Source organism: Carcharodon carcharias, chromosome 2 (genome assembly GCF_017639515.1).
Source record: "Carcharodon carcharias isolate sCarCar2 chromosome 2, sCarCar2.pri, whole genome shotgun sequence".
NCBI lineage: Eukaryota > Metazoa > Chordata > Chondrichthyes > Lamniformes > Lamnidae > Carcharodon > Carcharodon carcharias.
The window spans coordinates 68,486,044-68,774,401 of record NC_054468.1 but is presented as its reverse complement, the minus strand read 5'-3'; the positions used below and the strand labels follow the sequence as shown (position 1 = coordinate 68,774,401).

At 43.0% G+C, this 288,358-nt stretch overlaps 1 protein-coding gene and 1 pseudogene across 3 annotated transcripts; both read right to left on the bottom strand.

Annotated features, from left to right (window-relative positions):
• Positions 1-33,783: 33,783 nt before the first annotated feature.
• Positions 33,784-43,960, bottom strand: LOC121287494 (annotated as a pseudogene).
• A 72,084-nt stretch (positions 43,961-116,044) lies between these two features.
• LOC121290404 (ephrin type-A receptor 4) lies at positions 116,045-251,507 on the bottom strand. Of its 3 annotated transcripts, XM_041210832.1 has the most exons (18): positions 251,348-251,507; positions 249,517-249,584; positions 245,696-246,359; positions 188,135-188,290; positions 180,501-180,836; positions 151,672-151,796; positions 150,887-151,046; positions 147,269-147,380; positions 139,108-139,172; positions 134,993-135,106; positions 133,719-133,904; positions 131,583-131,644; positions 131,245-131,454; positions 130,968-131,117; positions 129,877-130,073; positions 126,043-126,198; positions 122,173-123,017; positions 116,045-117,044 (listed from the first exon to the last, which is right to left on the bottom strand). In XM_041210832.1, the coding sequence occupies exons 1-17, from the start codon at positions 251,436-251,438 to the stop codon at positions 122,903-122,905; spliced, it is 2,967 nt and encodes a 988-aa protein (XP_041066766.1). In that variant the 5' UTR covers positions 251,439-251,507; the 3' UTR covers positions 116,045-117,044; positions 122,173-122,902. The 3 variants fall into 3 exon arrangements, with proteins under 3 accessions (XP_041066766.1, XP_041066776.1, XP_041066785.1); XM_041210842.1 differs by lacking the exons at positions 249,517-249,584; positions 251,348-251,507 and adding an exon at positions 247,101-247,212; XM_041210851.1 differs by lacking the exons at positions 116,045-117,044; positions 122,173-123,017; positions 126,043-126,198; ... (8 more) ...; positions 150,887-151,046; positions 151,672-151,796 and adding an exon at positions 178,397-178,492.
• Between the last annotated feature and the right edge of the window lie 36,851 nt (positions 251,508-288,358).

Here is a 288,358-nt window from a genome sequence, read left to right as displayed (position 1 = left end):
GTTGAATTGGACTTAGTATGGAGAAGTATAAGATAGCTGACTTATGGGGCTGGGTTTTCCTTCTGGGTTCAGAAACTGGGTGTCGGGAGAACTTCAGGTACCAACCCCATGCCGTTTTGTCAGTAGACACCATCTAGAGGTGTCCTCTGAACAGATTTTAAACATATAAAAATAGAATGAGGCCATGGCTACCAGATTGGCATTGTGGAGGGCATTCCTTCCACAGAGAGACCTGGGGCTGCAGCTGTGGCCATCAAGTGTGCCAGCTATGGGGGTTGGGTGGTTTAAAAAGCCCACTGCAGTACTGCCCGCATGGTGTGCCACAGGGAGGCCACCTCCTCTCACTGGCTGTGTTTCAGCCACTGTAGGGGGCCCACCTGTTGACTATAAAATTCCAGTATTGAGTAGTTGCCTTCTCTGCAGCTGCCATTCCTTTTGGTGTCTTCTGTAGACTGCCCAGGTCTTTCCCGGGTCTTTCAATAAAACTCGTCATCTCAAGCTGGCATCAGTCACATGACCAATTATGACATTGTCTAGCCAGAATGGTTCGGAAATCAAAAGACATTACTACGTAATAGGAGGTACATGGTGTCTTTCACATTTATCAGTTTACTCTCGATCATCAGTAAAGTGATGGAGGGGGTCATCAACAGTGCTGTCAAGAAGCACTTGTTTTGCAATAACCTGCTCACTGATACTCAGTTTGGGTTCTGTTGGGGCCACTCAGCTTCTGACTTCATTACAGCCTTGGTCTCATAGCCCAACATATCCACCACTCTACCATTACCATCAAGCCAGGGAATCAACCCTGGTTCAAAGAAGAGTGCAGGAGGGCAAACCAGGAGCAGCACCAGGCATATGTAAAAATGAGGAGTCAACCTGGTGAAGCTATAACACATGACTACTTGCATGCCAAACAGAATAAGCAGCAAGCAATAGATGGAGCTAAGTGATTCCACAATCAATTGATCAGGTCTAGGCACTGTAATCCTGCCACCTCCAGTTGTGAATTGTGGTGGACAATTAAACGACACACTGGAGGAGAATGCTCCACAATTATCCCCATCCTCAATGATGGGGGAGCCAAGCACATCAGTGCAAAAGGTAAGGCTGAAGCATTTGCAACAATCTTCAGCCAGAAGTGCCGAGAGGAAGATCCATCTTGGCCTCTTCCAGAGGTCCCAAGCATCACAGATGCCAGTCTTCAGCTAATCAATTCACTCCATGTGATATCAAGAAACAGCTGAAGACAATGGATACTGCGAAGGTTATGGACCCTGACAAAATTCCGTCAATAGTATTGAAGACTTGTGCTCCAGAACTTGCCGTGCCCCTAGCCAAGCTGTTGAAGTATAACTACAACACTGGCATCTACCCAGCTATGTGGAAAATTGCCCAGGTATGTCCTGTACTCAAAAAGCAGGACAAATCCAACCCGGCCAACTACTGCCCCATAAGTCTACTCTTGATCATCAGCAAAGTGATGGAAGGAGTCATCAACAGTGTTATCAAGTGGCACGTGCTTAGCAATAACCTGCTGACTAATGCTCAGTTTGGGTTCCATCAGGGTCACTCAGCTCCTGATTTCATTGCAGCGTTGGTTCAAACATGGACAAAAGAGCTGAACTCCAGAGGTGAGGTGAGAGTGACTACCCAAGGCAGCATTTGACAGAGTGTGGCATCAGGGAGCCCTAGAAAAACTGGAGTCAATGGGAATCAGAGGAAAAACTCTCCGCTAGTTAGAGTCATATCTAGCACAAAGAAAGATTGTATGGTTGTTGGAGGTCAATCATCTCAGTTCCAGGACATCACTGCAGGAGCCTTCTGCCTAACTGTTACATTTTCACTAAGAGCTGACTGACCTGCCATCTTTTTTCTCAATGAAGAATAGAGTTGCATGACACTGGCACAGTTCTGGAAAGGTCTTGAAAAAGTAACAACGAGCTGAATTTATATAGCGCCTTTAATACAATAAAACATCCCAAAGTGCTTCACAGGAGCATTGTAAAAGAAAATTTGACAGTAAGCCACATTAACATGTTCAGGTTGACAGTCAAAAAGTTCAATTAGCCATAGGCTTTAAGGAGTATCTTAAAGAAGGAAAGAGGCACGGAGGTTGAGGAATTTCCAGGGCTTAGGCTCTTCGATGGTGAAGCAATTAAAATCAAGAAGTGAGAATTAGGTGAGTGCAGATATCTCGGAAGAATAGTCTGTGCTCCAGCACATGTGAAGCTAAATGAACATTAAACAAGGCAGCAGAATGCTATAGAGATAGCATAAAGGAATTCTAATTCACCATCACAAAGAAATGAAATTGTCCTTGAATCAACAACATTGATTAAGTTGACATTTCTATTATACCACTTACTGTTACATGGTATATATTGTACTTCCATTCACAGAATCGCAGAATCACACAGTGCAGAAGAGGCCCTTCAGCCCATTGAGTCTGCACCGACACGTGAGAAACACCTGACCTACCTACCTAATCCCATTTACCAGCACTTGGCCCATAGCCTTGAATGTTATGACATGCCAAGTGCTCATCCAGGTACTTTTTAAAGGATGTGAGGCAACCCGCCTCCACCACAGTGCATTCCAGACCGTCACCACCCTCCGGGTAAAAAAGTTTTTCCTCACATCCCCCTAAACCTCCTGCCCCTCACCTTGAACATGTGTCCCCTCATGACTGACCCTTCAACCAAGGGGAACAGCTGTTCTCTATCCACCCTGTCCATGCCCCTCATAATCTTGGAAACCTCAATCAGATCGCCCCTCAGTCTTCTCTGCTCCAACGAAAACAACCCAAGTCTATCCAACCTCTCTTCATAACTTAAATGTTTCATCCCAGGCAACATCCTGGTGAATCTCCTCTGTACCCCCTCCAGTGCCATCACATCCTTCCGATAATATGGTGACCAAAACTGCACACAGTACTCCAGCTGCAGCCTCACCATGGTTCTATACAACTCCAACATGACCTCCTTACTTTTGTAATCTATGCCTCAATTGATAAAGGCAAGTGTCCCATATGCCTTTTTCACCACCCACTAATGTGCCCCTCCACCTTCAGAGATCTATGGACACAGATGCCAAGGTCCCTTTGTTCCTCAGAAATTCCTAGTATCATGCCATTCATTGAATACTTCCATGTCAAATTATTCCTTCCAAAGTGTATCACCTCACACTTTTCAGGGTTAAATTCCATCTGCCACTTATCTGCCCATTTGACCATCCTGTCTCTATATTCCTGGAGCCCAAGAAACTCAACCTCACTGTTAACCACCCAGCCAATCTTTGTGTCATCCACAAACTTACTAATCCTACCCCCTACATAGTCAACTATGTCATTTATGTAAATGATGAATAATAGGGGACTCAGCACAGAGTCTGCCACTGGACACTGGCTTCCAGTCACTAAAGCAGCCTTCTGTCATCATCCTCTATCTCCTACAACTAAGCTAATTTTGAATCCACCTTATCAAATTACTCTGTATCCCATGTGCATTTGCTTTCTTTATAAGTCTCCCATGTGGGACCTTGTCAAAGGCTTTACTGAAATCCATATAAACTACATCAACTGCACTACCCTCATCTACACATCTGGTCATCTCCTCAAAAAATTCAATCAAATTTGTTAGGCATGACCTCCCTCTGACAAAGCCATGCTGACTATCCCTGATCAAACCTTGCCTCTCCAAGTGGAGATAGATTCTCTCCTTCAGAATTTTCTCCAATAGTTTCCCTACCACTGACGTGAGACTCACTGGCCTGTAGTTCCCTGGCTTATCTCTATAACCCTTCTTAAATAGAAGAACCACATGAGCTGTTCTCCAGTAGTCTGGCACCTCCCCCGTGGCCAGAGAGGAATTAAAAAATTGGGTCAGAGCCCCTGCGATCTCCTCCCTTGCCTCCCTCAGCAGTCTAGGACACAAATCATCCAGATCTGGAGACTTGTCCACTTTTAAGCCTGCCAACGCCTCCAATACCTTGTCATTCCCTATATCAATTTTCTTAAGAACCCCGCAGTTTCTCTCCCCGAGTTCCATACCTTCATTCTCATTCTCTTGGGTGAAGACGGATGTGAAGTATTCGTTCAACACTCTACCGATGTCCTCTCGTTCCACCCATAGATTGCCCTTGGTCCCTAATGGGCCTTACTCTTTCTGTGGTTATCCTCTTCCCATTGATATACTTATAGAATATCTTGGGATTTTCCCTACTTTTACCAGCCAGAGCTTTCTCATATCCCCTCTTTGCTCTCCTAATTGCTTTCAGGTTTGTTAATCTATTTCCGAGAGCTTGTAAGGTTATATTAGTCCACTGCTTATATCTTATCTCACTGCCCAGGTATAGTCAGCAACATTAAAGACTAACAAACTGATTACATAGTTGTACAAAAGAGTTCCCTCATTTGCCAATTGTTTGATCTGTAGCACCAATGCTCTTTAATAAGTAGATGTAAGTTAAACAAGGATCTATTATCAGCAATGCAAAGCTGCTATTGTAGAAATAATATGTGCCGGTCCTCAGTTATTGTTTTTCTTCAGAATGTTTATCTTTTTATCCCTTCCTAGTCTCTTATCCAGAATGCTTCAGCCCTGACCAAGAGTGCAAAGCAAACAACCCCAGACCATTGTTAGTCCCACTATTGATCAACTGTCAGATGACATGAAAGATTAGGCTAGTGAAGAGTCGCTAACCACTTTTGTTCCCTGCTGAAGTTTTCTCAACATATACCTTTTCTTTGTCTGAGGTGGTGTGTGGGGTACAAATAGCTTGTCCTCCTCTCTTGAAAATATAGGTTCTTTTGGCATAGAATTTTGTAGACATTGGGCTCCTTATAATTTAGCAAAATGGTTATTTTTTTATCAATGAACACTGAAGGTGCAAATCATCAGCCATTTGACAATTGTAGTATGACAAATGGGCCAAATGTTGTTCTCACTCAATGTCTACAAATAACCACTTAGCTAAATCACCAGGACGTGCTCAGGAGGGGTAATCCTGGTTGAAGGTCTACCCCCTCCCCCCCCTCCCCCACCACGCAGGGATGCTGAGGCCCTCTCTGCCACCCTGACTCAGTGGAGACTGGAGAACTACTACTCTCCATATCTCAATGACACACAGTCAACCGTGGGATGGAAAGTACATCAGCAACATTCTGATACCCCACTCCGAGGACCAAATAGCCTACTCCAGCTTTTATTTAGGTGCAATCTTTGTGAACTCAAATTGTATGCATCGGGCACTAAAGTTGAACCTGCCGCCTCACCAAATGTCCATCTCTATGGCATAACAAGATGGTAATAATCAGAAACAGGAATCCTGGTGGATCTTTTAAATTCTCTTAACCAGGACACATGGATTGGATGTTCTACTCCCAATCCACCTGAGATTGGCAAACTGTAACACACAACTGAACCTTTCTGGTTTCTTCCTCAGCAGCTTATTATTTTAAGTTCTTACTCATTAAATTATTGGATCAGTTTTCTTAGTTCAAAGTACTACCTGAATATCCCCATTCTGCAAGCACAGATAGGGTTGGAATTAAATCCTGCTGTACAAAACACTAAATATTTTCCATGTAATCACTTCCTGTCACTGAGTAGACCTTCAAATGTTGTGCAGCCTATCGACAGCAGCCTCTTTGTAACATTATAGCCTCAATAAAACCTCTGAGACATATTCAGAGTGGGGACAGCAGATGAGTTGGGGAGATGCAATAATGAGCGGGAAACCCAGAAGAAGTCTTGGCATATCAGTTTGTGCAATTTCAATGGGGCCACCTCATTATAACATAACTTCCGGCTTTGGCACTGAATTCATTAGAGTCACTCTGGAGCATTTAAAAAGCCATTTCCAGGATGGAATTTGTAGTTGCAGCAAAGTAAGGAAGAAGAGCTGTAATGGATTCAGGATGGTCACAGGCTGCACTAAGATTAATCATGCAATTAGGAGAGAGATATTTTTTCGCTGCAATGGAAGAAAAAATACTCACTAGAACAAAGAACAAAGAAAAGTACAACACAGGAACAGGCCCTTCGCCCCTCCAAGCCTGCAACGATCATATTGCCCGTCAACTAAAACATTTTGCACTTCCAGGATCCGTATCCCTCTATTCCCATCCTATTCATGTATTTGTCAAGCTGCCTCTTAAACACCACTATCGTACCTGCTTCCACCACTTCCTCTGGCAGCGAATTTCAGACACTCACTACCCTGTGAGTAAAAAAACTTGCCCTGCACATCTCCTCTATAGTTTGCCCCTCTCACCTTAAATCTATGTCCCCTAGTAATTGACTCTTCCACCCTGGGAAAAAGTTTCTGACTATTTACTCTGTCCATGCCACTCATAATTTTGTAAACTTCTATCAAGTCACCACTCAATTTCCGTCGCTCCAGTGAGAATAATCCGAGTTTCTCCAACCTCTCCTCATAGCTAATAACCTCCAGACCAGGCAGCCTCCTGGCAAACCTCTTCTGCACCCTCTCCAACGCCTCCATATCCTTCTGGTAATGTGGCGACCAGAATTGCATGCAATATTCCAAGTGTGGCCTAACCAAGGTTCAGTACAGCTGCAGCATGACTTCCCAGCTTTTATACTTAATACCCCTGCTGATGAAGGCAAGCATGCCATATGCCTTCCTGACTACCTTATCCACTTGCATTGTTCCTTTCAGTGACCTGTAGACATGTACACCCAGATCCCTCTGCCTGTCAATGCACTTAAGGGTTCTGCCATTTACTGTATAATTCCTGCCTGCATTAGACCTTCCAAAATGCATTACTTCACATTTGTCCGGATTAAACTCCATCTGCCATTTCTCCACCCAAGTCTCCAACCGATCTATATCCCATGTATCCTTTGACAATCCTCTTCGCTATCTGCAACTCCTCCAACCTTAGTGTCGTCTGCAAACTTACTAATTAGCCCAGTTACATTTTCCTCCAAATCATTTATGTATACTATCAACAGCAAAGGTCCCAGCACTGATCCCTGCGGAACTTGACTAGTTACAGCTCTCCATTCAGAAAAGCACCCTTCCACTGCTACCCTCTGTCTTCTCTGACCAAGCAACTTCTGTATCCATCTTGCCAGCTCATCTCTGATCCTGTGCGACTTTACCTTCTGTACCGGTCTACCATGAGGGACCTTGCCAAAGACCTTACTGAAATCCATGTATATAACATCCACGGCCCTTCCATCATCGATCATCTTTGTCACTTCCTCGAAAAACTCGATCAAATTAGTGAGACACGACTTCCCCTTCACAAAACCATGCTGCCTCTCACTAATACACCCGGTTGCTTCCAAATGGTAGTAAATCCTGTCATGAAGAAACTTTTCCAATAATTTCTCTACCACTGACGTAAGGTTCACCAGCCTGTAATTTCCTGGATTATCCCTGCTACCCTTATTAAACAATGGAACAACATTGGCCATTCTCCAGTCCTCTGGGACCTCACCTGTAGTCATTGAGGATACAAAAATTACTGTCAAGGCCCCAGCAATCTCCTCCATTGCATCCTCTGTACTCTGGGGTAGATCCCATCTGGCCCTGGGGACTTATCCACCTTAATATTCTTCAAGACGCCTAACACCTCTTTTTTGATCTCAACATGATCCAAGCTATCTATACACTTTTCCCTAGACAAATCGACCGCTAAGTCCTTCTCTTTGGTGAATACTGATGAAAAGTATTCATTTAGTATCTCTCCCATTTTTTCTGGCTCCACACACAGATTCCCACCTCTGTCCCTGAGTGGGCCTACCCTTTCCCTGGCTACCCTCTTGCTTTTTACATATGTATAAAAGGCCTTGGGATTTTCCTTAATCCTGGTTGCCAATGACTTTTCATGATCCCTTTTAGCCCTCCTGACTCATTGCTTAAGTTTCTTCTTACTTTCTTTATATTCTTCACAGGCTTCATCTGTTCCCAGCCTTCTACCCCTTACGAATGCTTCCCTTTTCTTTTTGACTAATTTCACAATATCCTTCGTTATCCAAGGTTCCTGAAACTTGCCATGCTTATCCTTCATCCTAGCAGGAACATGCCGGTCTTGAATTCTTATCAACTGACGTTTGAAAGCCCCCACATGTCAGTTGTTGATTTGCTCTCAAACATCCACCTCCAGTCTAGATTCCTCAGTTCCTGCCTAACATTGTTATAATTAGCCTTCCCCCAATTAAGCACCTTAACTCGAGGACTCCTATTATCCTTATCCACCAGTACCTTGAAACTTACTGAATTATGGTCACTTTTCCCGAAATGCTCCCCTACTGAAACTTCAACCACCTGGCCAGGTTTATTCCCTAATACCAGGTCCAGTATTGCCCCTTCCCTAGTTGGACTATCTACATATTGTCTCAGGAAGCCCTCCTGGCTGCACCTTACAAATTCTGCACTATCCAAACCCCTAGCACTAAGTGATTCCCAGTCAATATAGGGAAAGTCAAAATCACCCACCACAACTCTATTGCTTTTACATCTTTCCAAAATCTGCCTACATAACTGTTCCTCAATCTCCCACTGGCAATTGGAAGGCCTATATTAAACCCCCAACATTGTGACTGTACCCTTCCTATTCCGGAGCTCTACCCATATTGCCTCGCTGCATGAGCCCACCGAGGTGTCCTCCTGTCATACAGCTGTGATATTCCCCTTAAGCAGCAGTGCAACTCCCCCATCTCTTCTACATCCCACTCTATCCTGCCTGAAACATCTAAATCCTGGAACGTTTATCTGCCAATCCTGTCCATCCTTCAACCAACTACTTCAATGAAGAGGGTGAGCTTGCAGATAGCCAAGGAGATCAGCATTTGGAGCATTGTACCTTGCTCTGGGATTGAGACAGAAAATGCTTTAGTGTCCTAACCAAATCAGCAAAGGTGAGAATAAACTGCACATTCACCAACATCCTTTTTTACACATCACCCAACCCTCTCTTACTTCCTTGTCAGGGCTACTCCATCACATAACTCCTCGTACCCATTTACCTTACGAGTGCACCCATTGTTCTTTTTCTCTGCACTTCCTCATATTCCCATCCATCCATCCACCCAGCACTGCCACTCACCCTGATCTGCATATTCCTGATAGTCACCACCCCCAAATACACATACCGTTGCAGTCATATTCTCCTCTGCCCCCATCTCCACCCCATAGAAGACAGCACAGAACACTAAGATAGGAAGGGAACTGAAGATGTTCCTCTGCAGATTGTGCAGTTGACAAACACAGAGCAGGAGGCAATCTCGATTAGTGCCATTTTGATGTCTCTGACAATTGGAGATTGGGATCTCCCAGCTACCTAGTGACAAGATTAAACATCAGAAACTCACACATTATACAGTACTATTGTAGGGTCGCAGAGTTTTGCTATTAATGGTACAGTTGATCTGCAGACACTTTTTGGGTGGAAACTTTTAAGTTTATTTACAATATACTCAGCAGCACCTACATGTGTTCTTTCAACTCCAACTCCATCTCTACATTGACTGCTTAGGTAGCACCTGCTATTCTCCTATTGGTTACCACAGATCATGTGATCTTCCTTAACAAGTATTATTCTTAAAGGTATGTTACAAAATAAATAAAACCATATAAAACCACTACATTCCTCCCCCTTTAACTCGGCTATATATATTATATTTACAAGTACATATTTTTCAAGGCAACATCATATTTACACCGGGTAAGGAATTTACAAGTTCAGTCTTTCAGGTGGTTTCCTGGTACGTGTGGAACGTCGCAGCTCCACAACTTCAGACCCTTTGTCAGGAACCTCCTTTTCCGGAGTTGTCTGAACATCAGGTGCTTGGGTGGGCACTTGCATTTCTGTACGCTCCACTCTTACAGCATCATCGGATATGTCAGTCCTGGGTTGAGTATCCTCAACAGGAAATGCAGACCCGGTCATGATCGTTGGTGGAACCAAATCTTGGTGATTTGTATATTTCTTCTTTAAATGGTGCATATGTTTATGCATGATCTGGCCTTTCACCTCCACATGGTAAGATAGAAGTCCAGTCACCGCACTTATTTCACCCGGTGACCACTTTGGTTCTTCCAAGAAAATTTTCACATATATCGGCTCTCCCAAAGTAAATTCTCTCTGGCGATTATGCCAGTCATGTCTAGTTTTCTGGCTTCCCTGACTCCTTTCCACCTTGCCCTCTAAATTCAGCATAATTAAGCTCAATCTCATCCTGAGACAGCGTTTCAACAGTAACTCCGCAGGGTTAACAGTTGTTGTTGTGTAAGTGGTAGCCCTGTAATGAAAAAGAAAGTGTGCTAGCTTGGTTACCAAGGAAACGCCAGTTAGTTTTTCATGCCTATCTTGAATGTTTGAACCACCCTTTCGGCCGGTCCATTTGAGGAAGGGTGGTATAGTGCAGTTGTCATATGAGTGATACCGTTGAGGCTGATAAACTGCTAAAATGCAGCACTCGTAAATCCTGTGCTGTTACCAGAAATGCCTACTTCTGTGAATGTCAAATTCTGATACAGTTTCTCAATTGTGATGATCGACGCTGATGACTTCATCTCATATACACCCAACCATTTTGAATGGGCATCAACAATGAGCAGAAATATTGTTCCCAGGAAAGGTCCAACGTAGTCAATGTGTAACCGCACCCAGGGTCTACCTGGCCACACCCATGTGTGTAATGGAGCTGTCGCTGGCAGCTTTTGCAGTTGCTGACATTGCACACAATGTTTTACTTTTCTATTTTGCCATCCATCCCAGGCCATCATAGATAGCTGCATGCTATGGATTTCATTTGGGAAATTCCTGGATGGGCACTGTGTAGTTCAATTAAAAGTGGCTCCCTTCCCATTGGAGGAACTATCACTTGTGCTCCCCACAATAAGATTCCATCCTTGCTGGTTATTTCATGTCTTCCTTTGAAGAGCAGTTTCAATTCGTCAGATACGGGCTCCTGTGACCAACCATGTAGCACTTGTTCTTGTGCTAGAGATAGGACTGGATTCCAATTTGTCCCTGATCTGTCGTGCACATACCAGTGAGAAATCTGAGAAATTGGAATTAGGAAGTGCTCATCATTTTCTTGTATAGGTAAATGACTAAAGGCATCAGCATTTGCGATTTAACTGCCAGGCCTATGTACGAAAGTGTATTCGTATGCTACCAGAATTAAAGCCCATCATTTTATTCTTGCTGAGGCTATGGGTGATATAGCCTTGACCTCACTAAACAATAATAGCAATAGTTTATGGCCTGAAATGATTGTAAAATGGCGTCCGTGTACGTATTGGCGAAATTTCTTGATACCAAAGATGATGGACATGCCTTTTTCTATCTGCGAGTATCCCTCTTCCACTGTGGTGAGTGTTTTTCATTTGTGACCTATTGGCTGTTCTGTGCCGTCATCCATCCAGTGAGAGAGCACTGCTCCCGTTCTATAGAGAGATACATCATATGTCAACACCAATTCTTTTGTTTGGTCATGGTGCACTAATAGATTGGATGAGTGCTTTGAAAGCTTCTTTCTGGAGCACCTCCAAAGACTAGCATTGGTTCTGTTTGAGTAGAGAATGCAGGGGGGCCAGCACTGTAGACAAATTGGGAAAGAACCGCCCATAATAGTTGATCATCCCTTTTAATCTGAGCTTTGAGGCATTCTTTGGCGCAGTTGCCTTTCTTATGGCTCTCACTTTCTCCTGAACCAGGTGGAGGCCCTCTGAATCTACTCAGTGAACCAAATAGATTAGCTCGCTCACTTGAAACGTGCACCTTTCTTTTTTCTAGCGCAGATTTTAATCTTAGCCTTCTTTTTGACTTCACTGTTGGCCAGACTTCTCTCAGATGCAAACTCAACTTGTCTGAGCTCAGTGACCAAGTCTCCCAAAATTTCATCATCTGTCCACTTCTTGGAAAATTCTGAGACTTTTGCATCCAAAGCCCCTTTGAATTCATTTAGCTGATTCTTTAGCTCTCCTGCCTCTTTTTCATATTTATTTGCTGCCTCCTGGAAAATTGAACATTGTTGTGTCTTCTCTGCCAACTCATTTTTCAGTTTGTTCAGAGAGGTGCTGAATTCTTTCTGTTTCTCTCCATACTTTTCCAGAGGTACAACTTTGACCTGAGGGAATCTTGTAGTATGTGAATGTCTTTCAACGGGTTTTCATTTTCCCTTCGAAGGTACTCACCTTGCATTGAATTCTGTCATCAAGCAGGGTCTCTTCAAGTTCCTTCTGCTGTTCTTGCAGGTTTTGGCTTAAGAAAGCCTTAAGAAAACCTTCAGGTTGTTGAGTCTTTCCACACTCCTTTTTCAAAACAGGAACGCTTCCAGCTTCCTTTTGGAATCTCAGTGGCCAATCAAGGTTGATTTCCCTTGGCCAGTTTCACCCTTGAAGGCTTGGTCCTCTGCCTCTCAATACTAACACTGGTAGCTTTGCCGATTGGCTTCCATAATGGACAGTTACTCTGCTTATGCCTTTTGAATGTCTTCACCCATATATGTTTTTAGCTTGGCGGCTACTTCTTTTAAACTTCATTGATGTTCACAATTATTCAAATGTCTGAAGGTATGTTCCCCAATAACCGTAGTGGAAGCTCCCATGTCCACTTCCACTCTAAGAGGTTTGCCATTTACTTTCACTATGACAGATATTGGTTCGGTCTTTCCAACTTTCAGATTAAACAATGAGTAAATGTCTGAATTTGTTGTTTCAGGCTCCTCTACATTGCAGATTTCATTGGGCTTCTTCTTTTGTTTACAAGCCTGCTTGAATCATTCCTTACACTGCCCCATCACATGTCCATTTCTGTGACAATAACAGCATTTAATTTTTTTAAACTGCCAATCACTAAAAGACTGCTTATTTCCGCTCTATATAAATTATTCTTTGATTTTGCTACTAAGTTATTTTTCTTTATTCATCGGCAAGCGGGGGCTGTTTCCTGCTTCTCGGCAGAGTTTTGCTTTTTCATGCCTCTTTCAGCTGAGGTTCCCTGCCCAATATGGAGGACCGCACCATTTTGTGCACCCTGTATTGCTTTTGAATCTCTCACTACACTTTCCATGGCCAGCTGCATCTCTAACACCTTAAAATCCAGATTCACTTTGGACAATAATGTTTTCTGAATAATGTCTTCTTTCACACCACACACTAAATGATCTCTGAGTATGTCATTGAGAGTCATACCAAACTCACAATGTTCAGTTAGCTGCTTCAAATTTGCCACATAGCATGCAATTGTCTCACCCGGGGCTCTATTTCATGAATTAAACCAGAACCTCTGCAGCGTGACTGAGGGCTCTGGTTGAAAATAACCCTTTACAAGGTCCACCAATTCATCAGATCCCTCGAGTCTGGGGCACTGGGTGCCGTCAAACTTCAAATCAGACTATAGTTTTGCTTCCATAAGTGCTCAAGAGGATCACTCACCTCTTCTCATCCCCCTTAATCTCATTCACTTGAAAAAAGAATGTGCAGCGTTCTATGCATTGAGACCAATTGTCTGTGGCTGGCTCAAAAGGATCATTTCTCCAAAACTGTGGCATTTTGAGAGGGAAAAACTTCTTCAATTCTAACGGAGCTTGCTACCTACAATCACTGGGTGAGGTACAGTGCTGATTTCTTTTTAACTTGATTACGTCTGTTCAATCCCATTTTACCCTCATTGCCAGTTGTTGTAGGGTGGCCAAGTACGATTAATGATAGAGTTGATCTGCAGACACTTCTTGGGTGGAATCTTTAAGTTTATTCACAATATACTCAGCAGCAACTACATGTGTGCCTTCAACTCCAACTCTATCTTTACACTGACCCCTGAGGTAGCCCGCGCTACCCACCGATTGGTTACCACAGGTCATGTGATCTTCCTTAACAAGTACTATTCTTATAAGTACATTACACACTAAACAAAACCATAATTACCACAAACACTCAGTCATGCTGACTTACTTCAGCAGTGACTGAAATATGATCATCTTCATCATGCCATATTGCAACATTCTCACCCTGCCAGCAATAATTCATAGCTCTCTTCTGTCTTCCTGACCTTCATGTGCACAGCAGAAGTCAGTAGATCTTGAGAACAACAAATTTACAAAGGAACTCATTCCTCCTAAGAGTGCACCATCACAGGGCTTGTTCATACCATGCAACATCTCAGATACTTGGATTTCTGTGTACCCAGTTGGACAGTTAGTTGTGTTTCCTTCTGGTAATTCAGTTCACAAAACGTCGAACAAAGCAAAGCTCTTTCATCCTATCATATTCAAATCAGGTTAACCAGGCATCTGACAAGAATGGGAGGAGGAAGAATCTCCTTGAACCTCCATCCTCAGTCATGACGGAGATCAGCAAGTGACAGCAAGAGACAAAAGAAAATCTAAACGTGGATGATTCTAACTGACCTCTGCCTAAGTCATTCACCGTCATAAAATGACATTAAAAAGCAGTTGAGTGCATTGGACAACATTCCAAGAGTAGTTCTGAGGACCTGTGCTTCATAACCAAGATACCCCGGTAAAACTATAACACTGACATCTAGCCGGTGATGTGGAACATTGTCCAGATAAACTCTATCCATATAAAACAGGATAACTCTAACCCAGTCAAATGTGCCTGTGTAAAATGATGGAAAGAATTTTCAATAATGGCATCAACCAGCATTTATTCATCAATAACCGCCTCACTGATTCTTGGTTCAACTACTCCAGAACCATTTGGCCTCATTGCCTCAACACAGCCAGGCATGCATGCAAGAGCTTGCTACTAAAATAGGGAGGTGAGAGTCATTGCCACTGACATCATTGTTAATGTTCGATTGGTACCAATGAGCTTTAACAAAATTGAAAATATGAGAGTCAAAGGGTAAAACCGCCAATGTTTGGGCTCATACCTAAAGAAGATGGTTTTGGTTTTTGGAGTCCAGTCATCACAGCTTTAGGAAATTCTCAGGGCAGCATCCTTGGCCCAACCAACTCATTTGCTTCACCAATGACCTTTCTTTTGTTATAAGGTTAGGAGTGAGTTGTTTGGTGATGATTCTATTTTGTTCGGTTCCATTCAATAAAGAACTACCTCATGGCAGCCTACAGCAGTACTAGGACAATATCTAGGCTTGGCTAGACAAAGGCCAAGATTCCTTCCAAGTCACTCTCCATCCTGACTTGAGAATATTATTATTGGCATGTAATTATTCATTGGCATCTGATCAAAATCCTGAAATACCCGACCTAACACCAACATGGGAGTACCATTATCAGAAAGATCGTAGCAGTTTAAGGAGAAGATCCACCATCATGTTTGTTGGTCATCTAAGCATGTGCAATAAATGTGGTTCTGCCAGGATCTCCCACATCAAATAAAAACAAACAAAAAAAGTGATATTGCTGAATTTTCCTGCTCCCTATTTGCGGACAATAGCAGTCAAATATAGCAAGCCAATTTCTTCTCTGATTGCGATCAAGTAACTCAGGCCATATCAGATACTTAGGTCAGAGATCTTACAATCTGTAGTGCTTAATACGTGTAATCACTAGGCACCCATGGGGACAGCTGTCAAGACTGTGCTTGATTCACTATAGGAAAAATGAACTTGTGATAAATGCAACCAAAGTTTAGTTGCTAGCAAAACAGCTACAATATTGTAAAGGATTACTGATTTCTTTACTGCAGATAGAAAGATTTTGCTCAAAGGTATTATTATAAACATCAAGAGTAGCTCAGTGATGTTAAAAGGATGACACAATACTGACTTACTGCCACAAAAACAATTGGACACAAACTGCACTGGAATCTGTATGTGTGTACAACTGTTTCTGGGAATGGGGAGGTGAGTAGACTGTTACTATGGATGAGGACCACCCCATCACCAACCCCCCCACCACCCGCCCCCCCCCCCGCCCCCACCCATCCTCCCATCCCCCTCACGCACCAGTCAAAACCCCCATTCCCAGTCAAAACACTGCATTTCGACCGTGGTCTGTACCTTTGATTAAAATCTATTGTTTCCTTCCACCAGACAGCTGGGTTGCTTGAGCCTTCACCATTTTGCCAGTTTATCGTACTGGTCTTTTCACTTATCTATCTCAATTCAGCACTTATTACACTCTGTGTCTTGTAAATATCCTTGAATCTCTCATTATACCTCCTTTTGCCTCCTGAGCACATCATTTTTACCCTTTAACCACTTGCTGATCCCCAGCAGAACACTTTACAGGTCATTCTATGCATTTTTTTCTGCATATGTGAGCTTTGTAAGCTTGTGTGCATTTCTCTTCATTCTTTTTTTCTGTTCCTTCTTGAGTGCTATTATTTCTGTAACCTTTTCCTTCTGAGGAAAGGTTTTATACCTGTAATGTCAAATGACTCATTTATTCTAGACAGATGCTGCCTGAAGTGTTAGGCATCAACATTTTCTTCTGTTCTTGCTTCTGGAATATGGGATATTTTGTAAGTGAACCGGTGACAGAAAGTTCACCTGTTAATTTTTCACTTGCTTCCAGTACAATAATGGAAAACTATAGATGGAGAGACATGTGAAGATCAAATATTGTTTTCAATCACACTTTTCTCAGGAGGTCTAAGGCTACACCTCCATGATAATCTGCATCTGAAATCCAAGGTCAGATATTAAAATTTCAATAGAAGTGTAGCAAACTGAATAATCAAATCAAGATCAAACATAAGTTTAAATAGTTCCTTCAAAAGCTTTAAAAGTATCTTTTTGTTTTAAAGCAATCAATGTTTGCTTGAGCACTGGTGCACCAGCTACAAGCTGCCACTGCTACTTCAATGAATCCTTCAAATGTAGATAAATGTACTGTTGTACAGATTTGGGAAGGAAATGATGACCTTCCAGTAGACTTACCTTGAGAAGGATATTGAATGACTTGAGATGGTTTGGTTAGAATAAAGCCTGCTGGAAAAGCAGAGAGCTCTAATTAATGAAGAGAGACTTTTTCAGGCTCAACCTATTTTCTCTGGACAAAAGATTGAAAAAGAACATGATCTAGGGTTTAAATGGTGTGGTACGTAGATTATGTAGGTTTTAGAAAGTTATTTAATTTAGACCACGAGCACAAAGATTCAAAGTGAACAGATCTCAAGTAACACTGGAACTTAGGAGTTTTTGCTTTTCCTCATGAGTAACAAATATGTGCAATAGACGCCCAGCAAAAGCAATTAATCTGCACAGCTTTGACTCATTAAAGGTAATTTGTACTTTATGAAACACAATGGAGCCAATTTTGCTGACTTTTGCCCTGGGTGTGATCCATTTTCACAGATACTAAGCTTAGGAAAAGCACCATTACATTACTACAGTGTACTCTTATACGGAAGGGAGAGGCAGAGTTGAGCCAGCACACAAAAAAGCTGACAGCAAGCATGCAAAATAAATGGGAGTAAGCATTTCCACCCTTTAGCCCCATTTTCCTGGAATTTACCCCACTCTCAGGCACATTTGTTGTTTTTACAGTTGCTATAATAGGTGTTTCTAGATGTATCATATAAACTCTTAAGATAAAAGTTCATCAAAATTTTTTTCTCTCTAATTTTTTCCTGTTCTTTCCTGAGTGCACAGATTACCTTGCTGAGTACAGCTCTGCAGGCACTACCTGCCCTGTGCAACTCCATTTGTCCATGTGTGTACCTTATCATGACCACAGATCACAGCTCCGAATTACCTATGGACATATTGCAGTTTTAAGTAAAACCTGTTTTTTTAAAGAAAGTACATATAAGCAAAAGTTGTTTGAGACTATAAAGTAACTATTTGCTGGAAAATTCCTATGTGGATTACACTTGATCAACTAGCCCAGAATGTCGCACCTTAAAAGGTGTTGAGGCCTACTTTCGACAGAGACACTTCAAAGGAAAAGATGCCTTCAAAAACTGAACTGTAATCTCCTGTGGTTGTCGAGATTATGAAAGCTGGTTACCATTTTAGCAGAAACCATCTCCTGTGAGTTATATCCCAGACTGCAAACATGATGTGAGCTGAATGGAAAGCAGATCTAGGCGAAAGACATGTTTGTTTTTTCCCCTTCCAGGAATACACAAGAAAAATGGTTAAAAAGCCCATTGCACCCCTAGTTCTGTGTGGTGGTTTTGGTGTTTCATGCCTGTTGTGCAAGGGTGTGCTCTGAAGGTCACAGCTGAAGAACATCAATTACCTGTGCTTGCAGGTAAAAAAGTCCTCTCTCTCTTATTGCTGGAAGCAAGTCACAAGGCAGCAAAACCACATTCGAAAAGGAAACAGGACTTCTTTCAGCTAACCTGCAGAACCAAGAATCTCCAAACCCACTGCTCAACTGCCCAAATTCAGCTCTACAGGAATCAGCCAACTGAACGGCTGCAACGTTTCATCATCTACTCCTCATGGACCAGCCAAAGACTGATTTGTATATCTTTTTAATTTTTATTTCTGGACTCATTTCTCATTTCTAATCTGTGTGTATGTGTTTTATGTTTTTATTTTTTTCCACGTTTTAGTAACTAATAAACTCACTCTTTCATTAACTCAAGAAAGCCTGGTGAAATTAGCTCATTTTAAAGCATAAATACATTTGGATTGGGAAGGGATCCCTTTTTTAAATTAACCTTGTTGTGACCAACCGAGAGGGTTGAATAAAGAAGGGGAGCCAGTTCATCGTTCCCCACCTGGAAGCATAACAATTTGGAGGGGACCTTGTCTGGGATCATAACAAATTTGGGGAGGGGGGGGTGCCTCACTCAGGGGCCGGTCATAACAACCTCAATAATAAATATTTTGAAGCTATTGAACTGCAGGAGTATATCATTGCTGTATCTGATCTAATTCTGAACCAGGATTTGCGCATGTGCATTTTCCAACAGAGAACACCAGGAATTTAATTTGGCAAGAACACTGATGTCTTTTCTATCTCCACCCCCTGTCCCCTGCCCCCATATTCCTTACTGAGGTCAACTGTACTGCCCCTCTGTCATTCCAACTGAAACCAGCCAACCTAATGTGAGCAGGCACCATACCGGGGGTTTGTCTGCACTGAATTACCAACTGAGCTGTGAATTGGCTGCCTTTTTTAAGCAGTTAATTTTTCAAAAGCAATCTCATTTGCTGATTCTCCATTGAAACCCAATAATTGTTCACTTTTTACAAAAGTAAAACTAAAACTTACTAATTATATTATTGCTATAATCATAGGAAGTGGGTGTGCTTGAAGAGGAATCCCTGGAGTGATTCCTTTAGTGCAAAAATGTTTTTGTAAATGTCAAAAGGGTAAAAGCACCACGGTGGCATTTTAAAGAGACACATGGCCAACGTAGTCTTTGATTAGAAATGAATAAATTATAATTAAAAATACAGTTTGTATGTTACTTGCCCAAAACATTGCAATGATTTAATCTGTACATTCATTTCATACAAATAAAAACAGGGACTAGCTTTTTTTTAAATTATTATTTAAAATGCTTAAGACCATGTTGAGGATTGAGCACCTATTTTCAGTTATCATGGAAGAAAGTCAGTATTTAAGTTTTTTGTGGCAAATTCTGTTTTTTTCAAATTTTGAATAAACCTTAGGGATGCCCTTTTGAGACTCCACAATTTTTCAAGCCTCATTAAATGTGATAGCATATTAATTGCCTTATATAAGTCAGGCCTTTGAAACTTCTGAGTACAGGCTTTTCGGTGATTAGTTCCTTCAAGGGATATTTCAAGTCTCAGCTGGTAAAATACTTCAGCTGAATCATACAACATGCTGCTACTCAAGTGACTGCAAATCTACTTCTGTTAGAATCTGACATCTGGTTCACATCACATTGTGTGTGTGCAAGATTGTGCTGACTGATTGCTCTAATCACTTTACACAACATAGCGTCCTTAGCAGGATTTGAGTCTCAACTGTTTAGGGCTGCTGTGTCATGTGCTAACACCATCATGGATTGGACTCAGTGATATACAATTTGCCTTTCCATTGAGGTTAACAGCCCGCAGCACTGACAAGTGCTTTAGGAACGTACCAATACTTATAACTTTCACTGAGGTAAGTTCTGTGTCACAGTAATAATGCCTTTGCATTCTCCCTAGAAAGGCTCTGAATTGGGCTTCTGACTTGCTGCCAAAATTCAGCTAAAACAGTCTTTTTTGACTTCCATGAAAGCTACATCTTCAATTTTCAGTTATGAAAATAATAAACTTGTAGTACAATATAGGAAATATATATTTTCATGTGAGAATAAGGGACTTGGTGAAGACCTGAAGTGCACTCTGTTCATTTGGATGGATTAGGGGAAAAGATAGCTTTCAAAACAATCTCTGTTTCCCAAAGGAGCATTTGACAAAAATACCCACATAGATGAAATAGGAACTGGAGAAGATACCTAAACATCAAACAAATGATCTCATTCCCCGGTGCTGAATATTTCCTCAACCTCTCCCCATTTTCTTTAACCCTTTTGAAATAGTTCTGAACTAATTCTCCTTACTGCCATCTTTTAATCTCTAAGAATGAGGTTTATTTTGCCTGGTGTCTGTGTTGACCACCATCAGAAGATTACATAATAACACCTCTCTTGTCTATTACTCTAATCCTTGTTAATCTCTTTGGTTTAGCTCTTTGATTAGAAACATGTTCATGCCTAGCAACAGCCTCCTTACTTTATCCTTGGCTTTTTCCAGTTTCTCAACAAAGGATGAGGTTAGTGTTACTTCATCTGAGCTGCTCTGAACTATTCCATTCCCCTCTCATCACAGCTCTAGACCTGCAGTTCTTCCCTTCAGCTACAAATTTCACATTTCCAGTGGCGACACCTAGGATCAACAGGGGCATTAATGATCTTCTGGGAAATTTTATTTTAAGCTCAAACGTACTAAAGCCGATGGAAGTATTGTCAATTACACAAATCTCAAAATTAACTGAGAGGGGAATATTTCTATTAAGTGAACAGAAATGGAGCAGTCAAATGAACTCGCTTTCCTTGACATACTATGAGAAATCGGCCAGGGGGTTCTCTACCATGGTCTATTGTAAGGGCAATTGTCAATGCAAATGTCGAGATTCTAAAAATTCCACGCGCTATAAGATTGGCCTTATTAGAAAACTTGTAAGTAGGGCCCGAAACATTTGCTCACCATGCAATTATAAAAACAAAAAAACTGCGGATGCTGGAAATCCAAAACATAAACAGAATTACCTGGAAAAACTCAGCAGGTCTGGCAGCATCGACGGAGAAGAAAATAGTTGACGTTTCGAGTCCTCATGACCCTTCGACAGAACTTGAGTGAATCCAAGAAAGGGGTGAAATATAAGCTGGTTTAAGGTGTGTGTGTGTGTGGTGGGGGAGGGGGGGGGGGTGGTTGGAGGGGGAAAGAGAGAGAGAGAGAGAAGTGGAGGGGGTTGGTGTGGTTGTAGGTACAAACAAGCAGTAATAGAAGCAGATCATCAAAAGATGTCACAAACAACAGAACAAAAGAACACATAGGTGTTAAAGTTGGTGATATTATCTAAACCAATGTGCTAATTAAGAATGGATGGTAGGGCACTCAAGGTACAGCTCTAGTGGGGGTGGGGGGAGCATAAAAGATTTTTAAAAATTTTTAAAAATGGAAATAGGTGGGAAAAGAAAAATCTATATAATTTATTGGAAAAAACAAAAGGAAGGGGGAAGAAACAGAAAGGGGGTGGGGATGGAGGAGGGAGCTCAAGACCTGAAGTTGTTGAATTCAATATTCAGTCCGGAAGGCTGTAAAGTGCCTAGTCGGAAGATGAGGTGTTGTTCCTCCAGTTTGCGTTGGGCTTCACTGGAACAATGCAGCAAGCCAAGGACAGACATGTGGGCAAGAGAGCATGGTGGAGTGTTAAAATGGCAAGCGACAGGGAGGTTTGGGTCGTTCTTGCGGACAGACCGCAGGTGTTCTGCAAAGCGGTCGCCCAGTTTACGTTTGGTCTCTCCAATGTAGAGGAGACCACGAATGCAGTAGACTAAGTTGGGGGAAATGCAAGTGAAATGCTGCTTCACTTGAAAGGAGTGTTTGGGCCCTTGGACGGTGAGGAGAGAGGAAGTGAAGGGGCAGGTGTTACATCTTTTGCGTGGGCATGGGGTGGTGCCATAGGAGGGGGTTGAGGAGTAGGGGGTGATAGAGGAGTGGACCAGGGTGCCCCGGAGGGAACGATCCTTACGGAATGCCGATAGTGGGGGTGAAGGGAAGATGTTTGGTGGTAGCATCATGCTGGAGTTGACGGAAATGGCAGAGAATGATCCTTTGAATGCGGAGGCTGGTGGGGTGATAATTGAGGACAAGGGGGACCCTATCATGTTTCTGGGAGGGAGGAGAAGGTGTGAGGGTGGATGCGCGGGAGATGGGCCGGACACGGTTGAGGGCCTTGTCAACCACCGTGGGTGGAAAACCTCGGTTAAGGAAGAAGGAGGACATGTCAGAGGAACTGTTTTTGAAGGTAGCATCATCGGAACAGATGTGACGGAGGCGAAGGAACTGAGAGAATGGGATGGAGTCCTTACAGGAAGCGGGGTGTGAGGAGCTGTAGTCGAGGTAGCTGTGGGAGTCGGTAGGTTTGTAATGGATATTGGTGAACAGTCTATCACCAGAGATTGAGACAAAGAGGTCAAGGAAGGGAAGGGAAGTGTCAGAGATGGACCACGTGAAAATGATGGAGGGGCGGAGATTGGAAGCAAAATTAATAAATTTTTCCAAGTCCCGACGAGAGCATGAAGCAGCACCGAAGTAATGGATGTAATTTGTTGCTTCTCCTTCATTATCATGACAATGGTGAGCTACCTAAATGAACTGCTGCAGTCCATGTGGTGTAGGTACACCCACAGTGCTGTTAGGGAGGGAGTTCCAGGGTTTTGACCCAGTGACAGTGAAGGAACGGCAATATATTTCCAAATCAGGGTGGTGAGTGACTTGGAGGGGAACTTCCAGGTGGTGGTGTTCCCATCTATCTGCTGCCCTTGTCCTTCTAGATGGTATCGGTCATGAGTTTGGAAAGTGCTGTCAAAGGAACCTTGGTGAGTTGCTGCAGTGCATCTTGTAGATGGTACACACTGCTGCTACTGTGCGTCAGTGGTGGAGGGGATGAATGTTTGTGAATGGGGTGCCAGTCAAGCGGGGCTGCTTTGTCCTGGATGGTGTCAAACTTCTCGGGTGTTGTGGGAGCTGCACTCATCCAGGCAAGTGGGGAGTATTCCATCACACTCCTGACTTGTGCCTTGTAGATGGTGGACAGGCTTTGGGGAGTCAGGAGATGAGTTACTTGCCGATGGATTCCCAGCCCCTGACCTGCTCTTGTAGCCACAGTATTTTTATGGCTAGTCCAGTTCAGTTTCTGGTCAATGATAACCTCCCAGGGTATTGATAATCTTTGTTGGATGAGGATTGAAGAGAGAGGCAGGCATGGCTACTGTGGTTCAGGGTTGTTTCAGAGTATCTGAGTCTCTTGGAATGTGAGCAAGTGGCAGCCAAGGAATCTGCAAAGCCCAATATCAAACACCTCGAATTAGCCCCTCCCTCTGGATTCTTACCTTCTCTTGATCTTTTCATTGAGAACTGTCGGCGCGACATTAGTCGTCCCAATTTCTCTGCTCCTCTCACCCACTCTAATCTCTCTCTCTCTGAACTTACTGCACTCCATTCTCTCAGGTCCAACCCATCAAACCTGCTGACAAGGGTGGTGCTGTTGTTGTCTGGCGCACTGACCTCTACCTCGCGGAGGCTGAGCGTCAACTCGCAGACACTTCCTCCTACCTCTCCCTGGACCATGACCCCACCACTGAACGTCAAGCCATTGTTTCCAGGACTGTCACTGACCTCATCTCCTCTGGGGATCTTCCTCCCACAGCTTCCAACCTGATAGTCGCCCAACCTCGGACAGCCCGCTTCTATCTCCTACCCAAAATCCACAAACAGAACTGCCCCGGTAGACCGATCGTGTCAGCTTGCTCCTGCCCCACAGAACTCATTTCTCATTATCTTGACTCCCTTCTCTCTCCCCTTGTCCAGTCCCTTCCCACCTACATCCGTGATTCCTCTGACACCTTACGTCACATCAACAATTTCCAGTTCCCTGGCCCGAACCGCTTCCTCTTCACCATGGACGTCCAATCCCTCTACACCTCCATCACCCACCAGGATGCTCTGAGGGCCCTTAGCTTCTTCCTCGAACAGAGGCCCGAACAATCCCCATCCACCACTACTCTCTTCCATCTGGCTGAACATGTTCTCACACTGAACAATTTCTCCTTCAACTCCTCTCACTTCCTCCAAATAAAAGGTGTGGCTATGGGTACCCGCATGGGTCCCAGCTATGCCTGTCTCTTTATGGGGTATGTAGAACATTCCTTGTTTCAGTCCTACTCCGGCCCCCTTCCAAAACTCTTTCTCCGGTACATCGATGATTACTTCGGTGCTGCTTCATGCTCTCGTCGGGACTTGGAAAAATTTATTAATTTTGCTTCCAATCTCCACCCCTCCATCATTTTCACGTGGTCCGTCTCTGACACTTCCCTTCCCTTCCTTGACCTCTCTGTCTCAATCTCTGGTGATAGACTGTTCACCAATATCCATTACAAACCTACCGACTCCCACAGCTACCTCGACTACAGCTCCTCACACCCCGCTTCCTGTAAGGACTCCATCCCATTCTCTCAGTTCCTTCGCCTCCGTCACATCTGTTTCAATGATGCTACCTTCAAAAACAGTTCCTCTGACATGTCCTCCTTCTTCCTTAACCGAGGTTTTCCACCCACGGTGGTTGACACGGCCCTCAACCGTGTCTGGCCCATCTCCCGCGCATCACCCTCACACCTTCTCCTCCCACCCAGAAACATGATAGGGTCCCCCTTGTCCTCACTTATCACCCCACCAGCCTCCGCATTCAAAGGATCATCCTCCGCCATTTCCGCCAACTCCAGCATGATGCCACCACCAAACACATCTTCCCTTCACGCCCCCTATCGGCATTCCGTAGGGATCGCTCCCTCTGGGACACCCTGGTCCACTCCTCCATCACCCCCTACTCCTCAACCCCCTCCTATGGCACCATCCCATGCCCACGCAAAAGATGCAACACCTGCCCCTTCACTTCCTCTCTCCTCACCGTCCAAGGGCCCAAACACTCTTTTCAAGTGAAGCAGCATTTCACTTGCATTTCCCCCAACTTAATCTACTGCATTCGTTGCTCCCAATGTAGTCTCCTCTACATTGGAGAGACCAAACGTAAACTGGGCGACCGCTTTGCAGAACACCTGCGGTCTGTCCACAAGAATGACCCAAACCTCCCTGTCGCTTGCCATTTTAACACTCCACCCTGCTCTCTTGCCCACATGTCTGTCCTTGGCTTGCTGCATTGTTCCAGTGAAGCCCAACGCAAACTGGAGGAACAACACTTCATCTTCCAACTAGGCACTTTACAACCTTCCGGACTGAATATTGAATTCAACAACTTCAGGTCTTGAGCTCCCTCCTCCATCCCCACCCCCTTTCTGTTTCCCCCTTCCTTTTGTTTTTTTCCAATAAATTATATAGATTTTTCTTTTTCCCACCTATTTCCATTATTTTTAAATATTTTTAAATCTTTTATGCTCCCCCCCAACCCCACTAGAGCTATACCTTGAGTGCCCTACCGTCCATTCTTATTTAGCACATTCGTTTAGATAATATCACCAACTTTAACACCTATGTGTTCTTTTGTTCTGTTGTTTGTGACATCTTTTGATGATCTGCTTCTATCACTGCTTGTTTGTCCCTACAACCACACCAACCCCCTCCACTTCTCTCTCTCTCTCTCTTCCACCCCCCCCCTCCCCCCCCCCACCCCCCCCACCACACACACACACACACACACACCTTAAACCAGCTTATATTTCACCCCTTTCTTGAACTCACTCAAGTTCTGTCGAAGGGTAATGAGGACTCGAAACGTCAACTCTTTTCTTCTCCACCGATGCTGCCAGACCTGCTGAGTTTTTCCAGGTAATTCTGTTTTTGCTCACCATGCAAGCTTGACTCTGAAATGAGACGCATCAAAGATATCCTGCGGGATAATGGCTATCCTGATCAGATCATTTCACGCTGTATATCACGCAAACTCATGAACAGGCCTGAGGCCATTACTTTCAGCCCTGAAATGTGCCCAGTCTACCCCAAACTACCCTGGAAGGGCAAGGTATCTCAAAAATTTGAGCAACAGGTAAAGCTAGGTGTTTTATGCTGCTACTATGCAGTAGCAACACGACACTAACAGGGTGCTGCTGTCAAGCCGAAAAGAAGTCCAGACTGTCACACGAATGAGTGACATGGTGTATGAGTTTCAGTGCCGGTGTGATGCTAGGTATGTAGGCCATGTGTCCCAAAGACTGTTGGATCATATCAAATAACATGCCCCTTCTGCTGTTTACAATGAGTGAGGACCATATCCAACCAGCCCGTGCTTGCAAAACTCAAAACACAGTGTCCAACATTAGATGTGATTCTGCGATTGGACAGCATTTGCTAAATAACGCTCAGTGTGCTAGGAATTATGCTGACAACTTATTTAAGATTGTCAGTTGGGCTCACAGTGTAGCACATTTACGGATACTGGAAGCCCTGGTCTTTGCAGACAGAAAGAACATTTACACAGAATCACAGAATTGCTATGGTGTAGAAGGAGGCCATTTGGCCCATCGTGTCTGAACCGGCTCTGAGCATTTTAACTTAGTACCAATCTCCTGCCTTTTCCCCAAAATCCTGTACATTGTTTCTATTTAAATAATCACCCAATGCCCTCTTGAATTCCTCAGCTGAACCTGCCTCCACCACACTTCCAGGCAGTGCATTCCAAACCCTAACTACTTGCTGTCTGAAAAAGCTTTTCTCACCTTGACCTTGCTTCTTTTGCAAAACTGTGCCCTCTGATCCTTGGTCCGTTTATGAGCGGGAATAGTTTCTCCCTATTTATCCCGTCCTGGCCCCTCATTATTTTGAAAACTTCTTTGAAGTCTCCTCTCAGCCTTCTTCTCTCCAAAGTAAACAGTCCCAACTTCTTCAATCTTTCCTCATAACTGAAGTGTCTCATTCCTGGAACCATTCTCGTAAACCTCTTCTACAATCTCTCCAATGTGTTCATATCCTTCTTATGATATAGCACCCAGAACTGTACACAATACTCCAGCTGAGGTCTAACCAGTGTCTTATATAAGTTCATCATAACCTCCCTGCCCTTGTACTCTATGCCCCTATTAATGAAGCCGAGAATACTGTATGCTTTAGAAACAGCTCTCTCTACCTGTCCTGCCACCTTTATTGACTTCTGCACATATACACCCAGGCCTCTCTATCCTGCACAGCCTTTAAAACAGTACCCTTTACTTTATACTGTCTCTCCATGTTCTTTGTACCAAAATGTATCACCTCAAACTTCTCAGCATTGAACTTCATCTGCCACCTATTTGCCCACTCCACTAATAAGCCAATGCCCTTCTGAAGTTTTTATACTGTCCTCACGCTTCACAATTCTCCAAAGTTTTGTGTTGTCTGCAAACTTTGAAATTGGGCCCTGCACACCAAGAAGAGCAAAGGTCCCAACACCGACCCCTGGGGAACTCCACTACAAACCTTCTTCCAGCCTGATAAATACCCATTAACTCATACTCTCTGTTGCTTATCCCTCACCAATTTTGTATCCAGGTTGCCACTGTCCCTTTTATTCCATGGCCTATAACTTTCCTCACAAGTTTTATGTGTCACTGCATTGAACACCTTTTGGAAGTCCATTTACACCACATCAATGGCCTTGCCCTCGTCAACCATCACTGATACCTCTTCAAAAATTCCAGCAAATTAGTTAGACACAATTTTCCTTTAAAAAATCCATGCTGTTCTTCTGAATCAATCCAAATTTTTCCATGTGACTATTAATTCTATCCCAAATAATTGTTTCTAGAAGGTTCCCCATCACTGAAGTTAAACTGATTGGTCTGTAATTGCAGGGCAGATCTTTCCAACCTATTTTGAACAAGGAAATAATGTTTTCAATTCTCCAGTCCTCCAGCACCTTCCCCGAACCCAGGGAACATTGAAAGATTATTGCCAGCACCTCTGCAATTTTCACTCTCACTTCCTTCAATATTCTTGGATGCATCTCATCCGGTCTTGGTGCCTTATCAACTTTAAGTACCGACAGCTTATCCAATATCTCCTCCTTATCAATTTTAAACACTTCTAGTGACTTGGTTTGCTTCTCTGTCACCATGGCCTGGGCTGCATCTACCTCGTAAGTAAAGACAGATGCAAATTATTCATCTCACACCTCAGCCATGCCTCTTGCCTCTACATGTAAATCCCCTTTTTTGGTCCCTAATCAGCCCTACTCCTCCTTTTATCACCTTTTTACTACTGACGTGCTTATAAAATATATTGGGATTTCTTTTTATGTTAGCTGCCAGTCTTTTTTCATAATCCCTTTTTGCTTCTCATATTTGCCTTTATACATCCCTTCTGAACCTTCTGTATTCCGCTTGGTTCTCAATTGTATTTGCTACCTGATACCTGTCACAAGACCACTTTTTCTTCTTGAACTTAATTTCTATTTCCTTTGTCATCCAGGGAATTCTGGATTTGTTTGTCCCACCCTTCCCTTATGAGGGAACATAGCTTGACAGTGCCCAAACCATCTCCTCTTTGAAGGTAGCCCATTGTTCAGTTACTGTTTTTCCCTCCAACCTTTAGATCCAATCTCTCTAGCCTTGCTCCGTTCTTGCCCCATTGAAGTCCAATCCCTGCCAGCTGATTATTCTTACTCTGGATTGACCAATATCCTTTACCACCGTAATCTTAAACCTTATGATACAATGATCACTGTCCCTAAATGTTCCCCTACTGTCACTTGACCTACTTGGCCCACCTCATTCCCAAGAGCCAGGTCTAGCAGTGCCTCCTTTCTTGTTGGACTGGACATATACTGCTGCAGGAAATTTTCCTGAACACAATCTAGGAACGCTTGTCCCACACTGCCCCTTACACTACCACTATCCCAGTCTATATACGGGTAATTAAAGTCCCCCATTAAAACTACTCTACGATGTTTACACCTCTCTGTAATGTCCTTGCATACGTTCCTCTATATCCTCCCCACTAGCTGGTGGTCTATACATTACACTGAGCAATGTAATTGCATCCTTCTTATTCCTTAACTATAGCCAAATCGATTCTGTCCTTGAATTCTATGACACCTCCTCTTTCTCCAGTACTACAATAATCTCCTTAACCAAAAGCACCACCCCTCCTCTTTTTTCCCTTTCCTATCTTTTCTGAACACTTTGTAACCAGGAATATTTAGCACCCAGATCTGCCCTTCCTTAAACCAGGTCTATGTTATTCTAACAACATTATAATCCCACAAGGCAATCTGTGCCTATAACTCCCCAGTTTCATTAACTGCACCCCTTGCATTTCCATACATGCAGTTTAACCTTGATTTAGACTTCACTACTTGCTCTCTTACTCCGACTCCATCTATTAACTTACCACTCTTTATTTTAGTGCTATCTGTCTCTCCCAGCATTCCGTGCACCCTGGTATTACTTTCTAATATTCTCTCCTGGTTCCCACATTCCGCCTGAGTTAGTTTAAACCCTCCCCAACAGCACTAGCAAAAGGACCCGCAAGGAACTCAGTTCCGGTTCTGTTTAGATGCAAGGTGTCTGGCTTGTACAGGTTCCATTTCTGCCAGAGCCAGTCCCAGTGTCCCAGGAATCTAAAGCCCTCCCTCCTGCACCGTCTTTCCAGCCATGCATTCATCTGCCTTATCTTCCTATTTATGTACTTGCACGTGGCACTGGGAGTAATCCAGAGATGACTACTTTAGAGGTCCTGCTTGCTAATTTTCTACCGAGCTCCCTATAATCCGATTGTAGGACCATATCCCCCTTACTTCCTATGTCGTTAGTACCAACATGGACCACAACCTCTGGCTGTTCGCCCTCCCCCACAAGAATGCCCTGCAGCCATTCTGTGACATTCTTGACCGTCTCAACAGCGAGGCAACAAACCATCCTGGAGTCATGTTGACAGCCATAGAAATGTCTGCCTGCTCCCCTAACTAAAAAATCACCTACTAGTACTGCTCTTCCGTTCTTCTTCCTCTCCTCCTATATAGCTGGGGCACCTGTGGTGCCAAGGGCTTGGCTCTTGCTGTACTCCTCCAAGGATCCATCGCCCTCACCGATCTCCAGAATGGAAAACTAGTTAGTGAGCAGGACCTGTGGGGATTCCTGCACTAGCTGCCTGTTTCTCTTGGACTGCCTGGCGGTCACCCATTCCCTATCTGCCTGCTTGCCCCTAACTTGCGGTGTGACCACCTCTCTGAACATGCTATCCACATAGTTCTCCGCCTCATGGATGTGCCTTAGTGACTCCAGTCACTGCTCAAGCTCTGAAACATGGAGCTCAAGCTTGTGAAGCTGGTGACACTTCCTGCACATGGGCTCATCTGGGTCATGAGAAGTGTCCATGACTCCCCACATGCCACAGGACGGGCATTCCACTTGGCTAAGCTGCCCTGCCATGTCTTAACGTTAAACTTTTAAATCTCTTAAACTTTTAAATCCTACTTAATAAACCTTACCAACAAGTACAGTTCCTACTTTATTCCAAAACTTAGGAATAGAATAAATCTTAAATACTTACTAGATACTCACCAGATACTCACCAAAGAGCTAGCTTCTTCTTCAACCAATCAAATTGTTTCTTCCCCATGATGTCACAATGTTTTTTTTAACTCTCCTTTCGAACTCAGCACGGGCTGGTTCCGAGCAGCTGACAGGTCGGCCTCTCCAACCTCTCTTCCCAAAGGTGAGTGATGTAGGCTGCGCTCCCCAGGTTGTATTTAGTCCCCCCCACCCCACCATGTATTTCTCACAGGTCTACATCACCAATCGCTTTCCCGAAGGTGAGTTATGTAGACCACACTGCCCATGCTGTATCTATTTTCTCCCCATTCTGTGTGTATCTCCCATAGGTCTGCCTCTCTTACTGCTCTTCCCAAAGGGTGACTTACATATTGTGCTTGTTTCAGCTAAACAAAATAAGTGATAGCCATTCACTGGTTCATTCCTCAGGGCAATGCCTTGCCCAACCTGAGTCAAGCTGCCTGGTTTAAATTTTTAAACAATGCTTGGCAGTTAACTGTCAGTCACCATTAACTGGTGCATTTTCCATGGCAATGCTTCTATCCATCAGTATCCACTTGCCAACCAATCAGCACTCTCTTCTCATACAGTATAAAGTTGTTGCTTCACCTGACATTGATATTCTTGCAATTGTCCTGATGAATGCAAGATGAAAAGCTTTGACAAAATGTATTTTTTCAGCAATACTCATGAACAGTAATTGGTGAAATTCCTATCTGGGAATTCTGAATTCTGGTGAATGGAATAATTTTAGCAATAACTTCACAGCTATCTCTCTACCCACTACCCTATTTCAGGCCAGTACTGACAGAGTGCTGCACTGTCGGAGGTGCCATCTTTCAGGTAAAGGCATTAAACCGCGACTGTGTTTGCTTTCTCAGCTGCACATAAAGGATCTCATGGTAATACATTATGTAGAAGAGCAGGGGAGTTATCCCTGGTACCCTGGTCAATATTTATCCCCTCAGTCACCACCACAAAAAACAGATTATGTGGTCATTATCACAATGCTGTTTGTGGGAGCCTGCTGTGAGCAAATTAGCTGCCACATTTCCTACATTACAGTTGTGATGCACTTCAAAAGTACTTTCTTAGCTGTAAAATGATTTGGGGCTCACTTGGTCATGAAAGCCACTATATAAATGCCAGTCTTTTTCTTCCTACCCAGAAAATGTCAAATTTAATGCTGAAAATATCATACTGTATTTGATAAGGGCTACATCCATCATACATCCAACCATGACAAAGTTGAACAAATGATAAACCAAAATAATTTTAAAATATAATATTCCCTGAAGGCACTGATTCCACGTTTGGACCTGGTATTTAGTATTTAGGGAAATACTCTCATGAGCAAGCTAGAAGCAGTGAGTGCTCATGGGTTCCTTATCTTGGAAGGCAATGTGATAATCAAGAGCAATTATATACTCACCTTTCACCTGCACATTAATAGTTCCAATAGAGTTACTAGACAACAAACAGGAGCAGGAATCCTACTCAATGTCCCCCTCCAATTTAACTATTGTTGCTCAGGTTGAGATCAGCTAACCCAGGAAAATGTAACATTGGGCCTTTTCAGTTTGTGTGTGCCTGAGAGGGAGAGACAGCATCCACTCTTCCTTCTTATTACCATTTTCTGTCTAAGTTCCTTGGCAGTTAATATTGGGATTCATGTTACCAGTTTCTGAGAAGGGCGGTTTTCAATTGATAATTATTTTTGGGGAGATAGAAGATGTAGCACTTAGTTTTTTTTAGCAGACTTGAAGGGAATGTGGGGAGTGGGTGGTGGGGAATGGAAGTTTGTGCCAAGTTACGTTAAACATTAATGAACAGACTATTTACTTGCTCTAACTACATTCCCTGCATTAAGTTTATGGATTCTTCTTGAAGTAAAATAACCTCAGAAGTTTTGGATTTTCAAGAACCCACTTAGCACTCACCTACTGAGAAATTTTACAGGTGGCAGGCAATATTAAAGGTAAAAATAAACTTTTGATATTTGTATCCTGAAAGTTTTTATTTTTAAAACAGATCAAGAATGTTTATTTGATTACTTAAATCATCATCTTTAAATTCTTACAATGAGTATTTAATTTAGCTATCGATATCATTTATATATTGATATTGTAACTAATGTATGAAAGGTAGATTAATATTTTGTATGACATCTTGTGACCAGTTCAGCACTCCCAAATTCCTTATCCTTTGCTCCCAGTGGCTTCTAATTATAGCGGGATAAGTCAATAATACCACAGAAAACCTGTTTCCTTTCTTCCTATACTTAAAATGGCAGCCAATAATTCTTATGATTAAGAGAAGGGGAGTCTTGTGCTTTCAAAACCATTGCTTTAATACTTTATAAAGAAGTTTAAGAACTTTGTTATTAAGCATGAAATAGTATTAACAGGAGCAAAGAACGTTTTTATTCTAAAGCTGCTAATGCATAAGGAGCTGAATTGGATTAAAAGGACAGAAATCTCAACTGAGGTTGGGTGTGTAGGAGGATCCTAATGATGCTAATACAGCTGTGTTAAAACAGTCAGGAGTCAGGACTAGATTAGACTGGTTCCCAAACTTCTTGGAAATTCCCTACATAATTCCAGGAGGAGAGTGGAGTTGTGTCATTTCTCCGCCCCTAGGATGCACTATTATAATCAGGAAGTGGCAACAGCTTTTATACCATTTGAGCATCTGAGGGGGTGGGAATTATGCGGTAGTAAAAACCACTGATCTGTGAAAGAGTTCTTTACCTGTTCAGAATAGACAGATATAGATATCTCACCCTCAAGGGTGCTAGCCCATTGTTCAGCTTATCAGTTGACAGTTCACAGCACATGCAAGATAACATCTTAACTAACAACATAGAGAAACAAGAAAAGGGACAGATGAACTACTCTCCTCCTTTCTTTTAATCTGTATATTTACACATTATTACTGGGGAACGTTCCAACAAAAGGCTGCTAACAGCAGATCAGAGCTATTTCACAATTCTTTGCTATCTCATCTAAATATACTTCTTTCCACAAGTATAAATCAACATTCGAAATGAATTATGGTAACCAATGATTAGAGAATTACATTCTATTTGTTAACGTTCAAGCAATTTAATGTTGTGCCAAATTTTCAAATGCATACCTGGAACAAGAGATCATGCACAAATGAGCATAAAAACATTAACTGCAACACAGCCTTCAATCGAACAGTACAGCATGTTTGAACTTGAACAATAACAGTGACAATATGCTTGGAGGGGAAAAAGTAAAACTGTGATGACATATTGTCTTTCTCATATCTTTTACACTAACCTTTCATTGATTTTCCCAGACCACTTCTTAAATTGCAAACCTGTGACCTACTCTGCTGTGACCTGAATTCTTTTGAGCTTCTCTGCTCAGTGGACAGTTACTTTATTATGACTGAAGTATTTTCTATGTTGCAGCCATCCTACTTCCAACTGCAAACTATAAACCTTGGGTCTGCATTTTTGACATGAAGCATGGTGGCAAAGCTAATGGTGCAATTGTATTCACAGAAAAATTACAAGTTTATTTTCTGGAAATTTCACTTTAAATTAATGGGAGATATTTGACTAAACTAATATAAGGACTTATTAGACATATTTATCTGTATTCTGCACGTATTAAGAATGTGAACATTTGAGAAACAGGGAGTGCCAAAATATACATCAGTGCTGATTACACAAAACAGTGGCAATATGACCAACCTGTAACCATCATTCATGAGTCTGCATGGTATGTTGCCTCCCTAGACATCATAGAGATGGTGCAGAATATTGTGCAGGGGGTAGGAAGTGAGCTAGAAGTTGTGTTACAAATTAGTTTTGTTATAGAATTGATTTTCCAGGCAACTTTTCTTGGTGGAAACATTGAACTTTATTTACAAGATAGCACCAGCAGCTACATGCGTGCATAAGCTCTATAACTAAAGAACTCTCTCCTAGAAGTTCCCTGTGCTACAAACTGATTGGTTTACACAGATTGTTTGATCTTACAGCACAGAATTATTCTTAAAGCAACAGTCTTACATTTAACAAAACTATAATTACTACATTCCTCCCTCTTTAACTTGTCTGTATATATGTTGTTGTGGAGTCTTGTGAGGAGAGGTACACACAAGTTTGCTCTTGGCTGCTCACTATCTGCAGAGAATCACCATGACAAGATATAAAACCCAAAACATTAAGTCATGTAGCACAGTCTCAGTTCTGGAAACAGGTCAGTGGAGAACATCCCCACACATTTAACTGAAGGAGTCAGTATGGAAACCCAGGTCAACATTTAACACCATGCAGGACACTGGGTCTCCAAATGTTATTTATCCCTCTCAAGAAAATATTCCTTGTGCTCTTTCTCAGCAGGCCTTGCAAGGGTAGATTCTTACATCAAACAGATTTTCTGTATACATTTCCTCATTCATATTGTCCCAAAGTATGACCTGGTTCTGATGTACAGATGTGATGTAGGTGCCTGCTAGGTCCATTCCAGGTTGAGGTACATCAGTGTACTTTGCAACAGCTTCTGCAGTGAATGACAGGATTGAAGAGAAGAATGTTCCTTCATCATGTCTTGACAATTTGGATAGCACACATTCCAGTATGAACACAAACTTTGAATCCAGAAAGGAAATCATTTCTTTGAAGATTTCTTCAATCAAATCATCTATCTATGAGTGATACTGCTGCCATTACTTATTAAATTCTTGTGTACCTTCTAAAATGCAGTTTTGTAGACTGTTTCTTGGCGTCCACAAGCACATTGATTATTGTACAGACAGAAAAAGGAACACACATATCTATTGACTTGCTCATTTTTTTTTGTAACTTGACTACAAATGCACCTCTTGTTCTTTTTCACACAGGCCTGGATCATATCACTGGCCATGAGCTTGAGTCTCTCAGGTGGCTTCCTGATCCGTGTGGAACATCGCAGCTCCATGACTTTCGAACCTCTTATAGGATCCGTATTATCTGAAACTGCAGCAACATCAGGTACCTCATTAGGCACAGACAGTTCACTGTCATCCACTCTGGCAGAGACATCTGGCACCTCTATTCTTGGCTGAATAAGTTCAACAGGAACCACAGGTTCAACAATGGTTACAGATGGAATATCATTTTATTCAGGCATCCCCCTTCTTAAATGATCCACGTGTTTGTGGGTGATCCAGCCCTCCATTTCTATGTGGTTCACAGCTGCAGAGGCCACAAATGATGAACCCAGTGGTGAGTCAAAAGAGGAGCACAGTGAGGAGAACGCTGAGGGCGTGGAGGCAGACCTCAGTAACCTCCAGGGAGGCTGGGACACCAAGGACACTTGATTCAATGCTCCTTCAGCCAGGCTACCAAAGATTTGCTTCCACCTCATGCCAGGGCTGCTGCCTCCATATCCCAGATGTCTGAAATGACCCTTTCATTTGCATCCAAAATCCACTCAGTGCCTGTGTAATGAAGTATCGAGCCACTCGCATCCAGCATTACATACTGGCGTACACTGCATCAGAAAAAAAATGGTGAAGCATAATCAGGCCATCAGAACCAAAGCAAATTTAATGTTATTGTTACATTGAAAGCTTAATGACATTACCATTACGGGTGCTGACGTCCACACCAGCAGGCACATAAATAAATGAACAGAAAATTACTTGTGAATTGTTCCTCTTGTGCTCATGGTGCCTTCAACTTACGTTTTTAAGTGCTATGTCTTGGTGCCTCCCCACCACCCCCCATGCCCCTCCCCCACCCCTATTGCTGGCACTGGAACTGGAGACAGCCTACTGACTCTGCTGTCTTATTCGCCTTGATGACCTTGAAGGTCATCCACTAGCCAGTGGAGCCTGTGCTGACCCTGCCTGGGAGGGAGTGGCCAGTGCCACAGCTGGCATCTCCGCAGTCATCGCAGCCTCATCAGATGCCGCAGTCACTGGTGGAGGGGCGGAGGAGCTGCTGCCATCATCCAGAGCTCCCTGAGAGGAGCCCGCAGAGACAACAAGCAGCTCATGCACCAACGTGAGGTTGCTCTGGACCTCCCTGCTCATCATTGATGGGCAGGCACCTAGCTGGGACACTGGGTGCCTCATCTGTCTTCCACACTGGCACTGACCACCTGAGGTCATTGCCTATGTGAGGGCTTGCAGGCCCGAGCGCAATCCCAGAGACCCCTGATTCTGTCTCTGGAGCTGCCTCTCCATGAGTCACCACTCTCTCAATGGAGGAGGCAGTGCGCTCAGCCATGAGGGTCAATTGAGTGCTCACACTCTGCATGGACTCCTCCACAATGGAGACCATGGCACGCAAACCCTCATGGATCTCCGTCAGATCCTCCCACATATCCTGCTGGACAACCAGCATCTGCCGTCTAATGGACGACTCCAGAGGCTCATCATCTTCCTTCAGCTGAACACCATTCTCGTCCCCAGCAGTCCCCTGACTGCCAGTGCCCTGGGCATTCCCTAACTCCACCTGCACCTCAAGTGAGTGTGAAGTGCCCTCACCAATGTGCACCAACATTCTAATGCCCACCGAGGTGTTGGTATCTGCACTGGTGTCAGGTTCCAAGAGCGGGTGTGATGCAGGTGCAAATGAAGCCTGGTGGTCCTCTGACATCAGGGGTGGCCCTTCGGAGTCCAGAGAGTAAGTGTGTGCTGTCGAATCTAAAAGGGGGAACAAGGACATGTCATTAGTTTAAGCCATCACACCAACACTCTGCAACCCTGGTGAGACAATGGAGATCTGCATCACGGTGCCATCATTTTTCAATGATCAACTCCAGGTTTGAGGCACCCATCAATGAAGAGACTACACTAGAATGGTTGCACAATCTGAAACTCTAACCTCTGTGCACTGTGCTCTTACCTTCACCTGGCACCCCTACCTCTCCACACCTGGTTGCACGTGGACCGTGCCTGCTCTCCAGCTCAAGGGCATCCTGCTCGAGCCTAATGAGCAGCAGCAGGTTGGGCAGGCCTCCACCTGTCCGTGACCTCTCCAACTGGTTATGGCTTGTCTTCTCCTGAAAGAACAAAGGACCATTGATTAGTTCACTCTTTAACTGCAGCGTCATTGCAGCTTGGCCAACCCCAGCTGAGGAACACCTCACAGGGCACATCTGAGTCATGGCTGGGCCACAAGGCACTCAGTCCAAGCAGCCAGGGCTCACCCCCTTGGCCACCTCCGGCGTCACTGACAGTTGGCACTCAGACTCAAGCACCCCTGAGGTCCAAGGGGGCAACAGCCAGACCTTAACACTTCTGCACACTGACCCATGCCAGCAAGGTAGTCAACCTTCCTGAGTGCAGCATGTCATTGAACATCTTCCAGCACTGCACCAATGTTCACTGCACCATGTCGAGGCTGCTAACCAGTGTTGCAACCTCCTCCCATGCCCTCTTTGTGAGGTGCTGTGGCCTCCTCTTCCCATCTCTAGGGACAAGCGTGTCCCTCCTGGCAGCCCCCTCCACTAGGAGGACCACGAGGCACTCACCCGAAAGGCGGGGGGCCGAGTGCCCATCTGACTTGTCCTCCCGCCTGCCGTGTCCAACCTTACTAGACTCCATAAGTTGAATACACAGATGAAATGTTCTTCCATGACAGCTTTATAGGGGCTGCCTGGGCCTTTTTAAACTGGCCGTCGGATCGCCATTGGACCCAGTGGCCAACAGGCACCTATCCTCACTTGCTCCTCCCCGACCAGTGAGGAGACGTGTTTCACATTGGATGGGCTTTAATTGGCCCTCCAGCATGAAATTGTGTTCAGGGGCCGATCATGGGTGGCCAGCTCTTTCCCAGGCCCACCGACCATGCCCACCTGCTAACCTCAAAATTTTGGTCTTAAAGCTACAGTCCTACCTTTATCAAAACTATAATTACTACAGGTATCAACGAACTGAAATCCTACAGTCAGATTTTCAGGAACTAGGGAGGAAGTTAAAAAGTAGGACAACAAGGTAGTTACTGTGCGCTAGCAAGAGCAGAAATGGGAAGATTGGGAGAATCAATGCATGTCTTGAGGCATGATGCAGAAGGGAAGACTTCATGTTTTGGGGGCATTAGGAACATTCTGGGGCAGGAGAAACCTATTCAAAAGGGATAGGCGGCACCTCAACAGGTCTGAGACCAATGTCCACATGGGGAAGTTCACTACTGTGGTTGGAGGAGTTCAAACTAAATTGGCAGGGGGGTGAGCACCAGCATATATGTGTAGAAGAGAGGAATAAGGTGCATAAAGGAATGAGATTGTCAGAGCATTACAGAAGGAAGTAGTACCATATTCGACAGGAGCAGGAATATGAGGGATACAAAGACAGATTTGGAATGCATATATGTTAATGGGTAAATTGTTGTGACTAGATTGGTGATCTACAATCACAAAAAGCCACATGTGAATATAATGTGGCAATAACAGAAATGTGGTTTAAAAATGGTGAGGACTAGGTACTTAATATTCAAGTTTACAAAGTGTTCATAAAAGTTTGGGAAGTGAAAAGGGGAGGTGGGGTAGCATTATACATTATGGAATTAATTATATTGTTGGAAAGAAGGGATATCCTTGAGGGGGCAAAGACAGGATCCACTTGGTTAGAGTTGAGAAACAAAAAAGGCATGATCATGCTATTGGGGATTTTTCTACAGAGAAAAGAGAGAAATGTTGCACGATCTTTTCATTTTGCAGTCTCCAAAACAAACGCAAGAATACCAAATTTCAGACTATCACAACAATTTATACTATAGGAAAAAAGGGTGTTGATTGGATGGCAGGTCAATTCTGATTGGCCAAGTCATTGCCATGAAGAAAGCAACAGGAAACAATAGGCTCTCCAAGCTCCCAGGTAATTCAAAAAAGGTGCAAGGCTTGAACATATGCCAATTGTTTGCAGAAAACGGGTCCCTGTGTATGAATGTATATCAGTGCTACCAAGCATAAGTGAGCTACATTATGAGCTTGACTGATTATCTTAAATTGGTTGTTAGTGTGTCCATTCACTTGCTCAGGTTTGTTCAGCAAGTTCCCAATTACAGAATCACATCTAACAGTAGACGTTTTGTTTTGAGTTTTGCAAGCACAGGTTGATTGAGTACAGTCTGTGCTCTGCCTATTATGAACAACCAAAGGAACATGCTGTTTGATTCAATCAGCCAGTCGCTGAGATATACGGCCTATGTACCTGACATCACATTGGCATTGAAATTCATACGCAACATTGCTCAATTGTGTGGTAGGCAGAACAATGGTGTAGCCATGGGATCCCCTCTAGGTCCAGCACTCACTGATATTTTCATTGGTTTCCACGAGAAACATGTCTTTGATGGAATGAATCCTAAGCTTTTACCCTGTGTATATTTCCGATATGTAGATGACTCATTCACAATTGCAACTGCGTTTAAAGATTTCCTTGCACGCCTTAATATCTCCATTCCACGCTTAAATTCACTTTTGAGGTGGAGCAGTCTAACACGCTCCCTTTTCTCAATCTGATATTTGAGAGATCTGCTAATGGGTTCTCCACTACTATCTACCACAAGCCTACATTCACGGGTCAATATATACACTGGGATTTTTAAAGCTCCATGCACTACAAGATTACCTTATCAGCAATCTTGTAAACAAGGCCCTGCATATTTGCTCACCTTGCAAGATTGACACCAAAATAAAGTGCATCAAAGCTAACCTGCAGCACAATGGCTATCCTGATTAGTATCATGCAATCTCGCAAAATGGGTCAAAGGCCACCACTTTTGGACCTAAAAAGAGCCCAATCTATCTTAAAAAACCTGAAAAATGAAAGTATCTTAAACATTTGAACAACAGACTAAGCAAGCTATTTCACACTACTGCTATGCAGTATTTTCCACTAACAGGGTGCTGCCATATTTGTCCAGAAAGGCATTATGCCTGCCACACAATTGAACAGTGCTGTGTGAATTTCAATGCTGGTATGATGCCAGGCACATAGTCCGCATGTTGTAGTGATTGACTGATCGAATCAAACAGTATGTTCCTTTGGCTGTTCATAACAGACAGAGTGCAGATTGATTCTCAACCAACCTGAATGCAAAACCCAAAACAAGATGTGATTTCATGTTTGGGCAGGATTTGCCGAACAATCCTTAATGCGCTAATAACTACACTAACAACCAATTTAAGATAATCATTTGGGTTTGTAACATGGCTTACTTATGCTTGCTAGAAGCGATATATGTTCATACACAGGGATAAAAGCAAAATGCCGTGGATGCTGGAAATCTGAAATAAAAACAAAGTGCTAGAAAAATGTTGCAACGTTTTTGAAGAAGAATCATATTTGACTCAAAATGTTAACTCTGTTTCTCTCTTCACAGTTACTGCCAGGCCTGATAAGTTTTTTCCAGTACTTTCAGTTTTTTTCCATTCACAGGAGCTAATTCTCTGAAAGCAAAAGGAAATGTTCAAACCTTGCACCTTTTTTAATTACCTGGGAGCTTGGAGAGCCTATAGTTCCCTATTATTTTGGTCCATGGCAATGCCTCAGCCAATCAGAGTTGACTTGTCAATCAATCAGCACTCTTTTCTCCTGTACCATAAATTATGACTGTTTGAAATTTGGCATTCTTGCATTTGTCCTGATGTGTACAAGACAAAAATCTTCAGCAGCATGTCTCTTCAGCAATATTTAAGTTCTGCATTCCCAAGTGACTGTTAGTCAGAGAGAGATAGATAAGCAAATCTATCAGGAAATTACAGAGATGTTCAAGAAATAAAGAGTGTTGATATTGGGGGACTTTAATTACGTAATTATTGATTTTGATAATGTTAGAGTAAAGGGAAAGGAAGAGAAGGAATTTCTGAAATGTATTCAGGAGAACAGTATGTTCCAAGTCTAACTTGGAAGATGGCATTGCTGGATTTGGTTCCTCCAAGTGTCTGTGGAGGAACATTTGGGCAAGAATGATCATCGTATGACAAAGTTTAACTTAGTAGGTCAGGCTAGATATATTCCAACAAGGGCAAAAGGTAGGATTAGCAAATCCAGAGATGATTGGATGATGAGGGAGATAGAGGTGAAACAAAAAATGTGTATGATGCATGTCAGGTGAATTTTTCAAGCACAAACCAGGTTACATACAATATGTTGAGAGGGGAAGTGAAGAAGAAAATAAGATTGGCATAGAGAGAATATGAGAATCGAACGAGAGTTAACATAAAAATGAAGGCAAAAATCTTTCACCGGCATGTAAATAGTGAGTGGGTTGTAAGAGGTGGGGTGGGTGCTATTTGGGACAAATAGCACGGCATAGGTTTAATGAAGCGGGGCAAGGCTAGAATACATAATGAACACTTTGAATTGGTGTTTTCTAAGAGGATGTTGACAACATAGGTGTAGAAGACATTATGGTAGAGGTAATGGATGGAATGAACATTGACAGGCAGGATGCAACTGGAAAGGCTGGTTATGCTTACAGTGGATGTCTCCTGATCCAGGTAACTTGCATCCCAGGTTAATAAAGGAACTAAGGTGCAGATAATGGAAAGGCTTACCATAACCTTCCAAACCTCCCTAGATAACGAGAGGTGCCGGAGGATTGGACAGTAGCAAATGTGACATCCATATTCAGCAATGGACAATCCTGGTAACTATAACCAGTCAATTTAACATCAATGGTGGGTAAGGTTTTACAAACAATAATCGGGGGAAAAATCAATGGACACCCAGTATGGCTCTGAAGAAGGCTTATCGTGCTTGAATAGTCTAATTTAATTTTTTTTGGTGAAGTAACAGAGAAATTTGATGAAGGGAATGTAACGGTGTTGCCTGTATGGAACCACATAAAAGGCTGGTTAATAAATTTGAGGTTCATGCAATAGGAGAGTCAGTGTCAACTTGGATAAAACAATTGACTTAAGGATAGAAAACAGTGCGCCATGGTAAATGGCCACTTTTCACACTGGACAGTAGTTTTCCAGTAATGTCTGTTATCCTCTTGTACCTCATCCAGGCAACCATTATTTATATAGGAGGCATGACAGCATCAACAGACTATTTGATTGTAGAGGACATCACAGACGCACCACGTCCTGTGTTCACTCTGTGTCCACACATGTATTCTTCCAATAAGAGCTGCTGTAAACCATTCAACAGTGGAAATCCCAGTCAGTTGTCCTTTCAATAACCCAGGGATATAATGACCAACTGTAACACCACTACCACAGCCACAGCTGAGATCAGCTAACTTACTATAAACTGAGGATAAAACCTGAAGCCTTCCTTGCAGCTCTGAGATGGAGACTTTACCCCTGAGACCACCGAGACACCTTAATGAGAGCAGCTTTTTGGAAATATATAGAGTGGCAATGAGGAAATCAGGTTGTTATCATTTCCTCAAGCAGCTTATTTTCAGGGATCATATCTTAACACGTTGTCTGACAGCCCCTATCAAAGCATTAGCCTGCCAATTTGAAGCTGGGAACGTGGATACGTTTTCAATGTCAACACACTCTGACTTTCTTCAACAGAAGGAAAATTTCAAGTGGGTTTACATAATGTTAGTGTCTATCACAGTATTTTAAATAGATGTCAGTAGGAAATCATTCCAAAGGTTATGTCAAAACAATTGGGATAATCTTAACAATGACTATCCTTCACATGAATATTTTGAGGAAATATTTGTACACTGTATGTAAAAATTGTAACCTTGTTTATGTAGAATGCACTGAAGATTTTCCCACAAGTGGTAAATGGGGAAACATTTCTCCTTTGTGTGAATATATTTGGAAAATCTTTTAAAATGCATGTACAACAGTGACTGTGGTTTGCTAGCTACAGGGTGTATGATTTTATCTTATTGATATGAATTTCATGCCGAGCTGCTCGCCACTGATCTCGAAGAAAGCTGCTCACAAAGATCGAGTGATCTCTGTAGCATGGATTTCCTCTTTCCTGATGTCAGCCTGAATCTGGCATCAAGTCAAGGGGACCTCTAGGTGTCCAACAACAGTAGTGTCATCAGCCAGGGTGGGAATTCTCACAGATAGCAAACTGGGAAGTAAAATGTATTGATTATCCTTCACTTTTAATTACATTTTCCAGAAAACTTTAAAAAAAGGATTGGGACATGCACATGGAATGAAATGGCTTCAGTCTTCTCAATTGGAAGTTGCGACTTGTCCAGGCCTGAATGGTGAATGAGCCACTTGGCAACATAATGGCAACGCAGAGGTCCACTGATGTGTTTGGAGAGGTTCTGAGTGTCATCAGCACACATGTGGAGGCCAATGACTGCAGAGGTTGTCACCAAGGGGGACAGCATATGTAGTTGAGGAAGAGAAGGGGCTGAGGGTCGATCCCTGGGGGACTCTAGAGATAACATTGCATGGGTAGGAAGACAAACCATCTCCAGACATGCTCTTGGACTGATAAGAGTCAAAGAAGTGAGGTGGACAACAGAGGGACATTGAAGGAGAATAGTGTGATTGCCATGTGAAAAAGGTTTAAAAGAGAACATGGAGGGAAAATGTATCACATTCATTGTTCCAGAGGATGCTTTTTCTGACTTTGTTTAGGGATACTTCATTGATGGTTGGAAACCTGACTGGAAAGATTTGAATTAAGTTGAAGTTAAGATGAGCACATATTTAGGAGGCCAAAAGGTCTCTTCAGAGAAAACAAAGTCTGGAGATGTGTCGAAGTTTGCAAGAACAGAGGGTCAAGGATTCTTGTGGTGGAGAGTAATGATGTTGAGGAGAGAAAGCTATCAGTTTGAATGGGAACAGGAAAAGATTTTGGGTGGTCAGCAGTTTAGTGGGAATAGAGTGGAAGGAATATGAGGTTGGTCTCATAGATAGGGTAAACTTTAAATGAGCATGAGGGGCATGTAGAATCAGGAGAAGGGCAGAAAGGAGCTTGGGGAAGGGTTTGACTTAGTGAGCAAAAGGAGAGCAGCTGAATTTTTGTTTCAAAGGTATACATTAGCTCCTTCCTTATTGGAGTTAAGGGTGGGTGAGGCAGGGCAAAGGGGTTTGAGGAGATTGTTGTTAAGACAGAAAAAAAGTCCAGAGATCATCTTTGTAGGATGATCCTGCAGTATATGGATCATTTTGGGAGAGAAGAGATAGGTCTGTTATAAAAGCAAAATACCGTAGATGCTGGAAATCTGAAATAAAAGCAGAAAATGCTGGAAATACTCAGCAGGTCTGGCAGCATTAGTGGAGAAAGAAACAGAGTTAATGTTTCAGGTCATGACCTTTCACTAGGACTGTTCTGATGAAGGGTGACAACCTGAAATGTTAACTCTGTTTCACTCTCTATGGATGCTTCCAGACCTGCTGAACATTTCCAGCACTTTGTACTTTTATTTTAGGCCTAATTTGTATGATCCAGCCAGATCTTGTTTTGAACAGCTAAAGTCATTTGTGCACCAGGTATGATCAAGACTGTGCCCTTGGCCCTGAGGAAACGAAGATGGGTTCCATGCCAGCGGAACAGCCAGGATGGGAGAGTCTAATGTTGTTAACATTCTTCTAATATTTGTAGTGTCTACTTCTTTAAAATAAGGCTAAAATTCCTATCTTACCTGTATCAAACTGATCAAAAATGTCAGCAGGAAGCAGGGCCAATGCCAACTTCCATATAGAGTTTTATACTAAGTGAACATGTTTTCAGTGCATTTAGAGCTGAAGATATTTGAGTATGAAATATTACTTTGCGTGCAACAGTCTTTATTTAAAAAAAGGTATTTTTTGACCACAGGTATTTAAATCAAAATAGAAGCCAGATCACTTCGCTAGTGCCAAAGCATTCCTGGTGCCAAGATATGTCAATTTCTCTCAGAACAGCTGGTGACAGAGCTATATGCAAACAAGAACACTGTAGCAGCATTGAAAAAAAAAGCATCTGATCTTCCGTCAAGTATTACATTTAGGAATGTTCCCGGCTTTTTCAAATACTGGATAGTGATCAGTATGTTCAAGGGTCATTTAAACCAATTTACCATAAAGCTGTTGCAGTGAAAGTCCACATGTTGCCTTATAAATATATGCTGCAAGTCCCTTCTTAACTTTGGTACTTCATATCGCTCACTATGTTATTAATATCCCTGGTTGCAAAGGTTAATAATCATTGTTGGAGGGCTTTGCATTTATATTTGTACATTTAACTATGCTGAAGTATGGAAACATATTGGGCAGAATTTTATGGCCCTATAGTGGCGGGTGCAGGGCCAGAAATTGCAACGAGCCGTTCAAAGGTCCATTGACTGCGGTGCGACCGGAAGATGCCGCAGGCAGGAGGGGCCACAAAATTCTGCCCATTGTTTTTGTGACCAATGAGAATATTGAATAGTCCTTGTTAAAGTGGCTTGATGCACTGTTGCAACAATGTGCTTCAACCATGAATTCAGATATGTACCTTCCTTAGGGTAATTGTTCTGGTGTGATATTCCCATTTCCTATACCAGCCCTGGAGAGAAATTTGTTGAATGACACTGCAGAGTTAAATTAGTGCAAATTAGTGCCGCCTGATATCATGAACCTACAACTGCTGAGGATTGGAATGAGTACATATGTCAGTATACATCAGGAATTGAGTATCGACCTGACGAAACTCAGCACTGAAAATTGTTGCTGTTTTTGAAAGCTTTGTCACTACCTGATGGAAGTTTAAATACATAATTATTCCTGAACTTTTTACCACTTTATTTTTGTCTACTATTTCAACAATATGTATGTGTGTGTTTGAAAATATAAATGAAATGCCAATGATATCACTCCAAGTTAAACACAGTGACACATGAACAGATGGATAGGAGCATTGTAGTGACAAGCTCTTACATGTGTAGCAAAACAGGTGGTTCACCACAGCATGAAAACAGAGCAAACATCCAGACTATTACTGACTAGCAACATCTAAAGACCTCCTTCAAGAATTTTTTTTATGTTTTAAGTGTTGGAAAGTTCTTTCCAACTATCTGACTGCATTCTAATATGAAAGTGACAATTTTATTCTTATTCATCCAGCAGAAACCAGACAGGTTGAGCATTAAAAATTGACCAGGGAATGATGTCCCAAACCATTCAAGCTACCTTTTATATCATCTCCTCATTTGAATAGGCAGTTTTAAATCAACAGGGTCCTTCTATAGATAGAGCAAGAATGATGGCATCACGTTCCAGCCTTAGCTGGCAGCCTGAGTGGGGGAGCTAATTGTGGTTTTCCCACTGGATGAAGAAGTGGGCAGAGGATCTGGGGCCAGAACAAGTGAAGCAGGAGGAGCAAGAGTGGATTTCTACAAGGAAAGTTTAGGTTTTCTCTGTCCCAGACTCCTCCAACACCCCACGCTTCTCCTGATTATGAGAGCCTCTTGAAAGTCCCACCTCGCAGTACACCTTGTTGCAACTAACAGCTGCATCACTGCCAGCCAGATGCCTCTGGCCACCTGGAATTCAATCCTGCCTTCTTGTTTAGTCCCTACTTCCAACCCATTTCAGACCAGAAGCTGACTGATAGTATGAGATTCAGGTGTTAAAATCACCAGGGCATCAAGCTATAAGACCAGGGGCTGCTGGTACTCACCATGGCACCTCCAAATGCCTGATTCCCACTTGCAATTAAAAACATGCCTAAAGTCACTGCATACCAAATTCAGGGCCTAATGCAACATGCCTTGTTGTTTAACATCACCAAATTTATTACAGTGTTACAAGTATGAGGCTTATAAGAATAATATGTTTTGAGGCAATATCTTTAAATTAAGGTAAAATGAAGGAGGTCATGTGAACTGCTCTGAAAAAGCAAAATAATGCAGATGCGGGAAATTTTGTTTTTATATGTACATGGGATGTGGGCGTCACTGCCTAGGCCAGCATTTATTGCCCCCCCCCCCCCCCCCCCCCCCCCACCAATTGCCCTTGTTCAGAGGGCTTTTAAGACTCAACCACATTGCCGTGGGTCTGGAGTCACACGTAGGCCAGACCAGGTAAGGATGGCAGATTCCTTCCCTAAAGGACATAGTGAGTCAGATGGGTTTTTGCAACAATCAACAATGGTTTCATGGTTATCATCAGAATGTTAAAATTTTTATTGAATTCAAATTTCACCATTTGCCATGATGGGATTTGAACCCAGGTCCCCAGAGAATTACCCTGGGTGTTTAGAATACTAGTCTAGTGACAATACCACTATCCCACCACCTTCCCATCTGAAATAAAAACAGAAAATGCTGGGAAAACTCTTCAGACCTGGCAGCATTTGTGGAGAGAGAAACAGAGTTAACGATTCGAGTCCATATGACTCTTTTTTATATTGATTTTATATTGTTTAAGAGGGGTGGAGCACGTGGAGCAGCAGCGGGAGTGGAGTAGAGCAAACCTAGGGGATGAACAGTGCCAGCGGAGCTTCTTAATAAAAGCCTGAAGGTTGAGGCCCAGATCGAGCCAGTCAGAGCAGCAGGAATTTGCTGAACTCAATGTAAAGTCCAGATGGCTGTAAAGTGCCTAAGCAGAAGACAAAGTGCTGTTCCTCAACTTTGCGTTGGGCTTCATTGGAATATTGCAGCAGGCCAAGGACAGACATGTGGGAATGAGAGAAGGATGGTGTGTTGAAATGGCAAGCAACAGGAAGATCTGGGGCATGCTTGCAGGCTGGATGAAGGTGTTCCGCAAAGCGGTCATCCAGTCTGTGTTTGGTCTCCCCAGTGTAGAGGAGACCGCATTCAGAGCAGCGAATACAGTAGACTAAATGAAAGGAGGTGCACATGAAACACTGCTTCACCTGAAAGGAGCATTTGGGGCCTCGGACAATAAGGAGGAGGTAAAGGGGCAGGTGTTGCACCTTCTGAGATTGTATGGGAAGATGCCATGGGAAGGGGATGAGGAGTTGCGGTGATGGGGGAGTGGACTAGGATGTCGCGGAGGGAATAGTCCATACAGAATATTGACGAGTGTTGAGGAGAAGATGTGTTTGGTGGTGACATCATGCTGGAGTTGGCAGCAATGGCATGGATGCTCCTTTCAATTTGGAGGCTGATGGGGTGAAAAGTGAAGACAAGGGGGAAACCTCTCATGGTTTTGGGAGGCAGTGGAAGGTCAGAGGACAGAGGTGTGGGAGATGGGTCAGACATGGTCAAGGGGCCTGTCAACCACAGTTAACCCTCTGTTAAGGAAAGAGGAAGACATGTCAGAAGCATCGTTTTGAAAGGTGGTCTCATTGGAACGGATGCGACAGAAGTGGAGGAACTAAGAGAATGGGATGGAGTTCTTACAGGAAGCAGGGTGTGAGAAGCTGTAGTCGAGGTAGCTGTGGTAGTTGGTGGGCTTGTAATGAATATTGGTAGATGGTCTATCACCAGAAATGGAGACAGAGAGGTCAAGGAGGGGGAGGGAAGTGTCAGAGATGGACTATGCGAACATGAGATAGGGGTGGGAATTGGGAGCAAAATCGATAAATTTTTCCAGATCCAGACGAGAGCATGAAGCAGCACTGAAACAGCCATCAATGTACCAAAAAGAGTTGTGGGAGGAGCCTGAGTAGGACTGAAACAAGGAATGTTTCACATATGCTACGAAAAGACAGGCATAACTCAGGGCCCATGCGGGTACCCCATAGCCACACCTTTTATTTGGAGGAAGTGAGACAAGTTAAAGGAGAAATTGTTCAGTGAGAGAACAAGTTCAGAAGTCTGGCTGACAGCAAGCCTGAGTGGCTTGATTGTTAGAGATTAAAGAGGGCCAATGTTGTTTTACTGGGAAGAAGGTGCAAGGTGTTTACACTTGGAGGTGATGGCAGCAGCCTGTGTGCTAACAGTGAATAGACTATGGGTCCTCAAAGTCCCTAAAAAATGTTGAGAATGTCAGATTGTAAACAGCTGTGCTTTAAACTGTCCATTTAATTCCAAGATAAAAGAGATTTGGGGTCTCAAGTGCAACTAATCAGCATTTGTACCTAGATAGAAATCCCATGTGATTCACGTTATCATCGAAATGGGATTTGAGAAAGGAAGGGTCGAAGGTATCCCTGAAAACTCACAGACAAGGTTTGTCTTCCAGGATCTGGGAGAAGGAGGGCAGCTATAGACAGCGAGACACTTTGGTTCATGATGTAGGAATGCAGCAAGGAGCTTGTGCTTGGATTGAAATTACAGAATTCATGAGTAGTTAAAACAAGGCTGTAAAATGTGCTTAAGTTGCGCTAGAGGAAGAAACTCCAGGGGAAAAGCCTTACTATGAAAGACAGTTCTGAGATGAAAAGTTCCCAGGCTGAGAAAGGAAAAGAACAAACGTAACCCCCAGGAGCTAAAAATCACCTTGCACTGATTCTGGCATCCACCGGCAATGTGGAAAATTGCCCAGGTATGTCCTGCCACAAAAAGCGAGACAAATCCAACTGGCCAATTAACATCCCATCAGTCTACTCTCGATCATCAACAAAGTGATGAAAAGGGTCGTTGACAGTACTACCTAACAGCACTTACTCAGCAGTAACCGGCTCACTGACACTCAGTTTGGTTCCGCCAGGGCCATTCTGCTCCTGACCTCATTACAGTCTTGATCCAAGCATGGATAAATGAGGAGAGGTAAGAATGACTGCTCTTGACATGAAGGCAGCAATTGACCAAGTGTGGTATCAAAGAGCCCTAGCAAAACTGAAGTCAATGAGAATTAGGGGCAAATTCTCCACTGATTAGGGTTGAACCTAGCACAAAGGAAGATGTGATTGTTGGAGATCAATCATCTCAGTCCCAGGACATCATTGCAGGAGTTCCTTGGGATAGTGTCCTAGGCTCAACCGTTTTTAGCTACTTCATCAATCACTTCCCTTCCATCATAATGCTGAAGTAGTGATATTGGCTGATGATTGCACAATGTTCAGCATAATTCCTCAAATACTGAAGCAGTCCGTGTCCAAATGCAGTAAGAACTGGACAACATTCAGACTGATAAGTGGCAAGTAACATTCAAGCCACACAAGTGCCAGGCAATCATTAGGCACTAATCCAACCATCCCTGCTTGACGTTCAGTGGCATTACCATCATTGAATCCGCCACTGTCAACATCCTGGGGGTTGCCATTGACAAGAAACTGAACTGGACTAGCCATATAAATACTGTGGCTACAAGAGCAGGTCAAAGGCTAGGAACCTTGTGGCAAATAACTCATCTCCTGCCTCCCTAAAGCCTGTCCACCATCTACAAGGCACAAGTCAGGAGCGTGATGGAGTACTCTCCAGTTGCCTGGATGAGTGCAGCTCCAACAACACTCAAGAAGCTTCATACCATCCAGGACAAAGAAGCCCACTTGACTGGCACCCCATCCACCACCTTAAACATTCACTCCCTCCACCACTGATGCACAATGGCAGCAGTGTGTACCATCTACAAGATGCACTGCAGCAATTCACCAAGGCTTCTTCATTAGCACCTTCCAAATCTGCCACCTCTACCACATAGAAGGACAAGGGCAGCAGATGCATGGGAATGCCACTGCATGCAAGTTTCCCTCCAAGCCACACGCCATCCTGACTTGGTAGTATATCGCTGCTCCTTCACCATCACTGGGTCAAAAGCCTGGATCTCCCTCCCTAACAGTACTGTGAGTGTACGTAGACCATATGGACTGCAGTGTTTCAAGGGGCTGCTCACCAATACCTCCTGAAGGGCCATTAGGGGTGGGCAATAAATGCTGGTCTCACCAGTAATGCCTGCATCCTTTGAAAGAATAAAAAGAAATTGAATGTATACTTAAAGGAGAGTTGAAAGTATACCTGTGACACGTGTTTTCAGTTATTCTAAAAGATAAAGGGGAATTTCTGATTTATGGTTTAAAGTATAAATTGTTTAAAAAGATAGCGTTTAGTCTCTGGTGCTTTAGTCTTTTGTTACAGTGAAAGTCTAAAATATAAAATCTTGTCATGTCCTCCTTTCAGTGATTCAGTGGAAGTTTGAATTTCACTTTAAAAGTTTAACTTTTTAAAAGTTATCAGTCTCTACAGAGATTGTAAAAACAGATTAACAAATTATAACTTGGCTAGGTCCATTCAAAATCTGCAATTCAGAGGTGGCACCCATGATGAAGTGTCTTTGGGTGGTGTAGCACAAAGTTGATACTGTTTTATCCACATTTTGAAATAGGTAAGAGCTCAAACTGTCTTCAAACAAAGAGAAAATTAGATACTTGATGCATCAATCTATGTAAATTATAAGGATAGCTCTGTGGAAGCATGTGCAACAATGTGTCTGCATTGATAATCTGGCTGAGATTGTTTTGATTAATGTGTGCTCGAAGAAAGGAATTGATCTGTGCTCACAAACCTTGTCATGTAGTGTTAAGAGGTTAATGTTGTTATAATACATAAGTGCTGGATCAGCTGTAACTCTAAAGAGCTGAGTAATAAGAATCTGGCATTTCAGGCATATTATGCTGTCAGAGAATAAATAACTCATCCATATTTAAATGAACTTTACTGCTCAGATCACATGGCTTTATAACTAAATCATGCCCCTAATGTACAATTTCATTTTTTTTGAATAATTTTGCACACTAATGAGTTTCTTCAAAATATCCATATTAACAAAATAATGTATTTAAGGTTAGGTCCAGACAACTGGATACAGAAATTTAAATATACACCAGGTGATGAAATTTAAAAAAGTTAAGATTTAAAATGTCAGGTTAATATTTATTTAAAAAATAAGGGTTCATTTTCTCTTGAGTTGATCTGAAAATTCTGTATTCTGGGTATATTTGAATGCATTCAGTAAAACTCTGACTGAATCCAGAAGTACAAGTAATGCAGAAAATTTAGCAGTTAATCATTTAAGAGGCTCCAATAAGGCTAATGATTTTAAGCTCTTATAAACCTGGTTGTAGGAGATCAATCATCTCAGCCCTAGGATATCATTGCAGGAGTTCCTTGGAGCAGTGTTCTTAGGCCCAACCATATTCAGCTGCTTCATCAATTACCTTACCTCCAACAAAAGGTCAGGCGTGGGGATGTTCGCTGATGATTGCAATGTTCAGCACCATTTGCAACTCCTCAGATACTAAAGCAGTGCATGCCCAGTTGCAGCAAGAACTGGACAATATTTAGGCTTGGTCTGATAAGTGGCAAGTAACATTCACACCACGCAAGTGCCAGGAATGACCATCTACAACAAGAGAGATTTCAACCACCCTCCCTTGACATTCATTGGCATTACCATCACTAAATCCCCCACTATCAACATCCTGGGGGGGTTACCATTGACCAGAAACTCAACTGGATCAGCCATATTATTGCTGTGGCTACAAGAGCAGGTCTGAGGCTAGGAATTCTGTGGAGTGTAACTCACCTCCTGACTCTCCAAACCCTGTCCACCATCTACAAAGCACAAGTCAGGAGTGTGATGGAATAGTCTCCAGTTGCCTAGACGAGTGCAGCTCCAACAACACTCAAGAAGCTGGATACCGTCCAGGACAAAGCAGCCCGCTTGATTGGCACCCATCCACAAACATTCACTCTCTCCACCACCAACACACAGTAGCAGCAGTGTGCACCATCTGCAAGATGCAATGCAGCAATTCACCAAGGCTCCTTCGACAGTACTTTCCAAAGCCATGACTTCTCCACCTAGAAGGACAGGGGCAACAGATAAATAGGAACACCACCACCTGCAATTTACCCTCCAAGCCATTCACCAGCCTGACTTAGAAATGTATTGCTGTTCCTTCACTGCCGCTGGGTCAAAATCCTGGAACTCTCTTCCTAACGGCACTGTGGGTGTACCTACACCACATGGACTGCAGCGATTCAAGAAAGCGTCCTACCACCATCTTCTCGAGGGAAATCAGGGATGGGTCATAAATGGCCTAACCATCAATGCCCACATCCCGTGAAAACTGTTGTCTGAAAGAAGCAGCAACATATGGGGTCACCTTTTCTTCTGATTAATGCTGTAATTAGAGAAGATTCAGGTTTGTAAAAAGTCATGACCCAGTGATGCTTTATAATTTTAGACCCACTATAGGCAATTTGTAGCACCATCCCATTATGTCATCTAACATCAAGTAAAGTGAGTCCAATTCTAGAGGGAATCAGAATTGGTGCAGGACCCATCAATCTCATCCGCACCAATGTTATTGTTAGTGTGAGCGGATTAATTAAATAAATCGAAATATACTTCTTATCGGAGATGATCCAAACATTTTTAAAATATTTACTTTTTAATTAGAATTTTTAAAAAAAACATTGCAGAGTTCAGATTACATGAGATTTGTTATTTGAGAACTTTAAGCATTTGTAGACTTTTCATGAAACAATTTTCTTTCAACATGGCACAATCTCAGCCAGAAACTCTGCAGTAGTGTCACACTTAGTGACCTCCCATCATGCATAGCTTGCTGTCCGAGAATAGGTGGAAAGAGATAAAGGGAGGTATTGGAGCTTTCAAAACTAAACTCATGAGGTGGGTTACCACGCATTCCTATGGTTTTCCAATGCTTGGAAAACTCAGCAGGTCTGGCAGCTTTTGTTATTTTAATAATCATTCATACAGTTAGCTTAACAGAGGCGAAGATAAAGCATCCTTCCTGATTGATAATCAGTGTCATTTGGCAGAACTTTCTGTCCCCATTAGCATTGGGCATCATGAGCGGACAATATGGCAGGTAGGCCAAAAATCGATTTCACGCTGTCATGAAAGCAGCTTGTGATCATCCACTCCAGCCATCAATGGTGAGCCACGTTTCCCACCGCTCTGCGTCGGGAATGTCATTTTAAAATGAATGCATATCATTAGATATCCTGCTGGCCAGAATCATTGCCACATGCTGGATCATGTGGACACGTCGGCATGCAATGTGTCACAACTGTACATAGGCGACGTGCACCTGGCGAGCTGCGCTTTGCTCAGAACTTCAAGGTTTGTTTGCCTACCTTGCTTCAGGCAATACTCGCAGTCATCAGCGCCAGGCATCACAGGCAGCACTACATCACTTTTAACGGGGCTCACAGGCAGGTCTCTACCTGCAAGACTGCCTTAAGGTGGGCGTGGCTTTTCAACAGCTGCAGGACTAGGGCTTTCTTGGAGAAGGGGGAGAGGTGGCCTCAGGCAAGGGAAAAGCTGCAGGGTGAGGTCTGCACTGAGGAAGGGTGTGTGTGGGGGCAGATGTTGATCTGTGCAAGTGGTCTCAAGATGGTGAGGGCTGAGGAGGCAGTCTCCAGAGGAGATTCGGCCAGGTGGAGATGTGAGAGTATGTGTGAGAGAGTGAGTGGTGATGTCCCTTGAGTTGGCAATGAGCCAGATGCCAGTAGATGTGTGATGGCCATGTGAGTGTGTGAGTTTAGAGTGATGAGATGATTGCCTTATCCTGGCAGCACGGATGAGATCATTCATCCTCTTTCTGCGCTGGATGGCCAACCTCTTCTGTGTAGTGTTGGCACTGATCACTGCTGCCACCGCCTCCTAAGCAGGAGTGGTGACATTGTTGGTCCTCCTGCAGCGAAAGTGCGGGTGGAGGACATCACTGTGGGCCTCCAAAAGACAATACAGTGATGGGTCACTGAACTCTCCTTGGCTTTCAGGGCCATATCTTCACTGGAGAAGTCTTGGGCTGCAAGGTGTGTGGGCGGCTGCAGTTTAGATATGGCACCCGGAGTGAGGAAACAGTGAAGTAACAGTGAGGCGGGCAATTTGGAGGCCACCCACCAGCGAGACAGCGTGTTTCCTGTGGCTGCATAATTAATGAGGTGGGAAGCAGACGATACGGCATGAAAACCCGCCATTGCGGCTGGCAGGTAAAACGTCCTTTTTCCCGCCCTCACATAGTGCAAATCTGGGGCGATTCCACCCATTATTTTGTAAAAGCAAAATACTGCAGATGCAGGAAATCTGAAATAAAAACAGAAAATGCTGCGAAAACTCAGCAGGTCCGGCAGCATCTATGGACAGAGAAACAGAGTTAACGTTTCAAGTCCGTATGGCTCTTAAGTCACCTGTTTCTCTCTCCGCAGATGCTGCCAAACTTGCTGAGTTTTCCCAGCATTATCTGTTTTACTTCATTATTTTGTACCTCATTTTCTTCTTGGTATGTAAAGCACTGCAAACAATCTATAGAGTGAAAAAATAAATCTTTGTCCATTGAAATGAGATGATACTTTCTCTTAACCGGCAATAAGGTTACAAAGAAAGAAGACATTAAGCAGTTCAAGCCCACAATACAAAATTGGCACAAATGGCTATCTAGTGATCAAATGGTAAAGACATGAAACTGGAATAGTCACATTCTTGGTTTTCAATGATTGGAGCTAAGTTGAGGTGAGACAAAAGTAGTGAAAATATTACTTTTATATTTATTAACCATGCTTCAGTGGCATCAAGTGCTTGATATCGATACTGGTGAATTGTTTCAAATGCTTTTACTAACATCCCAGCATAACTAATGCAGAATTTTCCATGAAGAGTTCACGAACACCCAGTAATATGATCACAGGCTTTTCAGAGATAATATGCACTGACAGTTTGAATTGAATTAGTTTACCTAGACTGGGGAAATGAAGGAATGCACAAAACAAAAAGGCAACAGAGGCATATTGCTTAGAAACATTTATGTGAAAATATTTGAAGGAGTGTGCAATTGAAGGATATTAATGTTGGGGACTGGCTACTTAATGTCTTTACTTGCCCTGTACTAGTTCCTTGGAAGAAAAAACTCGCCCTGCAATTGGTCTGTCAACAGGCAATTCAAATTGGCACCAAGGTTGGAAAATGGATAAGCTGCAGGGGAATTGATTTGGCCAATGTCATTTCAACAAACCCAATCCAAATCTCAGCATAAGTCCCTACCACAGTTCTGTAATTGGAAACATTCATTGTTTCCTTGAAAAATATCCAATGTAAGAACTACTTGGGATAATCTGTTAAAAATTCAGTGCAATGTGCATTTATCAAAACAGTGTTGATGATTGGAGAAGAAACACAAAGCTTTTAGTAATTTCCTTAGCTGATGAGTTCCTCATTTACCAATATCAAGGGACAGAAGTATTTGTAATGTGCCTTATCGACATTTAATGAACCATCTAAAATTAATATAAATTTTTCTTGATTATGAGCCTGTTTTGGACATTTGTGATCTTAAAGTCCTTTGTGTACTGCAGGAGTGTGGCCAGCTTCCCCAAAATCTAATAGTAGCCAGAGAATTAGTTACAGTTACTTAATCTTCCTGCTTCCATGCCGTTACCTCTGATGTCGCCCAAGGATCTATGCTTAGCCCCTTCTTATTTTTTATCTGCATGTTGCTTCTCAGAGACATCATCCAAAACCACAACACCCAACTGTATTGGCGGAATTGGCCCAGATTTGCAGTAAGTTCAGTAGTGAGCTGGAAAAAGAACGTTCTTCCTGTCAGCTGCAATGGTCAATCTCAGAGGACAGCCACCCAGTTCCGCAAGAGGATAAATGATCTCTTCTGTTCCGCCAGGGTAAGTCACTCTTTGCATCACTTCCAACTCACACAATCACAAACCCATCACATATCCACAGTGCTCTCACTCACTGCCAGTTCAAGGACATCATCATTCACTCTCTCACACACACATTCATTGTCCTTAGCCCATCCTTGGGGCCACTCACCACTCAACCATGCAGGCATACTTATCACCTGGCCTGGCAGGCATTCTGCTTACACTCTCTCCATCTCTATTCAGGCAGGACAAGCTGACACACAACAAGAGGGAGCGGTTGCAGACTGGTGGAGGAATGCCTGAAATAAAGGTTCTCATGGTCTTTGAAAATAGAGTCACCCAGCTGGCCAGTGAGGATCTGGACTGTTCCTGTGCTGACGGTGAGGTTGGCACTGCTCTACCAAGTGAGGATCCAGCAGTGCAACATCTATCAGACAACCATGCTGTGAGTGACATGTCCTGTTTCACAGGCCACTGCCATGCACTAATTATCTCCCCTTACTTCCGCTGGCACATCTGGGAAACAGCCGACGGAATCCATGACCTTCAATCAAGCGCCGAAGAAAGCTCTGAAGAGAAAGCTGAAGGCACATGAATTGAAAATCCATCACAGTGCTCACCCACACCATCCACAAGTGCAGACACACACGTCAGTGGGACCTAGCTTTACAGCAGTCTCAGGATCACAATTTGGTAAGCACATCGCACTGTCTAATCCACAACAGGCAGTGGCAGGGACTTCCCAGATGTCCGGCAATTGGAGAACTGCTGGAGACCAGAAATCTGCTGAGCCCGAGTCAGATGACGAGCCTCTGGACTTGGTCATGTCACAGTTGCTGGAGCTGCAAAGACAAGCTTGGGAGCAACAGGAAGGGATGTCTGCTGCACTCCTCAGATTGCAAGGCGTGATGGAGGTGTCTGTCCGTCTTCAGTCTGAGGTGATAGCGCCGGCATGCCAACACAGCAAGGTCAACCCTGGTAGGATGATGGCCGCCATGGAGACCTTGGTCCAGGACGTCACTTCTGTACTGCGGCGCGGACTCAACTCCATCACTGACCCCATATTTGGCCTCCAACAGTGTCAGTGCAAGAAGGGTGTGGGGAAGCTTGAATTCACTCCAGCTTCCCCTTGTCTTAACATAGTCAGCCAGAGGCCATCGGGCACCCGCAGGGAGGAGGACCAGCAGCTCTACACCCCAGGGCCATCTACCCAGGTGACTCCGGGAGTGCCTGGCCCATGTGAATCCCCTCTTCCTGTGAAGCCAGCAGCTCCAGCTCCACAGGGCGAGGAGGGCATCACCGCCACACAGCAGGGCCCCAAAAGTAGGCCTGGGCCCTCCAGGTCTCAGTCCTCCAAAGGACGCCCGTCAAAATCATCACAAAAAGGGCGTTGCAGTCCACTTCCACCTCCGCTGTGGATGTCCAGGGAGCACCAAGACGTAGCGGCAGGGTTAGGAAGGTTAAGAAGATGTAATTGCACAGCCTGGGCACAGATGTTAATCACTTGTACATGACATTCACTATTGTAAATAAATTCCCCAAAATGTCTCCCTGCCTATGGCTCCTTGTTCTGATGAGCAATGTTCATGTCTCTCAAATGTGGAACATTTCTGCAGAAGATAAAGGCAGGTGCCTCCGTCCAGGGCCTCTTCCCTGTGCTTTTTGCAGCCTTCAGGCCATAGTGATGATTCAGACTCACACTCCCTGGAAACATTACTGATGCCTGCACCTTGTTGGTGCTTGTCATTGCTGCCAGCATGTTGTGGGCAGGCGCCACAGAGTTCCCTCATTCTCTCTGTGTGCTCTCAGTACCTTTGAGGTGGGGCTGGTCCCCATCTCATCAGCATCTGTGACCGATGATGCTGTGCTCCTGAAGGAGTCAGGTGCTGAAGGCTGACAAAAGATCAGATGCATTTAAAGTTTCATAACTGTGACTCCATGATATGACCCTGATCATAAAGCGCAAGTGAGCCTCACTCGGCCAGAAAAGAGTCAGACATTCACAGAGGCAATGTGAAGAGCTACAGAGTGTCCTCCCTGCATGTGTCATCATCATCCTCCTAGAATCAAGTGACTATTAGGGCCTTCGATGCACCGCCATGACAGGATTATTATCATAGAGGGTATGTGCACTGCCATAAAGCAGACTGGAGTCAAACATTCACAGATGCAATGTGAGGATCTATGGTGTCTCCTCACTGCATGTCGTCATCATCCTCCACAAATCTAGTAGCTGTGAGGGCCTCCTGAGTGCATCTGGCTACTGTGATGGCCACATTGTCACCTTCAAGGACCTCCTCACCTTCATCCCCATCGACGTCCTCCTCTTCGGAGGAAACGCGTAACTCGTCCATCTCCTCCCCAGCTAGCTCCTCTCCCCATTGCAGTGCCAGGCTGTAAAGGGGGCAGCAGGCAATGACGATGCATGACACCCTCTGCAGACAGTATTGCAGGGCTCCACCAGAGCGGTCCAGGCACCGGAACCTCATCTTCAGCATCCAGCAAGTTGTGAGTTGCAGCGTGAGCCTCGTTATAACTTTGCTGTGCTGCAGTCTGAGGCCACCGCATCGGTTTCATCAGCCACACCCCCTGCGGTTAGCCCTTGTCCCCAAAAGCCCACCTTTCAGCCTTTGTGGACCCTGGAAGACGTCAGAGAACTGAGACCTGTTAAGGATGTAGGAGTGGTGGACACTCCCTGGGAACCATGTGCAGACCTGCAGGGTCCGTTTTATGGTGGCCGCTCACCAGTTGAACATTCAGTGAGTGGAAGCCCTTGCCGTTGATGTAGTTGACTGCTTGTTGCCGCAGAGATCTGAAAACCACGTGAGTGCAGTCAATTGCACCCTGCACCTGTGGGAAACCTGAGATCTAGGCAAATCCTAATGCTCTTTTATCCTGGTTTTCCTGGTCCCGGGTGAAATGCAAAGTTGTGTGGCTTTGCGAAGATAGCATCCGTGACATCATGGATGTATTTGTGGGTGGACGCTTGCGATATCACACAGAGGTCACTTGTGGAGCCCTGAAAGGAGGCACTGGCATAGAAATTTATCGCCGCGGTCACTTTCATGGCACTGGCAGTGGATGCCCTCCATGTCCCCATGGCACCAAATCATGCAGTAGCTGGCAGATGTGACCGACCAGTTCCCTAAACATGCACAGTCTTCAGTGATACTGGTTCTCAGTCATTTGCAGGATGAAAGGGGTCATCTATAGATCCTGGCTCTAGCTCAGTGCCAACCAATGATGGCTCACTGTGGCTCTTCAGCAAAGTATGTGGGAGTCCCAGCTGCCCCTTCTTCCGAAGGCTGCTGCTCCTCCTCTGCCCAATCTCCTGTCTCTGTTACTCTCTTCTCCTTCGTCTCCACTCTCTGTATGCTGCGAGGCATACAGCTAGGTCACCTGGGTCCATGCTCCTGATATACTCCTGCAGCATGAAAGAGAGAGGCACTTGGGTTAGCTTGGGTATATTTAGCTTGGGTCTAGTAAGAACCTCTCTTGGTTAAGTCTGAAGGCCCCTTAACAAGGGTGCTGACCGCCACTTGAATGGCCAGAGTTTAGTGCACCTCATGGCTGCCGGAAACCCCACACACCTCCATTCCACTCCACCTGACTGATTGGCAGCAGCTTCACCCACTGGACTGCATGCTGTGCTCTCAGCTCAGGCATAGGCATTCTCCTAACTCCCACTGCAAGGCTGCACTGTTAGCTTGAACCATCAGGGAGTCTGGTCCAAACTGGGATGCTGACATTGCAAGGGGCTGTGAGCGCCTCCACCAGTGACTGCTCCATGGCCAGCTTTAGCAAGGAGATTGTACAACGTGCCCAGTCATCAAACTGTTCTGCAGTCCACTAAAACCCTCATTAGTTTGCAGTCTGTGTCCGAGTGTTGAAAATCTCTGGAGCACTTGGTGGCACTTTGATGCTTCTGCATTGCTTGTGTGGACAAATAAACTAGAGGCTGGACTCCAAGCATGTCAATGTGGCTGCACCTGAACTGTCTCAGCTGCAGAGGAATGGTCACTTTATACAAGATTTCCCTAATGCGTGGCTGCTTCCCTCCCCCCCCACCCAACCCTGCACGTGCTTGTGCTCTGCCATAAACTGCAGTGCAACCCTTGTGCCCACCAAGCCGCCTCCACCTGAAGTCCAACAGGCGACCCTCGCAAGCATTACGCAACGTTACTGTGCACTCGCCACTGAGTTCCCCTCAAAGGGCAGCCTGCCAAGTGCATGCCTTATATATGCTGTTGTGAAACACGTCAGTGTGCAGTCATGCCAACATGCTCGGATGATCCAGTGTTGGGGGATGATTCTGGCGGGCTGGGCTTATAATGATATGCAGGTGCATTACAATGAGGCTCCCAACATCTGACAGCAGAATATTCCACCCTATGCCACCATTACTGCTCCTGAGCCCTTCAAATAGCTCTAATTTATCAGATCGCTTGTCTGACATGCAGTATTAGATGAGCAAAGATTTACTTCAGCTAAATATTAAGGAGACTGACAACATCACCTTCGGACCCAGTCACCAGCTCCATTCCCTAGCCACCAAACTCCATCCTTCTGACTGGCAACTGTCTGAGGCTGATCCACACTGTTCACAACCTCAGTGTCACATTTGACCCCAAGATAAGCTTCCAAACAGATACCCATGCCATCACAAAGACCCCCACTTCATTCCACCTCTGAAACATCATCTGAATCACCTTCCCGCTCCACCCCACCATCAGCTCATCTGCTGCTGAAAACTTATTCTTTACATTTGTTATCTCGTGACTTGACTACTCCAACACACTTCTGGCTGGCCTCCCTCGTTCCAACAATAAACTTGAGGCCATCCAAAAATCTGTTGCTCCTGTCCTAACTCGAACTACATCTTGTTCACACATTATCCCTGTGCTCATTGACCTATATTAGTTCCCAATTAAACAATCTCTTGATTTTAAAATTCTCATCCTTGCTTTTGAATCCCTCCACAGCCTTGCTCCCCAGCTCCGTCTCCTCCAACAACACAATAATTCTCACCTCTTGAGCATCACCAATTTTAATTGTTTATATAATTGCTGGCCTTGCCTTCAGCTGCCAAGACCCTGAGTTCTGGAATTTCCTCTCTAAACCTCTCCACCTCTGTGCCTTTCCCTCCTCCTTCAAAATACTTCTTAAAATCTATGTCTTTTTGGCCAAAGTTTTAGTCATCTGTGGTAATATCTCCTTGTGTGGCTTAATGTCAAATTTTGGTGAACTTTGCTTTATAATGCTCCTGCATTTTATACACTAAAGCGGCTGCATGAATACAAGTTGTTGTTGATTGCAAACAAGTCATTGTGGGGATGTCGGAAAGGGAAGATGGAAGAGAAAGGTGCTCAGACAATGGCAAAGGAGGAAAGTAAGAGGGTTTAAGTTTTAGTCCCTGATGGGGGCAGACACAGAGACGTGCAGCTGTGAAATTTCAGTCTGCTGGCTGGCATGCCAGTCACCCCATTCCACCCCGCCCCTGTGCCATTTTCCCAGAGGCAGGTTGCGGGACAGCTGGACTACCCGCCTGCAAGTGGCAGGTAAACGATTAATATTGGAAGGCCTGTTGTGACCTAATGTCGAAGGCCAACTAGAATTTTCCTGCCTCTAGGCCACTACAGTGCGCAGGGTACAGAGCAGCTGCATTGGTGCAGCAGACAACAGGGCCAGCATACTAGGCAGGCTGGGAGGCCTTCCTTGCTCACCTGGCATCAGCTGCAGCACAGAGAGTTCTGTGGAGGGGTACCCTTTATGTTTCCCCCCTCCCCCAACACACATACACACAAACTCTTCCACTTTCTCTCTCTGGGGGCCCAGATGCTTAGCCTTTCTTTTGTTAAAGATTTCAAAAAGATGGAGAGAGGGTGCCTCCATCTTGAGCACCCTGTCCCTCAATTACCTTCCAAACTGGAGGGCATCCTATTGGTCCTCCAGCCCGCTCCACCAACATCTAACCCCCCTCCCCACCTCCACCCTTGCTCTCTTTAATTGGATGACAAGCCTGCCATCTGGTCATTAATTAACCAATTTAGGGAAAATCAAAGATGAGTGACTATTCAACAGTGCAGGATTCTGACCCCAATTTGAGCCTGACGCTGGGGCTCAAAAGCCCACAGGGAAAATCCTGCTGTATGGTGTGTTATAGTTGCCTCTGCTCATTTATCTTCCAACCACAGGTTATATAGAACTATTGGAAGAGACCTGGACCAGGGTACAATGCATACCTGGAGAGAATTAGAAGAAAGGAAAAAGGACTGACATTTTTGAAAATTAGAACAATTTAACAGGCATCAATGTTTTCTTGAATAAACTTTTCAATGGATTCTTAAGAATACATTTACAATTTATCAATTTTAACAAATGTGAAATAAGTATAATTCTAGATTCATTAAACCTTGTACAGGGAAAACGTAATTCATATGCCACTTGGAAAGGTCTATTAATGAATTATTCTAAGATAATTTATGTATACAAATTAAGTGAAGAATAGGTTTTATCTCCCTTTAAAGCCACACTTGCAATCTTTGTAAAACTTGATAAGTATAATTGTTATAGTAGAGCTATATATTAATGGATTATGCTAAGTAGATTCAATTTAAATATGTTAACCTTAGGCTAATTGGAGAATAAACTTCTATATAACGGAAAAGTGACCTGTATTTACAGATTCATGCTGCTACTGACTTGATAGGAACATAGGGACATAGCCATTCAGTCCTTCGAGCCTTTCAATAAAATCATAGCTGATCTGGTTAAGGTCGCAACTCCACCTTGCCGTCTACCACCCTCCCCCACCCCACCAACACCCACCTCCTCCCCCCACCACCCCCATAACCCTTGACTCCTTCGTTTGTCAAAAATCTATCTAACTCTGCCTTGAATAAATTCAATGGCTCTGCCTCCACTGGGGAAGAGAATTCCACATACTAATGACCATCTCCACCTTAAACAATAGACCTCTTATTCTTAAAAGGTGCCCTCTAATTCTAGTCTTTCCCACATCCTCCCACTATCTATCCTATCAAATCCCCTCAGGATCTTATATGTTTCAATAAGATCAACTCTCATTCTTCTAAACCCCAGTGTGTATAGGCCCAACCTGTTCAACCTTTCTTCATATGATAAGCCCCTCATACCAGGAATGAGTTGAGTGAACCTTTTCTGAACTGCTTCTTGACAATTATATTTTTTTTCAAACAAGGAGGTCGAAACTGTATACAGTATTCCAGATGTGGTCTCACCAAGGCACTGTACAGCTGCAGTGAAACTGCCCTACTTTTAAACTCAATTCCCCTTGTAATAAATATCAACATTCCATTTGCCTTCCTAATCACTTGCTGTACCAGCATACTAACTTATTGTGATTCATGTACCAGGATCCCCAGATCCCTCTGCACTACCGAGTTTTGCAATATCTTTCCATTTAAACAGTATACTGCTTTTCTATTCCTCCTGCCAAAGTAGAGCAGTTCACATTCTCCCACATTATATTCCATCTGCCAAATTTTTGCCCACTCGCTTAACCTGTCTCTATCCTTTTGCAGACTCTCAACCTCCTCTTGGCAATTTACTTTCCTGCTTACCTTGGTGTTATTGGCAAATTTAACTACCATACGTTTGGTCCCTTCAGCCAAATCATTGATGTAGATTGTAATAGTTGAGGCCCCAGTACTGATCCCTTTGGCACTCCACTAGTTACAGCTTGCCAACCCAGGAAAAACCCATTTATCCCTTTGATCTGCTGCTTCCTGTTAGCTAACCAATCCTTTATCCATGCTAATATGTTACCCCCTACACGATGTAACCTTATCTTGTGCAGTGACCTTTGGTGTGGCAGCTTACCAAATACCTTCTGTAAATCCAAGTACACCACATCTACAGGTTCCCTTTTATCCACCTAACTTGTTATTTCCTCAAAAAGCTGTAATAAATTAGTTAAACACAATTTCCTTTTCAGAAAGCCATGTTGACTCTGTTTGATCAAATTACGAGCCTGTAACTTCCATGCTCCCCAGCGTCAGATTTGGGGGGGCACCAAAGACGTGCTGGGGAATCCCCCTGGCAAGTACCCAGGTAAGGCAATTGCCCAGAAGTGCTAACTTCCTTTGAACAATTGCGCTGCACCGGGAACCATCCGAATATATGATTTGAATCATAAACTTCAGATGGGTCCACCGGGGTTACACCAAAATTACCCAGAAAAAGTTAGAAGAATTAAAACCTCTTCTAAGTCCTGGGTAACTATTGGAAAGACCCAGACCGACCCCACCGGACTCGCCCCATTCCCCCGACCTCTGACAATCCCATTTCTCCCCCATACCAATCTCACTGCCCCCCAACATCAAATCCCTGCCCCCGACATCAGACACACTCGCCCCATGGCCTCGGACCCCCACCAACCCCCACATCCAAACACGCCCCACCCCCCCCTCTCCTGATCCTCCCACCTCCCCCGCTCCGGATCCCCCTCCGATCTCTGGACCCCCCCAGCCCCATACGCTACACCCCCCAACTTCCAGACCCTCCCATCATCCAACCCCTTGACCTCTGGATGCTCCCAAATGCAGCCCCCCACACCCCCCGACCACTGGACACCTTCAACACTTCCACCGACTTCTGAAAGCCCCCAAACTCCCACTGACCTCTGGACACCACCAATCCCCACCTGACCCCTAAATCCCCTACCCCCAAATCTTATCCACTTACCTTAGACATTTACTTTCCCCTGGCCTGTCAATTTTCCTGGCCCTTTAAACTTACCTGTTTTACGGTAGCAAATGCTGTAAAAAAAGGGGGCGTGGCCTCCTTGAATACGCTGGATCTAGAAATTGCTGGGGCCTACAGGGAGTCTTTTGTTGCAGGCCCCAAGCAGCTCCAACGAACGGAAAGTGGCAATGCAATTTCAAGACCAGATAAGTAGGCATTTATTTCTTCTAATTTCTGTGGGCGAGCACTTCCCGATGCTAGTCAAAAGTTACGGTCCATGATTTCCTAAGTATCTTGCGATAATCTCTTTAATAATGGATTCTAGCAATTTTCCTATGACAGCTATTAGGCTAACTGGCCTGTAGTTTCCCGTTTTCTGTCTCCCTCCTTTCTTGAATAAAGGTTTTACATTAGCTATTTTCCATCCCACTAAGACCCTTCCTGAATCTGAAGAATTCTGGAAGATTATAACCAATGCACCTACTATCTCTGCAGCCACATCTTTTAAGACCATAGGATGCAGGCCATTTGATCCTGGGGATTTGTCAACCTTTCGATCTAAAAATTTTCCCAGCACCTTTTCCCTGGAGATACTGATTGCTTTAAGCTACCCCCTCCCATTCATATCTTGATTTTCAAGTATCTTTGGGAAGTTTTCGAAGTCTTCAATAGTGAATACAGACACAAAATACCTATTCAACGCCTCTGACATTTCCTTGTTTTCCATTATCAATTCCCCAAACTCACTTTCTAGAGGGCCAACTCTAGATTTAGTTACTCTTTTCCTATTTAAATACGTGTAGAAACTCTTACTTCTGCTTTTATATTACTAGCTAGCTTTATCTCGAACTCTTCTTTCTCCCTTTTTTTTTTAGTCATTCTTTGCTGGTTCTTAAAATTTGACCGATCATTTGACCTATCACTCATCTTTGTAGATTTGTACAGTGTTTCTTTCAATTTGATACTACCCTTAACTTCCTTATTTAGCCATGGATGATGCATCCTTCTCAAAGGGCTGAATTTTCCCCCCGTCAGGGGTGAAGTTGATATACAGATGCGCTTCCGATCAGCACCCCCGATCGGAGGCGCTGCGCCATTTTATGTGGGCAGGCCAATTAAGGCCCGCCCACCATGACGCCCGCAGGAAAGTGCTAGGCGAGGGGAATCCCAAAATCGAGAGTGTGCTATTTCGTGGCATGTGCACAAAAGAGCGCAATCATCTCCCTGAGGCTAAACGCTGCCTCAGGGAGATCAGCTCTACTTTCAAAAATATTAAAAATAGAAATAAATTTCCCTTACATGTCCCCTCATGTGACAAAGTCCATGATTTTCTAAGTATCTTGCGATAACCTCCTTAATAATGGATTCTAGCAAGTTTCCTATGACAGATATTAGTCACGTGAGTTGGGACATGTCCATAATTTTTACAAAATTTTGATTAAAAATTTTTAAAAACCTACATGAAACTTCATCCCACCCATGGATGAGGTTTCATGTTTTTCCCAGTTCCCGCCGGGGCTCCTGGCCTGCCCGCCAACCTTAAGGCTGGATGGGCAGGTCCTTTAATTACTCAATAGACAGGTCAGCGGGCGCGTAGCTGATTTTATTGTGCTCCTGTCTTCCTGAAAATTTAAATTAGGCACGGTGATGTCGGAAGTTTCCCGCAGTGTCACTGCGCCCTGACCCCGCTTGCCGATTCAGAAAATTCTGCCCAAAGAGTGTTTTTTTCTCACTGGAATAAGTCTTTGTTGAAAGTTAATAGATATTTCCCTTAAAGTCTGCCACTACATTTCTACTGTCCTATCTTTTAACTTAGTTTCCCAATTCACCTTGGCTAGATCTGCTTTCATATCCTTTATTCAGGTCTAAAACACTAGCCTTAGACCCACACTTCTCCCCTTCAAACTAAACATGAGATTCTATCATGTTATCATCACTGTCGGCTAGAGGCTCTTTTACTATGATGCTATTGATTAACCCTGTCTCGTTGCTCATTACCAGGTCCAAAATAGCTTGTTCCCTGGTTGGCTGGAGAACATACTGCTCTAAGGAATTATCTCAAATATACTCTGATTTTGAACATCATGCTGTAAAATATCAAAAATAATTTGCTCGGTTTTTGGAAACTATTATATCCATCTTTTGCACAAAATCAAACATCAAGAGTTCTGATTAAATGACTGTTGTGTTGATAACCTGACAAATCGTGCACATTGGCTGTCTTCATGTCTATCAAATAAAGATCCCTATTAGGTCCATTTGTTATATCTGTACATCTGAAAGAGCGTTGGCAAATTGATCATGTAAAAATGCATTTGATTTTGTTGCCATTGGCAACTTGCCGTATAAGATGCAAAGCCCTTTTGAACTTAAGAGTATCCTTTTATTTGAAGTACTTCTGTTAAAAGATCAATTGTATGTATGTTGGAAATAGATTACAATGGCTGATTTTAACAGGATTTAAAATACGGGTTGTGTTTGGTCCTCTGGCTTGATACTGCACTCATGTCAGCCAGTATGTTAACTCCTGAACGTCAACTGGGTGGGCCTAACTGTATGATTTAATTCAGACTCTAAAGTTGGTTGCTTTCAGTTGTTGGTGACGGCCTCACCAGGAACACTGGGTTTCAAGGAGCAGCAAGCTTAGAAGAAGGCTAATGGGGCAAATGTAATATTTTTAAGTCTGCTGATGACACAAAACTATAGAAGAATGTGAATTGTGAGGAGAATGCAAAGGGAATGCAAAGGCAGTGGCATAATGGTATTTTCACTGGACCCGGGTTCGAATCCACCATGGCAGATGGTGAAATTTGAATTCAATAAAAAATCTGGAATAAAAAATCTAATGATGACCATGAAACTATTGTCCTTTGTTGTAAAAGCCCATCTGGTTCACTAATGTCCTTTAGGGAAGGAAATCTGCCATCCTTACCTGGTCTGGCCTACATGTGACTCCAGACCCACAGCGATATGGCTGACTCTTAAATGCCCATTGAAATGGCCTAGCCATCCCTTCAGTTGTATTAGACTGGATGGGCTCCCTAACAGCGCTGTGGGGCAATAAATGTTGGTTTAGTCAGTGAAGCCCACATTCTAAGAATGAATTATAAAAAACAGGCTTCAAGAGGATTTTGACAGTCTAAATGAGTGGACAAGAACATGGCAGATGGATTATAATGTGAAAAAATGTGAAGTTATCCACTTTGGCAGGAAAAATAGAAATGCAGAGTGTTTCTTAAATGGTGAGAGATTCAGACATGTTGATATCCAAGGACCTGGTGTCCTTGTTCATAAGTCACTGAAAGCTAACATGGGGATGCAGCAAGCAGGTGGGAAAGCAAATGATATATTTGCCTTTGTTGCAAGAGGATTTTATTGCAGGAGTCTTGCTGCAATTGTATAGACTCTTGGTGATACCGCACCTGGAGTCTTGCATACAGTTTTGGTCTCCTTACCCAAGAAAGATATACTAGCCATTAGAGGGGGTGGAATGAATGTTCACCAGACTGATTCCTGTGATGTTGGGATTATCCTATAAGGAGAGATTGAGGAGACTGGGCCTTTATTCTCTGGAGTTTAGAAAAATGAGAGGATCTCCTTGAAACATACAAAATTCTTACAGGGCTTGTCAAGGTAGATGCAGGAAGGATGTTTCCCCTGGCTGATTGGGTCTAGAAAAAGGGGACACAGTCTCAGAATAAGAGGTAGGCCATTTAGGGCTGAGATGAGGAGGAATTTCTTCACTCAGAGGGTGGTAAAGCTTTGGAATTCTCTGCCCCAGAGGGATGTGGAGGCTCAGTATTTGAGTATGTACAAAATAGAGATCAATAGATTTCGAGGCAAAAGGGAAATGGGGTGCAGAGAAATGGCTTTGAGTAGAAAATCAACCATGATCTAATTGAATGGCGGAGCAGGCTCGAGGGACTGAATGGCTCATTCCTGCTTCTATTGCTATGTTCCTATGTAAATCAATTTTCATATTTTATATGTTTCCTTGTGGGTCAGGAAGAGTAAGACTGTTCTTCAGGTCTCAGAATAAAACCTTGGACCCTTTCACTTCTGACGCATTTCCATGGCTGCAAAGGACAGTTGCCACAGGCCCCCAGTGACAGCCTGCCCATTCACCTAACTCTTACCACTCTCCTTCACATCATTCCTGCTGGGCTCGAGCAGGCATTCTTCAGCAGCCAGTGAGGCCTGCGAAATAAAATGGCAATCCAATTGGACTGAACCTGTCGCTGGCTCACTGCCCCCCAGTCACCTTATGTCCCAGTTTATAATCAGGGCTAAAGTTTATTTGTCTTCCTTATCCTACAAGCAGTGATAACGTTCAGCGTTTCTAAGCCATCCAGGGAACAGATTGTTTCTTGTGTCATCCTGCATTTGATGTCTCAACACATTCTCAGAATAGCATGATTTCCTGAAGGAATATTCAACTGTTTCTATAGGCCAACAACTGGGACTTTGTGAAAAAAGATTACTGAATCAGCGCCTATTCATGGCAGTTCAAAGGTTGGAATTGCTAAAAGCATGGCTGAGGCCCAAACTTGAGGTGGTTTTCTGCATGGTTTAATGTTCATAAAATAATGGCGTAGATTTTTGGATATCAGCTAAAGCTTTGAGGGACTTGTTGACTGTCTGATTCCCAGCTGCCACCATGAGGGGAAAAGTGATAAACTCATGACGGGAGATTTGCAGCTGTTCCGCATTCCATTTACACAGTATGCTGCAGTAGAAGATGGTGGATAAACAGCAACCATACATTGGTAACCCAACGGGCCCAGCATTCATTCCTGAAAAAGCAGGAAGCTCCTTGTTTACGCAAATTGGTATCCGATACCAATATTAAAACTATATTTGTACTTTCAAGTACAGCTTGGCAGAACATTCACTACACATGCTCTACCCATTATGCCAGGCAATGAGCAAACTTACCAGAAATTTATGAAGGAAATATCTTTCCTATCATCGTAAAAATAATGCAGCCCACTACCAGCCTTGCCTCATCCCCATTCTGGTGAACCTGCACCTCAACTCTTTCTAGCTGCCTTCAGGTTTAGATCACTCAGGAAGTCACCAGGTTTTAGAGCTCCTGATTCTGGAAACTGCCCACTGATGTTCATGAAGTGTGTGGCAGCTCAGCAACTGTGTTCGAACAACGCCAAACCTGAAAATGGCTCGAGCTAACCTCTGAAATGTTCGGGATGGGCACAAGAAATTCACTGGTGACTTGCTACCTGCGCTCATGTTTAAAATGGTCATCACTAGACCTGACTCAAAATTAAAATGTCTGGAGATGAAGGAAAGCTGCCTCCTCCACTTCTAATCACTCCTCCCTCCACACACACACACACACACAAACACACACTAAATGTCTGCTCTAATTTCCTGATAAGTTAATTTTCTCACCTGCCAGATGTAGCAGAGGCCACAGCAATATTAACTTCATTTAAATTTGACTGGTTCACTCCTGGGTGAACTGAGAGTGCAAAGCAGCTCCCGTAGTTTATTCAGATTTTTAAAAAAAGACTAACCTGGTGCAATAAGTGATCACCTGCAGCTTACAAACGCTGATAGAATTTATTAAAGACTTGTGCCACAGGATCAAGGCAACTGGATTGGTGATCTGTCCTGTTTCCATAGATAAGACCATGATCTCCTCCCCCATTCTATGTTTAATACCACCAGGCCACTATCTCCTCATTCTAACAATGTGACATTACCAACAATTACCCATTCCAATGGGCTAATGACACCCACGCCTCTAGCCAATCAACAACCATTCACTCCTGCATCAACCATGTGCTATTATAACCATTACTTGTCAATAACATGGTAATTTCTATACCTCTTTGACCATGTGCACTGTTTCCTTGCCCACCAGTGAACCCAGCCATAGGGAAATTGCTATAATCCATTATAAAAAGAAGTTATAGCAGGGCATTTAGAAAATCTTAATGCAATTAGGCAGATTCAACATGATTTGTGAAAGGGAAATCATGTTTAATTGATTTATTAGAGTTCTTTGAAGAAGTAATAAACAATGTGGATAGAAGAATCTGTAGATGTGGCGTACTTAGATTTCCAAAAGGCTTTTGACAAGGTGCCACATCAAAGGTTACTTACACTAAATGAGAGTTCATGGTGTAAGTGAAAAGATAAAATCACGAATAGAGGATTTGTGGCTAACAAGAGCAGAGATTAGGGATAAATGGGTCATTTTCAGGGCAGCAAGCTGTAACTAGGGGAGTGTCAAAGGGATCAGTGCTGCAGCCTCAACTATTTACAATCTACATCAATGATTTGGTTGGAGGGACCAAAGGTGTGGTAGCTAAATTTGCCAATGACACTAAGGTAGGTAGGAAAGTGAGTTGTGAGGAGAGCATAAAAAGTCTACAAAGGGACATAGATAGGTTAAGTGAGTGGGGAAAAAATTGGCAAATGGAGTATAATGTGGGAGAATGTGAACTTGTCTACTTTGGCAGGAAGAATAGAAAAGCAGCACATTATTTAAGTGGAGGGGGTTTGTAGAACTCTGAGGTATAGGGGGATCTGGGAATTTTGGTACATGAATCACAAAATGTTAGTCTGAAGGTACAGCAAGTGATTAAGAAGGCAAATGAAATGTTGTCATTTATTGCAAGGGAAATGGAATATAAAAGTAAATAAGTTTTGCTATAATTGAATAGGGTGTTTTTTGAACGGCTCACTGCATTTTACAGCTGCGACCCCGCTGAAACGGGGCCATGAAATTCCGCCCACAGTGTAATATTAATAGTGTTGTGAATGTTTCGTGATTAAAGTCATGAATGAAAGGCCTAGCCTGGAGAAACTTATTCACTTTTTGACGTGACTGTGTAGCAGTTTATTACTGTGCAAATTCCCTCTAATGACCTTTAACAGGGCCTTAATCAGCAAAAGTTGCCTTTTCACTGAAAGTTGTTGCTGCTGTTGCTTAATTTATTTATGGAGGAATATGAAATCCTCAGATCAGAATTAAACACAGAAAATAATCAACTATTGCTTTCTATCAATATTGTACCCAGGTTTTACTCACAACTATTTGTTAAAATTATTGTAAAGAAGTATGATTTTGCAATCATGGACATAAACTTACCACTATAAAATGTGTCATCATATTTTTAAAATGAGAAAAATAAGATGTTATAAGTGAGGTGGCTCATGTCATATCAGTGTTGCAGTCTGTGTCAGTAGGATTTTCAGGCAAAGCTGACATCAGCTCTTTCGAATGAGATTTTGTTTATCTTTCATGAAGCTTACTATTAGTATTGGCATGTGCCCTCTGCCATATTATGAGGTATGAAAGCTACAGGGAACCTTGCTGGAATGCCAGTTGAGAGACAAAGAAATATTGCTCTCTGAGTAACAAAATATCAGCCCCGGCTGGAATGAACTGTGAACGCAATGAAAATACTGTTAATCTTTTAAATTGTCAAGAATTAAATCAATAGAAAAGTAAAAAAACTTTGCATCTTGACTCACAGGCATTCAGTTTTCAATAATATTGCAAATATGAATTAAATCCTAAGTATGCCTCCTTAATGTGTCACTCATAAATAAATATCTATATAAATCGTATGCAACATATATGATTCTGCTAAACCAAAAGGATTTATGAAAAAGACTAGCTAATAAAATTATGGATGAGTTAGGGTAAGTTGGTGTTGGTCAGAGTGGAGAACGGTTGCAAGTGAAGAACTCTAGGGTGAGTGCTAGGACAACTCTTCCTCTTGATATACTCGGATTATTTCAACTTGCATATGGGGAACACAATCTCAAACTTGGCTCATGATGCAAAAGTGGGAACTTTGGCAAACGGTATGGACACTGTAAAAAGCATCTGGGTGACATAGATAGGCTAATGAAATTGGTCAATAAGGTGACAGATGTAATTTAATATCAAATGCTATGAGGCAATGTTTAAGGAGGAGAAACATTGTGGGCAGGATTTTATGTTCGTCGGGCAGGCGCACGCCCGACCCGATCAGGCGTAAAGAGTGCATGGTGATGTCAGGCGAGCGTACCGACGTCATCGTGCACTCGCACAATATTTTGGTCGGCGGGCGCACTGCCAGAGTCGGCAGCGCGTCCGCCGACAATTAAGAGAGCTATTACGCCCATTAACCATCAATTAAGTAGTATTTTTCGCTGTCCATCCAAACTTACGTTTGGCAGGCAGGCAAATTGGCCAAGTGGCCTTTGGATGAGGTTTCCAACAGTAAATTTTTTTAAATTAAAATTTTTGAACATCATTTTTAATATGTCCCAGTTCATGTAACTGAGTCGCATGTTTCCCTTATTTTTAATTTCTTTTTTTTAAGATTGTAAAATTCTTCAGCTCCCTGGAGCAGCTCTGTGCCTTCAGGGAGCTTTCAGTGTGTGCTCCCCTGTGCATGCGCAGACTTTATCACTCGCGTTCCTCCCACCCCCCCACCCCGGCACCACTGAGGTTCTCAGCGCACATTTCATGCTGGCTAGCCGTTAATTGGCTGGGTCCGATCGCGGGTGGCAGTCCGTTTCGCCGCCACTCCCAGGCCCGCCCGACGAAGGGAAAATTCTGCCCTGTGAGTATGTGTTCAATGGAAAGACACTGAAGGATGGAAATAGATAGAAAGACCTCAGTGTTGAAATGCAGTTTGTGATGTTTGTAGAGGAACCGATGATTCCAACAAACAACTTGTACCTGGGTTCAAAGGAGTTACTTAAGTTTTTGTAAAGAGAAAACTATTTTAGCACAATGCAAAAATCTCTGTGTTATAGCTATGTTAGCGAATTGAGATTTCAGTTCACTGTTGTTGCGAGTGTATTTCGGTTTTAGAGGGCTGCATTATTTAATTTGTGAATTTTGGTATTTTGAAGCACTTTGCCAGCAATGTTGTATTTTTGTGTTTTCCATTGCTGGTAGACTACCCCAGAAATCCTGCCTGTTACAGCTCCTGTATGAAACCAGTATTTTGATCATTCATCAGAAATGAATATGGATCCCAAAGGGGACCCAGCAAAACCACTTGCCATCTGGATAAAGGAGGGGATGCAAGACTACTACAGAAGGATAGCAAAGAAAATTGCAGGCCTTCAGATATTTGGCTAGATTGGCCCACTCCCCTCAAACAACCAGCAAGGTGTCAATCTGGTGTCCTGAATCTGCTAGGTGGATGCTTCGCTAACGCCTGTACTAACAGGTACCAAGCCCAGTTTGTAAATGAGCCTCTCTTTGGGATTTGAAACAAGGTGACTGGAACATAAAACAGCAGGTCAACACATTTTTTATATCTGGTATTCCAGTTCCAAAATGATGCAGATTTTGTTCAGTCAGACAATCTAACAGGTGTGGAAACCTAAACCATATTTAAGAATTTCCAAAGCAATTTATTGGGAAATCTGCACATGTGGACTTTTAGTTTACTCAGTATAGGTTGCCCTCTTTCCTGTAGGAATGCACCCGACTTACCTTAGGCCAGAGATCTTAGGTGCAGATTGTCAACAACAAAAGCTTAAGTATCCCCATGTGTGTACATCAATAATGCTGGAATTTTTTGAAAAAAACAGAGACTTGTACTTACAGGGTTGAATTTTATGGAGCATGCAAGAGCGAGACAGAAGGCAGGTAGGGGGCCAGAAAATGCTAAAGGAAGGCGCGAGCTTGGGTGGAGTTCCTGTGGAATACCTGACCTGCCATCATGGAAATCTGCCAACAGGGGGGAAATTGCAGGATGGCCCTCCTGTCCAGAGGCCAGTTGTGCCACTTAAATAGCCAGATAAGAACCTTTTACTGCTGCCTTTGTCATTTTGCCATTGGCAAGTGGGCCTATGCCACATGGGGAGACAGCCTGATGAACCCTGGCTACCTCCCCAACAGACTCAGGCTCAGGTTCAGGCTCAGGAGTTGGGGGTGGGCACCTAATTTGGCACTCAGTGGCACATGGAGGGCACCCTGGCAGAAATGGCCTCCCATGTGGCATCATCTCCCCTGTCCTCACCAACTACCTCGCATCACTTAAAGTTGGCAAGATGGGTCTGAAATCCAGCAGGGGCTCCCCCAAACAGACGAGGCAATGTTGGCTCCTGGCTTTCCAGCCCAGCTTTGGGGTCACTGCCGCCCCGACAAAATCCAGCCCATACAGTGCCTTCCATGGCGTCAGGATGTCCCAAAATGTTTTACAGCCAATGAAGCACTTTTAATTATATTCACTGTTGTAATGTAGGAAATGCAGCAGCCAATTTGCAGCAAATTCTCACAAACAGCAATATGATAATAACCAGACGATCTGATTTTTGGTATGGGTTGAAGATAGGTATTGGTGAGGGCACCAGGGTGAATTCACCTGCATGTCTTAGACATAGTGCCACTGGTCTTTTACAAGGACCTGACAGGGATATCTCTTGGTTTTAATAAACTAAAATCACACAGTTTGGCAACAAACAGTACTGGTAGGTTCCTATTGCTTGTCCAGGTAGGACCTCTCTATTCATTGCAGTATTGACTGGCAGGATTATCTAGAGCAGAGTTGGAAGAATCCAAGCACCCAGAAATGAAACTATCCCTCCAGATTTCAACAATGAGCCAAGCCGACTTGGTCTCTCATCAATTGAGCCCTTGAGTAGTGAAGATCTGGCTGTATCAGATTTAATAAATCAGCACAAGTGTTGATCCAGTTCCAATCTTCTGTCACCAGGCTCGTCAGCATGGAGCCAAAGTTCACAGACAACATTATCCTTTTACAGGTGGCATCTATGTCTGAAGTGCTTATAGTATCCACCCTACCATTAGCAGATAATTGCAGATTACTTCATGGGAACCTACCCCACAATGGCCTGCACCCTATCTCATGCACAGCCATGGGAAGCTACAGCCTGTTTCAAAAGATAAGCAGAGGTAGAAACTTTTTTGTTTTCTTTCAGTTGTGGGAGGAGGGGAGGGAAGGGGGGATGAGGAGAAAACAAATGGCACAACTTTTCCTGGGTCAGGTAAATCAGCACAATGGCTATCTCCCTATGTAATCCAAACTTTTCCTTCTGGTATTAGGTGGGCATGATTGATCTAATCCTGTAAGTAATTGTTCCATTGTATTCAGGTCTTCCTGACCCTTTAGCACTTCAAATGAGAATGCATTTTTAACAAACTTGGAATGTGGGCACGCTTAAATCAGGAATCCAAGGTCACCAACAGCTGCTGAGGCTAAGTGGTCATTCTGTGTTTAAAAGAGTATGGCAGTCAGGAATTTCAGCTTTGCAAGCTGTAAATTTCTTGTTGCCAAATCCTCCACTCAGATAATTATACAATGTCAGTCTGCTGGTATGTTAAGTACTGTCGTTATTGTCAAGGTGCAACTCATGAATATAAAACAATCCATACCACAGGGATGGCTTATTGTAAAGAATGGTCTTTGTACCGCCGATTAAATACCATCAAGCAAAATTACATTTTCTTACAATATTGGTGATAGTTTATCCAGATTGTAATAAAGGTGCCAGATGCTTCAAGACTTATTTCTTTATATGAAGTGGCCCTTGCCTCTCCTGAAAGTGCTGGCTGCTATTTTTAAAACATTTGAAATCTCAGCAAAGTGCTAATAATTTCTCTGTGATTCTAAACCTGGATGAGTCTTTATGTATGAACAGTGTGGCAGGAGACATCCTGCTGATACTTAAACATCTTAAAAATCCCCTGCTCTTTGATTCTAATCCATTGGGCTGTAATTTCCTTTTAAAAAACATGTGTTTGTGGCTGGATGTACATCCTACCATCTCACTCCATTATCTTCCGATCTCAGTTTTCTCAGTTAGGTGTCATTATGTCCTGGTGCGAGCCCCCCAAGAAGGCAGGAGCCCATTCTGAGCACTCTGCACAGATCCAGACTGTGCACAGTAAATCCACTGTTACAGCACTAGAAGTAGGAGGAGGCGAGAGTAAAGGGGCCCCAAGGTTTTGAATACTGCACCAATTCTTTTATTGAAGGACTCAGTGTATTGGAGGGAAGAGGAGGCTACTCTAGGCTGAGATATCTACCTCCAAGATCCCTGCACTCCTCCAACTCTGGCATCTTGCGGACTCTTGGGGCAGGATTTTATATCTGTCGGGCGGGTGTGCACCCAACCTGATCAGGCTTAAAATTTCGCATGATGGCGTCGGGCAAGCGTCCCGATGTCATTGTGCACTCGCGCGATCTTTAGGTCCGCAGGCGCACACGACAGTCGGCAGCACACCTGCCAACAATTAAGAAGTCTATTAAGGTCCTTAAGGTATTGATTAAGTTGTACTTTTCACTGCCCGCTCAACCAATCAGTTGGCGGGCGGGCGAATAGGCCAGGCAACCTTTGCATTTTTTACGAAACCTCATCCATTGGTGGTGTGAGGTTTCCAACAATAAGAAAAAAAACTCAAAGAAACTTTTCCACTTCATTTTAAACATCTCCCTCTTCATGTGACGGAGTCACATTTGGGGACATGTTTATATCATTTGTTAAATCTTTATTTTCCTTTGTCCAAATTTTCAGTTGCCTGAGGCAGCTCTGTGCCCTCAGGGAGCTGTCAGTGCGCACTGCCCCATGCATGCGCAAAATTGCTGAGGAGGCAGATGAGAAAGAAATGGACTGGGCCCCTGGATCCCAACACCATAAGAAATAAGGAAAGACAGACTTGCATTTATGTAGCGCTTCTCATCACTACAGGACATTCTGAACCACTAACAGCCAAGTAAGTGTTTTTGAATTGTAGTTGCTGTTGAAATGTAAGAACGTTATAACATGATTCCTCCCTTCAGTCCCAGTGGCTGGAGAAGAAGTGGCCAACAGCAGTCCCAGCAGGGGATGGGCTATCGAAGTTGGGAAGAAAAAGTGGCAGTAGACTTCACCACTGGACTTTCTCCACCATATACTCTACTATCCAATTTTCAGTGTGATAGTATCCATAAATTCAGGCCACTCTTTCTCAGTGCTTTTCCTTGCTGTGGGTCACACTGAGATTTAAATACCTTTGCAATTGGGTGTCCTGTATTGTATTTCTTGTTTACTATGTCCTTTTGAAAATCATTCAGTGCAATGTAATAAAATAAGACATCAGTAATGAAACAAAAAGCAAAATACTGCAGATGCTGGAAATTTAAAACAAAAATAGAAGATGCACAAAATACATAAATTAGTGCTGAGGCAAAATAAGAATATAAGCAGAAGTCCAAGACAAGGGCAGGCCATTATACTCATTGAGGCCAACTCTCCAATGCTCCAATGCTTCTCTAATGCTCCAATTCATCAAGCTGTGCCTACAGATCTATTTTGAACTCCTCTAATGTCTATGTTTCACTGCCTCATTTTTACATATAAATATAGATTATATATCTTTACATAATATCAACTGAGGACTGAATTAAAAATCTAGTCCATACACTTTGCAAATGAAAGCATTAAATAACAAAAATATCATATTGAGGAGTCATATTGGACTTGAAATGTGAACTTTGAGTGGGATTTTCCCAGGATTGCACTAAGTGCAGCAGCAGGCAGGTAAAATAGAGTCCTACCCGCCGATGAAAATGGTGGGTTTTTACGCTGTGCCGTCCCAAGCCCGCCTTATTATTTATTCACTCTCGTGGATCACACTGTTTCCACAGCAGGTGGGCGATCATTCGCCCGCCTGCCATCACCCCGCTGTTGCATCACGCTGGCTGCCAACTGCAAAGGGCAGCTGCCAGCAAAGTGCTCATCGCCACCAGCTCACCACCGTCACCTGGGAGACATAGCCAGGAAAGGAAAAAAGACTGCAGCCCCCCGCTTCAGCAATGGGTCCTTTGAGCGACTACTGGATGCCACGGAGGCTCGCTGGGATGTGCTCTACCCCTGCTCTGGCCACAGGATGGACAGCAAAGTCACCAACCCGTTTTGGGAGGCGGTGGCAGTGGTGGTCAGCACAAATGCCCTACAGAGGAGGACAGCCACCCAGTGCCACAAAAGGATGAATGATCTCTTCCATTCCACCAGGATCAGTCATTCTTCTCATCACTCCCAACTCACACATTCACCCACCCACAGGTCCCTCACTCACTACCAGTGCAAGGAACATCACCATTCACTCTTTCACACACACGGTCAGTGTCCTCAGCCCATCCATGTGACCACTCACCCCCCACACAGGCCGGGCATACTTATCATCTGGTCTGACAGGCGTCCTGATACATTCTCCCCATGCAGGACAAACTGGCTCACAACAGGAGGGAAAGGTTGCAGACAGGTGGAGAGATGCCGGAGATCAAAGTTCTGACAGAATTTGAAACCAGAGCCATCCAGCTGGCCAGGATCAATCCTGTGCTGACGGTGAGATTGGCGCTGCTCTACCAAGTGTGGATCCAGCAATGCAGCACCCATCAGACAACCATGCTGTGAGGGAATGTGTGCCCTTTCACAGGCCACTGCCATGCACTAATTATCTTCCCTTGTTTTCACAGGCACATCTGCCAACCGACAGAGTTCATGACCCAGGGTCTCCAATCAAGTCTCGAAGAAACCTCTAAAGAGGAATCTGAAGGCACCCTCCCTGAAGTCCCATCACAGCGCTCACCCACACCCTCCACCAGTGCAGAGAGACACACCTCTGTGGGATCCAGCTTTAGAGTAGCCTCGGGATCACAATCTGGTGAACATATCACACTTTCTGATCCACAGCAGGCAGAGGCAGGGACTTGCCAGGTCCCCGGCACTCGGAGGATTGCTGGAGGCCAGAACATTGCTGAGTCCAAGTCAGATGACGAGCCTCTGGACTTGGTCATGTCACAGTTGCTGGAGCTGCAAAGGCAAGCTCGGGAACATCAGGAAGGGATGTCCACTGCACTCCTCAGATTGCGAAGCACGATGGAGGAATCCGTCCGACTTCAAGCTGAGGTGATAGCGCCGGCATTGCAACGCATCGAGGTCAACACTGGCAGGATGGCCATGGAGACCTTGGTCCAGGATATCACTCCTACACTGCTGCGCGGGCTGAGCTCCATCACTGATGCCATAGTTGGCCTCCAACAGTGCGTACATTAGAGGGGTGCTGGGCAGCTCGATCTCACTCCAGTTACCCCTTCCACTCATCGAGTCAGCCAGGGGCCCTCAGGTACCCATAGGGAGGAGGATCAGCAGGGGCAAACTCCGCGGTGACTCTGGGAGTGACCAGGCCATCCAAATCCCCTCTTCCTGTGACCTCTGAGCTCCAGCTTCACAGGCCAAAGGGAGCGTCACTGACACACAGCAGGACCCCAAAAGCAGGCCAGGGCCCTCCAAGTCTCAGTCCTCCTGAGGATGCCCGCCAAAGTCATCACAGACAGGGCATCACAGTCAGCTGCCTCCACCTCCACTGTGGATGTCTGGGGAGCACCAAGACATAGCGGCAGGGTTAGGAAAGTTAAGTAGAAGTAGTTGCACAGCCTGGGTACAGGTGTTAATCACTTGTACTTACTGTTCACTATTGTCAGTAAACTCCTAAGAATGTCTCCCTGCCTATAGCTCCTTGTTCTGATGAGCAGTGCTCTTGTCACTTGGATGTGAAACCTTTTTGCACAAGATAAAAGGCAGGTGTCTCAGTCCAGGGCCTCTTCCCTGTGCTCTATGCAGCCTTCAGGCCAAAGTGATGGTTCAGCCTCACACTCCCTGGAAACATTACTGATGCCTGCACTTCAGCGGTGCTGGTCATTGCTGCCAGAATATAGTGGGCAGAGGCCACAGAGTTCTCTCATTCTCTCTGTGTGCTCTCAGCACCTTTAAGGTGGGGCTGGCCCCCATCACACCAGCATCTGCGACCAGTGATGCTGTGTACCAGCTCCTGAAGGGCTGAGTTGCTGAAGGTGGACACAGCAGCAGATGTATCTAAAGTTTCATGGCTGCGTCTCTGAGATGGCCCTGATCATGGAGCGCAAGTGAGCTGCCTCGGCCAGACAGGAGTCAGACATTCTGAGAGACTATGTGAAGACCTATGCAGTGTCCTCACTGTGTGTTGTCATCATCCTCCTATGATTGAATGACTATCTGGGCCTCCACTGCGTCTCCATGGCAGGAGCATTCTCACAGAGGGTATGTGGGCTGCCATAACCCAGACTGGAGTCAAACATTCACAACTGCGATGTGAGGATCTATGGGGACACCTTGCTGCATGTGGTCATCATCCTCCACAAATCTACCAGCTATGAGGGCCTCCCTAGTGCACCGGCCTCGTCTAGCCAGTGCAAGAGCCTCATCGCTGTCATCATCACCACCAAGGGCCTACTTACCCTCAACCCGTCAGCGTAGTCCTCATCCGAAGAGACTTGCAGCTTCTCCAACTCCACCTCAGCCAGCTCATCTCCCAGTTGGAGTGCTAGGTTGCAAAGGGCACAGCAGACGACAATGATGCGTGACACCCTCTGTGGACTGTATTGCAAGGCTCCACCAGACCGGTCCAGGCACCAGAACCTCATCTTCAGCATCCCGATGGTTTGCTCCACCAAGTTGTGAGCTGCACCATGCGCCTCATTATAACATCACTCTGCTGCAATCTGAGGCCGTCGCATGGGTGTCATCAGCCATGGCCTTTGCGGGTAGCCATCGTCCCCAAGGAGACAACCCTGCAGCCTCTGTGAACCCTGGAAGACTACAGCGATCTGCGAGTAACTCAGGATGTAGACCCGTGCACACTCCCTGGAGACCGTGCACACACCTGCAGGATGCATTTCTGGTGGTCGCACCCCAGCTGCACGTTCAGTGAGTGGAAGCCCTTGAGGTTGATGAAGTCCACTGAGTGTAGCGACAGAGACCTGAGCACCACATGAGTGCAGTTAATCGCACCTTGCACCTGTGGGAATGCCGAGATCTGGGCAAATGCAATGGCCCTTGCACCCTGACTGTCCGAGTCCCGGGTGAAATGCATCAAGTTGTGTGCGATGGAGAAGATGGCATCCGTGACCTTACGAATGCATTTGTGGGTGGCGGATTGTGAAATATCACAGAGGTCACCTGTGGAGCCATTGGCATTGAAATTGAGCACCACGGTCACTTTCACAGCAACTGGCAGTGGATGCCCTCCATGTCCCATTGGCACCAAGTTCTGCAGTAAGTGGCAGATGTGAACCACCAGGTCCCTAGATATCCACAGTCATCAGCCACACTGGCTTTTAGTCATCTGCAAGAATGGCAGGTGGCATCTACAGACCCTGGGTGTCGCTAGGCGCCACAACTCGCTGTCGCTTCTGGGCAGCGTGTGCAGGAGCCTCTGCTGCCCCTTCTTCATGAGGTTGCTGTTCCTGCCTTTGCACAGCCAGGAGCCTCAGTCACACTCTCCTGCATCTTCTAAGGTCTCTGTCAGCCATCAGGCATACAGCTAGGTCACCAAGATCGATGACCCTGATGCAGTCCTCCTGAAGCATGCAAAAGAGAGAGATGTGATTATCATGGCTGTACATAGCACCTTTCCTGGTCCTGTGTGGCATCCCCTTAATGTTTCCTGGAGAGTGCTGGTCACCCCTCGGATGGCCAGAGATGAGTGCGCTGCATGGCTTCCCTGTCAACCTGTGACATGGGGGAAACAATCCCAACTGGGATACTGATATTGTAAGGCACTGTGAGCACCTCCAGCAGTGACTGTTACATGGCCAGCATTAGCGAGGAGATTGTACAATGTGAGCAGTCCAACTGCTCTGCGGTCCAATAAAGTGGTGGTGGACTCGAGGTCTGTGCCGGGTAGGGGCCGCTGTGGGGGGTAAGGTATGGAGCACTTGGTGGCCCTTTGGTGCCTCCGCGTTGCTTGCATAGGTGGGCAGACTAGGAGTTTGACCCCAAGCATATCACTGTGGCTGTACCTGATCTGTCTCAGTTGCAGAGGGATGGTCAGTTTATACAGTGTCCCTAATGCGTGGCCACTCCCCTCGCTTACCCTGACCCCCGCCTTGATTGCCTGTGCATGGGATACAGCGCCAGGGTAGCACTTGACCCACTCCCCCTGCCGACAATGGTTGCCTCTGAGGCTAGCCAGCACTTGCCCCCAGACACCACCACCACCACCACCCCCACCCCCGACCCCCCACCTCCCCCCCGCCCCCACCCCTGCCAACTTCTCCACCAGCAGTCACCTCTGAGGCTGGCCAGCACTTTTACCCGGTCACCCTGCCCCACATCAGTCGCCTCCAGGGCCAGGCATCAGTTACCCCCGCCCCTCAGTGCCCCTGAGGCCTGTAAACAACAGGCGAGCTGTGGAGAACGCTGCTGCTCACTGACCTCAGTTCCCCGAAAGTGAAGACGGCCAAGTGCAAATCTCCTGTGCGCTGTTGTGAAACACGTCTCCGTGCTTTCCCGCCGATCTGGACGGTGGGTTCCAAGAGCCTGACAGGATGGCCTTTTACTTATATGCTGATGTATCACAATTAGCTCCCCGCCGACGCATGGTGGGAAACGCAATCTGCTATTGGCGGGCTGAGTGGACAATCGCAACCTGCCTTCATGCCATATTTTCCGCGCACACCACCTATCACACCCACCGCCGGCAGGCTCAGAAAATTTCGTGCTCTGTTTCTCTCTCCACAGATGCTGCCAGAGCAGCTGAGCTTTTCCAGCACTTTCTGTTTTAATTTCTCCAGCATGCACTGTATTTTGCTTTTTTAACAAAAATGTGATCAGTTGTCAAAGTCACAAATCAGATATTAATTTTAGCTGCTGTGACAATATTGGCTTGCAAACATCACATAAGATGACTTTACTTAACAGTATTCCAGGAAACTAATAATGGAAAAGTACATGAATTCATTAGTATGGAATTACCTTAAACAGCCTTTTTGTGGCAGCAAATAATCACTAGTTGCTAGATCAAATTAAAGATACAGATGACACAGGTATTTTCATAATACGGTAATATGAACTATACACTGAACTGGAGTATGAAGGCATCAAGAATCAATTATCTTTGCAAATTAATAACACAAATTTCCCTTGCATTCATGACACACACAGATATCTCAAGAGTGCTCATCACACAGAAGAGACTCATGGTGCATTTTACATTCAGACAGATGTCTCTGAGTACTCATTATGTAGAGATATCTGAGTACCCATTACAGAAAAAAAGAGTTGTCACGAGTGTTCATTACATGCCAAGAGACAGCTCCAAGTACTCATTACATGCACAAAGATGTCTCAGACTGCTTATTATATAAAGAGAAGTGTGCCACAGTGCTCATTTTATGCAGAGAAACAACTCTGGGTGTTCATTGCAGGCAGATAGACATCTCCAGATGGACTTCACATAAAAAGACAAGTCTCACAGTCCTTGCTACAGGCAGAGACATGTCTCAGAGCACTCATTATATCCAGACAAAATTCTTAGACAGTTTATTACAGATAGAGAACACTCCAGATGTTCATTACACACAGAGAGACATCTCCAGGTGTATATTACACAAAGAGAAACATCTCCAGGTGTTTATTGCACACAGAGATTACCTCCAGGTGTTAATTACACTCAGAGGGCCATCTCCAGGTGTTCACTACACCCAGAGAGATATCTCAGGGTGTTTATTACATGGAGATAACCCTGGGTGTTTATAACATACAGATAGAAATCTCTGGGTGTTCATTACACACAGAGACATCTGCAGTTGTTTATTACACATGTTGAGACATCTCCAGATGATTATTACATACAGATAGACAACCCCAGGTGTTTATTACACACAGAGAGACATTTCCAGGTGTTACTACACACACAGAGACATCTAGGAGTGCTCATTACACACCATCACCTGCGGGAGTTTGTTACACACAGAGACGCATCTCCAGGTGTTTATTACATGCAGAGATCATTGGATGTATATTACACACATTGAGACATTGCCGGGTGATTATTACACACAGGGAGACATCTCCTGGTGTTTAATACACAAAGAGAGACATCTCTGGGTGCATATTACACACATGGAGATATCTCCGGATATTTATTACACACAAAGAGCCAGCGCCAGGTGTTTATTACATCTTGAGACATCTCTGGGTGTTTAATACACACAGAACGATGTCACTGGTTACATATTACACACAAGGACGTCTCTGGGTGTTTATTACATACAGTGAGGCATCAGCGGGCGTTTATTACATACATTGAGACATCCCCAGGTGCTTATTACCTACAGAGATATATGTGGTGTTTATTATACACAGAGAGACATCTCCGCTTTTTTATTACGCAAAGAGACACATCTCCAGACATTTATTACATGAAAAGATACATTCCCGGGTGTTTATTATGCACAGAGACATCTCCGGGTGTTTATTACACACATGGATACATCTCCAGGTGTTTTTACATAGAGAGGGACATCTCTGGGTGTTCATTACACACAAAGAAACATCTCCGCCTTTTTATTACACGCAGGCACATCTCCGGGTGTTTATTACATATAGAGACATCCCTGGGTGTTTATTACATGAAAAGATACATCACTGGGTGTTTACTGCACACATGGGGACATCTCCGGGTGTTTAATACACACAGAGAGACACCTCCAGGTGTTTATTACACATATAGAGACATATCCCGGTGTTTATTGCACACAGTAAGACACCTCCGGGTGTTTATTACATTAAGATAGACATCTCTGTCTGTTTATTACACACATGGAGATATCCCTGGGTGTTTATTACATACAGAGAGACATCTCTGGGTGTTCATTACACACAGTGAGACATCTCCTGGCGTTTATTACACACAGAGAGACATCTCTGGTGTTTATTACATACAAAGAGACATCTCCGGGTGTTTGTTACACACAGAGACATCTGCAGGTGTTTGTTACACACATTAAGACATCTCCGGGTGTTTATTACATACAGATAGATAACCCCGAGTGTTTACTACACACAGAGAGACAACTTTGATGTTTATTGCATACAGTGAGACATCACCGATTGGATATTACACACAGAGACATCTCCGGGCATTTCTTACACACTGAGACATCTCTGGGTGTTTATTACACACAGAAAGATATCACCAGCTGTTTATTACACACACACTGATATCTCTATGAAAAACTACATCACCGAGTGTTTATTACACACAGAGACATCTCTGGGTGTTTGTTAAACACAAAGAGACATCTCCAGGTGTATATTACACACAGAGAGACATCTCCGTGTGGTTATCACACACAGAGAGCCATTCCCGTGTGTTTATTACACACAGAGAGGCATCTCCGGGTGTTCATTACACACATGGAGACATCTCCATGCATTTATTACACGCAGAAAGGCATCTCCGTGTGGTTCTTACAGATAAACAGCTATCCCCAGGCATTTATTATGCACAGAGAGATATCTCCAGGTATTTATTACACACAGAGATACATGTCTGGGTGTTTATAACACACAGAGAGGCATCCCTGGGTGTTTATTAAATACAGTGAGACAGCTCCAGGTGTTTATTACACACAGGGAGACATCTCCAGATGTTTGTTACATACTGAGGAACATCTCTGGGTGTTCATTACAGACAGATAGACATCTCTGTCGGTTTTTTACACACATGGAGAAATCTACATGTGTTTATTACACATATGGAGACATCTCCAGGCATTTATTACACACATGGAGGCATCTCCAGGTGTTCATTGAACACAGAGAGACATCTCCTGGTGTTTATTACACACAGAGGGACATCTGCGGGTGTTTATTACACACAGAGAGCCATTCTTGGGTATTTGTTACACCTTGAGACTTCTCCAGGTGTTTCATACATACAGAGAGACATCTCCAGTTGTATATTATACGCAGAGACATTAGCTGGGTGTTTATTACACACAGAGAGATATCTCCGTGAGTTTATTACACACAAAGCACCATACCCGGGTGTTTGTTACACCTTCAGACATCTCCAGTTGTTTAATTCACATGGAGACACATCTGCAGTTGTTTATTACACACAGAGAGATATCTTCAGGTGTTTATTACACGCAGAGAGCCATCTCCAGAAATTTATTACACCTTGAGAATTCTCTGGGTGTTTAATACGCACAGACAGACATCTGCAGTTGTTTATTACACACAAACAGACATCTCCAGGGGCAGAATTTTCTGGTGGCGGGGGTGCGGAGTGGGAGTGGGCACGTACCCGATCACCACTCGGGAGTGGACGGGCGGCGGATGCACTGAGCCCGCCAGGTCCAATGGCAACCTGGTGGCCTGTATAAAAGAAGGCCTGGCTGCCTTGGAAAGGCTGCTCGCATTGGCTGGGCGAAAGGCTCTGCAGAGGTGCAATGGAGGTTATGCAAGTCCAAAGGGTAGGCCATGGGGGCAGGCCAGGCCGCAGGGTAGGGTGGGGGGCCAGTGTGCCCCTCATTTTTCCGATGACTGCCTTGCTGCCATCCTCGAGGAGGTGGCAGCACGGCGGGAGGTGCTGGTTCCCCAGGATGGGAGGAGGAAGCCCCCCCCACATGATGAAACGTGCCTGGGAGGAGGTGGCGGAGGTGGTGAGCTCCCGCGATGTGGTGCGGCGCACCTGGATCCAGTGTCACAAGAGCTTCAATGACTTGTTGCGCTCTGGCAGGGTGAGTACCATGTTGGCATTGGTCACTTAACCCAACAGGTCAGCTTATCCCCTGCTGCCTCCCCCCCACCCCCCTCCGCCCCACCTCCCCAAGTCTAAGTGTAGTGACTACATTGAATCATTGACGGTATGTGTCCTTTGCTGGGTGGGCCAGCAGATATTGCCCATGCTGAGGTCACCCCGAAAGGGTGATGAAGAGATGTGTTTTTCCCCCGCAGCATGTGGAACACTGAGTCCCACATGACTGGTTTGGGGGCAACCTGGAGGAGCTGCACCGAGGCACTGTGCTTGAACTGCAGGACATGTCCAAGTCAGGGTGATAACATGCTGGGAGGGGAGCTTCAAGGTGGTGTGGCAATGAACCATGTGCTGCACTCTGTGCACCACATGCTTGCACCTAATGTGATGTAGGCAGCATGTGTCAAAGGTGGCTGGGGGGTGGCGGGATGTGGTGGTTCGGGGGGTGGGGTGTGTGGAGCAGGCCTAGCATCTTTGTGTGAGTGTTTGGACGCAGTGGGTTGGGGAGGCACTGGAGCCCTAATGTGTCCAACTCTGGTTGGGTTGGGCCATTTGCGAAGAAAGTCCATGTGCAATTTGTACTAATCAATGCTCGTCTTTCATTTTCAGGAGAATGCTCATAACGCGGCAGAGTGTGTGAGGACTGGCGGTGGCCAGGCACAGCCATTCTCAGCCGGTTTGAGCAGGTGCTGGAGAGGCGCCATGCACCCAGATCCACTGGTGTCAGTAAGGCTGGAGTGCCACGGGCAGGTATTTATGCACAACAGTGAGGTCAGCATTGTTCTCCCAACAGCCATAGCAGTGCTGAACGTTAAGCGACTTAATTTTGCAACATGACTTGGCCATTGCTTATGGAAGGATGAACTTATAATGATCCAGGGAACAGGGATGCACTTTGTCATTGGCTCCATGTTAACTGATCCACTGTCCTTCTTCCTTTCAGCATCATCACAGCAGGACTGGGAGGAGGAGCAGCAGATGCCCCCTCTCATACCTGAGGGGCCTGAAGTCTCACCAGCGTCACACCATCTCTGCGAGGCAGGCACCAGCGCAGATACTAGCACCTCGGTGGGAATTCAAACATCGGCTAGTGTCCTGGGCCACAGTGATGAGGGCACTTCACAGTCGCTGGAGGAGCTGGCAGAGACAGAGAGTGCCCATGGTGCCAGCAGTCAGAAGACTGCAGGGGACCAGGCACATACTCAGGCAATGCCTGATGATGTGTCTCTGGAATTGTCTGCAATGCAGCAGCTGCAGGAAATGCGGCCGGGTGTGTAGGAGTATTTGGGGAGATACATGAGGCTATGCTTGGCTTGGTCTCCGTCTGTGGAGGAGTCCATGTGGACGCTCGCCGAAGCAATGAGCCACATGTCTGAGCGCCATGCATCCTCCATGGAGAGAGTGACAACTCTTGTAGATAGGCTACTCCAGAAGACCTTCCTGGGGATGCGCTCTGACCAGCAAGCTCACATTGGCATTGACCTCAGCTGCTCAGTGTCAGGGTGGGAGATGGTCTAGGCACCAAGCTTCCCAGCTTGGTGCCCATCCAACCATGGTGAGCAGGGAGGTCCGAAGCGACCTCATGTCAACGCAGCAGCTGCCTGTCGTCTGTGTGGGCACCTTTCAGGGCGCTCTGAATGAGGACACCAGCTCCTCCGCCCCTCTCCCAGTGACCGTAGCATCCAGTGAGGCTGTGATGACTGGAGAGAAGACAGCTGTGGAACTGGCCGCCCCCTCCCAGGCAGGGCCAACACAGGCTCCAGGGGCCAGAGGACAACCACCAAGGTCATCGAGGCCAACAGGACAGCAGAGTCAGCAGGCTGTCTCAAGTCACTCCATGCGATGGGGCAGCACCAAGACGTAGTACCCGGAAATGTAAACATAAGGCACATTAGGCACACTACAGGTTTCTCACTGGTGCTTCTGTGTTGGCCTGAGATGAGGTCTTTATGATTTGCTTTGATTTGGAACACCATTGTCATTTTGTTTCATTAAGTTTCTTTGAATGTGATATTAAATTCAGACATGTGACCATGGTTGAGGGTGCCTCTTTTCTTCTGCATGCGTATGGTTTCCAAAAATGTTCCGAGTGCTTTGTGGGACATTCAGCTTTATTAACAAGGCCCTTAGTTACTGTTCATAACCTGACAGATTTCGCACTTTGGTATCGAGTATGGAGCCTACAGCCCAGGCTTATCCTGGAGGTCCATCTGTGGTGTGCTAGCTGAAGGTTCGTTGGATTAAAGCCTCCCGGGTGTCCCTGCCTCCCTGGAGTATGCCCGGGTCAGCGTCTACTCTCTCATCATTTCCCTGTACATGCTCACCCTCAGACTCACTGCTGGACTCATCGTGTGCAGCTGCAGCCACTGTGTCTACGTCTTCATAGTCCACTGCGTCCCCCCTTTCCAGCGCAAGATTCTGGAGAGCACAGCATGCAACCACTATCACCAAAACATGATCTGGGAGGCACCGGAGTGCACTGCCTGAGCGGTCCAGGCATTAGAAGTGCATCTTGAGAAGGCCAATGGTTCTCTCCATCACAGCCCGTGTGGAGCCGTGGCTCCTATTGTAGCGCTGCTCAGCTTCTGTTCTTGGATGGTGGAGAGGCGTCATGAGCCACCTTCTGAGGGGATAGCCCTTGTCACCCAGCAGCAATCCATCCAGCCAGGCTGGAGAACTGAAGAGCTCCAGCACCTGGGAGTGTCTGAGGATGTAGGCGTCGTGGGAGCTGCCTGGGTACCTTGCACAGACTTGCAGAATCAACATCCTGTGATCACACACTATCTACACGTTCATAGAGTGGAAGCCCTTCCTGTTGATGAAGGGAGCGGCCTCACCTGCTGGCGCCTTGTTGGCCAAATGTGTACAGTCTATTGTACCCTGGACGTGGGGGGAAGCCAGCAATGGCCGTGACACCTCTGGCTCACTGTGTCTGACTTGCCAGGTCCCAACAGAAGTGGATGAAGGTCAATGCACGCCTGAACAGAGTGTCTGTGACCTGATTGACACAAGTGTGGACAGCTGATTGGGAGACACCACAAAGATCACCCACCGAACCCTGGAAGAAGCCAGAGGCATAGAAGTTGAGGGCCTTTAGAGCCACTGGCATGGGGTGCCCACCCACACAGTTAGCGGAGATCTCAGGGCCAATCATCTGACAGATAATGCTGACTGTCTCCCTTGAGAGATGAAGCCTCCTTTGGCACTGCACCTCAGACATATTGAGGTAGCTGCTTCGCTGTCTGTATACCCTGGCAGCAGGATAGTGGCATCTTCTCCGGACCCTTCCACCTTGATATACCTCTTGGCCATGTGCCCCTTGTGCCTGCGCCTGTCCTCCCAAAGGTGGCTCCCCTGGAGGCTGAATGTGCACTCCTGGCCTCCTCCCCCTTCTAGCCCTCCCTTCCACTTCAGAGGAGCTGCCTCCAGTGAGTAGTTCAGCTCCCAATCCCAGGCTATGGGAAGGATTCCTGAAACCTGCAGGCCCAAAAAAGATTTCTCACCGCAGAGTGCTGACCTGAAGGTTGTGAGTTCAGTCCAAGCAGCTGGGATGCGTTTTGAGGTATTGCAGATCACACAGGCAAGTTTCAATAACTTTGAAAAAAACAGTACTTGACAGTGCACACTCGAGACCCCTCTGAGCCCTCTTATCCCACCCATGGATGATGTCCATACAAATATCTCCTACCTTTCCACCCGTTGCGCCCGTGCGATGACCCGAAACTTGCACAGGATTGGTGTGTCAAGGGCCTTAAGTGGCCTGTTAATTAATGGCTGGCGTGTATCGGACATCATCGCACGCCTGCCCAGCAAAATATTGCGATGGCGCACGGTGACATCGCGATGCTCGCCTGACATCACTGTGCGTCATTTTACATGCCCCCGCACGCCAACGAGAAAACTCTGCCCCAGGTGTTTATTACATTAAAAGATATATCACCGGGTGTTTATTACACACACTACACACACCGAGGCATCCCCGAGTGTTGATGACACACATGGATACATATCTAGGTGTTTATTAAACACCGAGAGACATCTCCAGGTGTGCATTATACACAGAGAGACGTCGCCAGGTGTTTATTACACACAGAGACATTTCTGGGTGTTTATTACACACAGGGAGACATCTCCGAGTGTTTATTACACACAGAGACATCTCCGGGTATTTATTAAACACTGAGAGTCATCTCCAGCTGTTTATTACACACAGAGAGACACCTCCAGGTTTTTATTACACATAGGGAGGCATCTCCAGGTATTTATAACATACAGAGACATCTCTGGGTGTTTATTACACATTAAGGGACATCTCCGGGTATTACACACTGAGGGACATCTCTGGGTGTTCATTACATGCAGACGGACATCTCTGGGTGTTTATTACATACTGAGAGACATCTCTGGGTGTTTATTACACACTGCGGGACATCTCTAGGTGTATATTACACACAGACGGACATTTCTGGGTGTTCATTACACACATTGAGACATCTCCAGGTGTTTATTACACACAGGGAAACATCTCCAGGTGTTTATTAATACAGAGAGATATATCCGGGCATTTATTACACACAGGGACATCTCTGGGTGTTTATTACATACAGTGGGCATCTCTGGGTGTTTATTACATACAGAGAGACATTTCCGAGTGTTTATTATATATATTGAGACATCTCCGGATGTTTATTACACACGGAAAGACATCTCCGGGGTTTTGTTACACATATTGAGACATCTCCGGGTGTTTATTACACACAGAGAGACATCTCCAGGTGTTTATTACACACAAAGAGACATCTCCAGGTGTTTATTAAACACAGAGAGACATCTCCAGGTGTTTATTAAACACAGAGAGACATCTCCGGGTGTTTATTACACACTGAGATCATCTCCAGGTGGTTATTACACACAACGAGACTTCTCCTTCTCCAGATATTTAAGTTCACTGATCTATAGATAGTTGTCTCAAAGTGTCAGCTTGTTTTATTGCCAACATTCTTGCCTCACTGCAGGTCCTAGGGACATGGAAGCAGGAGTAGGCCATTCACGCACCTCAAATCTTTTCACCATTTAATGAGAAGAGGGATAATCAGTATCCTATCTCCATCTTCTCTTCTGGAAAAAATCCATCACTCTCAGATTAAGAATTATTAATTGAGCTAACATCTACCAATTCTTGTGGCAGAATTCCACACTTCTACAATTCTGTGAAAATATTTTCTAACTTCTCTCCTGAATGCTCAGGCTCTGCATTTAATGTTAGATGCCTTGCCATCTGACATAGCCTCACACATGAATCTTCAGAATGTGAAAATACCTTATGTCAACAGATGATTAGACCTAGTCAAGCTTCTTCTTCCCAACACATGTTGGAACACCAGATCCAATGCCATCATTGAGATACAAGAATACCAAGTTGTAATTCTTCAGAAATGTTTAAATCAAATTATATCATGCTTTCCATGCCACTGCATGGAAGAAGGTATGCCCAGCAATGAACAGCCAGTGTTCCTGACTGACTGTACCCGTTAAGATGCCACCAGCTATTTCTGCTGATACTAGTGTGCCTCCCTGGCAATGGGATGTGTTATTTCAGAGTGTGGGCCAGCAGAGAGGCAGTTTCAAAGCTGCGCCATCTGCTGCAAGGACATTTGCAGTTACTAAGCAACGTAGTACTTGCACATTCAGTGACAGTATTGGCCAGCTGTAGCATTAACTGGGGCTTCACCTCCTATCGCATGTTGCAAATGTATAAAGATGGCGCCATGCAGCAGCACTTGGAGCAAACATTCTCACCATCAATCGCACTGTGTCACCTCCACTCCACGAGCCAATCCAGTCGATTATTTTGCTGCTTCATCATGTGACTGCAGAAACATCCTTAAGCAAAAGCTGACAATGGGCTGAGATGCCATCTCATGCATTCCTAAAGCTATCAGAAATTTGTCCCCTTAGTAAGACATTGTTCTTGTAATTATCCTCAACTCCTTTAGTATGCTTGATTTTTATCGGTATGCAAGGATAAACAATCCAATTTCAAAGATAATATAAAACTCACATGCTGCAAAAATTGAAGAGTAATATTACTTTGGCCTGGTAAATGTACATTATGCTACAGGGATCCAAGTGATCAGCTGGCTCGTTGGTTAGTCACTGACCACCCTCCAAGCAGCTTCAATGAAGAAATCAATACATTTGTTCTACAAGAGAAGGCTGTTGGTAACAATTCAGTGTTTTAATCATGTTTGTGAGCAACCACAAAAAATGGGAGAGTTGTTAAGGATGCAATTTGGAATTCTAGTAAGACAGCATTAGCAGAAAGGGAGCACTACTTTTACTCCCAAAAACAGCTTATTATAAATCTGCTCAACATTGATGCAGTTAAATCAGGCCATGTTGTCAACTGAATCCTCTCTTATATTATGTAGCCCATCTAAATAAACCAGGTGATTGTCCATCCATTTTGTTATGAATACATGGGAGATAGCCGCAGTCTGTATGATAGCAATCCAAAAATGTGTTCTGGCTAATTAGTCTGCTACAGTGGGAAGGGACTGAGTCAATAGGAAATGTTCAGCTCTGGGCAAAAAGCCATGGCAGGCCTTTAGTGAAAGCTCTGCTATAAGGCTGACCCTTTGGGAAAATTTGTGTTGCAATCAGTTTATACTGTTCCCCTCCTATTTCCTCCATTTTCTACCCTTGTTGAAGATACTGGAACATGCAGGATTGTGGCTCCATGGGTGTCTGGAGCTCTCTGGGGCGGCACCAAGTGCTCACTCTTCATGTATGAGCTTAAAGGAGTAGTGATGGACTTTTTGGCTGCTGTGAGATATACTGGCTCAGCCACTCAACTTCAGGCCACACGAGGAGTAATTTTAACTTGCAGTAGTGAAGTGGTAGAAGATCAGCTATGTACAGCTTTGTCCAATTTTGCTTTTCCATTTTCTTCAATGGTGTAATTAGGGCCCTGATTTGGAAAATGAAGAAGCCAATTTCTGGACATGGGCATGCACTATCCCTGAGCGAGGGATGTCCCCTTTCAGATTGGTATTAACTGACACCACAATGGCAATAAGGCAGTAAGTCTACAGAGCTTACTTTGAGGCCACTGCTACCCTGTTAGCACTGATTTTTCTGAAGCTTATGTCCTCCTAAGAATACCAGGAGGAAGTGAGCAATTTTTATGAGCTAGAACACAAGCTAATTAACAAATGCTAGGAAATAACTACCAGTACAGAGACTTCCATTACCTTGGAATAAGGATTTGCCTGAATGTATTACTCTGCAAAGACTGCCATTTAGCCAGACTTGAGGCTCTGAGTGGATTGTATCTAACTTACACTGAGCCCCATTACACCACACAGCATTCACATCTGCTTGTTGCCTCTCTATAGGGAAGAATATTTTCTTGGCACAGGATGTCTTACGCATAGATCACCAAGTTAGGAGAGAGTGACAAAGCATTGAGACAGCTCCAGCTTTTTTCCCAGTAAAATGGTTGGTGTATATAACACTGTATGTACAGTATAGCTTTTATGGTGTAAATCTATGCCTTATAACTTGCTGTTATGGACAATACTTAAATATAATGGCATAACTGAGCAGACTTGAGAAGTGTTTTCGTCTCCCATTCAGTCTTTTTCTTTCCCTTCTTTCTTCAAGACATGAATTCCTATGTGGCACGCAATTACGCATAAAAGCTCACTGAATTGAGCCCTGACAGGGAGCAGGACAGCCGAGCCCAATCCTGTTCTAACCACATGCCCACATGTGAACAGGGTAATAATCAGGAGTAGGAGATTTGTCCAGGTTTGTGTATGAGAGCCACTAAAGCTGCAAATGAAGCGTTCTCAGCTTTTCGGCTCAGTCGATCAGAGGATCCTTTTGCTGCCTGGATCTCCAGGAGAGTTTCCAGATTGCTTCTTTCACACTCCTTGTTGCCCGATCAACTAGAAATATGTCTGTGCTTACTCTGGGTTGCTATGCCATAAATTCTCCGTAAATTATGGTTAGTTTCTTAGGGCAAAAACATTCAGATGGAGGGCAGTCCCAGCAGCAGCTGTACCTATTTGAAGACAGCAGGTGAGAGGGGGCTGCTCGAAGGTGCAACAGCGAAAAACATAAACAGAGAATACAAAATCGCACGAGGAGGTGCACCTCATTGGCCTTGGGTATTGCGTCAGAAATTGTGTGCAGCGAGTTGGGGGTTACCTGAATCACAATGTGATCAGGAGGGTCCGTCACTCAAAAGGTAATTAGGATCAGGAGTTAAAATTCCCCGATCCTTAGGCCGGCAACATCATGGGATCCTCCGACCTGTCTGATTCCTGCCTGAGTTAATATTGGCCCTTTGGCAAATCTTTCATTAATAATTTCATTCCAGTGAGGCACTGTGCAAAATTAGACAGTCAGGAAGTAGGAAGAGGTGTATGTATTGTGGCGCTAGTCTGCCTGAAATAGTTTACACATGACGTGAAATCAAGTACTCAAATACGGACAAGCACTCCAAGTTCATTACCTTAAGATTAGGGCTTTTATGATAACATTTTAAACTTTCTTGCAAAGCAGAGGGTTTCACGCCGACATTTAAAGTAAGTGTATTGCTTGTGGGCAAATTTTATGTCTACTGGGTCAATCAGCAAACTTCTGAAAATTAAAACTTTTTTTTTGAAGGAGTGGAGACAGAAAGCTGATTTATTTGTTTAATATATTTGAGTCCCTATAGAACACTCTAACAAGCCAGTTAGGAAAATGAATAAAAGCACACAGGTTTGAATGTTTTAAATCATATTGAAAGCTCTGATTTGATTTGATGCAGAGTAAAGCTCCCACTACTCTACCCCAATAATTTACCTCAATCCAACTAAAGAACAGCACTCTCTATTGTACCAATGTGATCCTTTCCATTTTTCACACCAGCTATCCTGTGGCTTCAGACTGAGATTGCTAAATTAGTATTAATTAATACTTTCCAGTTTCCTGTCCAACATCAAGTCATGGATGAACTAAAACTTTCTTTAGTTCAATCTTGGGAAACCAGAAGCTTTGTGTCTCCTATGAGAATTTGTACAGCTCTGGCCCTGATTCAATCAACCTGCCTGGCTGTCTCCTTCAAGCAAAACCCAGTGATTTACAACCTTGACATTCTGTTTTGATACAGTGTTATATTTTCTACCTCATATTCAGTCAATTGCCAAGATCGCTATTTTCCACCTCTGGAACATTGCCTGCTTTTGCCTCTACAATTCCCCCATCACCTATTCTGCCCTACATCTCGCCACAGCTGTTGAAATTCTACTCCACGAATGCAACACTCAGGATTCCAAAACTCTCCTCACTGGTCACCATGTTACACACTTCATAAATCCCAGCTACCCTGGAGCTCTGACACCCAGTATTCTCTCCCACACAGATTCCAGCATGCTTATCTTTGCCAAGTTCCATGGCCTCCTTGTAAACTAGGGAATCTATTTTACAATCCCTTTCTTACTTGCAGATCTTTCCATTGCTTCACTCATCCTACCTGAGCAAACCACTCTAGTCGCACTGTAACGTGAGATTAAAGCATACAAACTGTAAGAAGGTTATGAAACAGGGGTTCTTTATTCAGCTAGCATCAAATCATCATAAAATTAATGGAAAAGCTTAACTTAGAGGAACAAACTATTTACAGTGGATATTCACGGTCAACACTCCAGATCCACCAGGATACTCTCGAGAGCTCAACTCCTGATCTTTAATCAGCCAGGTAATAAAGTTCAATTGATGGAGCTGCTATTGCTAGTTTCCCGTGACCACTTCAACCAGATTACCTTGTCTTCCAGCCAAGAAGCGAATCTCCCTCTCTTTGGGGATTCTCGGACTCAGGGGTGTTGTCCAGGCGGTCCGCCTAGATATCCAGCAGCTGTATGCCTGCTGCACTGCCACTTCCCGGCTCTTTAGCCACTGTCAGAAACTTTGAGCTGCCCTATTCGTGGCCTTGGCTCCTGACACATTGTGACTCACAAGTCCTGAGCTTATGTACCTTGCTGCTTACTGCAGGCCTTGTGTTCTCCTCATGGCCTCTGGCTCCAACCCTCAGCCTGCCAAAGACACTGCTTCCGGCAGGGAGGGGTACACAGAGATGGACCAGTTCCCCTGTTCAGTGGTCTCTCTCACCTACTGGCAGAGGCCCCACTACACACTTCCCTGCTTGAGAGTTACCATCCCGTCGCATGATCAGCAGATTCAACTGAGATACAACAGCTAGAATATCCGAGTCCACACTGGTAGCAGCATTCCCTTCATTCATCCCTGATCTGGGCAAATAGACGGGATTGGGATGATATCCAGGATTTTCTCGAGATGACTTTCTTAGTCCCACCTGGTACTTTCAACAGAAACCGGGCTGTGTGACAGGCCGGCTAGACAGAGGTCTAGATGTCTCCAGGGACTGCATGATCAGCAGCACTGATTGCTCCAATTGCAACATCTCTGCCTGACGCCTCTGTATCTCCTACCAGCATCAGAGTTGGCCTCCTCACACTGGATGCGCCCCTGGAACCCCTGACACACATATTCCAGGATTCCCCATTGATATCCTCTTCATCGAGACACCGTCTGCTGACACTTCAGGCTTACCTGCCTGCCTCCATGTCATCCACCACACTTTTGACCTCAGGTAATTCCCCTCTGTGAACCCTTTTCTAAGGCTGCCCTCCAGCTACCGGTTCAACAACGTAGGTGTGACCATCAGTGTCAAGCCTTGGTGTCTTTGTGAGGTTCAGAATCGCAGGTATCCTGTATCTTATTCCAACCCTTGATATTCCTATTCCAGGATACTCTTGTATTGATTGGAAGGTCCACCTTGCCAGCCTTGTGATTATGTAGCATTTTTCGCCGCAGCACTTCTTTCTTGGTCCCCTTGGACGCCATCTTGAATGCCTGGTTTAGCCTTGCATGATGCTCAGCGATCGACTCGGCAACTTGGCCATCTCCGTATGAATGTGTGGTGAGCCCAAGGAAATGATCCATGGGATTCTTCCAAAGAAGAGATAGCGTGGAGAGTAATCCATGGAAGAATGTGGGGTACTATTATACTCTCAGGAAACAAGGTGCACAATCGGTCATGCAGAATACAGTTGAATTGTTCACACTGTCTATTACCCTTTGGATGATAGAGGATAGTATGGCTCTTGTCAATGCCACACATCTTGCACAGCTCCTGTAGGATCTTACTCTCGAAATTGCACTCTTGCTCACTGTGGATGCAACATGGGACACTGATATGAACAAACCAACCACACCCTAACACTCTGGCTACAGCTGTAGCCTTTTGGTCACAGGTGGGAATGGCCAGTGCAAACTTGATGAAGACCTTTGTGAGTACGGGAACGTGCTCGGTCCTGTTGCTACTACGGTTGAGGACCATGAAATCCATTGCGAGGACCTCCAATGACCCAGTGGCAATCAGGGATCCCATGCTGGGTGAAGCTGCTTCCCTTCTTTGGCCACCTCTCGCAGTTTCGGCAGTAATCATCAACATCAGCAGTCATCCCAGGCAGTAACACTGCTCTTTGGTCAGCAAGTTGTCTTTTCTGATGATTGGTGCTCACCTGATCATGAACTGCCAATAATACTTGACGCTTGAGACTGCCGGGAAGGATGAGTTGCTTCACCTCTCTCCTGTTGTCATAAGCCAGCAGATAGAGTAATCCATCCTCCTCCCTGTATCTCAGCAATTTCCATTCCTGTTTAGACTCCTTCATCAGATGGTGCCAGGTTGGTGGATGTTGGGTGGTGAAGTCTACTGATGTCCTCATCGACCAGTTGAAGCTGCCGAAGGCCCTCTTTTGAGAAGATGGCAAAGGTGAAACCATATGTGGCTCTAGGCCTCTAGATAGGATTTGGATTTCCCTCATAAGCACATCAGAGACACTTTGATGACTCCCGGCCCAGATTCCATGGAGGGGTTGGTGGGTGAATGCTGTCACTTGGGTTAGGTGTGGGTATGCATCAGCCACAATCCCCTCTAAACTGGCACCGATGTGTTCCCTACAATGGTTATTCTTGCAACTGAGGGTCGCAGCATTTCCATTACCTTTTCTGGGCCTGTAAATTCTCTGATGAAGGGGAAAGGAATGTAATTGCGCTGGACGGGGCTACTGTTCCTGCTGGTTGTAGGCTCTGAGGTTGCTGGGGGCAGCCTCACTTAGAGAGCCCAATCCCATTACAAGCTAAGCACTTCTTGGAAGTATCCCTTGGGTGGGCTCAGCCACAAGGCTTGGAGTAGAATAGGAAAGCAAGGGTTGAATCTGTGCTGGCTGTGCAACAATCTGTTCGCCTACCTCTTCAGCCTGAGGTCTACATCCCCCTCCATGAAGACAGTCACCTCCCTAATGGTGGCCCCTTTCCTGGTCTTTAGGAGTCCAGTCTTTCCCCATGATCCAAATGATGTAATCTTGTGCATCAAAGAAGGACAGTCAAGATTTGTCACTGTCAAGTCTCCTCAGCTCCATCTGAATGTCTTCATCCCTCATCACTTCAATTAGGCAAATTTTCAGTTGCATGCCCCTGGTTTGAAAAAGGAGTCCAGGAGGACAATGCAGTCGAACAACTTCATTTGGTCCAGGTTTACGGAGACCAGGTCCTCTCCTTCTGATTGCTTGTACTCATGAAACCTCTGCTACATCTGTGACAGGCTACTGCTATCCCTTTGTCAGGACGTCAAAGATCAGCTGCAGACTTCTTTGGACATCCGTAACGCTCCCCAGTATTTTCCAATGGGCAATCCCACACAGATATTCCATCACAAATGCTGCCTGCTCCCTCTCATTGAGGTCCCTGGATGCCATGGCCAGCTGCCCAGCCCTCAGCTGCCAGGTCACTGGATATCCCCAGTATTTCTTCAGATCTGTCCAGCTTCCAACCCATTGGCATATAGAATATCCATGCTGCAATATACTGTCCATCCTCTGCTGCAGTAAGGGACGGCACCCTGGAATCCACTTCCTGGTCTCAACTTTGAATCTCAGCTTCACCCTGTGAAGCCTGCAACTCTGCTGGAGCTGCAGCTACTTCAGTCTCCCTCAGTAACAGGCCCAGTTCCAGTTCTTTCACTACCAGCTCCATCTCAGCAAGGCACATTTCCATTGTGTTTGAACCAAGGCTGTAATGAGGTAAGGAGCCGAGTGGCCTTGTGGAATACAAGCTGAGCATCAGTGAACAGGCTATTGCTAAGAAAGTGTCACTTGATAGCACTGCTGATAACCCCTTCCATCACTTTACTGATGATCGAGAGTAGACTGATGGGGTGGTAATTGGCTGGGTTGATTTGTCCTGCTTTTTGTGTACAGGACAAACCTGGGCAGCTTTTCACATTGGCAGGTAAATGCTAGTATTGTAACAGTACTTGAACAGCTTGGCTAGGGACGTGGCCAATTTCTAGAGCACAGGTCTTCAGTACTATTGCTGGAATAATGTCAGGGCTCATAGCCTTTGCAGTATCCAGTACCTTCAGCTGTTTCTTGATATCATGTGGAGTGAATCGAATTGGCTGAAGACTGGTATCTGTGATGATGGGGACCTTCGGAAGAGGCCAAGATGGATCATCCGCTCAGCACTTCTGGCTCAAGATCATTGCAAATGCTTCAGCCTTATCTTTTGCACTATTGTGCTGGGCTCCTCCACCAATGGGGATGGGGATATTTGTGGAGCCTCCTCCTCCAGTGAGTTTAATTGGCCACCACCATTCACGACTGGATGTGACAGGACTGCAGAGCTTAGCTCTGTCTGTCACTTGCTGCTTATGCTGTTTGACACGTAAGTAGTCCTGTGTTATAGCTTCACCAGGTTGACACCTCATTTTTAGGTATGCTAATTTTTTATGGTGTTGCTCCTGGACTCTTCTGCACTTTTCATTGAACCAGGGTTGATCTCCTGACTTGATGGTAATGGTAGGGTGGGGATATGCCAGGCCATGAGGTTACAGATTGTGGTTGAGTATAATTCTGCTGCTGCTGATGGCCCAAAGCACTTCATAGTTGCCCAGTCTTGACTTGCTAGATTTGTTCAAAATCCATCCCATTTAGCACCATGGTAGTACCACACAACACATTGGAAGACATCCTCAATCTAAAGATGGGACTTCATCTCCACAAGGACTGTACAGTGGTCACTCCTGTCGATACTCTCATGAACTGATGCCTCTGCGACATGTTCCCTCACAACCTGCCACAGACCCAGTCTAGCAGCTATGTCCTTTAGGACTCAGCCAGCTTGGTCTGTACTGTTGCTACCTAGCCACTCTTGGTGATGGACATTGAGGTCCCCCACCCAGCGTGCATTCTTGCCACCCTCAGTGCTTCCTCCAAGTGTTGTTCAACATGATTCATCAGCTGAGGGGGACGCTACATGATAATCAGCAGGAGGTTTCCTTGCCTATGTTTAAGACTTCATGTGGTCCAGAGTCGATGTTGAGGACTGCCAGGGCAGTTCCATCCCAACTGTATACCATTGTTACGCCACCTATGCTGGGTCTGTCTTGCCGGTGGAACAGGACAAACCCAGGGATGGTGATGGTGGTATCTGGGACATTATCTGTAAGGAATGATTCCGTGAGGGTGACTATGTCAGGCTGTTGCTTGACTTGTCTGTCAGACAACTCTCCCAATCTGAGGGCACTAGCCCTCAGATGTTCGTAAGGAGGACTTTGCAGTGTCGATGGGGCTGTTGTTGTTTCCGGTGCCTAGGTCAATGTCGGGTGGTCCATCCTGTTTCATTCCTTTTAAACATGTTAGTTGTTTGGTACAATTGAGTGGCTTGTTAAGACATTTAATTTGAGTCAACCAAATTGCTGTGGGTCTGAAGTCATGTGTAGGCCAGACCAGGGAAGGATGGCTATTTCCTTCCATAAAGAGCATTAGTGAACCAGATGGATTTTTCTGCCAATCAATTCATGGTCATCATTAAACTTTTAATTCCAGGTTTTTATTGAATTCAAATTCCACCACCCAGGTCCCCAGAGTCCTGGGTCCCTGGATAACTAGTCCAGTGACAATACTGCTATGCCACTGCCTCCACAGACTGCAGCTCCTACAACTCTCAAGAAGCTTAACAACATCCAAGACAAAGCAGCTCACTTCATTGGCGACCCATCCACAAACATTCACTCCCTCCACCACCGACGCACAGTAGCAGCAGTGTGTACCATCTACAAGATGCATTGCGGGAATTCACCAAGCCTCCCTAGACAGCACCTTCCAAACCCATGACCACTACCATCTAGAAGGACAAGGGCAGCAGATAGATGGGAACACCTGGAAGTGCCCCTCAAGGCCAATCACCATCCTAATTTGGAAATATATCACCGTTCCTTCAGTGTCGCTAGGTCAAAATCCTGGTACTCTCTCCCTAACAGCGCTGAGGGTTTACCTACACCACTTGGGCTGCAATAAGGCAGCTCACTACTGCCTTGTCAAGGGCAATTAGGGTGGGCAATAAATGCTGGCCTAGCCAGTGATGCCCAAATCCCATGAACGAATAATTTAAAAAAATTTGCCCTCCATGATTCGATGCCTGTGTTGTGAAATCCTGACACCGAGATGTAAGGTGCAATTCAAGCACACAAACGGCAAGAAGGTTATAAAACAGGGGTTCTTTATTCCACTGGTGTCAAATCTTCATAAACATTAATGGAAAAGATTAGCTTAGAGGAACAAACTATTTACCATGGATATTCAGAGCCAACAGGTCCACCAGGATACAGTCGAGAGCTTAACACTGATCTTTAATCAGTCAGGTGGCAGAGTTCAGTTGGTGAAACTCCTGTGACATGAAGCTTTCCATGACCACATGAACCAGGTTATCTCGTCTCCTAGACATGAGGGGAAACTTCCTCTCCTTGGGGCTTCTCAGACTCAGGTGTGTTGGTCCAGGCGGTCTGCCTAGATCTCCAGCAGCTGTATGGTCGCTCCACTGCCTCTTCCCCATTCTCTAGCCACTGTCAGGAACTTTGAGCTGCCCTATTCATCAGCTTGGTACTTGCCATGCTGTGGTTCACAAGTCCTGGGCCTCTGCTCTTTGCTGCTTACTGATGCTGACTACAGCCCTCACTCTCTCCTCATGGTCTCTGGCTCCACCCTCTCAGCCTGGCAAAAGAAACTACTCCCTGCATGTAGGGGTCCACGGGGGCCAACCAGTTCCCCTCCTCGGTGCTCTCCTCCACTATCTCCATCTGCTGGCAGAGAGCCCACTACAATACTGTTCTGGTACAATTCTCCACTGACTGCAAGAGATTTCTTATTCCCTTCTCTGCCTCACCAATGATTATGACCCTGTGCTCCTGAATTTGTTCCCGCTTCAACTCATTGCCTCTGTATGCACTTCAAAAACCTCCAAAATCATTCCTATTTGTGCATTCAATTCTCTTCTCTGATACAATTAGAAGTTATTCTGTTTGAATTGTTGAATTAGAAGCAATTCTGTGCTGTGAGTCCAAACCCACAAGAAAACAGATTGTGAATAATCAAACTTATTTTACAGAAGAAAGGAGACTTTCTTTTGAACTAAGAAATAAAAAACCCATTTTTTAACCATTGCACCACCAATCTCCATGCGTTTTCAGTTGCCGTGATCCCATCATTGTTATAGTTCTTCAGACCAGTGAAAGGCTTTAAAGCTGAGTAAAACGCAGCATTAAATCATCACAGGTTTAATATTTTACCTGGCAGCAACAGTGAATTGCTTTTGTTGCTGGCAGTAATCAGTTACGGCTGAACTGTCAGAACTGGGTGTAGAGATTGGCAGAATTACCCACCCAGCACTTAGACTTGACAGTTGCTCCATTTTGACGAAAACATAGCCAATAAAACACAAATGAATCCTGCCTTAGAATGGATAAATTATGATTGGAACTAAATTCATATTTTAAAGTTATCAGTAACCACTCAACTAAGAATACTGCTGAAGTCTAAAGGAATGAGTGTTATAGTTCCCCTTTTATTGAATGTCGGCAAAGAGTTTGGCTGTTCACTAGCTGTGGTGAAACCCTAAATCTTTTTCTCAAATGTATGTTTAGGATTTTACACTTTCCCCAGAGGAAATCTCCTCCATAATAATTATATCTTGTATGTTAATCACTAGATTATTTCTATTGTCAGCTTATAGCCAGTTCCATGTATCATGAAAAATTGAATTCTACTACTTTTTTAATTTTTCTACCTTTATATCATATAAATTGTTTACTATTAAGGCTGAAATATGTTTTCAACTGATGTGTTCATTTATCAAATAATCTCCACAATGAAGCACAAATAATTCAAGATGATTTAAAGATTCAGAAAGAGATGAATTTTAAACTTTAGCTCCTAGTGATTAACAGGCGATAATGTTGACCCCAGGAAATGTTGAGGAACTCAAAAGGGATTACAAAGGTTGGAGAATCATGAAACTCCTCTTTAGCTCCTAATGTACTGGTGGGAAGCAATCAAGGCCAATATGAAGAGGTTCTTTATCCTCACAGGTGTTCAGAAGGCAAGACAGAGAGAGAGAGAGACAGAAAGATGGGGGGAATGTCTCAACTCCTGAAAAACATGCAGAATCTGCTCCTGCTGCAGCAGATAGGAATCGATGTTAAGAGAGACTTTGAAGAGGTGAGAAGACAGCAGGCCTTGCTCTTTGTCTTGGAGGCCTTCAAGGTCATCTTCCGGCCCAGAGTCCACTCTGGAGCAGGATGAGATATGCTTATGTTTCTACTTTCTAAATACACAGAGAGAGATCTGTGATCAGCATGCAGCCTGAAGGAAGGAGTTGGCTTGGTAATGTTATCGCAGTCTGACATATTGAGGATCAGAAAATCCTTTTATGCTGTGTTGTATGATGCGAAGACCATGGATAGCATGTCCTCTCAGCTCTTCCTGTCTTCACTCATGAAGGCCTTGGATGACAGCGAGTGAGAGAAGCAGGACAAACCTTTAGCTCTGGATGAGTTGACAAAGGCCTTCAGATCCTTCAGGATGAGTAAAACTCCCAGGAGCAAGGTTAACCGGCTGAGTTGTATTCAGCTCTATGGGACCGGATTGGCCTAGACCTGCGGGGAGTGTATGAGAGCATGCTTCTGGCCACAAGCATTCCTGAATCCGTGAGGAAAGGCATCATCACCCTTATTAACAAACTGAAGGGGAAAAGGGAAGAAATTAAAAATCAGCTGAATGTGGACTACAAAATTTTGCCCATGGTCCACCCTGACCAGACCTGTGCTGTAATCAGCAGGAAGGTCTGTGCATTACTTTGTACTGCTCAGGGGTACAATCACCTATGTGCAGGACAGTGGGGTGGACACCTGACTCATCAGCCTGGACCAGGGGGACGTCTTTGACAAAATATCACACGCCTACATGATGGACGTGCTCTCCAAAATGGGGTTTGGGCAGGGAATCCACAATTGGATCTAACTGCTCTACACAAACATCAGTAGCGCAGTTTCAATCAATGGGTGAGAATCGGAAAGCTTTGCAATCAAATCTGGAGTCAGGCAAGGCTGCCCTCTCTCTTCTGTCTTGTTTGTGTGTTGTATCTTTTGAGCTTTTTGCTGAGTCCATCAGGAAGCATGCAGGCATAAGAAGTGACAATCCCAGGCAGCGAAGGCACTCAGGTCAAAACCTCCCTAGATATGGATGACATTGCCGTCTTCTGCTCAAAACTGCTGTCAGTGCGCAGACTGATGGGACCAGTTTGAACTGGCCCTGGAGCCAAAGTAAATCACTTCAAGAGTAAGGCCATGTTCTTTTGGAACTGGACCAACTGATTCTTTATCCCTTTAGCCTTCAGGTCAGTCTATCTGAAAGTATTGGGAATATGATTTGGAGGCTGGGAGGGACATATAGCCAAGGTGAGGCAGAAACTGGCGTGGAAGCCCCACACTCCCTCCATTGCAGGTAAGAATCAGATCATCAGATGCAAGGTGCTCTCATTGTTACAGTACATGGCACAGGTCTAATTCATACACTGATCCTGTACCACAGCAGTTAACAGAGCCATCTTCCACTTAATATGGAGGTTAAAGATGGATCTTGTCTACAGCGACACCATGTACAAAGCTAATGGTAGAGGAGGGAAAAACATGACTTCCTCCAGGTGGCCACATTTTTGTGCAGCTGCATCTAGCTGTGTGTAGACCCTTGATACACAAACACCGAGTATCATTATTTGCTGATGTTCTACCTGTCCCCAGTGTTGTGAAGAAAGGCCCTGGCCACATTGCCATGGAATGTTCCAAGCAGTTGGACCATGCCATCCCACCTGCCCCTCATGGAAAGATTTGTGTGGAATAACATCATTGACCACAAGTCCATCAGACAGTGGTTCACATGTAATGTCCTCAATACCCTCTGGGAAAAGGAGATGGTGGATCCTATCAGATGGTTCCCTGAGCAGACTGTGAAAGCCTTTTGGCAGAATGCGTCTTCGCCAAAACTTTCAAAGACCAAGACATGGCTTGGCTGGTGAAGAGGTAGGCCCTCCCCATCAGATCATGCACACCCAAAGTCTCAGTGCCACTGCACGCTGCCCTCAAAGCAGCTGCGGTAAGGAAGAGACTGCTGCCCACCCCCCTCTGGAATGCGCTTTTGCAAAGAAAATTTGGAAAGGGATGCAGTGGTTTTCCCTGAGGTTCATCCCAAGCAGCTCCAGGATGCAGGACTCTGTGCTCTACTGGCTGTTCCCAGGGACGCTCCCAGGCTGTATGCTTGACATGAAATGTGCAAAATAAGCATCACGTGCAATTGTGCTTTAGGCACCTTGGAGTATAAAATGTTAGAGAAAAGTTGAATTTTATTGCATTTTCTGTAATGTCCAATTTGAAGTGTTTTTGAATGTCCTTTTACAGATTTTGTGAATAAAGTATATTTTTGGAAAAAAAATTGACCACCAACTCCACTTGAGTTTTTTTTCTATTGATTGGATAGGATATAAAATAGGAAACCATATTGCACCCAGTGATAAAAGTTAAAATTTATACTCCAAAATTATTTTTGATTTTACATATTTCATACAGGCTTGATAAGTTCCCTGAAAATGAAATAGAAAAGACAAATTTGCCTTTATGTAGCACTTTTCAGGAGTTTGGGATCTTCCAAAGTGCTTTACAGCCAGTGAAACACCTTTGAAATGTAGTTACTGCTGTAATGTAGGAAACTGAACAGCCAATTTGCATGTGGGAATGATTAAATGTATTACTTTTGAGCAACTTTGGGCGGAATCATCCGTTCCCATTTGCGGTGGGCGTCATTACGGGCGGAAGTGGAAAATATCGGGGGATGACAAAAATCGGTTCCACGTCGTTGTAAAACTAGTTTGTGATTGTCCGCTCCATTCACCAAAGGCGGGCTGTGTTTCCCATCGCCGCACATTGGGAGCCTAATCTCAATACTTTAGCATCTTATTATAAGCCCTGCTCGCCAGAATCATCCCCCCATATGGATCACCCAGGCACACTGCGTTATTGCACGTCAACGTGCTTCACAACTGTACATGAACGTGGTGAGCTGCACTCCACTCGGACTTCGAGGTTTGTTTGCCTACCTTGCTTCGGGCAGCACTCGTGATCATCAGCACCAGGTCTCACAGGCAGCACCTCATTACTTTTAGAGGGGCTCAAGTGCAGGCCTCTACCTACCAGACCAGCTATAATGCAGGGGGAGCTTTTCAACGGCTGCAGGGCTAGGGTTTGCTTGGGGAAGGTGGAGAAGTGACCTCAGGAAAGGGAAGAAGCTGAAGGGCAAGGGCTGTACTGGTGAAGGGGTGGGGGGGGGGGTGGTATCCCAAGGTGTGTGGGGAAGGATGAGTTGACCTGTGTAAGTGGCTTCAAGATGGTGAAGATTGAGGAGGCAGTCTCCAGAGGTGATGAGGCCAAATAGAGATGTGAGGGTGTGTGTGAGTGGTGATGTCCCTTGAGCTGGCAGTGAGTGAGATGCCAGTGAATGTGCGATGGGCTTGTGAGTGTGTGAGCCTAGAGTGGTGAGATGGTTGCCTTACCCTGGCAACATGGATGAGATCATTCATCCTCTTTCTGTACTAGATGGCCAACCTCTTCTGTGCAGTGTTGGCATTGACCACTACTGCCACTGCCTCCCAAGCCAGAGTGGTGAGATTGCTGGACATCTTATGTCCAGGCCAGGGGTGAAGGACTCCAAATGGCATTCCAGTGATGGGTTATTGAAGTCTTCTTGGCTTTCAGGGCTGTATCTTCACTGGAGCAGTCCTGGGCTGTAATCATTGAGTGCGGCTGCAGTTTAGATATGGCACCTGGAGTGAGGAAATAGTGAAGTAGTTATATGGTGGGTGATCCAAAGCCCGCCTACTAGTGAGACAATGTGTTTCCTGTGGCTGCATAATTGATTAGGTGGGGAGCAGACAATACGGCGCAAAAACCCGGCATTGCGGCCGGCAGGTAAACATTAGCCAGAATTTTGGGGTCAGCGTGCGGGGTCCAGCCTCGCTCGCCGATGCATAAAATGACAGGTGGTGGTGTCGAGCGTGCATCCCGATGTCACCGCATCTCATTCAAATCTTCAGTTTGGCGGTTGGACACCGGAGTTGGCTGTGCGCCCACTAAGGCTATTTAAAAACTAATTAAGGTTGGCGGGCAGGCGAAGAGTCTAGGTTGCCTTTGCATTTATCATGAAGCCTCATCCACGGTCAGGATGAGGTCTCATGAAGTGTTTATAAATTGAATAAGACATTTTGGCCAGGATTTCCTACTCGCCGACGCGTAAAATGACGCGGGATGATGTCGGGCGGCACTTGCAATGTCACCACGCCCCAATTAAATCAGCTGTACGCCCGCTGACCTGTCAATGGCCAACTGAGGCCATTGACAGAGTCATTAAATTAATTAATGGACCTGCCTGTCCAACCATAATGTTGTTGGGCAGGCCAGGAGCCCCAGCAGGAATTAGAAAAAGCATGAAACCTCATCCACGGGCGGGATGAGGTTTCATGTAGGTTTTAAAAAATGTAATTAAAGTGTGTGTAAAAGTTATGAACATGTCCCAACTCATGTGACAGTGTCACATGAGGGGACATGTCAGGGATTTTTAAATCTATTTTACAGATTTTTAAATGCACAACTGATCACCCTGAGGCAGCACTTAGCCTCAGGGAGATGAGTGCGCTCTTTTATGTGCATACGTGAAAGAGCACACTCTCGGTTTAGGGATTCCTCCCCTGCACAGGGAGCTTCTGCGTGGACGTGATGCTGGGTGGGCCTTAAGTAGTCCGCCCACGTAAAGTGGCGGCACACCCCTGAATGGGGGAAAATTCTGCCCTTTATTATAGTTCATTGACATGTCCCAGCTCATGTGACTCTGTCACATAAGGGGATATGTCTAAAAAATGTATTTTTTCTTTATTAAAATTTTTGACAATCAAAGTAATCTCCCCGAGGCAGCTCTGCATCTCAGGGAGATTTCTGCGCTCTTTCACGTGCCGCCAATTGCGGATAGCGATTGGTTGTGCGCCTGCCCACACCTGCTCAGCTGCCACGACGGGAAGAAAATTCTCCCCATCGTTTCTCATGCGCGCTACCACACTTAGTGCAATTCTGGGACGATTCTGCTCTTTGTCTCTCCATTGTCTCACCCAGGTTGTCATGGACTAACTGAATCATACAGATCTAAATTATAGGTTTGATTCATATCCATGTACAAGAACATAAGAGCATAAGAACTAGGAGCAGGAGAAGGCAATTCAGCCCCTCGAGACTGCCCCGCCAGTCATTACGATCATGGCTCATCTAATTTCAGCCTCAACTCCAATTTCCCGCCCTCTCCCCATAACCGTTCAAGCCATTACTAATTAAAAATCTGTCTATCTCCTCCTTAAATTTATTCAGGGTCCCAGCATCCACTGCACTCTGAGGTAGTGAATTCCACAGATTCACCACCCTTTGAGAAAAGTAATTCCTCCTCATCTCTGATTTAAATCTACCATTCCTTAGCCTAAAACTATGGCCTCTCATTCTAGAATGTCCCAGAAGGGGAAACATCCACTCCCCGTCTACTTTGTCTATCCACCTTAGCATCTTATATGCCTCAATTAGATCTCCTCTCATCCTTCTAAACTTCAGCGAGTATAGGCCTAAGCTGCTCAATCTCTCCTTATAAGACAAGCCCCACATCTCTGGAATCAATCTAGTGAACCTCCTCTGAACTGCCTCCAGGGCAACTACATCCTTCCTCAAGTAAGGGGACCAAAACAGTGCACAGTACTCCAGGTGTAGTCTCACAAATGCCTTGTACAATTGCAACAACACTTCCCTATTTTTATACTCTATTCCTTTAGCAATAATGCCAAAATTCCATTTGCCTTCCTTATTACCTGCTGTACCTGTATACTAGCTTTCAGCGATTCATGCACGAGGACACCCAGATCCCTCTGCACTGAAGCATTCTGAAGTTTCTCTCCATTTAAATAATGTCACCTTTTTATTCTTCCGACCAAAATGGATAACCTCACACTTATCCACGTTAAAGTCCATCTGCCAAATTTTGGTCCATTCACCTAACCTGTCCATATCCATTTGTAAATTTCTTATTTCTTCATTACAACTTACTTTCTCACTTATTTTGGTGCCATCTGCAAATTTAGCTATAGTGCCTTCTATCCCTGAATCCAAGTCATTAATATAGATTGTAAATAGTTGGGGCCCAAGGACCGAACCCTGTGGCACCCCACTAGTCACAGCTTGCCATCCAGAAAAAGACCCATTTATCCCGACTCTCTGCTTTCTGTTGGTTAGCCAATCCTCTATCCAAGCTAACATATTACCCCTAATTCCGTGTGATCTTACCTTGTGTATTAATCTTTTGTGCGGCACCTTATCAAAAGCCTTCTGGAAGTCCAGATATACTACATCTACAGGATCCCGACTATCCACTTTGCTTGTCACATCTTCAAGGAACTCTAGCAAATTACTCAAACATGATTTACTCTTCATAAAACCATGCTGACTCTGAAGGATAGCATTTGACTTTCCAAATGCCCCATTACTTAATAACGGATTCCAACAATTTCCCAACGACAGATGTTAAACTAACTGGTCTATAGTTTCCTACTTTCTACCTCCACTCCTTTTTGAATAAGGGCATTATATTAGCATTTTTCCAATCCACTGAAACCTTTCCAGAATCCAGGGAATTTTGGAATTTTATAGCCACTATCTGGATGCCACTTCCCTTAAGACCCTGGGATGTAGGCCATCAGGTCCTGGGGACTTGTCACCCTTTAATCCCAACAGTTTGCTCAGTACTTTTTCTCTAGTGATGGTGATTGTTCTAAGTTCCTCCTTCACTATATACTCTGCACTACCTGTTACTATTGGGGAGGTACTAGTGTCCTCCACTGTGAAAACTGAGGCTAAGTATTGATTAAACGTCTCTGCTATTTCTGCGTTCTGCTATTAGCTCCCCAGTTCTCATCCTCCAAGGGACCAACATTCACTTTAGCTGCTTTCTTTCCTTTTATATACATGTAGAAGCTTTTGCTATCAGTTTTTACTTTTTGCGCTAGTTTCCTTTGATAACTTACCTTTGCTCTTTTTATTATTTTTTTGGTAACCCTTTCTTGATCTTTAAAATTTTCCCAATCTTCCAGCCTGCCACTGACCTTTGCAATTTGGTATGGCTTAGATTTTGCCTTTAAGTTACCTTTAACTTCCTTGCTTAGCCATGGATGCTAACCCCCCACCTCCCCCCCACACCCCCCCCCCCGCCCCCGCCCCCTTACCACCTTTCTTCCTCTTTGGGATATATTCTACTTGGGAGGAATTGAATATCTCCTTAAACATCTGCCACTGTTCATCAACTGTCCTACCTTGTAGTCTTCCTGCCCAGTCCACTAGGGCCAAATCTGCCCTCATACCTATGTAGTTACCTTTGTTTAACTCCAGAACACTAGTGTGGGACTCAAGTTTCTCGGTTTCAAACTGAACTTGAAATTCTATCATGCCATGATCACTCTTCCCTAGAGGATCCTTTACTATGAGATCATTAATTAATCCCATCTCATTACACAAAACCAAATCCAGAATAGCCTGCTCCCTGGTTGGTTCCACACATATTGCTCCAAGAATCAATCTCTAATATACTCTATGAACTCTCCCTTCTAGGCTACCCTTGCCAATTTGATTAGTCCAGTCTATATGCATATTAAAATCACCCATGATTATTGCCATGCCTTTCTTACATGCTCCCAATATTTCCTGGTTTATACTGTGCCCTACTGCTAAACCACTGTTTGGGGACCTACAGAGTACTCCCACCAGGGACTTCTTTTCCTTGTTATTTCTTATTTCTACCCAGACTGACTCTACGACTTGCTCTCCAGTGCTTATATCATTCCTCACTAGAGCACTGATCTATTCCTTTACTAACAAAGCTACACCACCTCCATTTCTTTCCTGCCTATCCTTCTGAAACACTGAGTACCCTTGGATATTCAAGCCCAACCCTGTTCTCCCTGTAACCAGGTCTCAGTAATTGCCACCAAATCATACCTACTTATCTCTATTTGCGCTTTTAACTCATTAGATTTATTCTGAATGCTACATGCATTCAGATACAAAGCCTTTAAGTTTGCCCTATTGTCAATTTTCCCTACTCTTATATGATTCTTTGGTGCAATATGGCGTTCACACACTGTCCCTTCCTTTAATTTCTTAATAGCAATCGGCCTCGTCACTAACCTGCACTCTTACCCTCTCCTTAAACTTGTACTGCAGGTTAACCTCAGCCAGTGTATTAACAGGGGTTGGAGTGCTTCAATCTCCCTCAGAACCCTTTGATTAGTGAGAAGGGATTTATGCAGGGATTTCTTCCCACTTACAGTTTAGCGACCCTTATGAGAAGGTATCACTCTGGAAGATGGGGGTGGTGGTGGCCAGCAGATTTGGGTGAATTAAATCTTGAACCAGCATAAAAAGTTTCAGAGAAGATGATGTAAATGGTTTTGGATGTAACTAACTTACAATTAAAATTCCCTCGTCTTTTGCTGAAAATTCACTCACCTTTTGCTTTGGTTTGGCTGATTCATCCCAGATTATGCTGTATTAACTAATGTGAACAAGCAAAACTGAACCCTTGAAAATGCGAGTGCAGGTAAAGCCAAATAAAAAAATCCATTCGCATTTGGAATTTTAAAACTAGAATACAAGAGTAATAAAAGTTATGATAAATTTGTGTAAGGCAATAGTTAGATCATAGCTACACTATTATTCAGTGTTGTGTACTCCATTGTAGACATTAAAGTGAGAACTTGTCATGTAGATTCACCAGGATGTTACCAGGACTATGCCAGTGAAGTAAAGAAAGCTGAGCAGTGATTTAATAAATTAGGAAGAGTTTTGACAGTGATTAAGGAAAAACTATTTTCTCTGATTGGGGAACTAGTGATAACAAGACATCAATTTAAAATTGTCACTGTGAGTGAAATGTTAGAGAATAATTTTATTTATAAAGCTGTTGGAACATTTAGTGCTTTCCCATGGAGAGTAGTTGAGGCAGAGGCTACTATATCTTTTAATATTTGAAGCAGGAGAGATACATGACTATGGGATATGGTTTGGATTACATTACCAAAAGAAGATGATAGGCTGAACAGCCCTTTTCTGTGCTGGAGACTTCAATCGTTTCTTTGTTTACCTGTGACATATGAAGTTCATTGACAAAAGGGATGATCAGGTACACAGGAACAGGAGTAGGCCATTCAGCCTGTTGAGCCTGTTCCACCATTCAACGAGATTATGGCTGGTCTATGACTCAACTCTGTTTACCTGCCATGCTTCCACATCCATCAATAGCCTTGACTGTCAAAACTCTATCAATTTCAGATTTGTAATTATGGGCAGGATTTTGCCCTTGATGGGCGGGCGGGCCCGACCGACTCGGCGGCTGGTGGGCTGCCCGCCCACTGCTGAAACGGGCCCCGCCGCCATTTTAAGTGGGCGGGCCAATTAATACCCACCCAGCTTGTCCCCCGATGGGGGCAGGTGGACAAAAGAGCACACATCTCCCTGAGGTAAAGTGCTGCCTCAGGGAGATCGCTGAAAGGCAGTGAAACATTAAAAATTGAAAAATAAAAAAATCATTAACATGTCCCCTCTCATGTGAAAATGTCACACAAGATGGGACATGTTAATGAAATACACAAAAACTTTATTACAATTTTTTAATTCCAATATCAAACCTCATCCCGCCACTGGATGAGGTTTGTAAAAATCACTTACCCGCCTGCCTGTTGGGCCGTGCGCTGACCCGAAGTTCGCACAGGCCCCTCAAAATCCTGGCCAATCGCACATCAGCCAGAAGATTCAGCCCTATGAATTGAGATCATATCTACTGCATTTTGTTGTGGAGTTTCACATTTCTACCATTCTTACCACGAAGAACTCTGAACCTTCTCCCTCCTAAATGGCCCCTGACTTTAATATCTCATCATTTTGACTCCCCTATGAGGGGAAAGGTTTCTTTATGTTCTTGTTTTGCTCCCTCTCTTAACTCAACAATGCCTAAATCCTAACTCCTCCCACCACCACCGCCACTAGCAGCCCAGAAAAGAGTGGAAACTTGCCCTGCAAAGAATCAAAGTGCAGATGCCAATCTGTAATAATAATTCTCCCAGGCCAAGAATTGTGCTGTAACTACTTTATTTGAAATGCACTTCCCGTGCACTTGTAACTATTTATTTTACAATGTACAAACTAGGTACAAAAAGATTCTCAAGACCATAAATAAATGACATAAATTACATGTACCTAAAATTCAAATAAAAAAAATTAAAACAAAAAAATTAATCTATGCCTAACTCATCAAAAGAGGGTACAAAAGAAAAAATATTGGGCTGTTAGAAGAATTCCAGTTTGAACTAAATTAAAATATGCTGTACACTTTTATTCATAAGACCACAGTCTTGCATATACCCAATCAGGTCCAAGCAGGAATACAAAAAATAGATCTATGTCATTTGCTTAAAATTAGCATTTAAGAAGAACACTGCTCAAGACAGAAGGATGTGACATGTAATTGAAAATATCAGTTGCAGTTTATGATAATGTTGAAAGAATGATGACATATTTTCACATATTATAACAAAAGTGTACACCAAGCTGTTCAGTCTCTAGAAAAATGGTCTGAAAAGAAAATGACCAAGACTGTTGAATATGACTGAGAATTTTCTGACATTATCAAATGTATATAAAACAATGGTAAATTCCAATGGCACATTTTGAAATGCTACTTCAATAAAATACACGCACACAGCTCAGTGAAAGGTCCAGGGATCTGTTCCTATATAACAGATTCCATACATTATTCATACCTAATAGTATTTTGAACAGGTTGTCACACTAGGCGCAGCAGTGACATGCAGAAGTCCACAAAGGTTAGTTATCTTACACAGTACATTCCTCTAGTGATTTTCCAGAACAGATGCTGAACTTTATATACTTAAAGCATGAGATCATTTTTTTGCTTTGAATTTGGGCTTGTCTGAAGCCAATGCTTTGAGAGCTGAGTTCCTTCCTTGGATCTGATCTTTGTGGGACTAGGTCCTGCGGAATTTTCCATGTTCATTATAGTTCGGAGTTCCCAGTGGCTGCATGCTGAGGTTGATTAGGCAGTTGAGTCAGTTCTAAAGTAAAGCGATGGATAATTGATTTATTTTAATTGTTTCACAATATAACAATTTGGTTACATGTCATATATGAAGATTAAATCAATTTTATTTAGTTTAGCATTAATTTTCTTCCATGCCATTTTGCATTTATAGAATATTGTTTGTTGGAAACACTTATCAGTTACATATAATCCCCTAAATTGTCATCAATCAAAGTCACTACATTTAATCACAATGTGCACAAGTCATGTTTGTCTGTTTTCATGATTCTGTTATTGCAGCAAAAACAGTTGTGGATTAATGTAAGCAATTCCTTAAAGGATTTTTTTTACTAATACCTAGTTGTAAAGTAGAATCTGTCTTGTCTCAAATGCAGGTACTAAGCTGCCAGGACTATGGAATCTAGCAAGAGGATGTGTTATTTGAGGAAGGAATAGACAGCCTCTTTTGTTGGAGATGATGTGGAGTTTATTCAGGTTAAGTACAATAGGACACTGAGGTTAAGTAACATCAAGCCCAGCCTGAGCAAACATCTGGAGAAAGGAATATAACTGAGGAATGTGATGCAGAGTTTCTAGAACTTCATGTGGGTTAAATGAAAGGTGGGAGATAGAGGGTAGAGAAACATTTTACACAGATCTAATTCCTTCCCTTTCTGTCTGCAATAATCTCCAAATTGCAGTTCTATATCTGATATTTTTTAATGCTATATACTGAATGATGCATTTGGTTAAATCAGGGTTTTTACTGTTCAGGTGAGCCATTTACTTTTAAGAAATACATCCAGCCCCAGCTCCTCTGAACTTTTGCATGTTAAAGCTCCTCAGGTATCTTGCTCTCGATGGAAATCCAAGACTTGAGGTATGTTAAGTGCTTTGTAAGTTACTTCTCCATTGAAAATAGTCAAAGCAGCAGCTCCAATGTTTCTCCTCTTAAATGTAAATAATTGGTTCCACCAATGGCTCAGCTGGTAAAAACAGCAGAGCCATTTGGAACATGTGCTGTGGATTTGATTTCTGATCTGTGCTTTTTGGTTGACCTCAGCCACGGTGGTAACTGGTCTCTGCTTATTTCAGTTATGGAGTATAAAAAATCAACTGTTTTTGATTATCATCTAATGAACCCTTCTGGAAAGTATTTGTGTCATCTCCCTGAGTAGCCTGATGCTGCTCACATATGAAGAATGGTCACTTGGGTGTGATGCTGGAAAGCACCAAATAGCAATGGAATACCACAGTAAAGAGTCAATGCCTCTGGGAGAGGAGAACAAAGTAATGTTATGAAGCCATCTTATTTGTTTACTGAGTTTATCTGGGTTTTTGGTGAGTGACCTAAATTTGTTCACTTGCAAATAATATAATACATCTTTCTCTCAAATATTTTTATGGTGAAGGAAAAGAAAACAAATGTATTTATAAAATTAGGAAAAATTATGTAACAATTTCATAAATTATCTAACAGCTCCACAAAAGCAAATGGAAATTGATATTGTTACACTAATACAATATGGATTATGAAGAATAAATTCAGAATGGACAATTTAAATAAAATAGCATTGAGAGGTCAGGTGATCTTTTTCTTTCCTGCCAATATGCATGGAACTACAAAAGCCCTGAGATAATCTCCATGTATGGACAAATCACTAAAATGCAAATGATCTTTCTGGACATATCTTTGAGAAGTTATTAAAATGCAAAGGAGCTTTTCCTGTGCTTAATGGCTACCCTTCTCAAAATAATTAAAGAAATGGTTTTCACAATATGGCTTGCAGACTTTCTGACTTCAGAGTTGAAATCCAGAGAATCGGTGCAAAATAAAACCCTATTCTATCATGATGATATGTGAATGGGCGAAACTCGGACCCCAAAGAAACCCTTTGTGAGGACGGTAGACAGAATCACTTTGGATAAAAGCAAAATACTGCAGATGCTGGAAATCTGAAACAAAAACTAAAATTGCTGGAAAAACTCAGCAGGTCTGTCAGCATCTGTGGAGAGGAAGACAGAGTTAACGTTTCGAGTCTGTATGACTCTTCATCAGAACTCGAAACACTTTGGACTACAACCATGACTATGAAACTATGGGCTGGATTTTAAGTGCCTCTACCACCTTCCCACCCATCCTTGAGCTCACCCCCTTAATATGGAGGGTTGGCGCTGAAATCGGCAGCCCGCCCAACCTATTTAAATAAATAATTAGTTAACAAGCCAATTGACCCCAATAATATGCTGCCCATGCCATAAAATGGTTGGCGTGGGCAGTCAGGCAGGAATGGACAGGCCATGCCAATTTTGTAGAAGGGCGGGAAGGAAGCGGGATACTATCTTTAGGGCGTTGGCGGGAGGGTGGGGGGGAGGGATGGGTTCCCTTTGCGCTCCAGGGGTCAGTCCCTAAGATAGCACCCCGCCCGGTCCTTCCTATCCACCTGCCTTTTTAAAAACACACCAGCCCAACTACCTCCCTACCCACGCAAACCCTTCCCACCCAAGATCCCAGACTTACCTGGCTCCAGGATCCATAGGCCTTCTTCTTGTTCCTGGCTGCAGTCCCGACAGTGCCCACTAATACGCTCTTGGTGCTGGCAGGACTAATGGAGCTGCTCGCCAATCGGATTGGTTGACAGCTCCCGAGAAGGGAACTTCCTCCCCAGTGAGGTGCGTAAGTCCCACACTTTCCCAAGTTAGCCTGCGAGCCGACTGCACACCCCATCCCCCGCAGCACCCCCCCCATATAATATGCTGCCCTAGGTTTCCGATATAGTAAGGCATATTTTTGGAACAGAAAAAGAAGAAACATCCAGACCAGTGAAAGAACAAGACACTGACTAGGAACCAACAGTAGGCAGAGACATAGGGTTGGCCTTGACCCCTCCATTTGAGGAAACAAACCAAGGTTTTGATACAGGGCTTTGATTGCACCTCAACTAGAGTGGACCAAGAGAAATTTGTTGCTGCAAGTGATAAACCATGGTAATTCCATCTTCTGAAACTTCCAGGCTTTTCTTCAGTGGACTAAAAGGATTACAGGCTTGCATTATTTCTCAAGTCTTCGCCCCAGGAAAAAGCAAGTGTGATCAAAGAACTCTTGAATGTTTAAGATCTAGATGCATGCTACCTCTTGTAATCACAATTTTTCCTTGAATACATGTGTGCGTGAGTGAGTGGGTGTGGTTGTGTGTATACGTTCGGGTGTTGAATAATAAAAAATTTATTTTAAAACTTGCGAGAAAACCTATCATTTGTCCGATCCTGACAGTAACAGCACTCTGGAGTTAAAACATTTTCTTCCTTTCTACAAACATGTTGTCTTCGGTCAATCAAGAGGTGATTGACACTATCATTTCTCCCCTGCCTGTAACAACATAAAAACGGAAAATGCAGGAAATACTTAGCAGATCTAGCAGCATCCATGGAGAGTGAAACAGAGTTCATGTTTCAGGTACATGACCATTCATCAGAACTGGGGAAAGTTAGAGATGTAACAGGTTTAAAGTAACCGTGCTCAAAGCCTATTACATTTCTAAATCTTCCCAGTTCTGATGAAAGGACCTGAAACGTTAAACTGACTTGCTTAAAAACATAACTAACTTTTCCCTGTTTTGATAAATGGTCATGTATCTGAAACATGGGGGAAATTTTCCCCCCATTGTGGGGGGGTGCAGGAGCAGGTGTGGGCCGGCGCGCCTCTGATCGGTGCCCCCATTTTACATGGGCGGGCCAATTAAGGCCAGCCCAGCATAACATCTGCTCGGAAGTGCTATGCACTCCCTGTGTGGGCTGAGGTGGGGGGGATTCCCTCAGCTGGGAGTGCACTCTTTCGCGCATATGCAGGTCCCCCTGAGGCTAAGAGCTGCCTCAGGGAGATCGGCTCAGAATTAAAATTTTTAATACAAATGATAAATAATTTCCCTGACATGTCCCCTCATGTGACACTGTCACATGAGTTGGAACATGTCCATAACTTTTATTGAAAGATTGGATAAAAATTTAAATACCCTCATGAAACCTCATCCCACCTGTGGATGAGGTTTCATGCTTTTTCGAAGCCCGCCAGGACTCCCAGCCTGCCCGCCAACCTTAAGGTTGGATGGGCAGGTCTATTAATGACCTTAATTAGTTTTTCAATGGCCTCAATAGACCGTTGACAGGTCAGCAGGCGCACAGCTGACTCGGCTGCGCCCCCGCTGACCTGAAAATGGAAATGACGCAAGGTGACGTCAGGAGTTCCACCGACGTCATCCCACATCATTTTACGTGCCGGCGAGCGGGCCCTGCCCCCACTCACTGCCCAGGAGATCCTGCCCATGAACTCTGTTTCTCTCTCCATGGATGCTGCTAGATCTGCTGAGTATTTCCAGCATTTCCTATTTTTATTTCAGATTTCCAGCTTCTGTAGTATTTTACTTTTGTAAGTGGGAATTAATGCTGTTATTATATTGGAAATCAAACTTAATTTTGACAAGACATTTAATTTGCAAAAATATAAGGGCTGAGCCCATGTGACATTCCATTAATTGGAAATGATCACACTTTCACTGTGTTGTGGTTACTGAGAAGTTATTTACATAGCACTTAGTTCAGTCTGGTGCAATGCCCAGTTTCACCTGATGAGCTTGCCTGCTGTTGTTAACAAGGTACAACACCCCATAATGTGGAGAGCCTAGCGGGATGCAACTGAATGAGCTCATAGTACAAAAATAGGCTCTTTTTCTAAATATCATTATGGATATAAAATTGGCTCCAGAGACATGCTACAGCAATTGGCCAAGTCTTGAATGTGGATCTGAGAGCACTGCTTCCAGGGAAAGATTTCAATAGATTTAAATCTTTCCCCTGTCACATTTCCTGTCACCATTTATAAGCAGCTCAATGGGCTTTTTTAGAAATCCTCCTCCCTCCTGGTCAAATAGGCTGCTAATACTTAATGCCACTCGGCTGAGGTGTAACAAGGCTGCTGGGAACCTGTCGAACCATATCCAGCATGAATCAGAACTTTCAGCAAAGGAACAGGGGGAGAAAATTGATTTGATGGGAAGGGGGGAATCCATGTTGTGCCATTATTCAAAGCAATCTCCACATAACACTAATTTCAAATGATAATACTTGTGAAGACTCAGTTAGAGTTTGACCAAGTTTCATTTTACCTTGTTATCTTTTGCAATTGGTTGGAGCGATTTCCCTTCAGCACACAAATGGACTGTAAATTGGTAGTTCCTTAGCCAAAGTATGGGGGTCTCCGTTCCAAACATCTAACTAGACATTTCTTGATGGAAGGAATCTCCATGATGTTTGTGTCGGGAACCACTAGAAGTTACATTACATTAAATTCATTATAGTTCAAACGGTAATCCACAAGGCTGCCTGCTCATTTCAGCAAGTAATTGGAAGAACATACTGGCAGTTTACAGAAACCTCCGTAGGATGCAGTCATTATAAGGGCTTCATTGTTTATCAATTCATTGCTTAAATCAAGGCTGTCTCGACTGGAATGCCTTGGAGAGCTTCAAATCAGTTTATACTGGTCCTTCATTAGCAAGCCCAGAAAATTAAAAGTAACCTTCAATCCAGTGATTGTTTTAAAAAAAACTGAAATCTGATAGTAATTATTAGATTGGCTCCTTCATGAGATTTCATCCAAGAGATGCAGGAGTTTGGAAGCAAATATATATGTGATCCAGTTTCCTCTTATTTAGATGAAGGTCTCTATATTTGCCATACAGTGGTCATAAAGTTCAGCAATCTGTCCTCAAATCAGGCAAAACCGCTGACAAAATATCCTTATATCAAAGGGCAATAATGAAGTAAAAAGTGCAGTTTATTCCTGTTAAAGTGCATGGATGAGGTAAAATAATTTCATTTAGTTTTTGCACTGGCTCAGACGGGAACCATTCTTCCCTGCATCTGTTGCATCTGGGCCCTCATTCCCTGGACACTGCTCAGGATCTTGCTCTGATGCACCATTGTTGTGATTCCAATTCGTGCCAGGTCACTGTGGTGACAAATAATGGAAGACAAAAGTCAGAACATTGGCCATGTACAAAGCATATGTCCTATTCATAAAACAAAAACAACACCTGGCTATCCCAATTCTACCCAAACAAATCGGGTCCAGGGTTCCAACATATATTTTTATTTGGAGTTTCAATGCTGATGGTCGTTAAAGGTACCACCAGGAGTTTTGTACTGGTAGACATTGTTGGGAGTTGCGAAAAACTTGCAAGTAAACTTAATCTCACAGCATTCTTTAACTCCTAGGTACTGGATTTTCTGCCAAATCATACTCAATAAGAAGCAATTTCAGGCTATTTACTCAGATTCTGCAACCTATGTACCTGAGGTAACTGAAGGCTGAATGACATTGTCATTCTCCTCACCTTACCTCAACAATATAGGAGGTGCCTTCAGCTTGTCAGGTCACTCATTAATTCTGGGAAAGGAGGATAGGACAATACCTTACACCAAGTAACTGTAAGATGGTTGCAGCACAATTGAGATCAGGTCAGTGTACTTTAAGTGAAACTTTGAACTGAGAAGTCAGCCTTGGCTCAGTGGTAGTACCCTTGCCTCTGCATACTTGAACACACAATTTAGACTGACACTTCAAGGCAGTACTGAGAGAGTGTAGCATTGCCAGAAGTATGGTCTTTCAGATGCCATGTTAAACCAAGGCCATGTCTATCCTCTCAGGTATACAAGAAACACCCCATGGCAGTAGTTAAATAAGAGCAAGAGTATTCTTCGTGTGTCTTGTGAAAATACTTAACCCTCAACCAACACCACCAAAAGAAGAGTAATTGACAATTGATCTCATTGCTGATTGTGGGACTTTGCTGTGTGCAAATTGGCCCCCCACAATACAAGAATGCAAGAAATGCACTGCATCCCGGACAAGCCCTCGGTCTTGTCAACTGTTTAAGGGAGGAAGGGAACTACAGGCCAGTCAGTCTAACCTCAGTGGTGGGGAAACTATTGGAAGCAATTCTGATGGACAGAATTAATCTACACTTGGAGAGGTAGGGATTAATCAAGGACAGTCAGCATGGCTTTGTTACAGGGAGGTCACATCTGACCAATTTGATTGAATTTTTCAAAGAGGTGACCAGGTGTGTAAATGAGGACAATGCATTTGAAGTAATCTACTTGAACTTCAGCAAGGCTTTTGATAAGGTCCCGCATGGAAGACTAATAACGAAGGTAAGAGCCCATGGGATCTAAGGCAATTTTGCAAATTGGATCCAGAATTGGATGAGTGGCAAGAAGCAGAGGGTGATAAACGAGGGCTGTTTTTGTGACTGGATGCCTGTGTCCAGTGGGGTTCCACAGGGACAAGGTTGGGTACCTTGCTATCTGTGGTATATATAAATGATTTAGACTTGAATGGAGGGTTGATTAGTAAGTTCGGGGATGACATGAAAATTGGTGGGGTGGTAAATAGTGAGGAGGATAGCCTTAGATTACAGGAGGATATAGATGGGCTGTTCAGATGGGCTGATCAGTGGCAAATGGAATTTAATCTGGATAAGTGTGAAGTGATACACTTGGGCAGGACAAACATGGCGTGGGAATACATGATGAATGGTAGAGCCCTATCCACTGGTCCCTTAAGGTAGTGGGACAGGTAGATAAGGTGGTTAAGAAGGCATATGGGATACTTGCCTTTATTAGCTAATGCATAGAATATACGAGCAGGGAGGTTATGCTGGAACTGTATAAAACGCTGGTTAGGGCATACAGTTCTGGAATCCACATTATAGGAAGGATGTGATCGCACTAGAGAGAGTGCAGAGGAGATTCACCAGGATGTTGCCTGGGCTGGAGAGTTTTAGTTATGAGGAGAGATTGGATAGACTGGGGTTATTTTCCCTGAAAATATTTTGACTGGAGATTGAGGGGGGACATAATTGAGGTGTATAAAATTATGAGGGGCATAGATAGGGTAGACAGGAAGGAACTCTTCCCCTTGGTGGAGGGTCCAATAACCAGGGGGCATAGCTTTAAGGTAAGGGGCAGGAGGTTTAGAGGGGATATGAGGAAGAACTTTTTCACCAAGAGGGTGGTGGGAATCTGGAACATACTGCCTGAAAGGGTGGTAGAGGCAGAAATCCTCATAACACTTAAGAAGTATTTGGACGTGCACTTGCGATGCCATGGCATACAAGGTTATGGGCCTAGTGCTGGAAAACGGGATTAGAATAGTTTGGTACTTGATTGACTGGTGCAGACTTGATGGGCCGAAGGGCCTTTTTCTGTGCTGTAGACCTCTATGACTTTGGGATGACCAAATAAGATGAAAGGTGCTATATAAATGCAGTCCTTCTTAACAAGCTGAGGGGTATAAGAGCCAGGGAATGGAACTTTCCCAGTTCCAATGAGTATTCAGCATCAAATGCATTAGGGTAACTGGAAAGAGAAATATGTTCTAATGACTATGTCCAAAACTCAGAATAACACACACACCTGCCATCCTTATGATCTATGAATGAGATTGTCCATTTGCATCCAATTAGGATAGTTTGTGCTCTTAACTTATACCACGATCTGGGTTAAGGCTGCTCAGACATATTTCCAGTGTGATCTTTACAGACATCATTCAAGAGCCTTTCCATTCTATCAGCTTGAACTGGATTCAAATCCATGCCCAAATGCTGTAAACTTGACCACACAATCAGAGATACTGAACTCTTATTTGTAACTCTTTTGAGTCAAAACCAAATAAACTAAATTAACAAATCAGGGGACAAATTAAAAGGCAGCCCCTTAAAGGGAAACTGCAAAAACAAAAGACAAAATTTAAAGGAAACTTATCAACATTAAATACGTGTACAACAGTAGGAAAGGGTTAAGTGAGCAAAAATATGTTTGTGGATATTCACAGGTGTGATATAAGTGGCTTAATTTTTAGGTATAACCCACTTTCCAGTGTTCAGGTTGTAACATTTTAAAAATCATTAAAACTCTAATGGCAAATACACTTGAAAATCATTCTGACCTGTATTTAACACCTTGGTACTTACTCTTGATTCATGTGTACCACTGCTTCTAGGGAGGTGTAACCTGCTGCTGTAAAGTTGTCCTTGTATCTGTCCATCTTGATAACTTGAAGCCAATCACCAACAGATCCCAAAGCTGAGAAGTCAGGTGTGCCTGGGTCTAATAATGCAGTGGAGGGTCTGTATTTAAAAAAAAAAAGAAATATCTTAAGCAAAAACAGTCAGGGCAAGTACATCCGTGCACAGTATTTATCTATAATCTATACTTTAGTGGATATAAATGTTAAACAGCTGTTGCAAATAGCGAATGTGCTGCTGTGGTAGACCTGTGGAACAAATTGCTGGCTCACACACTGAGAACTGATTTGCTACATGCCTTCAAAAGCGAGCTGGACTAATTTCAGGCGGAATACAAAGTACATGCGTGCAAGTGGTGGCCTTGATTTTTAAACCCCGCCAGGGCTGCAACTGGGGGTGGACAGGCATTAACAACGGCATTACTGGTTTGCGCACCTATTCCCAGGCTTTAACCTGCTCCTGGACCATTTTCATGGAAGTGGGATGATGGCAGGCCTGTATGGCTTGTTAATGAACTGCTAAGCGCAATTAAAGGATGCCAGTCCTGATGGACTCCAGGCTCCTGGAGGCAGTGGGGGCCAGTTTAACTGCCAGGAGGCAGTCTCTGAGCAGCAGATGCTGCAGAGGCCATAGCTTGAGGCATGCCTAGACACCCTCCCTGCCTTGAGCGTTTAGCAACTACAGGCTGCCCTGTACAGGACCTCCCCTCCGAACCACCCGTCCCAATCGCCCCACACCCCTCCTACCCACACTATTGGCCTCAACGCAAAAAACAACTTTTTTGTTTAAATTTTTAAAATTTGGAGAGGCACCTCCATTTTAATGCCCCCTCTCCCTAATTTATTTCCTACTGCAGCCTATTGCTGCTTTGAAGCTGGGAGGCCTCTGATTGGCCTTCCAGCTTCAAGAGCCGCCTGCCATCCTTAATTGATTAGCCACCTTGAGGAAAATCACATCAAGTGATAGTTTCCCACACAGGGATTGGGCTTTTTAATATACACTTTAGCCTGACAACAGATTTCAGAAGCCTGCAGGAAAAATCCTGTCGATGGTCTCCTGAAGTTTTGATCAGTTAAGGGTGTTGGAGAAGAATTTTATTGATTTTCTTTCCTCCCTAAATTGGCCATTTTTTTTTTTATAAACCATTTTTTCCCATTCCCAAGGGATTGCATGGCTTATGGTGGGTCGGAGTATTGTGAATCATGATGCTTGAGGCATGATGATCGTGTTGGGTGGACCAGCTGGTCTTTTCTCATTTATCTCTTTTGTAAGTTAGTGCCAGTCTTGTAATCCTGCTTATTTGCCAGATCATGTTCTGTTAATTGGACTGCACCCTTGCTCCTGTCTCATTGTATACTTCTTGCTGTCATTATTTTCAAGGATTTGAATATCAAAGCAGATAGCAGAGTGCATTCCATAATTTTATAACAGTGCATTTCCTATGATTAATGTTAACGGACACCTACTGTTAACTGTTTGATGACAAAGGATGAGGTCAGAGGACAAAAAGATGGTAGAAGGCAGGAAGGAATAGATAATGAAGACAGCAGCAGGCAGTAAGCAATTGGAGAATAAAACTTCAATTTCTTAAAAAGTCCCAATATTTTCTCTATATACACCATGAAAGACTTTGGGGTTGAGATTGAACTTCAGTGAGGGTGCAAAACAAATGCCACCGCCTGTCAGAGGCCAAATCTCATTTGTCTTTTGATTGAATTTGGTGGAATCATGTGAGAGTTATAGTAGGTGACCCATCATCTGTTTGCGCCTCTGCTAAAATCGAATTTCAGTCCTTCTTTTAAAGATTCCACTCTAAGAATGTAGGAAATAGAAGCAGTAGTAGACCATCTGGCCTCTCAAGCCTGCTGCATCATTCAGTACAATCATGGCCAATGCCCTGCTTCAGCTCCACTTTCCTGCCTACTCCCTAGTTCCCTTAATTCCCTGAGAGGTCAAAAATCTGCCTACCTCAGTCTTAAATATATGCAAAGCTGGAGCATCCACAACCCTCTGAGGTAGAGAATTCCCAAGATTCGTAACCCTCTGAGTGAAGCAATTTCTCTTCCTCTCGGTCCTAAATGGTCGACCCTTTATCCTGAGACTGTGCCCCCTGTTCTAGATTTTCCAGCCAGGGGAAACAACCTCTCGGTATCTGTCCTGACAAGTTCCTTCAGAATTTTGCATGTTTCAATGAGATCACCTCTCATTCTTCCAAACTCCATAGACTATAAGCCCAATTTACACACTCTCTCATCTCAGGGGCCAATCTAGTGAACCGTTGCTGTACTGCCTCCAATTCAAGTATACCCTTCCTTAGATACAGAGACTAAACCTGCACACAGTACTCTTGGTGTGGTCTCACCAAAGCCCTGTACAATTGAGGGAAGACTTCCTTATTTTTCAGTCCAATCTTCTTGCAATAAAGGCCAACATGTCATTTGCCTTATTAATTGTTTTCAGTACCCGCATGCTAACTTTGTGTTTTCAGTACACTCAAGTCCCTCTGAATATCAACGTTTTGAAGTTTTACGCCTTTTGAAAAAATATTCTGCTTTTCCATTCTTATTACCAAAGCCAAAATCCAGAAACTGTAACACTAGTATTAGTGTGCATATTATATTGAGCAGCTTTGTTATATTTGTCATTCACTCAAAATCTGTGACTTACACTAATCACACCAGAAAGTAATTTTAGCAAACACAATTATGACTTAATTAAATTAAATTATGACAATTATCACTTAACAAAATTATCATTTTAATAACTATTCAGTCCACAATCACAATCATATACTCCTAACTGTTGGCAAACTTTAAATGGTTATGTTGAAAGAAAGCACATAAATTTACCCATGCTTCTGTTGATGATATTCTGTCATGTTTAGTGTCTTCTGGAAGCAGAAGTGCAGGAATTCTAAGGCGAAAGTCGATTCAGTTGAATAATGTACTGTGACATTAAATATTTATTATCTGTACTCTGAGTTGGGATTTAGGACAGGCTTACAAGTTTAAGTATTTGACTGGATAACTTCTTTCTTTCTGAATAATTAACTTGCATCATGCGGATGCATGATGGGCCTCTGCCCTGCCACAATTAAATCAGTTTGAAGGAAGATATGCCAGCTAATGGCCCCAAGGTGGTTGTTACCTGTTCAAATCACATAAAGGTCAATAATGGCCTTAGTAAGCTAGTAATATATAACTGCTACACAACATAGCAGCATCAGCAAGACCGGTCTGCCGAGTGACATTTCTCACTGAGCATTCATGTGCAATAAGGACATCCATTAAAAGCCAAATTGATAATTACCCCAATCGTTCATTGGGTATGAGGCACATTTAAGTGATAATGCCCATTGAAACATTAATACAAGACAAACAACTGTTCCTGCACTAATTACATGCTGAATCTTGTTTTTAATTGTTGTATTAATTCTGGATAAAGAAAGTTATTAATATTGTAGCATTTTGTGAATGAAGGATATAAGAGTATCTGAAGGATTGAGGGGATTAAGAGTGTGGGTGATGGTTGAGCTCACAATAGATTAGTGGCAGTAGGAATGAAAATTACTGGCAATCTAATGAGTCCCATGACTGAACATATGGATTTATTAGAAATAGTTATAATTTTAAAAATAAACAGTACACAATGGCAATCTCCATGTACACTGTTGCTGTGAAATAATAATAAACAATTTGCAGACGGGAATTTAAAATCTACTTTTATACTCAGGTATAGCTATAACATTATAACACTGTCCAAAGCATTTTAAATACTCACCTTGTACTCTCACTCACTGCTGTTCTTTTCAGGCTGCTTGGATTTCGGATCAGTTTGTCCAGCATATTTACAATCTGCACAAATTTGGGTCTGTCATTGCGTTCTTTTTGCCAGCAGTCCAGCATTAACTGATGGAGGGAAACTGGGCAGTCCATGGGAGGAGGTAATCGGTAACCTTCCTCAATCGCTTTAATCACCTGCAATAAGGTGTATGATTTAGATCCATCTTTCCCACATTAGAGTCATGTTCTTGGATTTCAACTCAGGCTAATTTCATATGAAAACTATTTATTAGATGTCAAGTTACCTACTTCCAATTCAAAGCACCCGTTCTTGGATTTCTCTCATTATCCCTACTTTCCTGAAGGCAATGACACAGAATGCAATATGCCGTCCTGAGCACTAACAGATCAGTAATTGTATCTCACCCAAGTACATAAAAACACAGACCAGGCATATCAACAGCATGTTCCAATGTGGGGGAAATGAAAGCATTACAGTCATGCCTGGACCTGTCCTCGGTTACACACAGGCATGCACTTTCCAACAAAAGTAACTGGGCAGTAATCAGCATTAAGAATAAGCACAACAACTTGCATTTATACAATGTAGTAAAATTCCTCAAGATGTAACCAGACAAAAATGGACACCATGCCAAAGCAGGAGACATTTAGTAAGATGATTAAAAACTGGGTAATGAAGGAAGAAAGGGAGGTGGAGAGGCAGAGAAGTTTAGATGGGCAATTCCAGAGTGTGGATCCCAGGTGGCTGAAGGGCTGGCTGCCAATGATGGGGCAAAAGAAATGGGGATGCACAACAGACCAGAGTGTGAGGAACACGAGGTTCTCAGGTGGTTATTGATCTGGAGGAGGTTAAAGAGATAGGAAGAAATGAGAATGAAGAGAATTTTAAATTTAAAGCTGAATGGGCCAAATGGCCTCCTGTGCTGTAAACCTTTATGAAGGGAAGCTGTAATTTTAAAAGAGTACAATCTAAGGAGAAAGATAGTCAGTGTTAAGCTCTTTAAGCATGTAAATTCATGGACTACTGGGCCCCAATATAAAGAGTAGGACCATGAGAAATAAACTTACATCCTGATTGGACATATCCCAGTATGGTCGTTCTCCGTATGACATTACTTCCCACATAACAATGCCATAACTCCAAACATCACTCGCTGAGGTAAACTTGCGATAAGCAATTGCTTCAGGTGCTGTCCATCTGATTGGGATCTTACCACCCTGTAGATGAGAGTTCAGTTATCAGTTAGGAGAAGAGTTCACAGCTCTGCCTGTGGACTCTGATTATTATACATGGGCTCCCAGCACTAATTTCTTACTGATGATCTGCGAGTGTATGTTGCCTTACCCGTGTGGTGTAAGCTGCTTCTGGGTCATCTTCAAGAACTCGGGACATGCCAAAGTCTGAAACTTTACAAACTAAATTACTGTTCACTAGAATATTCCGTGCAGCCAAATCTCGGTGCACATAGCTCATATCAGAGAGATACTTCATTCCCGAACCAATTCCTCGCAGCATTCCCACCAGCTGAATCACTGTAAACTGGCCATCATTCTTCTGTAAACAATACAAATCACATTCACTTTTGACATATAATGCAGTAAACTACCAATTAAGTCCAAACATTTTGGAAAGTGACTGTTTCTGAAAAATGCACTTCCTTCGGAGTCTGATGGATGACTTACCCTGAGGAATGCATCCAAAGATCCATTTTCCATGTATTCAGTTATGATCATTACTGGTTTACCTAGAGTTTCAAACAAAAACAAAATTACTTGCCAAATGCTTCCATTAATGAGATGAAAATGAGATATGGAGAATTACACTGTCTGTACCATCATTTATCTTGAGGGAACTAATTTAATTAAAAATGCCAAAATCTATGCCCTAGATGCATCGTAGTCTGGATGATTTATTGAACAACATGTTAGACACCATCTGTCAGATTAACCCTTACTAGCCATATATTTACAAGGTCTTGTGTAATTTGGAGCATGTCTCCAGGGTTTATTTGCCTGAAGAATCTCAGCTTTCCCTCCCTTACTTTAACCCTGACTCGTGGGATCATAATTGCATCTCTTTAGAACATGACGTGTTGCTAAATTGAATTCAAAAGTCCCCTTTGAAGCTGCATCTATTTACCAAGGCTGTTATTCATTTTCTGGTGACGGTGATAAATAGACAGAGATTGGAAGGAATATTGGGCGTGAAGCATGGCCAGTCTGTGACTGTCAGTGTACAGTCCATGTCAAAGGAAAAACTGACCACTCTCCCCCCGCCCAAAACACTGAAGAGGTTAAGAGAGGGTAAACTTTTACATGCTAGCAATTTTATTCTATGCTTACTTGCTGAGACAAACTGCTTGCATTCAGATTCAAATGTGATGTTGAACATTATAAAGATTCAGGTAGTTCCTGATTCCTTACTGAGGATAACTCTCTGTTAATACACTATTTAAAAAAAATACTTTTCCCTTCATCCCACCCCCTGACTCTAATTTTCTCCCTGCTTTTGAAATTGGGCTTGTTTTGGGGTTCAATAGGTATGAGCAGCCCTCCAGCACCTCATCCAAATAGCCATTCTTCCTGAGTGAGAGAAGCCAGTGTGTTTTAGCAGGCTATTTTGCTATGGGAGGAATCACAGGTAAGCATAATCCTATACAAGCCTGATGCTCACAGGCCTGTACTCATTCAGTACAAGTCACTGGATGGAACCAGGAAACTTGACTGAATTAGTTCTCCCTCTCCAGTTTACAGGTGCTAAGACCCACTGGAATATTTTCTATTACCACCCCAGCTAAGGCATCAGAGATGAAAGATTGAACTTAAAACCTTCTGGATCTTTATAGCTCCGTACTACAGCAGACTTTTAGCCCTTATTACAAACTTTATTGTAGGAATTTCCAAGGAATGATTTATGTTTTCCATAAGTAGATGGTTCTTTTCAGGACAGTGAGAAAAAAAGGTGATTGCAAATTGCAGCCCAGCAATGCAGGCCAGGTTGGTATTCAAGTCAGGAACAAAAGTTGCTGAAGCGACAGCTTGGAATCAAGCTTGAAAAGAATGTTTGATGCTTCATTTGCATTTTCATTTTTGTTTACTAAATATTGTCATTTATTGTACCTATCAAAACCCAGACAGGAGCAGCTGATATGAATGCTTTATTAAATGACAGTCATTAGAAAAGCCAGAGCTGAGGGAGGCTGGGATCATTACAGTTGGGCACTGCCTATTGGGAATCAGGCAACAGGACACAATAGGTCAACTTGTACATATTGCAAATTTAAATGATACTTTTTAAAAAGATTTACTGCCAACTACTTACGCAAATGAATCATTTTCTGTTACAACTCATCTGTAAACATAGCAGTAATGTTTAATTGTTGTTTTGCTGGTAGGCTCACTGTTTCAATCGTTGGGGAAGAAAGGACTTCTCATGCAAGAATATTTATAATTTCTCATCCTCTCATGGGCAAGTAATCTTTGGTATTATTTACAAAAAAAAACAATAGTTTTGCTGCTTAATATCAAATTCCTTGCCATCTGTTTTCACCTATCCTATGACACCCTCAGCCCAGTCTGTCACAATTTCAAAAATATCCTGGTCCACATAGACCTAGATATTAATTTCATTGCAAATCTTAATACAAGCTGTCTAAGGATAGAATGTCAATTTACACCATAAACTCATTTAAATCTGCCACAAAGATTAATGACTCGTATTCCAGATCTTCTCCCTTGTTATTTATCAATAGATGCTCCATCTGTCATTTTTAGATGAATGCATGCAACTTTTATGCTCAGTCTCACCACTGGACCTACATTTTGTGACTACCCCCTCCAGGTGGATGATGTTGGGGTGATCAAACTGCCCCATGATGCTTGCTTCACTCAGGAAATCTCGCCTCTGTTTATCAGTGTAGCCAGCTTTCAAGGTCTTGATGGCAACACAGATTTCTCTCTTGCCTGGCATCTTTAAGCGTCCACTACATACTTCGCCAAATTCACCTATGAAGAAGAATGGGGAATAAAATGTAATTACTTATCATCACTACATTATCTCAAATCCAGTGCAGCTTAATGAGACAAATGTATTTTATGCCTGTAGGGGCCTCTAAGGAATGAAGTTAGGCAGTCTAATACTAGGCAAGGGCTCACATCCTAACTGTCCCTAATTTAACATTAATTGACAATCTCACTCAGGTTGGTTGCAAGATGGCTGATGTGAGAACCAGAAATAAAATGTGACAAGTATATTGAGGTAAGGCTCTTGTAAGATTAGATGGGAGTGTTAGAACAAAGGAAACTTTATATTTAAATGTCATTGCCCTAACCTTGAGGTATTCATTCCTGCAACCAGGGGCTGAATGTTTAGGCCCTGATGAGGCAAGCATGGAGGCTGGCAGGCATAACTTCACGCCGCTGGCTTGCGTGCCAGTTCCCCAGCTCCATCCCATTTCTGGGGAAATTTCCAGTCAGCCTCCAGTCCCCAGAGGAATCAGGGAATAGTGTAACTGCCAGGAGGTGGCCTCCCAGTGGCAGAACATGAGTGGGGGGAAGCAAGCACTCCTGGTATGCTTAAAGGCCTGGCTTCAACTGCAGCCATAATGTCCTATGGTGGGGATCCACAATGGTGGCCCGGCTGCTGAGGACAATTTTTAATTCAAAGTTAAAAAGTTTGAGAGAGGCTGTCTCCATTCTGGGGCATCTCCCTCTCTCGCTTTCCTGAAAAGGCAGCCTCTTGCTTCTTCAGTGCTGTAAGGTCTCCTACTGGCCCTCCTGCTTTGAGAGCCCACCTGCTGTCCTTAAGTGGACAATTCGAGGAAAACCAGAGCAGAGTGATTGTTCCCCAAGCAGTGCGGGCTTCTGAGCTCCATTTGACTATGACAGTGGGGTTCTGAGGCCCACAGGGAAATCTTGCATCAGATTGTGCGAAATTGACATTGTTCTGCTCCCTAGCACTAACAGCCTCACTTTAATCAGCACAAACTTCACAAGAAAACTTTTTAAAAAAAACTTTACACCTACCAGAAAACTGATGCTTTCAAAATATGCTTTCAAGACCAATTTATAAATAACCTATCTCAATAACTTACCTACACCTATCACCCTTTCAATCTTTATACATGATGCATCAATTTCTTTGGCAAATTCACGGACAGCTTGATTAGGATCCTCATAGGTGAAAGGATCGACATACGTCCTCACTCCTTCAAAATATACAAAGACATTTTTACTTTTTAAAATCACAATTTACATTATCAACACAGAGATATTTCCTGTTGTATACACAACAAACCAACCAAAGTACTATTATTTTTGAACCATTTAGAAACAGAAAATAGGAGCAGGAGAAGGTCATTCAACAGTTCGAGCCTGCTCCTCCATTCAATGTGATCATGGCTGATCTTCTCTCTCAACTCCATACTCCCGCTCTCTCCCCATACCCCTTGACACCTTTAGAGTCTAGAAATCCAATTCCTTCTCAGTGACTTGGCTCCCACTACCTTCTGTGGTAGAGAATTCCAACATTCAACATTCTCTGAGTGAAGAAGTTTTTCCTCATCTCAGTCCTATATGCCCTATCCTATTTCCTGTGTATGTTACCCCTTGTTCTAAACCACCCACCTCCCCCCACCACCCCCAGCCAGAGGAAACATAATCCCTGAACTAAACCCAGTCTGTCCAGCTCTGTCAGAATTTTATACGTTTCAATAAGATCACCCTTATTCTTCTTAACTCTAGTGAATGCAGGCCTACCGACTCAATCTCTCCTCATACGACAATCCTGTCATCCCAGGAATCAGTCTGATGAACCTTTGCTGCACTCCTTCAATAGCAAGTGTATCCTTTCTTAGGTAAGGAGACCAAACTGCACACAATACTCCAGGTGTGGTCTCACCAAGGCCCTGTACAACTGCAGTAAGACATCCTTGCTCCTGTACTTAAGTCCTCTCGCAATGAAGGCCAACATACCATTTGCCTTCTTAACTATTTGCTGCACCTGTATGCTTGCTTTCAGTGATTTCAGTGAACACCCAGGTCCCTTTGTACATCAACATTTCCCAATCTATCACCATTTAAATAATACTCTGCCATTCTGATTTTTTCTACCAACTTCACACTTATCCCCATTATACTACATCTGCCATGTATTTGCCCACTCACTCAAGTTGTCTAAATTGCCTTGAAGCCTCTTAACATCCTCCTCACCACTCACATTCTCACCAAGCTTTGTGTCGTGAATGTGAATAGCTGGGACCCAAGCACAGATCCCTGCAGTACCCCACTTGTCACTGCTTGCCACTCCAAAAAAGACCCATTTACCCCTACTCTCTGTTTCCTGTCTGCTAACCAATTTTCAATCCATGCCAATCCCTGCGCTTTAATTTTGCACATTAACCTCTTATGTGGGACTTCATTAAAAGCTTTCTGAAAATACAAATACACCACATCCACTGGTTCTCCTTTATCTATTCTGTTAGTTACATCCTCAAAAAACTCCAGTAGGTTTGTCAAGCATGATTTCCCCTTCATAAATCCATGTTGACTTTGTCTAATCCTGTTGATATTTTCTAAGTGTCCTGTTATCACATCTTTTATAATAGACTCAAGCATTTTCCCTACTACTGATGTTAGGCAAACAGCTCTGTAATTCACTGTTTTCTCCCTCCTTTTTTAAATAGTGGGGTTACGTTTGCCATCCTTCAATCCGCCATAGCTGTTCCAGAAGCTATAACATTTTTGAAGGTGACAACCAATGCATCCACTATTTCCATGGCCACCTCCTTTAGTACCCTGGGATGTAGATTATCAAACTCTGGGATTTATCGGTTTTCAGTCCTATTACTTTCTCTAACACTATTTTTTTAGTGATATGATTTCCTTCAATTCCTCCTTCTCACTAACCTTGGTTCCCTCGCATTTCTGTGAAGTTATTTGTGTCTTCTTCCGTGAAGACAAATCTAAAGTAGTTGTTTAATTGCTCTGCCATATCCTTGTCCTCTATTGCAAATTCTTCCATTTTGGACTGTAAGGGACCTACATTTGTCTTCACTGATAATTTTCTTTTTCCATACTTATAAGAAGCTTTTACAGTCCTCTTTTATGTTCCTTGCAAGTTTACTCTCATATTTAAACTTATACATTCTCCAGATCATTAAAGGAGGGGAATTTCCCTCCCTAATCTTTTCTCTTCACCTTGCTATTCTGAAAGCGCTGATTCTTGCTAATGTACACCTGAATAGATGCCCATGTCTGTAGTACCTCATTCACATGAGAGTCCGGATAGTGAATGTCAGCTAGCTATTCAACCACTGAAGATTTATAACAAGCCCAATGCTGTTTTCATATATTTTAGAATACAGGTAACTGCTTAGTAAACTGGAAAGGGGACCATGATTAATTTTTATTCAGGGATCTGTGGCAAATTGTACTTCTCGAAGCTGCCTGAGCTGAGGTCAGCTAACTCAAGAGAGATCTGATATATAAACATTATCTAATCAAGCATCTTCTGGTCTATATGGCTTAGTGCTAGGATGGGAGTATTTTGACCTATTATCATTTTGCAGAGCATGAATGTCTATGTTGAAAATATTCTTTTGTGATTTATTTTCTTCTTTTGTTATTTAATATGACCTGTTTTATTGAATAGATGTTGTGTTATAAAAAATTCTGTCTGATTACACTTCTACGAGGCACCTTGGGATATTTTTCTACAATAAAGTGCTATACAAGTGCAAGTTGTCACAAAGCAGGCGAATGAGACAGTTGAATTTGAACTAACATCAATAATAAGATAAACTTGGCACCAAGATAGTGTTGCAACACAAGAAATCAATTGGATTGAAAGCAACACTCATACAGCTTTTCTGACTAGACAGTCAAGGACAGTGAGGAACGTGCTTTGGTATTGGTGTTCGCTTTGGTGTAACACACCAACCCAGAAACTGGTACACAATGTGCCCCCTCAGCCCAGAGAGAAGAATTCAGTGTGTGCTTCCTGAGGAAACAGGCTGATTGCACTGAAGGCTGCAAACTTCTCCTATCCTCACAATACCATTGGATATAGACGACTGTCACAAGGCGGATGCAAGTGAGATGTTACTAACTTTTACACACCTTTAATTCAACTCCTGAGAAAATGATGCTCATGAGCCAGCTCCCAGTGTTTATGGTGCTAAGTGCGCCTGCCTTATCTGGGAGCAGACTCATAAATCTTGTCTAAATGTGGGTTTACAACCTGCCATTGGGGCAATGAAGTTGGCGTTAGCACCAAAACAATAAGAGGCAGGCAGTGGGCATCTCCATGGAATCCAAAATAAAATGGCACCATAAACATATTAAAGTTATAACAAAAAACATATAAAAGCAGATATTATTCAGTAAGTTACTTTTCCCTACTGTCGCAGAATTGGAACATAGGGCTGAATTTTGCCGTTGGCGAGCAGGGGGCAGGGCCTGCTTGCTGACATGCAAAATGATGCGGATGATATCGGGTGGAACCCCTGAAGTCATCCCGCCCCATTTAAATTTTCAGGAAGGCGGGCCCGCAGCAAAATCAGCTGCAGGCCTGTTGACCTGTCAATGGCCACTTGAGGCCATTGACAGGATCATTAAAACAATTGAAGGACCTGCCCATCCAACCTTAAGGTTGGTGGGCAGGCCAGAAGCCCCTGCGGGATGAGGTTTCATGTAGGGATTTAAAAAGTTTAATAAAGTTTGTGTAGATTATGAATATGCCCCATCTCATGTGACATTGTCACATGAGGGGGACATGTTAAGGATATTTTTTTCTATTTTTAATGTTTTTAGAACTGTCAGCGATCTCCCTGAGGCAGCCCTTAGCCTCAGGGAGATGTGCGCTCTTTTGTGCTCATGAGCAAAAGAGCGCACACTCACTTTTGGGGAATCCCCTGCCGCCCAGACAGGAACCGCATAACACTTCCCACCGGACATCATGCTGGGTGGGCCTTAATTGGCCGGCCCACGTAAAAGGGCGGCAGGGCCCACTTCTCCGGCGGGGATCAGCTTCCCGCCCGCTGGAGATTGGATTGGGCCCGCCCGCCCGCCCGACAGGCAGAAAATTCTGCCCATGGAGTTAATCTACATGCTATGTAATAACTTTAACATTAACTCCATAAATGCAAAAAGGCTAATACCTGCATCGTCTTTCTACAAATGCAATCAAATTCTGCTTATTATCACATACCTTGTCCATTATGTAAATGCTTCTCCTCATCTGCTTCCTGCTTGGCTTTACTGTATTTTCTACGCCTTCAGGAACAGGAATAAAGCATGAAGATTAATGACAATAGGGGAAAATAAGAATTCAGGACCACCTGCTTAGCTGGGAATGCACCTTATCCTGCTGTTCAAACAGTCAATTGTACCTTATTGCCTCATAATTACAGGTCTGGGTCTCACCCTCCCCCCAGTCCCTACCTGCATGACTGTCACCTGTTGAACTCTGCCTGGGGCATGACACTGCCGTGTATCATTAACTACTGAGAAAGCTAGAGAACTCATTAGCCAGTCATTGAGCAAGGGAAATGAATGCTAATAGCCAGTTGCAGACTTGGAAAATAATTGACATTCGAAGATGGCTTACCTGACTAAGCCTAAATGGAATAAGGAAGCCTTTGTAACAGATTGAATTATGTAATTAGAAAAGTTTATGCAGAATGACAGGGCACAGGTAGAGAGTGCTTTGATAAACAGCAGGGGTCAGAGAGGCCAGCAGGTCTGTAGGTGAGACAGAGGGGGGTATTCTCTGCAGGCTACTACAGCACAACACAAAAGGACATTAACATGGTATTTGTGGATTCACTCAATGTGGCAGAGCTGTTGGTGTTTCAAGCTCTAATGCTTTGTTGTTAGTTCCATTATCATTCACAAAAGCAAAGATAATGAACAGAATAAAAGAGACTGGGGATGAGTAAACAGTTGATAACATTGTCAAGCCTCCAACTTTCATCTGCTCTGCTAAGACAAAAAAAGCTAACTTTGATTACTGCTTCTTTGATTGCTGTAGCACATTGATGTAAGATTCATTACTGAAATATATCCTATAGCAGATAATCAAATAGAATCTGGTGAAAGGAATCAGGAGGTTTAAGCCAATCGTCAAGTTTCTACAAAATGAAGTTTATGTTGTTAAAAACAAAAAAACTGCGGATGCTGGAAATCCAAAACAAAAACAGAATTACCTGGAAAAACTCAGCAGGTCTGGCAGCATCGGCGGAGAAGAAAAGAGTTGACGTTTCGAGTCCTCATGACCCTTCGACAGAACTTGTTGTTAGTTTTATGAAGAGGCTTTTCTTTGTTTGGAAATGAACCAAAATAGTTATGCAATATTTTTATGCCCAAAGATGAAAACAAAATATTTGCATTTATATAGCGCCTTTCAAATCCTCAGGACATCCCAAAGCGCTGTCGAAGGAAGTCACTGTTGTAATTGAGAAAATGCAGCAGTCAATTTGTAGATAGCAAGCTCCCATAAACAACAATGTGATAATTGCCAGATTGACGTTAATAAGAAGTGATGTATTTGCATGATGTCTATATTTGCATATTCAACAATTTATTTAGCAAATGCCTCTTCAAGAAGATGCCACACTTTTCACTTCTGTGAAATCATTAAAATTATCAGATGCTAGATACGCTTCACTGCTGGAACTCGATGCTGATCAGATATTTCAGTGGTCAAGCCGTAAACATGAAGGTAGTAATAGAAAGATAAATAAAAATCACAACATCCAAGTATGTTTTATTTTAACCAGAATCAATTCTCAGTACACACCCTCCTACTGCAATTCAAACAGAGTCTCTCTCTTGAAGATAGCTGTGATTTAAATTTTGGCACAGTTCCAAAGACATGAGCAGGATTTGATAGCTCACTCAACTGAGTGTGAGCAGTATCACAACAAAGTCTCCAACTGAAATAATTGGATAGAAGCCAGGATTGAGAAAACCCTAAGATGCTACGGTCAATTGGGTTAGCTTACTGCCACATTGGTTGCAAGGGACTAATCAACAAAAGCTAGCAACCAAACACGGAAACTTTTGTGGTTTGTTTAGCCAAATGCTACATACATTGCTTTTTTAAATTTTGATGACACAGGAAACCATAGAAATATAAAATGAATCAGTATAGAAAAAGCCCTGCGTTTTTTTTTCAAGCATTTATCTGGTTCCCTTTTTGAAGTTATTGAATCTGCTTCCAGCACCTTTTCAGGTAGTGCATTCCAGGCCATTGTAACTCATTGCACGAAAAGAATTTTCCTCATCTCGCTCCTTATGCTATTCATGTTAAATCTGTGCTCTCTGACTGAAGGCCCTTCTGCCACTGGAAACAGTTTCCCCTTATTTACTCCATCAAAATCCTTCATGACTTTGAACACTTCTATTAAATCTCCCATTAGCTTCAATACAAAAGCAAAATACTGTGGAGGCAGGAAATATGAAATAAACACAGTTCTAGTGAAAGCTCATTGACCTGAAATGTTGACTCTGTTTCTCTCTCCACAGATGCTGCCTACCCTGTTGAGTATTTCCAGCAATATCTGTTTTCACTCCCTTTAACCTTCTCTACACTAGAAAGAACATTTTTATTCCTACTAATCGAAAGGAGACAATTGTTTTGTTAACTGTTCTCTGTCAAAAGAAGCCAAACTGAATCATAAACAGATAGTAGTGGGGATATTTTAAATCCTTCACCCCAGATAGGAACAATGTGTACAGGTAATTCAGATGATGGTGGGATCTGAGTTATGTTCCTCCCCCAACCATTTTAACTAGCTTGCAACCAGGCCTGGGGAGATTGTTCACCCCAGAGGAGCAGGGACTAATTTAAATGGCATTGCCATCAGGACAAACACACACACCATTTTAGCTCTGGGCCTGACTAGAATCTTGCAGTAAAAGATGGAGGGCAACCATGGCTAAGATATGAGGTTCCTCAATGTGTTATTACTAGTTTGGCTCCAGTACTGCTACTGATTTACTAATGCACAAGGGAGCTGAGTTTCGTTAGAGTTTAGATTCCAGGAACAAAAAGACAATGGCTTATATAACTTACACCAGGGATTAAACGGGCACCTTCTTGGCTTGTGTGGTCTAGTATAACAGTTGGGGCTGAATTTTACATCCCGCAGGTGGGCACACGCCTAACCCAATCGGGCTTAAAATTGCACGAGATGATGTCGGGTGAGTGTCCCAACCTCATTCCGCACTTGCGCGATATTTTACTTGGCGGGCGCGTGCAAAAGTCAGGAGCGCACCCACCGACAAATGAGAGGGCAATTAAGCCCTTAACAGCGCAACTGTATCCGATTTATCATGACTTGTTCAACCTCATGGTTGGCGGATGGGGCAATCGGCCAGACTAACTTTGCATTTATCATCAAATCTTGTCCAAGGACAGGATGAGGTTTCCGTTATTAAATAAAATAAAAATCTGTGGACAGCACTTTTATCATCTATACATTCAGCTGCCTGATTGTGATGCTTGGACATTTTTTTCCTGATTTTCAAAACTTTATTTCCTGGTTTTCCAGTCTGCAGCTCTCTGCCTTCAGGGAGCTTTCCCTCAGTGCTCGCCCGCTCCTGCAGAAATGTCACCGTCCACCTTCCTCCCACCCCCATTCCGGCAGCGCTGAGCTTTTCAGCGGTGCTTTAGCGTGAAATCGTGGTCGGCAGGCTATTGCAGTCGGCGATCTGGTACCCGACTACTCCTGCCGATCGTGCCCGACAGCCGAGCTGAAAATTCAAGCCTTGATGTATTTTACTGACTGATTTATCCATTGACACCAATATACTGCAAGGAAAAAGAAATGAAATTATATGGAAGTGGCCTAATGACCAATACCCTTTACGTATGGTGTTCTTAATTGATCACCTTTATATATTTCCTCCCCCTACCTGCAAACACCAGCACTTCACTCTGTTATGTAGATTATATTCGTTCATGGGATGAGCTGGCAAGACCATCATTTATTGTCCATCCCTAACTGCCCTTGAGGAGGTGGTGGTGTGAGCTGCCTTCTTGAACCGCTGCAGTCCATATGATGTAGGTACACCCACAGTAGAGGTCTTGTGGTACAGTGGATAGCGTTCCTGCCTCTGAGCCACCACACCAACACTTCTGAGGGAGGGAATTCCAGGAGCTTAAGTTACCCTTTCCAGGAAAATTATACTGTTTGCTGTGTTTCTAATTTCACATATGCGCCATCAGCGTTTCCTCTCATGTCCCTTCGCTGGCCATGGTCCCTTAAAGGTTTCTGCGAGGCCATTCATGTGTGCGTATTAAAGGGGCTGCTGCTTTATGCAGCTTATTAGTCCCTTGCAAAGCACATTTGTAATTGCTGTGTGGCCACACATCCATGTAGCTTAGAGGGAAAGTTGCTCAATCTATTGAAATCATAATGATAAATGATCAATATTTTCCACTAATCCTCAAACCGTAGCCTTCACTAATTTAAACATGAAAAAGCTGCCCAAAAAAAAAAATCAGAACTTAGTTCACACATTTTTCATGCTCAGCTTTTTCAATATCTCACCCTGTGAAATAACAGCTCACAGGACACCTGCCTGTGATTTTTTTCTTTAAAAATTGAACGCAGCTTTGGTTCACCTCCAGAGTGTCCCTGTCTAATGTTATTACTTATTCCACTATTGACTTGTCCCGCAGCCTTGCAAACATTTCCCATTTGGTTCTTTCCTGGCTTATTACAGATTAGTTCTACTGTCAATTTTTGGGTTTCGACAGATTAGTTGGCTCGGCAGTCGGTAAACAACACTGAAGTACTCTAAATACAAGCAATTTTTAAAAGGCAGCATTCAATTGATTTCTATCCTTGATTTATTGCAACCTACAAACATGGCTGTTATCACCAGATTTACGGCTCCTTTGCACTAATATAAACAGTAGTTCACCTTTGAACAGCAAATACGCAAGATAACTGAACCCAGTACTAAAATTACTATCAACAATCGCAAATTTGCCCCTGACTTTGGTTCACTGCCAGCTTCCTTTGACAATTTTCTGTCTGACACAAAAAAACTCAATGAGGTGCCAAAGGTTGACATTTCATTTTCTAAAAGTGATGCATTGAGAGACAATCACCAGAACCTGTTTATCAGAGATTGGAAATGATCATACTTATAGCACAAAATTAAGATCTTCTACACAGTAAATCTCAATGCTTTTAGGTGGCAAGTCATAATTAGAATTCTAATGAATCGTGCCATCAATTCTGCCTTAAATAGTAATGTCATCAATATGAATGGATGTGATATTATGCCATCATCCCTGTCATTACTAGTTCCTATTACAGTAGGTTTTAATAAATTTATCTCACTGAATTATGGTGTCAGTTATCTTTTGTTTTTTTTCCCCAAGAAGTGCTTCGGGTTAGAATAGCTCTGTAAAATTACTATTCATGACATCATCCTCCAAGTGATAGAACTTCCCAGATGTTTCAAGGTTAACCACAATGATGGACAATCAAAGCTGTACCTTGAAAAACATCCCTTTACCAGAAAGCCGCAGCGTATTTTGGAAATTTTAAGTGATCAATGTAAAACTGCGCTCTGCTTTGAGGTGACTTCCCTCGTGTAGGCATAGATGTAGATCTTTCTTGGCATTGTAAGGTTTAGGGAATACAGGGAGATTTACAGAAGACTGAAATCTAGGTTTAGAAAAATACTTTATTGGTAACAGTTCGAAATTTGCTATTGAGAACTTCAACAACCTGGTGCATTCTGGACATAGTGAACTGGATTTTGCAATTCGTGACGAAGCAAGGGTGTTTTCCAATGACCTCAAAGAAATCTACCCGCAAATATCTAGCAATTTCTCTGACATGAGTCCCCTTTTCCCAGTGCTAGTTTGACTATGGCGCTCAGTCAAAGTGATATCCAGTCATGTAGTAACAGTGAAGACATCAAGCATGGGTAAGCAGCCAATCACATTTAAGTTCTCAAAGAAAGCAAACCCAGAAGTTAAAACTAACACTGAATCCCTTCACTTTTCAGTTGCAAATTTTCCAGATGACAAAATAAATGATTGGGACATACACATGGGATTAAGGTAGAAGCGAAAATAAAAACAAACTTTAAAAAAAAAATTTCAGAAGGATGTGGAATTTATTTTATCATAATTGAGAAATTCAACAAATATAAAATCACTCTTTTCGGGCCAGTGAGGCTGTTTAGCAGTAATTATGAACTTACTACGCTGTTAAAAACCAGTTATACCTCATTCAACATGATGTAACTTTTTCAAAGATTTTTAAAGAAAAACTAAGAGTGTAAAAGCTGAAATTTTCATCAATTTAATTATTTTTAACTGTTTGTGTTCTGGGTTGGGAGCGGGGGTGCGCAACAGATTGGCAGAAAATTGACAAATGGAATTCAATCCAAAGAAATGTGAGATAATGCACTTGGTGATGGCAAACAAGGTAAAGAAATATCCAATAAACAGCAGGATACTGAGAAGTGTAGAGGAACAGAGGGACCTTGGTGTACATGTCTACAGGTCCTTGAAGGTAGCAGGACTCTGTGGTAAGGTGCGTAATTTCCTTTATTAGCAGAGACATAGTGCAAAATTGGGATGAATCCGCTGTAAGTATGGTAGCGGGTGGGAAAAATCGATGTTTTGCCCGGCAGCCGCAATAGCAACTTTTCATGCTGTGTTGTCCCAAACCCGCCGCATTAATTTTGCATCTCTGAGATACACGCTGTTTTGATGGCGGGCGGGCTCCCATTCACCTGCCATGCCATCATCTCGTTGCTTCATCACTCCAGACACCACATTTAAAGTCCAGTTGCACTCAGTGCTTCCAGCCCAGGGCTGCAGCAGAGAAGACATGGCTCCAAACAGCATGAGAGGGGGGGTCAAGGAGAAACGTTTTCACCCAGCGAGTGAGGGATCTGGAACTCACTCCCTGACAGAATGGTACAGATGAGAAAATCTCATTGTATTTAGTAAGGACTTGGATGTGTACTTGAAGTGCTGTAATTTACAAGGCTATGGTCTAAGCTAGAAAGTAACTTCGGCTGGATAGCTATTTTTCAGCGGGCACACACACAGTGAGCTGAATGCTCTCTTTCAGTGCTGTAGATTTTGATGATTTTATTATTCTATGAACAGCGCACCATCTGAAAAAACGTAGAATCACTAATGGAATATTCTGCATTTCCATGTTTAATGGCACATGTGTAGACTCCAGAGGTCGTTGTCAGTTTCAGAGGAGTAATGATGGCAAACACTGGCAGTTTCATCATCCTTACTACTACAAAATCTGGACCGTTTGTTAACTTTCCATCTTATCTTCTTTTCTCATCTGAAGTACAGCTCCAGAGGCACTAGTACCCCACACCCTTAAACTAATCAACAGCGACCACCGATGTTCTCCAATACAGAAGATAAGCCGGCTGATAATAAAATGCATTCCTGATTCGCACTCACACATTTTGCTTTGACATCCAAGATGATCTTACTCACATTATCAATATAAAGACACTCATGCATAAAGATTGCTGACCTAGCCAGCGACGCTCACATCCCGTCAATGAATAAAAAAAAAAGATTGGCCACAAAAGGGGTGGAAAGAGGATCACAGCCAAGCACAATCCTGTTTTTGAGGTTTAAACAGGGACATTTTCCAAACAAGTCATTGGATAGCAATCCTATGACTTAAAACCTTTTCCCCAATTTTAGTGCATTTATGCTTTACTGGTTGAGATCAGCTACTTAACATAAGCCAGGCAATGAGCATCCCTTGAGGAAACATCCTACAAGTGTTGCAGCTGTTCCTATTAGTCCAATGTACTCTTCATGCTCTGAGATTATTTTCAATGTGAGTCAATGCGATCTCAAATATAAAGGCAAAAAACTGCGGATGCTGGAAATCCAAAACAAAAATACCTGGAAAAACTCAGCAGGTCTGGCAGCATCTGCGGAGAGGAGCACAGTTAACGTTTCGAGTCCGTATGACTCTTCAACGATCTCAAATATACACAGCCTTGAGTGTTTTTTATTCATCTCTATCCATGGTGCTTTTTGAATAATACTGCATTACTAGACCAGCATAAAGACAATGGGCAGCATTGCAAAGCTGCTGAGTTCAAGTACAATCCAGAAGGCCCATGAAAAATGTACATCTTCTCCACTGCTCGAGTCATAGTAACTGTTATAGTTTCTAGCTCTGCTAACAGAGTGGGGAGAAAGGTTCGCTATTGCACAAGTGCCTAATGAACGGTTTCAGTAATGGGAATGTTTACATCAATAAATCTGTGGCAAATTTGAATTTTCAGCTGAGGTGGATTTTTGTTCCCTGTGCATCTGTTTAAAAAGCATCAAGTCTTACCTCCTGCTTATAATAAAGGCTGAAATCAGTATCACCACTAGCACTGCACTGCCAGCCACAGACACAAGCAAAACCGTGGGGCTGGCACCATCTCCAATGATAGCTGATGGAGCTGGAAATAAACACAAAACAGTACATTAGTGATTTAATCAACAGATCTCTGATCTGATCGTAGGATACATATCAAAATATTAAAGTAATTAATCTGTATGGGTGTACTGGTGATCAGAAATTGATTTTAATTAAATATTAAGGGCAGAATCGTTCCAGATTTGCACAAAGTCCGGAAGCAAGCGGGAAAAAGGATGTTTTACCCGCTGGCTGCAATGGTGGCTTTTTGTGCCATATTGTCCCCTTCCTGGCATGTCCTGCCTCATTAATAATGCACTCACAGGAAACATACCAGATTGCTAGCAGGCGGACTTGGATTAGGCCGCCATGCTGTGACCTCAGCACTTCTTGCTCTGGGCACCATATTTAAAACGCACCAAAGCACAGCCTACTTCATGTCTTCAGACTAGTACTGCTCGAGGCAACCAATGGCCCCGAAAGCAAAGAAGATGGCAGCCCCCAAACTTAGTGACGCTTCTCTTGGGCACCTGCTGGATGCAGTGGAAGGCGCAATGCCCTCTATCCCCGCACTGGCCACAGGAGGTCCACCAGAGTCACTAATCCGGCCTGGGAGGCAGTGGCAGCGGTGGTCAGCACCACTGGAGCACAGACAATGTCACCCATCCAGTGCAGGAAAAGGATGAACGCTTTCATCCATTCTGCCAGAGTAAATCAACCACCTCATCACTCTCAACTTACACACTCTCAAACCCATCACACATCCACAGGGATCTCACACCACAAGGGACAACAACACTAACTCTCACACGCACCCTCACATCTCCATCAGGCTCATATCCTCTGGAGTTCACGTCCACATCCTGTCCATTGCTCCACTCACCACACAGGCATTCCAGGCAGTGCCATGTATCCTGCTCATATTCTCTTCATGTTTTCGTGCAGGAGAAGCTGGTCCACAACAGTAAGGAGAGGTCCCAGGTTGGGGGTGGAGTGGCCCACATTAGGACCTTCACACACTTTGAGGCGAATGTCATCGCACTGACTGGTGAGGGTGTGGGCTGTGGCTATGGCGACAGTGAGGTCATTGGCGAACACCCACATGAGGATCCTGCAGCACATCATCCCTCTCTCAAAGCAACTGTGAGTGCTCTCTCTCCTGCTTTTGACTCTGCCACCATGCACTAATTATCTCTACGTTGGTTCACAGGGAGCTCTGCCAAGCTACTGATGCCCTCAGCCAGTCAGTCCCTCAGCTCCATCCAGGTCCACACCTCCAACCAAAAGGACACCTCCTCCAATGAAGAGCTGGAAATAAGCAGCCTGGAAGATCTGTCACAGCACTTATCAGCGCAAAGACATGCATCTTGGTGGAACCTGGATCTACAGCAGGCTCAGGTTCACCATCTGGTGGTCACCTCTGGACTCGGCCTTCAACTGATCGTGGAGAGTCAGCAGAAGGCAGGGGAATGGCATGCACAGCTGTTGGAAGCCCTCAACAGTGTGGCTCGCGAGTCGGAGGAGTGCATCTGCCTGCTCTCTGATTAAGTTGTCTGTATATGGAGGTCTCCATGGGAAGGATGGCAGCTGCCATGGAGGGCCTGGTCCAGCAGAATACGGAGATGCACCCAGACCTGCACTCCATCATGGCAGCCATGGGTGAGTTCCTGCAGTGGCAACGTTAGAGGGAAATGGGACATCTCAATGTCCCCCCAGGTGTTTCTTCCCTTCAAGGAGTCAGGCCAGGGCTCCCAGGCACCAAAAAGGAGGAGAAATGGCAGCTAGATGCCCCTGGATGATCAGGAATCTCAGAGGCTGTCCATTCCACCCGAGTGCCCTTTGCCTGTGACCACCTCAACCTCTGTCACCGCAGACGGAGCAGCTGGCCCACAGGAGGATGGTCAAAGCAAGTTCAAGGCCTTAGCTCTCCAGAGGACTCATGCCAATGTCATCAGAGGCAACAGGGCCAACCATTGCACAGGCTGTCTCCACCCCTGCTGCAGATGTCAGGGCAGCACTTAGAAGAAGTGGTAGGCTTAGAAAAGTTAAGAAATTCTGGTCACAAGTGCTTGAATGGGTGAATACACTGTGTCACTTTATAATCTGAAAATATATTCGCTTTCACTGAATAATTGCAATGTTGTCTTTCAAGTTTCATTTATAGGCCTAGCGAGTGCTTCCATTGCAATGACCCCCTGTCCCACCCTCTAGCAGTTCAGCCTCATACTCACCATTCCCTCCTATCACGCCCAACCTCAGTTCACTCCCCAGGAGGCAGTCATTGACTCCACAGACCCCTCCCTTACATCTGGACATCCCCTCATCCCTTACTCCTTCCTCCCCCAAGACACGCTCCTTCCCTTAGGCTCCTTCCCCCCTCCAAACTCCCTCTCCCCCAGTACCCGAACTCCTTGCCTTAAACCTTCCTCCCCCTTACACGTACCTCCTGACTTGCCACATTCTCCCCCAATACATCCTCCTCCCCTTCCCAACCTCCCCACTCCCTAAACCTTTGTTTCCCCCATCTTCCAAGCTCACCAACCCCCCCGTACACCTTCCTCTCCCAGTCAAACCTAGACCTTCCTCTCCCTCCCCCTCGTCAATCATCCGTACCAGCCCATGGCCAAGGCCATGATGTTCCGAAGCAGACCCCAGACATCAACGGAGGCCTCCCAGCTTCCATGAGCTGCTTCATGATGGAGCCATGTCCATGAGAATCCATCCAGTTGGAGGGCTCCAGCGTCTTCTGCTCCTTGGAGGTCCGCCATCTGAGCAAGCCCTTCACGGTAAGTTCCAACTTCTGCGCATCAGTCTTGTCCGGGCCAGCGTGTTTTCTCGTCAGCATAATGGTAAATCTGTCACGGGGATTCTGGTCAGTCCTTACTTTGCATCCCATTAGCGGGATGCAAAGTGGGTTCACGCCAGCTTCCAGCAGGATTGGCATTCCGCCATGGTGGACACCATCGGATAATCCCGCTGTGCCTTCACATTAGCATGAAACAGATTTTTGACCTTCTCGCCATATTGTGTCCCCCCACCCCCGCCCAGCCCGCCATGACGCCTGAAGCCAACGGGGCCAGAAAATTCCAGCCTAATGTTTTAGCTCCTCCCAGGGCCCAACTGAGATAAGAATGTCCACATCTGTCCCTGGTTGGCTCTGGGTCTGTTGTATCAAGCTAGACTAATCTCATCCAGGGCAAGGTTAGAAGAGTTATGATTGGTCTTGAGCTCTGTCAGTCAAGGAGATGAGCTAAAACAGCCAGTTTAACTACTGTTAGCTATTCAAAAATCCCAGCTAAAAGTGCAAGTCTGTCAATTGGTTGATGGCAGTTTCAGCTTCAGCTGTGATGCTGGTGTAGTTGAATAGTCTGCTGATACCCATTGTCTGGGGTCACATGTGACAAAAGGCTCTTCGGCAAGTATCAAAATGGATGCTGTCTACAGATCTGTACCCAGCATGATTCAAAAAATAATATTTTAAATTTTGAAAAACTGAGAAAATTAATGGGACCAGCATTTGGCTGAAAAGATTTCTGAACTGCTTCATACCTGAGTTTGTTATGAACTGAAATGGAGCACTGAACTCGCCATATCCAGCAGCAGTTCGTGCACGGACGTGAAACATGTAGGCTGTTAAGGGGTTCAGGCCCTTGATTTCTGTGCTCCTCAAGAGAGTTTTAACAATCCTGTAACTGCGTTCATTCTGATCCTGTCCAAAGATATAAACCAAAAAGTGTGTTAGAAGGGAAACAGTTAAAACAAAGGGCTGGTACTCAAATGGGAGTAAATGGCTTTTAGCTTTGTCTTCAGGATGTGTGCATATTAGAGAAGAATGGGGATGTCCTGTGTTTACTGCAGTTAGTACTCCATTCATTAAGCTAAAGCCAAATACTTTTGAAGACACGGTCTCTGTAAAGACTGCTTTTACAAGATGTATAGAATGGGCAACACAGGAAAGGCAGCTATAAGAAATTTACATTAGAACTGAAGTTGTCAAGGTAAAAAGCTATTATACTGTAAATTCCAGTCAGAAGTTTACTGACACAATCTTCAGTTTATAGTGGAACTGCAATTTATAGTGAGGTGAGTTTATTAAACACCAATCTATTGTTAGCTGCTACTTTAATTATTAAGTTGTAGCTCTCCCTGGATCTTAACAAGAACTTTGAATGGAAACAAATCACTTAAAGGCTGATTTAGATTCAAGATGCACTAGCACAAACGCTCTTCGGAAGAGTCAGAGCAGTCTCAATAGCCAAATTACCTCCTTCTGTGCTGTGCTGTTCTATGATCCTATGAAGTGTTGACAGTTTCAGATATTGATCACTACTAACCTTTTCATAGTACTTGATCTCGTATTCTAGAATTACACCATTTGGTCGCTCAGGTTCCGGCCAGACCAAAGAAACCCCGTGTCTTGTTATCTCCTTCGCTTGTATTAGACCAACTGAAGATGGAGCTGAGTGGAATAAATATATTAGTTTACTGTTAAAACCTAACTTTTAAACTAAACAAAATATCTCAAATATATTTAATCCTTTATACACTCCACTCATTGTGGAGGCAACTTATTTTTAAATGTAGTGAAGTTTAGTACAGGAAGAGGGTTTAGAAAAATCTTTTATTAGCCATTTCCCAATATTCATGTTTTGCAATCCATAAAGCTTTGCACATTCTGAATCTACAAATTTTGACACCAGGCCTCAAAAGTGAACAAATGACTGGTGCTGCATTAGAAAAGAACACATGAGCACAATGTGCTAGGCTTTTACTTTTAAGAATGTTGTCTACCTGGGAACCTCATTCACAGGTGAATTGATCAACATGACTTTCTGTGGCTTGTGGAAATTAATTCTCATTGATTACAGATTGATTCAAGGCTGTTAGAAGAGGCCTAACCCCTGCTGTTATTCGTCAGCATCCCTAGATGCACTGATGATCTGAGATCAACCAGAAACAACAACATTGGTCTGGTAGAGCCACAGTCTTTTCATCAAAAGCATGCCAGCGTTGATTCCAACTTCTCTGACTGGAAAAAGTCCATCCACTTCCAGACAGAAGTAAACAGAAAGCAATTGTCACAGCTTCCTAAGCCAAGTATTCTTGGCACAGTCTTATCAAAGAGAACAGTGGTGAAAAAAAATGGTAGCCTAAGTCAGCAATTGTTAAGTTAATCAACAGGATTCACATTACAAATGGTAATAGAAAACTGCATCTTTTGTTAATTTTTGCTGTGTTTTGGAGGCAGTGTTTTGTAACTACTGAATTCCATTATAAATATAATTCTAATTTGTCAACTCAAGAACCATCTCCAAGTTCCTTTGGTGGATAACCTTCAAGTAAATTTTAGTCAACAAATCATCAACAGAAGTATCCTGGTTTAGAGAAGGGAAAATCAATTTGTGTTCCCAAATCTTGATCGCTATACATGCTGGAACCCTTAAGGACATAATCAGACTGGTCTGAGATGCCTCCATGTTCGAATAACAAGCTGAGGCTCACTGCCAAAAAATGGTCAGCTCATCCATGTACCAGTACCAAAAATGTCATATCCCAGTCAAAGGTCAATGCCCGGAGAAGGGAATGGGAAAGGTTTGATGAGGAAGAAAAGCAAATCCAGAACTGAGGCATTGAAAACTACATTTTACAACTGCTTGTAATGCAGTACTTTTTTTTATTCTTCTAGTTTACCCCCTCTGACCTGCTTGAATACTGCTCTGAAATGGTTTGAAGTAAAATCTAGGCTGATGGAATGTTATAATTACCAGGTGGTTGCAATGTGCCTTTCTCATATTTCATTAAAAAAAATGCAGCACACAATTTGGAATCTTCACTTTGCTCCATCCAAAGCTCTCCCAAACTGCACTCCCTGCAGATGTGAACAAACTCATTTGACTACATTCACTTCCTCAATGATCTGCTATTCAACACGGTCAATAGATTTATTGCTCCCCTCCTAACCAGAAGATTTCCATTCCCAAAAATAGGAGAGCTGCTTTATTCCATGCTGCGAGTGCTGTGAAGTAACTCTTCAAGCATTCAAGAATCAGAACCAGTTGGAGTTTCCCCGGGGACCAAAGTACAGAAGAAAGAAAACTGATTCAATAAAGAAACCTAAATAAGATAGAAAGCTGGAAATAAACAGCTGCAAATGCTGGCTACCTATCGCCTGCCAGCTAATTCCTGGTTTCATAACCCAGTCAAAATTTCTGCAGCCAAATGTGTAATAATTCATTTTAAGTTTCTGATACACATTTAGCTACTGTTAAGTTTTATTCTTTGTGATTAATCATTTTTGCAATGGAAATACCATTGGCAACAGTGGGACTGTAGGAAAAGTCAGGGTGCCTTTATGAGATTGTGAGAGAGCTCCCAACTGACCACATAAATGGTGCCATGATGCTGAATCCCTAAAAATCTTACACATTCGACGGAAACTAGTCTATTCCTGATTTTTGAAGAAAGGAGCAGATAAAACATGACCTTTGGGACAATATATTCCAGGATCAGCCTTTTTTGATTTAAATTGGTGAGTCTTAGAACAAATAAAGCTTGACAGGTTTAGGCTCAGAGATTTTTTACAGCGCAGAAGGAGGCCATTCAGCCCATCATGTCCGTGCCAATCAAGAAAGATCTGACTGCACTAATCCCATGATCTAGCGCTTGGCCCAAAGCCCTGTGGTCTATGGCAACGCAAGTGTATATCTAAAAACAAAAAACTGCGGATGCTGGAAATCCAAAACAAAAACAGAATTACCTGGAAAAACTCAGCAGCTCTGGCAGCATCGGAGGAGAAGAAAAGAGTTGACGTTTCGAGTCCTCATGACCCTTCAACAGAACTGATCTTTCTTTACAAGGAGAGGGAAATATAAGCTGGTTTAAGGTCGGGGAGGGGGGAGAAGTGGAGGGGGGGTGGGTGTTAGGATAGGAGCAGATCATCAAAAGACGTCACAGACAAAAGAACAAAAGAACACAGAGGTGTTGAAGTTGGTGATATTATCTAAACGAATGTGCTAATTAAGAATGGATGGTAGGGCACTCAAGGTATAGCTCAAGTGCGGGTGGGGGTGCATAAAAGATTTAAAAGTAATGGAAATAGGTGGGAAAAGAAAAATCTATATAAATTATTGGAGGAAAAAAAAAACAAAAGGAAGGGGGAAGAAACAGAAAGTGGGTGGGGATGGAGGAGGGAGTTCAAGACCTAAAGTTGTTGAATTCAATATTCAGTCCGGAAGGCTGTAAAGTGCCTAGTCGGAAGATGAGGTGTTGTTCCTCCAGTTTGCGTTGGGCTTCACTGGAACAATGCAGCAGGCTAAGGACAGACATGTGGGCAAGAGAACAGGGTGGAGTGTTAAAATGGCAAGCGACAGGGAGGTTTGGGTCATTCTTGCAGACAGACCGCAGGTTCGCCCAGTTTACATTTGGTCTCTCCAATGTAGAGGAGACCGCATTGGGAGCAACGAATACAGTAGACTAAGTTGGGGGAAATGCAAGTGAAATGCTGCTTCACTTGAAAGAAGTGTTTGGGCCCTTGGACGGTGAGGAGAGAGGAAGTGAAGGGGCAGGTGTTACATCTTTTGCAGGGGCATGGGGAGGTGCCATAGGTGGGGGTTGAGGAGTAGGGGGTGATGGAGGAGTGGACCAGTGTGTCCCGGAGGGAATGATCCCTATGGAATGCCGACAGGGGGTGTGAAGGGAAGATGTGTTTGGTGGTGGCATCATGCTGGAGTTGGCGGAAATGTCGGAGGATGATCCTTTGAATGCGGAGGCTGTTGGGCCCCAGCTATGCCTGTCTCTTCATGGGGTATGTGGAACATTCCTTGTTCCAGTCCTACTCCGGCCCCCTTCCACAACTCTTTCTCCGGTACATCGATGATTACTTCAGTGCCGCTTCATGCTCTCGTCGGGACTTGGAAAAATTTATTAATTTTGCTTCCAATCTCCACCCCTCCATCATTTTCACGTGGTCCATCTCTGACACTTCCCTTCCCTTCCTTGACCTCTCTGTCTCAATCTCTGGTGATAGACTGTCCACCAATATCCATTACAAGCCTACCGACTCCCACAGTTACCTCGACTACAGCTCCTTACATCCCACTTCCTGTAAGGACTCCATCCCATTCTCTAAGTTCCTTCGCCTCCGTCGCATCTGATCCGATGATGCTACCTTCAAAAACAGTTCCTCTGACATGTCCTCCTTCTTCCTTAACCGAGTTTTTCTACCCACGGTCGTTGACAGGGCCCTCAACCGTGTCCGGCCCATTTCCCACGCATCCGCCCTCACGCCTTCTCCTCCCTCCCAGAAACATGATAGGGTCCCCCTTGTCCTCACTTATCACCCCACCAGCCTCCGCATTCAAAGGATCATCCTCCGCCATTTCCGCCAACTCCAGCATGATGCCACCACCAAACACATCTTCCCTTCACCCCCGTCGGCATTCCATAGGGATCATTCCCTCCGGGACACACTGGTCCACTCCTCCATCACCTCCTACTCCTCAACCCCCACCTATGGCACCTCCCCATGCCCACGCAAAAGATGTAACACCTGCCCCTTCACTTCCTCTTTCCTCACCGTCCAAGGGCCCAAACACTCCTTTCAAGTGAAGCAGCATTTCACTTGCATTTCCCCCAACTTAGTCTATTGTATTCGTTGCTCCCAATGCGGTCTCCTCTACATTGGAGAGACCAAATGTAAACTGGGCGACCGCTTTGCAGAAAACCTGCGGTCTGTCCGCAAGAATGACCCAAACCTCCCTTTCGCTTGCCATTTTAACACTCCACCCTGCTCTCTTGCCCACAAGTCTGTCCTTGGCCTTCTGCATTGTTCCAGTGAAGCCCAATGCAAACTGGAGGAACAACACCTCATCTTCCGACTAGGCACTTTACAGCCTTCCAGACTGAATATTGAATTCAACAACTTTAGGTCTTGAACTCCCTCCTCCATCCCCACCCCCTTTCTGTTTCTTCCCCCTTCCTTTTGTTTTTTTTTCTCCAATAATTTATATAGATTTTTCTTTTCCCACCTATTTCCATTATTTTTAAATCTTTTATGCTCCCCCACTCCCTCTTGAGCTATACCTTAAGTGCCCTACCATCCATTCTTAATTAGCACATTCGTTTAGATAATATCACCAACTTCAACATCTGTGTTCTTTTGTTCTTTTGTCTGTGACATCTTTTGATGATCTGCTCCTATCCTAACAACCCCCCCACTCCACTTCTCACCCCGCCCCCCGACCTTAAACCAGCTTATATTTCCCTCTCCTTGTAAAGAAAGATCAGTTCTGTTGAAGGGTCATGAGGACTCGAAACGTCAACTCTTTTCTTCTCCACTGATGCTGCCAGAGCTGCTGAGTTTTTCCAGGTAATTCTGTTTTTGTTCAAGTGTATATCTAATTTTGTATTATGCCCACTAGGCTTATCTGATAGCTCAGTGGATAAAGGCATCATCTGGTAATACAGTCAGAACTACAAATAAGGAGGATTCAAAAACATTCACAACTGCTGCCTGACCTGCTGAGTATTTCCAGCATTTTCTGTTTTTATTCCAGATTTCCAGCATCCGCTTTTGTTTTGCTTTTGTGTGCAGGACAATTCCTAGATCGATCCCACTTCTGGGGCTGAATATTCATTCAGATGTGGAGGTGAGGCCAGGGGTAAGTGAGACCACAGCTTCCTGTTACCAACCGGTGTGCCAGTTTGCCATGTTGTCGCCTCAGGGCAATTAGGGGTCAGGCTGCTTTGGGGGTTGGGTTCACTGCTACCCACAACAGGTAGATGTCTGAACCAACTAATTGGCCTATTAGGGTCACTCTTGGAATTCTGACTGGAATTTTCCAGTTATCATGCCAGCCCCCACCCTGGTGAGGCTACAAGCCAGTTGATGAATAAAGGCAGCCTACTGATGGTCTCGTGAATTCCCTGTTCACAATGACAGTCTAATAGTTCTGGCCATTTTAAAATTTTTATCTGTTTGAAGTTTCTTCAGAAAGCACCTCCATCTTGAGGTGCCCTAACCGGAAGATTTCCATTCCCAAATTTAGGAGAGTAGCTTTATTCTATGTTGTGAGTGCTGTAAAGCAACACTTCAAGCAATTCAAGAATCAGAACCAGTTGGAATTGCCCCAGAGACCAAAGCACAGAAGAAAGAAAACTGATTCAATAAAGAAACCTAAATAAAAGAGAAAGCTGGAAATAAACAGGTGCCCTATCTTTCCCCTGCCTACACTGGTAGCATCCACTTCTGACATGGGGCTGCCATTCTTTGAGTGCTGGAGGGCCTTCTATTGGGCAATGAGCATGCCACCTGGCTACTAATTGGCCAGCTTATTGAAAATTATGTCAGGCACCGAGGTGGTGCAGGGTCAGGGCCCAGAAATGCTCCTAATGTTGGGGTCCTAACCCCAGAACAAAAATGTGTCCCTGTTCTCAGTGAGGAAAATCCCTGGAGACACTGCTAGACCGATCTTACTGTGCATTTTAAAAAGAAGAGCGGAGAGGAGGGGGAGGTGGAACTTCTACTGGGATTCTCACTCCTGATCATTGTTAGTGGCCGCTGGAGGAGATTCTCCTTCCAAGGGTGCTGGGTAAAGTAAGGATCAGGCTACACTGCGATTCTATATGATTGAATTTCTGTTGTCAAGGCTCACCCATTCAGTGATGTGAGGTACAAAGGGATAAGTGGCACCTGTCAACCAAATGGGAATCACTGCTTTCAAGGCAGAGGAGAAAAGAAATGAGATTTGGGGAAGAGAAAAGTAATTACAATTAGTATAATATTTAAATTTGAAGTGGGCTATAGACAATATGGACACTACTTAACACTTCCCTTTAACTACTGATAAGGTTATTCACTTTGATGACATCTTATGTGAAACTAAGGGTAATGTGAAATGTGACAGATTTTCTGGAACTAACATTAGATAAAGTGCAAAAACAATCTAATCCTAATTAACTGGATATAAATTAGAACTCAAAATTTGACTTTGCCATAATAAGGACTAAGGAGTGATGTACTTTATATTGTGCACAGCAACTGTTTACTTGCAAGACTGAAATATGGAATTGACATTATTTCAATTTTAGATATTAATCTCGAGGGGGTTTTCACATTCCTGCATTAAAATGTACTTCTACTAAGCAAAACATTATTGCTTTGTTTCTACTACTTTTCTCCATCAAATGCAATGTGTTTTCTTAAAATCTGGTAATGAAGATGTATGGCCTGCCAAGAGAAACATGGCATGCTACTGCATATATTTCCTTCAGAGTTCGCCTTGATTCTAAACTAAATATCAAAACAAAGCATTCTGCTGGAAAGCAATTTGTGGGTGACAAATTTTTTAAAGATCTGCTGCATTTTCAATATTTGTTTGGCTGTTTCATTTTATTTAACCACACAAGTGCATGCTTTTTTATTAATTGAGCTGAGAAAAATAAAATCAAATAGTGGAGTAGGAAAAAAAATGTTGCTGCTTAAAATCAAATTGCAAATTCATTAATTATTCCAGCTTTTAAAAAAGTAATTGCAATTTATTGAACGGAATCCTAATACAAACCAAGAGGCAAGGAGTTAATCTATTACTGCACCTTTCAGTCAAGAAATGCAACCCATCGATCATTTTGCTGGAACTGCTGTTCTGTTCCAGTAAATAGATTTGGTCGAAATATGTCATCTGTACTTCTAATGTGTTATGGCTATCTTTAACAATTAAGCACTGCCATTTGTGTTCTCAAATCAATCATGTCAAAACAAATCAGCAAAAAATGAATTTGAGAACCTCTGGGGACGTTGGAAAGTATACAACAATTTGGATTTTTACTCTGATTGAGCATCACAAGGCTAGAAACAGCTGGTTTTAGCATTTTTCATGTTTCTTGACTGTTGTTCCTGAGTGATGCCTTCCGCTGTATCTTATGTTCTAGTAATTCTGTACTAAAGCATGTTACATATTGTTTACTCACAATATGTATCTACAGAGTTACTGATGTGAAATAATGAATAAATGGGGTGGAGCTGCAAAAAGGGAGTAGCATGACTGAAGTCTCTTGATTACATAAAGCATAAGGGTAAACCTGAGGCTATTCCTAAACATTAGGTTGAAACACCCTACAGTATGCTGCTACATTTAACTCACTTATTTTGTTGGTTTTTAAAATGCCCATCAATTTAATCTTTATTCATAAAAAATGCCAATTCCTGCTAAGTTGCCTCATTCCTTGCCAAGGGTCACTGAATGCATATTGCAAGCCCCTGAAGGGTATTTTTATATTAAATAAATTCAGCTCACGGCCGACACACCATTCTTCATACATTGGTTGCAGTCCATGTGTAAATGACACATAACATTGAAGTGCCACCAAAATCTGACTCTTAATCTGCCATCAGTTTACGATTGTGCCAGTTTGTAAAGTGAAACGTAGAGAACATCTACTCCAGGGAAGCAGAAATCACTCTTCAGAGATGCAAACAGTTTTTCAGATAGTGCGAAAACTATTAGCAATGTTTCTTGTTAGAAGGGCGATATAAAGTCCCGTGTTTTAGCGAGAAGTGCTTGGCTACTTATTGCATGTTTAGATATTAGATTTCTCTGTCAGAAGTTAAAATAATGAACGTTAAAGGGTTTTTCTAATTTTAATTTAGTAACTATACACTGATAAATCCCTAAATGGATTTGAACCTAACATTTCGAATTTTGAATACTTCAAATGACCATTTTTCATTTGAGAGTTTAGATAGTGATTTCCATCAAGCTACTCCAAGTTCAATCTTGCCCTTGAATGAATTCCATATTGAAACTTCCCAGCAAGAATTATTGCATTGTGGTCAAGAAGGGAAGAAGGCAGATTCACCATCCCACTGCTATCCACAGCTACCCTCCCCCCAAACCGGTCCCCTAGACCCCGCCCCATCCATGTGTGCTGCAGCTGTTTCTAGTGCTCTTCCCACAACCCCTGCTAAAACCAGATAACTCATCATAGATTGGGGATCAAGCCTATGACTTCTATGACTTTCCTGATGTGCATGGCTCAACACCATTCTGGTTGGAGGAAAAGAAAAGAAAGAATGAATTGTGATTATAGATTCCATGATCAGGTCATCTTAAATGCTTTACAATGAAGTGCTTTAGAAGTGTAATTATTGTTGTAACAAAAGAAATGCAGCAATCCAAAATGAGCAGAGCAAGTGCCGACAATCAACAATGTAATGAATGACAAAATTGTTGGTTTTAGATGCTGCTTGAAGGAAAAAGGACACTGGTACAACTCTCTTGTTCTTCTTTTACATTGTGCCAGGGCACTTTAATATCCACCTGAGAGGGCAGATGAGACCTTGTTAAATGTTTCTTCTGAAAGTTGGGTCCTCTAGCTTCACAGCACTCTTTTAATACAGCACTGAAGTGTCAGCCTAGATTATGTGCTCAAGTTTCCAAAGTGGGACTTGAACCCACAACCTTCTGTCTCACAAGGTAAGAGTGCTGCCACTGAGCCAAGGCTGACACAAATTATTTATCAATTGAGCCTTTGGAGAGCAGCAGTATGGATTCTTTTTCAAAAAGAAAGCCAGCTAAGTCAAATGTTCCTAAAAACATCAGTCCATGTGCATCTGTAACTATTGAACTGCCTGGACATCCTGTGCTTGTTATTGGGTCAGACATGACTACAAAGAACCAGCACTGAATTTCTGGTCAATTTGCTGAGTTTAAAAAAATACACCTGGAAAATATTTCTAGAAAACATGACCAAATATTCTGACTTGGAACATCACTGCAAAATAATATTAAAGATTAAAACTAAAATCATTTTTGATTCTATGATGAGTGTTCATTTTAAGTACCAATTCAATCATATAAAAAAGAAAACCACAGGGCCTGGGTTCTAATTCTTAACTTAAGAATAATTCTGTGATATCTGAAACTAAATGCCTTGGGACTTTTTTCTACATTGAAAGCATTATAGAAATGCATGTTGTTGCTGTGGTACTGTATCATGAAAGGTGATGAGGGTTAAAATACCTCAATCTTTTTTCGCTGCTTTGAGGTAAATATTCTCAAAATCTCTAGATGTGGAATCTTAATGGTTGTTTGGTTAACCTGCTTTCCTATTTGTCATATGCAGGGTCAAGTGGTTGCTAAAGGACACATCAGGTCAGAAATACCGCTTGTAAAAACAAGCGCAGTGAGTGAACCTTGAAAAGTGAATTGTTACCTGGGTTTCTGCATGCACACCTCAAATGTGTAAGCCAATCTAAACAAGACAGCTTTATTTTCTGTACTTTAAATGGATGGAATATACTAATAACTCTCATTCATAGGGACTCCAGACAACCCAGGTTAAACTTTTATCAGCATCATAAAGCATTAGTACCATATCAGCACTGTGCTGGCATGAATAATCTGTACTCTTATGAGAGAATGGCTTTCTCTTTAGAGAAAATAACTATTTCTAAGAACTTGACTCTCATGGTAATAAGCTGTGATTCACAAAAATAATTCCAAAATGACAGATTTATTAGAATACAGAGATTATCATCGACTTCTCATTGCCTTAAACCTTGCACAGGTTCTAGGAAACATGTCTTTATTGCCACAAGAGCAAAGAGCAAATGTCTTTACTGTTGTCCAGTCTCCGGAAATGGGCAAAGCAGCTATTCTGCTCAGCCACGATATCTACATCAGGTATAATTACTCAGCCAATGTAGGATAGTAATCGTAAAATCAGGAATGTTTCCCTGAGGAATACTAATTCAAGGCCAGATCTGTTTTGGAACAGAGCCAATGAAACCGTTGAAGCAAAAAAAGACAGCTGAAAATCCTGTTTTGGCAGTTTGTTAATAGTTTCTCTGAGAAATGCCCAACACCAAAACAATAAAAGCAACTACCTAACCATATCTAATTCTTAAAAACAGCAAGAAATGCATTTAATGCACCAACACCTCAGCTTTTATTCTTCATGTTCTTGCTTAGAGCACATTGCTTACTGTGTGAAAAATGGGAAAGGTTTTGAAAAATACTTCCAGAAAAGTTACTTTTTCCAAAACAGGGCTATGATCGAAACAAGGTAAAAACAAAAGGATTTCATCAAGTATTATGTTCAGTGCAAGCATTATTTAGTGGGGATAAATTATTATTCAGCATAAATATGCAACATGTGAAATTTATAATTTAGTTTCCTTAAAAAAGAAGTGCTCTTACATGTTATGCTGTTAGGAATCCTCTGCTGTAATATAACCATACATCGATATTTTGGTTGTGTTTGGGTGCTCTTGGGCAAGTTATATTTTTGGAGGAATGCTTGATGCAAAAAGACAAAAAAAATTGAACTCTGTACCCTCCTCTTTAATGATGCCCTATGTATTCTGAGAAACATTTCACCCGAAACTATCTCACCATCAGTTCTGTTTGCAATCAGATAACACAAAGCTTTTTATGAGCAATAAAAATTTCCATTATGCACCAGGAAATCAAAGATATTTGGGATGACCGTACAGCGAGATAAACCTGACTGTGAGCTAATTGTTTGGATCCAGCCTGGCTTGTTCTGTTCACAGAATGAATTATTGGTGAAAGCAAAAGATTATTAATCACATCAGACATGAGTCAAGAGGAGTTTGATTAAAAGATGCTTTAATTCTCCTATCCAATATTTACTGCCAGTCACTGAAAGGAAATTGGCAAGGGATTTTGTTCAAAGTATTTCCTAGTTCAAAGTTGACTGATTTCCCAGCTGATTTCATACTGACACAGCCTATGTGCTATGCGATTAATGTAGAAAAACTTCCAAAAGCGCTTCACAGAGATGTAATTATAAACAAAATTGGATGCCGAGCAAACAGAGGTATAAGGATCACTGACCAAAAATTTGATCAGAGGTAGATTTTAAAGAGGCTCTTTAAGAAGAGGATGGAGGATGGAGATGAAGAAGCATGGGCTTTAGAGAGAGAATTACAGAGCAAGGGAGCCACATGGCTGAAGGCATGGCCCACGTTGGCAATGTTACGGGGAATGGGATGGTTGTCAGTGGGAGTGGGCATTAGAGAGGGGATAATGAAAGTCTTCTGGTGACTGCATTTAACTCTGATCATTTACAATGTTTTAGTCCACTCAGCAGCAGAGTGGTAGCTGAGTTTGTCAATCACGTTATAACAGTTAATACCAAATGTGCTTTTGTAAACCAGTGTCAGAACTATCCGGTTCCTCAGTGGGAAATGTCACACATTATATGACAAATACAGAACAGGACTATTTCACTGTGATCTTTGCTGGATCAGTGGTAAGGGTGACTGCAGTTACCTTCAGTGTTTCTCTGCTTGGAAAAGAGGATAGATACTTCTGCCTGGATTTATACTTGTGATATCTAACCTGTGGCATTTGGTAGAAAGAGTGCTTATGTGGCAGTGAATGAGGACAGGATTGCACTCAGCTTCGATGTCCCTCACAGTCAATTTATCTCCGAACAGTCACTGTCTAGCTTCCCAAAATTAAATTGGCATTTGTGCAGGGTTCTTGTGGGATTTTAGCACCAAACACCTGCACCCCAGCATGAATCATTGATTCCAGAGCTGGTTTAGTGGTCTAAAGTAGGAATAAATTTATCACCACATCCATGTACAAGTGTAGAATAACAAAAGGTTCCCACTTCATTTTGAGGTCTTTTTTAATTATTTAAAGTTTTAGTTTCAAACCTATTTTTAGATTCCATGACCTGCCCAGCATCAAGAGAGCATCCAGAAACCTGTTCTCAGACCTCATTCTTATTGCTGAGGTGAGGATGGTTCATTGTAACTGGTCCTCTTGTCTCCCTCACAAACTATAAGAAATTTGTGAGCTTCCTCCTTCCTGATTGCATGGCAAAAAACAACAATTTGCCATTTTGGGAATCAGGAGTGTTGTTTTGTAGCCTATCTATCATCATATTTATTAAATTGAAGGAGTGCCTTTGCCAGCAATCATGCAGCACTTGATGATGTTCTATGGTAAAGGAAAAAGATGCTAGAGATGTAACAGTGCTAGGCACTTATATTTTTGTGAGTCTCGCAGCCCCAGAGCTGGATTCTCTTGTTTTTAGCAATGTGAACCATGAGCCTCTATCCTCTAATTAGTTTTTATTTCAAGCAATAGCTGTACCTAAAGAACTGCCCAATCATTATATCACATGCCCAATCTTGAGTCTGACTGAAGTGAACAAAACTGAATACCGGGGGAAATGTATAACAAGAAACCAAAGCAATTCCATGTGCTTTGCATATCTGCCCATGTCCAATTTCACTCCTATGGCAGAATCTTCGGCTCGGCGAGTGGGGGTGGGGCCCGCTCACTGAGGCGTAAAATGACACGGGGTGATGTCGGGCTGCACACCCGCCAAACTGGCAAAGGCCTGTTAAGGCCAGTTAACTATCAATTAAAACAATAAGCTGAGCTGCCCGTCCAACATTAAGGTTGAAGGGTAGGCAAAAAGCCTAGGCGGCCTTTGCATTTTTCATGGAACCTCATCCACAGGCAGGATGAGGTTTCATGAAGATTTTTAAAGGTTTGAAAAAAGTATTAATAAAATTCATGGACATGTCTCAGCTCATGTGACAGTTTCACATGAGGGGGCATCTCCTAAATTTTTTTTGTCTTTATTAAAATTTTATAAACTTAAACTAATCTCCTTGAGGCAGCTCTGTGCCTCAGGGAGATTTCTGCGCTCTTTCGCGCGCATGTGCGATAGAGCACAAGCCCCGGCTCAGGCAACCCCCACGCCCACACAGCGCTTCCAGGTGTGTGTCACGCAGGCCCACGTAAAATGGCGGCACCCAACCGATCGCAGGTGGCAATCGGCTGCGCACACTCCTGCATAAACCCCACCGGCCCCCACCCCCAACCCCCGACAGGGAGAAAATTCTCCCCCTAATGAATCTTTGTTTGAGCACTAATATCAGAGGAATCCTATATGAGAATGTAAATTTTAGGCAGACCAAAATATCCTGTTGTCCTGGCATCAACACCACTCTCAAATAAAACAGATAAAAGCTCTTGTGATCTAATGATATTGGAATCCCATAAACTGCTGATTCACTGAGATTCAATGAGCCCTGAGCACATACACTCAGGCAGCTACTGTGTGCACTGAAAACTCCACTGGAACTTAGCCTCAGTCTCACTAATGGTCACTGTGGGGTTATGTCAGATGATGAGTATAAATCAGGGAAGATTTTGTTGTGATTGAAGGTATAGCCTTTCCTACTGCCTATTAGGGGTCACATGATTGTTCTTGACGAATGAGTCCTAAGTGCGGGTAATCTCTTAGTTGTGGACCTGGTTCGAGTATGTAACTTCTAAAAGAGCTCTGTAATAAAGTTAAAAGCAAAAAACTGTGGATGCTGGAAATCCAAAACAAAAACAAAAATACCTGGAAAAACTCAGCAGGTCTGACAGCATCTGTAGAGCGGAACACAGTTAACGTTTCGAGTCCACATGGCTCTTCAACAGAACTAAGGAAAAATAGAAAAGGGGTGAAATATAAGCTGGTTTAAGGGGGTTGGGTGGGGGGAGGGGTCGGTGGTGGGACAAGAAGAGCTGGATAAATAGGTGGAGATAACCAAAAGATGTCACAGACAAAAGGACAAAGAGGTGTTCAAGGTGGTGATATTATCTAAAGGAATGTGCTAATTAAGGGTAGAAAACAGGACGAGCAAAGTACAGATAGCCCTAGTGGGGGTGGGGTGGGGTGAAGGAATCGAAAAAGGCTAAAAGGTAAGAGATAAAACAATGGATGGAAATACATTTAAAAATAATGGAAATAGGTGGGAAAAGCAAAATCTATATAAATTATTGGAAAAATCAAAAAGGAGGGGGAAAATCGGAAAGGGGGTGGCGATGGAGGAGAGAGTTCATTATCTAAAATTGTTGAACTCAATATTCAGTCTGGAAGGCTGTAAAGTGCCTAGTTGGAAGATGAGGTGCTGTTCCTCCAGTTTGCGTTGAGCTTCACTGGAACATTGCAGCAAGCCAAGGACGGACATGTGGGCAAGAGAGCAGGCTGGAGTGTTGAAATGGCAAGCGACAGGGAGGTCTGGGTAAAGCTTGTGGACAGACCGAAGGTGTTCTGCAAAGCAGTCACCCAGTCTGCGTTTGGTCTCTCCAATGTAGAGGAAACTGTATTGGGAGCATCGAATACAGTAGACTAAGTTGAGGGAAGTGCAAGTGAAATGCTGCTTCACTTGAAAGGAGTGTTTGGGCCCTTGGATGGTGAGGAGAGGGTAAGTAAAGGGGCAGGTGTTGCATCTTCTGAGGTTGCATGGGAAGGTGCCGTGGGAGGGGGTTGAGGTATAGGGGGTGATGAAGGAGTGGACCAGGGTGTCCCGGAGGGAATGATCCCTACGGAATGCCGCCGGGGAGGGGGGGTGAAGGGAAGATGTGTTTGATGGTGGCATCATGCTGGAGTTGGTGGAAATAGCGGGTGATGATCCTTTGAATGTGGAGGCTGGTGGGGTGATAAGTGAGGACAAGGGGGACCCTATCATGTTTCTGGGAGGGAGAAGAAGGTGTGAGGGCGGATGCGTGGGAGATGGGCCGGACATGGTTGAGGGCCCTGTCAACCACCGTGGGTGGAAAACCTCGGTTAAGGAAGAAGGAAGACATGTCAGAGGAGCTGTTTTTGAAAGTGGCATCATCAGAACAGATGCAACGGAGGCGAAGGAACTGAGAGAATGGGATGGAGTCCTTACAGGAAGCGGGGTGTGAGGAGCTGTAGTCGAGGTAGCTGTGGGAGTCGGTAGGCTTGTAATGGATATTGGTGGACAGTCTATCACCAGAAATTGAGACAGAGAGGTCAAGAAAGGGAAGGGAAGTGTCAGAGATGGACCATGTGAAAATGATGGAGGGGTGGAGATAGGAAGCAAAACTAATAAATTTTTCCAGGTCCAGACAAGAGCATGAAGTAATCATCGATGTACCAGAGAAAGAGTTATGGGAGGGGGCCAGAGTAGGACTGGAACAAGGAATGTTCCACATACCCCATGAAGAGAGAGGCATAGCTGTGCCCATGCGGGTACCCATAGCCACACCTTTTATTTGGAGGAAGTGAGAGGAGTTTAAGGAGAAATTGTTCAGTGTGAGAACAAGTTCAGCCAGATGGAGGAGATTAGTGGTGGATGGGGATTGTTCGGGCCTGTAATAAAGTTATCTGTTTCAAGTAGAAACCTGTCTGGCACGTCGTCATTAAATTTGGTGACAAAGGTAAAATAGCGCTGATGCTGCACCTCACCATGTGAATGTGAGTCCAACGGTGCTCAAGAAAAAAAGAAAAGTATACTCACCAGTCATGACACTCTTCACAGAATTGGCCCTTATGACCTGTCCATGGAAGACTGGAGCCAGTATGCAGAGCGCCTTGATTTTTATTTAGTGGCGAATGAAATTACCGCAGAAAAGCAGAAAGAAATTCTTTTGAGTGCATGTGATAGCAAGATGTACAATCTCAGCCACAGTCTGACAGCCCTGAACGTGCCCAATTCTAAATCTTTTAACAAGTTGGTAGACATCATGAAGATGCATTTTCAGCCAAAGCCATCAGTAATAAGGCAGAGATTTAAGTTTAACTCCAAAGTAAGGGTCCCGGGAAAGTCCAATGCAACCTATATAACGAAGTTGAAGCAGTTGACTGATCAATGTGACTTTGGAGACACACTCAATGACATGTTGCCAGACCGATTAGTTTGTTTGCAACGATGCCGTTCAGCACAGTTTGCTTGTAGAGATAAACATCGATTTGAAGCGAGCCACGGAAAGTGCTGCGAGAGACTTTCAGGCTTTACAGTGTGCAACATGGTGCCGTTCTTTAGGTGGGGCAGGAGCTTTACCATTAGGCTTGGTGCTAAAACCTGAGACACAGCAGTGAGACGAGAGACAGTCTCTGCTGCTTGAGAAATGAAAAGGCCTAGTGGAAACATTACAGTAGCAACTGTTATAGATGTGTGGGTAACCACATACCAGACACCTGCAGATTCAAGGAGGCAGAATGCCATTACTGCCATAAGAAAGGTCATGCAATAAAGCACTGCAGGGTGAAATCGAGACAGCCCAAAAGACAGCAGACCCAAAATGATTGAAATGAATAATATAACAGAACTGAAGCTGCCGATACCGATATATATTCCCTGTTCAATGTCAAAGCAGTAAAAACCAAACCAATAATCGTCACAATTCAGGTTAATGGGAAGTCACTGGTAATGGAGGCAGTTATAGGAGCTTCAACCACAGTGATGGGAGAACACACATTAAAATACCTAAATGAAGGTACCCAGCCACTGAATCTCACTGAATTGAGCAAACCTCGGCTCAATTGAAGATATATACTGGAGAATCAACATAGATAAAGGGCATTGCCACAGTACTTGTGTTCTACGGAAAACGGACAGCCCAGCTTCCAGTGATTGTAGTGACTCGGTGAAGGACCTAGTCTTCTGGGCCAAGGCTAGTTAAAAAAAATTAAGCTCAACTGGTCTGAAATATTTCAAGTGTGAACAGGAGGAGTTCCTGAGTTACTAAGGGAATATGACAGTGTATTTTGGAAAGAGTGAGGAGAATCGAAGGACCTTCACATGATGCAAGGATCCCTCAGGTCAGATTTGGTACCAGTGGAAAATCATGAAGAGAAACAAAATGAATTTAGTGCCACTCTGAACAAACTGAAGAAACAGTTGGCAGAGAAAACTCAACAATATTCAATATTCCAGGAAGAAGCCAAGATATACAAGAAAGTGACTGAAGAGCTGAAGAATCAGCTGAATGAAACAAAAGAGGCATTAGAAGGAAAAATTGTGGAACTTTCCAAGGTGCAAGTGGATAATGAAGCTATCAAACAGAATTAAGTTAACATTTCACCAGAGAGAAATTTGGCCGACTGTGAAATCAAAGTGGAGGACAAGTCAAAACTCTGCGGCAAACAGAAGAAAAAAAGATGGAAATCAATTCCGAAAGATTAATCGGCTACGTCTCCAGAACTCTCTCTGCAGCTGAGAAGGGTTATTCCCAAATAGAAAAGGAAGGTTTATCTGTGATATTTGGAGTGAAGAAATTCCATTGTTACCTGCATGGACGACATTTCATCATTGTGTCAGACCATAAACCATTACTGGGTTTATTCAGTGAGGATAAAGCCAATCCTCCTATAAAATCAGCAAGGATTTAACGTTGGGCTCTGATATTATCTGTGTATGAGTATACCTTTATGCACCGTCCTGGCTTGCATATTCCAAATGCAGACGCACTTGGTCATGTCCCATTACCAAATAGCATTGTACATGCTCCAGTGCCACTAGAAGTTGTGCTAGTACTGAATTTTTTGGACTCTTTGCCTGTGTGTGCAAAGCAAATAAGGAATTGGATGAACAGAGATCCAATTTTGTCAAAAGTCCGAGACCTGATAGTGCAAGGATGGTCGAATTCACCAGTGTCTGAAGGGATGGGGCCATTCCATGCCCGAGAAACAGAGTTAAGTTATCAAGATAGAATATCGTTGTGGGGATCAAGAATCATCGTCCCTTCACAAGGAAGAGAACCACTCTTGGCAGAGATTCACAGTGCACATCCAGGCAAAGCAAAGGCAAAAGCGCTGCGTAAAGCTATGTCTGGTGATCAGGCATTGACAGTGACATTGAAAGCATGGTCAAGCACTATCTCCAGTGGCAGCAACAACAGAAGTTGTTCATTTCAGCTCCACTGCACCTATGGGACTGGTGTGGTCTGCCTTGGGTCAGACTACATTTTGAATACTTAGGTCCATTCTTAGGTACCATGGCCTAAATTTTTAGCTCAGTGGGTGGGCATGATCAGCGGGCCTGGGATCGGCCTTGAAATGGACCGCTAGCCCCGATCAGTCACCGACTGCAATTTCACATCAATGGCCAGCCAGTGTGAAGCATGCGCTGAAAAGTTCAGCGCTGCTGAAGTGGGGGCAGGATGAGGCCGGGTGATGACGTCAATGCAGGTGAGCACCAAGAGAAAGCTCCTTGAAGACAGAGAGCTGCCTCGAAAATGTTCCAATTAAGTTTTAAAAAGCAGAAAAAAAATGTCCGAGCACCTGAAAATATAAATGATAAAAGTACTGCCCACAACATTTTTATTTTTATTTTATTTCATTATGGAAACCTCAACCCACCCTTGGATGAGGTTTCATGAAAAATGAAAAGGCCGCCTGGCTGATTTGCTCATCTGCCAACTGTAAGGTTGGACGGGCGACAAAAAATAGCAGACAATTGTGCCGTTAATGGGCTTAATTGCCCTCTTAATCGTCGGCGGGCATGAAGAAGATTTTTTGCGGAAGACTTTTGCGTGCACCCTGAGTGAAATTTTGCGCGAGTGCACAGTGACATCGGGATGCTCGCCTGTCATCATCTTGTACAATTTCACGCCCGACTGGGTCAGCCACTCGCCCACCCGATCAATGTAAAAGTCAGCCCCATGTTTTTATTGATTGTAGATGCGCATTCTAAGTGGATGGATGTGTATGGAGATAGATTACTGACATTGAGTGCAAACATTGAAAAGCTGAGGCAATGTTTTAGTGTACAGGGCCTACCGGAAGTCATTGTTTCAGATAACAGTACTGTCTTTATGGGTACAGAATTTCAGAGATTCGTGAGTATAAATGGAATCAAACATATTAAAACAGCACTATGTCATTATGTCATCCTGCATCAAATGGTTTAGCTGAAAGAACTGTGCAAACTTTCAAATCAAGAATGACGAGGTTATCCAAAGGTACTCGAGAAACTCGACTTTCCTGCTTTCTTCTCAGTTATCAGACGGCTCTTCATTCAACCAGGGGTTCAAAACCATCTGAATTATCGATGAAGCACCACCTTCATACAAGGTTAAGCTTGTTATTTCCAAACTTAGAGGGAAAGGTAGAGAAGACTTAGAGTAATCAAAAATTGGATCACGAAATTCACAGCAAAGCTCGAAGATTCACTGTAGGAGATACAGTTTTCGTGCGGAATTTTGGAAGAGGACTTTGTTGGGTTCCTGGTATAATTGTCTCAGAAACTGGTCCCTTCTCCTTCCGGGTGGAAATGGAAGACCAAATTGTTCAAAAATATGTGGATCATTTTAGGAGTAGAGAAACATTCCAACAACCAGCTATTCTGCCTGTGATTGACATCAAACCATTAATCCCTGAGGTGACAGATTGACTGACTTAGAATAGACACACCTGAAGACTGTGTGGAGTTGTCTAACTCTAAGCTGCCACTTTCTAATGATGTCCCTGATGCCGCAGTTCTTGATCATGTCGATCCAGTGAGAGGACCTCAAGTGGTAGAGCTACGCCATTCTAACCAAATTAGAAAACCACCTTAGGGACTTAGAGCAGAATTTTCTGCCTGTCGGACGGGTAGGCCCGACCCAATCTCCGGTGGGCAGGGAGCCGATCCCTGCCGGAGAAGTGGGCCCGCCGCCAGTTGACGTGAGCGGGCCAATTAAGGCCCGCCCAGTGTAACGTCCGGCGGGAAGCGCTACGTGCTTCCTATGTGGGCTGGGGGGGTGGAGTCCTGAAAAGTGAGAGTGTGCTCTTTCACGCATGCACACGAAAGAACACACATCTCCCTGAGGCTAAATGCAGCCTCAAGGAGATCACTGACACTTTTAAAAATATGAAAAATAGAAAAAATAAAATTCCCTAACATGTCCCCCTCATGTGACAATCTCACATGAGATGGGACATGTTCATAATTTACATAATAAGTTTTTTAAACTTTTTTAAACCCTACATGAAACCTCATCCTGCTGGTGGATGAGGTTTCATGTTTTTTCTATTGCCCGCTGGGGCTCCTGGCCTGTCCACCAACCTTAAGGTTGGACGGGCAGGTCCTTTAATTGTTTCAATTATCCTGTCAATGGCCTCAATTGGCCATTGACAGGTCGGTGGGTGGACAGCTGATTTTGCTGCGCCCCTGCCTACCTGAAAATTTAAATGGGCCGGGTTGACGTCAGGGGTTCTGCCCAACATCATCCCACGTCATTTTAGGTGTCGGCGAGCGGGCCCCGCCCCCTGCTTGCCGACGGCAAAATTCTGCCCTTAATCTTTAATCACTTGACCTGTACATATGCATATGTTGTGGATTAAACTGTTCTTTGTAAATAGCAAATGTAAAAAAAACTAAAGGCGGAGGAAATGTAGTGGTTGAAGATGTAACCATTCCTACTGCCTATTAGGAGTCATGTGATTGTTCTTGATGAATGAGCCCTAAGCGCGGGTAATCTGGGGGGGTGGCTTTCTAGTAGTGGACCTGGTTCATGCATGTAACTTCAAAATAGCTCTAATAAAGTTAACTGTTTCAAGTAGAAACCTGTCCAGTACGTCAAGTCATTACAATGTCACATAGAGGGTGTTACAGTGCTGTTCTTCCAATGTCAGCCACTAACATTTCATTCATTCATTGGTATCATCTCCTTCTCAGAAAGTTGATTATTATGGATCACAACCACAATCTGTGCTGTGTTGCCCTTACACATTCCACATAAGTCAACTGCATCCAGTCCATTATATCAGTCATCTATTTTCTCCTCTGCTTCCCTCTCCTATGTTTCCCATCAACATTCCCAGCCAATAGCTGTCTCTGTCTACTGTCTGTCTATGGATGTGACCGAAGTATTGTACCTTTCTCTCTTTTATGTTATGCACTATTTTCCTTTCCTTCTCCAACAATTTTCAGCACTTCCTCATCAGTCTTTTTGTCTATGTAGGGATATGTGGAACATCCTCCTATATACCCAAATCGCGAATGCATTTAGCTTATCAATAGTTGCCATGTCTTTGAGGCATATAACATGGAAGACAAAATGTAGAGCCTTGACATTCTTTTCCTAAAATTCAGGTTCAGTTTCTATGGTGTTAACACTTTCTTCATTCTGACAAAGCTTGGCTTGGCTACCTCAAATTTCCTTCTCATTTCGTAATCAAATTTCCCATTATCTGTGTTAATCTGTTCAAGGTATATGAACCTTTTCAGTTGTTCCAGGATGAACAGTAAATGGCTGTCAAACAGAGAGGAATGTTTGTAGGTAAAAAAATGCAATATATGTTTAAGCTCTTCCCCTCTGTATCATTGTATTATTTTACTTACAAACAGTCCTCCCTATTTGTAACAATGGACAATGTCTGAGTTTGCTTTGTTGGGAACATTTACAGAGCCAAATGCAAGAATCACAACCACACCTCCCCCCACAACCAAGCAAATTCTGGAAATGGAAAACAAAAAGGCACAGTGGGTTCGTCAGCGCCTGTGGAGAGATTTTAAGCACGACTGATGAATGGTACCACATTAAACTTCAATTTGCCTGTTCTGATGCTGATTGACCGGCTATGTGTTTCTAATATTGCCAAGATTTGTTCGTAATCAACAGATTTGCCTTCCTGAGAGTGGATCCAAGTATTAGCATTTTAGCGGCTGTAGAGTCTGCCTATATAGTACCTTATGTTGACTTCCTCCGTCCTTTATAAATAGCTGGCCATCTTGAAAGCTAATGAGTCACTTGTGCTAAATATATGGGGCTACTTCACAACAGGTTGCAAATAAATGATCTATGTTCCAATGACTTGCTGTTCATATTATGGGCTGTTCCTATAGTCATCACTTTTACTTGGCAGCTGTTTTAAAGTTGCAAACCATAGGCTTTTAGCTAACTCCCCCACTGACTCCTGCCACCCTTTCCTCTCCCGATGCGCATATATAGAATCATACAGCCATACCACACAGAAGGAAGCCATTCAGCCCATCGCATCCATGCCGAATATTTGAAAGAGCTATCCAATCAATTTTATTCCACTGTTTTTTCCCCATATAGCCTTGCAAGTTTTTCCTTTCCAAGTATTAAACTAATTCCCTTTTGAAAGTTACAATTGAACCTGCTTCAACCAACCTGTGACCTGGAGCTTAAACACAAAAGCAAACTGCATAGGCATTACCACTCCTTTCGAAACGGTTACCCCATCTCTGCCCCCTGCTGCTGCTATGGCATTGCTGAAATAGATGTACCTGCAATTGCATACAATAAACATGCCCACTTACAGTCTTGACTGTGGCTATTTCCCAAAAACTTCCATGATGATTGGGGAAGATCCATGCAGGCCAGCAGAAGCAAAATGATTTCATTGACCTCTATAATGTTGGTGCCAGTGCTTAGGACGATCAAAGAAAATGGAGGCCAGGATTTTCTGTGCCCACTGGCATTGGGCATGTTTGGTGGCGTGAGTGGACAATATGGCGTGATCGGTTTCACGACAGCGTGAAACCAGTTTGTGATCGTCTGCTCAGACTGCTAATGGCGGGCTGTGTTCTCCGCCATCTGACATCGGAAACTTCATTGTAACACATCAGCATATCATTATAAGGCCAGCCCGCCAGAGTCAAACCAAAACCTGTTGGATCATCCGCCCACGTCAGCAAGAAAACACGCCGACATGTTTCACAGCAGCACATAAGTGACATGCACCTGGCAGGGGCTGCACATTGCTCGGGACGTCAAGGTTTGTTTGTCTACCTTGCTTCAGGCAACACTCGCAGTCATCAGTGCCAGGCTTCACGGACAGCACCACATCACTTTTAGGGAGCCTCATGGGCAGGTCTCTATCTACCAGACCAGCCATATATAGGTGGCTTTTCAATGGCTGCAGGGCCAGGGCTTGCTTGGGGAAGGGAGAGTAGTGGCCTTAGGCAAGGGAAGAGACTGCAGAATGAGGGCTGTACTGGGGAAGGAGGGTGTCCCAGGGTGTGTGTGGGGGCACATGTTGATCTGTGCAAGTGGCCTCAAGATGGTGAGGGCTGAGAAGGCAGTATCTAGAGGAGATGAGGCCAGATGAACATGTGAGGGTATGTTTGTGAGAATGGGTGGTGATGTCCCTTGAGTGAGATGCCAGTGAATGTGTGATGGGCTCCAGTGTGAGAGTTTAGAGTGATGAGATGGTTGCCATACCCTGGCTGCATGGATGAGATCATTCACCCTCTATCTGCATTGGATGGCCAACCTCTTCTGTGCAGCATTGGCACTGATCACCACTGCCATTGCCTACCAAGTCAGAGTGGTAACGTAGCTGCCACTCCTAGGCCAGAGCCGGGATAGAGGACATCACAGCTGGCTTCCACGGCATCCAAAAGATGCTCAAGGGCTGCAGTCTTCTTGCCTTTTGGGGCCATGACTACTTTGCTGAAGTCCTGGGATGGAAGCACTGAGCTTGGCTGCACTTTAAATGTGGTGCCTAGCGTGATGAAGCGGCGAGGTGACGGATATGGCGTGACAGGCGAATGAGAGCCTGCCCACCATGGAAACTGTGTTTCCCAGGAATGCATAAGTAATGTGGCGGGTTTGGGACGATACGGCATGAAAACACGCCAAGGCAATCAGCACGGAAAATGTCGTTTTACCTGTCCACTATCGCATTTAGTGCAAATATGGGACAAATATGCCCAGTGTCTCTGCTGCTATTAGAGGGGTAGGCCTCTGCCAAAATGGCCAGCGCCCAATTACATGACTTGTTTGCTACCTGAAAGCCGACAAGGTAAATGTGCAGTAAAATACTAGGAAGCATGCATTTGTAACAGTTTAACAGTTATGGGTTCAAAGCTAGAGCTAGGACTGACTTTCAATTCTAACCTTTAACAATGCACCCTGTTAACTCCATCCTGCAATCTTTTCATGATTTAGTTATTCATTACAATTAAGACTTTTAATTAGAATGAAAACATTTGGATTATAAAGTATAGGTAAACACTAAAAACTGGACTTGCCGCCATTTCTTAGTTTGTTGCAGAGGAAGTTTATATGTCGTCTATATACCATTCATATAATATACAAAGTAGAGAAGCAAACATAACCATTGCTACAGAATAAAAAGCACATAGCCAGTTAGCACAGCTAAAATTGTTTAATTAACAGAAGTGATTACTCTGGAGGTGGATTGAAAATGATTCGCCTTTTTCACTTTGTATAGAACTACCTGTCATCCCTTTAAGATAGTCAGATTTCCTCCATTCTGTTACTCCATACTCCATATACTCCAATACTGTGATGAATTTACTATCAGCTTCCCTATCAACTATCTGGAAGGCAGAATTTCACAGAATTCGGTACTGGAAATCAGAATGCTTATTCTGCTGTATGAAATAAATTCGACTTTACTAACTTCTTTAAAATCTATTACAAAGTTAAATTTACCCCTGTTATAGCAATTACTGTAAAATGTGCCTCAGCAAAAAACAGCTTTGTACATTTCTGGAGTCATAATAATCCAGAAGACTATTGTAGTTATGAGGGGGTGGAGAGAAGAAAGAAATCTAACATTTAGTCACTGTAGTACAATTTTACTGGAGGAGAGTGACATGGAAAGCATCCGTCTGCTGTCAACAGTACTTGCAAGCACAAAGGGTGCTCATTCTGTAATTCCAAAATTATTGTGAATCTTCTGATTTCTTGCCAGATTAAGCAATTCCCGTGCTATCCCACTAAATATATGGGTCTGATTCCATGCTTCTATGTCACAATGCTTTAAAGATGATTGTTTTCAATTTTACTTCATCCCGAGTTAATTCTATCAGAGACAACAATAACAAAAAGTGCAATTTTTCATCAGGAGGTACATTTATTTCAATTTCCAAGTGAATGCTAAATTGAATGGATAACCAGGGCTCACATGTGCAACCACAGAGGGTTTTTGTCCTAGGGACAATCCTCCAAATAGCTTACAGGAAAGTGGAAGTTGCACTTGAAGGCTCAATCCTATGGGACTCGATCAGTAATGTTCATACAATTCTCATTTTAATTCATACAAACTCAGTGGATGGGTCTGAGGTAAATCCAAACACATTGTCAACATTATAACTGTTTTGCATGATGTGATTATCAGCACAACCTTAACAAAGAGATGCTGCACAAACTGGAGTAACAAGAGCCAGTAACACTGCATTCTATTTACTGTGTAAGTGGATGTCAACTGTGTTTTTTTGGCTGGAAAAACTATCCTGATTATGCCAGGGATCCTGCTCAGAGCCAGAAGGTAAAGAAAAATATTACCAGCATCCAGTCAGTGAACCCATGGAACACACTCCCCACAACCACCAATACAACTTTTCACACCCCCACATCCCCCAACCTCTAATTTGCTTGCAGTATAAGGGTGAACAGTCAAATTAAGTTCAAGAAAACAATGCACATGCAAGAGCATTTTGCATTTCTGGTTTGATATCATTAGCTGGTTAACTTGATGCGGAGCTAACGAATCTGATTTATACTCCCAGCTCTATATATTGCTTTTATTTTGAGTGTTACAAATGCTAGGGCACAGCTGACCAGCTTGCTATTGGCAAACACTAAAATGAGATCCACAACATTCCCAAGTGGTCCATGTTTCATAACAATTGCAGTTACATTGTGCCTATTGTGAAATTTAGGCAATGCAGAACTGCTTCCTCAAGGACACTTACTCTTAATTTACATTAAGTCACACCCAAATATACTACAGATTTGTGATGTGTATGAAGTTAAAACAGCCTCACATCTCACCAAAAGGATGTAAAGGTTTGTGAGCTGTATTTTATTAATTCCACAGGAGATGGGGTGTAACTCACTGGGAGGACATTCACTCCCCTCCATGCTCAGTAATAATTCACTTCATTAAAACCAGTTACCATTGACTACTGAAATTACTATACTGGGCTTGTTTGTTACGGGCAGATAATGGGAGTTATTTACATTTTCAAATATTTCTTACTCTCACATAGTTTAGAAAACAGAGGAATAACAAACCTACAGGAACCAGTACATAAAGATATTTAGCATTAAAATTTGTTCAAATTCTTGCTCAAAATTAGACCATGAAAACAGAAGCATTACCACATGTTGTGCAATGGCTTCAACTGTACTGTGCTGTTACCTTTAGAAACACTTGAATTGTCATAACATTGTTCTGAGAGTGTGTGAAAGCACTCACACAGAAAATTACTTTACTGCAGTATTATACCAAATATAGTCACTTCTTTTGCTGCCATTGTTCAGTTTGGATCTCCAGAGGCTAAAATCTCTGAGCTAGCTTCTGGGATTTACAACATAAAACTAAGTCCTGTCACCAGTATAAAGAAGCTGGCTCACAGCTTCTTATCTCTTAGAATCTGACCTAAAAAAAAAAGGTATAAGAACATTTTTAGTTGAAATTACATTATTGGCATGGCTCTGAAGTTAGCGGTTGATAGCCATACCAGACCCCGACTTAGTTTGAGGTCAACCTGGCCAAGAAAATCTTGGATTCTTGCATCTCTCAAACTCCACCAGAAGAACACTGAATCAACTTCCTGGCAACACATATATCAATGTGTTATAAAAGCTTAACAAAGTCTTTCCCCATTATTCTGCAGAGGCCTTGATACACTACACAGGAGAACTTTGTAGTACAGAAAGGGAAAATGGGCTAGAGCCCAAATTGGTCAGTGACTTGATTCAGCACTGGGATTTTGACCATGTCTAGATATACTTCAAATTTCAGCCATGTTACTTCCTTTAATATTTATAGCATGCAATCATAAAATTGTAGGAAGTCAAAGCAGCTAAATTTATGAGTTTTTTTAAGATCAAATATCAAAAGAAAGCAAAATCTGCAATGAGCACAATACTTAAATGCAAGTGTTTCAAAAATTAAGTCTGCATCACAATATTTTTGGAAGGCTTGTTTTTAAAGTCTTCATACGTCTCAGCCATGATCAAAATCTTTCCCCTCCTCATATCTTAGAGAATGAAAGCATGTACTTGCTCACTAATCACTATCAGCTGATTATTACTCACAACTCATTACAGAGGCCAAATGATTAAAACAGTCTTCACCTCGTTGCCAGAATGGCAGATGGGCAGCTTTCTGCTGAATTATGCTCACTTCACTGAAGTAATGCCCAGACATCTTAGAAAAGAACCTTTCAAGAATATCCAATTGTCTGCTGATTTCTCTACCACAAAATACTAACTTGGTTCTTAAAAAAAGTCAGTTTCTGCACAGTTGTATCTTAAAATAATCTGTGTTTTAAATAATGATTATTGGCTCTATTTTGTAAGAGGTAAACCACATTTAGTAACTAGAGCAGTCTAGACATCGTACAATCAATAAAAAATTGATACTTGCATTACTGAGCTTGCATGAAAAACCACACTCCCAGGGCATGCTCGGAACGAGTATCTAAAATGGCTGCACTGCTTTGAATTTCTTTCTATCCATAGCAGGAAATACACAGAGGATGGAAAATAAGTGTAATGTTTCACAAATTAGCAGATGGATATCTTCATAGCGTTGGTCCTTGTTCAAGTGAGGCATGGAACCAATTCCAACAATTTAATCTCTAATTGTGGCATTCAAGTATGATTCATTTAAGCAGAACTTCATGTCCATGCTCACTGTTCGAATGTGCCCATTTAGTATTATTATTATTCTTGAATCTGTAACATTATCACTGGTTGGTGATTCAAAGCATAGGCTACACTCTCAAGAGTCATAATATTCTGTAGGTCATGTTTCTTTACTATGTGTGAGGGTCAAACATGATTCTGTTGAATTCCCAAATAAATCACTTTTAAAATTTATTCACATTGGGAGCCTGGGGTTTTAAACTGCCCTTGCCTCTCAGACCTGAGTTCACATCCAGTTCATACTGATAGGTTCAATGCCTTCATTGGTTACTGGCCAATATGGAATGAATTTTGCAAGTATTAGTAAGTTTAACAATGCAAAACTCTTCCTAATTGGCAATCTCATTTAAGAGATGGGGAAAGATGTTACAGCGGCCTAGAAGAAGATGCTCCTCTGACGTTGGAGCTGACACATACTGATGGAACAGTATAGGAAGAGAATTACTCTACACCTGGCTGTGCTCTACCTGACCTGTTGAGTGCTTAATGCAGCCCAGAGGGTACTGAAATGGGATTCATTCCATTCCTCAATACCAACAGCCCTCATCTTGATAAGCATGAAAAATTAAAAACAAAAGTATTTTGATTTAAGTTTTGAATGTCTGTAAAATGACCTCTGACACAGTACAGGTTTCCTGCTGATACTTCTCAAAAGACCTAAAAGCAATTATGATTAGAATGTCAAATAATATAGCAGCAATTGCAGGACTTATTGCGTAATTTCATACTCTTACCTGCCTGATTGGTTGTGACAGTGACTAAGACAGATTGGTCATGGCTAGGATTCAAGTTTGTGACTCCATTTACTGCAAAAACTTCAAAGGTGTAATTGGTGTGCGCCTGAAGATCAGTGATAGAGACTTTGGTATTTTTCAAGCCCGTCTGCTGGGGAACAAAATGAATCCCGCTCCCACATGGATGGCATCGGCTGAGATCGTTGGTACATTTCTTACAGATAACATTGTAGGTAACATCATGCCTGCCCCCGTTGTTCTGGGGAGGGCTCCACTCCAGGATCACAGATGTCTCATTGATGTTGGAGATCAGGTTCAGCGGAGCAGAGGGTGGTCCTGGTTAGAGTGGAGAAATCCCGTGAATGACAACTTTATTGTGTTTGAAAAATTTGATACAATATTCAATCCACTTAATCCTTTTTAAGAGATCTTAAGGGCATTTGTTGAAAATAAATCACTGTCAAATATTTTAAAACACAGACATGAAGCTTTTTCTTATCATCTTGGTTGCCGTACTTCCTTCCAGTTCATTCATATTAACTTGGTTATCTTGGATTTCTAATACTTTATGTAATGGCCAAGGGTTTAAAACAAGTAAAAACATAAAGCTGCCACAAGATGCTAACAGATACTGAATATAATCAGTGTTCCTAGTGACATCAGCAAAACTGGTGATGTTCTGTGGTGCAGCCTTACTAAACACTGTCAAAATTAACTATTTCTGCTTTGTGTAACTTTGCAGTCTCTTGTATAAAAGTACAGCATAAATTACTGCAAATCAATCTTTGTTCAGATACAACAATTGACTGCACTTGGTAAACCTTTCCATTGCATTCTGAATTGTAAGCAATAAAACCAGCTTTAAGATGCTCAATACACAAGAGCAAGGATCGTGCTTTCAAAACAATAATCAGAGGAATAAACGTGTAGTTAAAAGATTGGAAAGAAATATTTCTAGTTTATTAGAAGCTCATTTTGTGGATTGGACTTTTCAAACTGCACCACAACAGAATGCTCTGTGTTCACGTGGGAAAATGTCCCACACTGAATAAGAGCTTTTTGGAAGCAAAAGTCAATAATTATTATGTGGGACAGGGCACGACAGTGTCTAAACAGGGAACCAGTGAGGCGTAAAACTGGGAAGCAGCTGCTTGCAAGAGTTGAGGAGCAGCGCACTAAAGAAGGGAGACATGGTTACACAACAAAGTGGAAGCATGAAGCTCAGCAAAAGGAAAAGCTGCATTATGCAGCAGCTTGTAGCAAATGGGTAGCCATTTCTAAACCAGCTAGAGCTGCGAGCTTTGCACAGCTACAACCATCCCAGTATTAATTCAATTAAGTTTATAAATAGCAATTAAATTCTCTTTTTGCTGTTCTTGTGCAATGAAATTGTTTAATATTAAGTAAAACAAGCATATTGACATTTCTAAAATGTCTTCCAGGTTGTTTGCTAAGCTCCTGGAAAAGCATAGTTCGCATTCCAAATAACTTTGAAACATCATTACCAAACCTTGTTAGCAGACTAGGAACACTTTGAAATGGGAGTATGCAGTTAGTGCTGAACAGTTATTTGGAAACGGAATGCAGTTCATGCAATATGTAACAAGATTTTAAAAATCTCAGAATAGTTCTCTTGGACTACTTTTGCTGATATGGGGTTAATGCTCCACTGTACTATAATTACATTTTGTTCCAACCTACACGCACAAGCCTCACTATGAAAACATATCCTTCCAGACAGTACCCTTATAATTTTTTTATCACTAAAGGAAATCAATACTGGTAACATGCAATTTGTGTGTTCAGATTTCTTGGCTCATTGCTAGGAACTGGGTTCAAAGAGCAAAGCTTGGTGGCATTGATGTGTTCTTACCACTGGTATTGATCCTCATTGAGAGGAGAAAGTAAAGATAATTAAGTGGAATAATTTTAGAAGGAAATTGTTTATCAAGTATGCATTTTTCACCAATACTTCCACAACTTGTTACAGGGCAATAACAAATAGATCAAATATTAAAACAGATCTAAGATGGCTCCTGCACTTCTATGCACTTTTTATGCCGCTGGTTAATACTTTGGGCTTATTTTAAATGAATTAATGGCTACATTAAAACATACAAACATGAATTTAACAAAAATCATTAACCAGTACCGTAGAAACAGCACACCATTGAAATAAAGTCCCCTGATTTACTTTGAATGAATAGGGTCACTGCTTGGAAAGACAACATCTACCAGGAATCAATCGAAATTCATTACATTACAATAATCTGTATAATTAGGGCTTAAATATGGCTCTCCTGATGGTTAATAGAATGAAAGAACTTGCATTTATATAGTGCCTTTCACAAGTTCAGGATAGCTCAAAGCTCTATATAGCTAACTGAATATTTTTGAAATGTAGTCACTGTTGGAAACACAGTAGCCAATTTATTAGGTAAATACTCAGTGACACTTTAAATTGCATTCAAGTTATATTGGGCGGAATTTTGTCAATGACAAGCCATTCCAGACAGCAGAACTGGAAGCGTGTAGCACTTCCACTCTCCTGCTTTTTCCTTTTTTTCCAAGTGATTACAATTAAAATTTAAAGTGCCAGCAGTGTACATAGGAGACATGAGCAATTCCGCATTGGGAATGTTTTTCAGTGGTAAAGCCCGCTGTCAGCTGACAGTGCTGCAGCTATGGGTGGGCTATAAAAAAGCCTCCTGGTCAAACAGGGATGCTCTTGTGTCACAGCCAAAACTTCCTTGCCCAACTTCATCCAACAACAGGCTTGAAAGCACAAAGGTGGCACAGGTTTTTTCAAAATTAAATTTCACATTACATTAGTTTCACTTTATTCATGCATGCATCATCGTTATTTGTTGCCACTAGCTTAGTCAGAGGGCTAAATATACTGTCATGCCTAATGGTTGGCATGCATTGATGGTTACAGAGGAGTTAAGAACATTTCCTTTATTGTGGAAGAAACAATGTTGTGGTTTTTTTTTTGTTCACTCTTTGTTGAATGCTCATGTTCGTGTCCAATGTTGTACTCGCCACTCTGTGGGACAAGGCTGAGCTTGCAGGCTCAGCTGGCCCTCCCTTTTATGCATTGTAAACAACATTGTACTAGATCACTCTCAGCAGGAATAATTGAAATTGTAAGGGCTTTGTCAGCCAACACCCTGAGATGGACACACATTTGGACAGTACTGACACCCCCTTTAGTTCCCCCATTTTCTTACTTTGACCGACTGTTCCCACACCATCACCCCCACCAAACTCCATAAAATCCCCCTTATTGATCTCTAGTTAGTGTTGTTAGTTGCATCCTGCTGAAGTAATGATAGGTTACTACAAGTGGACTTGGTGCTCCTGGCTGAGCATAAATGACCGCAAGTGTTGTGATTTCCATGTTGGGATGTGAATATGGACATTTTGTGATGACAGGGTCTGGCAGGTCTATAAATGGCCTCATGACTAAATGGTCTACCAACACTCAATTTCCCAGGTTCGAATATGAAGAATGGCTACTCTTGGTCAAGGTACCAGAGGGCTGCCTGTAGATCTGGAACAGTACCTCAACTGAGCCACTGCCTATGGTAAAGTAATGGAAAAAGTCATGTGTGGAAGATGGGGGACATGAAAAAAAGGGAGAAAATAATATTGTCATGCAAATCCTACTATTTCACATTTGCTCTATGCTTTATCACTGGAAGCTGATTGATATGGAGGAGAAAGAGGTTCCAGCACTGGAGAAGGTTGCAAGTATATTATGCGAATGAAATGAGAAAAATTTCAATTAAAAAAAACATTTCCTGACTTATATGTCTCATTTCAAAGCTGGGCTTATAAAGGCCCAGTTCTTGAGCTTGGCTTTGAAGGGAATTTTATGAATGACCTCAGAATCTCTTGAAGTTCATCACTTCCAACCAACACCCTACATATATTCAACTATGGGCTAATATGGCTCGTACAATCAACTGATAAATACTGACAACTCATTAAAGCAGAAGGGCACATTTCTGTGAAGACGAATGATGGTGAACAAGAGAACTAAGTTCCTTTCATACACTTAAAGGATCGCTTTTTTTTGCTTCTTTTCTGACAGATCCACATATCACCAGCATTAATAGATTTCTTTCAACAGATATGGAAAGTGTTTAGTTTGCTGGAGGCCAGTTTATTCAAATGGTAGTGCTCAGATTACATTACCTGTTAGCAAAAGTTTCTTTGGCATCCTGCACCATTTGTCATTCAACATGAGAAGCAAATTTACATTTAACGTTTCATTCCAATTTCAGGCTGGAAAAGGGTAATAAATTTCTTTCCAAACCTCTGTTGAAAAACATTTTGTGCATAAGGTCTTGTAGCCCACTTAGCAACAACAAAATAGGCTTTGAGCATGTCGATTTTTTTGACTGTTTTACCATAAATGTCACCATTTTGAACAATCTTACAGTGGAATTATTGCATAAGGCTGAAGGAATAAGTTCTAGAATGCAGGGTGTGAGTGCCTGAGAGAAAGGTCAGTGATGATGGACGGTATAATCTAAAGGGCAAAAGGTACAAGCAAGATTGCAACCAATAAACTCCACATAACAGGCAGCTTTCAGAAATAGTCTTTCACAAAAGCAAAATTTATTAGTTAATAAAGTTGGGGGCGGGGGGGGGAATTATGTCAGGAAAAGAGGTTAAAATCAATGAAATGGGGTCTATAATATTCCTAGAAAGCCCGAGGCAAGTATGCACTGTTAAAAAGTAATCAACCTTTGTACTAAGTCAGATTATTGTTGTATGATAAATGTTTTGGAAACACCTACTGTGAGTTGGGCTAAAGGATTGGGCATACCATCTATCCAGCACTTCAGAGGAGCCCTTGTGTTTTAACCCATCTTCTCCATCACAAAGACTGGCTAATTCCAGCTCCATAATATTGTTCATCTTTTTATTACCTCAGCTGAAACTCCCATTCATCCCTTTTGTCACCTCCAGACTCTTCTATTTCTCCAATGTTCTCCTGGCCAGCTTTCCCACCTCTTGACCTCCATAAACGTTAACTCATTCAAATCTCTGTATCTTATCCTATATGAGGTTATACTCATCTATTACACCTGTCCTCAGTGATCAACACTGGCCTCAGGTGTGGTTGTCAATATTTGCTCTCTAGGTGTACACATAAAGAATGGCAATGTGAACAAAATACTAGGAAGTTTCTAGCACTGTAATCTGTTGCTCACCAACAATCAATGCCTTCAAGAAAAATTTGTTGGGATTAAAGCAAATTAAAAGAAAACCTTTGAAAATTGCTCCTTTTAAAACATACAGGTTCTGCTCATTCTACTGTAAGATTTGAAGTATTAAAGGCGCAATGACATTTCCACAGAATTTGTCTTTATACCAACATTAGCTTACATGGCACTTTATAGATATTCTAGGGGAAAAATTTTCCCCCCATTGGGGGTAAGCGCAGGAGCAGGCGCAGGTGGGCGGGTTCCCGATCGCTGCCCCCAATCGGTGGCACGCTGCCATTTTACGTGCCAATTAAGGCCCGCCCAGCATGACATCCACTAGGAAGCGTTCCCTGTGCGGGCAGGGGGAAGGGGGGGGGATTCCCTCAGCTGGGAGTGCGCTCTTTCATGCACGCGCGCGGAAGAGCGCACAGATCTCCCTGAGGCTAAGTGCTGCCTCAGGGAGGTTGGCTCGGAATTAAAATACAAATGATAAAAAAAATTCCCTGACATGTCTCACGAGTTGGGACAGGTCCATAACTTTTATTGAAACCTTTTATAAAAATTTAAATACCCTCATGAAACCTCATCCCGCCCATGGATGAGGTTTCTTGCTTTTTCTTAAGCCCACCAGGGCTCCCTGCCTGCCCACAAACCTTAAGGTTGGACGGGCAGGTCCTTTAATGACTATAATTAGTTTCTCAATAGGCTGTTGACAGGTCGGCAGGCACACAGCTGACTCAGCTGCACCCTCGCTGACCTGAAAGTGGAAATGACGTGGGGTGACGTCAGGAGGTCCACCCCACTCCTGCTCACCAACCGGAAGATCCTGCCCTAGGTTCCCTTTTTTGAATGTGTTGGTCAGGAAATTGTGGGCACACTGCGGTTTCTAAAAATCAGCTCCTTTGTGTATAGGTTCCCACAATTCAATTCCATAATTGAATAATCAAAAAATTATCCATAAAAAAAGTTAAATGTTGAGAAAATTGTTTTTGCAGCTGTTAGGTTAAAGAACATATGCAAATTCTGAACATTGCAAAGAATCATTCAGTTTAATATCGAACAAATGAATGTGATGTCTTTTCTGAATTGAAAGTTGAAAGTGTAATTAAAATGCAGCATTGCATTCTATAGTCTATTATTTAATACTGGCAACGCATATCAAACCTATTTGATAGGTTGATACCAATTCCATTGCAATATGATAACTGTATTAGCACTTCCTCTTCTTGTCAAAATCACTGCATGTTTACATTTAATTACTGTTCATTTTTAGATCTAATACACATCCAATGAGACAAATGAAGCAGTCTGATGTACTGCAAAACTCTAGTTACTTTGACATCATTCTGGCCATGCTTTAGTGAACTGGAATATCTCAGTTTCATGCTTAACCTCCAAGCAATTTTCAATTAAATCAAATTGATTTTCATTTTAAAAACGTAGTACCATTGGTACAGAAAGTCTATTGATACTGAACTATCCATTAGACAGTTTTCAGAGTCCAGGTTAGCATCTCTATCTTGGGCAACACTCAAACAGCTTCCCCCTTTGGTGTTACTGGAGTTTCCAAAAGCTAAGAATTCCATCTGAAGGGACAGGAGGTCCATCAATCATACATTATAACTAAAGAATGCAATTTACAGACTTAACCCTGTCAGTCTCTTCTCCTGACTGAATTCATCATCACCTTCTACATCTCAGCATGTGTTCTTGATTCTTCCAGCTCTGGCTTACTGATGTCTTTGCCCATCCTCTTGCTCCATTCTGTGCACCAAGTGTGATCGGTACTTTGGTCATGAACACAACAGGGATCTCAATAGGGATGATCTTTGAAAATGTCTCAGTGCAGTATGCAGCTCCATCAACCAGTCATGATTGCCAGAAGAATTGTTAACCACCATGACCTTGAACTCTGGAACTCCTTTCTCTTAATAGTTCTTTCCCACTTTCAAAAGCCTCCTGAAAGAACCTCTTTCATCATGCTCTTGGCCATCTCCTGTGGTTCTTTTTCGACTACTACTGCTCAGCGTCTGTTTCCCCCACTCGCCTCTTCTTGAATTGAAAGTGTGATTAAACACAATGCAGTTTTCCTTGTTTACACCCCATTACTCTACTAACACATAAATATCCACTGCTGGCATCTCATTTCAAACTAATACATACTCTGTCCTACATTAACTGCAAAATTTAATTAAATATGCCAGCTATCTCCTTTGGTGTCAAAAGATGAAAATCCACTCAGATTTAAATGCCATTAAAGCACAACTGTTCATTCATTTTTTAGATCTATAATGCACCGTAGCACATATATTATATTAAAATTGCTTCATAGTAGGAATTATACACAGAATGAGGGATCTAACAGCACTTCAAAAAAAAAATTGAGACAAAACGTAAAATGAAAATGAGACTCACTTGTACAAGGCATAGACAAGGGATCATTTTCAGCTCTGAAGTAACCCCTTTCACAAATGCAGTATGTGGAAGCTTCCTGGGTGGAAAAGCTGTGCGGTGGACATTTTGAGCAGCTTGGATCTGTCGACAAGGCCTTGTAGTATCCAATTTTACAAGCTGGAAGAAAGAATGGGAGTGTCACTATGTTATTTATATCGCTTTATGTAGAACTTACTGGTAACATTTTTGAAGTCTCCACAGTGGGATAACACTTGACTTTTAATGGAAGAGAAATGGAGTGTTAATGTAAATAACCAGAGGAGTAGAGGGATGGATTTCAAAACATTTACATGCCATCAGTTTTTGTGTCTCAGATTTAATAGTTCTGCTGGTCTGAATGTCATCATTTTGGCATCACTAGACTATGTTTCGCCTTAAACAGGCAGAGATTTGAATGAAAGCAAAAAGAGGGATTTAAAACATTTATGTCACCTGAAGGTTATAAACTCATCTCCTCCAGTTACTCACCCTCCCTGCTACTTACAAAATTATCCAGAGTTTTAATTGGTACAATAAACTTCTTCCGATTGCACAAAAACTGATTAACTGAAACAATCAATCTACTGTGGGCTTGCTTTCAATCCATAACTGATGTGACTAAGATTTACATCATTACATACGGCTGCAAGATGCTTTTGGCTATAGTTTAGCAGCTTCAGGATTGTGTTGAAAAAAAATCAAGAACCACAGAAAAGTACAAAGTATAAAGGTCAAAGCCTTCCCTCCACATCAAACAACGCTAACCTAAGCAATCCCCAAAACAAATAATACAGCTCAAGTGGGCAAGGAAGGCTGTCAGATTAAATGGAGAGTGTGAAACACATTGTCCCATTAGTATTGAGCATTCCAACGCACTGAGTTTAACAGCTGTATCAAAACACTATAGTTCAGTTGCTCATACATTCCTCATTTGGTTAAATTTTAAGAAAATAATGGAGTGTAAGCTGATACAGTAAAATCTCCTGTGAAACATCTTAAATATGCATAAAATATTGTATCCTACTCCTAAACTACTCTGACTAGACAAACCAAAGGTAAACTTTATTAGCTTTTTCCTATATGAAAGTCTTGATTGTTAGCAAATTTAAACTGAACATTCAAAAGTATACACAATTGTTATAGGGTGGCAGAGTCACAGTATTAATGTTAGATTGATCAGCAGACACTTCTCGGGTGGAAACATTAAAGTCAGGATTTTTCCTATGGCGGGCGGGCTGGGCGGGAGTGGATGGGCACGGAGCTGATTGCCACCCGCGATCGGCTCTGCACCACCATTTTATGCCGGCGGGCCAATTAAGGCCCGCCCAGCGTATTACGCAGCTGGTTGTGCTCAGTGCTACCTGTGCAGGCGGAGGGGAGGAAGGAGAGTCGGGACCAACACTCTTTCGTACATGCACACGAAAGAGAACAGCAATCTCCCTAAGACACGGAGCTTGAATGGATATTAAAATAACTTAAATGATTTAAAAATGTATTTAAACACGTCCCCTCATGTGACTGTGTCACAAGAATTGGGACATAATTTTATATTCACAAAAATTTATTTATTTAATAAAAGCTTCAGGAAACCTCATCCTGCCCGTGGATGAGGTTTCCTGAAAAATGCGAAGGCCGCTTGGGCTGTTCGCCTGCCCGCCAACCTTAAGGTTGGACGGGCAGCATTACTAATGACAATAATTGCTTTCTTAATGACCTTAATAGGCCGTTAACATTTCAGCGGGTGCGCAGCTGATACCAGCGCATACCCACTGAACGAAATATTGCGATGACGTCAGGATGCATGCCCGGCGTCATCGCGTGTCATTTTATGCGTTGGTGTATCGGGCCTGTCCCCGCAAGCTGATGGAAAAATCCTGCTCTAAGTTTATTTATAATATACTCAGCTGCAGCTACACGTGTGCTTTCAACTCAAACTCCACTCCTACACTGACTGCTAAGATAGCTCATGCTACTCTCCCATTGGTTACTACAGATCATGTGATCTTCCTTAACAGGTATTAATCTTAAAGGTCCATTGCACACTAAATAAAACCATAATTGTTACTTTCTTCCCCCTTTAACTCAGTTACACATATTACTTTTACAAGTACACATTTTTCAAGGCAACATAGTATTTACGCTGGGTAAAGAATTTATAACTTCAGTCTTTCAAGCAGTTTCCTGCTACGTGTGGAATGTCGCAGCTCCACAACTTCAGATCCTTTGTCAGGAACCTCCTTTTCCGGAGTTACCTGAACATCAGGTGTTTCGGTGGCACTTGCAGTTCTGTATCCTCAACTCTTACAGGAACATTGGACATATCAGTCCTGGGCTGAGCATCCTCAACAGGAAACATAAACCCAGTCATGATCACTGGTGGAACCAAACCTTTGTGATTTGTCTCTCTCTTCCTTAAACGGTCCACATATTTATGGATGATCCAGCCTTCCATCTCCACCTCCAGAGGTCCAGTCACCGCACTTATTTCACCCGGTAACCACTTTGGTCCTTCCCCAAAGTTTTTCACGCATACTGGCTCTCCCATGGTAAATTTCCTTTTGCAACAATGCCAGTCGTGTCTAGTTTTCTGGCTTCCCTGACTCCTTTCCACCTTCCCCTCTAAATTCGGCAGTATTAAGCTCAATCTCATCCTGAGACAGCGTTTCAACAATAACTCCGCAGGTGCGATACCTGTTATTGTGTGAGGGGTAGTCCTGTAATGAAAATGAAAGCATGCTAGCTTGGTTGCTGAGGAATCGCTAGTTAGCTTTTTTATGCCTGCCTTGAACATTTGAACTGCCCTTTCAGCCAGTTCATTTGAGGAATGGTGGTACAGTGCAGTTTTCACAAGTGATGCCGTTGAGGCTGATAAACTGTTGAAACTTAGCACTCATAAATGCCGTGCCATTATCGGAAATGACTACTTCTGGTAGTCCGTGAATGGCAAAACTCTGATGTAGTTTCTCAATTGTAGCGGCTAACGTAGGTGACTTCATCTCATATCTGTCCAACCATTTTGAATGAGCATCAATAATGAGCAGAAACATTGTTCCCAGGAAAAGTCCAACATAGTCAATGTGTAACTGCACCCAGGGTCCACTCCCATGGGTGAAATGGAGCTGTCACTGGTAACTTTTGCAGTTGCTGGCACTGCACACAGTGCTTTACTAAACTCTCTGTTTCACCATCCTTCTCAGGCCTTCATAGATAGCTGTGTGCTATGGTCTTCATTTGGGAAATTCCTGTTTGGGCACTGTATAGTTCAATTAAAAGTGGCTCCCTTCCCTTTGGAGGAAAAATCACTTATGCTCCCCACAATAAGATACCATCCTGGCTGGTTATTTCATGTCTTCCGTTGAAGTACGGTTTCATTTTGTCAAATACGGGCCCCTGTAACCAGCCATGCAGCACTTGTTCTCGTACCTGAGATAGGACTAAGACCCGACTTGTCCAGTCTCTGATCTTTTGAGCAAATACTGACGAAGAATCTAAGGAATTTAATAATAAAACAAGTTCCTGTGGAACTGGGACATGCTCATCATTTTCTTGTAAAGGCAAATGACTAAGGGCATCGGTGTTTGCGATTTGATCGTCAGGCCTATGTATGAAAGTGTATTCGTATGCTGCCAGGATTAAAGCCCATTGTTGTATTCTTGCTGAGGTTATGGATGGATAGGCTTGTCCTCACTAAACAATCCTAGCAATGGTTTGTGATCTGAAACAATTGTAAAATGACGGCCGTGTACGTATTGGTGAAATTTCTTGACACCAAAAATGATGGAGGCCTTCTTTCTCTATCTTCGAGTATCCCTTTCCCACTGTGGTGAACGTTCTTGATATGTAACCTACTGGCCATTCTGTGCCATCATCCATCTAATGAGAGAGCACTGTTCCCATTGTCACATATCAGCACCAACTCTTTTGTCTGGTTATATTGCACTAATAGATTGGACGAGTACAACAACTGTTTCCCCTTTATGAAAGCTTCTTTCTGGGGTGCCTCCCAAGACCAATGTTGGTTCTTTTTGAGTAGAGAATGCAGGGGGGCCAGCACTGTAGACAAATTGGGTAAGAACAGCCCATAATAGTTGATCATTCCTAGGAATGATTTGAGCTCTGAGGCATTCTTTAGCACAGATGCCTCTCTTACGGCTCTCACTTTCTCCTCAACCAATTGGAGGCCCTATTAGTATTTTGTATCTTCTTTCTACGTGCCTTCTTCTTTCTAGCACAGACTTTAATCTCAGTCTTTTTTTTTACTTCACTATTGGCCAGACTTCTCTCAGATGCAAGCTCAAACTTGTCTGAGCTCAGTGGCTGAGTCTCCCAAAATGTCATTTACCTGCCTGCTTCATGGAAAATTCTGCAACTTTTGCTTCCAAAGCCTCTTTGGCTTCATTTAGCTGATTCTTCAGCTCTTTGCTAAACAGCTAGCTCCTGTCTCCTGGCTATATCCAGCTATACATGACTCCCAGAGCTTCTTGTGAGGCCTCTCTGATTACAATGGCTTCCCCCGAGCCCTCTTTGATCGCCAGGGCTTCCCCGAGCCCTCTCCAATTACCAGGGCTTCTCCTGAACCCTCTTCAATCTTCATCTGCTCTGCTTCCATTCTACTGTTTAAGACAGTTTTCATTTCTTCATGTTGCTGAATGGTGACACTTTCCTTTTGCATTTGATCTTGAAGGACAATCAACTTTTCTTTCAACTGTTTAATTTCTTGTTGCCCTCTCTCTGGGGTCTCTTATTGCCTTCCGCAGAGTTGCCTACTCTCTGAGGTCTCTTGATGCCTTTGATAGAGTTGCACTCTCTCTGGGGTCTCTTGTTCCCTTCGGCAGAGTTGTCCTCTCCTTGTGATCTCTTCTAATTTTCCGTCCATAGCCATTTTTCTTGTATTTACCACCTTAAATGTATTGCTGCTTTAAGAGCAGTCATCATTATTTTTACTAGGGCTGTCTCTGCAGCTGTTGGCTTTTCTGTGCTGTGTTTCCTGCGCTGTTCGAGTTTTGACGGAATCCACGCGATTGTGGGCCTTCTCTTTTTTAACTTTATAAAACGTTGTTCCTGTTCATACAAAAAGACACAGCAGTGATTTCTTCTTCCTTTTCTGGGCAATTCTGCAGGGTTTTTAAAAATGTCTTGCTCACCCACCTTCTGGTTCTCACTCAGGGGTCTTGCAATTTTGGTATTATATTTAAAATATTGGGAGTGCTCCGGGAGATTTCTCAGTCATTTGGATCGGGGCCCATTCTTCATTTAACTTAAAGTGACAGCATACCTGGTGACAATATCTTCCTTTCTTTTTAATTATCATAGGTACAATCGCTAGGCAAGAGACAGTGCCAGATCTGGTTTATCCTCATTGCCTGTTTGTTGTAGGGTGGCTGAGCTGTACTATTAATGATAGAGTTGATAAGCAGATACCTCTTGGGTGGAAAGTTTACTTACAATATAGTCAGCAGCAACTACATGTGTGCTTTCAGCTCCAACTCCATCTCCACGCTGACTGCTGAGGTAGTCCACGCTACTCTCCTATTGGTTACTACAGATCATATGATCTTCCTTAACAAGTATTATTTTCTAAAAGTTTCACTGCACACTAAATAAAACCATAATTACTGCAACCATTGAACAAAAAAATTTATTGCTCTAAATCGCCAAATTCTAATTGAAGTATTTCCTTAATAAATAGAAAATAAGACAAGAAAAAAAATCTGCAAATGCTGGAATCTGAAAACAAAAATACTGGGAGTACATAGTAGATCAGTCAGCATTTGTGAAGACAGAAAAATATCTTGCTGTGTGATCCTTCATCAGAACCGCTCACACATGTTGGCTGACCTGCAGCATATTTCCAGTATTGTCTATTTGAAATGTGCTTATACTAAGAGAAATACAGATTCTAAACTAAATGTTTCTTAGGGAGATATCTGTTCTATCTTTATTTTAACGGTAATAAGAAAAGTGCACTGGTTTATCGTTTCAATAGAAACTGGCAGTAGACTACTGAAGGAACAGGATTAGACTCTTCGTGATGCTATCATTCAGAAACTGGACTGAATCACAATTTTTACAGCACAGGAGGAGGCCATTTGGCCTGTTGTGTCTGCACCAGCTCTCCGAAAGAGCAATTCACCTAGTGCCATTTGCCCACCTTCTCCCCATAACTGTGCACATTCTTCCTTTTCAGGCTATAAACCAACTCCCTTTTGAACACCTCAATTTAATCTGCCTCCACCGCACTCATTCCAGGCCTGACCACTTGCGCTTCTGCTTCATTTGAAATTGCTTTAAATCTGTGCCCTCTCGTTCCCAATTCTTTCACAGGTGGCAACAGTTTCTCCCTTTCAACTCTGTAAACAGAACTGTAACAGAAACAAAAAAGTATTCTGATTTCCAATGGAGAACACAAATAGGGAAACAGCAGTATATAACCTGCTAAACAAGAAAACAGAAAAATTCCCCTTTTTTCTGGAGGAGAATTTTCTCCCCGTTAGAGAGGTTGTGTGGGGCGGGCACGCAGCCGATCGGCTGGGTGCCGCCATTTTTTGTGGACGAGCCAACTAAGGCCCGCCCAGTGTGATGTGCACACCCTGTGCGGGTGGGGGGTGAAGTTGCCTGAGTTGGGAGTGGGCTCTTTCGCGCATGCACGTGAAAGAGCGCAGAAATCTCCCTGAGGCACAGAGATGCCTCAGGGAGAATAGTTTTAAGTTTAAACAGTTTAATAAGGTGTTGAAGAAATTTTTATCACATGTCCCCTCATGTGAAACTGTCACATAAGCTCAGACATGAGCATTAATTTTAATAAAAATTTGCCTGAAAATTTTAAATCACTCATGAAACCTCATCCCGCCCATGGATGAGGTTCCATGGGAAATGTGACGGCCGCCTGGGCTCTTCGCCTGCCTGCCAACCTTAAGATTGGACAGGCAGCTCAGCTGATTGTCTTAATTGCTTTTTAACAGGCCTTAATAGGCCTTTGACAGTTCGGCGGGCACACAGTCCGATGTCACCCCACGTCATTTTATACCTCGGCGAGCGGGCCCCGTCCCCACTCGCCAAACCGAAGAATCTGCCCCTGGGATCTTATGTTTGCAAATCAGGACTGCTGCTATTCCGCGCATGCGTAAAATTCAGCATCATGACATCGGGTCGCGAACCCAACGTTAACACGCTGGTTTCCCATCATATGACAGGCCGGTGAGTGGCCAATTTTGGTGCCAGCTGCCATTAAAAAAAGTAATTAATGGGCAACTGAGCTTGTTAACAAGCCAACTGACCTGAATATTATATGACCATGCCATGTTGCAGTTGGCATGGGTATGCAGCAAGATTGGAGAGACCACGTTTTTGAAAAAGTGGGAAGAGGGGGGTATATCCTTTAGGGAATACCATCTGCACTTCACAGACATTCCCCCCACAACACCTTTGTGCCACCCTGCCTGGCCTACAAAACCCACGTCCCCACCCCTCGGTCACCCGCTCTCACCAGGATGCCTCATCCCTCCCCATACAAAAACCCTGGACTTACCCAAGTCTGGAACCTTTGGGATCCATTGCCCTCTTCAGCATGGGACTAGTTGCAGCCTCAGCAGTGCCAACTGCTGTGTCCAGGTGCTGCTGCGACTACTAAACTGCCAGCTGATCAGGTTGGTCAACAGCTCTCAGGAGCAGGACTTCCTCCCATTGAGGGGCGGAAGTCCCAATCTCTGTTTGTTTAGGCCACGAGCAGCGTGTTTTTTACATGGAGGTGGGGGCAAACAAGATGCCCGCCCCCAGTAATATCAGCCTGACTGATTCGGTGACTCTAGGACTTCCACAGATGGACAGTGAGAACTTGTAAGTCACATCTTTGAATGCAGAAGGGCTACTTAATCCTAGAGGCCACTGTTGCAAATATGGATTCTATCTTGACCAGATGTTCACAAGCGGACACTTTCCAGCATTAGTAACTGGATAACAATCAAGATTAGTTAATTATCCCTACCCAGGTGTATCACGGCCAAGTTGCAAGGCTACAACATTACATGTAATCAGTTTATCTCAGCACAGGCAAGAACTTGAACCAAGGACCTTTTTGGTCTGTTTCAGACATTACCAAATAGGGCATTTGCCCACCCGCTAAAACATTTTAATCAGATTAGAATAAAGACATTCAATGTACAATTAATTATCATGTAAAGAACTGACTGGGTTGAATGCATACTGGGAAACTGTACTGCCTGGATTAGACTGTCTCAGAGTTTCATTGATTATTCTTTCATAATTTACTGGGTGGAATTGTTACTTACTATCTTCTTTTCACAACCTTTCAATTTCAATTTAGATAAGAAACTAGAAATGAATCATTATCATAGCCTTTAAAACTTTAAAATTAAACTTTTATTTCTCATTAAATTAATATTACTTTTCGTTAGATGAATGTTACAACTGGTTAACCAAATAATCTAAAGCAGGAGCAATCACTAATTATGTAACCTTGCAGTGCCCAGAGCAACAAACACCTGGCCTAAACAGTAAGCAGCTGTTTAACCACTTCAGATAGCCCATTAGTTCCACAGAAACATCACAGAGCACTGAAATAAAAACAAACATGTTGGAAATACTCAGCAGGTCTGGCCACACCTGCGAAGAGAGAAACATAGTTAACGTCTCAAATCCAATATGACTCTTCTTCAGAACTGTTCAGAAGATGAGTCCCATTGGACTCAAAACATTGGACGGAATTTTTGCTTTCTCTGGTGGCAAACTTAGAGGTGGGAAGGACATATAATTAGGTGAGACGGTGGCATACCTGAATTCTGCCACCTTCCCACCTTTACCAGAATTATGCTGTGGGCGGGTAGGCCCATGTTTAACCTTCCTGCCCATCAGCCAACTGAGGCCCTTAAGTAGCCAATGAATGACTACACATGGGCCTCACCCCTCCACCATTGGTATTAACCCAGCTGCAGGCAGGCCTGTCGCCATGGCAACTCAAACCATATGACCAGCTTGTCACCTCTGGGGAGTGGGGTCGAAACTCCACAGATCAAAGGCACTCGGTGCCTGATCGAGGAACTGGACATCAGGAAGGAGGAGGGTCTGCTGAGATCTACCCCCTGACCTTGCTGATGACTCCCCTGCACCCCTCTCTCCGTGACCTTCACGCCTCAAAACCCTCCCCCCCACAACACACCACATTACTTACCTGTGGCCTGGGTCACTCCATGATCCTGGGGTGCCAGTGCCTGTCCTGGCAACTGCAGTGGCCTCCCCAGTGGTGCTGCTGAGCAAATGATCTGCCGGCCTCTGACTGGGGTCGTGATTCCAGGGGTAGGTCCACTGCTGGCCTTGCCATTGCCTGACTGGCTCATGGTTCGATGGGCTTTCCCAAAGCCCCTCAGCTTTGTCGCCAGATCCCCAGTCAGCAGGTTAGACCCTCAACACCTCAACAAGACCCGCCCTTTAAATCTTCCTCTCTCCACAGATGCTGCCAGACCTACTGACTTTTTCCAGCACTCTGTTTTTAATTTCAGGCCTGCAGCATCCGCAGTATTTTGTTTTCACATAGCACTGAGTTATGAAACTTAGATGACAATTTAATCACTTGGATAATCACAAGAATAAAACAAGGCAATGGCAAGTATGGTATTGCAGAAACATAGAAAATAGGAGCAGGAGTAGGCCATTTAGCCCTTTGAGCCTGCTCCACTATTCATTATGATCATGGCTCATCATCCAACTCAATAGCCTGCTCTCCCACTTTCTCCCCATATCCTTTGGTCCCTTTTGCCCAAAAAGCTATATCTAACCCTGTCTTGAAAACATACAATGTCTTGGCCTCAAGCACTTTCTGTGGTAGCGAATTCCACAGGCTCACCACTTTCTGGTTGAAGAAATTTCTCCTCATCTCAGTCCTAAATGGTCTACTTTGTATCCTCAGACTGTGACCCCTGGTTCCGGACTCCCCCACCATTGGGAGCATCCTTCCCGCATCTAACCTGTCTAGTCCTGTTAAAATTTTATAGGCTTCTATGAGATCCCCCCTCATTCTTCTGAACTCCAGCGAATATAATCCTAACAGACTCAATCTCTCCTCATATGTCAGTCCCGCCAACGCAGGAATCAGTCTGGTAAACATTCTCTGCACTCCCTCTATAGCAAGAACATCCTTCCTCAGATAAGGGGACCAAAACTGCACACAATATTCCAGGTGTGGTCTCACCAAGGCCTTGTATAATTGCAGCAAGATATCCCTGCTCCTGTACTCAAATCCTCTCGCTATGAAGGCCAACATACCATGTGCCTTCTTTACCGCCTGCTGCACCTGCATGCTTACCTTCAGCGATTGGTGTATGAGGACACCCAGGTCTTGTTGCACATTCCTCTCTCTCAAATTGTAGCCATTCAGATGATAATCTGCCTTCCTCTTTTTGCTACCAAAGCGGATAACCTCACATTTATCCACATTATACTGCATCTGCTGTGCATTTTCCCACTCACTCAGCTTGGCCAAATCACACTGGAGCATCTCTGCATCCTGCTCACAGCTTACCCTCCCAACCAGCTTTGTGTCATCTGCAAATTTGGAGATATTACATTTAGTTCCCTCATCTAATTCATTAATATATATTGTGAATAGCTGGGGTCCCAGCACTGATCCCTGCGGTACTCCACTGCCTGCCATTCGGAAAAAGACCCGTTTATTCCTACTCTTTGTTTCCTGTCTGCCAACCAGTTTTCTATCTATCTCAATACATTACCCCCAATCCCATGCGCTTTAATTTTACATGCTAATCTCTTATGTGGGAATTTGTCAAAAGCCTTCTGAAAGTCCAAATAAACCACATCCACTGGCTCCCCCTCAACAACGCTACTAGTTACATCCTCAAAAAATTCCAGTAGATTTGTCAAGCATGATTTCTCTTTCGTAAATCCATGCTGACTCTGTCTGATTCTGCCTCTGTTTTCCAAGTGTTCAGCTATTAAATCTTTTATAATGGATTCTAGAACTTTTCACACTACTAACATCAGGCTGACTGGTCTTTAATTCCCTGTTTCCTCTCTACCTCCCTTTTTAAATAGTGGGCTTACATTAGCTACCCTCCAATCTGTACGATCTGTTCCAGAGTCTATGGAATCTCGAAAGATGACCACCAATGCATCCTCTGTTTCTAGGGCCACTTCCTTAAGCACTCTGGGATGTAGATTATCAGGTCCTGGGGATTTATCGGCCTTCAATCCCATCAATTTCCCCAACACCATTTCCCTACTAATGCTGATTTCTTTCAGTTCTTCCCTCTCACTAAACCCTATGTTCCCCAACATTTCTGGTATGTTATTTGTGTCCTCCTTTGTGAAGACAGAACCAAAGTATGTATTTAGTTGGTCAGCCATTTCTTTGTTTCCCATTTTAATTCCTCTGTTTCTGACTGTAAGAGACCTACATTTATCTTCGCTAATCTTTTTCTCTTCACATATCTATAGAAACTTTTACAGTCAATTTTTTGGTTCCCTGCAAGCTTACTCTCGTACTCAATTTTCCCCTTCTTAATCAATCCCTTGGATCTCCTTTGCTGAATTCTAAACTGCTCCAGATCCTCAGGTCTGTTGTTTTTCTGGCCAATTTGTATGCCACTTCTTTGGATCTAATACTATCTCTAATTTCTCTTGTAAGCCATGGTTTGGCCACCTTTCCTATTTTACTTTTGCGCCCGATAGGAATAAGCAATTGTTCCAGTTCACCCATGCGCTCTTTGAATGTTTGCCATTGCCTATCCACTGTCATCCCTTTAAGTAACGTTTCCCAATCCATCATAGCCAACTCACACCTCATGCCATTGTAGCTTCCTTTATTAAGATTCAAGACCCTAGTCTCAGAATCAACTATGTCACTCTCCATCTTGATGAAGAATTCTATCATATTATGGTCGCTCATCCCCAAGGGGGCCTCACACAACTAGATTGCCAATTATTTCTTTCACATTACACAATACGCAGTCTAGGATGGCCTGTTCTCAAGTTGGTTCCTCAATGTATTGGTCCATAAAACCATCCTGTATACATTCCAGGAATTCCTCCTCTAAGTTATTGTTACTAATTTGATTTGCACAATCTATATGCAGATTAATAAACAGTCACCCATAATTACAGATGTTCCTTTATTTCGTGTTTAATGCCATTCCCAACATCACTACTACAGTTTGGGGGTCCATATACAACCCCCACTAATGTTTTTTGCCCCTTAGTATTTCTCAGCTCTACCCATTGAGATTCCACATTGTCGAAGCTAATATCTTTCCTCACTATTGCGTTAATTTCCTCTTTACCCAGCAATGCAACTCCACCGCCTTTTCCTTTTTATCTGTCCTTCCTAAATACTGAATACCCCTGGATGTGCAGTTCCCATCCCTGGTCACCCTGCAGGCATGTCTCCGTAATCCTGACTACATCATACCTGTTTACATCTATTTGCGTGTTACTTCATCCACTTTCTTGCGAATGCTCCTTGCGTTAAGGCACAAAGCCTTAAGGCTTGTCTTGTTAACATTACTTGTCCCCTTCCCACTATTTTTCACTGAGGCCCTGCTTGATTCTTGCCCATCACTTTTCTTATTCCCCTTTGTCTTTTGTTCTTGTCCTCGATTCCCCCTCCTCTGATTCCTTGCATAGGTTCCCATCCTCCTGCCAATTTAGTTTAAACCCTCCCCAACCACTCTAGCAACTATTCCCCATTGGGCATCAGTCCTGGTCCTGCCCGGGTGTAACCTGTCAAGTTTGTTCTGGCCCCACCCCCACCAGAGCCGCTCCCAATGTCCCAGGAATCTGAAACTCTCCCCCTCACACCATCTCTTCAGCCATGTATTCGTCTGATATATCCTGCTATTTCTACTCTGACTAGCATGTGGCACTGGTAGTAATCCTGAGATTGCTACCTTTGAGGTCCTACTTTTCAACTTACTTCCTATCTCTCTATATTCTGCTTTTAGGACCTCATCCCTTTTTTTACCTATGTCGTTTGTACCCAATGTGTACCACGACCACTGGCTGTTCACCCTCCTCTTTAGAATGCCCTGTAGCGGCTCTGAGACATCCTTGATCCTAGCCCCAGAGAGGCACTGTACCATCCTGGAGTTTCGTTTGCAGCCACAGAAACACCTATCTATTCCCCTTAAAATTGAATCCCCCATAACTATTGCATTCCTGTTCTTTTTAATCCTCCCCTGTGCAACAGAGCCAACCATGGTGCAATGAATTTGGCTGTTGCTGCTTTCCCCTGAGAGGCCATTCCCCTCATCAGTATCCAAAGCGGTATATCTGTTTTCCAGGGGAACAGCCACAGGAGATTCCTGCACTGCCTGCCTAATCCTCTTGCTCTGCCTTGTGGTCCTTCATTCCCTTCTTGCCTTTGGGCTCTTAGCTTGCGGTGTGACCGCCTCTCTATATGTGCTATCCACAATACTCTCTGCCTCGCAGATGCTCCACAGTGTCCCCAGCTCCAAGACCCAGGCTTCCAGGAGCTGCAGCTGGAGACACTTCTCGCACACATGCTGGCCCCGGGCACTGGAAATGTTCCCAGCTTCCCACATAGAGCAGGAGGGGCACACCACGGCTTTGAGCTCTCCTGCCATGACTTACCCCTTTAAATTAAATTAAACCTTTTGGAAGATAGTTAATAACAAATAATGTCAACTACTGTAAGGTCCTTTTTCTCTGCTCCTCATTGTTACTGAATATAGCCCTTACAAACGATGAACCAAAATAAGACCTTAAAAACTATAAGCGATAAAAGTAGTAAATACTTACCCGACCGTACTCACGGTACTCAAAGGATCACCTCATTCCCTCCTTTCCGAACTCTCTCAGTCACCAAACTCCAACTTAAGCACTCTACTGCAGCCCAAAGCAGCACTCCAGTGTAGGCAAAGTCAGCACTGTAAGATGGCCTATTTTTATATTCTCTGAATCTAGCTCCATTCTCTCTGCCCTTCAGTCTTTTTAAAATGGGTCACAATAAAATCTTGAGAGCTTTAGGCTGGGGATTCAATAAACAATCATTACAAAGAAAAAAATGAGGAAAGTCAGCTGTTCTGCTGGACTGCAGCTGGAACTCTGAGAGAGATTTAGTATTACAGGCATGAGGTTTATAAGATTGCTATGTTTTGGGACAGCATCTTTAATTTAGGATAAAATGGAGGCATGTGACCTGTTCTGAATCCTGCTGACAGCAAACCTGGGTGGCTTGATTGTTAAAGATTAAATGAGAGGTGCATGTTGTCTCCTGGGAAGAAGGTGCAAGATATTCAAACCTATAAACAACGACCAGAGCAGCTCCAAGTGTCAGGGAGATGTAGGAATATCAGGTTTTGTAGATAGTTATACTTTAATTTGTCTATTTAATTCCAAAGTAGAATGGAGTCCAGAGAATAGCTAATTAACATTTCAACCTGGATACAAGGCCCATGTGATTTACACTGCCATGGAGATGGGCTTAGAGAGGGGGAAGTCCATAGAAAGCCATTGTGGGATTGGGTTACAAGTTTTCCTGAAGAAATCCCTGAATCTCACAGACAAGTCAGTCTGCAAAAATTTGGGAGACAGAGAGCGAGAGCAGAGAGATAGAGTCAAATCCCTATTGCTTACCACACAAAATGCGGGAAGGAGCTCTTGCTCAGATCGAAGAGGCCAAGGTTGTGAGGGATTGTACAAAGCTAGAAGATTCACCTCACTTTGAAGGAAGGATCTTCAAGGTAACGCACATCATGAAAGTCAGTTCAGGGAGTAGAAGTGATCTAGCTAGAAAAGGGGAAAGGAGTTAGGGATAGCATTGTACTGGTCCCTGGAGAATGAAATGTCTGCTTAAAGAACAGAGTAAAGTATAATCATGGAAGGAGATTTTTGGTCATTTTAAATGTTAAATGGGGATCTTTCCTGTAGTTTACGGTCTAGGTTGCTTATTGAAATAGCGATTAGCCATTGTTGCTTTTAGTTTGTGTGTTACAGTAAAAGTCTTAAAAGCTTGAAATATTGTTGTGTAATCCTTTCATCCATTCACTAGCAGTTCAAATTTATTTTTATAAGTTACCACTTTCTCCGCGGATCACAACCTTAGCATAACTGCAGAAAATGGTGAGGATCTGGATACACCAGGTGCTGACCTTATTCAGAAAAGTTTACTCAGGCTTATAAGGGACAAAGCCTCCATCCACCTTTTGTGAGGTCAGTTTTGACAGAGTGGTTGGGCTAAAAGACAGAGGCTTCATTGGAAATTCCTGCTTCCCTGGCCCACAAAAAAATCCACCATGAGATTAGTCACTATTATGCCTGGTCAGAAGAGACAGATCAGCCTCTCGGAGGATTCAATGAGTACAATCAGGGTTAGGAGTCCAGTGAAGGGAAGAATCCTCGACAGAAAAGATGGTAAAATTATTTTTTTTGAAAGAGAAAACTAAGAATTGGCTCCCTTGTTCACAGCAACCAAAAGGAGCACAGAATGGTTGGTCTTGGAGAAAGAGGCTGCATTATCCCCTTTGATAGCTGTGGGGAGCCGGGTTCAAATCCCACCATGGCACATGGTGGAATTTGAATTCCAATAAAAATCTGGAGTTAAGAGTCTAACGATGACCATGAAACCATTGTCGATTGTTGTAAAAACCCATCTGGTTCACTAATGTCCTTCAGGGGAGGAAATCTGGCATCCTTACCTGGTCTGGCCTACATGTGACTCCAGGGTCACAGCAATGTGGTTGATTCTTAAATACTCTCTGAACATGGCCTTGCAAACCACTCAGTTGCATCAAACCACTATGAAGTCTATAAAGAATGAAACCAGATGCACCACTCGTCATCGGCACCAGAAATGATAACAGCAAACCCATCCCTGTCAACCCTGCAAAGTCCTCCTTACTAACATCTGGGGGCTTGTGCCAAAATTAGGACAGCTGTCTCACAGACTACTCAAGCAACAGCCTGACATAGTCATAGTCATGGAATCATATCTTACAGATAATGTCCCAGATACCACCATCACCATCCCTGGGTCTGTCTTGTCCCACCGCAGCACTGACCCAACAGAGGTGACGGCACAGTGGTATACAGTTGGGAAGGTGGTGTCCTCGGAGTCCTCAATATCATCTCCGGAACCCATGAATTCTCATGGCATTAGGTCAAACATGGGCAGGAAACCTGCTGATTCCCACGTACTATCCCCCCTCAGCTGACGAATCAGTGCTCCTCCAGATTGAACACCACTTGGAGGAAGCATTGAGGGTGGCAAGAATGTACTCTGGGTGGGGAACTTCAATGTGTATCATGAAGAGTAGCTTGGGAGCACCACTACTGACTGAGCTGGCTGAGACTGAAAGGAAATAGCTGCTAAACTGGAAGCAGGTGGTGAGGGAACCAAGAGGGAAAAACATCCTTGACCTCATCCTCACCAACTTGCCTGCTGCAGATGTCATGGCTGTTGATGAACATGTCTGTTCATGGCAGCATCAGTAGGAGTGACCACCGCACAGTCATTGTGGAGGTGAAGTCCCATCATGTTATGTGACACTACCACTGTGTTAAATGGGATAGATTTCAAACAGATCTAGCAGTTCAAAATTCGGCATCCATGAGGTGCTGTGAGCCATCAGCAGCGACAGAATTGTATTCAACCGCAATCTGTAACCTCATGGCCCGGCATATTCCCCACCCTACCAGGCCAAGGGATCAACCCTGGTTCAATGAAGAGTGGAGGGCATGCCAGGAGCAGCACTAGACATACCTAAAAATGAGGTGTGAACCTACAACTCAGTTCTACTTGAGTACCTAACAGCATAAGGAGCATGTGATTGATAGAGCTAGGCGATTCCACAACCAACAGATCAGATCTAAGATCTGCAACCCTATCACATTCAGCCATGAATGGTGGAGGACAATTAAACAGCTCACTGGAGGAGGTAGCTCCACAAATATCTCCATCCTCAATGATGGAGGAGCCAGCACATCAGTACGAAAGATAAGGCTGAAGCATTTGCTACAATCTTCAGCCAGAAATGCCGAGTGGATGGTCCATCTCGGCCTCCTCCGGAGATCCCCAGCATCACAGATGTGAATCTTCAGCCAATTCGATTCACTCCACATGATATCAAGAAATGGCTGAAGGCACTGGATACAGTAAAGGCTATGGGCCCTGACAATATTCCAGCAATAGTACTGAAGATTTGTGCTCCAGAACTTGCCACGCACCTAGCCAAGTTGTTCAAGTACAGCTACAACACTGGCATCTACCCAGCAATGTGGAAAATTGCCCAGGTATGTCCTGTGCACAAAAAGCAGGACAAATCCAACTTGGTAAATGACCGCCCCGTCAGTCTACTCTCAATCATCAGTTAAGTAATGGAAGGGTTCATCAACAGTACTATCAAGTGGCACTTGCTTGGAAATAACCTGCTCGCTGATGCTCAGTTTGGGTTCCGACAGGATCACTCAATTCCTGACCTCCTTACAGCCTTGATTCAAACATGAACAAAATAGCTGAGCTCCCGAGGTGAGATAAGAGTAACTGCCCTTGACATCAAGGTCACATTTGACCGAGTGTGGTGGCCAGGAGCCCTAGCAAAACTGGAGTCAATGGGAGTTGGGGGAAAACTCTCCGCTGGTTGGAGTCATACCTAGCACTAATGAAGATAATTGTGGTTGTTAGAGGTCAATCATATCAGTTCCAGGAGCTCACTGCAAGTGTTTCTCAGGGAAGTGTCCGAGGCCCAACCATCTTCAGCTGCTTCATCAATGACCTTCCTTCCATCACAAGGTCAGAAGTGGGGGTGTTTGCTGATGATTGCACAACGTTCAGCACCATTTGCAACTCCTCAGATACTGAAGCATTCCCTGTCCAAAAGCAGCAAGGCTTGGACAATATCCAGACTTGGGCAGACAAATGGCAAGTAACATTTGCACCACCCAAGTGCCAGGCAACGACCATCTCCAACAAGAGAAAATCTAATCATCTTAACATTTCATCACGAATCTCCCACTATCTAAATCCTGCGGGTTACCATTGACCTGAAACTGAACTGGATTAGCCATATAAACACTGTGGCTACAAGAGCAGGTCAGAGGCTAGGAATCCTGATTCCCCAAAACTTGTCCACCATCAACAAGGCACAAGTCAGGAGTGTGATGGAATACTCCCCACTTGCCTGGTTGAGTGCAGCTCCCACAACACTCAAGATGCTTGACACCATCCAGGACAAAGCTGCCTGCTTGACTGGCACCTCATCCACAAACATTCACTCCCTCCACCACGGTCACACAGTAGCAGGAGTGTGTCACACCTACAAGATTCACTGCAGGAACTCACCAAGGCTCCTTCGACAGTACCTTCCAAGTCCATGACTACTACCATCTAGAAGGACAAAGGCAGCAGATGCATGGGAGCACCACCACCTGGAAGTTCCCCTCCAAGTCATTCACCATCCTGACTTGGAAATATATTGCCATTCCTTCACTGTCACTGGGTCAAAATCCTGGAACTCGAACAGCATTGTGGGTGTACCTACACCACATGGACTGCAGCGGTTCAAGAAGGCAGCTCATCACCACCTTCTCAAGGGCAACTAGGGATGGGCAATAAATGCTGGCCCAGCCGGTGAAGCCCACATCTCATGAATGAATAAAAGAAGTGGCAGACCTTCCAACAGGGCAGGGCAGATGACATTTGTGATGTGCCTGTAGTTCATGGACATATTTCAGACCCACTAACCTCACAAAATCTGATGGGGTCAGTGCTGGAGTGTGCCAAAACATGAATGTTTGATCTCCATATATATGAAGGGCTGTTTAAATGGGAACATCCACAATTCAACATATGGATCAAAACTGAAAGATCCTAACGTTCACCGTGACACTTTTTTAGCCGTTCTGATAAAAGGTCATCGACCTGAAACATTAGTTCTGTTTCTCTGTCCATTTAGCCTGCCAGAACTCAAGTGTTTTCAGCATTTTCAGTTTTTATTTCAGATTTCCCTCATCTGCCAAATTTTGCTTTTGCATTTTTAGGTTGGTTTTCTCAAGGGCCCAATGCTCAGATATGATTGGACAGCTGAGCTGTACAATCAACCTTTCAGATTTTTCAGCTGTCCCAGGGACAATACTTTCCACAGAGATGCTTCCAGCCTGTGTCTTGTGTTTAAATAGCACAAGCAGGTCCTGTACCTTCCTTCATCCTAATGAGCAAAGTATTTACAGGACACTGCTAGCACAAGATTAAATCCTTTTTTCGGAGAGAAAAGGAAAATGGGAACATTTAAATTAGTGGAAATAATAGGGCATGCCAGACATTAGGCATTCTGCTTGCTAAGGTAAATAAGCCTTATTTGAGACATAGAGAAAGTGCCTCACAAGTATCAAAGCTGACAATCAGTGTAGTTTGTGTTAGGACCAAACATCGCAGTAGTTTATGAAATAGAAGCATATCATTGTTTAAACTATTCTCCCCTTCTGCTTTGGCATTTTGTAAAAAAAAGTGAAGCCAAATATGAATTGAACAGATAGATTTGGTTTACAAAACACTACCCTTTAATAGTGTAGTCAATAATAAATAATCACTCTAAGGAACCATACTGATCTCACTTGTGACGGGAGAATCATTTACATGACTCCTGCAACAATGAAAAGTGAAGGAAGCATAGATCCATATATTAAAGAGCTGGCTAGTCTGCCTGGGATTATCTCTGATCTTTTAAGCTGTACTGATCCTTAAAAAGCCATTTAACTCCCAAACTCAGAGAGCAGCTGGGATCAACCTGAGTAGCTAAGTTATTGAAACAAAGGACAGCTCCTATTCAATGATCCAGTCGGCACTGCCTTCATTCTATGCCATGAGATATCATCAATGGAGTGCAGCAAGTATTTTTTTTTAAATTACTTACATTCACATAGGTACACTCATGGTACAGTGATAATGTTTGATGTGCATTGAAGAGGTAAATGGTGAGGGGCTGAAGGCCTAGTTAGTAAGGATGCTCATTCTAAATCATTTGCCTATTTCTCGGGTATTTATGTAACATTCATTGCCCTGCTGTAGAAGTGAACAACTCATGAGAAAAAGAAATATATACACTGGTTAATCTTTTCTCAGTTAAAAATCTAGTATCTTGACACCAAAGGTTAAATATGCTCTCCCCCTCCACACTTAACTAAAATCAAACACCAAAATAGTATTAGGTCACTCACTAAGTATACAAATTTCAACACAAGGAACTTGTTACTTACATAATTGATGGTTAAACTAATAGACTTTGTCCATTTTATTCTAAAAGTTAACAATCACGAGGTAATGAATTATCCTTCAACAAACAGTGTGGAACATTCAATTTAGATAGTACCTTAGATCTATGTGCTCACTTTATTTTATACTCAGCCACACTGTTTATATTTAATGCTAAAAGTTGGAATTAATCAAATTGAGATTGATATGTCAGCACTGTGATTGGCTGGAACAACATTGTAAAAGCTACATTATAGTCATAATTTCCATCAACAGGAATGATGCTAAGTGTGTGTGGACAGTGAGGTATGCAGGCACTTTATCATGATCATCCTCATTAAGGAAGTGACATGTGTGTAAATGCTTTGGCAGACTGACCTACAGAATCTTGCAGCTAGATTCAAATGCAATGAATGTTTGACCCACAGAAAATCAGGTGGAATTCAGCTAACAAAGATGCACAAAATAATTCAAATTAAGGAAACTTTATTGGCACCTCACATATTTGTGGCCAATCTATGCACAAGCAATGGGCAGTCATGTTAAGTACAGAAGAATCTCTGCCACAGATATAACCAAGGTCTAGGATAAGTCATCATCTGCAGGAGAGGGAAATAAGTTATTTTTCCTTGAAAAAAGGTGTTCTCTGAATTTTAACCAAATTTTTAGTTTAATGTTTCTGCTCCAACCTCAAAGCTAGATTTGATATAATTCTGAAGAGCTATGAACTATAGAAATTTTCTGTACCATATAGTTATCTAGAACTAATTATTTTCTTCAGGTACTTTGAGATGAAACAAAAATTCATCTCAACATCTCCAGCAGTTTTTGCCAGTATAATTAACTAACTCAAAATTAGAGATAAATCTTTCTAACAAGCACTTGCGTTTAAACCTATTTTTTTGTTAAGTCTGCTGAGAAGAAAAGCACAGAATAAAATAGATGGCACGGTACATTACAAGCTCTGATTCCATTCATGTATTAACTTAATGGCAAGCAGTTTTAAATCAAACTTTATATAACTATAGATAATGAAGTCCTCTGTCAGCTGAAAACCACTCGAAATTTTTGCAGATATAATTTGTGGTTATTGAGGTGAGGGGCATCAGCGTTGGGGAACCCTTTTCACCAAACTTCAACATCAAGCTCTCCTTATGAATGTAGGGTAAGCCTCCCTTAATCTACACCAACAATGCACTTTGGTCCCAGAAAACCACCTCCTACTGCTTAGTGTGACATTTCCATTACCAACGCCAGCCATTCTTGTGTTATCTCTGATTGAGACATTTATCGGAGTACCAATTAATACTGAAATATAGCAGCTTTGTACGATGGACTCTCACCAACCACAAGGTTGAGAACAGACAAACTCATTTCACTGATAAGCCTTAAACAAGCAGAGGAAACTTTCAAACCGGCTTAGATTTAACTGCTGTTTTCAAAGGTGAAAGAACAGCAAATCCATTCTTCGGAAAATCATTGGGAGAAATTATAATTTTATTTCCAGTATTGCAAAAAGATGCAGCAGGACAGGGTAAGCGCTTTTAGGTTGCTGTTCTATCTCACTCATAACTGATATTTGAAGTGTTTTGATTTTTCACCTTGGGGCTAAGTAAGGATTTTTTTTGGCAGGTTTACATAGCTCTCTGTATTAAAGCAACTCCCTGGGAATGGGCCCCTGGCCAATATTGCTAGCAGGTAAATTCCAGTTCTATGATAATCCTTTGATTTATACTGTGCTGACTGAAACAACTTTATCTGCCTTCCTGAAGAGTTCATTAACCACCCCTGTGCACCACCCCACATGTTAAGCGATGAGTTGTTTCACTGTTTCCCAACTATGTGCCTGTAATCTCCTTTGCTGATAAGAAAATGTTCTAAAAATTACAATTAAAATTCCCCACAGAATTCTTCCAGAGCAACTGCATCAACAATCTGGCAGATCTTTCAGCTGTCCTACCGAATCCCAGTAAGTTACATAAAACTCAATATTTTTTTCCACTTCCACTTTACTTGCCTTATGACTATTTTCTGAAAAATCAGTACCATTCTCACCTTGCTCCCCAACTATACGTAGCTCTTCATCTATCTTTGAATGCATCTGTCAACCTCATATGGCTTTATATGTAAGATAACTATGTTTAATTAGAAATCCTGCAAGTTTTAAAAATGTATTTTTTGAAGGAATAATCAGCATTTAAATTTAAAAAAAATTAGCTGATCTTATTGCTTTCAATACTGTTATTGCTTTCTTATTGTTTTCAAAAATGTTTAACATGAGAAAAATATCAGGCAACATTTTCGCCCCGTCGGAGGGAATATACAAGAGCGGGTGGGCTCCCGATCGGCACCCCCAGTCGGGGCCGCCCCGCCATTTTACGTGGGTGGGCCAATTAAGGCCCGCCCAGTATGATGTCAACCAGGAAGCGCTGAGTGCTCCCTGTGCGGGCAGGAGGGAATTCCCTGAGCCAGGAGTGCGCTCTTTCACGCATGCACGCGAAAGAGCGCACAAGTCTCCCTAAGGCAAAGTGCTGCCTCAAGGAGATTGGCTCCGGTTTGAAACATTAAATAAAGATGAGAAAAAAAAATTACTAACATGTCCCCTCATGTGCCACTGTGTCATGAGGTGAGACATGTCAATTTCTTTCATTTAAGAGGTTTCATACAAATTTTAACAACCTCATGAAACCTCATCCTGCCCATGGATGAGGTTTCATTTTTTTTCAGAAGCCCACCTGGGCTCCCAGCCTACTCACCAACCTTAAGGTTGGACGAGCAGATCCACGAATCACTTTAATTACTTTTCCAATGCCTTTAATAGGCCTTTGACAGTTTGGCAGGCGCACAAGCCAAATCGGCTGCACGCCTGCCGAACTGAAAATCTAAATGACGCAGTGTGATGTCGGGATGCCCGCCCGACTTATCCCCGCATCATTTCACGCGTTGCTGAGCGGGTCCCTCCCCCCACTCGCCGAACAGAAGATCCTGCCCATCATTTTTCTTATTTACATGAATTCCTTATTGAATAATAATAATTAATTTACTGAAACTAATTAGGCACTATTGGGTGAATTTTCCCATGGAACTCGGGACTCCAACGTCAGGCCGAAAAGCAAGTCCGGGCTCCTCAAGTTCTGTCGAAGGGTCATGAGGACTCGAAACGTCAACTCTTTTCTTCTCCGCCGATGCTGCCAGACCTGCTGAGTTTTTCCAGGTAATTCTGTTTTTGTTCCGGGCTCACACTTGCCGGCAATGGGACTGCTCGGCAATTTTACCATTGGCGGCCCCCTAATTGGCTGCCTCTAGGCTCACCGCCCAATCAAAGACAGCAGACAGGTTCCAGATGCTGTCGGCCCAATCAGGAGACTGGCAACTCTGAAGCCTCAGCAGTGCCACTGGGAGAGATAGGCACTGCTGAGGCAGCTGGAACACTGCAAGGGCACTTCAACATGGAAACATCATCAGATAACGATGTAAAAATTAAAATTTAGGGGGTCAAGAGCAATAGGCTCCGTGGAATTGAGTGAAAAGCCCTCCAGGATGATTGTTGGGGCCACAGGGATACCTTTTCTGCCTGTGGCCTCTTTTTGGATCATGAAGCCCTAGGCTCCGATGCCCCCCTGGCCTATCGCAGGGATGCTATCTCTATGAAGCTGGTGGCTGCCTCATACACTGGGGGTTGCTCCATCCCCAGCAAAATGGTGTCAGCCCCATAAAATGGCCTGACACTGGGCCTTAATTACGGAAATCGGTTGCACTCCTCTCTGAAGCAGGCAGCTGGTCTGCCTCACAGCCTGCCCCCTGTCAGGAAGCCTGCCCGGCAGCAGGTCAGTGATGGGAAGCAGTCCTGACATGCTTTCCTGCTCTCTTACCAGCCCCACCCCCTCCTCCTGTTCGGGGGTTGATAAAATTCAGCCTTATGTCACTAATGGCTCGATTGTAGCAGGAGTCTTTGAAAGGTTCGTAAAGTCTGACTTTGCCATATCAATGACAGGGTCAACTTACCACCTGAAAAATAAATGAGAATGTTCTTCTGCACAAAAGGGGAAATTAGAAAAGAGCTGGGCATTCCACCTTTAAATACACAAAGCGATTACTTGTGTTCCAAACACAGAACTCCAAGTTAAATTTGGTCGTATTTCTTGACTGTCTTGGTATTTTAGACTTTTCCAGATTCTGTACAATAGAATTTTATGATGTACTTACAAGTTAGTTTTAGATGTTGTGCCGAATGAATGCTTTCTGTCTCGGAATGTAATTTTACTTTGCTCTGAACGTAACCACTTGCCTGGTTTGGGTTTGATTGGATTATGATGTAAGTTTGTCTTTTGCACAGAAAACTGTATCATCAGGAAAATATTGAGATACTGTGAAATTACTGAAATATTGTGCCAAACCACCAAATGAATGTTAATGTTCAGACTGGATCCTGCACTGTCTGAGGGAACAACTGGTGTATTGCAAAGAGTGTTGTTACAGTCCAGTATCACCACCCATACAAAAAAAAATATTTATACATATATATATATCTTTCAATTCAATGATATGTCTCAAACACTTCATACAATTAGCTTTGTTACTATGCATTACGTAGGAAAGAAAGGAAGGAAACTTGCCCATGCTAAATTTACTGGATTGTAGCTTGTCGGATATCTTATGAATCACCTCAAAGAATAAAGCACAAATATCAAAACAAAATTGGAGCAGCCTTAACAAATGCTATTGGGCTCAAACAGTGAAGCTGGTCCATTTTTTTTTATCTCATTATTTTCAAGAAAACGGTGCTAGAACAATCTGTGCATGCTTTCCTCCTGCATTTATAATATCCACTGACACAAGATTTGCTGATTGGAGATTAATTAAATGGACTGGAGGCTGTTCCTTCACACGTGCCAGTGTTGTTACACCACCATGGGCTCAAATGATGACGTGTTGTTGTTGGGAGATACAGCCTTCCATTATGTGTCATTGTCCTCAACTAGAATCAGATAAGCTACTAGAGGAACAGCTTCCCTGACAATAATTTGTTTATTTTTGGAAAAACTATCTCTGAGAATCTTTGATCAACCAGTGTGAGATATTTAGCAGCAACTGTGTCCAAACTATCTGTCTCCATGTCTTCCAAAAAAATAGTGGCATATGGTGAAGACAGGCTTCTTTGCTTATTAAAACAAACACTTGCATTATCATAGTGTCTTTCCTGGCCTCAGGGTGTGCCAAGTATGTTTGAAGTTTAATCACTGTTATGATGTAGGAAACACAGTAGTTAGCTTGCACACTGCAAGATCCCACAACAGCAATGAGATAAATGACCAGATCTGTTTTCAGTGATGTTGGTTAAGGGTTAGTTCTTGGTCAGTTCACTGGAAAGAACTCCCTTGCTCTTCTTAAAATGGTGCCATGAGATCTTTTATGTCCACTGATGCAAATGAATTGTCAGTTTAACGTCTTGTCCGAAAAACAGGTATAATTTATGCATTATAGTTTGTATTGCTGCATGTCTCAAAATTTACACATTCTGGTTACATGGGTGTGAAATAAAAATGTCAATGTTGCACCATCCCATCAAAATCTTTTCTTGCTTTGGAGTCACAGAAGGAAATCAAAGTCTAAACACTGCCTAGGCTGAGGAAAATGGCACCATGCCAGGATGAAGCATAGAATTTTCATCCAATAATTTAGGCGAATGCAATTGATTTATTTTTGTTGAGCTCATAATAGAATTGATGTCATGTCTGATTAATTGCAATAGAAGTTGGATGGATATTACCCCCATTAGTTCTGCTTATGATGCAACGCCAATGGTTGGACAGTTTTACAACTTATCGCTGGGAATAGCAGTCATCCTATATAACTGAAATGCATTTTTCCCATGGGTTTACCTAACTGTTGGCATTAAGAGAAGACATAGTCAGTCCTGGCAGGATTAAACAAACATTTGCTTGAGCTCTGTGTCTGTGATTTTGCCTATTTATTGTGTCAAAATTAAAGGTACAAGCACCCTGATGGGTAAAGGTAACCGCCACCAAGCCATTTGATCAGAAGGTCCCGAGTTTGAGTACAAATCTGCACTAAATTAGCTAATTACAATGGAAGCAGAAGTTGAGAGATTACAATTGCTCAAAATGTAATTAAGTTTTTATACAGAAAATCGCCCCGGGTTCCCGCCTAATTGTTACCTAGTGACCACTGCTGCAAAGTAAATATGTGTGGATATTCAATTGGGATTGGATCAAGTTCAGTCGCAATGGGTGTAATCGTCCCAGATTTGCACTAAGTGCGCTAGAGGGCGAGTAAACCCGCCGGCCACAATGGCATGTTTTCACACGGTATTGTCCCAAACCCGCCGCATTACTTGTGCATTCCTGGGAAACACGCCATTTCAGTGGCAGACAGGCTCTCATTCACCCGCCACACTTCACCTCACCTCACCGCTTCATCATGTTGGGCGCCATATTTAAAGTTCAGCCACGGGTGCACATCTCAAGGCTTCCAGCCCACGACTACTGCAGGGAAGATGTCCACGAAAGGCAAAAAGACTGCAGTCCCCAGGTTTAATGACACATCACTGGAATGCCATTTGGACACTGTGGAGGCCCACCGTGATGTCCTCTATCCTTGCTCTGGCTGCAGGACAGGCAGCGGCATCATGAAACCAGCATGGCAGGCAGTGGCAGCACTGGTCAGTGCCAATGCTGCACAGGAGAAGTTGACCATCCAATGCAGATGGAGGGTGAATAAGTTCATTCGTGCAGCCACTGCCAGCTCAAGAGACACCACCACCCATTCTCACACACATCCTCACATCTCCATCTGGCCTCATCTCCTCTGGAGACTGCCTCCTCAGTCCTCATCATCTTGAGGCCACTCGCAGAGATCAACATGTACACCCACACACACCTTGGGATACCCACCTTCCCCAGTACAGCTCTCATCCTGCTACCTCTTCCTTTGCCTAAGACCACTTCTTCTCCTTCCCCAAACAATAACTTGCCCTACAGCCATTGAAAAGCCACCCACATATGGCTGATCTGGTAGGTAGAGACCTGCCCATGAGCCCCCCCTAAAAGCGATGTGGTGCTGCCTGTAAAGCCTGGTGCTGATGACTGCGAGTGCTGACCAAAGCAAGGCAGGCAAACAAACCTTGAAGTTCTGAGCAAAGTGCAGCTCACCAAGTGCATGTTGCTTATGTGCTGTTGTGAAACACGCCATCGTTGTTTTCCCACCAATGTGAGTGGATGATCCAGCAGTGTGGGGGTGGGGGGGGTGGGGGGGCGGTGGTGCAATGAGTCCAGTGGGCTGGCCTTATGATATGCTAATGTATTACATTGAGGTTCCCGATGTCCAATAACAAGGAACGCGGCCCGCCATCAATGAATAGAGCAGACAATCACAAACTGGTTTCACGACATCATGAAATCGATTTTTGGCCCTCTCAGCATATTGTCCGCTCTCAGTGCTGAACACACCCAGCGCCAGCGGGCACCAAAAATCCCAGCCAATGCTCTCCACAGTTGTACAGGCCCAGAATCTCAACTCACAGCTAAAGAATGACCAGCTGAATGAGATTTAGTTCAATAAACAATCACTAATACTGTGAAGTAATTAAAAACACACAAGGATGGCTTGATGTTGCATTGCACTGGTGTGCCAGTGTGCTACAGGGCAGCATTCAGATCCATTATTCCATTCATCATGAACTTGAGGGCTCAAATGAGCTGTTTTATGTGTTAAGTGGTTTCTTTAAACAAGAACCAGGTCAAATACAATAGCCTGAGAGGGGAAGTTAAGAGGAAAATAAGACTGGCAAAACGAGAATATGATAAAACTTTTCCACCAATGTGTAAACAGCATGATGATGGTGGGGTGGTGATGGTGCCCATTAGGGACAAGGAAGGTGATTTATGCCTAGATGGCTGCCCAAGGCTGGAATACTTAATGAGTATTTGTATCAGTGTTTACTAAGGAAGAGGAAGCTGACAAAATGCCAGTCGAAGCAGAGATGGTAGAGTTAATGGATGGGGTGAAAATTGAAAGGCAGAAGGTAGTTGAAAGGCTGGATATGCTTAGAGTGGGTAAGTTACCTGGTCTGGATGGCTTGCTTCTCAGGTTGCTAAAGGAAGTGGGGGGGTGGAGATAACAGATGTGCTTACCACAATTTTTTATTCTTCCCTAAATAAGTGTAGGTGTCATGGGATTGGAGAGTGGCAAATGTGACACCTTTATTCAAAAAAAGTAAGGACAGTCCTAATAACTGCAGTCCTTTTAGTTCAACATCAGTGGTGGTTAAGGTTTTAGAAACAATAATTAGGGAAAAAGAAAATCAACACTGGGAGAGGTTTGAGTTAATTAAGGATAACCAGCACGGATTTGTAAAAGACAGATCGTGCTTGACAAATCTAATTGAATTGTTTGATAACGTAACAGAAAAGGTTGATGAAGGGAATACAATGGATATTATGTATATATAGATTTTAGGAAAGCATTTGAGAAAGTAACACATAAAAGGCTGGTTAACAAAACTGTGGCTCATGGAATAGGACGGTCAGCATCAGCTTGGATAAAAAAATTGGTTTAAGGACAGAAAATAGTGAGTTTTAATGAATGGTTGTTTTTCAGACTGAAGGATGATAGACAATGGTATTCCCCAAGGATCAGTTCCAGGACCAATGCTTTTATTGATATGTATAAATGACTTGGATATTGGAATACAGAGTAAAATTTCAAAATTTGCTGATGATATCACATGTTGAGGTCTGGCAAACAGTGAGGATGATATGAATCAACTGTAACAGGACATAGGCGAGTAAAATGGGCAGAAAAGTAGCAGATGGAACTTAATACAGAGAAGTGTGGGGTGATGCATTTTGGCAGAAGGGATAGGGCAAGGCAATACAGAATTAGTAGCAGAGTTTTATAGACTGTGCGGGGACAGAGGGATCGTGGGGTTCATGTGCATGGAACTTTAAAGGTGGCAGAACATAGTGGGAAAGTAATTAGCAAAGCATAAGGGATCTTGGGCTTCATAAATGGATGTATTGAGTACAAAAACAAGGAAGTTATGCTGGATCTTCATAAAGCTCTGTTTAGGCCACAACTAGAGCATTGCATTGAGCTCTGGTCACAACATTTTAAGAATGATGTGAAGGTCTTTGAGAGGGTGCAGAGGAGATTTACCAGAATGGTTCCAAGGATATGATTTTTAGCTAAAACGTTAGATTGGAGAAGCTGGAGTTGTTCTCCTTACAGCAAAGGAAATTGAGGTGAGATAGCAGGAAATATCAAAAAATGATGAGGAGAACAACAACTTTTATTTATATAGCACCTTTAACATAACAAAACATCCCAAGACGCATCACAAGAGCATTAGAAAACAAAGTATGGCACCGAGGCACAAGGAGATATTAGGTCAGATGACTGAAAACTTGCTCAGAGAGGAAGGTTTAAGAAGTGTCTCAAAGGAGCAAACTGCAGTAGAGAGACAGAGAAGTGTAGGAAAGGAATTCTAGGTCTTGGGGCCTACATAACTGAAGGCGTGGCCACCAATAGTGGAATAATTATTACTGGGAATGAACAAAAGGCCAGAATTAAAGAAGCGTGGATATCTCAGAGGTTTGTGGTGTTGGAGGAGGCTACAGAAATAGGGATTTGAAAACGAGGAAGAGAATTTTAAAATCAAGATGTTACTAGACTGGCAGTCAACAGCAAGCACAGGGGGTGATAGGAAAACAGGATGTGCTGCGATTTAAGACATGGGCAGCAGAGTTTTGGATGACCTCACATTTACAGAGGGTAAAATGTGGGAGGCCAGCCAGGGATGTGTTGGAACACAAGTCTAGAGATAACAAAGGCATAAATGAGGGATTCAGCCGCAGGTGAGTTAAAACAGGGGCGATGTTACAGAAGTGGGAGAAAGGTGGTCTTAGTGATACATCAACATGAGGTCAGAAGCTCATCTCAGGATCAAATGTGACACCAAATTTGTGAGTAGACTTGGACAATCTCAGCTAGTTGCCAGTGAAAGGGATGGAGTCAGTAGTTAGGGAACGGAGTTTGGAGCGGGGACCAAAAACTATGGCTTCAGTCTTCCCAATATTTCATTGGAGGAAATTTCTGTTCATCCAGTACAGGATATCAGGTAAGCCATCCGTTAACTTACCAGCAGTGGATGAGTTGAGAGAGGTGGTGGTGAGGTAGAGCTGGGTGTTGTAAGCATACATGTGAAAACTAATACCATGTCTTCCGGCAATGTTGCCAAAGGGCAGCATGTAGATACGAAATAGGAGGGAGTCAGGGATTGATTCTGGGGGAAGATACAGAAATAGGAAGTGAAGCCACTGCAAGTAATTACAAGAACACCAAAAATAGGAGGAGGTGTAGACAATATGGCCCGTCGAGGCTGCTCTGCCATTCAATAGGATCATGGCTGATCTTGGGCTTCAACTCTATTCTCTGGCTATGATTAAAGAGATGAAAATGGAACCAGGTAAGAGCAGTCCCTCTCAGCTGGACCACAGCAGAGAGGTGTTGGAAGAGGATGGCCAACCATGTCATGTCATAGGCTGCAGACTGGTCGAGAGGGATGAGGAGGGAAAGTTTACCTTTGTCATAGTCAGGTAGGATACCATTTATGACAAGGACAATGACTATTATTTGGCAAGTCCAAGTTGTGGGATCTGATCGTTCACTTCTGCCAAAGCAGGTAAGGCATTTTTTAATTATGGTTTGCTTTCCTCAAATAACTCTACAGTTAATTTGAATGCATCACTTGAAAGTTCCATGTTTCACGTACCAGCTGTGGTTTGGTACTAATTTAGAAGTTGCTAACTTTGGAAGACGTAACTGGTCTAAAAATTCAGTTGAGGAAAAGAACTTTATGTTGAAGACTCTCCAGCAATTAACAAATCTGCACTCCAAGAAATGAAACATCTACTTCAAGACAGTACAAAAAGAAACATCTCATTGAAATGCACTTTCCAGCACACAGAAAAAATTAATAGAAGCTGAACTGAATCTGGAGCCTAAAGAGAAAATGCCACTTGTAACAATGCAGCTTGGTTTAAAAACAATACTGAGCATTCAGAGTTAGCGATAAAGAGCATTATTTTCAGATGTTAGTGGGGCATCTCTTTTGAAAGGTAGATGTTCATGTTATTACAACAAAAGTTGTGATGCTGTTTGTCAATGCGTAATTGCAAAACACGTTTGACCTGCTACTTTGTTGCTTCATAATTTGAGTGGTAATCTTGAAAGATGAGAAACTCTGCAGCAATCTTTAATAATCTGAATTTTGAAGTAATTATTGAATACTGTTATTAAGGATACATAAGGGTAAAGTGTGTGTGTGTATGTGTGTGTGTGAGAGAGACACCTTGGGGTTTCTTTGAACAGGGATGCTTGTGATACTTCAGAATTAATATGTTTAGTTAAAAATCAGTCTATGATATCCATCTTTCTGAAATACCTGGTGTGTTATGTGAAATTGGCATATGAATATTACAGAAACTGATTGATGCAATTACAACCCACTTCAAAAACATCCAAACCTGCAATTTACAAATTTGACTTTTAATATTAAAAGCGATGAAAGATAGATGTTGGTTAAAATACCAGGAAATTCCCTGCTCTGTGTGGAATAATGACTCAAGACTAATGCAAATACCATCATCTGACAGGACATGCTTCCAACAATGCAGCTTTTCCTCTCCCTTGCAAAATATTTATCACTCAATCACCATCGCTAACAATAGAATATCTGGTTATGATCACATTGCTGTTTGTTGAATTGTTGTGCACAAATTGGCTGCTGTGTTTCAGACCTTGCAACAGTGACTAAATTTAAAAAGTACTTCATTGACTGTAAAACACTTTGGGACCATGAGGTAGTGAAAGGTGCTAAATAAATGTAAGTTATTTCTTTTACTGCACTGAAGTGCTCAATCTCCAGAGTGGGGCTTGAATCCATGACCTTCTGATTGAGGAGGCTAAAGTGCTACCACTGATCCAAGCTGGCCATCGAGATAGTAACGCTCTCAGCTCTGTGACTGGATTCTGATGTGGCATAACTTAGGGACATATTAGGACAGGGTTTTCCTCTTCTAACACTTCAGTGTAAAAAATTAATCAGCTGGATCGCGTGGAAAATGATAAGTGGACAGGATCTCACATCTATAACGGAGCCGACCCAATGTACTGCCCACCTGAACTCCCAATGTTAATCATTTTAAACTCAGTCTGAAAGTGTCATTCTTCTTTGCTACTTTTAATTGAAAATAACTTCATGCCTCTAAAGGAATTTGTATTTCAAACAAGGAAAAAAAATCTTTTATTCGTTGCTCTGGTTTGAATATTATTACAGGAAGTGTGTCAAGGTTTTATAAATGCTTTAGTTACCCAAGCCTAATCTATTCTTCTTCAGTACATTGTAGATAATGCTATCTTTATCCTCAACATTACAACAGTTATTGCACTTCAAAAGTAAACCATTGGTTCTAACGTGCTCTGGAACATCCTGATGTTGTGAAAGGCACTATATAAATAAATGCTCTTTTATTCTTCCTTGGCTTGCTTTCTCCAGAAGTCCAGTAATGGCCAGTCAGCATTAAAGGAATCTCACATCTGATCTAGTGTCTGTTGCACCTGGAGGGTCTAGCTTGAGATCAGGAAACCTGGAAGAATGAGTTGCCTGATGGCCCTGACAAACTTAATATCAGGACCTGATTAGCATTTTTGGTTCCTCTTCCCAGCCCAGTGGCTGGGGTTTGGAGGCATGTAATATTGGGGAGGCTAGGGTTGGGGGATATCATGGTCCCAAGGCTGTTCAGAGGCCAGGGTTAATGGAAAGTGTAAGCTAGAGGCAGTTTGAAGACTTTATGGAGGAAAATGGAAAGATCCAGTGGGCGGGGTGCTACTTGGCAGGGAGGGGGACAATGTGTCTGATAGTAGTAGGGGTTGGATTGGATGAAAGTTATATTGGATACAGCAGTTAAGTAGAAAAGCATTTACTGCATGGATCCAGCAATCCTCACATCGCATTTTGCCAATCCATTTCCTGAAGCCCCAAAAACTTGGCCAGCCAGCGTTAAATTTAAAATTGTGCTTAAATATGAGGCACTCCAACCTCATTTTAATGTTTAAATTGACAACCCACATTCTCTGAGGAGGTTGTTTGCCCACCCCTGTGCAATCTCAATCAAAACCAGAAATGGCGGGTTGGATTGGGTTTCTGATTTTTAGCATCCAGGTTGACCGAAGCCTGTCTGGTTTGGGGGGGGTTAAAATTTCCTCTTACCCTCACCCCAACCAAGAAATATAAACTAAACTTAAATTGTGTACAGAAAGTGAAATAATGATTGGAAAAGAAAAATGGGATTCTAAAACCAAAAAATATATACTTTAATTCTTTTACAATTTCCAACACTAATTAGCAACTGAAGGAATGAAACTCCACACTTATAAAAATGAAGTTTTCAGTGTCAGAGAGCTGGTTTGGCAGTAATTATCACTATCATATAAAAATTCACTTACTAAGGAATGTGCCAGCCTTAACTTTTTATGGTCTGTTTAGTGAGTAATTAGTAGATACGGATCTCAATTTAATACCATTGCATGAACTTTAATGCTGAGTCTACTGACACAGTTTTGTTGTAGCGCAACCTCTGGATTTCCACGTTTAACTACACATGTGCATACTCTGAAAGTTTCTCTTGGACTTATTAGCACTGTTAGCCTCATTGTTATTATTAATGCAAGACCAGGCCAATACATTATTTGCACACAAAACACTCAAATCCCTATGCTGCTACAAATCACATAATTTCATCAGCAAAGAAATGGAAGGGATTATTAACAGTTCTACCATGGAGCACTTACAAATAAACTCCCCACTGATGCTTAGTTTGGTTTCAACCAGCACCTCATTATAACCTTGGTGCAGACATGGACAAAAGAGCTTAATTCTAGAGATGAGGCAAGAGTGAGTACCTTTGACATCAAGGCACCATTTGACCAAATGTACATCAAAGAACACTAAGTCAATGGGAAATGTTTAGTGGGGGAGCGGTGGGAAAATCTCCATCAGCTGGAATTAAACTAGGTTATTGCAGGCCAATCATCCTCAGCCCCAGGACATCAATACATCAATGCCATGGTTCCTGAAGTCATGTCCTAAGCCCAATCAGCCTTACTTCCTTTGTCAGTAAATTTCCCTTTATCATGAGGTCAGATCTGGGGATGTTTGCTGATTATGTAAGGTTTGCTTCCATTTGCAATTCCTCAGATAATGAAGCCATTTGGTCCACATGCAACAAGAATAGGACAACATTCAGGCTTGGGCTGATAAGTGGCAAGTGGCATTTTCAACACAGTGCCAGGCACTAACATCTCCACCAAGAGAGAATCCAGCTATCTCCCCTTGATGTTCAATGGCATTACATTCAAAGAATCCCTCACTGTCAACATCCTAGGCATTACCATTAGCCAGAAATTTAACTGGACAAGCCATATAAATACTGTGAATACAAGAGCAGGTCAGAGGGGGCATTCTGTGGTGAGTGACTCACCTCCGGACTCTCCAAATCCTTTCAACTTTCTACAAGGTACAAGTCAGGAATGTCATGTAATAATCTCTAACTCTTGGCTGAGTGCAGGTCCAACAACACAAAAAAACTTCAACACCATCCAGGACAAGGCAGCCTGCTTGACCTAAAACTTTCACACCCTCCAGCCTTAGCGCATCATAGCTGTGGTATGTACCATTTACAAAATGCACTCCAATAATTACCAATGTTTCTTTGACAGTACCTTCCAAATGTGTGACCTCTACCATCTAGAAGGAGAAGGGCAGCAGGTGCATGGGTACACCACCACCTCCAAGTCATACATCGCCCTGACTTGGGAATATGTTAGAGTTCCTTCACCATCACTGGGTCAATTTCCTTAAGTTCCCTCCCTAACAGCACTCTGAATGTACCCTCACAACTACGACTGCAGTGGTTCAAGAAGGCAGTTCACTACCAACTTCTCAATGGCAATTTGGGGTGGGCAATAAATCTTGGCCTTACAGTCTTGTACAGCAGTGCACTTGCATTGGCAAAGGCCAAAATATTAAATCAGAATCCAGTAGAAATAAAAATAAATAATTTAATCTCTAGGTAACCCATCCTGATGTCTCGTCTCAGGTAGCACTTTTTCAATGAAGTCTGAAAAGGGAACCTGATATACTTTAATCACAATAGCTTCATCCTATTACAGGAACTTGCTGGATCTATTTGTTTTGCATTGAATATTTAACATCTAGATCCAGAGTCGAGTTTCCCAATAACATACTTCAACTCCAAACTCATAAGAGCATTACTCAGTGATCAGTGCAGATTTTTCCAATTACCGCATTAGCCACCTTTATGGCCTCTCTAAGACTGTTATTTTGTGGACATATTTTTAATGCTACTGCCAATAAACATTGAGAACTGAGCCAAGACGAAAACCATTAAAATCACTAAAATTATTACTTAAAATAATTACAACTGGTAAAATGAGGTGACTTTCACTTCTTTCAGTCTAGGCTGTATGCTAAAAATAACTGGATTAAAACATTGCTTAATAGGTTGCAATGTCTTTCCAGGTTCTCCTGAGACTTTCAAGACTTTTTCCCCTATTGTGACATTAATGTTTGTCTACATTGCCTTGAATACCAGTTCTACTCAATTTTCTGTCTACATCACTCGTGTGCTCTCTGGACCCATCCAATTCCAAACCTAGTTATGTTGATAAACTGATCTAGGAAAATATGTTGTAAACTGACCACTTCCATTTGAATCTGTCTAAAACCCACCACTAGCCATTCTACTATGAACAATGCTAATGCTGAAAATGTAGTGCCAAGGAGGAAATTATCACAGTGTAGCAGCACCCACCACAAGGTGCTGTATATCTTCCAGTCAAGCATCATGCTACTTCAACCTTGCAACCATGCTCAGCATGCTGGAATGTCAGAATGATTAACTTTATACTATTCAGCATTGCTGTATTATATCAAAAACAATAAATATCTGGGAAATAGTTGAAGGCTGTAATCCATTCTCAGGGTTCAGATGACATCCACAAACCAATCAAGCTGTATTTGTGTAATCTATGATGTATTTGAAACGTTTCATTTGGATGACTGCCAAGTCACTGACTCCCTCCTGCATTTCAATGCGTACCTTAGTTTAGAAAATGCAAGTATGCTGTAAACTATACATTCATTTAGTTTGTTGCTATGGATGCATGATTACAATTGGAGACAAGTTAAATTAAGCATGGAATGTTAATTTTAATGTGGCTCAAAGGACCAATGCAAAGTTAAGAGTCTATGGAACAATCCCCACTACTCACTTCAATTCATCTCCAACTCAAATACTTTTTCCATAATCTTTTGGATTGGTTTATCAACAGCTGGCAATAATACTATTCTTCTAAATCTGGATGAGGAATCAGTCAAATTAAAACCAGAGGTAAGTTTAGTAGAAGGATGTGGTACTTAGACACTGAACTGAAATTATTTATATTGCTGCATGCCATTGCAATTAGGATTTACTCTACCAAGAGTTAACTCAATAACTGCTCCTTTTTGAGGCTATCAGAGGTTGTTAACTATGTATTGATTTCTATTAACAATGAGCACTTATGGTGTAAAGTCAAATGGGAGGTTATATTTAGCCTGCATCCCAATCCTCACTGGCACAGTATCTGGAATGTTTCACTTTTCACATAAACCCATTTACAACCAGTTTATTGATTTCTGTGCTAGGGTTCCAACTTCGACAAGGAAATGGTTGTATAAAGATTTCTGTGGATTGCCACCCACTAACCTTTCACACTGATTGGTTCTTAATGGTATCATATGGCCCAATTACTGATTACATTTTCTGAATGCAGTTGGTGTCTACGATGCCAAAGATGACTTTGAATGTGTCCTGGAAGTGAAATATGTTTGGAAGATCTAAACTTCCCAAACTAAAACAGTTTGTCAGCTACAAAATGCAATAACATTCCACAATGGCCCAGATTTTGCATTAAGAATAGCCATGAGGCTAACAACATTCACCATTATTATGAAGCAAATCTTATCATACCTTCCAGAGCCAGCAAAATGCAGTCAAATGTAGAAATCAGAAGTTGCAGTCCAGTTTTTGCCCTGCTCCTACACAAGCTGTGCTACAACAATGCTGCCATTGACTTGGCACTGAAATCTATGTAAAGTCTATGCCTGACCCATTAGTTACCCACCAAACATGCTAGATGAAGTTAGGGCTGTAGCATTGCATTCAGATGCAAACTAATTTTTAATAGTGATAACTCTTAGTTACGGTCAATGAACCTCACTGGCATGGAAATTTAATTTTACAAGTGTGAAGTCTCATTCTTTTTATATTTAATTACTGTTAAAGATTTAATTATTTTTTACTTTTTCTTTCACTTCCTTGTAAATTATCTCTCACTCCCATCTTTCTTTTATGTATTATGCACATGATTTTATGCTGAATTAAGCATTCTAATTTATACTTTTCATGGGACGTGGCAAGGTCTGCATTTCTTAGCTATCCCGAACTGAGTGGCTTGCTGGGCTATTGCAGAGGGCAGTTAAGAGTCAACCGCATTGCTGTGGGTCTGGAATCATGTATAGGCCAGACAAGATAAAGATGGCCCTTCTCGAAAGGGCCCAGATGGGTTTTTACAACAATCATTATTATTTTCATGGTCACCACTCCTGAGAATGGCTTTCAATTCCAGATTTTATTAACTGAATTTTAAATTCCACCAGCTGCAATGGTGGGATTTGAACTTGTGCCCCCAAAGTAATAGCCTAGGCCTCTGGATTACTAATCCTGTGGCATTACCACTATGCCACCATATCCCTACCATCTTCCAGGTTTATGCTCCACAGCAGTGATATTAGCTTGTAGGTAGGGAGGGAGTTAGAGTATTATTTTAAGGACAGGAAAGTTGGGTTTCCCTCAGAGTCCTACTGAATTTAAGGGCAGAACCCAATAAACATTCTTAGCTCTGTTTTCAACCACAGAGAGATTGATAGGATAGTTAGCTGTCGGGTGGATATGTTTTCAGCACTAGGAGAGGAGGGAGGGATCAGAGATCTCAGAAGAGGAGAGATTGAAGGGGTTGGTGGTGGAGGAGATCAGAAGACTTTGTAGGAGAAGGGCAGGGTGGTGGGGGGGGAGATTGGAAGGACCTTGAAGAAGGTCAGGAAGGCGGGTGGAGGAGGGGATTGGAGGCTTATTGACATTAGAAAAGTCAGGAGAAATCAGAAGGTCTGGAGAATTTCCAGTCATAGGAGAGTGGAAATGAGATGTGGAAAGAGGGGATGCAAATAGGTGAATAGGTAAACCACATCCAGCAGGTAAGCTTATAGACACTCACTTGCCAGATTCAACAATCCTCACCTCCCTTTAGCTGCCTTTAGATGCCAGGGTTAAATTTAAAATCATTTTTTATTCTGAGGCATGCTGCCTCATTATAATATTTAAATGACCATCCCACCTTCTGTCAGGGTGTTGATTGCCTGACCCCTGCATCCTATCTCCATTAAAGCTAATCATTGGTAGGTTCTGGTTGTATTTCAGAGTTTTGCAATTCACCCAGCCCAAAGTCACCGTTCTCAAGGGCTGAGGTAGGTTCAACTATTTCAAAACACTTTTGACTGGTCTCCCACATTCTACCATCCATAAACTTGAAGTCATCCAAAACTCTGCTGTCTTAACATGCAGAACATCCGGTCCCCTATCACTCCTTTCCTCCACCACTTGTTCCTGGCCAAACAAAGTCTCAACTTTAAAATTCTCATCCAAATTCCTCCAAGGCCCTGTCCTCCCTATCTTTATAATCTCCTCCAATCCCACAACGCTCTGAGATATCGGCCCTCCTTTAATTCTGGCCTCTTGTGTATTCCCAATTTCAATTGCTCCACCATTGGTGACAGTGCCTTCAGTTGCTTACACCCAAGCTCTAGAATACCCTCCCTGAACCTCTCCCCTCTCTACCTCGTTTCTTGCTTTAAGACACTCCTTCAAACCTTCTCCTTTAACCGAGCTTTTGGTCATCTGATCTAGTATTTCCTTACATGGCTTGAAGTAATACTTTGTTTTATGATGCTCCTGAAAAGTGCCTTAGGACGTTTCATTATGTTAAAGGTGCTATATAAATATAAGTAGTTGTTGTTGTTGATGATAAACTTCCACCGTGCATAGCCCAATGAGGATACTTCAAACTGATTGGTTGAAAAGACAGCCTGTTGCCTTCTCTGTTCACATAGACCACAGATTCCCTGGAGAGGGCACCGCACTGTATCAGATACCTGGTCGCAGCAGGTTGCTGCTCAAAATCACGGATAAAGTCTGCAGGAAACTGTAAGTGTGATGACTGATAAGTGCGCTCTTTTGCTGTTGACCACAAAATCCAGGTCATGCCACTGCGTCAAGAAATATGCGGTACTTATAAAACTGAAAATGGCTCTGATTTTTCTCTTAACTTGTTTTTATTTCTTTGGTTGAAAACATGATACTGAGGTGTAGAATTCTTTCACCCACAAAAGAAGCTAATCTGATATTGTATGAGGATAATGTCAACAAAGAGTCCATTAATCCTCTCCCATTGAACAATAACTTTCCTACAAAAAACCCATCTCAAAAATGTGGTGCAAAGATGCAGAGTCACACAGGTAAATAGGATAACATATAACAGAAAGAGCAAAGATAAATGCTTTGTTCTATTCAATATAAAGAGAATTCCACAAAGCATGATCAGATACTGTATTTTTCTATCTTAAAGAAAAGTATATTCTTTTTTATTCTGTTGGTATAGCATTGATTGAATCACAATGTATTAGTTACTGCAGAAGAAAAACAATGGACTGTAATTACTCCAGAAGGCTCATATTACAAGAACCTTTTCCGCAATGCATTAAATAACAAACAAGAATTTTTTCAACACTGTCGCAGTTGTTTATAAGTGAAACTCTAATTGGCATAAACCTGCTTTGCATTTCAGAGGGAAAATTGCAGTCCCAATAAAAGGCAAAAGGTGAGAAATTGGGCTCATTAGCACCCATTTATTATTAAAACTTAAAATGCCAAAATGGTGGCCAAAATGCATATGCATACTTGAGAAGTGACTCACACCCAACACCATACTGCTTCAGGCTTTAGTGCATGCCCAGTGAACATCTAACTCTTTTGAGTTAAGACAAGTAAAGTTGGTCTTACTCCCTTGATAGCAGGTGAGTGGGTAACTCTTTTGAGTACAAACCTGTTTCCATCTGTTTCAGATGAAGTTACATTGTTTCATAGTTTGCCATTGTGAGATTTGAACTCTTAATCTTGGGGTTACAAACCCAGTACCATAACCACTTGGCTATTTAGGCCAAGCCCCCCCCCCCCCCCCCCCCCAAGTGAACATCTACCAGAAGTTTGCAGAGCAGGCAGATCATGACATCAATTAGCACACAACGATGTAGCCAGTGCCACTCCACCAGCAATCCTACAGATTTATTGGAGGATAGATTGCTGGAAGCTATGATACCCTTTGTTGTAACCCCAAGGTCAAGAGTTCAAATCTCACAATGGCAAACTATGAAACAATGTAACTTCATCTGAAACAGATGGAAACGTGTTTGTACTCAAAAGAGTTACAAATGTGGTAATGAGCAGGCACACAAAGTTTGCGTGCTGCATGCATCAGAAGGAACATGATACCCTTTGTACACTATAATTCACACCCATGATGACAGCTGTCTGTCTGAGTTTCCACTGCAGCGTTCAGATGTTGAGTGGCTGTTGGTGTCACAATAGAAGCCGAGACATCAACCATCTTTTTTGGACCGGCAACCATGTGAATGGAATTAGATAAAAGCAAAGAACTGCGGATGCTGGAAATCCAAGACAAAAACAGAAACAGAAATACCTGGAAAAACTCAGCAGGTCTGGCAGCATCGGCAGAGAAGAACACAGTTGACATTTCAAGTCCTCATGACCCTTCAACAAACCTGTTCTGTTGAAGGGTCATGAGGACTTGAAATGTCAACTGTGTTCTTCTCTGCCGATGCTGCCAGACCTGCTGAGTTTTTCCAGGTATTTCTGTTTCTGTTTTTGAATGGAATTAGCTAGTTCTTTCATGTTGGAAGGGATAGGTGCCAGGCTCCACCAAGTTGGTGCCAGATTCCTCCATGCACCTTAACACTGCCTCAAGCTTTCTGACAGGTTTCCAAATGCACCAAATATTTTGAAGTGCAGGTGCACCAGCATTCTTCGGTAGGCTGCCCCATCAAAGTCCTCGGCAGTGGAATCTGTGTGCAACTTCTGGTGAGCTGGTGCCTGCGCCAACCTTGCCCCCAGTCCTGGCTGCAGCTGACTCATGCCCAGTGTCTCACGACATGCAAATCACACATAAGAACATAAGAAATAGGAGTTGGTGTAAGCCATTTGGACCTTCAAATCTGCTTCCCCATTCAACATGAGCATGGCTGATCTTCTACCTCAACTCCACCTTCCTGCACTATCCCTATGTCTCCCCAGTATCGAAAGGTCTATTGACCTTTCTCTTGAATATACTCAAAGACCAAGCATCCTCAATCCTCTGGGGGTAGAGAAATTCCAAAGAGTCAGAACACTTCTAATAAAGAATTTTTCCTCATCTCAGTCCTAAGTGGCCTACTGCTGATTCTGAGACTATGACCCAGTGTTCTAGATTCCCCAGCTAGGTAAAACAACCTCTCAGTCTACCCTGTCAAGCCTCTCAAGAGCTTTATATGTTTAAAGTGGATCACCTTTCAATTTTCTAAACTCCAGGGAATATAGGCCTAGTGTACTCAATCTCTCCTCATAGGCCAATCCCCTCATCCCAGGAACCAATCTATTGAACCTGCACTGCAATCCATAAGGGGAAGGTATGTCCTCCCTTAGGCAAGGAGCCTAATTCATGACTGAATTTAATGGCCAGCAATGGTGGCCCCAGTGGTAACCATTTCTGGGAGCCCCAGTGCAATTCAATGGCTATCAGGCAATTAATTGCCAGGTGTTGTGGTTTCCGTTTCTTTAAGGATGGAGATCGCACCTGCAAGAGCTGCTGGCCTATTGGAGGGCCACAGGGTATCCGGTAAAGCTGAGACCACAAGGAAGCCGCCGACTTTTACTGGGTGGCCCCATCACATGGCAGAAGGTCCTACTCCAATGCTGGTAGAATACTAGCAGTGGCAGGACGAGGCCCTTCATTGACCATTTACAGCCATCAATTGACCTCTGGGTGGGGAGGCCATCCTTGACACTCCCCGCTCCTGACTGAATCAGAGGGAATCAGGAAAGTGACAAGCACTCCATCCCCTACCTTCCCTCTTGATTCTATGCACCCCCGCAAACCCCAGCTCCCTAGTCTGGTCCCAAGGGCCAGATTAAGTTCTTCCCAGTATTCCAGGTGTGACCTTACCATTACCTTGTATAATTGTAACGAAGCTTTGTTATTCTTATCCTCCAATCCCTTTGTAATAAAGGCTAAAATACCATTTGTTTTCTTAATTGCTTGCTGTACCTCCACATTTACTTTCCATGATTCATGTACAAGAACATCCAGATCTATTTGAATGCAAGCGTTTCCAATCTCTCACCATCCAAAAAATATTCTGCTTGTTTATTTTTCCTACCAAAGTGGAAGGCTGCACTGGCTACATTGTATTTCATCTGTCATGCCCTTGCAAACTCACCTAATCTATATCCCTTTGTAGCCTCTTTGTTATGCGTCATCACCATCTCTCTTCTCTTCGTGTTCCTCCACTGCTTGGTGAGGCTGCATATCTTGGGCATCTGATAGGAGAAAGGCACAAGGTAAGGGTTGTGGTACAGAAGGGGGTGGTGGTGGTGGTGGGGGAGTTCAGGGAAGCAAGGGGTGCATGCTTACACCATCTCCAGTTTGTAAAGAGGAAGTGGGATGTGAGAATGAGGATTAGGAATGAGGATACCATCATCTTTGGTGGTTTTTAGCCTCACTGCTGGCTGCAGCCTCAGCAATAGTCATCCAAATAATGATCAGCACTGTCTCCTCCATTGGGTTTAGGATATGCAAGGGTGACTGTCCTCCGATTAGCTTCTGCTGCCTCCGGTTCTGTGCCAACTTGTCCTGCAAGAAAGAGGGAAGGGTGTCAAGTGAGTGTTGATGCAATGGGTTTGGTTGATGTGGCTGCCATGGTTGAATAGCTGGCAGTGTGTGTAAGCTGTGGGATGTGAGTGGGAGGCTTGCAGCAGTTCCAATTGTTTGAGGTTGAGGTGAAGCATATGAATGTTCAGAATGAATCCTCATTGATGGAGATTGTTGGCAGCTGAGTAATGAGTGTGAGATGATTTGAGCAGCGGCTGAGGCTAATTACAGTTGGAAGGATATGGCATTTGAAGATGCACTCACTGACCATGATCACTTGTTTCAAGGTCATTGAACTTCTTGCAGCACTGCTTGACTCCTGGAATTCACAGCTATCTGGCTCCCACTGCCTTTTGATCGGGCATCTGAAGAGTCTCCTTCCCCAATGCAAATACATGACATCTCTCCTCCTTTCAATCTCATCCACCAAGGCCTCCAGTGCAATCTCTCCCCAATTATACCATTCTTTTCTCTTCCAGCTCAGACTCTCTTCAGCCATGACTCCCAGCATCTGCTCCAGCCACAATGCATATCCCCTTTAAAGTTGCAAGCTAGCTTGTGGCATTGCTAGTCAGTTATGATTTTGCCCCAACCCCCACCCGCCACTGCGCGCCCAGCCAATGAATAGCATGGTTGGCATGCTGCCTGATTGCAATCAATGGGTGAGGGTTAAACATGTAATGCGATCCCTATACCACTTTCAGGGCTATCCAACTGAGCCCCCCAATTTATCAATTGACAACTTCTGGTCTCCGAAATGTTTGAATACACATAAGCTACACTAAAGAATGCACAGTAAAGTGGTGCCACTTACAAAATGAGGGCTTGAGATGGCAACAACTACTTCCCACTCAACTTCATATGGTAGAATGCACAGTATTTATTTGAATAATATTTTTCTCTACTTTGAAGCATTTTCACACAATTTAAAATTCATCGTCCTTATGAAAACATATTCAGCAAAACCTCTTACAAACACCTGCCATAACAACACAAGCACTATCAAAACACATCACCTGAACATTGACACCACTGCATCAAATGACATACATTTCTTCCACTCCCACTGCGAACAAGAATTCTAACTTTTTTTTCAATGTGGCTCATTCACATTGCTGGGCAGAATTTTCCCACCCTCAGGTCGCGGTCAGAAAGCAGGGGGCTGCCAGAGGCTCTGATGTGGCACCAATGCCACTGCTGGAGGGGTTGGCACACCAATCACAAGGGCCTGGCTGCCTGGTCCCAGCAGAAAGAAATACTTTCCTGCAAGGGGGTGCTCTCTTGTTCTCCTTGCAGCCTCAGCAGTGGCCACCTCTCTTGGTGGCAGTGCCGAGGCAGCAGAACTGATTGGGCCAGCAGCATGGAGAGCCAGCCCTCTATTAGCCAATTAAGAGGCTGCCTCTGGGGAGAACGCTGCTGTGATCCCACTGCCTGCCGGTGCAGGCTCAGGAATTGCATATGGGACTTACTCCACTTTCTTAGATAATCCCAGCCACTTTAGCAGAAAATGAGCAGTGCTCTTTAATGAAGCAGCAACAGCCTAACTTTCTCTGCTTCCACCCAAATAAATGAGGAATACAAAACCTTTAGTTATGCTCTTTTTTCCAGTGCCAGCCTAAAATACGTTTGTATACTTAACTGTGAATAATTTTTATTGCTTACCCTAGAATATAATTCAAATTTCAAGAGGTAGTTTAATCAATTTAAATTTCTGCAAATTTGAATATTCTAGAGAAGACAATAAATAGGATTCATATTTAAATACACAAAAGCTAGGTTACAAGTAGCCATGCACTTCAGTAAAAATGCTTTCAAATATTATGTAATTGTTCCTACTTATACTGGATTATAGTACAATAACCAAATTTTAGTGTGCAAATTGTGTTTTACAATTGCTGTCACATCAAACTCAACTGAAATGGTGGAGAAGAAAAGAGTTGACGTTTCGAGTCCTCATGACCCTTCAACAGAACATGAAAAACAGGTCAGGTCATGAGGACTCGAAACGTCAACTCTTTTCTTCTCCACCGATGCTGCCAGACCTGCTGAGTTTTTCCAGGTAATTCTGTTTTTGTTTTGGATTTCCAGCATCCGCAGTTTTTTGTTTTTGTTGTTATCAACTGAAATGTGCTTGTTTACCAACAAGTAGTTCTCAAAGGTGAAACATGCCTAATAGAAAGTGTTCTGCTAACCATTACTGATTAAATCAGGCTTTTTTAAAATTTACAGTATGTCACAGCATGCTATAAAGTAACATTGTTCTCTCCATACAAAAACAGCAGAAATATTGACCTCTCCAAGATTCCACATTGAAGTATAATTGAGAAAATCTTGTTAAGCCATAACTACTGTGTATTAACCTTATCATAAGCCAGCTTTCACAGGGTATCTGATAAGAACAGGCTGGAACTGTGTTTGCAGCACTGTGTCCTTTACATGTTGATATTTGTCTGCTTGTCACTGTTTATTCCAGTCATTTGAAGAGAAAATGGGCAACTTGAATTGTGGCACATTGATGCTCTGCAGAATAGAGTATATCAAAAGCTAATTTTAACTCTGGATGAACCAGATTTACAACTGTTCAATTGTTTAAATGCACTAGACTCCCCAGAGTCCATTGCTCCATTTGTACAGTCAGTGGGGAATTTATTTGCAGCCAACTGATGCACTTTGAAATTGTCTGCAGTGAATTGGTGTATTTACATGCAACAAGCTCAAACCATTGCAAAGAATTAGTAGAAAAAAAAGTCGATGTGCTCAGCCGGTAATAGTGATTCAAAATTATTTATGTAATTACACTAAAAAGCAAAACATTGCAATGCAGCAAATTTTAGAAACTGCAAAGTTACACGGCCAGCAGAGCTATTAAAATCCAGTGTAGCAGATTTTTAAAAATCGCACTCCTGCCAGTAAGGATCTATGTTCTGCCAAAACAATTCTCATGTGCTGTCTTCAGATAATGTTAGATTGCGCTGGTGTCAATGGGACCATTGAATCTTGGGTCCTGTGCAGCTGATTTAAAATCACTTGTACCGCGACTGGAGCTCACTAAGAATGGCTCCCAGCATCTTTGGTGGGTCTTTCACGCCACTGTTCTGAGCGAGCTCCAGAGGTTTTACCATTTGGCTTCCAACGGCTATATGGAAGCTGTGCTTGGGGAATGCTCACAAGTCCCATGCAATATAAAAGCGCCCCTTTATTTATCACTACAAGTAGCTTTAACCATATCACAGACAATACTGAAAGTCTACAACCACCATTACTTCTGTTTAGTGTTACACAGCTGTTAACTTCATACCTCAAAGCACAGCCTAAACTTGGAAGGTCAAAATCCATAAACGTTTTGCCAGGTGTTTGCCCCAGTAAAAATGAACATAGTATTAAAATTTCATGCATTGACTATCATAGTTTACTGAAATGTTCATGTCAACACTTATTTGTATGCTTCAAGTTGGATTGTGATTTTGTTTTAAAAATTTCATGTGAAGAGACAAGATTTCTACTGTTCCGGTAACCATATTTCAGCATGAAAAATTGCTAACTCTGGACGATCAAACTGGGGAGAAACCATTCAGCTCATGCTGATATTCACAATGAAACAAGTTACCTTCATGAATGGGCTCAAAGCTGCAGCCTGGATTAACAGGGAAAGTGTTCAAAAATGGATTCAAACCCGGAGCCAATGTAGGTCAGCGGGCACACAGCCTATATTCACATTGTCCAAGTTACTTTGCTGAGGAGGCTAACTGAGTCTGTACCACAAAGTGGAATATTCAGCTCACAAAATCTCATAACATGTTGAATCCTTACAATTGAATCCTGTGCTGTTTTCAACTCAATAAAGGCATTTTCAAAAACCATAAATTTAAATGAACTTCTTCAACTTCACAGGTGTCACTGGAACACTTACGTGGTCACTACAAATGTCCCCTGTCATTTTTTTGTAGTGCATGAGCTCTTTCAAGCTGTTTGTGTAACTACACACATGCGGTAACTTAAAGGGGCCAGCTTGTGTGCAGCCTTTGTTTTTATTCATTCACGGGATGTGAGCTTTACTTGGCTGGGCCATCATTTATTGCCCATCCCTAGTTGCCCTTGAGAAGGTGGTGGTGAGCTGCCTTCTTGAACCGCTGCAGTCCATGTGGTATAGGTACACCCACAGCACTGTTAGGGAGGGAGTTCCAGGATTTTGACCCAGTGACATTGAAGGAATGGCATTATATTTCCAAGTCAGAATGGTGAGTGACTTAGAGGGGAACTTCCAAGTAGTGGTGTTCTCATATCGGTTGCCCTTGTACTTCTAGATGGTAGCAGTCATGGGTGTGGAAGGTGCTGTCAAAGGAGCCCTGGTGAATTCCTGCAGTGCATCTTGTAGATGATGCACACTGCTGCTACTGTGCATCAGTGGTGGAGAGAGTGAATGTTTGTCGATGTGGTGCCAATCAAGCGGGCAGCTTTGGCCTGGGCAGTGTCAAGATTCTTGAGTGTTGTGGGAGCTGCTCTCATCCAGGAAAGTGGGGAGTATTCCATCACACTCCTGACTTGTGCCTTGTAGATGGTGTACAGGCTTTGGGGAATTAGGAGGTGAGTTACTCATCACAGGATTCCTAGCCTGTGACCTGCTCTTGTAGCCAGAGTATTTATATGGCTAGTCCAGTTCAGTTTCTGGTCAGTGGTAACCCCCAGGATGTTGATAGTGGGGGACTCAGTGCTGGTAATGTCACTGAACATCAAGGATCGATAGATTCTCTCTTGTCGGAGATGGTCATTATACCTGGCACTTGTGTGGCATGAATGTTACTTGCCACTTATCAGCCCAAGCCTGGATATTGTCCAGGTCCTGCTGCATTTGGACATAGACTGCTTCAGTATCTGAGGAGTCGCAAATGGTGCTGAACATTGTGCATTCATCAGCAAACATCCCCACTTCTGACCTTATGTTGGAAGGAAGGTCATTGATGAAGCAGCTGAAGATGGCTGGGTCGAGGACACTACCCTGAGGAACTCCTGCAGTGATGTCCTGGGACTGAGATGACTGACATCCAACAACCACAACCATCTTCCTTTGTGCTAGATATGACTCCTGCATGGAGGCCTGCATGGGAACTTTCAGGGTGCCATGCAGCTTAGAGGGAACTCTGGTAAACTCTGTGGACACATCATTCACTTTCAGCTATGTGCAACATGTATACAGTACCTATATTGCATCTTTAACAGAGTAAAACATGCTAAAGCACTTCACAGAAGCAATTATCAAACAACTATTGACACTGAGCCATAGAGGGAGACATTAAGATAGGTGACCAAAAGCTTGCTCAAAATGTAGGTTTTGAGAAGCATTGTAAGGAAGGAGAGAGGATTATGGAGGGAATTCTAGAGCTCAGGGCCTAGACAGCAGAAGTCATCTTGGGAGAAGGAAGTGGGGGATGCAAAAGAGGCGAGAATTGGAGGGATGCAGAGTTGTCAGAGGCTTGTAAGGCTGAAGAAGGTTACAAAGATAGGAGGGGTGAGGCCATGGAGGATTTGAGTATTTTAAAATTGAGGGATTGATGGACTAGAAGCCAATAAAGGCCAGCAAACACATTGTCCAAGTTACTTTCCTGAACAGACTAACTGAGCCTGTATCGCTTGTGAAGTATTCAGCTAACAAAAAGCTTGCAAGAGAGATAGTTTTGTGGAATTAACATATGCAACAATAGAATGAAAGTTTGCTGCTGCCAACTAAACAGGGTATACCTGAGTCAACTGAAATGAAGTTTCATGCAACAATATGACACAAATGTATGGCCATCACCAAAACAAAGTTTCAGCAAAGCAAATTTGAAAGATATTTATAAAAATGATTTTAAATCATTACAAAAATAAATTCATGCGTTGACATTATTTGTCAAATCTAGACAGATTTATAAGTTCAAGTTCAGTCTCAACTTGAAATGCAAGAATTGAATATTTACCTATGATCAGAATTATGATACTGCAAAATATTAATATACCAAGCTCTTTGTTCAGGGCTTGTCTTGTTTAATTATTTCTACAAAAGATGGGTGGAGTAAATATTTAATGCAAAGTATATCAAGTGTTGGCTCTATACTGACCACCAATTGTTTTCTACATTGTTCTCAATTTCTCCACCATGAGCTGTTGAGGCAATTAGGTCCTTTTGAAGTAGTTTTCAACTAATCTGCTCTCATCGTTTTTTGGGATTAGCCTCGCTGCTAGATCATTTCCATGTCTGCATTACCATCGACAGCCTCTTTTACACATTGGCACAGCTGTCAAGAGGTTCTTGGTGCTTCTCAGGCTTTTTCCCGCTGCATCTAGTGCAAAAAGTACTGGTATTGATTCAAAGCTTTTGACATGCTAATTTGCTTAGCTACTGCATTAATCACTTTCCCATTCTGGCACGCTTCAAAATGGGACATTTTTCAAAGCTGGGATGTCTTTTTCAATCAGAATGCACTTATTTTCAAACAAATACATTCTACTGTCAAGTTCACTAGCAGGAGACTTTTAGACAATCTATTTACAAATCATTACTTTAGTATTATTCATGAAAGCAAAAAATGGTGAGCCTTATGTTTTGTCTTATAACATCTTTCAATTTAAAACAGAACAGCCCCTGAGACTTGAAAGTATAAAAATAGCAGTTTCAAATGAGAGTCTGTTAGAAATGTATCACTTACAATTAGGAGCTATTCAATGCAACATTATTTATAATTGTGTTTTGTATATTTAACGAAGTCTTGAGTTAAGTTAATTAAGTTAGGCACAATTAGCACCTTAATTGCAGTGATTTGTTCATCAAAATTAGCAGGAACAGTGCCATCATTAACCCACAATAGAGCAAAAGATGGCCCATGTTAATTTTAAAATTTGAACCTTTTTCATAATCACCACTCAGTTTTGGAATGAAACCTTAATTTAAAAATTCATACTTTTAAGATGTATAAAATGATGATTGTTCAGTCATTACAATAATATATTTGTACCAAACACTAGCTCATACAGATGTTCAAGTTTGAGTACTGGTTCAATCAATTCAGAAATATAAGGATTGAATATTTGCCTATTTCCAAAATTATCACCGCTGAGGAAAGATGAGTTTTCAGTTAACCTCTGACCCCTGTAGCTGAAAGAAACAAAGAGAAGTTCTGGAGCCATGTCAGAACACAGTCAAATGGCAAACGGCAGGGGATCAGACTGTCAAAACACTTGGCACTCTATACTGGACAGTCTCTGATGCTGCTGCTATTCAGAGACAAACCATGAAAAATGATCTAGAAAAACCCAGGCAAAAACAACATTAGTGGAACTTGTTTGTGTTGCTGAAGTCACTTTCACTTTCGAACTTGATGCTGGACATTAATAGTGAGAAACTGTTTGCAGCAGGGGATAATTATGTTTTTCCCCATATTGTACATGGTTGACAAACCTGATTTTCCATTGCCCATAAATTAAAGTAACTGTTAACAAAAATGTTTTATAATCCTCAAGGGGCACGGTTGTTAGTTATTGCATTTAACTTGGAACCTGTGAAGCCAATTGGATTATCTGCACTATTAAAGTAACAATAATTCTGTCCTTTGTTTGCCAGATATGTTGCAGCAAAATAAAACCAAGACTTATTTATAAGGCTATTATGTTTTGCTTGTTTCCATTTTGGCCCTCATCTTTGCCATAGTCAACTGTGATAAACATACATAATATTCCAAGGGCATTAAATTAACCTAAAATCTCCTGGGGAAGAGTTCATGGATAAAAATTGCAGTGATAATATATAACAGCACAGTGCAGTGTTACAGACAGTCAAACAAGTAATATCCAAAGCAGTGCATATTCTGGAATGGAAATCAAATTTACACAAAGGAACTATGTAGAATAGCTACAGCAGGTAAATTTTGGCTGCAGTGCAAATTCAAGTAATGAAAGGTTGCTGGAACAGTGCATCAATTTTAACTGCCCATCACCACCCCCTCCCCTCTAGTAGGAATGAAATGTGGGAGGAGTTAAAATCCTGACAGTACATTTAGTGAGCCTGCTTCATTATCTCTTGGCAACATTTAATCTCTGAACTTTTAAGTCAGCATGGCACCCGCTGCAAGCAGACAGATGCCTCCTGAGTACTTTGTAAATCTGGGTCCTATGATGTAATTGGGACCTCAGTGATATTTTAACACAAAAAAGCGAACTCTCAGTTCATCAGCCAGCCTAGTAGGGAAAACATGCAGCGATTGGCTGCAGGGCTGCAAGTGGTCACATGCTGCAGGCACCCAACTCAGCTGTAACAGAAAGTAATTGAATATTTTGGCTTTGGAGTGTTCGGGCAGTTGATTAATTGTTTATTTTGGGCACTTAGAATTGAAGAGGTTTATGACAATTAATTTTCAAGAAGCTGAAACAGATAAAGATGGGGGCTGCTCCACGTGCACTGCACTGGGTGCAGGGAGAAGAAGAGCAGCAGTGTCAACAATACCCTCAACATGCAGGAGCAGCTGCACGTGGACCTCTCCAAACACATCAGTCAAGAGCACCTGTTTGCAGAAGGGATCACCCACCCAATAGGGTCTACAGGTCAAGTACCACCTTTTTTAACCTGTATGAAGCATAGTGGCAAAGGAGACTACACTTATCCAAGCAGATACTGTTTAACCTCTGCAGTCTTACAGCAAAGCCTGCTGTTTGGTTTGCCAGGAGCCCATGCAGTACCAGTGCCTGTCAAAGTTATTATTACTCTCAGTTCTTATGCCTTTTAGGCAGTTACTGCTTATTTAAGCAGGTTTTCACATTTGTAAGCCACCAATGCACTATTTTCAAAGATTAGCCAGTACATTTCCTTTCCAATGGATGATAATAGTCACAATGGGGACCATAGAATTCATAGCAATGGTACACTTCCCCCAAGTGTGGAGTGATGAGTGGAAATGCTATGTGAGACAACTGTGCACAAGCTAAAGGTGGACTTTCCATATTTTCAGACATGGTACTCAGACTTTAGCAAGTTTTCTCTTACAGGGGGAGTAAAGAGTTATGTGTGGCTGCTGTAAAAGAAAATACAGATGAATATGTGACTTGTGTATGTAGTAGAAAAGCTGAGAAGAGAATGATGCAAAATGTTAAGAGAATGGGGTTGTGTTGAGTAGGGAATGAGTGGCTTGATTGTGAATTAAGGAGGTAGTGCCAGGAGAGAATACAGTTGAGTGTTGATGAGAAGAGCATGTGATTAGTGGGAAGAGTCAATGCAGCAGGTGACTGTATGTTAGGAGAGCTTGTAAATTTTTGACCAGTGAGGAGGGAAGGTCTACAGGTAGGGTAATTGGTCTGAATGATGGAGGAGGGAGGTGAGGGTTAGCAGAGGAATGCAGGAGATTGGGAAAGGAGGTGTACTGACCATTCCTGATCTACTGATGTCAATGAATCCAGGCACTGTATCCAGATGCATTCGGTGATTCCCTTGCTACCAACTTCCTTTGCCACCAAAAAGCAGGCACTCCCAATGATGCTGTTGGACATTGTCTTGCCTTGTGCAAAGGGCACTTTCCACCTGGCCCTGGCTGCTGCAAAATGCCTTCCAGGGATTCATCAGAAAACTGAGGAACAAACCTTCTCCTCTCTTCAACCACCCCCAAGAAGCAAGTCAGTAACAGGGCTCAGATTGAATAAATGCAACCTGCTGTTAAAGAGGTAGGTTCACCCTTTATTTCGCTGCCTGTGATTCCCAATAGAATATGTAGGCTCGCAGCCTGCTGCTGGCATAATTGTTTAACCTGCCCTCTAATCAACAGTCAACAAGGGCTCAATCATTTTAACAGCTAGGCCTCATGAGCTTTCAGAATCCCTGTTCCCTGTTTCAGGCATTTGACCCCATCCCCCTTCCCACACCCCTCAATCCAAGCGAGATCCTGTGCCGAGTTAAAATTGGCCCTAATGCGTCTACGTACAGACAGTCTCCAAATTGCATTCTTCTTCTGTGAGTGTTTTGGCCATAATTTGCAATGGAAGTTCCTTTCCTTTGCGGAATAGGAAATGGGCTGTATTATTTTGCATAATGCAGTGTAAGATATTTGTAAATGAGGACACTGATATATGCAAGAGAAAGCTGGCTGGCCTGTTGACAATTTTCATTCATCAGAGTAGATGAATGGAGATGGAGGGTTGGGGGTCAGTATGACGTTGACATTGAGAAAGATCATATTGATCTTTCAGCATTGATTGACAGTAAAACACGAGTGTTCTGCATGTGAATCCAACGTACTAAGTTCAGAAGGACTTTTTTCAGCTGCAGCATTTTATAGTCACAGCACTAGTTTGGTTCGGAAATTTAACATACACCTTGAATCCTGAACAGCTATCATTTGGTAAAAACAGGCCATTTCAATAAGCAAAATTTCTGGGGGGTTTTTCTCCAAAATTACATTAATAATATAATTAAACTCTGCTTTGTTCTGTTAGTTTACTAGATATTTAATAGAGCACAGATAAACAGCTTTGATTTACACATTAAACAGGATTATATTCTGCATGGTTATCCCTTCAATCTGAGCAGTATTAAGAGATTTTGAACTGTTTATAAAATATTATCCCTAAATGTACCAAATAGCAGGTTTTAAAGTATAGCTACTATACTGGAGTTGTAATGATATGGGAAGAACTAATGTATCTGCCTTTAAAAAAGCAACACCTTGATGAGAAAAACATTTGGCAGTTCCACCTACATATAAGCAAATTTATCCAGTGAATAGCTGAGTCACAGAATAGAAATGCTCCAGATTCCAGGCAGACCATGAAAGCTGCAAATTCATTTTCATCAAAATATCAAACACAAGTTACAAGTGATCATTTCATACAAATTCACATCAGCTGCAAACATGACTTGATAAATGCAAGCAAGGAGATTTGTTGAACATTTTCCCATAAAGATAGTTCCCCTATAAGATTGCTGGAATATTAGAAAGAACGCTGCCATTGCTATTTTTTAGTATAAGTGCTGCTTACAAAACCTGTTGGCTGTTGATTACACATTCCCTAATTTGGCCGTAATTGTACCTTATGGTGCATTGGTACCATTCTATCACTCCTCAGAAATGGTGCAGCCCCATATTTCTGACTTGCCCGATTTCATATGTGATGATTTGACATTGCTTCCTAATATGTCAAAACAAGTCATAAACATGCCCCCAAAACTGGTGTATTTTCCTTAATGTTATAAAGCCTAGCTGTCTCAACAAAAGACAATTGCTGCTCAATAACTACAACTTTAATACATTTTCTTTGTATTAATAAAACCCACACGACAAAGCATCATTTTTAAGAAATTGCAATCAAACGCCAATAATTAAAGAGGGATCAATAGGGAGTTGCTGAACTGATGCAACATGCTGCATAAAGCAAGTGGAATCTACTCTTTAAACCACATCAAAACTCTTTAGGAGCCCTTGTGTTGCAGCACATGCTAAAGTTGTGAAATTTTGTAAGGCAGTATTTGAGTTATTTTCTTAGCTCCTGTTAAACCAAATGTTTTGATCAGTTTTCAGTAACACTTGATTAGTGATACAATGATATCACTGGGCTCACTTCTACTTGCTGTCTTATCGGACAGTCTGTCAGACATCATTGCCCCTTTCAGATGAACTTGCAGGTGGCACAGACAATACCCGTCTGTCATTTTGAGGTCTCAGATACGTCCCTTCCAATCTTTCAATTCTTTCAAGTATTAACACATTCTGTTGAAAGTGACAACTGGAAGAGGAAATGTAATTCTGTCCCTTGAGGTCTCAGGCCCCAGCAGATGACCAGCGTTGGTGACTGCAATAACAATAAGCACCCACCACTGCTGATTGCCAGGCCTTTGTCACACCATGAGATCTTAATCAATCTAATGCTGACCCCGAATGACAGGAGGAAGATGGATGAGGAAATAAGTGACCCTTGACCCCTGCTCCATAATTGTCCCGTCAGAGATCTCTCATGCAAAAACAATAGGGGCAGTTCCTATTCAAAAAGGCTCAAACACAGTCAGTGTTACTTGAATTAAATGGGGGTGAGGTGATGGGGGGAGTCCTGGTTCCCTACTGTGACACCTTGTCAGTTCTGTCACAGCAACGGTGGATTTTTACATCCACAAAAAACGATAATCTATTTACTTTATAAAACAAAATGAACTTCAAACTGAAGATAAACGATAAGAAAATTACCCTTAACCTTTCAGGAATGTGCACCATCATTTCATTGCACTTAACATAGCTGACTCTCCTTGACCAAAAAGCTACAGTACAATAAAAGTGGTTACAATTTGAAAAAAGTCATTAAATATTGAATTATGCCTTTAAGTCTCAACTCCTCCTATGACTTCTTTACTTAATTTTTTATTTAGTAAGAACTAGAAAATCGGGTCTGAAAATGGGGAGCAATTTATCATTAGATTATCAAACACATAATTCTGATTCATCCTTTTTCAACGATAGCGTGGTTACAAGAAAGGATCAGATGAGGAATTCTGTTTGTGCTGTATCTGCACCAAGTATTAAGAGTGACCTGGACTTTGTCATTCAATGAGACCTTTGGCTATGTTCAAGGATTTGTTGGGGGTTGTCCTATCTTCTGTACTGTTCATCAGTCTAAGTTATCAAAAGGTTCTTTTTGAACGTTGCAAAGCAATTAGCTACACGAAACTTGGACACAAAGCTAATAAAAGAGTAAAAAACTTTGTTATTCTGTCATTAATCAGAACAGGCCAATGGTGACTCATTTTGCTACATATCTTGCGCTCTTGAATATCCCCTGTATGGCCAAGCCACACAGATCACATTAAATCTATAAATATATGAAAGGTAACTTGCATTTCTTTTACCACACTGAAAATGCAGAGAAACTAATGTAGTCTTTAAAAAATCAAATGTAGGAATATTTAAAGACAGAAAGTACATAAATACAGCACTTCTAGTTAACACTGTTAAATTACTTTGACAGACACTGTGATTTCATGATTTTATGGATTCTTCGTAAAGTATAATAATTTTACTACACCAGCAAATGAATTATGCTCTGCACAAGCACAAACATTATATCATTTTTCTTTTTGTTAGTTCACAATCAAAAATTCTCCAACAATTTCTAAAATTAGATTATTCCCAGTCAACAAAAATTGTTTCATGCTATTCTTATTGATCTTTGAATTATATCCTGTATGTTTTTTTTTATTTAGCAGAAATCAAATTACTTTCTGCTGAATTGAGTGTAAAATTTCTAATTTAAACCCTCTATTAAATCTGAATCAATACCATGTTTACTTTGTTGCTTCCAATGAAAAGTCATTTTGGTTTTACACTTACCTTTAGATGCATTAACTACAATGAAAATTCAACAGGAAAGTTGCAGCAATAGTTCCTCATCAATTGAACAAAACTTATTATTACTTTACTGAATTAGGATGATTTTGAGAGATGTGATACAGCACTCCACCTTAACTGTAGTGCAACAGTGAGGGAATTGTGGCAATTTGAAAATAAATAATTTGATAAGCTCTGCTGTTCTATCTTATTTTGGAAATTACATCAGCTTAAATTGTCAGCTTTACAAAAAATATCGAGGTACTAAAAGTTAATTGTGAGCTGTGTCTTTTTGAATGGTGCAGTGTTGAAACAAAGTCAATAAGGCATCACCATGCCCAATTATTTCCAAACAATACAGGGTTACATTAAGGAATAGGATACAGGCTCAATGGCATTATCATTGGCATTGAAATAGGTATTCAACCCAACTCCTAAATATTAAATATGTAGGAGTGTACTATATTAAATTATTTATATGACAATTGATGCTTTTTTAACTTTGATTCCTTCATGAAATTATTTAATGTGATTTCTAAATCTCTAATTTTTGATGGGCAGAATGAAATTGTCAAAGCTATTTTTAAACAAGTCATTTTCTTTCTGTACTTCAGCTTGTCTGTTACACTATGGAGTCAAAGAAACACCACCTGGAACTGACAGAATTGTTAATCACATTGTTCCGTCTTATATGTCCCACTGGACCAGCTAATTATCCCTATTTACACCATATTGTCCCATCACTAATTAAATTACTTATGTATAAAGTCAAAATGGAATTAGTCCAAACACACTATTATATCCTACCTTGGCATTCTCCATTCTGTTCTTCATAGCCAGTGTTGCACAGGCAGTTGCCAATGGGCACAAGCCATTCTCCATCCGCACCACAATACATTTTTGGCTCATCTTTCTCCTCAGAGTTGTTCACACAGGAACCACGCACTTCCACAAGGGATGAGGTGTCAGCGCCTGTGATGGTGTCAGGGAACTGTGCCAAGTTGTGTACTGTCAGTGGGCACTTCTTGTAGAAAACACGGACAGATACCAAGGCAATGCAGGCACCTACATCTTGAAATGCCAAGTAGAAGCCTTTCTTAGTCAGTGGCCCTACATCCCGGACCTCAGTATTCAATTTCATCACCCGATCGCCAATGTCCACTTGTGTAAAACTCTCATCAGCTGCAATGGTGTCAATCTTTATGTACCGGTTTTCTGAGATATACCACTCATTATCATTATTTGACTCAAAGTAAAATAGGTTAAAGGTCTCTTTGCATGTTCCCATGACACCTGGCAGACTGTTGCAGTCCCTAAGGGTAAATTTAATCTCTATGTAAACTCTCTGGGCTCCCTCACGAGGGATCCAATCAGTCCGTAGCCAGTTATTTTGATTTGCCTCCATCACATTGCAGACCTGGTAGGTACGGATCGGAGTATTCTTCTCATCCATGATACTCACTTCCTCCCACTGTTAAAACAAAATACACATACCTTTTTACTTCTATGTATACATATTATTATGGAATGCAGTTTACCTTTATTGACTAATATCAAATGTCTGCCAAAAGAAAGTGCTCTTATCTGCATCCCCCAGGCTTGTCTAATTCTGCTTTGTGTATGTGCAGTAATGATGATAATAAGTGGAGCTGGTTGGTTAAAGTGAGCATTTTAACAACTGCATGCATTTGTATTTCACCTTTAATAAACATCCCAAGATGCATCCTGGCGGAGAGGCAGATGCCAAGGAGCACTAAAACATTAAGGGAGATGACTGATGGTCAGAGATAGGCTTTCTGAAGGTTCTTGAAGATGGGGTGTGAAATAATAATGCAGAAGGATAAGCGAGAGAGTTCCCAAGGGAAGGGAGAATGTGCAAGAAACCAGAGTTGGAACAACAGAGGATGTGAGCAGGAGGATGCTGCAGAGAAAGGGTGGGACACGGCTGGGATAGATTTGTAAAAGCAAACAAGGAGTTTGGGGAACTGTGGGCTAATAAGCAACAACAAAGGAGAGGGTGATAGCTTGAAAATAAATGAGTTTTAGATGAGTTGGAATTTATGTAGAACGGATAATGTACTGAATAATAACTTGTTTCCATCCCGTAAAAAAAACCTATCTTAAATCAGTTGTAACTATTGAGCTGAATGTTTTTTATGATAAAACCCCTGACATATAATTTTAAAATGTTAGCTATTAACTGAATACCTACGTTCAAAATCGTCTTCGCATATTTGTTCTTTGTGCTGTTTAGAGTGTAGGCGAGAGTTGGATCGTATTTAGCCGTAGACTGAGCAAAACCCACCATTCCGCATTGGTCAATGTGGCTGGTTACGTTTAATTAGAAAAAGCGGAGACCGTGAGCTGCACCTGCTATCTCCGGAGCTCGCCACACATGAATCCTCATGGCAGCCCCATAACCTCTCGCTCATTACTCTGGCTTGCTCGGGAATTAATAAAGATTCAGTGACCATCGCGTCATCCCAAGCTCCCGGGAGAATGGGTTCCAGGGTTTAATTTATCAGCCTAAAGTATTAAATCTTGTTAGCGACAAAACGATAAGCTCTAATTAGAAGCTGGCTTCAAATGAAGCGACACATCAGGGTCATGACTGCCTCTGGTCCACCACCTTCATCACCTGCATGTGGGCGACTGGGGCCACAGGAGTGCCTCGCCGACCGTGTTAATTAACTTAAAACGCCATCATTTATTTTCAACGGTACATTTCTAATTTTAAACAACATTTTTGTTTACTGTAAATCCCGCCTTTCCATGTATACGTTGTCCGTGTTCATTTGCTTTAAATTACGTGAACATGTCGTTAAAGCCTTTATTTCAAAATTGAAAGCCACTAGACTATTTCCCCATGTACCATATTGTAATAAAACATGGACCAAGAGAAATCTAAATAAATGCTTCAAGTGCACTTTGTGCAGGGAGAAGCAAGGGGCTGTTTAATTTTTCACCAGTTTATAAATAGAACTGAAGTGCATGTTATGAAAGCATCCACCCTTTCAATTAGGGAGAAAGTGTTTCAACATTAAACACCGTTTTGTAAATAAAGTGCCTTCCTCGGCTATCGCCACGACCAGCTTTAATTAAATAGCCCACCAATCAAACCTAAAACCCTTCGTCTTGGAAATCTGTCCATTCGAGATGACCATCATTTGCAGTTTAAACTCCTGCCTCTGCAAGTCAGTGACCTTGCCAGGTGCTTAGGTTCGAGGGGAAATCTGGGCTTGGCCTAAATAGCCAAGTGGTTATGGTACTGGGTTTGTAACCCCCAGATCAAGAGTTCAAATCTCACAATGGCAAACTATGAAACAATGTAACTTCATCTGAAACAGATGGAAACAGGTTTACTCAAAAAGAGTATCAAGAGTTCAAATCTCACGATGGCAAAACTATGAAACAATGTAACTTCATCTGAAACAGATGGAAACGGGTTTGTACTCGAAAGAGTTACTTGTTCATTCTCGACTCTCGGCTGGCTGTCAATCAACCTGTAGTTGGGAGCATAGTCCCAGAGCCAGTATTGTGCAAATACACACGGTGTACGGGAAATATACAGCCCAAGTTCAGCTCACAGCAGCCAATCCAGCCCCGTCAACCTTCTCCTTCACGTCTGCTATTTCGCGGGTCTGTATAGTTGAAATCGGATCAGCAATGCAATCCCTATTAGAGATAGGAGATGCAGCGTGTTTGTTCAATTACCACTAAAGCATTTTGACTGAGGAGCCTTTATTACACTTCTAATTCGACGAAATCACTGGGAAACTACTTGGATGCAAACAGTTGTTTAATGTCTTCATTGTATCTTTAAAGTATTTTGTTGAAGGGGAAGTGGAAAGGAATTGTCCCTTTTTGTTTAGGTGTCTGTGGATTGCATAGTCCGCGTTGTAAGAAGTTACAATTGGTGGTGAAGCGACCCGGAGATGTCTGATCACTGGCACAAATCTCAGACGCGCCTTTTCTTTCTGTTTTGACATTTTCCACTTATCTGGAAATGAAGACTGGTGCTCATCCCGCCCCCTACCCCAGGCTCCGATTCCAGCTAACACAGCAGGTCAGCCTGCCCGTGCCTCCTCCAAAAACTGACCCCTCCCTCTCCCAGATCTCAGAGCCCGGAGAGGTGGCTGTCTATCTGCTGGAATCTCTCTCACACTCTTCTGCGCGTCTAACGCCTGGCTGCCCACACACCTTTGGCTAATCGCAACCCTTCACTAGTCTGTGGAAATGGTATTCTGTCAATGCGAGGGCTATTTTCCCGGCGATCTCACACCCTTTCGATTATCTAACCTTGTATAGTTTCACGGCTCCCGAGTTTTATTTATTCGTACGTCTCCCTATAGTTACTCCTGACAGCTCAAGTGGCTTTTCTGAATCCTGTGATCACCACAAAAATGATCTTATCCGTTTTCTACTTAAGCAGCACCGCTTTGGCCCTGCCCTTTCAGCTTTCCCGTTCAGTGTGCTGGAGATTCCCGATGGGAGGATATGGTGTCTCCTGCCTCACAAAGAGGAACTCAGTTTGTGGAAACCTGACCTTGCCGCCCGCGACCTGCTCCCATTAGCCCGGCAATCGAATACCTCTCAATGTGAGACACTTCTAAGTTGTTCATACTCACCCCGCCTTCGGCAGGGAAGGCCTCCCAGCCCAGCTCCCCTTGAACGGACCGGGAATCCAAGAGAATAACTGTGGGGAGTAAAAGCAAGTCATTAGGGAGAGGACAAGTGCAGCAGGGGACAATGGCTCTAACTCCCCCCTTTCACCTAATCTGTAAAATGTCACTGTCTCCAGAGCTCCAGTACTGCCTAATTGTGAATCAACCAGCTAAGTCATTGCACAAGAAATCAAGCAACCAAAAGCCATGCGCTGCTTTGTACTGTTCCAACTTTATCTATTTAAATATTGGAGCCCGACATGAATCTACTGATATTGCTGCAAACATTCTTACACTGCCTCAAATGTCATTAAACTGACTTTCTGAGACATCACTACATCCCGTCACCACGTTATAGTGTTCAGCAGCATTTGAGGGGCTCTGTTTGGGACTGGTTAATGGGTCTTGAGTGAATGAAATCAAAATGATAAGGCAGGCAGTGCCAGCTTTCTTGGATGATTTTAGTGACATTGCGGGAGCTGTACAGAGAAAAGGTGGCCCGGTTCTAATGCCGCCTGCGATACACACACACACACACACAGCTGGCAGCCGCTTGCACTCTCCCGGTATCTCGGTAAGAACTCCCCTCCTCCACTGACAAGCAGGGGCATTTAAAGAGAAAGCTGCTCTCGGGCTCTGCAAAAGGTCACCTCTTTGTAGCCCTGCTCGCTTTCAAAAGCTGGGTTTTGGTCAGGAGGGGGGAGGGGAAGGGGTATTCTCTAGAAGCGCAGAGTTTTCCCAAGTTCTCAAGCGGATTTTGAATGGCATCCGCGGTGGTGATGGGCTTGTGTCACAGACTCAGAGACACACTAATAAATCTTATTTAAAGGACCCACAGGCTTCTGGTGACTGGTATCTCGGTTCCGATTTGCAGGGGAGCGGGGGAGCTGAATGCCAGGCCTTTCACTAACCCCCTCCCCTCATGCCAGATCCATGTGGATGAATGGAAGGTGGGTTACACTGCGGGAAGACAATGAGGGACTCAACCGTGCCTCAGGAAAGAGGAGGGACGTGGGCTGAATGTTAAGAGCGGTCACCACACACCGGGCTGACCACCCCCCCCCCCCCAATAGCGAACAACTTGTGCCGGTTCTCGCAATGAAACCTCCCCGGTGAAGTGAAACCGCTCTGGCTGCGTTTCATCCGAGGAAAAGTGCGCTTTAGACTGAAACCCCTCCAGCAAACCCCATTGGGATGAGAGTCGGGGCAAGGCGCAGTTACACTTGCTGCACTACAGTGTTAAAATGACAAGCTTTCTTTCTCTCCCAGTCCAACGCCAGTTCCAGTCGCCGTTTAAAGAACCAGTAAAGAAAGATGTTCACGATGTGTCCCCCCCCCCGCCCCCAAACCCCCTCGACACGGCTCTGGGCTGTAGCTGGAGCCTGTCACACACACTGTGTATGTGTGTGTGTATGTGTGTATTGGGGGGGAGGGGGATCTGCAGAGATGGGGACACTTTAACGATCTCCCTGGTAAAGGAGTTGGGAGCACTCTCTAACGCTTCATAGAATTGGCCGGACAGGCAGCAAAGTACATTTCCAGGCATTGAGTGTGTTTTGCGGTCGGAAACAAGGCGAGGTTCGGAGCGCACCACGTCCGGACCACACATTAACGGGGCATGGCTACCTGCCCGTCCACCGCGGAGCCAGCCTTTCCCGAGCCCCCTCCGATGGCATTTTGAAGCCGGCTTTGGGTGGGGGGGGTGAAGAGGGGGGAGGGTGACACAAGTTGGCAGCTCCGCAAGTTCTGCCGCGGGCGACACCTAAAAACGCGGCGTTCACATCGCCCCACTTACCTTGGTTGGGCGGGTGCACCTTTGAATTATAAAATGCCGCAGTAATCCCGAGTGTTAACGCCCAGGCGGTTAACTGTACAATCCCGGCCATCGCTCAGCTCGGTTTATTATAAACCTGCAGAGTTGAGCTTCACTTTGGAGCGCTCTTTCCCGGTAGAATAGTGACTGCACTTTAGGAGCTGCAGTTTGTAGACATTGCCGAGGGGGCGGAGCCAGCGCCTGACGTCAGCCGTCAATCAGAGGGATCCAGTCAAAATAACTCCGGCCGCAGCTTAAATCCACTTCCTTCCCACAACCTGTAACCCCGAGGATTTTTCCAGATACTGACGGGGATGATCAGTTCCTTTCCCCCCGCCCTGTACTGAATCACAGACCCACACGCCAGCAACACGCTCCCAGTATCACACTGGAGCAAGCTGAGGGGAACCTCCTCCAATCCGGCCCCAGTGACTCGGCTGCAGACCCACAACCAGTGTCCAATACCCAGTCCAACACACACACTCACCCTACTGACCTCTTCCACTAAACTCAGCGCAACTTCTCAAGTTTCCGCGCTGTTTCTTCCCTTTACGGTTTGTAAAAGATTGGGGAGAGGGTGTGGGTACCAGGGGTTCAGACAGTACTGGAAATGGTTTGAGATACGTGTGAGTGTAGCACATAAAGGGATTCACGTGTCTCATTGTCCCCCCTCTTCCATCTTTAAAAGCTTTGACCTATCTGCTGGAACTCTGCAGTCACTCTCTCCTCGGTGGATGAACGCTAACTGCAGTAAAGCGTTCATTCTGCTTTAGACTTGAAAAAATCAAGCGGTTTTCATTTTTAGCAACCCTAAGAGCGCCAAATCATAGGAACACTGTCCTGTCAATTCACAGGGTAGTCAGTAAGCGAGGATTCAACCATTTTTCACCTGGCAAAAGATTATTCAAACTGACCAGCACCTCTCCAGGATCACTGCACTCTCCCAGTCAGGCACTGCCCTGGAGCTTTCATATCTTTGCACCTGATAAATATTTCAGTCAAATCCACACATTGGAGCATCTGAACACCAGCAATGAACTCTCGTGATGTAAGATCTGTACAATATTGCTACATTGCCAGCATGATATGACTGTGGGATTTACAGGTCTAAGCTCCTTTCCAAACTGGACATTCTATAGGAATAACTGGGGGGCAAACAAAATTCGCTTCAAAAACTCAAGTGGTGCAATCCTTCAGAAGTTGTTGCAAAAATATATTAAACTCAAGTCCAGATGGCTGCATCTAACGCCTGTTTCCCATCTCACCCAAACCTGTCTTCTCAACTTGTCGTCTTGCACCATTTCCATCTATGTGACGAATGATTGCAGGCCGCTAAGTACAGAGTCAGCTTTGCTTAAATAGCTGAAACCAGAGGGCGAGTCGGGCCAACTGACCCGCCAGCGCCGCCCAGTGGAATCGTTAGAGTCATTCGTGTTCAATACATTTCAGGATCTCTCGTTGATTTATTTAAAAGTCAAACCCTAACGTATTATGACCGGAATCGAACTTTAGGTTCATTTGCGAGCAGAAGTCTGTCAGTGGCAGTTCATTCGACATGTTTTTCACTTACAGCGGAGTGTGAAGACATAGAATCAAAACTTGCATTTTAATGAACAACTATTAATTAACAGGAGGCTGATAAGTTATAACAATACAAGCACACGAACTGCATCATATTTGCAATTTAGTATTGTTTAATCATTTGTGGGGTTCACATATATTTACTGTAAACTACTACAGATACATTCGAGGTCAGCTGATATCGAGACTAAGTTTGTTGCCCATGTAAAGAGTTGCCAAGCTACAGAAAATAATAACAAATGTGGTATCATGATTAAAGAAATGTTACTACAATTTAATACTGGAAATAGTCAGCCTGTATATGAATTATGAGTCCTTTTCATAGGATGCACTCATAAGGATTGATTTAAAATCAAATGAAGGTTGTACAGCAATTTAAACAAATATGCTACTAATACATTGAAGAGCCAGCTTTAAAATATAGTATCTTGTACCAATTCAAGTCACTATCTGAATTTATCTACACCAACTTGAGTGAGTTGGCAGCATTCTTCCTTCCGAGTCTGAAGGTTGTAGCTTTAAGAACTAACTTAGAACTTAAACCCTAAAATCTTGGTTGCCAGTCCAAGGGATTGTTGACTATCTGAGGTGATGTTGTCTGGGCATAAAGTTAAAACAAGGTCCTCTCTCCTGGTTTAGCTGAATGTTAAAGATCCCATGGCATTATTCAAAGAAGAGCAGGAAAGTGAGCTGGCCAACATTCCTTCCCAGCCACCCGCTCCAGCCCCAACACTCCTCCCCACCACACCCCCACCCCACCCCCACCCCCATCACCACCTCAAACAACACCTCTCCCTTATCAAGCACCACACAAAAACATATTTACTGGTCATTCTTGGGATCCTACTGTGTGTCTTATGGGTCCTTAGCGGTCAGTAGAATTAAAATTAATGAATTGATTGTGGTGTTCTTTGGAATGTTTCTGAGAAATGTGATAAGAGATTGCTATACCTTATTTAGTGGCTTGTTCAAGCAAAATTTGTTTGCTAAAATTTGGATTCCAATCCAATTGTAATTTCTAAGGCACTTGGACACCTCCATTTTATTCATTTTAATATCTCTGAAATTAGAAATCACAGGTTTTGAGTGAATTGACTGATGATTATCAGACAAATGGACATATTTTTATATTGCAGTGCTCCTTTAGACTTTGTTACTTCAAGATTAATTAAGAGCAGTGGTGATGCTTGTTTTTTTTCATTTTTCTTTCAGTTACTCTTCTAAATGCAGCTAACATACTCCTACTCAGAGCTTTACATCTCCCCAGCAGATCTGTCCTGTCAGCCAATGACAGGCACCAGCCCAGCGGGAGACTTTGTGTGTATGCAGGCCTCCCCCAGGCCTATTCCTGAATATGGATGAAAAGAGACACAGAAGTGTTTGCCTCGATATGCAATCTCACAAACTCCAAAGTGTCAGATCAGTCACTTTATTCACTTCAAGTTGTGCCCACTTGGCTGTTTTACCACCTACTCACTTTGACCCTGTAGTGCTTTATTCCGCAAATACATTCCAAGGCCTAATGAATGCAAGTACAGTTGTCCCACTACACAATTGCTGTAATCACATCAGATTTGCTAGTGAGAAGTTAGTTCCATTTCGAGTTTCCTCTTTCGGTGCAAAATTTCTTTTAAAAAAATGAAACATAATCACTACAGGGTTAAGCAATCATCTGTTTTGAAAATGTCTAGCCTGTTATAAATTTGTACAATGCAGAAACAGTATATGGTAATTTATAAATAATTCATGACAAAAACTTCACGCTGTAGCATTGTAACATTTTCCCAACACAAAATAAAACAGAACTGGTAAAAATATATAACTAAACCAGAAAGCATGGCTTTTTGTCAACTCTCAGTTCTGCTTCCCCCTCCCCCTCCCACTCACCCACTAACCCAACTCCACAACAAAAAAACATCCATTATGTTTTTAAAAATTAAAATATTGTACTTTGTTAACTGCTTGCTTTTTTTAACCAAACTATAGTGAAAACTGATAAATGAATTAATTGCTTTATAAGAATTTATGGAAAGATGGAACTAGAAAGATTACTTGACTAATTATACCCAATCGTTACAAAGATCATGCACTCTTCTACTGTGGACTCTACCCAACCAATTCAATCTCCTATTATGATGAGTTAAATACCCTAAGATAGCTTATTGCTGTAAAGTTTGCTTATGATATTGGAATTGGTACAACAATGTCAACAAATCACATTGTTGGTTAGAAAAATTGTGGATTTGGAAAACAATGTTGAACTAATCACATGATTCCTCCATGCTCCATGGCACCTGCATTCTCCATGGCAATGCCTCTATCAATCAGAGTCCACTTGCCAACCAATCAGCACTCCCTTCTTATACAGCATAAATTGTTGTTTTCCCCTTATATTAGTTTTTTTGTGAGGTGACCTGATGAGTGCAAGACGAAAAGTTTTGACATCTCTTTTTTCGGCAAAACACATGATTTTTTTTCTGAAGTTTACATTTGTCTGAAGTACAGTGTTTATGAATGAATAACATAAAAGTAAGCTTTTACTACATAATGCTAACAGAATTTATATGATAACTTTTTTTAAGCAAGCTGAGCCTTGCTGGATCTGAGACCTACAAGGTATAATCTGAGTGAGCGATCAGGATCTGTCAGGGTCTATAAATTTTGATATATCTCAGCTGAACGCTTTGGTAAATTTGCTAATGTGCATATTTCAATTTGAATCAACAGTTTTTGGCAACTGCTGTGTCTCTCTATTTGAAACTATGCCTTTAGGTAACCTCATGTGTAACTGCCAGGACTTTTAATCATGCAAGCCTCCATCATTGCAGCAAAGGGCAATTGTCACCAAACTTTTCCCTCCTAACCTACTGTGGCCCCCATCTATCTGCCCCATATCAACACTATCTTTTAAATCATTCAAACATATGAGATGTTGAAAGATCTTTCTCTTTCCTTCACTTTCCTTCTGCCATGGCCTTGGAAATCATATCTTGAAAGTTTTCCTTATAAATAAATTTATCGTATGATTTCCCAAATTCTTTCTATAAATTCAAATTCTGAAGCACTCAAGGTAGGTAATAGTGTTTTGTTTCTGCACAAAGTACCTTGTACAAGTATTATATGGATATTTGGTTCATTTAGTCTATTAATGAGGAAGAAGTAAAAAATTTTAAACATGTCCAACTTCAGGTTTCTTTTTCTGTATTTGCCAAATCACAAATCAAATGGTAGGTACAGATATCTTAGTATAGTTGTGTCAAGTTTGGACCAGAAATTGTGATAAGTAGGTAGTGAATTTCTCACCCACACACTGAATGTAAGAGAGACTAATACCAAGATTTCCAATGTGTTGTGCTTTGCTGAATATTGAAAAAGAAAGCGTGCAAGCATATTGTGTTGATAATATAGACTAGAAGGTACAAGGTACCATCTTCTGTGTTTTAACAAACCAAACATAAATGTGAACAAAAACTTTTTTTTAGTGAATGCAGTTTTTGTTCAATTCAGTTTTGCTTATAATCTACTTCAGGCAGTCTATTAATTTGAAAAAAAGTGCATTAAGGAATAGAAACCATATGTAGGCTTGTTTGGTAAAGCAACACAGATAAGTTTGACATGCCAATTTGTTATTTCAGATAATCAGCTTGACATGTCTCCAGGAAAAATGAAGCTTTATTTATTTTTGATTTGTTACATTTTAGCTCTTTGTGTTTTGCAATCACACAAAACCACTCCACAATATATGATTACATTGTAAACAACGCTTACAAAATGTAATTATCTTCTTAGACATTTTCAGTTTAATATAGTATCTTCAAAATAACAACCTGGAATATTGCCACTTTAGAAAGTGGCCTAACTTTGTAGGCCTCTGCAGTTTTTCTTTCTTTGTCTGTAGCAGAATTTTTGAAACCAATCCAGAATATTAAGAATCTTTTTGGTTGTTTCACTTTAATTTTCTGATTATTTCTCTTGGACAATGTTCTCCTTCATCTCTCAGTAATGTTACTATTATTTCCAGGTGTTTAGTCAAGTAACCAATATTGAACAGCTGCTGGTGCTCCTATCACTAGTAAAGTAGCCTTTTGATTCAAATTACCCACTTTTATTTTCTTTCAAAAATATACTGAAATGTCCAGAACACCCATTTTTAAAAAAAAATTGCATTAAGTCCATATTTGGCATTACCACGACAATGCAGGGGGAGTCTTACAGTGCATGCTATGACTAAGTATTTGTTGCTGATACTATTAGTGAGACAATTAAAAACTTATTTCACCTTGGCTGACAACATAAAATAAAGAAAAAGTGAAAAAACTTGCTTTTTCATGGAACTCATTTTCAGCCTTTATTAAAAAAAAACACAAGGAGCCAACTTTAAATAAGAGTTTCAAATTTCTTCAGTGTTCTGTTTAAGATTAGGAATTAATTATGTGTTACTACCACAGGAGGAATATTTTTGGTATTTGGTGCAAACTGTGTTGGTTGTTAATCTAATCTAAGATGATTTTTCAGGTGGTCACAGGTCAGCGTAAAATATTTTTGCTCAATGATTTGAGAATGCCAAGGAAATTTTAAAATATTAATTCAGATTACTTCTGCATTTCACAGCAAATACTAGAACTAAGCTCAAAAGTCAGTGTATTCAGTGTCTAATGCTACATCACACCAGGGTGTTCACTATTCACATTTGAAGTTCTGAATGATTTATTTAAGGTTGTTAAGCTGTACTGTATTAATTTATTTTCTAATGTTCCACAGTTACACCAGTCACAAGTACAGAACAATCTGTGGTGGGCTGTTTTTGAAATTGATAAAATTGACAAGCAGTCTGTTGGAAAAGAGGGACTTGTGCTTTAGGGTCAAAATGTCAGATAAAAAGCTGATTGAATTTAGAATCTGGTGACAGGATACATGGAACTCCAAAATTAGAGCAGAATAGTGATGAATCTGCACTCGTGAAAGGTAGCCTGAAATAATAGTGATCGACTCTTTGACATTGACACAGAACAAAAGCACATTTCCTAGTATATTATTGTCCTTGTGATTCGTGTCTATATTTCTTTATGGAGCCACTCTATATTAAACATTCTTTTCTCTTTGGAGAATGTGAAATGTTTAGTTGATCAAATTGCCCATAACCACACCATCAAGATTTCCTTGATTTGCAACTAAAAAGTTTGATCAAATGTGAAACAAATGTTTCTCGTCTCCGGGATCTTATCTTCTTATTATTTTTAAATATACCTCCCTACAATATGTAGAAACAGAACTATTCAAGCTTTGTTTTTTATTGCACTAACAACGCTCACAAATACATTCTGATATGGGTGATGTAATAGCATGGCAGCATTGAATGTTCTTCGTTTGCATTGCAGATTTTTTGGGGGGGTTATTTTGGTGTGAAATATTTTGTGAAAGTTATCACAATTGTGTTTTCCTTGAAAAAGAGTGAGAAATAAAAACTTTAGTCAAGGAGAAAAGCTTCAGGCAAATTTGTGGAAAATGCGTATTGTATCAGTTGCTGAGGTTTTTGCCATTCTTTTGTACTTACGCTTCATCTGTATTGTTGCGGGATTGTTGCTCGGTTGAAATAATTCCTATGTAATTGTGGGACCGTGCAACATCTGGTGGATCCAGCATCTTCCTTACAAGTGACTGTCAACATTGGTCAAAAGATAAATGTACTCAAGCACGTAAGGCTGCGCAATGATAAAGATCGTGTTAGGAGGCGCAAGAAGAGGCAGCAATGCTTAGTTGCATGGGCCAATGGAAGTGAACTTTGGTTAATTTCAGGGGTGCAATACATAAAGCAAAGGTACCCTGGGGATTGACACGCTGCGGGTGATGCTGACATCTAGGACATCTTGTCGCATCAGCGCTGTTGTGTTTCACCATTTGTGTCACTGTCCTGATTGATTACTTTCAGTCCTTCACTATTATATCTCTGAGAAATTCTCTTCATCGCCCACATTTTTTGTTTCACTTGCTTCTATGTTGCAGATGGCATCAACCCACACATCTGCATTGTTTCCAACCCACATAGGCATGCCACTCACCTCCCATTTCCCATTGGGGTCGGCAAGATTCCTAATATCCTTAAACTTATCTGTTTTCCAAATTAGTGCGCACAATTTGCAAGCATAGAATTAAAGTAACTGAGTTACCCCAAATAAACTTTGTGAAGTATTTGATATTGAAGACATTTTATTTTCTTTCTCATCCTTAAAGATAAAATGGGTCTTTTACAGACTTCAGTTTAGAAGTTTCAGTCTTGCGACACTACATGGAAGCAGTACCCAATATTACAGCTGAAGAATATTACAACATAAACCAAAACATTTAAGAGAAGTTGTGACTCATCCAGAAAAGTTGAAATGTCTTTAAAACCAAATACATTACAAATGTGTTTTGGGGTAAACCTATTCTGCTTTAATTACAAATGCTAAATACAAGGATATATTTCTAGAGCATACTGGCTTTTAAGTTCTGTCTTGTAATACTTGAAAAAAATATGTCAGTAAAACCACACCAAATATTTCTTTTTTACCAATAGTAATTATACTAAGTGAAAGATTTCACTTATGGTGCTGTGCAACACAGTAACTTTGACTTTGCCAAAAAATGGTTCACATTTTCTTTGATTGTGTTTCTTACTTGAATCTTTGTAGCTTTCTAATGTGGATTAATTAGTGTTTTAGCGTGTCTTAGACATTAAAACAAGTCTCGAGATAAAGAGTAACATTGAATAATGCTATGGTTCTCTGCAAAGGAGATATATAAACTTTTGTCCTTTTTAATTGAAAAATGAAAACAATAAGCATTTCAAAAGCAGATTTCTGGCAACAAGGGATGTGCTTGGCAATGTCTAACTGCTGAAGATTAAACACAGAGTTCTAACTAAATGAACAGGCAGAGTCAATATGCAGTGGTTTCAGAAATGTCACTATACTTCAAAGTTTAATTGAATTGGAATTGAAGGGCAGCAGTCACAGGAGACAGAACAAAAATTATGTGTGCCTATCCTTGATTCTATTTGGTATTGATTTTGTTCAGATTGTGATTTGAATGTGAAAACTTGGAGTAATGTTGTGGTATTGTAAATACTGCTTTGTCCTTTGGAAACTGCAGGATAAAAAGCAGTCCAATTATTAACCCTTTTACTCAAGATCTGAAGGTATACTTACGTCAACAGACTGTCAATGTGTGGGTCTCATGCAGCCAACAGCATTCCTAAATATAAGTGTCTTTACCTACCTAGGTGTGGCAGCTGTGGAGGTGCATGTTCTTTTGGATCTCCAGACCCGAAAAACAGCTTCCTCTTGTGATCTGGGAACATGCTGTGTTGTCCTGAGATTTCAGCATGCTTGCATCAGGTTACAAAATAGTTTCATGACACAAGCAAGTTGATGCATGCGGCTGGTTAAATATCAATATTTATAATTGTTGATCGGCTTCTGGTTTGGAAACCATTTTCTATAACATTTAATGTCAATAAAATTATTACACTGTCATTATTATGGAAAATATAATGATTCTGGATACTTCACATATGTTCAATGTGCATGTATAAGTGGCCCATGCACCCACGTGATCTCTAGTGTACCTCCAGGAGATTGACAGAAGATTTAGAAAAGGAAGGACATGCAGAGAATCAGTCTATCCAGATCCTAATGCACCCAGCTCTAAGCATAGAAGTATTTTACTTTTATGTGCTGATGGATGGAGTAAGCAATACTCATACTCCTGTGTTGGCATCAGTCCAGTGTTCCTTGTCTCAGGCTGTCTCTGTGAGGAGACACTGCATAAAAACCAGGCACTTCCTCCAGGATGAGGTACTCTTGTACGTATCACAATAGCCAATTCAGAGTAACATTTGTAGAGGCTGAGAATAGCTACTCAACCAAGTGGCTGTGTCATACATGGAGATGAAAGCAGAAAATGGGAAGTAGTGGGAAAATAAGGTTTCTAAAAAAAAGTGTACTTTCTCTGCGGAAGACGTTGTCTAATTCTGCAATACAGTACCTTGGACATTGGTAATATTCTAGTATCCTATCTAATGACCCTGTCTATCTGAGAATGCAGGCAATGAGCGTTGGCAGGCTATTCAACAAGGGTCAAGCTTAACCTTATCCTCATCTAATAATAACAAACATGGGACAGAATTTCACACTCTGCCGTGATGCGTTGGCAGACAGGCTGAGGGTGTAAAATTGGGCATAATGTCACAGGCACCATACCCAGGGCCTATCCGTCAGCTCCTGACTCACAGCAATTTTATGCCTGGTGAGGTGGCATCAGCCCACCCACCCTTGGGCCAGCTGAGACCCTTAAGTGGTCAATTAATGGCCACTTAAGAATATAAGAACATAAGAAATAGAAGCAGGTGTAGGCCATTCAGCCCCTCAAGCCTGCCCCGCCATTCAATAAGATCATGGCTGATCTGCCCCAGGCCTCAACTCCTCTTTTATGCCAGCTCCTCATAGCCCTCAACTCCCCAATATTTCAAAAATCTATCTATCTCCTCTTTAAATACTTTCAGTGATTTGGCCTCCATAACACTCTGGGGAAGAGAATTCCAGACATTCACTACCCTCTGAGAGTAGAAATTCCTTCGCATCTCAGTTTTAATGAGTGTCCCCTTATTCTGTAACTATGTCCCCTAGTTTGAGATTCCCCCACTAATGGAAACATCTTCTCAACATCTGCCCTGTCAAGCCCCTAAGAACCTTATATGTTTCAATAAGCCCACCCCTCATTCTTCTAAACTCTAATAAATAAAAGCCTAGCCTGTTTAGCCGTTCTTGATAAGTCAACCCCTTCATCCCAGGAATCAGCCTAGTGAATGTCTTTTGAATTGCCTCTAATGTCAGTATATCCTTTCTTCATTGCAGGGACCAAAACTGTACACAGTACTCCAGGTGCAGCCTCACCAACACCCTGTACAGTTGTAACAAGACTTCCCTATTTTTAACTCCAATCCCCTAGCAATACAGGCCAAAATTCCATTTGCCTTCTTAATTACCTGCTGCACCTACATGCTAACTTTTTGTGTTTCATGCACAAAAACACCCAGATCCCTCTGTGCTGTACTTTTTTGGAGTCTTTCTCCATTTAAATAATAGTCTGCCTTTTGATTCTTCCTACCAAAGTGCATGACCTCACATTTTCTTACATTAAACTCCATCTGCCAAGTTTTTGCCCACTCACTCAACCTGTCTCTATCCCCTTGCAGATTCCTTATGTCCTCATCACAACATGCCCTCCCGCCTATTTTTGTGTTGTCAGCAAATTTGGATACATTACACTCTGCCACCTCCTCCAAGTCATTAAATGATTGTGGCCCTCTGACTAGTCCTTGTGCCACTCCACTGGTTACGTCTTTCCAACCTGGAAAAAACCCATTAATCACAACTCTCTGTCTTCTGTGTGTTAATGTGTTAACCAATCCTCAATCCATGGCCTCTGTCCATCACGGCCACAATTTTTCCTGTGGTGGGTGGAGGCTGGAGCCAATGTGAAGCCTGCCAATTTTGTTCCTCAGGCTATTGGCGGGAAAGGGGGATGGTTCCTCCTTAATGGCTGGCCCTGGCGGCCCATCAGAGGCCCTCCGACAAGATCTACCTCTCCCAAGGATTCCCTTCCCCCTTGGCCTATGGACCAGTCACACCCCTCCTTGCCCCCTTCACCAGGGCTTCCTAGCCTGGCCCTGCTGTAATCATCCCCCCAAACTCCTTTGCCATCTGGATCTAGTGATGACCTCCATTGGGTCTACCTGCCCTGCCAAGTGTTATATGGCTGTTACCCACAGCCTGCCAGACCGAAGGGTGGGGGAAGGTGGTGCTCACTGCCGACTTTATGCTGGGGGCGTGGTGCTGGAACCCCAGCGCAATGTAAAATTGTGCCCATGAAATTTCTAAACCTAAACCAGTCCATAGTGATTAAGAACAGGAAATTTAGCAGTTTTTTCTTTCTAACTCAGGGTCTGTAATCCAATTGTAAAGTTCCTGAAATTACTTAGCTCAACACAGATCAGTGATTCAACCTGCAACTGTTGTTATCTGTATGGTTTGGCTACTCACTGTATATACTGGATGAAATGTTTGGCTCGAAAATGTTTTCTTTATTACGAGGTAGCCAGCAATATGGGTAAGTAGATATGTTGGGGGTTGGGGGTGGGGGTTTCTGCCATCCAGTTTCCCGTTTTCAGATGATGCAAAATCAAGGACAATGCAGGATGATGTATCAACAGAAAAGCTAATTGAAAGTGTTTTGTTTCTGTTGTTTATTATCTTCTGTTTATCACCTCCATTCATTCTACATAATGCACCATTCCTATCCAAGGTAGCAAGCAGATAATCTGCTCTCTATCACCACTGATTCTTCTGCATCAGCTGCTAAAGTTGTGTGAAAGTGCCCTGAGCCCATCTGATTTCCATTAATCCCTGTGAGAAGGTGTCTAACCTCCACTTAGCTCCTTCCTAAAACACTGCAGCTAGGGTTGGAATAAATGTGTAAGAAACTGCAAGTTTGTACTTGCATTCTGCTGCTCCGCACGCAAGACAATGAAATGCCAACACTCTGTTCCTTTAGTTCAAAGGAAGCAGAATATCCATAGCATATTTCAGATGATTTCTTGTTAAAGGCAAAATGAAAAGCACGTGGCCCCATTGCCACATCACAGAGAGGATAAATATGAATGCGTTTCCTGGAGAAAATAACATTGCAACTGTGGTTAAATTATTTCATAGACACAATACACACATTGAAGTATATAATTCATTTAGAGAATTCCCACATATAAACATTTGGGAGGAAAGCACATGGATCTTAAGGGCATCTCCAGTGAAATTTTAACTGATACACCTATTGGTATCCTCAGGGTCTTTGTGTACTGATTTACTCAAAGTATTATGAGTGATTCCCTCATCTTTAAACATCACCAGCGTGGCTTTTCTGAACTCATTGGTAAGCTACTATAGGAAAGATAGTGTAATCACCTCTTTGTTTGCCATCTGTGGGCTTTTCTCAGCTCTGGCCAAACTATACAAGCACATGGAGCTGGCCTCAATTGGCTCTTATTTGTATGTGGAGGTTTTTGTTATAAAGCTCTTGCAATTTAATTTGGTCTAAAGGTCACTTTTGAAATTAAAGTCATTTGCAAAATTAGTACTGGCTAAATTTTTCCATTTGTTTATTATCTCCCATTCACCATGACAACAATGATGGACAGTATCTTCACCCTCCATGCACCTTCTTTGTTTATATGTCAATTATTGTTTTGCAACTTATAGTGGTCCATACACGTATCATATTTTAGGACAGAAACCTAAATCCTAACTGTTTTCATGCTTACATTTATCGATCCAAATGGATTTAGTAAGGAATTAAACTTATTGTCCCTTCAGGCTCTATTCTATAGCTACAAAAATGGCCTGGTGTATGATATAACAATATGAATATAATTGGGCATGCTGCATTCCCCTACCAAGAGAAAGTAGCAAGGATGCCCTCTGGAGGATAATTGATGTGGAAATCTACCAACAGGAAAAGACCAGCTGGCCCATCGTGCCTGCCCCACACCATGATACCTGGAGCATAATAAGTAGATACTTCCTTACCTCCTGTAGCTATATAATCTCCTGGCAAAGAAAGAAAAAGCAGAGAAATGCTTTTAAAATTCCTCCCCGACCACCTGAGGTGATCAAAACCTCTCCAGGGCATATAACATTACTTGCAAAATTACAGTAACGATAGAAGGTCAGAATTGTTCTGATGCCGACATGTAGAAGAGTTTGGGGGTAAATTTTTGCCCTCCCTGTCTGGACAGTGATACAGTCGTACCTGCCCAATTTTAATTCTATTGTTTTGGATGATCCTACCTGACAGATTATTACCAAGGCAAAGACAAAAAGTATCCCTTTCAATGCATTCCAAAAAAGAGCATGTTTATGGCCTTGCTACATACTGTCCCCTCCTGAAAAAGAAATTAAGGGTTATACTGTTAATAGTTTGGATGATGTTAAGCAGGACATTTTGCACAAACTCAAATTAACATTCAGATATTAAGAGCCAGGGGTCCATATTCCTGTTTGCGCTACCAATTTCCACACCCTTATAGTTTCCCTGCAGCAAATCGAGGGTCACCTTTTAAAAGGCATTATGGCGACAATACTTTTTCTTAAAAGTCAGAAAAATGACAGCTTCACACAACAAAGGATAAAGAGACCTGAAAATGCATATTTGTTTTCCAGCTTGCTAAGTAACGTGATTAAAATGTTGGAGGCACAGCAAAGGTGTCCCTATGCTCCCTGACAGCTGTCAGAGCTATTGAACAGCACCGTGCAGCTGAGGAAAGCTTTATTGGTAAACTGTTCCATTGTGTCATGGAGGTAATTTCTCTATTTCACCCAAGCATCTGTTGCCATATTTGTGGCCGTTTTTCTTTCAGCATTGACAGCAGCAAAGATTTTGTGACATAGGCAATAGTTTTTTAAAATATAAATAAGAACATGTGGTCCATGAATTTTTTCCCTCAGATAAATGGTTGCTTTTGTCTGAGAGCAAATGAAGTAGAAAATACATTATTCAATGGGTGTCTGCAGCTAAGAGTGGTTGGGGTTTTCCCTGTAGTATTACAGTCCTCAAACAACTCGTTTCATATGCAGGCTAGGGCCGGAGCACCATTTTTTGATTTTTTTTCTCTGCAGCAAAACACATTTATATCCGATTTTTATTTACCTGTGCAATATTTTACTGCAGACAGTAAGTGAAAGAACATTTGACTTTAGAGCCAAGGTGAGATTCAGAAAGCACATTTTTTCCATGACTTTGGTTGTTAAAAATTATGCCTTAAGGGATGTTAAACATAATTCAAAATCATCATGTTTCTTGAATCGATCACTTAGAAGTGCAATTATTCTTTTATTAGTGAATGCAAAAGATATTTTTTCATGCAATGAGGTCCAATGAATAGTAACATATTGAATGACAAATTAATCTGTTATTGGTAGTGTTGGTTAAGGAAATAATGTTGACTAGGGCTCTCGATGACTCTGAGCAATGCTTTGGGATCTTTAATATCCACCTGAAATGCCAGAACAGGCAGATTGGCCCATGATTCAAAGTTGAATCTGAAAGCTGGCACCTCCTACAATGCAACAATCCCTCAATTTAGATGCAATGATAAAGGAACACTCGGATCTGCAATATCGAATGGGAAGAACAGCTGAAATTAATAAAAAGCTTGACGAATCAGCAAGTAATTTTAAATTACTTAATGGTGCTTTGTAGGTGAATTTTCTTAGGGATTCCTCTGCTCCAGGGCCAAAGCCCTGTTTACGCATGCAAACTTGATTTCCACCGAACCTCTGTTTTAATGGGGAAGCAGGAAAATCCCTGAGGAAATTCACCCCTTTTTTCTCTCAGACTGTGGCAATTTTGCCACAGTTTGTACTCACTGGATATGATTTCTGCTGGCATTAATTTAATTTTGGGAATACATGAACATGTCTAATTTAAAATCCTTGGCAGGCACGTCAGCGGTCTTCCAAGGTTGCTTCAGCTCTTCTTGATCTTAGGCAGTCCCTCAGGATCAAGAATGACCTCCAGTTCGATAGATTTTGAGATGTCTGATAAGTCCAGTGTGCGATCTGCAGACTCTGCCACATGCAGGGCAGGTTGGGTACATGAATTGTTTGGAGGTGCATGTGCTCTCTCCAACATTTTGACTTCATTTCTGTGTGCTCCTGACAAAGTCTATTGATTTGTTCAGTGACAAGCCAGAGACCATCATGAGTCAGCAGGAACGTTTGACGTCTTCAGGGCTGCTTTGAAGGGTTTCTACTGCCCTCCTGGGAGTCTTCTGCTGCAACTGAGTTCTGAGTAGAGCAGTTGCTTCAGAGTTGAAGTGCGATTTTCACCCATCAAGAGGCGTCACAGGCATTACCTTCACTGTGCGGCAAATCCAAGAAAAATGTAAGGAACAGCACCAACCACTACACATGGCCTTTTTTGAACTCACAAAAGCCTTTTACTCTGTCAACCACGAAGGCTTATGGTGTATCCTCTTCAAATTTGGCTGCCCTCAGAAATTTGGCATCATCCTCCATCTACTGCATGATGACCATGATCACTGACCGAAGCCATAATCTTCACCAACGGAACTACCACGGAACCCTATCTCAGTGAGGTCTGCATTCAAACAAGGCTGTGTCATTGCACTAACCCTCTTCCCCCTCTACCTCACTGCAATACTACATCTCACCTTCAGCAAATTACCCACAGGGATGGAGGTAATTTACAGGGCAGACAGGGAACAATTCGATCCATATTGGCTTCAATCCAAATCTAAAATCTCAGCAGTTTCAGTCATTGAGGTCTACTATGCAGATGCACCAGCCTTGTATAACCACCACACCAGCACAGAACATTAGATAGTAACAGCACTAGCTGATTACAGAATTTCTTCTGTCTTCTATCTCACAGGCCTTTCAATGCTATCATATCCCTTAGGTAAAGATAATTAACCAAAATATTTTACACCCCCACAACCCCCCATGAGTGACACTATGAAAAATAAAATTCATAGCAGCAAATAAATGTTGCCGACTATTGTAGCTTTTTTGGGATAACACTTGCTTAAGTTTCAGATTCAACTGACTTTCCAGAAAGTAGCTTCTTTCTTGAATGTGCTGATTTATCAGGTGAGATGGCTTCATATATCCTGACTGCCCTTCAGCATTTTGTTCAACTGGCCATTCTTTATATTTGAACCCAGACAGTTTGAGCAGACTATGTGATTGTGGAGGCATCACAGCCAAGTTTGAACCTGTTCTTATCCAATGTCAGTCCCCTCCCCAACATATTTTTCAAAAGGAGTCATTAGATTTGGAATCCTGCCTTAGTTATTCCCCTCCCCCCTTCCTGGGCCAAGGATATTGAGCCCAGTTGCAGCATCACTACCACTGCCTTGACTTTTTTTTTAAACACTTTTCTCCCCACTTCCCCCTCTTGAAGAATCTTACTGGAGAATGGTTCCACTGTTAAACGTCACTGTTCATGTGTAAACCTTGATGATGAGTGTTGGCATTTTCTTGCTGTGGTTCAGTTGGTAATATTTGTGTCTGAGCTAGAAGGTTGTGGGTTCTAGCCTCACTTGAACACATAAATATAACTGACACTGCAGTGTAATATTGAGGGAATACTGCTCAGTTGGATGTGTCATCTTTTGGATGAGACATTAAACCAAGGTCCATCTGCCATCTCAGGGGAATATTAAGGACCTCATGGCACTATTTGAAGAAGAGCAGGAGTATTTTCCTTGGTGGTCTAGCCAATATCTATCCCCTGAATCAACATTACTAAAGCAACTTATCTGGTTATTACATAATTGCGTGTGGGAGTTTGCTGTATGTAAGTTGACAACCATACTTTCTACATTACATTAGTGACTACACATCAAAAAAGTACTTAATTGGTTGTGAAACACTTTGGGGATAAACTTGAGGTAATCCAAAATTCTGCTGCCCGCGTCCTTACTCACACCAAATTCCATTTAGCTATCACCCTTCTGCTCACTTCCCATTAAGCAGTGCCTCAATTTTATGACTGTCATCTGTGTTTCCAAATCCATCCATGTACCCATCCCTCCTTATCTCTGTAATCGCTTCCAGCACTACAACCCTCAGAGATATTTATGCTCCTCCAATTCTGGCCACTTGAGCATCTCTGATTTAATTGTTCCACTACTGGTGGCCATGCCTTCATCTGCCAAGACCCTAAGCTCTGGAATTCCCTCCCTAAACCTCTCTGACTCTATCTCTCTCTCTTTCCTTCTTTAAGATGCTGCTTAAAGCATAAGCTTTTGACCAAACTTTTGACCATCTGCCCTAATATCACCTTGTGTGGCTTGGTGTTAAATTTGGCTTTATAACATTTTATAACCTTGAGATATTTGATTATATTAAAATTATTATATAAATGCAAATTGTTGTTGTTGATTCTGAAAGGTGCCAAATAAATGTAACACTTCCTTTTTTGGCAACTGCTTTGGGCATCATTCCAAACTTGATCTTGTCTCACCAATGTGAACTGTTACATTAACGGTCGCCTCATAGGAATTAGGATTGGGAACACTGGCCAATTTTCAAATCTTGAATCCAAGGACAATGGTGGTAATTCTAGCGCCCTTATTGCTGCCCCAGCTGATATCAGTCAATGCACTGCAAACCACAGATCAAAACTGGGATATTCCTGGTCTGCAGAGCTCAGCAATTTACTGAAGAGCTATTGAGAAACTAATATATAATTTTTCATTGGGAGTCATAAAAATTAAACTGAGTTTTTCCAAGTGTGTTATCCAGGAGACAAGTAGTTGACTTGAATGCTAAAATCTGCACTAGATGTAAACAGATAAATCATATTTTGAATGAGAAACCAATGATTACTGCCAATGTCACAGCACTGAAAATGAATGGTGACTGAAATATGCTGTGTTCAGGACCACGAAGCTGGAAAATAAGTAATTAAACAAGAAATCACTATGAAAAGCCCTTACAGACAATCAATAGCTGCAACTGATCACCTATTTCTCAAACATAGCAGCTATACTGTAGTGATCTGCTTAGTAAGCAATACCAATGGGGTTTTAGGGCTGCAGCAGTCATTCTTCATTGCATTAGTTACCAGTTAACAGTTATCATAATGCATAAGATACGATCAATTTTTAAAATACCAGCACTGTTATTTATTGTATCTAAAAAGATGTGTGCCCTGAGCCACCAGGTACTTTGCAATAGTGATTTAATATTGTTGGGAAATGGACAAGTATATGTCATAAAATCTAGTACATTTACCATGCCCGGATACAAAGTTGTAAAAGTGACATGCTGTAAAATCACAGCAAAGTTTCACACCCAGAACTGTAGGTCATAAAAACCTGCATGAAAGTGTGACTCACATCACCAGATGGTCGTGCTTGTGGTTCAGTGAGCAACATTTATTGTTTCTTCCAGTGGAGGTGATAAATGATCAAATTTTAGTCACTGCAAAGCACAGCATGATTTCTCACACAGTTAGACTGTTCCTGACATTCCAACATTGTTATGATATTTATCACAAGCATCTAAAACAATAGCACCAAGATTGTGAGCAATAATGTAACTATTGTGTGAATGTAACTTCTCTTTCAATGCACCTTAGTTTATAAATATTAAAGTGAAAGGGAAAAAGAGGAATGGAGGAGATGTGAGTTCACTCCATTATCATACTGGTAAGCTTAGAAGTAGAGTATATAGACTTAAAGAATTATATGTATGTATATTATGTACATAAGATATATAAATTCTATAGAGAGAATATATATAATATATATATGCGTGTGTGTGTGAATACATATGGGCAGGATTTTACATCCTGCTGGCGTGCATGTGCTCAACCCGATTGGGCGTAAAATTACGCACGATGACGTTGGGCGAGCGCCGTGACATGGTCACGCACTCCCTTGAAACTTCAGTCGGCAGGCAGACGCGAGAGTCGGCAGCGTGCCAGCCAACAATTAAGAGGCCTATTAAGGCCCTTTATCAATTAAGTTAAGCCTATTTTTCTCTGCCCATTCAATCTTTCGGTTGGTGGGTGGGCGAATCGGCCAGGCGGTCTTTGCATTTTTTAGGAAACTCCATCGACATGTGGGATAAGGTTTCAAACAGTAATTAAAAAGAATTTAAAAATTTAAACGTCATTTTTAATATGTCCCTGTTCATATGATCTAGTCACACATGGGGCATGTTTCTATCATTTTAAAAATCTTTATTTTTGACTCCACAATTCCTCAGCTCCCTGAGGCAGCTCTCTGCCTTCAGGAAGCTTTCAGTGCGCCCTCCCCCGCGCATGCGCAGACTTTAGCGCCTTTCACGTTGGCTGGCTGTTAATTGGCCAGCCAGAGTGAAATCGCGGTTGGGGGCCGATCGCGGGCGGTGGGCCGTTTCCTGGCCACTCCCAGGCCCGCCTCCTGTGCCCGCCCACCAAACGAAAAGACCTGCCATAGGTTTGTGTATAATGGGTATATATAGATGTATACTTAGATAGATGATGGGCATTTCTACAGTGCAGGAAGAACATTCAGTTGAACGTTTGATTCAGTAAAGCTTATTCAACTGTTAGGCTCACACAGCATCCACTTGTTGAAATGATTGTCTTAATCTATATTCAGTCCACTTTTTACAGAAGTCATACTGGGGATATAGAAGCATCACTCATTTCTCTGCAAAAGTGAAAAAATATGCAGAAAACCAAAGCTTTCAAATTCAAATGGCTGCCCTCTTTCAAACCGATGTCCTTGTCAGTTTATAAAAACATTTAACATCCAGAAGATGAGACAGTTCTCAAGACTGAGGACAATTTACCTTTCTTGTGCATCTGTCAAAATTCACTGGTTGGTTTTACATTTTGTAATGTTAAAATGAAAATCATTTTTTTGAAAAGTGGTATTGTTGCTTTAACTGCAAGTAATTGTGAATTGTTTGAATGTTTCTGGCTGCAGTCAATGTTTTGGAAATGGGTATAATGCTCTCCGTTAAAACCATAACTGATTAGTTTGGCAGCAGCTTGGAATCGGAATGATTCCACTTAACCCTTTAACACTTTAACACTTTAACCTCATCCGATCCAAACCTACCCATAAAAGAGCCCCACAATTCTGGATTGTACTCTGACTACAGAGTACAATGATGGGAGCAACTTTCAGGTAAGCTATCTCATGCCACTTAGGTTTAGGTTCCTGTGTAGTGTGAGGAAAGCTTTAAAAAATATGCATCCTTGTTGAACCTCTTCACCACTTTGCAAACTTAAGGGGAACATATTTTTCTAAACTTTTGAAAAAAGCCAGATGATCCCACCTGCATAAATATATAAAAACAAAAAACTGCAGATGCTGGAAATCCAAAACAAAAACTGAATTACCTGGAAAAACTCAGTAGGTCTGGCAGCATCGGCGGAGAAGAAAAGAGTTGATGTTTCAAGTCCTCATGACCCTTCAACAGAACTGATCTTTCTTTACAAGGAGAGGGAAATATAAGCTGGTTTAAGGTGCTGGTGGCGGGGGTGGGGGGGGGGGGTGTTGTTAGGATAGGAGCAGATCATCAAAAGATGTCACAGACAAAAGAACAAAAGAACACAGAGGTGTTGAAGTTGGTGATATTATCTAAACAAATGTGCTAATTAAGAATGGATGGTATGGCACTCAAGGTATAGCTCTGGTGGGGGTGGGGGAGCATAAAAGATTTAAAAATAATGGCAATAGGTGGGAAAAGAAAAATCTATATAAATTATTGGGAAAAAAAACAAAAGGAAGGGGGAAGAAACAGAAAGGGGGTAGGGAGGTTTGGGTCATTCTTGCCGACAGACCTGCGGTCTGTCGGCAAGAATGACCCAAACCTCCCTGTCACTTGCCATTTTAACACTCCTGCCTGCTCTCTTGCCCACATGTCTGTCCTTGGCCTGCTGCATTGTTCCAGTGAAGCCCAACGCAAACTGGAGGAACAACACCTCATCTTCTGACTAGGCACTTTACAGCCTTCCAGACTGAATATTGAATTCAACAACTTTAGGTCTTGAGCTCCCTCCTCCATCCCCACCCCCTTTCTGTTTCTTCCCCCTTCCTTTTGTTTTTTCCAATGAATTATATAGATTTTTCTTTTCCCACCTATTTCCATTATTTTTAAATATTTTTAAATCTTTTATACTCCCCCACCCCCACTAGAGCTATACCTTGAGTTCCCTACCATCCATTCCTAATTAGCGCATTCGTTTAGATAATATCACCAACTTCAACACCTCTGTGTTCTTTTGTTCTTTTGTCTGTGACATCTTTTGATGATCTGCTCCTATCACTGCTTGTTTGTCCCTACAACCACACCCCCCCTTCACTTCTCTCCACCGCCCCCCCCCCCCCCCCCCGCCCCCCCCCACCACCACCACCACCTTAAACCAGCTTATATTTCCCTCTCCTTGTAAAGAAAGTTCTGTTGAAGGGTCATGAGGACTCGAAATGTCAACTCTTTTCTTCTCCGCCGATGCTGCCAGACCTGCTGAGTTTTTCCAGGTAATTCTGTTTTTGATCCCACCTGCAGTCTTATAATATTTAAAATGTACCTCTAGGAGTGAAACAGAGTGCTGTCTCCTGACAACCAGAATAGGATTCGTTGTTACTGGTTGTCTGCATTATTCCATCGGTGTTGTTGGCACTGATTGGAATTAAATAGATAGGACAGCATAGGACCATCAAATACATATTGTTGTCACAATTTATTTCTGTATAGAAATCACTTTTCTCAAACAAATTTCAATGTCTGTGTCAAAAACAAAAATTGCTGGAAAAACTCAGCACGTCTGACAGCATCTGTGGAGAGAAAGACAGTTAACGTTTTGAGTCCGTATGAATCTTGTTCAGAATTCCAGCATCCGCAGTATTTCACTTTTTCTTCAATGTCTGAGTGGTTGATTTCTTAAGTATTGTTGTAATCCTTTATTACGGATATTAAAAGGTATGAATATCGCTGAATTTTGATAAATATACAACCACTATAATTTACTATGGAATGTTATATTTGGATCAGGGGTTCCAAGGATTATTTATAAAAATACCCACTCAGCAAAATTACTAATTATTATTTAACTAAATTGATTGCATTTGGTTGCATAGTGTCTATATTTTTAGTGCTATGGGTGCCAATTCAGGTTTAACAGAACACTCATGCTACATGTGCACATTTCTGTGTGGGCCCCATTAGATGCCATTTTGGTATGTTGTTAGCGCAGGTACTGGGAGCATGCACCACAAGTATACATAGTAGACAAATTGCAATGTCAATCAGCACTGATTTGACTCTGGAGATGCCATTTTCCAACTCAATGCTCCAGCTAATGCCCCCTCTTAATCTCACATAGCTGAACATGTGTTATCTGTAGAAAGGACCCCTTTCTGGTTCTATTTAAATGGATCAGCAACCACTTTCAGATTAGGTGCTGATTGACTATTGCTGGCAATGGCTATTAGTGGAAGTGTTTAGAGGTTTGTACAGCTACTGAAAATTGGTGTAGTCTGGAGGGAATGTTGCGGCACGTGTTTAAAATCTTGGTTTTCACTTCAAGGTTTCTGCTGGGTCCGCTTGCTCCCAGACTTGGCTGCAGTAGGGGCGGGTGGCGGTCTGGGGAGGAGGAGATGGCCTCTCAGCAAGTGGCCACGTACAACCAGGCTCTTCAGAGAGCAATTCTTCTATCTCAAATGTAGCAAGGAACACCAGGGGAAGAAGCTTCCACCCCGTCAGTACGGAAGTTCAGGAGCAGGCATGTACAGGCGTGCCTCCGATCAGCGCCCCCAATTGGGGTCGCGCAGCCATTTTACGTGGGTGGGCCAATTAAGGCTATGCGTTCCCTGTACGGGCGGGTGGGGGGAGGATTTCCCTAAACCGGGAGTGTGCTCTTTCACGCATGCGCGTGAAAGAGCGCACTCATCTCCCTGAGGCTAAGTGCTGCCTCAGGGAGATTGGTGCCAAATTCAAAAATGTGAAATATTGAAAAATAAGATTTTTCTGACATGTCCCCTCATGTGACACTATCAGATGAGTTGGGACATGTCTATCACTTTTAATTAAACTTTTATTACATTTTTAAAAACCTACATGGAACCTTATCCCGCCTGTGGATGAAGTTTCATGCTTTTTCTAAAGCCTGCTAGGGCTCCCGGCCTGCCCACCAACCTTAAGGTTGGATGGGCAGGGCCATTAACTACTTCAAGTAGTTTTTAAATGGCCTTAATTGGCCATTGACAGGTCAGTGGACACGCAGCTGACTCAGCTGCGCCCCCGCCGACCTGAAAATTGAAATGACACGGGGTGATGTCAGGAGTTCCGCTCAATGTCATCCTGCGTCATTTTACGCGTTGGTGAGTGGGCCCCACCACCCCCCCACCCCCCCCCCCCCACTCAGCAAACTCAATATCCTACCCCAGGAGGAATTTAATCCAGACTATTGAAATGGGCTGGGAGGAGGGGGGACGAAGCTGTAGATTTGGGAGCCATGGCGGAGCTGGAGTGCCCATCGTCTTTCTGACTTCCTGCATTCAGTCAAGGGTGGTGACGGCCCCCAGCCTAGAGATCATTTGATGCCATTAAGTGACCAATCAATGGCCACTTAAAAGCCTCACCCCACTGCTGCTGGTAAAATACCAGTGGCAGAGGAGCTCCATGTCAACTAGGGAGACCACTCAGTTAAAGCTTGGATCCTCTTTGTTCATTTGGGGTTGAAGGGATTTCCCTCCTGATCAGGGATCCTATGGTCCACGGATGTACCCCCTCTGTGGCAAGGGCTGCCCTGCTGAAAGACCCTGCACTGCCCTCATCAATGACCCCTCTCCACTTCACCAGGGCCTGCCTGGCTGGCGCCAGGGGGCCTGACCCACTTAGCTGGATACCAGAGCCCCCTCCTGGCTGTCTGCACTCCCAGCAAAGACCACTGCTCTCATTGGTGCTGCTGGGGCTGAAGAGCTGTTGACCCTCCAATTGGTTTACAGTCCTTGGAGGCATGATCATTTCCCTCAAAGACATGGAAAGTCCAATGCCGGGCAGTTAATTGTCTGAGGGGCTTGGAATCAGATCAAAGCTCCTGAAAATGGCTGTGGCAGAGTTGTCCCAGCTCTCCAGCCCACCATTGGTGCCATCATCGCCAAAATTAAATTTAGTGCACCAAGTGTGACACCTCGGTTTCAGTAAATAGGCGCTCATTGTCATTTGCCACCTGTTACAGGCAGGCATGTGGCTTCAGAGCTGTTGGAATGTTATATTTGGATCAGGGCAAGACAAGGCAGGGCAAGGGTGATGTTGCCAGTGGCTATGAAAATGAGCATAGCTGTGATATTTTTCACTTTGGGCTCCTTGGAGCAGGTGATGCTTCCAACATCACACAGTTTGTCATCCACTGTTGTACATGAGAGGTCACTAAGGCCCTGTGCAGTTTTGTGCCAGCTTCTCTTGCAAGAGAGAGGAAAGTTTGTCAGTGACTGTAGTTCAATTTGTTTGGGGGACGTGAGTGTCATGGCTGAAAAATTGGAAGTGAGTGCAGGATATGAAATGTGGGTGTAAGTCTGCAGCAGTGCTCAGTTTGTGAGGGTGAGGTGAAGCTATGTATTCAAAGTATGAGTCCTGGTTAATAGAGGTTGTTGGTAGTTGAGTGAAGGTGGGGAGTGGTGGTGAATGGAGCTCTGCTTAAGGCTACTGCTACACTTGATGGAATATGGCATTTGAAGGTGAATTCACTGACCTTGACCACTCGTGTGAGGTCATTGAACTTCTTGCAGCACTGCATCCAGGTCCTCGGGGTTACACTGCCAGTATAACCTGCAAAAGCTATCTGCTCCCACTGCCTTTATAGTGTCCTCCTCGAGAACCTGCTGGTCCCCTGTGGATAGAGGACCTCTCTTCTCCTCTGCGCCTCCTGCATCATGGCCTCCAGTGCTGCTTTGAAGTACTTTGAAGCACACGCTCTGCCATTTCCATATCATTCCTGGGCCAAATGACTTTCAGACTGATTTCTAGGAGCTGCTCCTTTAAGAAGTGCAGTCTGGCTTTAAGTAGTGCAGGCTAGCTTGAACTCATGCTACCTTTCATGATTTTGCACCCCCTGATCAGGTATATAACCACTCAACAGTATACTCAGCCCTGGCTGCACACTACAATCATGTTATTATGAAGCCTGCATAATACTTGCAGTAGAAGGAACAGGCACAGCTTAATTACGCATTGCAATCCCCGTGCCCATTTTCAGAGGCTATCCAATTTTGCTATTAGTTTTTCACAATCATAAAATTCTGAGAAAAATGTTATCTGCTCTGAGATGGCTGCTAATCAGCATGCAACATAATATCACCTCCCCATGAATTCCCCTGCGTGTGGCATCTCAGTGGTATGAGAGCACATGGTGTTGAGGCACAACACTGAAATACCACTGTTTTGGAGTTCATTGGTAGTGGGGGACTCAGATTCAGTCCCACATATCTTGATAAGACAGCCTCAGTTAAAAAGAAATAAAATGAAAGACTTGTATTTATATAGTGCCTTTCATGATCTCATGACATCTCAATTAAATCATGACCAGCTTAATTTCTGTTATTGTTGTTGGCTGAGAGTTAAATACTGGCTCAGGCACTGGGGAAAGCTCCCAGGTTCTTCTTCAAAATTGTGAACTTGGATGACCAGGCAGGGCTTCGGTTTAAAGTCAAACCTGGAACACTACACCTTTGACAGTGCAGCACTCCACCCAGTGCAGCACTGGAGCCTTCGCCTAGATTTTATGCTCAAACCACTGGAGTGAAACCCAGAACCTTCTGACTCAAAAGAGAGAATGCTAGCCCTGAGCCATGACAGACACTTTAAATGTTACAGGCTGCAAGAGGAAGCTAGGCCCAATGTCACAGGGGTCACAGGGAGCCACCCCAGACTGACTGTTGCATGCTGTTGAGCAACCATTGCAGAGCAATGGAGGCCTAGATAGCTGCAAACTGCCCATTAGAGGATGTAACTGCATATATGGTCTGCAGGAAACTAGAGAAAAAAAGCCTCGCTTGGTGTCACAATGTTAAAGAACAGTGGCAACAAGAGCTAAAAACGCTATGCGAACCAATTTACAAGAAGCTGTTAGTCTGAACATAGCATCTAACATATATTGAACTGACAGACTCCTGTGTGTCAAACATTAAGAACATGAATTGCTTAGGAATCATTGTTATGTCTGAATTAGGAGTTGTATATAATGAGAGGAATGAGAGTGATTTTAGGTTGGAATGCTGTACTTGGATCAGATTATGTTTCAATCAGATAATTGTGCATCTGGAGCCAGCTCTGTTTGCTGAATGACTTGACTGCCAAGCCTATGAATTTAGTGGGGCCTTCTCATCAACAGTTTCAGCTTAGTTTATGTACTTGAGCTGTAACATTTTGACATCCCATTTTCCGTGCTGCCAGTCTGATAGTCTGCTGTGATTTTGTTTTTAAATATAGATGCCTTTGACATTTCATTTTTTAACAGAGCAGCCTTTAAATAAAGCCACCCAGAGGGCACCAGTGTGAATGATGTAATGTGTGAGGTGGACAACTACTGGGTTCATTTTGTTTTCAAATTCCAAACATCCGGATCTCAGATGTTCTTAATCTAAAGGGTGAAAATAAAAAGGCCACAAGCTGAGGGAGATCAGAATGCTTCTTAGATCATTGTGATATTTGAACAACAAGGATCACCCCAAAGAACACATATACAAGAATTGCCCCCTTCTCACTAAGCTGCCATAAATGGTGGACAGAGGGGATAGATCAATAACAGAATAGAAAATTGAAAAAAATACCTGGAGTGACTTGACTCACTCCATTTACACTGTGACTTGCTGTTCACCAACAAACCACGAAGGGCACTTCATTGTGCGGTTTGGAATATGGAAAGAATTTAAATCAACAAACCACTGTTCTTCTGCACTTATGGAAAAATTGGATGTGGCCTCTCTTAGACTGAACTTGAAGGGGCAATTTTGAGGCCAGGATGGGGACATCTTGACACATCACTAACCAAAAAGATAGAGTATCATGGAGCTATAAATTTTCCTCAGTATGTATACTGAAAACACCGAGCTCAGCCTCCATACCGCTGCTCATCATCCTTTCATTGCCATTGTGGTATCAGGCTGATTGTCATGCATCCAGTCTTGGATAAGCTTCGATTTCCTCCAGCTAAACATTAGGAAGACCAAATCAATTGTCTATACCCTCGCTACCATTTCCATTCAGTCATATAATTATAGAATAGTATAACACAGAAGAGGACATTTCGTCTATTGAGCTTGTGCCAGGTCTTTCAAAGAGCAATCTGATTAGTTCCACTTCCTCAATCTTTCCCCATATCCCTGCAATTTTTTGAAATATTTATCCAATTCCCTTTGGAAGGCTAATATTGATTCTATATCCACAACCCCATCAGGCAGTGCATTCCAAATTCTAACTACCCATTGCATAAAAACGCTTTTCCTCATGTCGTCTGATTCTTTTGCCAATCAGCTTAAATCTGTGCTCTCTGGTTATCAACTGTTCAGCCATTGGAAACAATTCCTCTTTATTTACTTTGTCTAAATACTTTACGATTTTGAACACCTCTAATAAATCTCCCCTTAACCTTCTGTGCTCTAAGGTGAACAATTACTCAAACCCAATTACTCCAGTCTATCCACGTAATTGTGATCCCTCATCATAGGAACCATTCTATTAGATCTCCTCTGTACTGTCTCCAAAACTTCAAATCTGTCTTAAAATGTGCTGCCTTGAATTAGACACGCTGGCCTAGGTGTTAACAGGGGCAAATTACACAGCTGGGGGTGTGTGATGGGGCTGGGGGAAGGGGAGAACATGGCGTTCAGGTTTCCCTGCATGCTGTGGAGCCTGAATGACAGGCCTGAATCCCAGCTGAGTGGGGAGAATGCTGGAGAGGGCCGCAGGATGAGATAGGTCCAATCCAAGCCCCTGGGAGAGGAGGCTCAAACCTCGGGGTCTCATTCCCAATGAGGGGATAAGTCCTATTCTGGGGGAGACATTCCAACCCTGATCTGGGTTCGTGGGGGTGGGGGTGAGTTGGTGGGGGAGTCGCTGACCTGGGGGCCTTTGTTTTGTGGCGGAATCTAATGGTGGCTGAAGCTGGGGGTCAGGTGGGCAGCACTCCTGTTCCTCCTGGCTCAGAATCAGCGCCATAAAGGCCCTTTCCTTCTCCCCAAAGCTGTTCTTGCCTGACCATAGCTGTTGGGTTTCCTGAGGTTTGGGAAATGTAGTCACACATGGTTAAACTGTAAAACAGATTAAATCGGAGGCTGCTAACCTCATTAACATATTTAAATGACCTATTAATCTGCCTTCTGTGTACACATTGTCTGTCTGCCTTTTGTCCTGTTTCCCAAAACCTGGAAGCAGTTGGGGGTCCGAGTTCAGAAGTTTCAAATTTCTGCTCCCACACCACCCATTTTTACGTGTTAAAATTGTTTCCAATGCTTGAACTGGGCCCAAACTAGTGTTTTATACCCTTAAACTATTTATTTGTCCCCTGTCTCAGACTGAGCCAGAATGCTCACAAACTTAGTGTCCTGTCTGATCCACAGCTAAGTTTTTAACTACGTATCCCCTCCATCAAAGGACGATCTACTGTCACCTCCATTAAATCACCTGTCTCTGCCCCACCTCAGCTCACCTGCTGCTGAAGCTGTCTTTCGTGTTTGCATCATTAGAGTGAGTTACACCAATGCTCTCCTTACTGGCCTCCTAATCTCCAGTGTCCATACACTTCAGCTACAAACTTTAACTACACCAACCTACATTAGTTCTTGGTTCTCCAATGCCTATAAAATTTAAATCCAATATTCCCATCCTTGTGTTGAAATACCCACAAGGCCTTGCCCCTCCTTATCTCCGTAACTATTTTCAGCATTGCAAGCCCCCCTACCCCACATCCCAACCTCCATGGTTTCTTTCCTTCTAATTTTGGTTTCTTGTGCACCTCCTCTTCTTCTCTTCCCATCGCCCAACTAATGGTGCTTATGTCTTCAGCCACCTGGGCCCATGCTCTGGAATTTCCTCACCAAATCCCCCCTCACCTTGTCACCTCCTTCTCTTCTTTTGAGTTATTCTTTAAAACACTGTCCCTGAAGCATAATTTATTGGGTCTCCATCAATCCTTTCATTTCACCTTTGGACACATCCTTTCAGATCCTGGTACATTACTCTCCTTTAGCTTAACTAAAACTCATCTAATATTTTCCCTTCGTTTATTATGTTATCTCAAGTTTTGCAGAAGTAATGATGGCAACACTGTTAGTATTCACCAACATTACTCCACTGAAATTGACAGCAACTTCAGCAGCATCCACACATGCAGAATTACGCTGAAACCCAGAAGTTGCTGTCAGTGATACTATACTCTCCCAGAGTGCAATCCCTAAGCAATCAGGGAATTGACAAGTACTTCCACTTTTATACTGTAAACCTTGCTGTAAAAACTTTTGAAAAAATAATACCTTGTTCAATGAGGCTTTTAATAGCATACTAAGTTCATAATTACTGTGAAATACCATCACTGGCCCTGAGAAGATAATTTTATATTTGTGGAATGTCAATTTTCTCAATTATGAACAAAACAATTTCCATACTTTTTCAAAAAAATGTATTTTTATAAGTTTGTTTACAATACTCTAGCTTCTATCTTAATCCAGAATCCTAATAATTTATTTTTCTATCTGAAAAGTTAAATTCAAAGTGAAGAGATTCAGTGCTTTTAACTTCCTGGTTTGCTGTCTGAGAGAATACTTCAATGTGATTGGCTGCTTCTCCTGCTTGCTGAAATTACTGCCATTGGACGCCTGGAGATCCCTTTGATTTGACGCTAGATCTAAACTGTGTTGGAGAAGGAGAAGTCTGTGTCACAGAGATCAGTGGATCTTTGTGGGCAGCTTGCTTCAAGGTGAATAGCAAGAAGGTTGCTTTGCCACAGACCGCAAAATCTAGGCCAATATCTCTCATCACAACTTTAATTAATCCAGGTTTATCTCCTTCCCAACACTGCTTACTGCATCCATGTGAATGTCTCCTTTTCCCAGAGCAGTTAACTTTATAGCTTCATTGAATTAGATTATTGATTTAGCAGCAATTTTGCAGTGAATTGTGGGCAGTTTGTGTTGTCGATTCACACCCGCCAAGTATTGTGTTGTGAGCATTTTAAATCCACTTCAAACAGGGCTTTAACTCCAGCAGAGAAAAAGACTTCCTATATTAGCATAGGCTGAGAAGTCAAAGTGCAGCATGTTAGTTGACAATAATGGCCCAGTCTTCTTCCAGAATATTCATATAATTGTCTGAATTTCCAACAATCTCAATATCAGGAGAAAGGGCTAGGAAGATTTAATCAGCATGGAATTACATAAAAATAAAAATACTGTTCCCTTACAAAGTAGGCTCCACAACCCATCCAACCTGCTCCTTTAATTCCTCCCAAAATGTTATCAGAATTCACAGTTTAAAGAAAAAATATCAAACACAACTACAAAAATAGATCAATAAGATGAAAAGGAGGGGAAATTTCTCTGGATTCCTTTTCAATCCAGTAATGAAATTACAAAGTAGAGGAAATTTAACATTCCTATTAGCCGAATACACCATTATCCAGTGTGCCATCAACCATTTCAGCAAGAAGCATAGGACAAATCAGCAAGATGCACACAAGAGCATGATCTTGCTGGATGGGGTTATAACATTTTTTTGCCCAATTCTCTGACCTATAAACCTGTCCAATTTGGTTACGCTCTGGGATCACAGCTTAACTGAATTTGCCCTTGTACATGAAACAGATACAGCAGTATTCTGAATTTTTAAAGTAAATTTTATTCATTAATTGGAGATATAGGAACAGGATCAAAATGATCAGTCCTGGACGGTATAAAATCATGCAAGGAAGCATAAGGCACCTCATAAATATGATCATTTTAATTCTGTGTTATAGGTCACTGCAGCATGCTTTTACAAATTACATTGAAATGACAGCATTGACTCTTAAACTGAGACTGCAGCCTCCAACTCATAATACATGTTTTAATCTTTAACTTTAGACAAATATCTTAGGGATTCTACTATCAGCCTAGCTGTTAGGCCGCATTGCAATTCTATAAAAGGTACTTGGAAAGAACGAGTATCAAATTGATTCAGATTACCTCTCAATCACTATTTTGTTTTAAGGCTATTTGCATTCTGATGATGCAGCAAGTTCCATTAATGATAAGGTATAGTGCGGAGGTACATGAGTGGGGCATCATGACATAGAGCAGAAAAGTGCTTAGGAGGATCTGTCCTGTTCAAATCATTATTTTATACTCAAAGACTTATGGTCAAATGACTCAATTCATTTTAATTTACAAATCAAGTTTGAATATTAAAATATTTGACATCTTAGCAATAAATATCAATTTGAGTTTATGCAAACATTTTCATGTAAATTGAACATTTTATGTCTAGCTCTCACTTTCCAACACCTGTTTCCAGAGTGAAACTGGCATAAATTCAACAATAATAAAATTCATTACGTATACCCCACCCTTTTGCCTCACTAACACTCCTCCCCCACACTTCACCCACCCATCCACCCACAATACACTAAAATTGTGCTGATGCAAAAATTTACTGATCTGGCTGTACGTTTTACATGGTAACAATGAACTGATCAAAAGTAATTATTTTATTAGGGTAAACAGCACCCTGGAATGATACTGATCTTGTACTTTCTGTATTGCTTGTTTACAGTGAAAAAGGCCATCATTATGGTGGTCTGGCTTTACTCTAGTGCCACCTGCCAAGTGCAACACTATATCAAGATTCTAATTCCTTACATAGGGAAATCCAGAGTGAGATTGGCTCAAAATTTTCTGAATAATTGTGAAAATGATGTTAAAAGATCAATATTCAAAAGGGCTGATTACCACTTTAGGCAGAATTTTCCCATTGGCGTGTGTCCCGACATCACCGCACGCCATCACGATATTTCATTGGGCGGGTGCGCAATGATTAATTAATGGGCCACTTAAGACGCTTGACACGCCAGTCGACGCCGATTTTTCAGCGCCCATATAATCTTCAGGACATCACACAGCGCAATGGGCAGGTGGGTAGGACACATTTATATAAACCTCATCCACGGGTGGGATAAGAGGGCTCAGTGGGGTGGCGAGTGTGCACTGTCAAGTATTCATTTTTCAAAGTTATTGAAACTTGCCTGTGTGAACGGCAGTACTTCAAAACGCATACCAGCTGCTTTGTCTGGACTTTTAACCCTCAGGTCAGCACTCTGCAATGAGTAACCTTTTCAGGGCTTGCAGGTTTCAGGAAACCTTCCCTTAGCCTGGGGATGGGAGCTGAACTGCCCACTGGAGGCAGCTCCTCTGAGGAGGAAGGGAGGACTAAAAGGGGGAGGAGGCCAGGAGTGCAGATCCAGCCTCCAGGGGAGCCTCCTTTGGGAGGACAGGCACAGGCACAAGGGGCGCAGGGCCAAGAGGCAGTCCAAGGTGGAAGGGGCTGCAGAAGATGCCACTATCCTGCTGCCAGGGTATACAGGCGGCGAAGCAGCTATCTCAATATGCCTGAGGTGCAGTGCTGAAGGAGACTCTGTCTTTCAAGGGGGGCAGTCAACTATATCTGTCAGATGATATGGCCTGAGATCTCCACTAACAGTGTGGGTGGACACCCCATGCTAGTGGCTATGAAGGTCACAGCTCCCCTCTATGCCTCTGGCTCCTTGCAGGGGTCAGTGGGTGATCTTTGTGGTGTCTCCCAACCAGCTGTCCATACTTGTGTCAAGCAGGTTACAGAAACTCTGTTCAGGCGTGCTTTGACCTTCATCCACTACTGTTGGGACCAGGCAAGCCAGACATAGCGAGCCAGAGGCTTTGCGGCCATTGCTGGTTTCCCCCATGTCCAGGGTGCAATAGACTGTACACATTTGGTCATCAAGGTGCCAGCAGCTGAGCCCGGTGCCTTCGTCAACAGGAAGGGCTTCCACTCCATGAACGTGCAGATAGTGTGTGATCACAGGATGCTGGTTCTACAAGTCTGTGCAAGGTACCCAGGCAGCTCCCATGACGCCTATATCCTCAGACACTCCCAGGTGCCGGGGCTCTTCAGTGCTCCTGCCCAGCTGGATGGATGGCTACTGGGTGACAAAGGCTATCCCCTCAGAAGGTGGCTCATGACGCCTCTCCGCCATCCAAAAACAGAAGCTGAGCAGCGGTACAATAGGAGTCACGCCTCCACAAGGGCTGTTGAGGAGAGAACCATAGGTCTTCTCAAGATGCGCTTCTAATGTCTGGATCGCTCAGGGGGCGCACTCCAGTACCCTCCAGATCGTGTCTCGGTGATAGTGGTTGCATGCTGCGCTCTCCGCAATCTTGCGCTGGAAAGGGGGAGATGCAACGGACGATGAAGGCATTGACGTAGTGGCTGCGGCTGCACATGATGAGTCCAGCAGTGAGTCCGAGGGTGAGCACGCACAGGGAAATGCTGAGGGGATAGATGCTGACCCGGGCATACTCCAGGGAGGCAGGGACACCTGGGAGGCTTTAATCCAATGAACTTTCAGCTGGCACACCACAGATGGACCTCCAGGACAATCCTGGGCTGTAGGCTCAATGCTCGACACCTAAGTGCAAAATCTGACAGGTTAGGGACAGTCACTAAGGGCTTGTTAATAAAGCTGAATGTCCAACAAAGCACTCATTACATCCACATGCAGAAGAAAAGAGGCACCCTCAGCCATGTTGACAACCCGAATTTATTATGTCAAGAAAACCGACTTACTCCAAAAAAAAGAGAATAGTGTTACACGACAAAGCAAATTATAAGGACATCATCTCGGGCCAACACAAAAGCACCAGTGAAAAACCCATAATGTGCCTAAGGTGCCTTATGTTTACATTTCTGGGTGCTACGTCTTGGAGCTGCCCCATCGCTGGGAGTGGCATCTGAGACAGCCTGCTGACTCTGCTGTCCTATTGGCCTCGATGACCTTGTTAGCCGTCCTCTGGCCTGTGGAGCCAGTGCTGGCCCTGTCTGGGAGGGAGCTGTTAGTTCCACAGCTGGCATCTCCCCAGTCGTCGCAGCCTCCCCGGATGCTACAGTCACTGGGAGAGGGGAGGAGGAGTTGCTGCCCTCATCCGTAGCGCCCTGAGAGGTGCCCCCAGAGACGCCAGGCAGCTGCTGCGCCAACACGAGGTTGCTTCGGATCTCCCTGCTCATCGTAGATGGATGGGCACTGAGCTAGGAAATTTGATGCCCATATGATCTGAGGTCAATGCCAATGTGAGGGCTCGCTGGTCAGAGTGCATCCCCAGGAAGCCCTGATGGGTGGAGGAGCCTCTCTGCGAGAGTCCACTCTCTCCATGGAGGACACATGGCGTTTGTACATGTGGCTCATTGTTTCGGCGATCGTTCGTGTAGACTCCTGCACCATGGAGACCAAGCCAAGCATAGCCTCATGTATCTCCCCCAGATGCTCCCACACATCCAACCGTATTTCCTGCCCCTGCTGCGTGGCGGACGACTCCAGAGGCACATCAGCAGGCACCAACTGAGCATGTGCCTGGTCCCCTGCAGTCCTCCGACTGCTGGCGCCATGGACACTCCCTGTATCTGTCAGCTCCTCCAGCAACTGTGAAGTGCCCTCGCTACTGTATCCCGGGACACTAGCCAATGTTCGAATTCCCACCAAGGTGCTAGTATCTGCTCTGGTGCCTGCCTCACAGAAATGATGTGACGCTGGTGAGACTTCAGGATCCTCAGGTGTGAGAGGGGGCCTCTGCTGCTCCTCCTCCTGGCCCTGCTCTGTTGATGCTGAAAGGAAGAAGAAGGACAGTGGATCAGTTAACATGGAGACAATGACAAAGGCATCCCTGTCCCCCGGATCATTATGCGCTCATCCTTCCACAACCAATGGTCAAGCCATATTGCAAAATTAAATCAATTAACATTCAGCACTGCTATGGCTGTTGGGAGAACAATGCTGACCTCACTGTTGGGTATAAATACCTGGCTGTGGCACCCCAGCCTCACTGACACCAGTGGATCTGAGTGCATGGTGCCTCTCCAAATCCAGGGCCTCCTGCTCAAAACGGCTAAGAATGCCGATCTGTGCCTGGCCACCACCAGTCCTCACACTCTCTGCCGCGTTATGAGCATTCTTCTCCTGAAAATGAGAAACGAGCATTGATTAGTACAAATTGCACATGGACTCTCTTCGCGAATGGCCCATCCCAACCAGAGTGGGACATATCAGGGCTCCTGTGCCTCCTCACACCCCACTGCTGCCAAACAGCCACACAAAGATGCTAGGCCAGTTCCCCACCCCGGCCCCCGTCCCCATCCCCTGACCTTGGACACACGCTGCTTACATCACATTAGGCACCACACCGTATATCCTTCCATAGCAAGGAGGCGCAAGCATGTGGAGCGCAGAGGGAAGTACATGGTTTGTTGCCACACCACCTTGAAGCTCCCCTCGCATCATGTCATCACCCTGACTTGGACATTTCCTGCAGTTCAAGCACAGTGCCTAGGTGCAGCTCCTCCAGGTTGCCCCCAAACCAGTCATGTGGGACTCAGTGTAACACATGCTGCGGGGGCAAAACACATCTCTTCACCACCCTCTCAGGCTGACCTCAGCATGGGCAATATCTGCTGGCCCACCCACCAAAGGACACATGCCGTCAATGATTCAATGCAGCCACTACATTCAGACTTTGTGGGGGAGATGGGCAGCAGGGGGGTAAGCTGACCTGCTGGATTACCTGACCAATGCCAACATGGTACTCACCCTGCCAGAGTGCAACAATTCATTGAAGCGCTTGCGACACTGGATCCAGTTGCGCAGGAGCTCACTACCTCCGCCACTTCCTCCCAGGCATGTTTCATTATGTGGGGGGTGCCTCCTCCTCCCATCCTGGGGAACCAGCACCTCCCGCTGTGCTGCCACCAACTCAAGGAGGGCAGCAAGGCAGTCATCTGAAAAACGAGGGGCACACTGGCTCCCCACCCTACCCTCCGGACTGGCCTGTTTACCAGAAGCCCTCTGGTGAGCCCTTCCACTTGCCACTTGCAAAGGCTCCCAGAGCTTCAGATAAACAAGTCATTGGACCCGGCAGTCAATGCACTCTCACCGTCGCCCGCCCACTCCCGCTATCCTCAGGAGTAGAGCATTATGCTGGGCAGGCATTAATTGGCCCACCCCCATAAAATGTGGCATGGACCCGATCGCGGGCAGCAATCGGGTACGTGCCTGCCCATGCCCGCTGCCACTCTACCCCCCCCAACCCGGTCAAACAGAAAATTCAGCCCTTTATCTTTTTACAGAGAAGTTTTGTCTTAGACACTAGACTGCATTTTGCCAAGTCTAACCTTTCATCTTGTCCAGCTAATTGCAACAGCACCGATTGTAATTTCAGATAATCTGTGCACTACGATACTCCCGTGAAGACATTTACTATTCAGTGACATCTTAACAGGCTCAGATTCCCATTCACTTCAAATGGAACTGCACACATCAATTCACTTTGTCAATTCTGCTGTCAATATGCTATTTGAGCTCAAAAGAGATCTGCTTCCTGTTCAAATCAATGAGAAATGAAATCTGATGTCACCCAGGTAACCGATGTACATCATGTGGAGGAAAGGGAAGAGTATTCCTATATTTACTGCCAAGATGTCAAATGTTTTAATATTCAAACTTTCATTAATAGCATGTTTATTTCTTTGACATTATCATAATCAAACATGGGTCTGATATACAAGTACACACAGGGGAGGA

What these genes read in the sequence shown, in the direction of transcription:
- LOC121290404 (XM_041210832.1), bottom strand. Translation starts at nt 251,438, where the DNA reads ATGGCCGGGATTGTACAGTTAACCGCCTGGGCGTTAACACTCGGGATT. An exon ending in AGATCAAGTACTATGAAAAG is followed by an intron (nt 151,047 to 151,671) that starts GTTAGTAGTGAT and finishes ATCTTTGGACAG; the next exon opens with GATCAGAATGAACGCAGTTA. An exon ending in GTGGTACACATGAATCAAGA is followed by an intron (nt 123,018 to 126,042) that starts GTAAGTACCAAG and finishes TTGTCACCACAG; the next exon opens with TGACCTGGCACGAATTGGAA.